The 288,358-nt window shown below is 40.1% G+C and overlaps 1 non-coding gene across 1 annotated transcript; it reads left to right on the top strand.

Moving 5' to 3' along the window:
* The first annotated feature begins 101,859 nt into the window (after positions 1-101,859).
* Positions 101,860-101,964, top strand: LOC123624916. The gene has a single exon (XR_006730277.1). It is a non-coding gene; the product is annotated as a small nucleolar RNA U13 (small nucleolar RNA).
* The last annotated feature ends 186,394 nt before the right edge of the window (positions 101,965-288,358 follow it).

Here is a 288,358-nt window from a genome sequence, read left to right as displayed (position 1 = left end):
TTATCTTCCTATCCTTCGTAAATCATGTCGTTGGTAAGCCCTAGGAAAAGTTTAAAATGTACTAAATAATTAAACCTTCACTAAATGAGTAAATTTCTCTTATAATGAGAAAAGGTTGAGAGAACAGTGATCACCCTAGAGAAGAGAAAGAGTAAACCAACATAAGATATATGTCTAGACAGGCACTAACAATCTCCCCATACAAGTGGAGGCGTTTCAGTGCTTGACAGTCAGACACCTCCATTCTCCTTGGCCTTTGCCTGAACTCTTCATGTCAGAAAAAGCCTCCCCAGGAAACTGGCATAAAGACAAAGCAAACAAGCTTTTGTGTGTTGTCTGTCCTTGGTTGGGAAGGTGAATACTACACGAAAAAAAAATTTTCTTGCTCAAGCAAGAAAAGTTTGCCGAGCAAAAAGGATATATAATAAAGTCTTGCTGCTGTTTCTGCTCTTTGAGGATCAGTAGGGATGGATTCTGTGACATCGTACTATTAAAACACCCCAAAGATAGGTCACTTGCTTACTGATGAGTTCTAAATTTTATTGCCTTGCCAACAAACCAGAAACCCCCTTCTCTCTACCTATCTCAGAATAAATGTATCCTATAAGAAATGGGGAAAAGGATGATTTTAAACCACAAGGAAAAATAAAATGTCAGGATATCCTTTGTATTTCTAAATGATTCCATCTCTTTTTTGTTTGACTGAATAACTAGATGTGTTTCATATATGCAAAGGAGGCAGATTTGGGGCAGAGAGATGGCAAAGAGAGTTTAACTGGAGTGTGCAATTGAGGGAGAACTCTGACTTTCCAGAGGCAATCCAGGAGAGAAGGGTAAGAAAAGTATCACAAAATAACAGAAGCAGAACCCTCAGCTGGCAGTATGGCCAGTTAGAACCTTCCATAGGGAATGAAGATCAGGGATCACTAATACGGAATTCTAACTTCCCATAATACACATTCAATAACTGGGTCTGCTATATACAACTATGTAGAATTCTGTGGTTGCCCTGATAGAATCAAAAAAGGGGCTGCTTGCCCACCAGAGTCAATGGCAACAGTGGAAACTCAGATATAAAGGCGCTGTAATACAGAACCAATGACAAGAAGTCAGTGGAGGAAGGACACTGGAGTCAGGTGATCATGAAAGCATTGCCTTTGGGGAATTTACGGGAACCAGAAAAGGCAGTGGACACCCATGGGACAAAGAATGAGAGTATGACTTGGTCTTGCCTAAATCCTAAGGAAAGAGATGGCTCAAACGCACATTTGGTTACAAATATACTACTCATTCTATGTAACTGAACTGGTATAACCAAAGATGTATGAGCCTTATCAAGATTTGAGAGCTACAGGGTTTTTTTTTTATTTCAAAATATTAAGGGGGTACAAATGTTTTAGGTTACATGGATCACTTTTGTAATGCTTGAGTCCCAGCTATAGGTGTGCCCATCACCCCATATAGTGTTCATAGTACCCATTAGGTAGGTTTTTCCTCTGCCTTCCTCCCTCTCCCCCCTGGTTGATTTCCACTGAGTTTTCCTTCCCTCTGTGCACATGTATGCTCATCGGTTAGTTCCAGTTTAATATTGAGTATATGTGGTGCTTGTTTTTCCATTGTTGAGATACTCACTGAGGAGAATGGTCTCCAGTTTCATCTAGATTGTTGCAAAAGGTTATTAATTCATCTTTTTTTATGGCTGAGTAGTACTCTGTGGTATACTATATTTTCTTAATCCACTCATGAACTGATGGGCACTTACGTTGACTCTACATCTTTGCAATTGTGAACTGTGCTGCAATAAACATTCGAGTGCAGGTGTCTTTTTTAATAAAATGACTTCTTTTCCTTTAGGTAAATAGCCAGTAGTGGGGATCTTGGGTCAAATGGTAAGTCTCCATTTATTTCTTTGAGGAATCTCCTCATCTTCAACAAAGCAGACAACACACACTGGGGGAAAGGAAGCCCTACGCAATAAATGGTGCTGGGAAAACTGGATAGCCACATGCAGAAGAATGAAACAGGATCCCCTATCTCTCACCATATACAAAAAATAATTCAAGATAGATAAAAGACTTAAATGTAAGGCAAGAAGCTTCCTACTTTTAAGCCTGAGTAGTTTAAAATCAAGCACACTAGTAAATCTCTAATACTCTATCACATTATATTATCATCCAGCCTATCTAATCACTCCAATACCAACCCAGCACTGAGCCTCGACAGGCACATATTGATGCAATTAAGGAGTTAATTTTTCTGGAATGTGCACATCTGTAGCTGTTAACATTAGAATAGTCTTTATACTGTAGTCTTCAGGAAAAAAGTCAAACAGCAATATCTAAAAAAATGTCAAGGAACTAAAAACTGAAAGCACAGAGAAAAATGCCACCATCTATAGACAGTAAAATCTATTCTACGTGACTAGCTACATGTCAAAGAATCAATGCCTGTCCCGAGAGATGAACATGAACTAGTGCGTGAAAAGCTGCATGTTCAAGATTATTAAGATTGTTAAGTGATAATTCATGAAACACTGAACCCAGAGTTAGTCATGCTTCCCTCCCAGCATTTGGTTCATGGAAATGTACTTTGTCCTTGCGTAATAAGTTCGTATCTCTGCTTCTGTATTCCATACTTCTATCAAGCAGCAATGCATTCTTCCAATAAATGCATTTGTTCAGTAAATATTTACTGAATTCCTGTCATGAGACAGGCACTCTATTAAGCCTTAATAGTAATCCAACTCAGAACATTATCCCTGTCTGCAAGGAGCTTACAGATTAGTGGTAAACAGGCAATTACCATACAGGGTGCTCTGATAGGGATAGAAGAAGCAAGCTCTTTTCACATGAAAGAACTATACATATTTCAGTATGGTTCATGCATATCATACAAAGGTAGTGGCAACAGGTGAAGCTAAGGAGGCAGCAATGAACTTGGTCATGAAGAGCTCTGAATACGGGGCTTTAGTGTGAAGCCGAGTAAGAGAAATCTCTGGAGTAAGAACCCATTGGAAGGTGCAGGGCTGGAATCAGAAAGATCATTTATAAGGTTACCAAATAATGCAAATGTAGTACAGACTAAGGTGGTAGAATGGAAATAAATGGGTGGATAAATAACAGGATTTGACCAGTTTGATGGGAGGGCATAGACTGTAGGAGAAATTAAAGGTAATGACCAGCTCCATGGTTTGGATAAGTAAAGATACCATTTACTGAGCAGTGGAAGGAGAATTGGGCCTAGAGCTGAGAGTGCTGGTGGGGGATGAGGAGAGAATTAGAGGTAAATGATATATTTGTTAATAACAGAAGTAAAAATGTCCAGTACACAGCAGGATGTTTTATCAACAAGGACTTTTTGTTGAAAAGTGGCAGATTTAAATCAAGCTAGGTTTAACAAAGACCATAGTTTACTATAAATATACCAGGGTAAGGATGTGTCTGTCCCTCAGTAACTATAGCATTCTAGGACCTAAATGCCTTCAGGATTCTCTTGGCACTTCTCATCTCTGTTCTTCTATATCTGATTTATTTTTTTTAACTTTTTAAAAAATTATTATTCTTGAGATATGCTTCACATAGATTAAACTTCACCATCTCCTATTTCTAGACTGGCCTTCTCTGTTTACATGGAACACATGAAAGTAAACGTGGTTGCCTGCAACTCCCAAGCTTTGTACCCTACCATTAGAGGTGACACTTAAAATATTTAACTGCCAATCAGAATGGATGGGGTTCTTACACGACACTGCTGTCTTTGACCTGCACAACCATCCTGATTCCAACCCAGTATCTCAAAGAAAGGTTAACCTGATTCCCAGTCTCAAACCCCAAAATCTCAGGACACAAATTTATTGGCCAAGTGTGGATCAAGTGCTCATGCCTGGACAAATTAACTGTGGTGCAGGGAGGGGTCACACAATAATATGACTTCAACACGCAGATGTAAAGGGAGGGCCATTCTTAGAAAATGAATCCTCATCAGAAAACCCTTTAGATTTTTACTGCAGACATCTAAGTCTGAGCCCAGGACAGAGGTCAGTTTTGGGGAGTCATAAGCATATCGATGGTAATGATGCCATGGGAACAGATGGAGACCATTTAGGGAAGATGCATATGGACAGAAGATAAGGCCAAACAGAAAGAGTTTTAAGGGTCTAACAATAATGACATTTGTCAGAGGAAACAACACCTTGAGGGAGACTGAGAAAGAATGACCAAAGGAAGGAGGTAGACCTAGGAATATTAGAGAATATGGTCTGATGAAGCCAGAGGAAAAGAGGTTTAAGATGACACTGTACGTAAAATGTGTAAAATGGGACAGACATGTCAAATGCTCTCTGGAGTGAGCCAAAAGAGGTCTTTGAGAGCTAAAATAAGAGCAATTTTGATGGAATTGCAGGGACATGAACAAGGTTGTTGTGGGTAAAAGTGTGAGTGGAAAAGGCAAGAGAGGTGACAGCATGTTACTGTCATGCCTCAGAGGAAGCTAGATGTCCCCATTATGCACCTAAGACATTTTCATGTATGTAAATATATAACTAGCGAAATTTGCCACGGCTCTCTGATTGTTTTCATTTCCATTTTTTGACACCCTGAATCATGAATTCTGGTTCTGGATCATGTTTTATACAAATGTGAGTTTCCTAGGCTTATGTTCATTATGAATATAAATTTTTTTCTACCAAAGCAATATAAACTATGGAAAAACTATATAAGTATTGTGTGTAGTAAAATCATAAAATGTCCATTAAAAATCATAATTCATATTACTCTAGGGTATTGCAATTCTCAATGCATTTTTACTTTTACATCTCATTCCGTAAACTGTTTCTAAGTGGACAAGAACTTCTTCCTTGGAAACAACCTAAAATGCCTAATATACAGTGATATATTTCTCTAGCATTCAGCTCACTGGCAAGACACCTCAATACACAACAGCTATTGAAATCTAAATAGAGTTTAATACAAACTACTTATTCAGAGAAGGCTAACATTTTCTCAAGTAGCAAACTTCTGTTTCAATGCAAGCAGTCAAATAGACAAAAATAGTGCTCTGGGGTTTTTGAAAAATCAGCATTTGACTCCTCAAAATTGTCAATGGACTGCTGATTTTAAATTTCATAACTCTTTTTACTTTGTCTTAACTGCAGGATTAAATTTCTTTGATAATTTTTAGCTAAAATGATACACATATGAAATAAAGCGAAACCAAGTTGAAAAAATTACAGTGTTCCCCAGTGTACCACACAAAGCCCAGTTTACCCAAGCCCTAAATACGCAAATCTCGTAACGTGAGCCTGAAAATATTCCGGAACTGGCAGGGTGGAAGTTATGAATAATTGGCAAAAAATATGTTCTCAAAAGTCACAGAAAAATTCCATCAACTCAGTACAACTCATTTAGCCTTTTAGTGCAAGCCTAATAAGCAAATGCTCAGAGACTCGATTTTCTACTGCTTCAAAGGTGATAGTACCCAAAGTAATAGAAATTTCTGCCTGGATCAAGTTATGTTAGCAGTAGTTAATCCTAATCTACTAGGTTAAAGATGTTTTACTTGAGATTAAAAATATCATTGTCTTATATACAGTCTCATATTAAGTACTAATTTATTTAAATCCAAATTATTATCCCGAGACCAAATTTGTTGGACACATTAGGTTTTACAAAGAATTTTGTCCTCCACCTAGTCCAGTTACTTGAAGAATTTGACAGGATTGGGACTGCTTCACTGAGGTAACAGGGAAATATTCCCAATCCTCAGGTACAGAGGTTTAGGTATATACTTAATAGACTTAGGTAAGAGTGGGTCCTAGACATAAGCAAAACTTTGTGCAGAGCCAAATACTTTTCCCTTTGAGAAAAGAATCAGTTGAAGACAAAAGCCACTGGGCATTTGCTGATTTGGGGTTAACCTAACACCAAGTCAAGGCCACATGATGCCCTCAAGTAAACAGAGTCATTTTTTTTCTGAATGATACACATGCTTCTGATCTCGACAGATGTCCAATATTCATCTATTCTCCACACTGTGTCCCAGAGGCATAAACAGTTTAAAGAAATTAGTTCATTCACATCCAAGATAACAACCACTGTAGATTTACTATCTTATCAGTGATAATGATTGCATCTCAATTGATCTTAATGCTAACTTACCTGAGAACTTGCATAGTTTGCAGCAGAGGATTTCCATCTCTGCAGTCCTTTGGCGTTGGTAATAATGTGAGTACTTGACACTTGACACACGTACCCACAGGGTTCTGAGCAATGCAGAAAACAGTGCGGTCCTGTAGTGAAGAAATAGTAACAAGTGTAAGGTTAGTTGAGTTTTTTCTAGTAAACACACAGAGGTTTGAACACACGCCGCAGCTCTGAGTCCTTGCATGAAAAACTGGGCTATGGTGTGGACTATGGTTACAGGTAGAATAGAAAGAAGGAGATAAGGAAAAAAAGACAAAGAAAAAAAGTCCTCCCCAATTGTAGCCTTGAAGATCTCTGCAAATATCTACAACTGGAGTGTGCACTCAGTTAACTATCAGGATGATTAACAGAAGACCTGCATTTGCATCAGCTTGTTACTGGACTCTGAGTGGAGGTTTTTCTGAGTTCTTGGTGATTATCAGGAAAAGAATTTCAGGATGTGCCACATAAGCCAAGCAAGGGACAGGTTATTTTGCTTTTGTTTTTTAATGTTTTTTCTTTGTTTGTTTGTTTTTATTGAAAGCAAAAGTACACTCTCAGGAGAGAGAGCAGGCAGGATGGTAAAAGAGCAGCTGCCCTGGTAGGAAGTGGTTTTAGATCTTTTGTAGTTTCACTAATTGAGAGGAGGAGTACAAAAGACCAAGGGATTGGCTTTTACTAAGAATTTGGGTAGTAATTCCTAGAATTGGGTTTCCTCCCATTTTTATACTTTACATGGCTGTCTTAGAACTGTCATGGTGATTTTATGAGGGGAAAAAACTTAAAACCACAATGTAAATGATATTGTAATTAGCCAAAATTCATGTAAGGTGACAGAGATAGCTGACAAGCTGGTTGAAGCCAGTTCTTGCCTGCAGGTGTAAGCCCCTCTAGTTAGCTTTTGCTTCAGGGTTGTTTACTTGAACACATGCACCCACTCTGCAAGCCTCTGCATCTGGTCTCAGCCCTGTCCCCTAGTCTCCTGCTCTAACAAGCTGAACCAGGTAAGCAAAGGCATGGAGGGAGGGCTGTTCCAGGGAAGAGCAGCTAGCGTAAGGGGTTGCTGTGGAAAGAACATAAAGTACCTTCTTAGTGGATGATAGAAAATCACCACCAGATTTCAAAGATGTAGAATGACTTTGATTCTTAGCAATGGGGAGTCCAAGAGTGTTTTTGAGTAGAGGAGTAATGTGACCAGAAGTCAGTAACACCATGGGGGTCATAGATGACAGAAGATTGTAGAAGAAACTAAATGGTGAAAAGTAGAAGCTCACTTTGGGATATACCAAATTAAGGACAGTTTTTAAGGGAGTTTTTACACCCTTAAAAATATGCCTTTATGAAAAAGTTTTGATCAAGACTTTCTAAGGGAGAAGCGGTGAAAATGGCGCATTAGCGGCGCCCTCCTGGCTCTCTGCTCCCAGAGTGGAGGCGAAGAACGCGGACAGCCACACACGAGGGGGCCGCTCTCCCACGGGAACAGCACAGTGAATCTGCAGAGAGGCAGCGCGGGACAAGCAGCGCTGGGGAAAAACAGTGAACTGGAGAATCCACCGCAAAGCCTGGAGAGTGCGAGACACACAACAGGGAACAGAGCGTGGGACGGCCGCGCCCTCGGCCGGCGGGGCAGTGTAGTCTGACCCACAGGAGGACTCTCCCTCCACAGACCCCGGCAGCCACCCGGGCAGGGAAGCGCCTGAAGTGAGTGCGGCGCTGTGGCGCGGGCTGACGGGCTGTGCGGAGAAGAGAAGAAAGCGGGAGACACTGTGAGCTCTCCAGTGCTCTGTGCCGGTCCGCACCCGGCGGGGAGGGCTGGTCACTTCCCGGGTCCGCGGGAGGAGTCTGGAGACGGGGACCCCGCCTCTGGCGGCCGCGGGGACCAGAACGAGGGGGGCGGACACCCAAGGGGAGGCTCTGCCCCCGGAAACCGCCGAAGATTCAGCGGGCGCAGGGTGGGACGGAGCGTCAGGGAAGCTGTGGGGACAGCCTGCCAAACCCAGCACCCACCGCCCCCCACCCCCGCCAGCAGTGGCCCCCGGTGCTGGCTCTCTGTGGGCGGGCAGCCGCCATTTTGGGGGTCCACAGCCTAGGAATGCTGCGGCGCGTGGCCAGTCTGGGCAGCACCCCTACCGCTGCCCAGCAGGACAGGCCCGGACAACAGACTCCGGCAAGGCCCCCGCCTCGCGGGCAGGAGGGGAGTAATGAGAGAAGCCGCTTTCTGAACATTCCTCCCCAACCCGGCTGCTTGCCTTGTCTCGCCTGCAGGACAAACGCCGCCTTTGCAGGGGTGGAGGGAGGAGAGAAGCCGCTTTCTGGGTGGAGCCCCCCAGTGGCCTGAGGCGGCGCTCCTCCCTCAGCCCGGCTGCTGGTATTTCCCGCCAACAGGACAAGCCCCGCCCTGAAAGGGGCGGAGCAATGAGAGGCTGCTTCCCGGACTGGTTGGCGGGGCGGCCTCAGGCAGCGCCCCTCCCCCAGCCCGGGAGGCTTGACTTCCCCTCCTGCAGGGCAGACCCTGCGCTTGGAAGAAGGGAGAAAAGAGAGAATACCTTTTCTGGGCTGGGACATGCTGCGGCCTCAGGCAATGCCCCTCCCCAGCCAAGCAGGGCAGGCTACGCCTTGGAGGCAGGGAGAAAGGAGAAAAATCGCTTTCTTTGTGTGACTGGCCTGAATCTGTGGGACCTTGGAACTAAGCAAAAGGGGGCAGACCGCTGATTCGGTCCAGTGGGTTGACTTTGATTGTCTGATAAGAACGTGGTAACACTAGGGTTGCCCTTGGCACCCAGGCCGCTGCCAGCTTTGGGGCTTGCGGTCTGGGAAGGAAAATCCTGGCCACAGAGCTTAGCAATTGCTCCAATTGACAACCCGCACCTGGAGCTGCCTCGCAACTGTGGCAAAAGAGCCCTGAATAACATGGCAGCAGCTCTCCCCTAGCAACAGATCCAGCAACCACAGAAGTCTATGCTCTCAGGTTTACAGGCACCTGTTGCTCTTCTTACCCCACCTAAAGCGGCAACAGGGCTCAACTGACCCTTGGGAGTGACAAGACATTTCCCAAAGATTGGGGCACTGGTATACCCCATTCAGGGGTTTACAGCCCAACACAAAGACATTGGAATACTTGATAATCGACTCCTCCACACAAACTACAAGCAACAAAAGAGAGGGTAACCCCAGAGCCCAACACAGTGCCTTTCTTCTCAAACTAGTGGTGGGCAGCAGAGTCACGCACACAAGAGTGATTCACCACCTGAGAGACTAAGCAAGGGGTCGAAACTCACTAATCTCCTTTGGCAAGAGGTGAAGACAACAGGTCAGAGACAACCCAACAGGCTAAAACACCTCTAAGGCAACACAGAACCAGAGCTCATCTCTCCAGCACTGTCAGGGAATGTCCCTTCTGGGACATGGAGATAAGGCCATAAACCAGCCCCAGCATCCCCTGTTCTTGACAAAGTAGCCTGATGAGAAAGAATCAGTGAAAGAACACAAGAAACATGAAAGATCAGAGAGAAAAATCACCCCCAAAAGAAAATATTTGATCCCCATCAATAGATACCAACTTACATGATATGATTAAAATGTCACGGTTGAAACTGGATCCCCACCTCTCACAAAACTCAATTCAAGATGGATAACACACTTAAACCTAAGGCATGAAACCTTAAGAATCCTAGAAGAAAATGTAGGGAAGACTCTTTCAGACGTCGGCCTAGGCAAAGAATTTATGAAGAAAACCCCCAAAGTAATCACAGCAGCAACAAAAATAAATAAATGGGACCTGATCAAATTAAAAAGCTTTTGCACAGCCAAGGAAACTATCGTTAGAGTGAACAGACAACCTACAGAATGGGAGAAAATATTTGCTCTCCACACATCTGATAAAGGGCTGATAACAAGAATCTATCTAGAACTCAAAAAAAAATCATCAAGAAAAAAATCAAACAACCCCATCAATAAATGGGCAAAGGACATCAACAGAAACTTTTCATGAGAAGACCGAATAATGGCCGGCAAACATATAAAAAAAATGCTCAACATCTCTAATCACTAGGGAAATGCAAATGAAAACCATCATGAGATATCACCTAACCCCAGTGAGACTGGCCTTTATCAATAAATCCCAAAACAATAAATGCTGGCAAGGATGTGGAGAGACAGGAACACTCTTGCACTGCTGGTGGGACTGCAAATTAGTACAAGCTCTGTGGAAAAGAATTTGGAGGTACCTCAAAGAGCTTAAAAACAGAAATACCATTTGATCCAGCAATAGCACTATTAGGCATCTACCCAAAGGAACAAGAGACATTCTATAGCAAAGACATCTGCACTCAAATGTTTATGGCAGCACAATTCACTATTGTAAGGGTGTGGAAACAAGTGCCTGTCAATCCATGAGTGGATTAATACAATATGGTATATGTGTACAATGGAATACTACTCAATTACAAAAAACAATGGTGATCTAGCACCTCTTATATTTTCTTGGACAGAGCTTGAGCCTATCCTCCAAAGTGAGGTATCACAAGAATGGAAGAATAAGCACCACATGTACTCACCATCGAATTGGCACTAACTGATCAACATTAAGGCGCTCACACGGTAATAATATTCTTTGGGGGTAGAGGGGTTGGGGGTGGATAAACTCACAACTAATGGATGCAGTGAGCATTGTACGGGGGAAAGGGCACGCCTCAATCATGGTTTGGGTGTGGCAAAGTCATAACATGTAACCAAAATATTTGTACCCCCATAATATCCTGAAATTAAAAAAAAGACTTTCTAAGGCTTTCAGCAATTTGCTTTTGCCTGGGCAAAATGTAAATTTTAGTCTTGGTCTACTTGAAGCCTAGTTCTTCAGTATGCTCAGGTAAAAATCAACTCAAGTCCAAAGAAACAAACACGGAAAAAAAAAGAAATTGACTACTTGGCTGAATTTACTAATCAATTAATTCAAAACAGTCAACCTAGCAGTACCATTCAATCTTGAGACATATCTCTTCAAGACTGTAAAAAAAGAAGGGTTAAGACCTCTTCCCCCAAGGTTACTATTCTGAAGGATGAAATAATGCTTTTATCAAACAATTAGATCTCTCAGCAAAATCAATTACTGATTGTATCCCAGATTCCTGGGAGAACCACATCATAAAAAGTGGTCCTTTGTAAGTTGTCAAGGACAAGGACACAGCAGTTTAAAATCTTTTTTTTTTAATAACTATAGTGGACATTAATGCATGCTTTACAAAATGAAATGTTTTGATCTTTATATTTCCTAAGGAAATGAAAATTTATGACAAAGAGACCATTGTCTGATTTTTTCAGGATAAATGCATTCATTTAATGACTCAGGAAGAGATTTTGTTATTATTTCTCAAAATGGTTGACAGCATGAGTGATTCTTCCATCTTATATTGCCTGTTCTTATAAGCAGAAAGATTTAAAATATTGCATTTCTAAATACCAAAAATTCTTAATACCAGGTTGAGGAGGCATGGTTCTTTCTGATTTTAGAAAGACTATGAGCACTTTTCTTTAATAGTAAGAAAATACTTCCTCCCCATAAACATAAAAACCAAGCGCTGATATAACTTGGCAATTCTTCCTTTGTATCAATTTTAATTTTTCAGATGTAACAAATAATCATCTATTTTCATTTGTCCAGGTAAGGAAAATGTGAGGTATGCTTTAATTAAGTGATTTCAAGTAGAAAGAAAACCTTTTTTTGGTGAAGCTTGTTATGCATTTGGTGTCAAATGCTGCAATTCTAGAGTAAAGTTCTCCTTTAATGGTTTCCATCTCAAAACCAGAGATATTGATAATTTTTTTTAAGTCACAACTGGTTTTTCAAGAGCAATGCTTTAGAAAGGCAATAGAAAGAATTGAGTTTAACAAAGTAACAAGGGTCTCAGATCAAAGTGCTTTCCTTTAACCAGCAGAAAACATATTTAAAAAAAAAAAAAAAGAATGTTGATGCATTTAAGCAATTTTTACACTCATCAGGTCAACAAGCCCCCCACAGGTCCCAACACTTCCAATTGTGTTATAACCAGCCACTTCATATATATTTTTATTTAGTGCCTGTTACTAAAAGCATTTTAGCTTTCTGCTTCTGAGGTTGTTCTCTGTGTTAAAGGTTAGGACCAATTTAATCCACATGATCTGCTCTCCAAAAATTTATTTCACAAGTCTGATTATCTGAATGCTAAAGGAGAAGTACAAAAAAACATTGAGCTGTCTTTTTAAATTACTTTTATTAGGAGCATTTTATTTTGTGTATGTGAGTGTGTGTGTGTTTGTGTGTGTGTGAATTGAAACTATAGCCTTTCCATTGCTAACAGATGCTTTGTCAACCTATAGATAAAGTGGTAGACATAAGTATTATTGTGGTTTTATTTTTTGTAAAGTTAACATATACATATTTGCATTATTTCTTTAAGTAGATATCTATTACTAGGATACCTGGCTTATGAATTCTTAGACCATGAAAATTTAATATTTCTCAACAATGCATCAAAAAATAAAATATAATATTAATTTAATTATCTTATAAATGTAAGAGTATATCAGACATATGTTTTCTTCTTTAACAAAATAATAAAATCATCCCTCAGTATCTATGTGGGATTGGTTCCAGAATCCCCCTCAGATATCAAAATTCAATGACAGTCCCTTATACAAAATGGCATGGTATTTGCATATAGACTATGCACATCCTACCATGTACTTTAAATCATCTCTAGACTACTTATCATACCTAATACAATGTAAATGCTATGTAAATGGTTGTTATACTGCATTTTTTTATTGTGGTTTTGCTATTTTTTTTTCCAAATATATTTGAACAGCCATTGATTGAATCCACAGGTTTGGAACTTAGGAATAAGGAGGGCTGACTTGTTATATGATGGTGGTTTAACTGTTACTTGTGAAATTGCACATTTCTTTATTAATACTTTTCATGTATAAACCTAAACCACAGATCACAGAATCTCAACTCCCATAGTTTAAATAGTGTATATGCAGCATACTTTGATAGTATGTCCTATGGAGAACTTACAAACACTTGGTCATTTTGGAAGCACACAATAAAATTCTTTAGTAAATGAGCTGTTATGAAATTATAATTAAATGTGTGTTTCCTACCAACAAAACATATAAGCTATATTCCTTCAGCAGAATAAAAGATTGTCAAATAATTACCAATATTTTTCATATTTGACATCAAAGAATTAAGAAAACTTCTTCACACTGTACATTAAAGGAATTAAAAAAAACCTCCTGTCATCTTTAACCATGTGCATATTCATGTAATGAATATATGTAATATAATACCGTATATTTTAATATATGTAATATCATATGTCTTTCTTACCTTATTTCTTAACTATTTAGATTTAAGCAGAAGTAAAAACTTTTCCATTCAAAAATACATATTTTATTTATGCATATTAATAGAAATTTCCAGAGACAAACATGTACAATGCTGAAATTTTAAAATCTATTCTTATATTTTAATAAAACCCTTTGATTTTCTTACCAATCCCATTGACTGATTTCATGCATTTGACCCTTGATACATACATGAAAAAAATCAATATTGAATATCTTAAAATTGATCACATATACATGGATTGGAAAATATTCAAAATTACAAAAAAAATAAACATAGAAGAGACTCACCCATTCTATTGGTAAGAGTCTCCCTAGTTGATAAAGTATTGTTTATTTAAAAAATGCATTATTAACACTGAAACAATTAAATTTCAAGTACTTCAGCCAAATTGCAGCTAGAGTACTTAGTGCAAAAAGCCACTAATTACCTGTTTTCTTTGTTACAACGTCTAGAACAATACCAAAATGCACAAAGCCATTGTGCTGGAGATGTACCCATTGTCTCCATAATTGAAGTTCCAGGCAGAGCAGTGTCAGGAGTGTATTTATGACACAGTTGGATTGGTCCACAGACTTAGAGTACAATGAACCAAATTGCACACCCTGTTGTTCTCTTTTGGCATTAACTTTGCTCTCACTTCTCAGTTTGATAAAGGGGTTGAGAGTGGTAGATGCCTGAAGGCCGTTAGACACAACTGGAACCAATTTGTCACCGGGTGGAAGTATCTTCCACTAATGGAAATGGCAGGTGTCCAGGCCTATCCTTCCAGTAACATGAGTACCTATCTGTCAGCTACAAGGTGTTGAGCATGATAGTATTGTTTAGACTTGTTTGTTTCAATAGTGGCTCCTTCTCTATTGTGCTAATATACTGAAACAACTCTTCTGGAAAAAGATTATTGTGAAAAGTTTCTGGTAAAAAATAAGGATGAGTATGTAGTTTAGAGTAATGCTTTCAGGAGAAATTTGTAAGGGGAATCCAACTATAGAGAAGAATCTTGTGAATTTTTCAAAATAAATAAGAAGGACATACAAATATCTTCAATATATTGGAGTGAAAAAAATTAATGATCTTTGCAGCCTGATTAACCAAGGTTTGTAACCTCTACGATTTTCTAATTGTATAAATGTAGACAAATTATTAAAACTCTGAATCTCAGGAGGTTTTTTTTTCTTTTTTTTCTTTTTTTTTGGTTTTTTGTTTCTTTGTTTTGGTTTAATAATGTAAACTGTAAAAATAAAGCAGACTTTTGTGAGAATTAGAGGACAAATAGCACAATGCTTACCACATTGTTAGTACTCTGTGTGCCATAGAACCCATCCCCACCACCTCTTCAAATAGAAATACCTACTGTCTGCCTCAACCTAGTATGTTATTTTATGTAATATATCAAATATTATATCTTCCCAGGTTTCACGGGGATCAGGAAGAAGCACTGATCCTGCTATCCATCTGAGAATGGTGTGCCAGTACACAGCAGTAGGAAACCTTCTGGCCCACACTAACCACCTGGCTAGAGCCGAGGTAGTGTTCACTGCTGGGAGTCAGACAGGTCTGGCATGTCTAGTGAACCAGAAGAGTGGACCGACAGAGGTGTGTTTCTATGGGCGCTGGTAGCCTCATTGCTGAGTCTGGAGATGAACATGCATTGTGACCTGGTGAAGAAGGTTTGTCAAGTCACCTTATATGGGGACTAAAGAAGCTTATGGATGGTCATTTATTCCAAGGAGACAAAGAGGTAAGCACAATTAACCCGCCTGATAACAAAGCCAGGGATGCAAGTGTTGACTACAGATACATTACTGGAGCAATCACTCAAATGTGTCTGTGGACTGGACCCATGGACATGTCTGGGCTCTAGTTTAGAGAGAGAAAAATCTGTAACTAAAAACTGCAAGGGTTTTATCACATTCTAAAATATTGATGCATGAGAGCACCACATTGGAACCTCTGAAATAGTCTAATAAAGAGGAGAGAGACATTGTCTCCTGATATACCAAGGAACCAGCACAATTTGGGCACTTTGAGAACTGCAGTGCATCAATCATGGTTCCTGATCCAGCAGTGGTAGCAACACTGACAGCCTGGGGTCTGGAAGAAAAGTAATAAAGCTGGGAAGGAGGGTAGTGGCACCAGGTTCCAAATTTTCCCTTTGCCTGGAGCTTCAATATTAAAGTTTGGAGATAGAAATAATAATATTCTGGCTATTACTGTTATTATTATGGTCCCATCTACAGCCTCAGGTTGGGGAAACTTGGATTACATTTTCCAATGTGCTTCAAGCTTGATATCTATCCCCTGCTGACTCTCCCTTTCTTTGCTCATTCTAATTCTTCCCAAAAAGTGAGAAGAAAAGTAGATGAGTAGAGTTTCCATTTTTAATTATTTGTGTTTTTGTTTATATGATTAATTACATTTCTAGCCCACATACTATTGCAGTTGTTTTTTTTTATCATTATAGAAATTTTGATTTGAAAGAAGCCAGGTATTCAGTCTATTTTATACAGCAAAGAATCTGAATTATACACCAAGAAATAAAGTGGCTTGCAAAGTATTTTACTAGCGAGAAGAGCATAACACAGCTTCTCTGAGTGTCATCCAGCAAGCTGTCAACTGAACAATACACTTTGCAAAATCAATTGTTTTAAGCAGAAGCTTATAACTCAGCAGTTAGATCTTTCTGATGGGACTTTATTTGTTAACTTTGAGGGTACAAACGTTTGATAACCCATCACCTTTTACATTACATCTGTTTTTACAATATCACTTATTTGCCCTAACAAATCTTGCATGGATGAAAGAAAACAGGCATTTCAGGCAGCCTTCAGATTTCTCCTGACTTATGTTTTATTCAGCCAATCAACGTGGCTGCCATTCTGCATCCTAAATCCGAAGATGTACAGCAATTCTGCAAGCAGCTAAGAAGGGCACACACATCTTCTAAGCCCCAGCATGCGTCAGGGAGGAATTGACTCAAATCAAGAAGCCTCATCGCCTTTAAATCGTTTAAAGTCACAGAGTGACATTTCTCATAGTGTCAGGAGCCCTTCGAACATGCTGAATTAGCAGTACAACTAAATGAGGATTAGGCTAATTTGACAGAAGATGTAGGACACCTTCTTCATACCTCCTCACTTTAATTTCAATCTGATATCCAGTAGCTAAAAGTGAAGGAGTAAGTGACCTTTACCGGTAACTTCGAGTCTCCAAGTTGACAGAGCAGAATTGCTCTTATGGGGTAACCAGGATGCATGATGTTGATAGGGGTCATCATCAGATTGCCCAAGATATATATTTTCATTCACCTCCTTAGAGATTGGATCTGACAAAACTATAATAGCTTATTGAGTTCCAAATGACAATGACATACTGGATATTTTCAAGCACTTATTTCTCTTACTTCCTGTGACTAGTTAAAAAAGAAAGCCATTCCACAAAATAATAATTCTGCAACATTTCAAAATAATTTTTTCTCAGCATGTAATTTTATAATGCAGTTTTGTGCCTCCACCCATGTTATATACACCTAGAATATTAAAGCCACCAAATGTATAAAGTTCATGATTCCCTTTCCACGAGTTTAGCTAGAATCTATTTGGAGCTCCTTCTGTATAAACAAGCATCATGAATCTAGATCAGGGGCTAGCGAACGTTTTCTGTAAAGAGCCAGATAGTAAATTGTTTCAGCTTTTCTGGTCATAAGGTCTATCACACCTACCCAGCTCTGCTGTTGTACAGTGAAAGACATAAACAAATGGGTGTGGCTGTGTTCCAATAAAACTTTATTTACAGACACTAAAATTTGATTTCATATAATGTTCATATGTCACAAAATATTCTTTTGATTTTTTTTAACCACTTAAAAATGTAAAAACCATTCTTAGCTAATGGACCATACAAAAATGGGGAGTGAGCCAGATTTCACTCAAAAGTATAGGCCAGACATCAAGTTCTAAAAAGATATTCTGAATCTTCATATCATGCCATTTCAAATTCTTCAAGCTTTAGATAACATTTAATGATACCGACATTTGAATATTTATAGAATTTGGTGTCAGTAGGTTGTACTGACTCCAAGGGCCCGGAAGAACACTAGGTGTGTCTTGACATGAATGTGCATGTAAATCACCCAGGAGATCTTGTTAAAATACAGGTTCCAATTCAGTGAGTCTGAGGTGGACCCCAATTCTGCATTTCTAACAACCTCCCCAGTGATGCCCATGTTTTTGGTCTGCAATCCACACTTTGACTGGCAAGGCTTATAGCAAATACAATTAAAATTCAACAAAACATTTTAAGGGGTGGCAATTCAATTAAAACAATAAGTATTTATTGAGGGCCTACTACATATCCACTTCTGTGCTAGGTGCCAAGGGAGATTCAGAAAAATGTATAAAATATAATCCTTTTCAACAAGGAGCTTATAATCAAGATAAATCCAAGCAATAAAAATAAATAAAAAGGGCTAAATTAAGAAGACTTTAAGTGACAAAGGACTTTAGAGAAAAAGAATTATGAATGAAATCCAGAAAAGTAGAATAGAATAGATAAACCTTAGCCTGAACCACAAAGAATGAACAGTAAGAGAGAGGGAAGGCAGAAAAGAGCATTAGCAAAGGTATGAAGGCAGAAATGCAGTGGTGGCTCTAGATGCCTGTCAAGGAAATAGTTGCTGCAAGCCATATGGTTGGAAGGGGTGGCATCTGAAATTATTAGTCAGGTTTCAGGTTTATTTTAGGTGGCCCGGAGAATGGTTAGTGGAAATGGAGGCAAATTCACCAAGCCTCCCCAGAAGGCTTTGCATGGTGCCATTCTACAGTACCTCATAGCAAATCTCCTAAAGGGCTGGCTTTGGGGACATAGTTATCTCATATTACTAGGGTTGAGTTGGAGCAGAAGCCAGTAGCCTTGGCAGTTTACTGTAAGAAATGACATGCTTCAAGTATTCAGTGCTAAGTGTATTTATCAGGGCTGCCATTCTTAATAAGAAGTGATTTAAATATTACTGTCTCTTAAACAAAATTTTGCCTAAAATCCCGCATTTTAGAAATTGCTTATTTAAGACCAACCTTCTCAAACTTAAGGTACATGGCAGAGCATAGAGAGTATGGATACTCATGGGGAAAAAAATTGGTTCCTCTTCCTGGAGTGTCTATTTTATTGATTTAGTGAAAATAAAAGTTAAACAATTTAATCAAGTAAAGGTGGGAAATCTTGCATTTAATGAATTAAATAATAGTAGTGACTTAGATAATGAATTAAATCAAATGTCTGCACTTGAAGTTCAAGAAGGACTAGAGGGCTAAGTCATCACCAATCGTAAAGCTTTTCTTTTTAAATGAGTATGTCTTTGGATATTCACTATGAAGTCTTCATTAGCACCTAGGTCAGAATGAATTACCGGAGCAAGTTTTGAGAATCTGAGATAGCAACAGGAAGAAAGAGAGGTGGAGGAGAAAGACAGAAAGATGAAAAGAGAGAAGAGGCTACAGAATAACTAAAAGCACATCTGTTGATATATCTACACTAGAAAAAAATGCAAACGTTTAAAATTATTTAACTGATGATAGCATTTTAATCACAGTGTGTTTATGATTTACTTAAGGAAAAACAGACTTGCTAGAGAGAAGACATGAATTGAAGGCCAGAATATACTTGAAACAAAACAAGTCCTATTTTTCAATAGCATTCACAGCCAAAAAGTAATACTTTATGGATTGAAATTCATAGAATATTAACATTCAACATTTTTGTTAAAGGAAAAAAAAAAGGCAAGTAGATTTTGAATTGATGTTTCCAAAGCATGCATTATTTCTGTCAAATGTGAAGTGAACAGGGCTAATCATATTTAAAGTTTCACATTTTACTAATCTGAGAACATCATTCTGAAAAAACAAATCAGTAGTTCATCTGTCTATCTTCTATTTGCCCAACATCTTGTACTTCTCAACATCACAAGTGCTCTAAGTTGAGCAGAGTGGTGACAAGCTACTGGCACTGACATTTATGCCTTAAACGTCTACACACATGAAATAATTCTCCCATTATTTTCTTAGTGATTCAACCTTCATGTCAATTTGCTTTCCTTAATTACTTTTTTTGTTTAGTTTCCAAGACTTTTTAAAGCTATTTATAGTATGAAGCAATGTTTCAAGGTGTTTGTCATGTTAAATAGCTTTTTTTCACTTAAAACTTAGAAGCAGAAAAGAAAACATTCAGCTTATTACTTAAACACTATTGCTTTAATAGATTTAATTTAAAAGAGATATTTCATGAGGCCTTAACCATTCACTTATTCATTCATCCATCCATCTGTTCAATAATTTTTGAGCACTTAGTAGATACTATACTAAAAACATGATTCCAACCCTTAAGGATTTCCAAATCTAGTATCAATGGCTGGGGTACTGCAGACAACTAGGGGCTGGGCCAGCCAGACCAGTGTGAAGCAAGGAGGGTGACTAGGATGCAAATTTAAGGAGGCACTCACTCTCACTGTCATGCAAATGTCCACTCTGTACTTCGGAGACTCTGAAAGTGAGGGCCTCCTTAAACTTTGCACATTGAGGGCTTTGATTTCCTGCACTTAGGCCTGGTCCTGGGGCTGGTATGAAAGGCTGGTTTTAGCTGGGGAAGCTACTACACCTGGCCCTTCCATGTGACTTGGGTTTTTCTCAGCATGGTGACTGTGTTCTGAGAGGGAGCGTTCCAAGAGAACGTGTGCCACAAACACCAAGCAGAAAGGCACTGCCTCTTATGACCTAGCCTCCTATGAGGTCACTTCCACTGTACTCTCTTAGTCAAAACAGTCACAAGCCCACAAAGATCCTGAAGTATTGAATACACACGCTGCCTCTCCATGGGAGGAGCAGCAAAGGATTTGTGTTGTGTTTTAAAACCACCACAGCCTCCTTTCCTCTCCCGTCTCCCCATGCACCCATCCCAGAGGGGGCTGAAACATTTATTTCCCCAGCTGGGGTTGAAGGAGTGGAGGGGAGGCGAGAGAGGGAGAAGGGCTGCCTTCCTCCCTCACTGTAAATGGCCTGCACGTGTGAGCCCGATTGAAGGCGTATAAAAGATTAACTTGAAATTTAATTTCAGGGTTTTATTATCAAGGGCAGGACATTCTTTTTAAACTCGAGTACAACTTCAGGAGATGGTGAAGCTATTGCCCAAGATAGACAAGAAAAGCCAGGAAACTTGACCAAGCTTTCATCCAGTAACAAAATGTGAAGGAGTAATGAGAAAGAAAAATAAAGTCTTACTTTGATCATATTGCATAAGTTATGCCTTTTCACCAAACTGGTTGCATACCACATTACTAAGGGAATATTAATCATGAGCTTACCTGAAAGTACAGAACTGAAGAGATGGTGATGTATCATGATGATAGTTACCGTTTAGTACATGCAGTTTCTGAACAAACAAGACCGTGCTGAAATTCACCATACCTTACGGCAAGATGAAATCAGGACACTGCAGTTCACCAAGGCCCCTTGACCCCGTGGTGAGTCGCTGCTATCAGTATCGGTAGGGGAGCGGTGAAGCAAAGGACAGAAAAGTTAAAGGAGACCTCTGAGAGGCAGCACACCAAAGACCAGCCATCAGAGCATTAGAAAAGAGCGTGATGACTGGCAACATTGTTTCCTGCGTGTAAGTCTGTATGAGCTCCTGGAGGATTCTGGAGGTTTCCAATGGTGGAGTGACATGATCTGATTTTTGTTTTAAATTTATCATTCTGGCTGCTGTACGGAGAATGTGTGTGTGTCTGTGTGTGTGTGTGTGTGTGTGAGAGAGAGAGAGAGACAGAGAGAGACAGAGACAGAGAGAGAGAGAGGAGAAAGAGAACAAGTTGCCGAGGTGGGCAAGGGTGAAAAAAAGAAGACGCTATTAAGATGGTTCAGGTGAAAGATATTGCTATTCGGGACTACGGTGTTAGCACAGTGAGAAGTGGTAAAAGTGGGCATGTTGCAAAATAGTCCAAATGCAGAAAAAGCACTCGACAAAATTCAGCACCCTTTTATGATAAGAACGCTTATCAAAATAGGCATAGCCAGAACTTACCTCAAAATGCGTCTATGTTGAAGAGAAAGCTGAAAGGACGTACTGAAGGATCAGATGAATGGTGTGGTGTTTGTCCTGCTGTTTAAGAAAGAGTGCTTCATGGGAAGAGCAACAGCTGTTACTCCTCAGTGGGTGAGATGACTCTAACCAAGCATTAGCACGTGCAAAAATCCTCAGGTAGAGTTATTTAGCTAATACTAATATGCACAGCAATTCATACTTTCATAGTCAATTTATAGGTTAGAGCACCATTACATAAATCATTGCACTTGGTCTCTGAAATAACTGTCTGTGCTCACTAAATTGTTGCCAAATACACAAGTTTTAGTCTTCAATAGAGAACATAGAGGCAGAGAAGGAATTAGAAAATTTTGCTTTTTCTCTGTCATCTCTTAACATTATATTATTTTCTCTGAGTTGGACCCTACTTCTTTCTTGTTTTTCAGCTTGCTCCAAACATAGTTTTCAGGATTTTTGTGGCCATTAGCATTTCTCACAAAGTCTTTCTTGACTTTAGCCTTCTTGACCCTGCTCTTTAGAATTGAGCTACTCTTTTGTGTTTGTCCTTGGGCATGTGTCTCTTTTGCACATGATCTTTTCATGTCTGAGCTCAAAGAGCTTTCTATATAGACACATTGATCTTCTGCGATCTTTCTTCAACTTCCTTCCCGAGATCATTTATGATTGTACTGTCAGAAAAATCTTGTTTTAGAGCCCTTCATTCTGATTTATTGTATCTGGCCATAGACACCTCCCAATATTTGCTTTAACATTTTGGAGACTGCTTTCCTAAAGTTATGGGGTATCATTTTCAGTCTTATTACCTGATCATTGAATTATATAGCATATTGTTAACACTTTGCAGGATTGTATTTCTGTGAGGAGACAATAGGAGTACCTTTATTAATTGTACAAGTATTTCCTTTATTTGCTATTTCACTTTCTTATGGGTTCTAACAGGGCTTATGTTTGGCTTAAAAGCCTATAAATGGATTTGGTGATAACTCGTCAACCACTGTCAGATTCCAAGTTTGCTACTAGTACTGAGACAAAACACACACACACACACACACACACACACACACACACACACACACATATGCATAAAGTTATAAAGCAAAGTCCTTGTAGAAATAGGACTGATTTTCTAAAACCAGCAACATTATTAATCAGGATAACATTCAAACATTTATAATATTTATTCTTCTAGGCTTTCTTTCTACATAACAAAGTTTTCATTTTTATTTTTAACAGAAACCATATTGAAATTAGCATTCTACCCCCTCATGGTATTAACAACAAGGACATCTGCCTTCAGATTTCAATCTCATTTCAAGTAAAGTCAACTTTTGCCACACTGATTCAACACTCAATGTCTAAAGTAATTTTGTTATCAGCTTTCATACACAAAAACTTCAAAAAATTTTATAACCAGTTTTGATGAGGATGTGCTCTAAAATCACATTATATATCTCCATCTCCTTTGTCTCTTTCACAAACCACTTAAAATATTTTCATCACGAGGCACTATGTTGCCAGGTTTAACCACTCACATTTGTTTCTGTTTTCCTCTTGATTTTTTAGACTGGACTTCTTTCTTATGTTCTGTCCCACTCACAGGTGTTAGTGTTGATTCTTTCTCCACAAATAAAAAAATTTTCTAATTGATTTCTTCAGTTCAAGAGCTTGAGATGTCCAACCAATAAAGCAACTAAGAAATGTTAATTCTTCAAATTATTTCTCTTTAATTTTAAAAATACAGAACAGGTTAGTTTTAAGTTTCTGTACTTTCCTTAAGCAGAGTTCCAAAAGAAAACAACATCATCTAAAAGATGTCTAACCTTCAAAATCAATCTATCACAGTGTGATATCCTATATATAGACATATATGTGCACTATGCATGTATCAAGCATATTATAGCTTTGTGCTTCCAAGCTCTAGTATTAACACACTTTTCCAGATTTTCTTTCCATTTAAGATACAAAAATATAATTTGACAGAGAAACTAAATGATTTTTTAAAAATACCTACTACTTTCCCAGTTGCCCTGCCAATGGGAATGTTATAGACAGGCAAACCTTAATAACCAATAACTCAGAATTTCTCTTCTCTTTCTGAAGCACAACTGTCTTAAAAATATACTTCCCACCTGGGTTACCATGAGTAATCGATTACAAACGACAAAGAGGTAAATGGATATACTCCCTAGCCGAACATTTTCATCATTAACAATAATAGAAATGTTGCTTCCAACAAGCTCTTGAGTATTGCTAATACTCAGAACCTGAAAGTAATTGCTTATAGATGGGGCTGGTCTGGCAGGAAATCTTCTAGGACTTTTTTTCCCCTCTTAAATAATGGTTTGAACCATAAAATGGTTTAAATATCCCTAAAAGAAACATTTGTGAAAATACTAGGTATGGGTCTGGTTCAGAAAAACTACTTCAGAAGACAAGGTACTGTTTCAGGGTGTCAGGAAAAGTAAAGGTTCATGGTGTGAATTCTTTTGTGCTAGTAACTGTCCTAAAAAGGTAATATCTTAGACTTACTTCATGGTAGTGTGCTATATGCTGTGGATCAGCTACTTGATCATTTGACTTCCATACAGGGCTTTTAAACTGAGCCCACTTACTAGTAATATCTCTGAGAGAAGGGAGAGTTGGAGTACGAAGGGGAATTACGTGCTCAAAAGTTACAAGGTGAGTTTGCAGCTAGTTCTCTACCTGGAGCTCTCCTCTGCCAACTTGACCATAGCACTCTTGGTAACTCACACTATCTTTTTAAGACCCAAATAGTGAGACCAAGAGCAATGAGGGCCATGGTATTTTTTTCACTAAATAACAGCACAAATAAGATGAAGTTCCTCTAAGTCATCTTCTTGATTTCAAGACTTCTTCACACTTTTAAAAACTATTGAGAGGCCAGGCACCATGGCTCACACCTGTAATCCCAGACTCTGGGAGGCTGAGATAGTAGGATCGCTTGAGGTCAGGAGTTCAAGACCAGCCTGAGCAAGAGTGAGACTCTGTCTCTACAAAAAATAGAAAAATTAGCTGCGCATGGTGGTGCATGCCTGTAGTGCCAGCTATCCTGGAAGCTGAGACAAGGAGGATCACTTGAGGCCAGGAGCTTAAGGTTGCTGTGAGCTATGAGGTCACCACTGCGCTCTACCCAGGATGAGAGAGTAAGACTCTCTCTCAAAAAAAAAAAATGAACTATTGAGAACTCTAAAGAGCTTCTGTTCATGTGTATTATATCTGTTGATATTTACTGCGTTCAAACTTAAAACTGAGAAATATTTTAAAATATTTATTAATTCATCAAAAGAAAACAATAAACCCATTACATACCAATATAAATCATATGTTTTTATGAGAAAGAACACATTTTTAAAAAAAATAGAAGAGTAGCTTTTGGTTTACATTTTTGTAGGTCTTTTCCAGGTGTGGCTTAATAAAAAACTGTTGGGTCCTCCTTATATCTGCTTATGCACTCCATCTGTTGTGATACCAAACACTACCGTAACTTGAGAAAGAATGAGAGAAAAAAAGGTAGATACAGTGTTAGTATCATGATGAAGATAGTTTTGCCCTCACAGACCCCCTCCTCCAAGGGATCTCTGGAACTTGGAAGGGTCATTGGACCACACTTTGAGAACCACTGCTCTACACAAAAGCCAGTACCATGGAAATAAGGTTGAGAATGCAAAATGCCTTTGATAGAACAGGAAGTCAGAAATAAACTACCTCTTCCGTTGAAGGGTGCACAGAACAATTTTAAAAAGTACCTACAGAAATCCAAGTTTGCAAATAACTTAGAACTTTTTAAAGTGTGGCAGATAATGATCTGCGGCCCAGGAAGGGCCTGAAGTTAGATTTTACGGTGTAGACTTGCTTCAGATTAACACACACAAGCTTCAACAAGCTAATTGGGAAACCAGTGACTTGGGTTGTAAAACATAAAAACATCCAAGTTACAAGACCTCGTAGAAGTTTTCCATCCTCATCTTCACTCTCTTCATTTTATATATGATAAAATCCAGGCCAAACCAGACTAGAGACTTTAACAAGGTAACAGTACGCCTATTTCCTCAATCCCAATTCAGTATTTCTTACTCTGCACCAAGCTACAGAACTGAAAGTAACATTTCAAATTTGTACAGCACTGGCTAATCTAATTGGTCATAACATTTGGAGAAGAGGTGGTTAGTGACCTCTTTGAATATTTAATAAAAATCTAAGAATCTTTAGATTCTCTAGAAAAATATATACACGCACATACACATAGGTTCCTAAAGCTCAAGCCTGAGCTGTCTAGCATTCAATGTAGCCCCAGTTAAGAACCTTCAGTCTAGTTTAAAAGCACACACATTTCTGGGAGCCATATGTTTGGGAAATAAATAATTGGAGAGCAGTATGTAATGAAAAGTTATAGGAGCTAATGTTATTTAACAGAACAAATTCTATTAATTTAATATGGTATCAAAATAACTAATAATAATAAACCTCATCCAAGGTAGGATTGATTCATTCATTCACAAATATTTTGAGTGCCTACTGAATGCCAGGCATTTTGCTAGGTCCTGAGGATACAACGTGAGCATAATTGTCACGTTTTATACCATAATAGAGTTTGCAGTCTTGTGGAAGAGACAACATGGAGTAAGCACACAGCATATATCAGCAATGAAGATGTTAAACTTTTCCCACCTTGGCTCTCAGCTGCTGCAGCTTTTCCCAAGTTGCATCCTAAGGACCTCAGACCACACCAGCACCACCTCAAACACCAAAAGAGAGATTAAGAGACTCTTTAGGCCACCATATGATTAGTGGTACAAACAAAAGAGGTAAAAATATTTTCTTTCAAATGGAATGATTTATTTTTCCATAGAGCTGCTTCTTTGAAATTTTTCCCATCACAACAGATCTATAGCTTCCTTCCTCATTACAAAATCCCTGCCCAGAAGAAGTCTTGAGATGGACAACTTTGCAAGCTTTGCTCTAAACCTCACTTAGAGGAAGCTCATTTCCCTGACTCTTGTCACCTCAGTTGGTCTCTCCAAGCCTCATCTGGTTACTAGAGTGGTGAGATCTTAAAGCCCAAATCAGGATGTGAATCTAGAGCAGCACTGCCCAACAGAACACTCCATGGTGATGGACATGTCCAGCATATTTGCCACTAGACATATGTGACTAGTAAGTGCTTATGGCTAGTGTGGCTGAGGAAATGAATTTTAATTTAAAAAATTAAATTTTATTTAATTTTTAAAATGTAAATAGGCACATGTGGCTAATGGCTGACATATTGAGCAGCACAGTGGAAGGGGAACCCAGAGACCTGCTTTAGGTCTGTTTTAGGCTGTAGACAAAAAAAAAAAAAAAGAGTCCTTTGGCTCACGATATTCCTTCTAAGTTCACAAGCTCCATATTCAAGTTTACAGTGTCTCATTCACTAAGACAGATCATTTTCTGGGCAATAAAACAATCCACAACCAATTTAAGAATTGGAATAATACAGGGTATATTCTCTGACTATAACAGAATTAAACTAGTAATCAATAATAGAAAAATAGAGAATGCCCAACTATTTGTAAATTAAATAATACACCACTAAATAACTCAGTGGTCACAGAGTTTCCACAAGGGAAATAATATTTTATATGGAATAAAAAGAAAAACACAATATATCCAAATGTATGGGATTTAGCTAAAGGTAGCATAGAGGAAAATTAATAGCATTAAATGCATATATTAGAAAAAAAGAAAGGATTTTTAAATCAATAAGTTAAGCTTCTACTTTCAGAGGCTAGAAAAAAATAGAAGTAAATTAAACCCAAAACATGCAGAAGGAAGGAAATAGTAAAGAACAAAAGTCACTAGAATTGAAAATAAAAAATAGAGAAAATAAATTAAAGCAAAAAAAATCTACTCAACTTCTACACCCACCCCTAAACACAATTCCCAGTGAAAATTGTGTATTGTCATCAAGTACATCTTAGATATGATTTTTTTTTCTACTGGTATCTGAAGGAGATCATGGATTTTCTCTAAAAGTAATTTAAGAGACGATGATATGTCCTCTTACCAAGATGATATAGATGAGAGATGGGCCTCATTTCCCACAGGTGAGAGGATGGATTGTGCCCCTCTGAAAATTCAGTTCCTGACATTGAATCAGTGGTTCATAGTTTATTCCCTCCTATGAAAATGTACTCATACATATTCTCCTATGAGGGTATCCTCGTACATCATTAATACATACCAGTGATATACAGTTTAGCCAGATTTCTTAGAGATTTTTCAGAGTTTACAAAGTGAAACAGTGATCGATCATGATCAAATCATATCCCCAGCATAAGGCACACCTTGGAAATGAAAGAAAAATAGTAAATCTCAAACAACTAAATTTGGAATTCAGCAACAATAAATCATGATGTCCCTGTATTTGGTAATTTCAAAAAGGGAAATATTATAGGAAAATTCCACTAATGTTCAAAAACCATGTAAGATAATGAAAGAATAACAATCTAGATGATGATTTTAGCTGCAGCAATAACTTCCACTGGATGCATTCTCTCTAGTCCAAAGTAATTCAATTCAGTAGATGTTTATGAGTCTCCATTGTGTGCAAGACACACACTCCAGTGAAATAATTCATTTTGAATCAAGATATTTAAGATGAGATGTCATCTAATCAAACCCACCTCTTATACAGATAAGGAAATAGAAACAAGTGAGTCTAATGATGTTTTGCACGAGGTCAGCCTAATTTACTGAAACTTGGTGACAACACCAAAAATAAAACTAGGTTAAATATCCTCACCATGACACATGCCTATCAATATTTTTCACCCTTTCTGGGAAGCTTTCCCTGACCAAGTAAATCTGATCATTTATCTTTTGTGTCACAAGTGAGCCAACTACCTAGATCCATCATTTTAATTAGTCTTAGTATTATAATTATTTACATCCCTCTCCATTTACCTGGAATAGATTTAAGAGTATGGGCACTGGAGCTCCAGTCTCAATCTCTTACAAGCTGTATGACTTGGGGAAAATTTCTTTAGCTTTGCACACTTCAGTTTCCTTATCTGCAGAACGAGGATAATATGACCCAACTCATAGACATATTAATGAGATTTAAATAGAAAATCTATATATGTTCAGCACTGTTCCTGGCACATGCTAAGAGCTGAAAAACATATTAGCTTTTTAAAATTATTTTTAAAGGTATTTTTTTATGTACCAACAATATTTCTGATGCCAGCAATACCTTGGTCATTCAGTCACAAATCTATTGATTATCTAATATATGCCAAGTGATATGCCAAGCACCGGACATTTGAAAATTAGTAAAATACAGTATTTAGCGTGATAATAATTATAATTGAAATGGATTGAAGTTATAATGGTAAACACAAATGAAAATGTAATTAACACAGCTTAGGAAGGTAGAGACAAGCTTCACAGGAAAGGAGAAACTTTTCCTGTAACACTGCCTCTTTCTTCTGCATTTCTTTTTATTGTGGCAGAGTAAACTTGAATTTTCCCTATACTTTCATAAGAGATGCAGAGAAACTTGAGGTAAAGGAAAGTTACTCGGGCAGAGTATCATGCACCATCAGCTAATGTGTGTGAGCTTGTAATGCAATACAGAGCAAGGAGGGCCAAATGTGCTGTTCATACTAGGCCAGGAATATTGTTTAATAAGAAAAAGACATTCTATAAAAAAGACATTTGCACTCAAACGTTTATAGCAGCAAAATTCACAATTGCAAAAATGTGGAAACAACCCAAGTGCCCATCAATACATGAATGGATTAATAAAATGTGGTATTTGTATACCATGGAGTACTACTCAGCTATAAGAAACATGGTGATACAGCACCTCTTGTATTTTCCTGCATAGAGCTGGAACCCATTCTACTAAGTGAAGTATCCCAAGAATGGAAAAATAAGCACCACATGTACTCACCATCAGATTGGTTTCACTGATCATCACCTAAGAGCACATTTAGGAATAACATTAATCAGGTGTCCGGCAGATATGAGAGAGGAAGAGGATGGGTGTATACATACATAATGAGTGCAATGCGCACCGTCTAGGGGATGGGCACGCTTGAAGCTCTGACTGGGGGTTGGGGGGAGGCAATGGCAATGTACGTAACCTAAACGTTTGTACCCCCATAATATGCTGAAATTAAAAAAAAAAAAAAAAAAGGTCTCTACCAGGTCACCAGAAGAACACAAATTACTCATGTAGATAAGAAAGAATGATCTTTGGAAAAAAAATATTTCCACCAATCACATGTGTGCTATTTCAGGGGGGAACTAAATAAAACCCACTGTGGAGGCCCCACCATTTTCTTCCCTCCATACCCACCCATTTCCAGCTACAGATCAGAAAGCCCATTTCTCGAGCCCCAGATACTCCATCCTCCAGAGCCATTAGACAGTGCTACCATATCTTCCCTTGGCCACCTAGGTTATGTGACTTTTAAAACATAACTTCTATTTTTTACTAACATTTTGTTAGACTTTATATTCTTATACCCAAAATATAATCATGGCACAAAAAACACCAATGGAAGCTATTCCAAATAACTGCATGACAATACAAGTATCACACTAAGCTTCAAGGATCACATCCAAATATAAGTCATAAAGAATTTTTAACCAAGGTGCTTCCTTGAACACTGGGAAAAGAACAGTAGTGGATTTTATAATATGTGTATCTGCTCAGTTGAAGGTGAGAAAATGCAATTAACTCCTTTTTCATAGGCCAGCATCTAATTCCCATGATCATTACTTAGCTAAGCTACTTAAGGATAACTGTCCTTTAGAGAAAGGACTCTGATTCTCATTAACTAGATTTCTGACCCATAGAGGAGTTTTAGCATTTATTTTCAGGTGCTTTATTTTTTTTTCAATTAAGCACTTCATCAAAATTTAAAGTAGTAGTGTGTTTTAATATTATTTTGTGAAAGGTCATTGTTAACAAATCAAATCAGACCATTGCCTTAAGTCAAAAAAAAAAAACAACAACAACAACAACAACAACAAAATCAAGCTCCTTGACACAGCTGTTCTTTAAAAATATATAAAAAATATACATATTGCGATACTCTCTAAAGTAAGTTTGCTTTGAGAAAGGTTTACTTTGAAATTTAGAAAAAAATAACCAATAATCATCCTAGTTTCTGAGAGATAAGCAAAAAACTCAGTTGAAGTCGTAGGACCATGTCATAGAGATTGTTAATAATCCAAAGTGAAGGGGAACCATGACACAGTAGACATCAATTATCCCAGATAATGGGACCAAGGGTACTGTATTGGAGATCATCAAAGAGTGGATTAATAAGGAATGACTGGCATTTACATACTCTGCTCCTTCAGAGAGAATACAGTAATCACGGTTTTACTCAAACCCTCAATTGTGTGGCCTTCGGATTTATTAGCATGATATTTTTTTAAAATAAAAAGTGTAGATTTGAAGCAAGTCTCATATCTTTCCTACAACTTGAAAAAATTAATAAACTAAAATTGTATATTTTTGTAGATCTTTCATATTTACTTTAAAATGTATTAACAGTTGTCAATTTCAAATGTTATTACTTCAAGTGATTGGATCCCCACATCCACACCAAATAGACAAGAGTAAATAGTGAGGAAGGTGTAAGAAGGAAATGGTCTCTGGTGCATGCTCTTTAGAAATAAAAATGCTATGAGTGAATTATTGCATTTTTGCCCAGTCCCTTTTATTTTTTCAGGTTTCCAGGTCTAGAATAAAAAGTAGCTATTAATTCTCTGTCAAGGCAGGAAGAAAAAGATCAGAGGCACATTGCAAAGGTCCAGAGGTGAGAGAGGCAGAGCAGAGCCGCATTCAGGGGATTCCAGGCTGTTAGGAAAGTAGGAAGTGTCTGTGGAAAGGAGGGCAGGAACAGCAGGGGGTCAGACAGGGAGGCTACCTGTGTAAAGAGCATCCTCTGCTGCCTAAGGAGCTTGGACTTCATACTAAAGCAATTGGGAGCTGTTTAAATTTTCATTTGGGGAATAATACTACCAGTTCTGTGCTCTGGAAAGATCCCTCAAGCTGCAGTGTGGACAAGAAAGTAGAAGGAACAATAAGGGAAGAAAGAGCAACTGGGGCGGGGTGGGGGGGACTGCAATAATTTAGGGGAAGATGAAGTTGATATGAGCAAAGTTTAACACAGTGAGGAAGGAGCTGGCTGTGAGGGATATTAAGGAGATAGAAGCTGCCAGATTTGGTGATTGATTGGGCAACAATGAGGTGGAGGCACTAGAATGACACTTGAGCTTTTCGCTCCAGCAACAGGATAAAAAATGGTGCCTGGATTTCCTTTGGAGCATCCAGGGGTGACAGACACAAAACAGACTGACACACAGATCACGTGCTCAGCAGAATGGCCTGGGCTGGAGACACAGACCCCTATGGAAGAGCAGGGCAGGGAAAGAGAAGATTCCCCTTGGAAGGGATAGAATCCTCCTGCAGCAATTCCTGCTGCTTTTGTATTCAGACCATGCACAAATTGGTGATTTGTTATTTTGCTTGGCCTCAAATCTCCTTGAATCTTTTTTTCTAGATGCATTCATGTTTTCATTCCTCATGTGCCAAGCCTTTGACTTTCCTCGATGTTTTCATTTTAACCTCAAAACAGTTGTATTCTCTTATACTGAATTATTGATTCATCCAATGTCAATGTCTCTCTCCCTCTCCCTCTCCCTTTCTGTGTGTATGTATCTCTCTGTCTTTCTCCTCTTTCTCTTTGTCTATCACTCATTTCCCCCCATATTACTAACATTAGCTGGGGTCTTTCTCTTGAGTCTGCAACTCCCCCTATCCATTGGCTAATGTCACTTGATGACTGCATCTTAAACCACACCAGAACTCAGTGGCTGAGGGTCAGCAGAGGGCTGGTTGCTCCAGACTGGGCTTGACAGGTATGGTCTGTCTCTCCCCTACCTGTCTTTCCTCCTCCTGGCACTACAGGACTAACTGTAGTCTGTTCTTCTTGTGGTGAAGGCAGAGTAGACCAACCCCAACTGAGCAAACACTCTTCAGTCTTTGGTCATGTCATACCTGCTAACATGCCATTAGTCAAAGCAAATCATATGGACAAACTCTCGTAAGGGCAGGAAGAAAGTGCAAAGTCACATGACAAAAAGGTGTGGTCACAAAGAAGGGAGAGGAACTGGGGCCACTGTAAGCTACTACATCCCCCATTCAAACTGTCAATATTTCCAATCTTTTTATCAACCCCCACATCTCATAGATGTGCTTTATTTCTCCCCTAAACTAAGAGCAGCCCTACTTGTGCCAGCAAGTGTGGTAATAAAAGAATGGCCCAGTGCTCAGGCACTAAGCCATACTTATTAATATTCAATGCAGGTGCTAAATGCCTACCTACCTATCAACTTTCAGTTTGTAAATAAAACAGATTTGTCCCTTGATGCTCTGTGTAACTTCGCTCAATTTTCAGAACAGATAATACTTTATTCCTACACAAGAGGAGTAATTATCACCATTTTTAAGCTTTGATTGTACATTTTGCTTTCACAAATTAGTCATTTTCTGCAAATGACTGAGATGATTGGGAATGGTCAGAATATATTATAATAAATCGAACACATAAGACACTGAGTGTTTCATCTACAATGTTTCTTTATTAAATACAAGAGGTTTGCAAAACATATGACAATGAAAAGGAGCAGAAAGTCACAAGAAATCCCTTTTGCAGGATTGGTAAGACATAGCTAAGCCACCTAATTATGTGTGTGACACAAAGTACCTAAATATTCATTGTATTTAGGACCAATAAGGCCAAATGGCTTCTTTCTTTCCAGATTTGGCTCTTTTTCTGCTATTGGGATTCCGGATTATCCAAGTTAAAACTCTCACCTGTTGTCTTGCATTCTGAAGTTGGAAAACCCAGCTGGTTAGTCCCATCCCCAGTCTTGCAGTCCTTGTGAGCAATCAGGCACTCAGCTGGGAGCATAGCGGCCCATCTTCCCAAGCAAGAACAATGGAAGGATTGAAATCACTAACCTATGAGGCTTTGGCCCTCTTCTTGGATGGATGCCTGCTCCTTCTCATGCTTCACCAGTTTATCAAACTGTCCAAACAACCTGGAATATTACAGAGTTAATCCAGACCCTTAAATATTGCTTACTTAACATCTCCATTTCCATATATCTCATGCACCCAAATGTGATGATGTCCAAACCAAACTCAGATCTTCTTTCTATGTTGTCTATTTTAACAAATCATTCTACAATCACCCAGTTGCTCAAGTGTAGCGTCTTTTAATGATTCCTTTTCCTTTAACCCCTACCTATATCCGACCTATCCCCAAATACATTTGATTCCATCTCCCAAGTATTACTTGATCACCTTTTTTCCATCCCACCAACATCACGTTTGTCCAATTCACTATAAACTTTCACTGGGAAGCTAGAGTACCTTCTATTTTATCTGTTTGTGTTAAATCTCATCCTTCTCTAATCCATTCTCCATTTTTAGGCTGTGGGATCTTGTTAAAAAGTAAATTTGAGCATTTTTCTTCCTGGCTTAAAATTCCACCAGCCTTTCTGTTGCTCACAGGAGGTAGTTCAAAATCCTCCGAGACTTTTGGCTCATTTCACAAGGTAACTTTGGTGATAATGAAACAGGACAGTTTATTAAAGAAATTTATGGTCACATAAATGGCTTTGTCAGTCTTCCCATATTCATCAAGAGCTCACTGTCACAAGTTGTCCACCTCTACCAAAAGGAAAGCTCCATGCTTCAGACAGCCTTCCTAACAGGCACTGATTGACAGTAAGGCATTTGGAGTTCCCCAGGAGACTGAAAGAGACAGATATTCAAATCTACCTCTCACTACAGTGTCTGACACATAATAGGTATCCAATAAATGTTTGTTTAATTAATTAAAAGTGCTGTAACAAAGATGATATTATTCTTGCATTGGAAAAAAATTAAGGTCAGTTAAGTGCCTTGCCAAAGATAGAGAGCTGGCAAGTGACTAAGCCAGATTTGCATCCTGCTCTGTCTGTCTGCGGGTCCCAGAGGCAGCACCTGCAAGTTTCAGTCAATCAATACAACTATACATCCTCCAGCCCCCTTCTCCCTTACGTTGATTCAGAGGATGCTGGAAGGTAGAACCAGCAAGAGGGTTATATACAGACATCATGGAGCTAGTAGAATTTGAAATTAGGGAATATTGGGGAATTTAAAAAGAAACTTCAAGAAACAAATTCCAGTTCAATTCAACAGTATCTGCTATAAGCTGAAGTTGAGGAAGACAATGGTATGTGGCCTAGAGCTCACACCCCAATAGAAAAGACAGGCTTGGAAACAAATGACTGTGATAAAACATCACAAGGCAACAAATGATACAATGAACAAAAGTGTGACCCATGCCTCCTCTGCAGAGTGGGGAAACTTTAAAAATCTGACTTGAAAATATTAGAGATTCTGTAGCTCTCTTAGGTAATATGCATTTGCCCAAATAAGACCAGTCTCAGGTAACTTGTGAAGTACTGAAGAGCAGTGAACAATTAACACTTCACTCCCATTAGTCTGGAAAGATCCCTCACTGATTCAGAGCAGGGGCTCTACCATTTACTAGATGCACAACTTTGAATAAGGGACACTTCTTAAAACTCAGCTTTCAAATCTATTAATAATAGGAAGACGTAATGATAAATAATTCCTAGAATTCTTTTTGAGAATTAAATTATAATATTAGTTAACTTTTATAGAGTTCTTGCAAAATGCCAGGCAGAGTTTTTGGTACAGAGGGAAAGTGAGTAGGAATGGAGGAAGTGAGAGAGAGGTGGGAGGAGAAACCCCAGGGTGGGAGAGGCAAGGAAAGTATTAGCAAGTCTGAGATGAAGGTGGAAAACACAGGGGCTTGCTCTGCTGTCTGAAACTCCAGGGTAAGACTGTCACTGGGCAGAATAGAAATGGCTAAGGGTTCTGGGCAGGCTGCAGGAGGGCCTGAGTTCACGTTCTGAGTGTGATAGGAATCCTAAATTCTACATGCCCCACGGGGAGGGTGGAGACGGTAGACAGGACCAACTGACGTGAATGAGTCAAGGAACCATAGCAGGAAGCTGCTGGGCAAACACCCAATTCAAAGACACTCTTTGTGAGTCATGAGTGCCAAAGGGTTCGAAGCTGGGACATTCCACTAGGTTGAACTATGAGACCTGTCACTGTGCAGCAGCAGCCAAAGGCCCCAGGGGACACCCCAGAAATCCAAGGCTTCGACCTTCCACCACCAGGTCCCATGCACCTTACTCACCCATAAAATACTTGGGACCTACTTAGACTAAAAAAATACTTTTTGCTTATCTGAAATTCAAATTTAACTAGGATTCCTGTATTTTATCTGGCAAGCTTAGTTTCTATGCAAATTTTTGAGGGGAAACTACTCCTTGTGCAAAGCAAGTTACAGGTCTATGATGGATTCTGTTAAGAAAAAATGATCCCCCATGGAGTCTTTTGTTCCTCCACAGATGGAGACAAAATATAGGATAAGAAACAGAGAGCAACTTCAGATTAGTGGGTGGGGGGAATGATTTAGATCAGCCATGCTGTGCTATTTTCAAAGAACTGCAAACAAGTATCATAAATATGTAACAGACCCCGAGAAAAGTTTCAAATCAAAATCACATCCTCCTTAGCAAAGTAAATAATCAAAAGATGAAATATAACATCAAACGAAAGACTGCATAAACTTTTTTTAAGCAAAAAGTCAAAAATCCTTAGATAAACTATATGAGTATTGCTACCATTACTGCCATTTTCCATAAAAGTCAGATATCCAGTTTTAAGCATCTTAATAAGATTTCCTTGAATTTATTATCTTAAAGAGCAATTAAGTTACTATTAATATAAACACTATTAAAGGCAATAAATAGAATGGTTAAGAGCACAGATTTTGGAGTCAAACTTGATTTTTACCTTGATTCTACCATGTTGCCATGTACATTTTTGGAAAGTTATTGAACTTTTTCAAACTTGGCTTTAAACTTGGATTACATAATTCCTAACACAGAGGGTTATTTTGATGGATAAATGAGCCACGATAGGTATACTATGGATATGCTAGCATATATAATGAGCACTCAATAAATGATGGTGCTCTCTCTCTCTGATATTATTAAATTATGTATAATACTGTATTATATTATAATACAGTATCATATATTTCTGTATATATACACAATATGTACATATACTTGATCATTTTACAAAGGTCAGTTGTTGGTGATATTGCCCACTTCACAGACCAATTGAAGAAGGGGAACAGTCCAGAGATCTACCAGGAAGGAGTGTGAAATAAGATGTAGGGGAAAGGTGATGAGCAGCTCTCAAACCTTGTCTCCTTTGAACATGTCTGAAGCTCTGAGTTATAGGGGGGTAATTGGTCCACATGAGCCTCCCCATGCAGGGAAGAGCTACTCTGATTTAATGCAGAGGATTCACTGTGTTCCTGTCTATTTCAGTCTCCACCATTCATGTTAAAGCCTTGGTCATTGTGACTCTGTCACACACAATAGTAGAGGTGACAAGGTTGAGAGAAGAGCCTGCTATAGCCCCTCACCTCCAGAGATAGGACAACTGAGACCCAGAACAGACTGGGTTTTTTTCCCCCTAGGACCCACTGGGAAGCCATTGGTTGGGCAAGAACAAGACCTCAGTGTTTTGAAGCCAAGCCAGCACACTTTCTACCTTACCCTGCTACTTCCCCAGGGGCACAGTGTCAGTGCACGCGGGGGTGACCAGCATGACATGTCTCCTCTCAAGGGATCAGGGCCATTCACTGTTATCACTCCCAGCAATATTATTATTGATATTATTGAGCTTGACTTCAGCCCTCTTCGCTTCCCACTCCACACATCCTCAGTGACAGGGTCATTAACCATCCCCCGTGTACACTGGTATCTCTCAAACCGTATCTCCAGCTCGTATCTTCCTATTGAGCTTCAGACCAATAGATCCCTCTGGATATCCCACAGGCAAGTTCAACATGGAAATTATAATCTTCCCTCCCAATACTGCTTCTCTTCCAGTGTTTACTATGCTGGTATCAGGCAGCAATATCAACCCTGGGAGGCATTATGGACAGGACCCATACTAAAACTGGATTAACTCTTTCTAAAATTCAAACTGATGACACTACTCATGAGGCAAAAAAAAAAAAAAAAACTTCTTCCATGATTCCCTTTGACTTCAGTATACATTCCAGATGCCTTAGCATCCGTGGGCTCTACTTGCTCTGCCACTGGTCACAACAGCCTAGTTAGTTCCCTCCTATCTCTCCCATTGCCTCCTTCACATGCCTCTCTCCAAGAAGTGCTACACAGTTTTGTGGCCGTCTAGTTATTTGCAACTTCCTCAGTGCCAGGAATAGTGCTTGGCACAGGTTTAGTGACAATAATTATTTATTATGAAAGTCAGTGTTTTAGGATTCCTGTTTACTGACTGTAAAACCTTGGACAGGTAATCACTTAACCATTCTTTGCCTCAAGTCCCTTATCTCCAAAATGGCAATGATACCCACCCTACTAAGTCATTGTGAGGATTAAGGAAGGTTACATACATGAATGGACTTTGCGACAAGTAAAGTACCATGTAGTGTCAGGTATTTTAATTTTGACACTTTATAAGCTTATCCTACCGTTGTGAGACTAGTAAAAATAAAATTTCCCAGAATCTATTTAATTTCAGAATAAGCCCTTGAAAGTATCTTGGTGAACAAAGTATCAAGATATAAAGTTGTCCCCACCAGTCTCATCAGTATCCTTAATTACAGAGACGTGAGACATGGGTGAGTTCTCAAGGTTATAAGAGCACAATTGCTCCGCACTCTATTTACATAGAGAGTTCTCACGTACTTGCAGTGTGGTAGGGGAAGAGAAGTGGAAAACGACACAAGGTATTATAACAAAGTCCACTTTTAAATAATTATAACTTATGTTAATTACATTGACATTTCTCAGCAAGGATTAAGTCAGTCAGAAGGGAGGCAAAGCCTACGAGGAAGTAAAAAGCAAGGGATGGACTACAAGAGCATCTCTTTTGTCTTTCGTTCAGGAGTGTAATTAAATTAAGGAGGATTGATTGAGTGTCAAACATCTGTGGGAGTCATTTTCTAACTTCATTAATGCTATTGTGCCTGAAGAAGCCTCGCTGGTAATTTCTCTCACAAGTATCTAATGAGAGTCTAGCGATGTGATATGAAAGCATGACACTCCGCCGCTGTGCCCTGCACCGCTGCCAGTCTGCATGTGCTGGATGTGTTAGAAATGCTGGCCTGGCAACCACGGGGCTGCACCACCCACCTCGGCGGTGGGAGTGGGACAGCAGGCAGCAGAGAGCAGGGGTAATGGAGTCATAAAGTTGAGAATTTAGACAGCGAGCATAACAGAATAAAAACAGGACTGCCAAGGAGAACTAAATGGTCATAAAATAGATCATATATAATGAGGTACAGCAGATAATGAGGTGCATTTATATGGAAAACACTAAATAAAAATTATGACCATTTCCTCTTTAACCCCATAACCATCAGAGCTTCTCCCAGCAGCTGGGTTTGCAAGGTAAACCAGGGAGAGTGAATTAATTGGAAGGAAAAATATATATATTGGCTGGCCTAGTTCATTATTATGAGCATTGCAGATTGTACAGTGGGCCCCAGTAGAATACTTGGCACTGGGAAAAACATTATGAAAGATCTATAATTCCTATCCTTTTTATAGAATTATGATAAAAATGTTATAATACTGCTATAGTTATAAAGCAATTAAATGAGGATGAATGTAAGGTTAGTTCTGTTTTATTAATTTTATCATTGTGATTAGGAGTTGCCTGCTCCCAAGCTTTGTTCATTCATTCATTTACCTGTTAATGAGCATTTACTATGTACTGGGAGTTCTGTCTGGCTCTAAGGATGCCAAGTTGCATAAGAACAGTCTCTGCCTTTGAGGAGCTTTCAGTCCCATGCAGAATACTTACAATCAAATCATTAAAATAAAAATTTAGGTGGAAAAATAGAGGTAAGCAGTGGATCCCATGGAAACACAGAGGACACAGCACTTGGCAGGACTCACAATACTGAAAAACAAATAGAAATTAGCTTGGTTTGGGATATCAGGGTAGATGAAGAGGAACAGAAGGGGAGGATAGGGTTTCAACTTGAGCAAATAACATTTACAAAGACATCCAGGTGTGAGATAGCCAGGCAGACAAAATTAAGGAAGAACTGGGGAGAAAAGGTTGACACGAAGAAGCCCTGAGTTCTGAGGTTGGAGAGGCCAGCTTTGGGCCATACTGCAGAGCCAAGATTTTATCTTGCATGTGGACAATAGGAGCTGTTATGGCCTGAGTTGTGTCCCCCCACCCAAATTCATATGTTGAAGCCCTAACCCCCAATGCTCCAATGTGATTGTATCTGGTGATAGCAGAGGTAATTAAGGTTAAGGTTAAATGAGGTCATAAACGTGGGCACCTAATCTGATAGGACTGTGGCCTTATAATGAGAAAGATCTGTGTATGGGGGGGGTCTGCCCTGTGGGGACAGGCAAGAAAGCCACCATCTGCAAGCCATGAAAAATGCCCATACCAGAAACCGAAGTTTCTACTAGAACATTGATCTTGCGCTTTCCAGCCTCTAGAACTAAGAGAAAATAAATGTCTATTGTTTAAGCCACTAGGTCTATGGTAATTTGTTATGGCAAGCCAAGATGACTAAAACAGGAGTCACTGAGGGAAGTTGTACAGAGATGTGATCATTTGTGGTTGCCACAAGCACGCAACTTTCTACTACTGAATTCTCTTTCCACTAAGATTCAGTAGAGGCCTATCAAGAAAACCAAATGTGGAAGAGACAACATACAATTCAGTGCAATGACAACTTAAATTTACACAGCTAATTTCTCACTGTACCTGATGCATATCTTTCAATGTCTCATATGCCTCTACGGCAAAGCAAGCCACACTTGACAGAAATAAGACTGGAAACTTAACAATTTCACTGAATTTGCAATAATCTCTAGGCACTAAATTCCATCTGAAAGCTTCTTTGTAATGTAATGATACATGATACTTAAATGAATAGAGCTGCTCTGAAGTTTTATGAAGTTATCCCCATGTAAGATTTTACCCTACTTAGAAATGAGAGACGTTACCCATTCAAAGAGAATATTGTAATCCAAGAATAATTTATTCCCCAATCATGACCTGAAAAATGTAATAATAATATTAATATTTTTACAAGCACCTTGAAAATTTAGTGACATTATACTACTTATGTTGAGGGACAGTGTTTTTATTTCTGGTAATTGCTGTATGTCAAGCTTTACTATAAGTATGTTAAGAACTGAGGACTTAATGAAAAGGAACTATTATATAACCAATGTTATGCATTAATAATGTTTTCCAACAGGGCTCTATGGTGAGGATTCATCCTGACATAGTTGCTCAGTAAAATTTACCATCTTAGAAAACTAACATATGGTCAATTTAACCAGACTGTCAGCATCTTGAGGCTAGAAATCACCACATTTATCTTTGTTTGGCTTGATAGAAGTTCAGCAAATGTGTCAGTGTTGTCAATTCAATGTCATTGTCATTCCCATTTATATAATCTCCTGCATTGCAGGGGAGGAGACTGGAGCTATACTTTCCAGGATTCCTGTCCCCATGTTGTTCCGGGCTAGCGTCTGCCAGTGAGAGGCACCTGCATGTCTTGGCAAACTGTCTTAGACCATTTGTGTTGCTCTAAAAGAATACCAAAGACTGGGTAATTTATAAAGAGAAGAGCCCTATTTGGCACATGGTTCTGCAGGCTGTACAAGAAGCATCATGGCACCAGCACCTGCTCAGCTTCTGTTGAGGGCCTCACTCTGCTTTGACTCAGGGCTGAAGGTGAAAGGGAGGTGGCCTGCAAAGGTCACATGGCAAGAGCAGAAGCAAGAGAGAGGAAGGAGGTGTCAGGCTTTTTTTTTTTTTAACAACTAGCTCTCAGGGGAACTAATAGAGTGAGAACTCACTCACTCACACGTGGGGAGGGCACCAAGCCATTCATGAGGGATCCGCCCCCATGACTCAAACGCCTCCCATCAGGCCCCACCTCAAATTGGGGGTCAAATTGCCAAACTGTAGCACAAATTAAGAAGGAGAAGCCATTATTCTTGGGGGGGGCGGGGCGGGGGTGGTACTGTGGGGATTCCAGGCAAATGCTGGAGAATCTTCTACGTTGGTGTGGACACCAGGGGCAGTCCTTCCCAGACTGCCCTTTCCTCAGCCCATCCAGCAGTTGCGAAACCTCTATCTTCCTGCGTTAAAACTCTTCCTACTTGGGAGATTGAAAGCGGCTTCTGTTTTCCCCTTTTAAGCCTGGCTGCAATGAGCACTTCAGTGGGAAAGAAAGAGAAGAAAGAAAGTACAGAAAGAAGGAAGGGAGCAAAAAGGAGAGAACGAAGAGAGGTAAGAAAAACCTCTTGATTTTACACTAACTGGAGCCAGGGCTACGACTCCTTCTTAATTCTACGTGCACTCTGCCTCCTCAGGAGAGTCGTGTGAGCTCTTCAGTACTTTGAAAATATGAAAATACCAGGGACTGTGACTTCAAGCCAGTCTTCCTCAGCATTCACGGACGCCCATAAAGCAAATCACTGAAGTCGGGCATCGCAAGCGATTGTGACTAATTCTCTGAATTAGAAAATGTGAACATGTTGGCAGATTAGTAATCAAAGCTGACAGAATAATTGGGCTACTCAGAGAAAAGACTGGTAGAGCAGTGAGAACATCTATTTAATCACACAAGGAACTTAAGGGGAAGGGCATGGATCAGTCAAAAACTGTTCTTTTGAAGAATTTTTTTTTTGGAATAAGAAGAGATGCTACAAGTCAGCATACTAAAACAATGAGGCGTCTATGAATCAGACACATAACTTCATTATTTTAGTATTCACAAACCAAATGTTAGGGGAATAAAAAGCAGAATATGTTTGAGACATATGTTAAACAAAGGTGTTAAACATACGGATTTTGACATATTTAAATCTGAACTCAAAGAATTGCCACTTGTAATACATCCAATTTCTGGAATTACTAAATTCAGTGTGACAATTTCTGTGGTTGTGTGTGTGTATGAGTGTGAGTGTCTATGTGTGTGTGTGTATATATGTATTTTTCCATAACATCTTAAAACTGTTTAACTATTCAAACATTTTTACCCAGCCACAAAATGTAACCAGCCTCTCTTATACCCACTATGGTCAGTGAAGTGGTAAAGCACAAGAGTCCTTAATTGAAGCCATGCAGAAACAGTTCTTAGAATCAACTCCAGACAGCATTTACTAAGAGAGCCATGAATTTTCAGCTCAGTCTCTTGGAACTCGAGTCTGCTGGCCTGCATTAATTTGCTTGGCTGTATGCATGTTTCTGAACTCAAGCTTCTTTCCAAAACCCACTACTCCTGACTCCCTGTTACCATCCTTTCAGTCCCCTGGGCTAGGAAACATTGAAATAGCTTTGATTCTTTCCTTTGCCTTATTCATTCAATCTGAAGCAAAAGAGTGTGGAATTTTTCTAGCACCTTTCCCTTCTCTTCTTATCCTGCAAGACTTTACACACTGGCCTTCCCTTCGTTCCACTAAACGGAGAAATGATTTAACGTTACCTCTGTGGAGTGTCTGACATATAAGAGAAGTTTGATCACGTTAGCTGCCTTACCCCGCTTTTTTTTTTTTTCCTATTTCTGGTCTAAACATTAAACCACAAAGAGTGCAACTCTGATCAGATTATTCTCCTGCTCAGTAACCTGCAGGACACCTCTTTCCTGAAGTATGGCCCACTCAGCCGGGAATTCAAGTCTCCGGGTGCCATTCACTCTTTTGCTTTTCTCTCTCACTGCTGTCTTATGCACCACCCTTACGCGCAGCCAAACCGAACCGTCTCCCAGTGTCACACACAATACATCTGAGCTTCAGCCCTAACCGGGAAAGCTTCCACTGGAAATAATTAAATAATCAATCAGTTAACTGCAAAAAAAAAAAAAATTGAAGTCTAGACCTAGTTATCTTAAAATCAAATGTATTGCTTTATATATTTAACTTCCTTCTAAGATTAGAAACATCAACAATGAATATTTTACATGTTTATACCCCTATAAACCAAAACACTTATTATTTGTCCTATATATCAAAAAACTATACCCCACTGACCAAATCTGACCCTTTGCTGTTTTTGTACGGTCTGCAAGCTAAGAACGGGTTTTACATTTTTAAATTGTTGGAAAAAAACAAATGAAGATTAATATGCTATGACACATGAACAATATCTGAATTTCAAATTCCAATGTCTACAAATAAAGTTTTATTGGAACATCAGCACATTCGTTCATTTACATAGCTGCTTTTGTGCTACAAGACTTGGGTAGTTGCAACAGAGACCGTATGGCCCACAAGCCTAAAATATTTTCTAAGTGGCCCTTTAAAAAAAACACTTGTTGACCTTTGATCTATACTATTAAGTAGGTACTTAACTTATACTACTTCAAATTAATATTTATGTTTTTCTATATTTCCTATTTCCTCAACTTTCTTTTAAGCCTTTCAAGAACAGAAATCTTTCTGCTACTTTGTAATATTCTGGCTTAACACATATGTTTTACATAGTGGATACGCTATAGAGGCTTGTTAGTGATTTTGAGCCTACTTCAACAAGTAAGTATTAGATGAGCACATGGATTCTCCCAGGCCAACTTGGGAAAAGGAAGCAAGCAGCTGTTTATATTATCTATAGTCTTACTTGCAGAAGATGGTGTTTATTCTCTTATTTTAAAAAATAGGTGGCCATTTTCTAATACCCATTGGAGTATTTCCCAGAAATGCTTTCTCATCTTCCTTGTACTCTTGCACAATACCACAAGGCCATTTTAACATTGTGGCTTTTATTGCCATCACTTTTATTAAATTTCAATTTTGGCCCAATTACGCCTGACCAAAAAATAAAATAAAATTGTAAGTCCGGGACACAGCTCTTTGGATGGTGAAATTATCAAGCTCAAATTATGTCATGAAAGAGAGCATGATGTTCTTAGATGACACCAAAATAACCAGCCAATTAAGTTGCTTCCATTTGATCGCATAGTGATTCTGAGGGGAGAAAAAATAAAATTGATCATTTGGCTGAATTAGTTTAATTCTATCCAAATACCCCACCTGACAGCACTGTATAGACAGTATATATCCTGATATTCAAATATTAATGCCTCTTCATGAAATACAACATATGTGTGCATATGTGTATATGGTTATCCTGCTTAAGATGATCAGATAAAGAGCAACACTTAATCCAAAACATCACTGTGAAATATATTTCACACTTTTGGACCCACCCAGAATTTGCCAGTGATTTTCTGTTCTTTCTTCCCCCTGAATCTCCAAAACCTGTCTGAGCTGTCAACAACGCTATGCCAATTGTTTACAAAATAGATCTCATTCACAGGGGAGATAAAAGCTTGATCCAGTACTCAGAGAAGCTGAGAAAGAAAAAAAAAAATGAAACACTGACAGATTTTTATTTGAAGTAGTAAAATCTAAAGAATAAGTAGGATGTCAGCAGAATCTATGATTTCCTTTTTTGGCTATAGGCTTGTAATAAGAAATAATATAATATTCTTTAGATATAAGAAACACTTTTAATAGCAGAATTGTTGAGATAACACAAAACAGATACATAATGGATCATTTAACCTCAGCCAGCATCTATTATAATTGCCCTTTCTTTCCTTTATTACCTTTTGTTGTCCCTTGTGCATTTCTCAAAATTTTGCTAGCAATTTTAATGTAAGACTATGTCTAGTCACTCAAAGCATTTTAAAAGTTGCAAATGACCTCAGTTGGTCCTTTCATGTTAGTTGTAAAGAGAGTTATAAACACACATTTCCCGCAGTTGTTCCAAGTATATCATATACATGATGTCTAATAATTGCATTATCATCAGTAAATCGAGCATACAGTTGTGCTGTGCAGTGTAGTATACTAAATTTTTAAAAATATTCCAAATGAAGAGGAAGTCTATAGAAGCTGATCTTTATTATAATTACTCAGGTACCTTGATCTTGTGATATTATCAGGTCTCTCCCTAAACGTACTTTCAGGAGAGAGTACTGTAGGACAGAGGAGGCCACTATTGCTTCTGATCCCCCAGAATCCTTTCATGCTACTTTGCCGGCAGCACTCCCCTCTTTATATGGGGACTCACCTTTTCTTCATTCATCACAGACCACACGGTTGCTGTGAAGCTGAGTTCACTTCCAGATTCTTGAGTGCAGGTGGTCCCAGTGTGGTCCATCAGACAGATCACCTCCTTCCCCTGGAGACAGGGATTGGTTCAGTCAGAAACACGATTCAAATCGAGTCAGACATGTCCAAGCAGTGCTAGATTCAGAACCTCAGCTTGAGTGATGGTGTACTTAATCTGACAAAGTACGAGGCTGATGCTGCACCAAAAAGGAGGAGACTGTCAAGGAACAGAGCCAATGCCAAAAAGGTTATGTGAAGAAATGAAGAGAGAACATCTTGTCCCAGGGATAATCGTTTGAGCCCTATGTTGCCCAAAGAAACCATATTCCAGACTTTTCAGTTTTATGAGCTAATAAATTTCCGTTAACATCCTTTTGCATTGAGCATTCTGTCACTTGCTATTTAAAAAGCTCTGATACAAAAATCAGGTAGTCTTACTACTCTGGTGACAGATACACTAAAAGCTCTGACATCACCACTATATAATTCATTCATGTAACAAACACTTGTACCCCCTAAATCTATTGAAATAATAATAAATTAGGTATTCTTGCTTTTTCCAGTTTCCATAATAGGTAAAAACTCTAGTGCTTTTTTTACACCCCCACCCAGGGATATTAAGTTCCTATTCCAATGGTCTAGAAAGTTTCTAAGAACACAGGTTAAAGCAGAGATTTGCATTCCTAAATTATCTCTGACTAATTTTTCCCCACCCTTTTCCCTTATGTTCATCAACCTTCAGGAAGATACACAGAACATTGCTGCTTCCCTCAAAAGGCTTACACTCAAATTTTTCAAGATCAGTTATTGTGTCAAAGGAGCGGAAATTGTGAGAAGACATGAAAATGAAGCAGAATCTCCAGGAAGAGTGGCTGGGAATTAATGTTCAGTCATTCCTCACATGTGGATTTATGGCCTTTAATGTTAGTCTGGGAGGAGCAACAGCTTTGGTGCCTGATTTTAAAGGACCCAGTGAATTTCCACGCCTAAGGTGGAGGGTGGTGGAATCAATCCACTTACTCCACCGGTTAAACGGAACTGCTATAAGAAAGAAGCACTGGACTGGTCTGGCCATGGTGAGCAGACTTTGAAAATTGTCAAAAATGAAAGAAACTAGTCTCTTTAAACAATAACTCAGACGTTAGGTTTCTTTTCAATGAACAAGTCTAAAATGTTTCCATTCTTGCTCACAAACTAAGAAATATCTAAGAATAGAGTTAGAGACCATAATTCAGAAGCAAAATCATGAGTCAATAATGTCAAATCCCAGCTCCATCATTCTCCTAATCTTCTTGTGTCTCTTCCTTGTCCAGCTTCACCACCAGCCACCCTCACCCCCACCCTTGGAAAAATTCAACTCTACTAAAACAGGTCATCTTATTTCCAGTGTTCCACTAACTTCAGCTCCTAAAGGTGAGGGTTTCAAGTCCAGAATCTTAATTTAGGATATTCCCCAACATTTAGGGAAGGAGATAAATTCTTTTTTAAAAGCTCACCAGAAAAATTTTAGAGTTGGGATTGGGAATGTGTGTGCTGAAGCAAACTGTCTGAGCCAGGCAATGAAGGGTTGAAGCTGAGCTCTCTCCAATGGGGAGTCTCAGGGAACCTCCCAGAGGAGTGAAAGCTGCTGGTGCTGAGGAAGGGATGTGACAACCACCTATAGTCAAGACTAGAGACTGGGTGGCCATGAGGAGGCTCCACCAAAGCTCAGAGACCATGTAAATGAGGAACTGTCCTTACCGACCTTTCAGCACAAACATGAAAACCCTTATAAGGTGATTTGAAGGAGAGAAGCCTATTTCCATTCATGGCCAAAGAAGTTCTCACCCTGCTTTGCAGAAACCTGTCTGTCAAAATCACACTTAATTTCAAAGAGCTACTACATTCAAAGATGCTTCAGAAAACTGTGGAATGTAATTTGAAAAACACTTTTCCGCCCACGTGGCCATTGAATGAACAAAAGATGTAATGCACTTTCTGGTGATTCAATGTGGTTGAAAGTGAAAGCTTTTGCCCACACGTTGGCCGTACACCCCACTCTCTGCCTAATTCTATAGACAGCTGGTCAAGTACATGAAACATTTCATTTTTAAAATACTTTGGCTTGTTCAGTTTTAAACCAGTTTTTCTTCAACTGCATGTATTAATATTTTTATGCTGTTGAGTTTAGCTTTTTAAAGAAGCATTCTTTACAAATTCAAATTCAAAATAGATCACCTCCTTCATTTCACACATTATGCCTAATACATATACTATTTTATTAAGCTACAAATTATGAAGTATAGAATTATTTCTAAAGAAAATAAAATATTTTCATTAGTGATAGAAATCTCAAGCATATAAATTAAACACCAACATAATACCCACATTTAATTTAAATCTTCAGGCCATAAGAAAGTAACTTTAAAAATAGAATGAAATTGGCCAGGCACGGTGGCTCATGCCTGTAATCCTAGCACTCTGGGAGGCCGAGGCGGGTGGATTGCTTGAGGTCAGGAGTTCAAGACCAACCTCAGCAAGAGCAAGACCCCGTCTCTACTAAAAATAGAAAGAAATTATCTGGTCAACTAAAAAATATATATAGAAAAAATTAGCCGGGCATGGTGGCGCATGCCTGTAGTCCCAGCTACTCGGGAGGCTGAGGCAGGAGGATCGCTTAAGCCCAGGAGTTTGAGGTTGCTGTGAGCTAGGCTGACGCCACGGCACTCACTCTAGCCCGGGCAACAGAGCAAGACTTTGTCTCAAAAAAAAAAAAAAAAAAAAAAGAATGAAATAACCACAATTTGCCATTTTTTTGACTAAAAATAAGTTAGCATGTAAAAATATTAAAGTCCACTAAACTGGAAAGATTAAACTTAGAAAAGATGCAGACATTGTAGAGATATGTATGTATCTCTATAATATGCAAAAGATACATAGATGCATACTATTTAGTAAATCATATATTAAAACGGGGTATGTATATTCCATAAGAAATCAATCAGACAACATTCTTTAAGACAGAAACTTGCATTTTATAGTCACCATGTATTCCTCATTTTTTAAAAGTTTTGTCAGCACTATTAAAAACACAAAACACTTACAAGCCAAAACTGAAATCCAGCTGGATATCAACTGTTGAAATCTCCCCATCTTAGTCAGGAAACCAAACATGTTTTCCTGCTAATTTACACTTTACTTCACAGTTAAAGGTACCTTAAAGGTGTTAAAGATAACAGTAATTCTGTGATCTGATCAAACTTGAAAGTGCACTCTCTTTCCTCTCCTTATTCACTGAGAAAGTCATTTCAAACTAAGATATTCACAGGAGCTTTTTATAAGAAAAAGATTTCACCTCCAACACTAAGGGCACTATTTGCATGGATTGCAAAGGCAGCCATGTTTCAGGGCTGTGCAATACAACCTATGCAATACAACCCCGTGCAAAGGACGGGGCAAAGTGCCAGCAGCTAGGCACTCATCACATGTCAGTCATTAGAGACTCTGGTCCCATGGCACCTCATGATCCAGGGCACCTAAGATAATTCCTCAATACATTCCAGCTCTTGGGAAAATCCTACTTCACCTTGTATTCCCAAGCTGCAGAGAGGCTGGCTGTTGGAACCTCTGAGGTGTCTCACGAAGTATCAATTTTCATGGCAAACTCTATTCCCAATCCACCGATTGCTTGAGCTTAGGAGTTCGAGACCAGCCTGAGCAAAAGCAAGACACTCATCTCTACTAAAAATAGAAAAATTAGTTGGGCATGGTGGTGGGTGCTTGTAGTCTCAGCTACCCAGGAGGCTGAGGCAGGAGGATCACTTCAGCTCGGGAGTTGGAGGTTGCTGTGAGCCACAATGATGCCACTGCACTCTACCCAGAGCGACAGAGTGAGATTCTGTCTCAAAAAAAAAAAAAAAATTGCATATTCCCAATCCTGAAATGCTGGCATACAGGGTGACACTGCAGAGCAAAGACTGAGAGTTAAACACATGGACACAGGGGCCAAGGAATCACATTCACTCTCTCTTTCTTTGGCACACTGTTTTACACCCATAGACAACATCACACAAAAACATTATGTGGCCTGAGATTGATCAAGATTACTATTTCTGAAGAGTGCCCCAAATATTCCTTCTTTCTATTATTTTCTTTCTTTGAGGCAGTAATGTATTACCCAGTTCTAGTTTTTCATTAGTGTAATTAAAATATAAATTTAACATACAAATACAATGGTCTTATTAGACTTCGCCCTATTAAAACGATTTCTACTCTTATTACTCCCTACCCCACCTCCCTTCAAAACACCACATCACTGTGATGTCCAAGTTCCCTCAGTTAAGTTTGAGTTGTTTCCTATTGCTCTCTTAGCTCTTTGAATGATTTCCCACAAACACTGAACTATATTATGTTAATCTAGCCATTTCCCTCTTCTCCCCTAGCCACCCATTCCGGGGTCCCCAGCAGCTCAGATCTCTATCTCCAGTCTGTTCTCATCAGATCCCACCTACTCACTGATGCTCTAATGATTTTCCTCTAACTTCATTTTCTTCAGGTGTCTTGTCAGCTCAGCCATCTCCGGGGTTTCCATGTCACTTATTATGCATATCCCAAGCCTTGTCTGGCCTTCAGGGCTTTCCACTAATATGACACAACCCAGGATCCCATCCCACCTTCATTTCTCATTACCTCTCACCGCAGCCTCTTCACTCCCACCAGCAATATCTGCCTGCCACCTCCCATATGCAATTTGCTCATTTTCATCTCCATGTCTTTCCTCATGCAAACCCCCCACCACCCACTGACCTACAAATTCGTGTCTTGCTCTTTTCATCAATATCTTGCTTCTCTTCAAAATTCTGCTCATCACTCATCTCTTCAGAAATTCCTTCTTAATTAATTGCAATCAAATATGGGATTTGTTTTGCCTTTTATCCCCTTAAATCAGGGCAATCCTCTGGAGCTACTGAGGGTGAGATGTGGAGACATAAAGAGATTCAGAAGAATGCATGTAGTTTGGGTGCCAAACCTCACAGATAGTTTGATCTAAATCAAGAACAAAAAAAAATACCCTCAGATAAAGAATATGATCAAAGGTCCAAACAAACAAACAAAGCTCTCTTACTGATGGAGGCTTATATAAGGGAAATATCCATGTATAATTGCAACAGCTATTGCAACCATTTAAGGATTTTATTTTATTTCTGCTAAGGACATACACTGACATTTAATTTTTGTTATATGCCAACATACATGTTACAGTGAAGAACATTGATGGCCAGAGTAGTAAAATTACTTGCCAAGATCACACAGCTAGGAAGAGGGAAAGGCAGAATCTGAACCCAGAATTTGAGGTCTATCCTCTCTCCAGAATTTGCTGTACACACTACCTAAGATCTTGGAACATATTCCTAACGACATTCATAAAGTCCGTTCTAGCAGTTGTTGGGAAAAAAATTTACACCTGAGCTAACTGGTTTCACTTTGCCAATTGGCATTTGATACTGCCCACTTTTTTTTTTTTTTTTTTTGCCCTTCTCATACAATTCTTCCTCTGTCTTCCGCACTAACTCTCTCCTAGTGAACTGGCCTCTCACTAGAACTAGAAAATTGGAGCTATCAAACACACATTCCTCCTCCTAACAATAGATTGCACTTGACCCTTCCTCTCTCTCATGTTGTCTCTCTCCCTGTAAAAGGTCAACCCATTCCATTGTACTTTTGTGTCAATTTCCTCTTTTCTGCTCAAAGCCTTTATTTATCACTTAACCCCCAATCTCCTGAATCACCAATCTTTTCATTCTATTGTAATATTGTCATTATTTCCAAATATGCTATGATAGCTACCATGATTTTTAAAATAAACAAATAATGTATAATAAATAATTTAATTTAAAAAGTTTCCATGACTCCATAGATTGGTTTAAATATGGCCTCATTTCATTGTTCCCCTCCATGGTCAAATTCCCTGGAAGGATCGTCTTCACGGCATTTCTCACTTCTGCACCTCCTCACCTCCTGTTGATTGTGAAGTCCTTTATTGACTGGTTTCTTCCTCTCGTTCTACAAGAACTGTTCTAGGCAAGCCTCCAAGGACCTCCATGGATGCCAAATCCATGTTGCTAAATTCAATGAGAATGTTCTTTCCTTATCTCAGGTCATGAAGGTAGAACTCTCATGAATGGAATTAGTGCCCTTATAAGATGAAACACAAGAGAAATGATCTGTCTCTAAGCCATGTGAGGATACACTGTGAAGATTGCCCTGTACAAGAAAGTCCTCAGCAAGAACTGAATCAGCTGGTACCCCGATCTTGGATTTCCCAGCTTCCAGAACTGTGAGAAATAAAATTCTTTTGCTTAAGCCGCCCACTCTATGGTATTTGTCATGGCAGCCAAGCTGACTAAAGAAAGCTTTCTTCCTCAATCTCATTCGTGCTTCCTAAAGACCTAAAGGTTGATGTTTTCCATTAGTGTGCTGATAGAATGGCTTTGTTTAATTTCATGTATCTTGAATTTCAGCGCTGGGTCCAGAACCTGCCCTTGGCTTCTATTTTTGCGCATACTTTCTCTGTCTCACCTTACTTATATCAACAGATGTTGCAAAATTCAGCACCTTCTCAAGCTTCCACCAAAAAAAAAAAAAAAAATGCACTGACAGGAAGCATTTGTGGGAGATCACAAGGATCAGCCACACAGTGCAACACAAGAATTCTGACAGCTTACTCCTTATTAGCATCCTCCCACACTCACTCTCTTCAGGAAGCAATGCAAATTATTCCTCTTTACTACTTGTGCATCCCCTGGGGGGTTCACCATTTACCAAAATATTTTTATCAAAGTACTTCTCTCAGACAATGCTCCTCCGCCCAAGAAAATTTCTAATAAATAAAATTTCCAAAAATCCATACATGCTACTAAAAATATATTTGAGTTTTTATTTTGTCCTTACTATTTGGCCTTCTCCATCACTACTAGCGATGCAAAAACCATATTCAGTTTATGTTTATTAATAAAGCAGTTAGTTTCAAAAATGCCCACATTTTGACCAGCATGCACATGAACAGGTATTGACAGTTCTGTGAAATGTAGTTGATAAAAGATTAAAAATAAATTCTTAAGGGTGCTTTAAAATGACAATCTAATGACAGTCTGAGAAATCACTTTTTTTAATGATAGCAGTAAATTTAGTATTTCTGAAATAGCTAGTCTAATGTTTGTGGGAGAAAAAGAAGGCAACAGATTCAAAGTTAAGGAAATATTTCCAAAAATTCACAAGAATTTGGTTTTCCTAATAAAACAGCTCCAATATTCTTGGAATAATATAGTCCAACTATTCCAGAAGGATGTGTCTTTCAAATGTCTGGTGGAATATTTTAGCCCACTATTAAGAAAGGTTACACTGATTATTTACACTCTGATGATTATATCTTTAAATATAAAGCACTAATCAATTAGTATTAAAGATTTATGAAGGGACAAGTTAATAATTTTCCACTCAATTCCTTCCTACTAATTAAAGATTTTTCACCATTAATCTTTGTCCTTTAGCATTTAATCTGAAGTAATGTTTGTCCTTTAGCTTTAGAATTAATTTTAAATAACATCTTTAATTTTGGTACAGAGAACCATTTTCACAATTGCCTTTCAGATTAAATTAAGAAATCTCTAAAAGTCTCCTATTTGATTTTATGTACAAAATGTCATTTGCATTAATCTGATGATTTTAAACTACACATTTGGCCCACAATATCTAATTAATTTGGCAAGAGAATTATGGAAATAATAAAATTACTTCCAAATTTCAAGGAACACTTCATTTTTAAATGCCTTATTAAATATATCTTTGTAATAAAAGAAATCATTCAGAAGAAACGTAATAGTATTTTAATTTCCAAGTAATAGGTATGTTGAATATTAATTTGTCCTCCATTTGGCATCCACAGGAGACAAAAGCATTGTCTTCTCAATGCCAAAAACAAGCAGTATATTCATACAACTTGAAAAATACAGTAAAATCAAAGTCATTTGGCAGAAAATGCAAAGGCATGAGTTGAAAAACTGAATTTATTTAAAAAAAATTAACCAGCAGAGCATGATTATTTTTAGTTTTTCTTGCATTTCAATCAAGAGACTAGTGAAGAGTAATGATATTTATGAATATCAGCATCTTATTTGTCTCCTCATGTATTTTATAATGCTGCTTCTTTCTGGCAGATGCTGCTTCTAACTGACCTCAAGAATAGTCCAAAAATGTTCTAATTCTCCTATGTTAGCAGTAAGTTTGGATAAAGAGGAACAATCATTACACTTTTTCTCAAGACTATTTGCACCTCTCTGTTCTGCTTTTTTTTTTACCTTTTTTATTTCAAACATGAAAATCAACTTATACCCTCATTTCTCCAGTGAATGGTCCATAACCATCCCATTTTCTTCTTTCTCTAATTATGTGATTTTGTACTACCCATTTCTCTATTAAGGTAAGTTCAAAATCATCTCATTTCCCTTTTCTCCAACTTTCAAGCTCAATGGCGCTTAAAAACTATACCAAGGCTGGGTGCGGTGGCTCACGTCTGTAATCCTAGCACTCTGGGAGGCCGAGGCGGGCGGATTGTTTGAGCTCAGGAGTTTAAGACCAGCCTGAGCAACATCAAGACCCCATCTCTACTAAAAATAGAAAGAAATTATATGGACAGCTAAAAATATATATAGAAAAAATTAGCCAGGCATGGTGGTGCATACCTGTAGTCCCAACTACTTGGGAGGCTGAGGCAGTAGGATTGCTCAAGCCCAGGAGTTTGAAGTTGCTGTGAGCTAGGCTGAAGCCACGGCACTCTAGCCAGGGTGACAGAGTGGGACTCTGCCTCAAAAAAAAAGAAAAAGAAAAACTATACCAAAAATATACCCCATTTCACTAGGATAAGATTAATTTTGAGAAATTTGTGATTTATCTAAATAGCTATCTAATATAGCTTTAAATAAATGGGAATATAATTTCAATACCAATGGGGTCAAGGTTAAATACTACTAGATTAAGACTTCATGACCTTCAAATATGACATAGCTGCATATTAGTAATGTTGGAGCTCAGAAAACATTACCCCAAAATGAAGGTCTCAGAAGCAAAGGTTTTTCTCTGTCCCTCTATTGCCCTTCTGCCTCTCAGTCCCATTCTTCGCTGAGGCTAGCCATAAAACCAGAATCCCTATAGAAACCTGAACCATAAGACCTAAATATATTCTGTGTAAAAACTGACCATAAAGAAATGATCTGACCTACCTTGTTTATAGGTCATAAAAACACCCCTGCCAATTCCAGAGAGGCTCCTGCCACACACCTAGAAGGAAAGAATGCATGCTCAGAAAGGCCAAGAAGAATCTAGACAGGCCTGCCTGGGTTTCCTCACTCAGTCTGTTAGCATTAGATCATACCCTTGTCCAATCATAGTTTCAAATGGCTGTCCACACCTGTTGAACCTTAGTATAAAAATGGAAAATTTCCCCCATATCTTTGGGTCTTCATTCTGAAGGCTCCCATGCATTTTATATATATATGTTAAATAAATTTGTATGCCTTTTTTTCTATTAATCAGTCTGCCTCATGTCAGTGATTTTTCAGCAAACCTTTAGGGGATCAAGGGCCTTGGCCTCCACAGTTACGGTGCTGTGAGCAGAGTCACCAAAAACACTTTGTTCTTCTGGAAGCCACAGTGAAGGGAACCCAGGAGCTTGATCTGCTGGCAAAACGGTAAGAATTTCTTATCCATCAGGCTCCTAGCCTCTCTCTCTGTGCAATTCTGTTGAGGAGATGGTAAAAATCACGGTTTGTCTTCTCTGCAAAGTTTTGATTAATGAGAGAAAAGGATTAGTCTTGGGGTACAGCAACTCCGGTGTACTCTTTGGTACTTTGTGGTCATATTTTATGATTCTTTTCTTCTTTTCCTTTGCTTTGTCTTTCTGTGTTGTTCTGTCATAAAGAGGGGTACTCGAGGAGGTTCCCTCTTGTTTTATGTTCTTGAGAGCTTAACTTGTGACCAAGTGGGAGCTCTCTCTTGGTCTCTGCCACCCTGGGGTGTGATTTTCAGGTCACATCAGCTGGCCAGTCTGAAAATGGTTGGGGACCAAAGGGTTTTTGTTCTGAATGTGCCAAGCTCTTGGAAGGGTTTGTCATGAGAAATCTCATCCATAAAAAGCTTTTGTCTTCTCAACCTGTTGCATAGTTACTGCTGAGAAAGTTCAATAGCAGGAGGACCTACCTGGTGCCACAGATTAATAGGTCTGTGATTGGTGCCCCCCACCCAAATTTGTGGATTATCAGAGACAAACACCATCCTTAACTGTCTGTGGCAACAAGAGTTTTTTGCTATCTTAGCTTATTTCTAGGAAAATCGGGGATGTGGGGGGAATATTTGGGACTGCTTCTTGTCTGAAGAGGCTATTGGATCGGGTCACTGTTGGAATTAAGTATACCATTAAAAATTCTAATTGTCAATGCCCAGAAGATGGAACCTGTAAATGAGATTCCTAAATTAAAAAAAAAAAATTGGAGATTTCTTATTCCAAACAACTGATGGAAGGGTTAAATTAAAATTTAAAAAAGGACACCTTGGATCCTCTGCGACATCATAGCTAATACGTGTGCCTTCTCTGTGTGCCAGGCACTGAGCAAAACCCTTTCCTAGAACTTTATCAAAGAATTTAGCCAATGATCCCATGAAAGGAAACTATTATTATCCTCATTTACGGATGAAAAGACTGCGGCTCAGAGAGGTTGAGTCACTAATTGCAGATCACACAGCCGGACTGGTAGAGTCAGTTTGATTGAAAGCCTGCACTCTTCACCACTCTTCCTCACCTTCTTGTAGACACTTGAACAGAATCACTCCCACCCAGGGCCACTTTAGGGCCTCCAATAGACCCTCTTATGAAGGCATAACTCCATCTTATATAATAAAAACATATCAAAATGCAAAAAAAAAATGTCATGGTTAGCCTTAAAAATTCTCTTGAAAATCATTAAAGAGCAAAATCTTACCTTTGTAAGACCAAACTGCTTGCTTCAGATGTCTGAGAGAATAACAATAAAAGTAATTATGCATTATCAGAATTTTAAGGATATGGGAATTAGTGGAAAAATTCGATATACAAGTATACTAAATAAATGCACCCACTAACCTACTAGGTCTGTGGAAGCAGCTTATCTGAAAATGATTATTTCTTGCCATACTTTACATTCAAATATAAAGAGCCTTCAACTCATATTTCAAATTTTATTCTTCTTTAGGGAGATAAGAAACATTCAAAAACCTGAAGCAGAATCAAACTATGTCATGTAGAAACATCTCCATCTCTTTATATTATCAAGGGACTACATGCCCCATGCCAGAGATGTTGTAAGTATCACTGGTTAATATTAGGCTTCAGGCTCCTGCAGTTTAAATAAACGAAAGGTCAATAATGCACGCTACCTGCCGGCTCCAGGCTGGCAGCTTCACCTACCAATTCAGCACGGCCCACAGTACCACTGCTGTAGTCACAATGGCTACCCCTAAAGGTGCTCACAGCTCGTTTCCTATTCATTCTGGCATAATCCTCTCACTTACTGACCATTAGCAGTGTAATTAATGGACATTTTCTGATCGATGTACCCTTGCAGATAAGTATTATAATAAAGGGTGATTATAGTGAAGAATAATATAGTTGAGAATCAGTACCTAGTCGTCACCACTCATTGACAGTGCCATAACAGAATCAGACAGTGAGACCAGACTGCACAGAAATTATATCAAATAAAGTAATTCTTTCAATTTATTGCACTTTTAATTATGCCATCTTTAATTTAAAGAACTACCTTGCCCCCATACAATAGAGTCTTGAAGCTAAAGAGAATTAATCTAAGGCTAACTAATATTCACTTTCCCCAGCACATTTGAAATCAATTTCACCTTAAGCAAAATGTTTTATGAGCCTTTAGTTTACCCTGGGCGTTATGCATCTTCATAATTTTCTAATGAGTTTAAGATATCCATGAGCAGAAGCCATGAATCATATTTTTGGTGGCCCTTAAAAACAATTTTTTTCCAACTCTGCTGTAAATTAAAAGAGATGTGAGAAAATGAGAATAAAATCTCATTACCGCTGACAACCTCACAGCTCAATAAGCCTGTTTTAAATCTTATTAAAGGGTCAGTTATTTGTTATTTTTAGTAACCTTCATCATCACAGCCAATACCATGCCATCCAATCTCTCTTTAAAATATCAGGGCATAGAGGTCACACAAAGAGCTGGGGCCATGAAAATCATCCCAGAGCGTGAGTGTAAGAAATTGGAGCTCTTTCCAGAGGCTTCAATTTAAATATCTACAGGCACTGAGCTGTGGTATTACACAGAAGAGGTCAGGGACAAAGGTCCTAAAAACAAAACCTGAGAAGACCCTGCCATTCACTGGGATATCCTGACGAGCAGAACCAGGAAGGACGTGATGGTCATTTCACAGACAAGTCCCAGGGAACACGTAACCAAGGTGAGGCATAATCAGTGCTTATTGGATAAGGATAAAAGGAAAAAATTAGATCTCAAGTAGGTATAAGCTTTATATATAACTAATTTTCCACATGCAAATTAAACTCATTGAGGATTATCCTAGGCTGACCTTTAATCACAACAGATCAGCTTCAATTACTGGCCAGCAGACTCTGAAGCTGGGACTGTTTATGGGAAGACAGAGAATTTTAATGTAATCTAAATGAACTGGATTAAAGAGACATATGCTACCTATAACAAAGACAGCAAACAGCTATTCCAATAATTCAAGCAAAATATAAGTAATTTTTTTAAAATTCTGTGGTTGGCTTGGCCACAACCATTCTTTTCCATTTGGTAAGTAATGAAGGCAACCATAAATATAAATGTGCCTCTTCCTTTAAAATCTCATAGATTTTTCTTGATGTTGCTTATGATAAGATAGTCTGTGTGCTGCTGGCAGAGGTTAAATGGAGACGTTTTAATGGAGAGATGTCTGTGCCCTAGAAGGAATGTCAAAGGAGTGTTCCTTGGTTAGTAACTGGGCAGGCAGGGCCCCCCAAAAATTGCTTTGTGAGCAGCCCTTACTCCCTCTGTCCTTTAGTTTTGGCCCTTGTCAGCACATCTGATCTAGCCTGCCTTACCCCTCAACTAAAATTCACAGGTTCTAAATAAGAGGAAGGAGGTTAATAACAAAATCAAAGGCAGTGAACACTGACAATTTTGCTTACAGTCCATTAGATATAATTATCAACTCTCTCAGCAGCTAGCTACTCTGATTTCATTCACTTTTGGAATGTTGATCATAGTTTGAGTTTTATCCTTAACTATTTCAAATAATTGGTAGGAAAATTTCTCACCCCGCTGTACGTTCCTCTGCCTTCCCAGGACAATCTTGAACTAAGGCCCTGCCAGAATGGAATCAGGACCTACAAACAAAATCAGACAGTTAAAAAACAATGGAAACAGCAAAAATGAGGTGAATATTGATTGATCTGAGACTGCTTCTATACAGACTGATGGGCACCATGGCAACATACGTTCCATAGAACATTCTTTGAGAAACAGCCTAACTGCAGTAGTACCTACAAACAGAGTCAATATTAAGATTAGAAGTTTGGGTGAGCTTCTGTGTTTAAAAGTTTGCATTAAGCTTTGTATATGCAGATCAATGAGGTTCAAGTGCATCAGTAGAAAACGTTAGGCCATATTCTTGCTGTCTATTGCACCCTAAAGAGAACTACTTTAAGCCAAACAGCCCAAATAGTTCACTTTCAAAATAAATGAGAATATACACCAAAGGTTCAGAACATAGCAAGATGAGATAAAGTTGTTTCCAAGTCAACCTTTGCAAAAAAGAAAAGGGGAGAGAAAATGATGATGGTAAATAGCTCTGTCAATGAGCTTTTAAGAAAAGGATTTAATGAATTTTCTATTGTAAATAATGTATAATAAAACAGGCTATTTGACCTTCTTGAACGATTTTAGTTGAAGAAGTGTAATCCTAGGGGATAATGTTCAGGGCAAATTATCCATCAAGTTGTTGGTATTCATTACACTCACCAATGTGTGCTTGGGGCTTGAATAGATCATGACCTGCACAAAGCAGATCCCGTGGTATCCTTTCCTGGAACAAAAGCTGGCTGGTTTTAAAACTAAATTGGCAGAAGGTACAATGACAACTACAATTTTGAGATATGGGGATAGTTTACAATTCCCCTCAAGCAAGTTATTATATATATTATAGTATATGTATTATTTATGTCTAATATATAATTTGTGTGTGTTTATATACATGTGCATATATACATATACGTACACACACACATATGTTCTTCTACTTTCCTTTTCTCCCTTGCCCCTCTTACCCCACAGTTCCTATAAGACCTCAAGCTGGCTGGTATTCATGGAAGCTGCTCTTTTTAATTGTTCATAAAATTCTCATCTTGGATGAAGTTATTCTGAATGATTCTGCATAGGCTGTGCACAGTGGTAGTCAAAAGCACATTAGAGCTTTACAGACCTGGATTTGAGTCCAAGTCCCAAAACAGAATAGTTTTGAGGCCTTACCAAGTTATTTAACTTCTCAAGATTCAGTTTCCTCTTACACAAAATAGACTTGTGAATATCAGATTATATGTTATCATAAAGTATGCAGCAGAGGTTTGAACATATAATAAGTGTTCCAAAATGGTAGCTAGTATTAAGTTCTGCTGTTGTAAACATTAACCCCATCTAGCACTGACAAAGGAAATGTACTGTTCTATCATCCTCTCAAAGGTTTCCATGGAGGTATCTTTAATGACAGAGAACAGCAACTTAGGTCCCACCATTTATACTCTCCAAGGAATGTAAGTCCATAGGCCTAAAGATCTAAAGAATTGAAGTGAGTACTATGCAAATTTTGCCACAGTCAAGAATATATGTGTTTTTTTAATATAAAAATGTTTCCAAATTACTTGACACAAGGGAAAATTATTGGTTGAGAAAGACAGCAAGCAGAGAATAGCCAAAGTTGAGAAGCACAAGATTGACAAACCCGTGTTAGGTCACACACTCAGTTTGTAGTTAACTCCCCTTCCCTATGAGCTGAGAATATTACTCTTTGGCATGCGTAGAGTAATACCTTAATCACAAATATTTACTAAATGCTGCTCTGACTCTGCCCATAGGGCTCAGGTAAAGCTATTAGGAGGAGCTCTTCTCATTAAGGGTTTTAGTGAGAGGGGTGGTGAGGTGAAATAGCACACAAGAAGTAGAATAAAAATCATACTCAAAAAGAGAAAAAGGACAGTCAGAGAGCCTTGAGGCAAACACAAAATAATAAGGTCAAAAGAGAAGTTAAGTGCACCAAGAAATGGATCAAGGCAAGCAAGAGAGAAATGAGGCTAGGAACAACAGGTCCCCATGAGCAATGTGGCACAGAGACAGGGAAGCCAGGGAAATGCTCACATGAACATGAGATCATGCCAGGTGTCATAATCAATGCAAACCAAAAAGGTAAAGTCATTACATCTCTAAAGAAAATAGTTTTAAATAGAAAATAAAGGCAAACACAAACATTTTGATTTTTTTTCAGAGCACAATATTAAAATAGCTGACACCTCCTATACAAGCACCAGGTGGCAGGCCTATTCTAAGCACTTTAAATGTATTAACTCATTTAATCCTCACAAAATCCCCCCAAAAGTGAGGACAATTAACGCTTTCATTTTGCTGACATACAAATAAGCTTAAAGAGGTTAACTAACTTGCCCAAGATTAAACAGCTAATAAGCAGAGGAGCCAAGATTCAAACTCAGGTAGTTTGGCTTCAGTGCTTTTGTATTTAACCACCAAATCATTAGGCAGCTAAGAAGTGAAACAGAGCCCCAAGAAAAAAGAATGAAGTAATGGGGATTGGTGGCCAAAGCACCCTCAGTAAGAGTGGTGTGTTTGTGAGTATATGCTCAGGTTAAAAGGACAGGAAACAACTAAAAATAGTCTAAGTAAGTGGAGAAATGAATTAGTTCATGTACTTGATGACTTCAGAGGTTGCTGGATTCAGACACAATTGGATCAGGTGATACATATTATGCTCTCTCTCTCACCTGCCCTATCTCTCAGGCTTGACTTTTTGTGTGTATTATTCTAATTTTATGTTATCACAAAATGACCCACAGATTTCCTCAATGCAGCCAAAAAAGTTGGCCAGGGGCAACTCAAAAAGCCCATTTAATGTCTGTGGCACTGTATATCAAAAACCCATTGAAAAGACAATATCTCTCCACAATCTATATATACACCCCAGGGAAGATTTTGATTGGCTCTGCTTGCAGAACATCCAGACAAGTCCCACAGAAAAGTTTGTTTTGATCGTCATTCTCAGCAAAGAGTTAGAAATGCAAATCTGTAGAACATGGGAGACGAAGATATTTCACAAACTTCTAGAGGAAAAAAGAGGAAATCTCATATGCAAAGAATCAGGAATCACAATGGCTTTAGAGCTCTTAAAAACAATACTCAAAGTCCAAAGACAATGCAACTTAAGGCTACGGTACCACTAATACCTGATATGTCAGACCTATATAATTGAGTCTAGAGGGACAGGCAGGTCTTCAAAATAATTGTGGATGTAATTTTTGTAATGCAGAGTAAAATGGAATCTCATACCAAAAAATCCAATCGAGCGTTTATGAGAGCTGAATTGGCAAGAGTGCCATACCCTACACTAAAAATGAGCGAACCTGTTCGTGATGTATAAAGACCTCAAGGCCCTCAACTTTCCAGAAGCAAGCAGCAAGCTGAGAATGCTATGCAGGCACCAAAAATTATACATTTGATGCTTTCTTCAGAAATAGCCAAGAACAGAGATAGAAAAAGAAGAATGACTCAGAAGACAGAAAAAATCTCACAGAAATAAAGCGAAAAAAAGTAGAAAATAGAACATAAAATATTAAGAAACTAGAGAATATGTATACTGTAATACGAGTTCCAGAAAAGGAAACTGGATAAAAATGGAGAGGAGGAAATCATTGAATAAATAATTCAAGAACATTTCTCAGAACTAAAGACATGAGTCTCCAAACTAAAAGGGCCCATGATATACACAAACACTCACACTGGGGCATATACGAAATTTCAGAACATGGGAGGAAAAGAAAAGATAGATCCTACAAGATTTCTGAGAGGAGAAAGAGCTTGTATGTAAAAGGTAGAAATCAGAATGGCTTCAGACCTCTCACAGCAATATGGGAAACTAAAAAATAGTAGGGAAATGTCTTCAAAATTATGAAGGAAAATTATTTCCACTCTACAGTTCTATATACAGGCAAACTCTCAATCGAATGTGAGAGTAGAATTAAATTATTTCTGAATATCCAAGATCTGAAAACTATTTACTTCCCATGCACCATTTCTCAGAAAGCTACTAAAGGATGCCCTACCAAACCGAGGATAACCCAAGAAAAAGGAAGTATGTGACATGGGAAACAGAAAGCTCAACATAAGAGGGAAGCACAGGCAATCTCAGGATAATGGTGAAGGCAGGCCAGGGGAAAACAGCTGCATTGGAGAGCACCAGGACCAGGTGTGAGGAGTGTATGCAAAAGTTTAACTTGCCGAGTGCTGTGTGGTCATTAGCAAGATGACTTGATGGGCCATGTGCTGGTGAAGCTCCTGCCCTCTTCTCCATTCCCTTCTGCCTGCCTGGGCCAGCTGAGGACACTCATGGCACCCTCAAAGAGGTCCTGCTTTGGCATCTTTCTGAGACCTGGAAGCTGGCGAAGGTAAACTTCGCATCAGAAAATGCAGAGCAGCCCACACCCCTGACCATATTCCTGCTAATTGACCAGTACCTGGATCAATACAACCCTGCTGACAGCCCACGTGACACGCCGACATTCCCCCAAGATTAACTCACAGTCTTGCCCACTTACTTCCCAGAAGGAGTGCCCTGACCCGGAAACGCATCTTCTTCCAGAAGCCGCGATATCGTCCTCTCCTTCACAGCTAGGTTTGTACTTCTTACTGTTTTTTTATAGTATCGCCTTTCACTTTCTTTTTATATGTACATAATCATTGATAAAAAGTATTAAATTGAGAATAAGATAGAAAGAAAAATATCTACAGCCCAATCTGATCATGGTGGTCTGTCAGAGTTGAGTCAGGAAAATAGGAAAATAATTTATTAGATTGCAAACAGAGGAAATTTAACACAAGAATTAGAAGGATAAGAGAATACAGAAGCAGCACTGAGGGAAACCAGAGATAGTAACTGCAGGAAGGAGCTACCATCCTAGGCCTGGGAAAGCAAAGAGAGAGAGGCGGGGTCACCACAGTCGAGATGCACAAAGGAGGGGTGTGCGCGGCCCTTGCGAGGAGCCCCATCTGTTTCAGCTGTACTTCTGAGAACTCCCTAAGGAGGGTTCTGTGGTTGCCAAAAGAGCATGGAGACTGGGGCACATTGCCACTGGTGAGACTAATGCTGACAGGAATGGAAAAAACTGGGAAGTCCCTTCTCCTCTCCCCCTCCCCCTACTGTAAAACCTTCCAGGAAGCCACGTGGTACAGCAGTCTGGGAAGTGTCCTTGGCTGAGTCGCAGTCCCAGCTGCAGCATCACAGACAGAATGAAGGAAGGTACAATGGTTGCTGAGGACTCTGGGTGGCACTAAAACTAGGGGAGGGCTTTGCTTTTTCTATGTCATTCAAATCTTTTACAAGAATATATCCACATTTTACTTGAAATTTTAAAATTAAAAAAAAAATTTAAAGAGGAACTTTTAGGTTGATTATCCAGTGAAGTAACTTGATATTTGTCTAAGCATCATGAAAGGAATAAAATTATTTCATAGGAAAGTCACCATTATCTTCCACACTATGTAGTACATAGGGCAGTATTCTATATATCATAAAGAGATTTCTGAATTATTCTCTTATTAAAATGGAAACTTTTGTATTCAAACATGTTTTACGGAGAATAACTAAAAATAAAAAATACAATGTCTGCATATAGGAAAGTTTGTCAAATGACTGAAAATTTGCTATATACTGGCCATGAGGATGCAATGTCAAGACACAGAGCCAGAAAGACCTGGCTTCAAATCTCTGTTCAGTTGCTTTCCCGTTGTGAAGTCCTGGGTAAGTTGGTTCATCTTTCAAAGGTTCAGTTTCCTCCTCTATCAAGTGAAGAAAAGATTTCTCGATGACAGTATGGCAGCATCTTAAGTGAAAATATATTAAATGGTTGTCATTAAAGAGATAAAATATCAGAATTTTAGAAATCATTGAAAAAGATTGAAAACAGATAAAAAAAATGTTTCCCCTACAATGTATATTTCTCTAGATCTGGGTTGGCATTACAGCTTTTCCTAAATTAAGCATACAAGTAGTGGCAATAGATGATTTGTTCATTTGAGATTTGATACTGTTATTTGAATATATCCATTTTATAGAAACTATATGCTGGATGCTGTGTTAATCTCTGCCTGAGAAAAGCCTGGATTTTTGGCTCACATAATCATAAACCTAAGACACCACCAGCACATACATAAGCCAAGTGTGTTCTTGGCTTTGTGGCTGCCATTGCTATTTGCAGAGACTAGTAATGTTTGTCTGATTCTGAGACAACAGGAATTACTTCAGTCTTTGTTCAAATTTCATTTCAGATTGCTGTACATCAAGCTTTTTAGTTTGCTGACAGTGTTTTCCAGTACTGCACAACTCTGTCATATTGTTTGAGGCTGGGCTTCCATTTGTCCTTACATTTTCTCTTTCACTTTGTAGCTACTCATTGCATTCTCTGATGCCTAGCTTAGTTGGGGTGTATGTCCTTAAATATAACTATAAATATTGATAAACTTCTGCAGGTGTTAGTCATTCACCTATTCAATCTTCAGTTCAAACATTTACTGAATGTCTTCTATGTATCAAGCTCCATAAATAAATAAGACAAGATATCTGCCCTCAAAGATGTCTATAAAATGAAACAGACACAGAAATAGAAAATTAAAATTCAGTAAAAAAGACTTTTAAAACAGAGGCTTCAGAGAGTTAGGGAAGAGATATGGATTCCTGGAGATGCTCAGTTTTATATTCGTAACAAATCCAGAAATTTTAGCAGTACAAATGTTAGATGCCATCTACTTCAGGCATCTCTGAAAGCTTCAACCCAACTTCATTGGCTTTTGTGTGTGTGACTATGTGTTTATGTATATGTGTAGGTCTCTGTGTGTGAGTTGTTGTTATTGCATTATTGATATTGTTGTATTGTTTTTGTTAACATTTTATTTTTTGCCATATAGATATGTAAATTTGGTAGTTGCTCATCACCCTGTACGGCCAAAGAAATCCTGCGTTAGGGAAAGATTCTCCCTGAATCAGAGTGATGTCCCTGGTCACCAACTTACAACCAGTATCCTATTATTATTATTATTTTTTTTTTATTTTTATTTTTTTTTGAGACAGAGTCTCACTCTGTTGCCCGGGCTAGAGTGAGTGCCGTGACATCATCCTAGCTCACAGCAACCTCAAACTCCTGGACTCAAGCGATCCTTCTGCCTCAACCTCCCGAGTAGCTGGGACTACAGGCATGTGCCACCATGCCCGGCTAATTTTTTCTATATATATTTTTAGCTGTCCATATAGTTTCTTTCTATTTTTAGTAGAGACGGGATCTCGCTCTTGCTCAGGCTGGTCTTGAACTCCTGAGCTCAAACAATCTGCCCACCTTGGCCTCCCAGAGTGCTAGGATTACAGGCGTGAGCCACTGCGCCCGGCCGAATATCCTATTATTAATTCAGTGAACAGTACAATTCACAATACTGTTTCTGAGACAAATAGTTTAAGAATAAATTGAAGTTGAACCATGAAGAGGTTTAATAACCAAGTTCATGGTTTCTCAACCTCAGCACCATTGAAATTTTAGGGAATTCTTCGTTGTGAGAGGCTGCCCCTTGCATTATAGGATGTTTAGCAGCACCTCTAACTTCTACCCACTAGATGCCAGTAGCTTCCTGCCCCACAAGTTGTGACTATCAAAATGTCACCAGACATCATCAAATGTCCGTTTGGAGGCAAAATCATCCCCAATTGAGAATCACTACCCTACTCAAAGCATATATGTCAGTGATCCTCAAAATGACTATAACACAGATTGTAGAGATATTTGAATAGTTCTGGCACTATTTGCTGGGACTTTTCTATTCTTGATATGGTTCCCAATCATGAATGGATCTGAGATGAGGATCCATACTAATAACCATAATTATAGATTATAGTGATAAATTATTGAGTATCTGAAATTTGGCAGGAAGTATAGCAGCTGATTTACATGATAGTAGTATGCACTGAGCAATTACTATGTGTTCAGTAAATAAATGTTTTACATTCATTATCTTATTTAATCCACACAACAACCCTAAAATGTAGATACCATCTTTATCCTGGTGTTACAGATAAGAAAACTGAAGTTTAGTACAATTAAATGGGAACTTCTAGTCAACATGGTAGGCTGAGCTGACATAGAAAACCAATACGTATACTCCTAAAAAACATTAAAATGCTAGATTTGGGGGGAAATGTATTTTTGTATTTATTTATTCAGTTGACAAAATCATATATATTTGTGGTGTATAGCATAATGTTTTGATATGTATAAATTATGAAATGGCTAAATAAAGCCATTTGCATATGTATTACCCCAAACACTTAACTTCTTGTGGTGAGAACGCTTAAAAAAGTAGTCTTTAAAAAATACAGTTTGGGCCGGGCGCGGTGGCTCACGCCTGTAATCCTAGCTCTGGGAGGCCGAGGCGGGTGGATCGCTCGAGGTCAGGAGTTCGAGACCAGCCTGAGCAAGAGTGAGACCCCGTCTCTACTAAAAATAGAAAGAAATTATCTGGCCAACTAAAAATATATATACAAAAAAATTAGCCGGGCATGGTGGCTCATGCCTGTAGTCCCAGCTACTCGGGAGGCTGAGGCAGTAGGATCGCTTAAGCCCAGGAGTTTGAGGTTGCTGTGAGCTAGGCTGATGCCACGGCACTCACTCTAGCCCGGGTAACAAAGTGAGACTCTGTCTCAAAAAAAAAAATAAAAATAAAAAAAAAAAAATAAAAAAAATAAAAATAAAAAATACAGTTTGAAGGCCATAGGCTTTGGTGGGAGACCAATATAGATTTGAATTCCGGCCCTACAATTTACTAGCTGCATGGCCTTGGAAAACTTATTCAAACTCTTTTACTGCAGGTTCTTCATAAGGAATACTATCTACTACTAGCTTGTATTTTTTAATTTTTTTTTATTTTTATTTTTTTTGAGACAGAGTCTTGCTCTCTTGCCCGGGCTAGAGTGAGTGCCATGGCGTCAGCCTAGCTCACAGCAACCTCAAACTCCTGGGCTTAAGCAATCCTACTGCCTCAGCCTCCCGAGTAGCTGGGACTACAGGCAGGTGCCACCATGCCTGGCTAATTTTTTGTATATATATTTTTAGTTGCCCAGATAATTTTTATTTCTGTTTTTAGTAGAGACGGGGTCTCGCTCAGGCTGGTCTCGAACTCCTGACCTCGAGTGATCCACCCGCCTCGGCCTCCCAGAGTGCTAGGATTACAGGCGTGAGCCACCGCGCCCGGCCTAGTTTGTATTTTTTAAAGAGAAATTTTTTAAGTGTTCTCACCACAAGTAGATGGCATCTTGGCAATTTTCAAGTAGGACCAATATTTTTAAGTTATTTCAAGTATTTTAAAGTTATTAATAAGAGTTACCATAATGTATAATAGATCTCTTGAACTTATTCCTCCTGTCTTACTAAAATTTTGTATCCTTCGGCCAAAGGTCAAAACTAAAGGTTTTTATTGAAAATCAATAGTAAAGATTGAAAGCAAGAAATATAATTCTGTGGGTCCCAGAAATGAAAAGCGAATGCATAGTTGTAACAACGCATTGAAATCAGATGGGTATAATGAAACTATTGGTGTCTACTATGATTTGAATGAGTCTCCCAAAGTTCATGTGTTGGAAACTTAATCCCCAATGCAACAATGTTGAGAGGTAGGGGCAAATAAATGGAGATCAGGTCATGAAGGCTCTGCCCTCATAAATGGGTTAATGTCATTATCACAGCAATAAGTTTTCATGAGAAGGTTTATTATAAAAGCAGATTTGGTCCTCTGTTGTTCTCTTGCTCTTACTCTCTCTTGCTCTTCCACATTTTGCCATGACATGACAGGGCACGAAGGCCCTTGCCAGATGCTGGCACTATGCTCCTGAACCATGAGCCAGATAAATTTTGTTTATTATAAATTTCCCAGTCTTTGGTATTCTATTGTAAAAACACAAAATAGAGTAAGACAGTGTCTAAGTTATTAATACTCAAACAAGAAACCAAAATTAGGGTCTCCAAATAGAAGTCAGATAAGAAAATCCCTTTGACAAAGTTGCACCTACTAATGATGTAACACGAAAATAAGATACCTACTCTGACCCTTGTATAAAAAAAGTCTACTTCAAAAAATTATATTCCCTACCCGATATCTTGGGTGTGATATCCAAAATCTTTCATTACTTGTATAGAGATCTAAAAAGTGACATTAAAGATCTAACATAAAATCATGCCCAGAATGAGTGAACACATAGGTCTACCTCAGAGATAACCATGAAATTGTTAATAGGGTCAGCTCTATAAATGAAAGAAAATGTGAAATCTCGACAATAAATACTTCCATCAAAAGTGAGCTGATGAAAATTATAAAGGACATAAGAAAATACAACATCATGGATAGTCATCAGAGGCTGAGGGGTTATCAACATCAGAGAAATCTGAAAGAGACTTTAAAACAATATAATTGTTATTTTATAATATCCAATGAGGGGGAAAAAGAAACAAAACCATAAAGAAAAGAAAGTAGTATAGAAGTTAGATGCAGAAAACAGATGAAAAGTTTTAAATAAAATTTATAGTCCTTAAAATTTTTTAAAAACCTCAGTAGTGAAGATTAACATAAAATTTCCCTTAAAAGAGAATTCCTAAATGAAAAAGAGCCCTGCAGGAATCATCCAGAACATATCATACGGAGATACAGAGAAAAAGAGATGAGAGGCTAAGGGCCATGGAATAGAGAAAAGGAAGTTCCAATATGCATTTAATTGGCATACTGGAAGGAGAACATTGGGAGTTTAGCAGACAGTAAATATTTGAAAAGATGTTGGCTGAGAAATTTTTAGAACTAATAAAAGGCATGGAAGGCATGGGTCATCAGAGAAATTAAATGGCTAAGCCTGGATTTAATCACTATGCAATATATATACATCCTCACAAAAATTTATAATGTCTAACTGCCATTTATTTATCATCTGCTTTTCGCATCTCACTTCACATCAGTGCTTCTCAATTCCCAGAAGACGTTAGCATGTCTGGAGACAGTTATTGGTTGTCACCACTGGTGGCCGGGTTGGGGGGAGTTGTTACAGGCATCCAATGGGTAGAAGCCAGGGAAACTGCTAAACATCCTACAATGCACAGGGCAACCTTCACAACGAAGAATTATCTGGTCTAAATATCAATAGTGCCAAGGTTGAGAAAACCTGCTTTATGTATATTGACACTAATACAAACTAGCAGTAGATAGTATTCCTTATGAAGAACCTGCAGTAAAAGAGTTTGAATAAGTTTTCCGACGTCATGCAGCTAGTAAATAGTAGGGCTGGGATTCAAATCCATATTGGTCTCACTCCAAAGCCTCTGGCCTTCATACTGTATTTTTTTAAAGAGTTCAAATCAACAGACACTGCTATTGTGAATGTTTAAAGTCATTATGGCAGCATAGAATGTACAGAAACTTACTGCTCTGGTCAAACAACTGCTCCCTGACATGACAGCCCTGCAGATTAGCCCACCAGATTTGTTTCTCTCATCCCTCAACCTGCTCCAGCTTTATGTGTATTCCACCATGGGAGAGAGATGGAGGCAATTTTGTGCTCCTTTAAAATACCAATGCATAGAATAAATGCTCACCAGCACACTAATGCCCCAACTAATACACTTACTGCTGAAACATACTATGCTTTTATGGATGCTCTGGGCACCCCAGACTTAAATCCACTCCTTAATGAGACTACATTGGATAGTGACTATTTTGTACTCATATTCGTACATCAAAAGGGCCCTCCAGATGGTCTGTTTCTTGTTGGCTCAGCCCAAACATACATGCATAAATCAGCAGCAAATTTGGTAATAGGACACAACATTTGGAATCAAAATGATCCACTGACACCACCATGCTGTGTTTTCTGGCCATGCTTTGATCTGTTAAATCATAGCAAAACTCACTTCAAAATAAAAACATGTCTAAATATGCCATTCCAATTGTATTCTAAAAAAATAGATTCTTGAACACTTTTCAAACAAATATTTTATTATTCTGTGTAGAAATTGCATGTTATTGTTTATTATGGATAGCTCATGATTCTCAAAAGAAATCTAAGTTCATTCCAGTGTGATTCTTTTAAAATTAGAAATATTCTTAATTGGTGGGGCTGCTTTTACCTTTTCAAAATCTTTTTCAAATGCAGTTTATCTTATTCCATAATTTTTCTTGTTACTGTTTTTAAATACGGGTTTCCTTGGAAACTGGACTTCTAATGGACCTTAGCTACAAATAGGATAAAAATTGCCTTTATTCATTTATCATTTCATTGTAATTAAATCTTCCATATGATGTGGTCTGTTCTCATGTATAGTATCTTGTTTCCATGGTAACAAAGATTTTCTACTATCCATAGTTTGAAATGCCTTCACAGTATTTCTTGATTAACTCATGAACCCAAAATTGCATTTTGTAAACTTACATGTAGTGGAACTTATAAAGAAAAGGCTGCAAAAAAATTATCTTGTTTTCTATTTCTTTGAAATTTGCTTTTGTTTTTATGATTCTTTCTCCTGATATGCTGCTGTCCTAGAGCAACATAATTTTGTGCCAGTAGGAAAAGCAAAATCCACTACTAAATTTAGCAAGCCCTATCATTTTTGTGGTTGGATTGCCATCTACAGTTTTTAAGACCCAGTGGCTCAGAGAAAAGATCAACTATGACATTTCTATAAAATGGAGAAAGCAAAAAGGATTTGAATAACAATTTCCATTCATTCTTTGCTAATATTTTTAATAATTTATTGATATTGCTGATCTACTAACAAAGGGAATATCACACTTTCATTTTTTGCTGTCAACACAGGCCTTTGTTTATTTCAAGAATTTCAGAACAATTCAGAAGGGCTGCAATTACTGATCATATCCATAATATTCGAATAAAATTGTGAATCTATAAATTCCACTGCTGTGTTAATGGCATTATAAAATTAACAAATCTCTTTCTTATTCTTGCTATAGAATAATAATAAATAACAATGAGCCATACTTAGAACCATTCAATCGTTTGATAAATATATATCAGTCACCCACTATAGCCAATGCTATTTTAATCTAGGCTTCTGACAGTCTTAAATCCTAATAGCATCCAATTTGAAAAGCTCATGGTTTTAAAGATTCTCTTAGCCGGAGTGCAATAAGAGCTAACCTGAAGTAATATCTACATGGAAATGTGATTTCTGAAACTGCAGACTGAAGTAATTCAAGACTAATCATATGAAGAATGGGTGGTGAGAACCTGTCCTGGATTGAGCTGTCCTACTAAGTCCCATTTTATGAGTACTTTATTAGAACTTCAAGCCATAGAAGGATCATGTGCATCACCTTGCATGCCTTCCCTTATTCCCTGAATATGTGGATATAACTAATACACACTTCACAGTCATTAATAAAATTAGAAATCCCTTAGGATTCTAACTGTGGAGCCAGATTGTAAGGAACCAAACTACTTAAGGAAGACATATTTTTTGGGAAAGACTCTTCATCTCTTTAAATCTCAGTTTCATAACAATAAAAAAGGGATAACAGGCTTATAGTACTTACTTTACAAGGCTGTCATAATAAATAATGAGATAAAAAAAAGAGATGGATTTTATAAACTATAAAACTATGATATAAACGTTCAGTATTAATACTGCCAAGGTTATTGGTGATATGTAGGGGCAACCAGGGTTTGAATCTGCCTGAGATTTATTAAATAATATGGGGAGCCAGGAGTCTGCATTGAGGATGGAGGGAAATCTGACTTTGGCAGTAAATAAGCATCAGTTCTGGCCTCTGTAAACCTGCTGCTTCTTCTATCAGCGTATCTCATTCTTGGTAGACCCTTATGGAGATGCTTGAATCACTTCTACAAAGGTCCACTGACACAGCACAGTTGTCCCTCAGTATCCATGGGAGATTGGCTTCAGGACGCCCACAGATACCAAAATCCACAATGCTCGGGTCCCTTATAAAAGAGTGGCATAGTGTTTGTATATAACCTACACACATCCTCTCATATGCTCTAAATCATCTGAATTATTTATAATACTTGATACAATGCCTACACATCACTTCAGTCACACAGATTCAACGTAGTATGCGGCAATGTGGCAAATTCAAGTTTTGCTTTTTCCAAATATCTTCAACCTGCAGTTGGTTGAATCCACAGATGCAGAACTCATGCATAGGGAAGGCCGACTAGACTGCTCTTTCACTTCATCCTCTTTTCTGCTTCTGAGCAAAACTTACAAGTGCAATGTTGCTGACTGCAACAAAATGAAGATTCAAAGGAATTTTGTAAAGTTTGGCCCCTCTCCAGAAACTGAACAATAAAAATAAACTGTGCATGAATGAGAAAAATCTCCACTGACAGACAAATGTAAAATTACTCTATCCTTTCATACATAGAAGCAATCTTTCAGGAATCCTGAAAAAAATAAAAAGATAAATCTTCTACCTCTCTGTTAATCAAATAAGGGACAACAAGAAATATTCAGCCATACAAATGCATCTGGCAGGAAATAATAGACAACAAAACTCACAGTGTTCAGTGGCCGTTTTCTACCCCATCCTTCAGAGGGAAAATTTGAAAGAGGATTTTAAAAGAGAAAGCAAATCTACAATGACAAAAACTGGAGGAAAAAATTGAAAATAAAAATTTTAAAATAGTCAATCATCTTCATTTAAAAAAAAATCATTATTTCTGTTATCCCTCTGCAAAAACAGGCTGGGTCTGCAGACTATGAGAGGGGATGAGAGATCCTTCCAGCAGGTGAGAAATAATCTATATTTTGATCAAGATGGGAGTGAGTTCATAAAAATCTATCAGTCAGTACAGGTAAAATTATACTTTACCTGAATCATATTTCAATTTTTTTATAATGGAAAAAAATGTTTTCCCATTCAGAAACATGGAACATAAAACTGATCATGTTGAATCCATAGTTTATCTCAATGATTTGTTTCAAGGAGCACTGATATGTTGTCTATTTCTAAGGAAAAAATGTGCTAGAAATTTGCAACAGGATAACCTTTCATTTCCCACAACACAATTGAGAATACTATTCAAACTGTTTGCTTAAACCCATACAGAGATGTTTCATTATATACTGGTGTGGTGTGTCTATCTTCTGCTATAATAATCAATTGGAATATTTGGTTCTTTTCCTTCTCCAGAGATTTGTTTTTTAAAGTAATCTATGTCTATGACTATCTATGACTATGACTGAAACCAGAAAGCAATCATAGAGCCCAAAAGAACTAGACTCAGTGGCAATGACAATGGGAGTTAGGATAGGCAAAGTGGACCTGAATATCGAGGTTCACTAACTGATAAAAGTAGGTGGATAACAAAGCCAGAAAAATGGGGTGTAGTGAGAGGAGGTGGGGAGTTTACTAAAAAGGAAACATGATTCAAGGAAAGTCCACTGAATTTGAACCCTGTTTAAGGTAACTCCAACATGGGTTAAAGGAAGTTGATGGTCTTTCCTGAGCATGACTTGAGCCCAAAAAATGTTGTATTGGCATAAACTGGGTTAACATGTCAGATTAATTTTAATATCAGTAACCCACGCCTTAGACCTTAAAATTAAAAATTAAAAAACCAACAATGTGTGCACATGGAAGCTACTAGAGAGAATATGTGTAAAGGCAAACGGATTCCCAGAAAATGTCAGCACTTTGTAGGATGAGCTCTGGCAGCCATCTCAGCATTGACAATATGCTAGAGAGGCTCTGAACATAAATCAACCTACATTTGTTCTCATGGGGACTGGGAGCTGGAATTACTGTTTCTGAAACTTGAGCCAATATTGTCACGGTAATATAAATGATGGAAACTTCGCCACTGTAGTTTGCTTCACCCATCGCATGAACCTCCTGGCAAACAGCACCCTGGAATTTCATTAATTAGTGCTAACTATGATTGGCACTGCCAGAGAGGACAATAAAACAACCACAGTGTTTTTATGAACATATGGGTGGCAGAGGCACTAGCTGGGTAATACAAGATTAGTTTCCAACTTATGAAAGCTTATTTATACTGCGTATAATTTACCTAATTTTGCCTTTTTAAGCTAATTTATTATAATTTTTTAATTTTTGTGGATTGAATATTGAAGTATAAACTGCTTAAGTAGTAGAAGTTATTATAATCTGTCTCAGTAAAAAACACGAGATTTTAGATTGGGAAGGCTCCTTCAAAATGAGCTAATTGAGCACTTTTATTTTACAGATGAAAAAAACTCAGTCCCAGGAAAGTTAAGTGACTTTCCCAACCTCACAGAGTCAGTAGTAGAATTAAGACTAAAACCCAGATATTCTTAATACAAGGTTTATTCCTCTTTATCACATTGGCTCTTAATTGATAACTGTTTTCACTCAATTGACATTGAATTGACATGTAACAGTTTTAGTTGACATTTAGCTGCTTCCTATATGCCTCTTAACTAAACAAATGGCATGAAGTTTTTCATTTCCATACAACATTTTTCCAAAGAAGTTATTAATATAGGCTCCCTCACAGGTTCAAGGAAAGCATTCATCAGACTCACTCCAATCTACCACGTTTGTCACATTCGATATGACAATTTGAAATTTTTCTTATTCCATTCATCTTTTAACTGGGGAAATCATTACAGAGAAAAGCTGTACTCCTTGTATCAGTAAGCAAAATGGAGCTTAGTGAACCTTTCTGGACAGTGTTTAGAGAAGTTTCCTCCCATATGTTTATCTATTCTATTTGAAAAAAGTAAAGATATACTTTTACCTGGGGCCATTTATTCATATGCCATCCTCACAATGTAATGTTGGAACTGCCATTTAATCCTCTGCATTCCATACTTATGACTGCCCCTCCGCTCCTGCACCCTTTGCAGTTAATGTGCATTAGTTAAGAAAAAAAATAGCTGTAACACAGGAAAGATCTTAGTCTTGAGTGTAACATATCAGCCATCTGAGAAGAGAGATCAGCCTTCTAGCTCTGTGAATGTAGGTGATTTTTTTTTTCCAGCTAAGACTTTCTGGATATGAAATGATCATATGACCCCAGGAACATGTTAGCAGTTTGCTGGTTTCCAAGTAAAAGCTTTGATTCCCTCCAGGTTGGGTTCTCCTTCATGAAAGCTCAAGAAATCAGAGGTCACGTAGGGATAGCTACAGTTAGCTAAAAAGTCTACCAGGGTTTGTGTTGATCAAATAATTACACTCTTTTCTCCCACAGGAATTTTCACCACCAACAGCTACATGTCAGAACTTTTTCATCATTTTTCAAGTAACAGTTCTAAGGTGCCTCTTTTTATTTCAGAAGAGCTTTGAGTTGGGAGTGATATCTGAATTATGCCGATTCCCAGGCCCTTCTACAAAGAGCAGACTCCCACTCCTAACTTCCACCAGTGAGCAAGAGCTGTGAAACGCTGTGCAACTTCTCTCTTTACTACTGCCAAATAAATTGCCAGCTTTGTCATGCAATGGCATTCCCCAGATTTATGCAAATGAGGGGGCTCTAATTTTCACAATGTTAATTCAATCTTTTCAGAAATCATATCTCTGAGTTCATAATTTTATGTTATGACTATGTTGCATACAGATGAGGACTATGTTTTGCTTCTTGCCATTCCTGCAAATATTCGGCATTTCTTCAACAAATAGAAACATTACCAAATTACGCTGCAGCTACCCAGTTTAGCTATACAAGCTGTTTTGTTCACTCAAAAAAGAATGCATAGAAATTATGTTTTAAGTCTTGTTCCTTGGTCCTTAGGTGGTTGATTTTGGAAAGAATAACTCAACATGCTAAAATCTGTGACTGCACTTGTTCTTTGTTGGATAGAAAACACCACTTTGGGCCTATATTTCATTAAACTTTTGCATAACCAGAAGGTAGCTTTTATATTAGCAAAGATTCTGTTATATGGAAAATTACAGTTGTCACTCAACCATCAACCTCATGCTGATCCTTCTTCCTCTTCCCAACGTTCTTAAACCATAATAAGCCAGAAACTAAAGGATATATTTAAGAACCTAGATGCAATGTAACATTATTACCATGAACAGAATTGCTACTGCTGCAATTTCAACAATCGTATTGGCTTTAGCTTTGAGAAAACAATTTGGCATTTTTTTTCAAGGGCCTACAAAGGCCCTGCTGATGAACCAGCTGGATATTCTTCCCTGAATTAACAAGCTTGATGAAAACCATTTGAATCTCTGCATCCACTGATAATCATACCTAACATGTGACAACAATATGTCCAGTGCTTCATACATGCTGCCTCTTTTGATCCTGACAACCTCCCTGCCACGGGGATATTTTCATAATCCCCATATTATAAGTGAGAAAACTGAAGCTAAGAAAAGGGAAGTAATTGGCCTGAGATTATGCACCTAGAAAACGGTGGAGCTAGAATATGAAGCTCCAATTATTGCACTAGCATGCCAGAGAATCCCCTTGAGAATGGGTTTTCATGGGATGTTTCTGTGCCTTCCTACTTTTAGATTACATTAATGAGCGACTAATCTTTCTCAGACCAATTTAATATACCAACCTTCCATAGGGCCGGGAGCATAATAATCACCGAGGCAAACCTGCAATGAACGAAAAGCACTTCCTGAAAGGGAAGGGACTGTTGGGTCAGCTAAAGATCTGTACTTTGTCTTTAACAAAGACGGAGAAGACACTTGGTGAGGTGTCTGTCAAGAATTTCAATTTAAGCCACTAGCACTTAAATTTTTGACTGAAAGCTGGAAGAGTGTGCCAGCTGAAAATTCCATAAAAGAGGCCAACATATCCCATTAAGTCTCTTTTCAAAGCTGACGACAACCATTAAAAATTCTTTTAGGAGAGAAGGACCTCATGCAGGGTTTCTGCACAAAATATTTCTTCTTCCTTTCTTTTTCCAGTCGAGCTCATTCATACTACAGAGTATCTCATTTTTGAAGGTCTTAGCTAACTCATCATGTTACAGTGGCACTTGGTCAAATAGCCCATTTGTTCAATTTTGCAGGAAGACAACTTTTCACTTAGCAAGTCTAATTTCTTACTTCCTGATTGTGGGTAAAACTTGAGGATAATAAGTTGCATAAGTTCAATTTCACCACCTTAAATGCTCATGAAGAACTACTCTGCCAAGTCTAATTTCTTATTTCTTGATTGTGGGTGGAAATTGGAATAGGTTCTCAAGTCCCTCAATTTCTGTATTGTAAGGGGCTTTGATGTACTTGCTCTAAAAGCAATTCTGTGTGTCATTTATGGCCTTGGACTGTGGCTGCATAAATGACATCAGGAAAGCCCTCCCTGTGTGTATTTTCACAAATACACACACAATAGTAAGTTCACCTATGTTAACATTCACAGACTTTGAAGCTAAAGGTTTAAACTTGCTCTGAAGCAGCTAACAAAAAAGGAAAAAAAGAAAAGTAAGTAAGGAAATTGTTCTTCTGCTAGAGGCAGATCTTTTCAGAAAATTCCATGAATGGTGAAACAAACATTGTGAATACTACTTTCTGTTATTAACACTAAGACTTCAGTGATATTACAAGGTACACCCATTTGCAAGTAAAACTATAATTCAGTTAACTTCAACAGAAAATTATTGTTATTAAACCTTCTTATAAACTATGGTTAAGGCAAGTTATACTTTAGCTTGATGGGAAACATAAGTAATACATGCCAGAAAACCAGTTGGAAGGGCCTCAAAGTGTAAATTTGATACTACCGGGCTGTGTTTGTGAATATAAAATATACTTTCCACCCCTGGCATTACACATGTGGGTTCATCAAACTCTCAGTTTGGTGTCCATGTTGGAGGTCAAGACAAACAGATCCGAGAATACATTAAAAAAGATAATATTGATAACCATAGGAATTTTGAGGTTGAAAGAGGCATCAAAGATTATGTGGTTACAAGTTTATCAAAGTAGTTTTCATAAACCACTAGTTATCTAGGGGAGCTAAAATGTGGTATGCCTTTTATTCTTCTCCAAAAGGGCATCCCTTGGTCAAAAGTTAAGAAAAGCTGGATCAAACAAAGCTTAAAGCTAGGTGTCTTCACTGCAGGACTTTTGGGAATACTTTCCAAGAGGAGAACATATTTTCCAGCATTTCTTAAGCTTATTTAAGTATAATCTCTTTTTAATAGGACACATCTAAGGACATACTTTGTGAAATGCCAATACAACCCAATCCCCCACATTGATTTATGTAAACCAAGGCAAAAGTCTTGTTAATGGAGAGTTGGTATTAGAACTTAAGTAATCTAATTCCTAGGACTGCACTTTTTTTCTCAACACTTCAAAACTGTTCTGCGTTCCGTGGCAATAAAAGACAGCAGAGTATAGTGTTTATAAGTGTGACACGCAAGTAAGGAGTCTGCATAAAGCACTTATGACTTAGCACTCCGGGCATGTTAGCTATTTATTACTATCACTACTGCTGTTGTTATTAGACATCATCACACCTGCTTAGGTATAAGTATTCAGGGGTAACAAGTTTCTAGAAACCTGTATGATACATTCACCAGCCTCCTACTGCTCTAGTAATCATACTGGGAAGTATTAATATGAGGAATGTCCCTCAATTATAATTGCCAAAAAAACCGAATCTCAGGAAAGCCTAGTAAAAGTATTCTTATAGAGTTGTTTAAAGAAATACAAGTCTACTATATACAATAACACAAAGCTAACCAGTGATGCCTTAAAAGAAGATACCGTTTTAGTTGGTAGTTAGTAATGTCGAATCACCAGTGTAGTGATGCTAGGCCATGATTATACTGTCTAGCTGTCACTTCACAGTTCTTTGATTCTATTAATTATTTACCTGGTAATTTAGAAAGTTCACTGGCATTTCTCGGAAAAAATTGAACTAAATTTTAAAAAGTGATTAATAAAAAAAGTGATTATATCATTTACCAATACATTTTAGCTGGGAAAAAAGTCTCGTCGTTTCCACCTGAAGTTCCCTCCCCTTGTGCGTCCACAGTCCCCGCCAGTAATTGCCTTTTATCTTATCTGTCTCTCTTGAGAGACCATAAACCCAATGAGTGTAAGGACTGTGTCTCTATTGTTCAGTTACATTCCCAATGTCTTACTCAAAATCTGTTACACAGAAAGCACTCCATAGTTATTGATGGAAGAAAGGAAAAGAGGGAGGACGAAAGGAGGAGGAATGGAGAGAGGGAGGGAGGGAGAAAGGAAGAAAGGAACGGAGGGAGGGAGGGAGGGGGAAGGAGAGGAAGGAGGGAAGAAATGAGAGAAAAAAAGAAACACTTGCACACACCCCGACAAGGGCAAAGCCAAGAAGAATAAGCCCACAGTTAATAAACTAAATGAGGCCACAATAAGCCTCTCAGTCCTGATTTGCCTTGAGGGCATGAAGTCAATGAGCACACACCATACTCAATAGATTTTCCATTCTGACCCTTTGATAAATTTACTAATGTATGTTCTGTTCTTATTATAAAGTTCTCCCCATCATAAATTGCTCCTGCCATGAGGCTCTTATACCTTTATCCCCTACTTCATTACTTCCCATTAGATTAATTATCCACCTACCGATGGCGGCATATTTCCAGGCAGACAAGTTCTGAACTCCCAATAGCTGTATCACAGGAAGGCTCTAATCTTGATACTCAACAATCCGACAGTGGCGGGATGTCATTCTGCAGCAGAGGGCGTAAGAGCGTTAAACTAATGCCCTGCATTAATTTGCAGATTGAGTGAGACCAGTAACCTCAATCTAATTGAAAGAATTTCTACATTCTTAATTCATATCTATAAAATTCCAAGAAAAAAAAATCAAGAACAAAATGGAAAGGATGGAGATATTTAAATGAGAAAAAAGATATTACTGTTTCAGTCCCAAGTAACACAACAATTTTCAAAATAATACAAATATCAAGAGAACACAAAGCAAGAAAAATGAAGCAACTCATATGGAAATGGTCAGAAAAAATATGACAGCAATATGAACAGATAACATAACAAAATGATAGACTGAATTAACAATGGCCCACAAAGTACCAGGAGCCAGGTATAAGACATGCCAAAGGTATGAAGGTCATTTTGATGATCATAAACTCTCCTCTGTAAGTTCATAAGGACATTGAACTTGGGTTGCAATGGTGCGACTCTGTTTGTACAGACTTACTATATTGTACAGGGCTATCCCACGGAGACCTGAATCGCCATGTAGATAAATGAATAGGCAGATCATTTCTCTATCAGACACCCTGGTAAGAGGTAGGTATCACCAAGGAAACTGGATCTCAGAGGGCAAACTATAGATATATTTGCTTCTTAAAGACAGAGGCCGGGTGTGGTGGCTCACTCCTATAATCCTATCTATCACTCTGGGAGGCCGAGGTGGGCGGATCGTTTGAGCTCAGGAGTTCGAGACCAGCCTGAGCAAGAGCGAGACCCCATCTCTACTAAAAATAGAAATTATATGGACAGCTAAAAATATATGTAGAAAAAATTAGCCAGGCATTGGTGGTGCATGCCTGTAGTCCCAGCTACTCAGAAGACTGAGGCAGGAGGATCGCTTGAGCCCAGGAGTTTGAGGTTGCTGTGAGCTAGGCTGACGCCACAGCACTCTAGCCCGGGCGACAGAGCTAGACTCTGTCTCAAAAAAAAAAAAAAAAAAAAAGACAGAGAGAACCCTAAGAGGGCCCCAGCTGTAAGAGCTGCAGGGATGCAGGGATTATTGAGGTCCTCAGCAGCAAAGGCTGCCAGGACCCTCTGTACAACAGGCCACAGGGGCCCTCAGTGGTACGCACCACCTGACTGATACTAATAGCTTCCACTTTCCTTTGTCCTTAGGCATCTACAGACATCTCGGCTGTGCCAGTCTTACCAGAGACCTTTCTGTGCAGTTCTTTGTTTTTTGCCCCACTGTGTTGCTGTACATTCTTAACTGGATTCTTGAGACCTCCTAGGGCTATTTTCCTTTGTGTATATCAGTCTAACTATTGTTTTTTTGTGCAAGGATGAATGCTGGTATCTCTTAGTGTGTCATCTTGCTGATGTTACTCCTTAGAGATAAACCATAAGGAATGGAGCAGGCAATTCAGCAGCTCAGGCCCGAGGCTGTGCAGAGCCCATAGAGGACCATGAGGGCATAGAACAGTGACCCCTGGATGCCACAGGGTACATTTATCACATACCTTGACCAAAAAAGAAAAACAATGTATAATTGTTTCCTGAAGGAAACATTTGGCATTGAGTGTAAATAAATAATAAATTCTCCACTGAAAACAAAAGCTAAAGACATGAGATATATAATTTGTGATAAGAAGAAAATAAAGGCAATAACAAGACTGTGTGAACCACAGCTATGAAGGTTCTGTCAAAGAAAATAAAAGAGTGAATCTAAAACACACAAAAAAGTTCAAGCTAAGATACTAAAGCAAAATAGGAGTAGTATTCAATAAATAATAAAGTTGATATGGAAAAGTATGGAAGAGTCATAGAAATACAAACAGTATCTGGATATTGAACTCATTATTTAAATTATACAATCTCGACTTTATGGCATCAAAAGCAAAATAAACAAATGGACTTGGAAAACTAGGAAACTATTAAAATTTAGGCGAACTCACAAAATTAGATCAAGGAAAATCATAACAGTTACAAGTTGATTGTTCATTGAATTCTGATTATGTGTTGTCTTGAGAGAAGAGTTCACATTATTTATCATTATATCCATAGTATGTAGCACAATGGCACATTTTAGGTGCTGAATTCACTTGAATGAATAAGAAATGAATAAATAATATGATTCCATAAATTAATTAATGCATATAAGATTTGTATTAGTGTCTTATTAAAACTTTTATATTTAAAGTCCTTTCTTTTATATTCAACATCCCACATTTAACATATGAGATGTATAGACAAAAAATTATTAATGCCAATGACTTTACACAAAGAACAGAAATAAGTATGTACCAAGCAGAGCCAGAACTAAAAACCCAAGTTTCCTGACTCCTGTTCTATCACCATGAATTAATAAGATAATATAAAGAATCCCTTTTATTCATGGATGCTATCATATCTGTATTCTACCATTCCTGAAGATAGAAAAGAAAACAAATCATAGAGAAAATTGTGCTTGAAGTATATAGAAATATATATATCATATATAAAGAGAGAAATATATAAATATAGATTTCCTTGTTTAAAAAATTTCTCACAAGGGCAAATAAAAAAGCCAACTAAAATAGGGGAGGAAAGTAGTCTGACAGACAATATCACTGGACAAAAAAAACTAAAGTATTTAGAACCAATATAGGGGTTTCTCAATGGTAGCAATAAAATGTTGCCAGTAAAACTGGCAAATTGTTTTCTGAGTAGCATATAAGAAGAAAATAATATGGAATCTTTCCCTTGCTACATAAATCTATTGAAAATAGATATGCAATAATGATTTTACCATTGTCAGTTTTTCCTGCAAAATAAAATAAAGGATCAGCAGTTGTGTCTCAAATAAATTATGTATCCAAAACCTACTGCTTCCCTAATTTTGCACACTCCCTCTCTCCCAGCTTCTCTGTGTAAGTTGCAGGAAAAGTTTTGTATCAATGGATAGCATAGTTCAAGGCAGAAAGGAAGATTGGCATGTGGGGTGGGGGAAGAAGTAAGAGGGAAGAGAAGGAAAAGGGAAAAAAGTTGACTTGTCTACTAGACCTCAATAGTTATTTTCGTAGCAACACTACAACATACTTAATATCTTTTTGATGAGAAAAGACTCAGCCCATCTCCTTCTTGTGAACTTGCTGTTGCTATCATGGAAGACAGACACAAGAGGCAAGTTAATTATTTCAACATTCTTTCCACCGTCTCTCTAGAGAAAAAATTAAAAGTGCTGAATTGCTGAACCAGTGATTATCTCCACGAGAAGAGCACTGATTTTTAACCAGTTGACTGTCAGTAGCATAGAATTAGGTTAGAAATAGTTCAAAAGATAACAGAATTGATTATGATATTGATTTATGGAATAAAGAAACAAAACTAACCCTTCAGGTATAGATTCCCATAGAAGTTTTCCTTACTACAACACAAATAGGTTTCAAACAGCAGAATATAAACCTTAATAAGCACTCTTTCCCATAACCACTCAATGTTCATAATGTGTCTAGAAAGATCCCCCAAGGGAACATAAGGGAGTACAGTGTTAGAAGGATGGTGATTTATTTCTTTCAAAGTTTAGCAAGGTTCATAACGATCAAAGGCCTGGCATTAAGAAGGCTATTTGGTAACAGCTATGAGAGTAGAATGGCTATAATGATAAGGCCCAGGAAAACATGAAGCTTTTGATGGAGACATCACAAAAAAAGCCAGTAATATGGCAAAATTTTTTACCAGTAATTTTTCCCATATACAAAGCTAAATTAATCTAATTCAGATGACTGTGGTGTTCTCTCTTTTTTTTTCATATTTTCACTTCTTTTTGGGGAAAATGGAAGTTCATGATGACCAACAAGAATAAGCATGAGCAGCATTCCCAGGTATGTTCTGTGAAACATAAGCTCTGTATAAGCTTGGGAAACATTGCACGCGATATGCCCTACAGTCCATGAGTGTATACTAAAGGCTCTGAGAAGTCCTGCAATAAAAACCCTATTTAAAAATATTTGATCTAACACTTGCCAAACTTTTTGACATAGTACCTCCTTTGTATATGAAACTAACTTACATCCTATGGATTCAGTATTCCACATCACACAGTTTGAGAAATACTGAGCTAAAGGTTTTGAGATACAGAGCTGGCCAATGTTGTCAAGGGGAGTTAGGGGAGGGGGATTTTTCTAGCTTTTTATTCTTTTCAGTATCCAGCTTTCACATAATATTTATTGTGTAATAGGCTTAAAAAAACTGAATTTCAATTTAATCAATTACAAAGCATGTTAGAAACAAATAAATTATAATTTTTAATGTCCCTGGATAATGCTAACTTGATTATAAAGCAATATAGCATGATAATATGAGAAAATGCAAATACATTTTATTATGTTTGAAACAAAGTATAAAGAACTGAGATTTTTACATGACCTATGTATATTAATACAGAAATTTCATCAGATGAAAGTGAGGTAATAGCATTTGTATCATCATTTATCAGTCCTGAAGGAATAGCATTTGAGTAATCATTCATTAATGAGAAACTAATGATAATAAATTCACCACTACACTTTTAGACTCTCAATTGCTCACTATTCTCCTTATATTGTATTGCAGATCTTAGAGAAATCTAGAAGGACCATGAAATCTAATAGGAGGTACAGATATTTATTTAAGTGTGTATGGGCATTTATATGGCAAGGTGTATGGGAATTGATATGGCAAGGTGGCAATTCAGTTTTAGGGGGAGTGTGTAATGGCTGGCATTGGCATAATTATCTGCCAGTCTGGAAGAAAACAAAGCTGAAAGCCTACCCCACATCATGTTCATAAACAAAACCTTAATACAGTAAGTATCTAATTCTAAAAATGAAACAATAAAAAAATTAGAAGAAACTTTAGGATGATATCTGAATAATCTTGGGGTAGGGAAGAACTTAAGTGAGACAGGAAACCTAGAAGTCACAGACAGAAAATTAAATGTATTCAGCTATATAAAAAATTTAGCCAGTGTGGTGGCTCACACCTGTATTCCAGCAACTCAGGAAGCCTAGGTGAGAAGATCGCTTGAGGCTATGAGTTCAAGACCAGCCTGGGCAATACAGTGAGACCCTGTCTCTAAAAAAATAAATAAATAAATTTTAAAAATTAGCTGGGCATGGTGGCACACGCCTATAGTCCCAGCTACTTGGGAAGCTGAAATGAGAGGATCGCTAGAGCCCAGGATTTCGAGGTTACAGTGAGCTGTGATGGCACCACTGCACTCCAGCCTGGGCAGAGATTTCCAGAAATTTCATTTGGAAAAATGTGCCAAAAAATGAAAATATAAATGAACTGAGGAAAATATCTGCAACACATAGAAGACATACAGAGTTAATATCTCTAATGTGTAAAGAAAAAAAGAAAGAAACTGAGAGAAAAATAAAAATCTATCCAGAGTCTAGAGGATATGCAAATGGCTAACAAACATGAAAAAGTGCTCCATCTCACTAGTAATTAGGAAAGCGTAAATTATACTCAAAATAGCACTCCTTTTTTCACAAATAGCAATTTGTGAGGAGAAAAAGAAGGCCAATACCCAGGATGAGAGGAAACAAGCACTCATCAATATTTTTAGTGGATATGTGGATAGTGGAAATATTGCACATGAGGATATGGCAAACTTTTGGAAACCTATTTACACTGTTTATTAAAATGAAAAGAATATTTTTATTTTCCCCAGAAAATCCTATTTTAATTCCAGAATTAAAGAAGAAAGCACTGTACATAAGAGAATCTATATGAGAATGCTTAATATAGCATTGTTGGCAATACTAATAAAAATAGAAAACACATAAATGTCTGTCAGTAGGAAAGGAAATTTACAAGATTATGAAACCATTTTTTAAATGATCTGGTTCTGTGTACACTGGCCTGAGGGATATCCGTGATTGACAAACATGTAAGCTTTGTGAGGGCAGAAGTTTCCAACCTGTTAACCATCGTATGCCCTGTGCCTAAAACACTGCCTGGCACATAGAGCTATTCCATGACTACTTTGGAATAGATATATTGTTAAATTTTTAAAAACCACATATTATTATATATATTATAAGAATGTGTAGAGGAACACATATAATTTCAGTTTTATAAAAATGTTAAAATGTGGATATACACATATTTTTAATATTTTTATATATATGTAGGTATCCATGGAAATTAGGATACAAACATACATCCTTGACAGTTAGCATTGGCTTTTTACTTAAGGAGATTGGAGGTAGAGAGAATTGTTAGCTTTCTCTTTACAAAAGCTTTTATTCTTTTTCACCTTTTATAACAGGAATGCATTTACATTAGCAAGGTTTTTTCCAATCTAATAACAAAAATTCTAAAGTAAAAAAGTCTATAGGTTTATTAAAGACCACTGATAAGAGATGACACAGAAAGGACAATTCAAATTATGTTCATCCTGGATCTTTTCTGCTCACCCCCATTGGATCTAATGGTCTCACACAGACTAGTTTAAACAAAGAATGATCTGTACTTCAGAGCTGATGAGCAAATGTCTGGTTGCTACTATACATTTATCAAGACACCCTATTAAGGTAAACAAATGAGCGGGAAAATAAAACTATAGATCATCCATCCTAGATAAAACACAAAGAGAGCCAGCAAGCCTGCGCACATGAATCCCGGTTCTATCTATTCATCTTTGCTGTTAATTACATGGCTGAAGACGGGAAATGAGTTTCTTGGTGTCTTGAATGCCGGCAGTACTCTAGCCACTGCAGAGAAAGGAAACACGACATACTGAGACATACTGAGTTTACCTTAGCACAGAGAAAGGGGGTGAGTTGGGGGGACAGGCTTGGCTGGTTATTCGTTGCTCACTGCAGAGATGAAAGACACATGTTTGGATGAAAGACAAAGGAAGGGAAAATAAACCGGCAACTCAGACAGTTGGAATCTCTTAAAAAAGGAGTTTGGATGACACTGCTCTTGGATAGAACACCAATTAAATAGAGAAACGTTACTTGTCCCATCGAATATTAAATCCATTTAAGAAAAAATAAAAAGGAATGTAATGTCTTCATCTATGAAAGAATGTGGGTAGACTTTTAAGCATTTTTGAGACAATATCTTTGGGAGGCCAATTTTCTTCTCTTCTTAATGCCGAAAGGATGGAATTAATCTGTTCTAATTAAAGATCTCCTCAGAAAGATCTCTGTCACTTTACTCCAATAAAAAAAAAAAACTTGTCATAAAAATATAAATCAGAAGTAAATGTTGAAGTGCATCATTTCCTTATAATGTTTTTTATTTTATCAATAAATTAATATTCCTAATGTCATTCATTTTCCAAAAGATGACACGAGGATTTATGGTACTCTTTGAAACATTCTGCTTTCATCTTAGGAGGAGCCCAGTTTAAGCTTTGAAATATGGATGCTGGCTCATGGGCTGCTAGCCAAGGTGCACCTAATTAATCAGAAGATCAAATGTGTGCTCAGTGGGAGGCACGACTACAAAACCACAGGTGGTAGCCAACGGCTCCATTTAATAAAGGTTGCACAAACAGAGTGCTGTGATGGGGCTCCTGTCACCTGCATGCGGCTCACTGCCATTTTGTCATTGACATGAGAATAGTTACTGTGTCATAAAGCTTCTCGTTTTACTGAAGTTTAAATCTCTAATCCTTAGAGTAACTCCATAACGTTGGACTAGAGAAAGTAAAATCTGTTTGTTCAGTGTGTTGTTGTTGTTATTGTTGAATTTATTACTGGTTTATCCTGAGAACATAAAAACTTATGATTCTGTTAAATAGACAGGCAGGCGGTTAAATAGTGTTGGCAGTTAAGGACACAGGTTTTAGAGTGAGATGGAACTGGAGTCAGATAATAATAAACTAGCTCTGCTGATGATTAGCTGTGTGATATTAGAGAAGTTAGTCTCTCTAAGCTACTTGTTGCTATCTATAAAATAGAAAAAGTCTACCTTGTAGGTCACTGTAAGGATTAAATAGAATAGCGTATATAAATTCATTGTATATAGGATGCATTTGACATATGGTAATAAAAAACTTGGAAGTTAGGCAGGGGCTGGGGAGAAGAGGGAAAAGAATCATGAATTTTCTCCAGATGAAGGTTTAAGAAAATCCAAGCACTATAAACACATTTTTACTGTGCATTAATTTCCCAAAATCATTATCCTTTAATAGTCCTAAAGGATCTATTTCTCAATCCTAAATCCTAAATCCATGGAAAGATTTAACAGATTTGGGAAAATAAGGCAGGTCCTTTTAAATGGTTACTCTTTCTAGTGTTTGCTTTGGTCTACATTTATTAGATATCTATTTTCATTCAATTAAGAAAAGGTATAGTGATAGAAGAAATAGAACTGAAAGAATGTAGATTGTCATCCTCTATTGAAAATTGGTAAAAATCTAATTTATATCAAAAAGACAACGATAAAGTCATATACCTGGGTCAGTGCACTAAGAAAAAGATACTAACAGTAAACCTGTCCTTAGTTGCCTAAAAGAGGACACAGTGCTCTGCTTTTTTGCGGTAGTATTATGGAGTACAGACAAGACACACCTGGGTTTGAATTCTCCCAGTGACTGTGGCCAAGTCAATTAACCTCCCTGTGTTTCACTGTTCACGGTGTAGAAGTGAAGCTAGAATAGTGCCCACCTCATTAAAGTGGGCCACGGAATCTGCATGTTTAGAGATCCTGATGCTTTTTATTCACATTGAAGTTAAAAATCCACTGTTCTAAAGTCATGCTTTTAAAAATAGCAATAAAATAGCAAATAAAATATTTCTAATCCCCAAAGTAAGTGAGTTAATGTGCCTTTACTGGATTATTATCCTGGCTACACTTAGTAACTAGATCTTTTATCATAAATAGGAGAGCTTAGCATATATAATATGTTTATGGTGTGTGTGTGTGTGTGTGTGTGTATGTGTGTGTGTTCTCAGCAAGATAAAAGAAAGAAATAAGGAGGAGAAAAAGAAAACACCCACATGATTCAAAGTGGATTTTTCCATTAAGTGTCTGTTGGCTGTGGCTGCATGATAACACTTGTGAATATGATACTAATGATGCAGTTGCCTAATGGGCTCGACACAAATAATGCAGAAAATTACAAATAATGGAGACTCAATTACCACCGAATGCAGGCAAAAGGCAATCGAAGACATAACGCACTTCGTTCTATGTTATCCCCATTCCTTCTACACAGTTAAGATAGGCCTAGGGCTAGAGAAATTCCCTTTTCCAATTATTTTGCATGTCCTCTCAAAGGCGTTTTCCTCCCCCACATTCTTTGACTCATCCCAATATTGGGGCCAATAGTTATTTACATAATGTTTATGTAGCCCAATTCCTATCATGAAACAGACAAAGACATCCATACTGGCTTTGGGAGAAGAAATTAACCCATCTTGCATGCTTAGTAGAGGTTAGATTCAGTGATAGGTACCTTTTATACATATTATTTCAGCTAATTTTATGATTATTCTAGAAAGTATTATTATTTCCTTTTAAGGATAAGGAAGCTAGAATCTCAAACAGCTCAAGAAATTTGAGCAAGTTACTTGGACTAGTAAATGACACAGTGAAATTCAAACCAGATTTGCCTGATTTTTAAAAGTCATGTGTTTTTGACTACAAGGAATAAAGCCAGGCCTATTGAACAGCAAAGGTTCCCGGTTCCAAGCAACAAAACTGAGGCTTGGCAGACATAAGCACACAAGAAATTTACTAAAAGACTTACTGGGGAGTTCACAGAATCGTTGCGAGGGCTGAAGAACTGCTGGAGTTGCACACACAAGAGTAGTGCCTCATCAGGCCACAGAACTTGTCCAATGGGAAACAGCCACCAATGGAGCTGGTGTGGTCATTTGAGGCTGATGTCACTGCCAGGACGCCCTGGGAATCAGGCTTGCTACTGCCATCCTCGCTCCCAAAGAGTTGTTCCCATCATCTCTGCTGCTCTGCATGACCAAGCTCCCAATTATTTAATCCTTGCCTTACACGTTATCTCATTCAATGTATTTTGTGTGCATTATCTCATTTATTCCTTGCAAGGTCTCTGTGGAAGTGGACACTCATTATCCTCAATTTGCAGACAAGGAGATGAAGTTCTGACAAGGTAAGTGACTTGCCCAGGATCACAAAGCCCCCAGGTGGCGTAGCTGGTAGAGCTGCTTCACTCACATTTGTCAGTGACATGCTCTAGTTAAAAGGCCACCATGATTTTGGAACCATAAAAATCTGAATTCAAATCCTGGCTCTTCAAATCTCCACCCAGAAAAAGAACAAAGTCTGGAGCTGAGCATCTAATTGGTGGAGACTAGGTCATGCGGTCACGCCCAGGTTTGAAGGAGGCCAAAAGCACTAGTATCTGGCATTTACAGATTTTTGTGGTGAGAAACTGGCTCTGACTCTCAGTTATACTTATGAAAATCACAAACACAGAAAGTGGGGTCAAATATGGACAACAGAAAAAAAAGGTCAATGTCTACTACAACCACCTTTTCCGATGCCCAACACCAATATATATTCTTTTTCCATATTTATACACTGCACCTCCTCAACTTTTCTCCTCTAACACAACTAACTAGCATATAACCAAAAAATATCCAGTGTCAAGTCTAGGGTCCCTGGGTGATGCCCACTCCTCATCTATGTTTATTTGGTCTAGTGTTTTTATTCTACAACCCATGGGTTAAATTTCAGAGTTCCTAGATGGTGCCTTGAATGCTGTGCCCTTGGGAGGGGAGGAATACTATGTCCTCACATGGCTGAAGGCAGAAGGACAAAAAGGGGCAAACTCCCTCTGCCAACCCCTTTTATAATATTAATCCATTCATGACCTAAATACCTCCCAAAAGACCCCACCTTCCAACACTGTTGCATTGGGGATTAAGTTCCCAACATCTGAATTTTCAGGGACATGTTCAGAACATGCCACTTCCATTCTTCCCTTACCCCTGTTGTGTAGAATCTACCGTATCTCAACCTTGTTAATCAGGATCAATCATTGTGGCCAGTGCTCTGCCCCTTTTCAATCTATTCACCAGTGTCAAAGGAAGCTCAAAATGTCTTAGCTTCCAAATTATTAGAACCACGGTAGTAACGTTTAATGGAAAAATCCCCTGCTTGTGTAAAAAATATCTGAACTAATAAAATCCTGAGTCACAGGGATAGTCAGAAAAAAATTTACCAGTTGATCAATAGGCATAATAGAGAAATGCACTCCTCTTTCTTTTACTCATTATATCCAGATCTGGGTATTCTGTCTTCTAATGAAACAACTATATATATTGGTCACTGATTTAGTAAACAAAACACAATCTGTATAGCAGTACCTTAAACATATAAGATGTTCTCTCCCAGATGGTGCTATAACTGAGTCTCCAATATCTATCTAATGGTTCTTGATAAACGGGCAACATAGTAAGACTAGTGAATACCATCAGCATTAGCCTATCATCTTACTTAATTCACTGTGAATAATTACTTGCTGAAAAGAGCATGGCTTTTTTCTTTCACCCAGATAGAGTTCCTAATGAGAAGTGATTTTGACTGTGATAATTCTGTATAAAGTATTAAGTAAGCCTATTGATGTTAGAAGAGCATGTCAGAATAGGAAGAAAAATATAAATCCACGATATGTGTCTATTCCAAAGAGACATATCATGTCCTGTTAATGATAGAAGGGCCACCTGGGTCATGATATCTTATCAGGGACTCAGAGGTGAACTCTGACACTCGCAGTGATATAGTAGTCAAGGCAGCTATGGTGAAGGGCAATCAATTTTGTTGATTTCAAGCATAGCCACTATCCTCATCATTCATAACTTTTTTCAAGATCCCATTAAGAAAGTACATCAAACTGGCTAGGAAAGAAAGCTGCAAATAGGCACAGGGTAAATCATGTTGCCCATATTATTAAGAACCTTCTCTTCAAGGAGGTTCTTTTTATGAACATTCACATGGGAAACATATAGACAGATACAGAGATAGATATAAATACAGGTACAGATAGATATAGGTAAAGACATTATGAACCAATTTCCAGAGTTTCATCTACATATGTCTTCATCAAACCTCCCTGTCACCAATCCTCTGGTCTTACTCCTTCCAAATCTCTGACAATCTATCCAAATCATGCACCACTACCTATGACTGGATATACATATTAATTTTTATCTCAAGGCATCTTCTCTTTCAGATAAATTACATAAAGGTGCACATTATTCAAACTGTTTCCTAAAGAATCTCCCTCCTTAATTGTATTTCAAACCCACCACTGCCTGAGAATATCACAGCAATGCACGTAAGTAGTGCCAGCATATTTCGTAGAGCTGTCTGTAAAATAGGCTCAAATATTTTCTTTCTCAACCAATGATCATATGGAACCCACAATGATGTCATAAATATATAGATTGAGAAAAAGGGGGCTGATAGGCTTAATAAACATACTGAACAAGTACTCCACATGATCGTGGATCTTAGTTTGTTTTCCCTACCTACTCAAGCCCAGTCTCAGATATCCCACTTCAATTGATGAAAGAGTATTGCTGGATCTCTGAAATTTATGATTCAGATAATATATAGTTCATGCTGAGCAGCTTGGGTGGTCTGGCTACCTCATGTCATTGGTCAGACCTCAATCTCTAGTAGGGTCTATTAACAAGGCAAGATCTGTTTTTCACAGAAAGAATAACTACTTACTGAAAAGAGCATGGCTTTCCTCCAAAACCCTAGGTATTTCCACTTTGATTCTCCTATCTGCCACAGACTCCAATGAACATCTCCATTTGTTTCAGACACTTTGACCACTACTGATTGGATCCACCACCTAGTAAGAATTGAAAGAATTACTTATATAGTGACTTTGAGATAAAAGAATTACTTATATAGTAGCTTCGACCAGCTAGGGAAGCTTCTTTTGCTGTAAATATCAACAAAGCTGGCAGCTTTTGTAAATGAGTCATATGTGGTACATATTGATTCCAAAATGCAAAGAAGCCCTTCAATTGCCTCTTTCTTATTGATGGAGAGCAAAAAGTCTAGCAACTTGTCTTTCAAATTTGAAAACATTTCCAGAAAATTCTCAGACCAATAGAACTTCAGAAATTTCATCAAAGTTGTAGATTTCTGTATTTTGGAAGGTGTATCTCCTGCCCCCTAGCATTTTTGTATCTTCCAAGGCATCAAGGCCTCTGCTCTACAGGCCTACATGCCATCAATATAGTACACCAATATGATTTTCTGCAGAATGGCAAGACAACAAAAGCCCCTGCAAACTAAACTGTGGCACAGAGCTAGATAGTTGATATAACTCCGAAGCGAAAGTGATAAGGGCATTACCTCTCGCCCTACCAGGTGAAAGCAAACCTCTTCTGGGCATTGATTGTGTATTGAGATAGAGAAAACAGTCCAGTTAAAAATTCCAGCTGTCACCATCCTCTCATACAGAACAGATGTCTGATGTAAGGCACCTAAAGTGAGCAAAGAAATGCTGTCTGCTCTTTCTCTTCTATAACTCTAGCATATCTCATATCTCGGAGGATAGACGGAAACATGACAACTTCTAAAATTCTTCTTTCCTTTTCTGTTAGGTCTAATCTCTCACATGGGTAGGAGACAGCAAGAAAGGATGAATATAAAAAGCAAATCCCCTTTTACTTAATTCCCTGCAGTTCTAGTTCTTTAGTTCTTTCCCTGGTGTCACTGTTCCCGAGTCAAGACCTTCATGTGGTGTGCATCCAAATGCTGGGATGCATGTATACATCCGTCACTGAGTTGTGCAGGGCTGCCTCACTGCACGGTTCCTCAGTGTGAGAGACTGGCCCAGCTCAACCTCTTCCAGTCGACCTCAGCGTCCTCCATTTGTGGTCCAGTCCACCCTCACTTGCTGCTAAGCTCCTTTCAATGTGCTTCAAGTGGCTGGAATCCAGATATCTCCCATGTTAGTGACTTAATGCATGAGAAACTAGATTATACTGTACCACCAGATTTGGGAGTGCAGTCTTCCTCAAAAGGCCTGCAAGAACTCTGCTGAGCCCCTTTAAGTAGGTATCCTCAGACTCCACAAGTGCTTCTCTTGAATATCCCCCTCACTTGCCCTTAGGCAGATGTAGGCAGCCCGTCCTGAAGGCTGACCCTGAAGACCCCTTCTCTAGTCTCCAATCTTTTGATATGGGCTGGGAAAGGCATGATCAGATGGTGGCTGGTGGTCCTCCCACACCCCTCATTAAGCTCTGTAGGCTTAAGTCTGGCCCCAAATTTGATATTTTTTTTTAAATATGGAATACTTAATATCTGTTATTTTCATTTATAGGCCTTAAGGCAAATGTCTGGGCAGTAGGAAATAAACTTTTACAGAGAAAGACATAAGAAGAAAGACCATAAAGGTTTTTCTTTTTTTGCAAAAATAGTGGATAACTCCAACAAAATACCTAGGGGGAAAGTTAAAAATTTAATCATTTGGAATTTTATTATAATACTTTAACATTAATGACCAACGTTTAATTTGGCCCAGGCAATATGCTAAGCTCTCTTTAGATACATCATTTCACTCTATCCAATTAAAAGCCATTACTTTTACTACCTCCACTTGACAGATGAGGAAACTGAGACTGACAGGAATTATTAATAATTTGCCAAGGTCAGACAACTCTTCCTGACACCAAATCACTAAGATGACATTTAGAACATTCCATTATATCACCTTCCAATTGTCTCTCATTCTGATATTTGTTTTTCTTAATGTCTACTAACTTAGATATTTTTAACTCTAAAACACAACAGGACTAGGGGGCAGAGTTCTCAGCAATGCTTAAATGTTTTGCATATTACATTATTCCATAGTTTGAATAATTTTTTTCCCCTATTCCTACACAAAAAATACACATACTCACAAAATTTAGGTAATGAGAAAGAATTACAAAGTTTTGACACACAATGCACGGGCATCTGATAGACTATTTTTCCCTCTTTATTTTCATGTATTAGTCCATCTCACCACACTGATTCAATTGCCTCCTCTATTAAGTGTAAAGAAGGGAGAGATGAGAAATGAAGAGCCTCTATATCCAGAATGCCCACTGTCTCCTTAACCAATAGCCTGAGACTGAACGCTGAATAAACTTGACTTGATTTCCCCTGGGGTCAGCATCCTCCCCTACAGCCTTCCTGGGTGAGGGAAGATGGCAGCAGCAAGCTCCATGACATGACACTTGGCAAACATTCTGAGACTCTTTGATTGCCCAAGGGCATACAGCACGGTCTTGAATAAATGCAGATTGAACTAAGGACTCTACTTTCTTAGCTCCTTGCCAAAATTTGCTGTTTTTTGAAAAAGACTGGAACTGTAGGAAGCTGCAGTCCCAATTATCATTAAGTCTTCCACAAAGAGCACCTTTAACTGGAAGGTTGCTGAGAATTTTATTTCTTACTAGTCTGGTAGCCAATTTGGAATAAGGGGAGAGGAAAAGCAGAATCGAGAACTGATGGAGGGATTCTGATTTGGGGTAAGAAGGCAAAGAATAGGAGAAACGTACTGATAATGGCATAATGAATACATTTCAGCCCTTGTTTTCTCCAGTGAAGATTCTGTGTTCTCCATTGTTTGTCTTTAGGTATACTTTTAATTAAATGAAGCATAGTCTTTAACTATTGTAAGGGCTGCAAAGAGCATAATTCTGCCCCCAAAGTTCACACGGTGCAGGGAGCTGGGTACTACTTTTAAAGTCATCAAAAAATGTGTAGAATAAAATACTTAAAACCATGTATTTGTTGATTCAAGCTTATTCAACCTTTTGCTAGTGGGAGCTTTTACTGTACACTTGAGTTGCTCGCTTGATAGTATTTGCCTCCAGTGAAATCCTGTTTGGGAACTCATATTCTTTTATATACTGAGATCCAAACTGTTTTGAACAGGCCTGGCTTCATTAAAATGATTTCCCACTGTCACACAGTGACCTAAATGACAATTGACTTTTGCCTTCCATTAGCAGAATGCATTCAGATTTCATTTTCATGTATGAATGCAATTCATGCTTCACATCATGTTATTTTAAACAATACCACAATGTAGATTCATGAATAGAGCTTTAAAATCTATTTTCAATGCTGGTATCTGTTAAAGAATAAACTGTAAGGAGTTCTATGCCCTTCTACGTTCTAATTCTCTGAAAATACATTGCAGCGTTTAAAGGTGATTAGCCTTATAACACTCTTAGTGCACCATGAGCTTCTATTGGAATGTGTTATATAACCAGAAACAAAAGGTTTCTCCCTCTCTCCTACTGCCAGGCATTATACAATACAGAGGAGCAAAAGAGTTGAACTGGCATAAAAATATCTTTCAACACTGATCAAATAGCAATAAATCCTTAAAATTATTTCCCAGTGCTGTTACTATCTCCTACATTAATTAATACCAACAAACCACTCATAATAGCCATATGGATGACTCTAAGATTAGTCTGAAGTTTTACCTCAATTACAGAAATAGAGGATGAATTTGGGAAATAAATACAAAAAAAAAACCCTTGTTTCTCTTAGGCTCTTTATTTTTCCTCCTATATTTTAGTTCGGATTTCATTCTTTTGCAGTTTTAGAACAGAATGCATTGCTGTTGCTGAACTCCTGATGAATACAAAAAGCCCACAATGGGAGTTTATTTGATCTAACACATGATTAATGTGGTGAATTGCATGTAGTCCCAACCTTTTAAATCTCTCTGAAGAATTACATTTCTGTCCACAGGCATGTCACTGTTAAAAAATGAGCCACCTAATAAAAGAACACACAGTATATTAATATGTAATTTCTTTCCCAGTATGAATGCTAATTACTGACAGTGCAGACCTTATGCTTGGTCCTCAATATGGATAGACTTTCTAGCTGTCTTGGTTGGTGTCATGATTCTTATTATTCCATGCACCCATATTTTCACTTTAAAGACTCCTAAAGATAGGCAGAGGGGCTATTTAGAGTTTTTCTAGATCTAACACAATTTAGCTTGAAAATCTGTAAGGGGAGGAGGAGGAAGAATAGACTAACTTATTTCCAAAAATTAATTTGGTTTGCATGAAAAGAAATGTCATTTATGTTAAATAATTCCCCTCTTGAAGTACTTTCTCGATTGCTTTCTGGCAGTCTCATTAACCTGTAAAGATAATTCAGTTGCCTAACATTTTTTTTCTTGTTTGCTTCCAATTGAGCATTATGTAAATGTGGGTTTTCTACAAATTACAGGAGCTTCAAATGTTCATTTCAATTGTTGTTTGTTGGGTTGGGTTTTTGGGTCTTTTTGGTTGTTGTTGTTTTTTAATACCAGAGTCTGGTAGAAGGGAGTAATTCTCACTTACAACTTTCATTTTTTGACCCACCCATCTAGCTATCTTTCTTCTTCAAGCCCTTATATTTATTCCACAGTCAGTATCCCATAAATTCTCATACCTCACCAGGAAGAGCCTTTAATAATGTATTAAGACTCAAAAGTCAAACTCTCAGCCACTTATTAGTACTTCAAACTATTTGATATCAAAAATACATCCCAAGTTCTTTGAGGAAACTTACCTCTTTTAGAATTGTGTTAAATTCATCTGTATGCCCCCAGTGCCTAGCATGGAGTCTGAGATATATAGAAAGCTCTTATCTTGGCCTCCATCTTACCCAGCACTGAACTTTGCACTATTTAGAAATGCTTTTGATCAAGTGCGTGCTCATCTGTTTAATAAATGCTCAAGTTAAACCAGTTGTCCATTGGAAGTGGCTTAAAAATCAAACTTGTACTGCTTTGATTAACATACACCTTCAAGGGCAGGAGTACAACTGACCTCATCTATTTCTAAGGTTGAGAAAAGTGACAACTATAATACCTTGTCCTTTCATAACTAAAATTTTAAGTTAATGGGATCAGAGTTCAGCAAATTATGTCAGAATTTTCTTTATGGGTCAGAAAAAGAAGAAAACCCATTATAAGGATGCCCACAATTTAAGGCAATACCAGTGAAGAATAAAAAGACACAACATGATGCCTGGATGCTGAAAAGCCATCAATGGTAACTAGAACAAGGACATTCAATGACAATACTTGAAAAATGATAATACATTGGGAGTGGAAGAAAAGCAAAGTCTATAAACTAAAAAGAAAAACCTGCCCATATGTAGCTTCACCTTTAAAATAGACAAGTAAAAATTTAAGCCCCTGAAAATTGCCATAGCAAGAAATACCAAAGGCCATTTATTAACTGAAGTTACTTTCCATGATTTGTTTAGCTCCACCCAAGGTCTTCCCAAGTCCCCAGGCTACAATCCCAGAATGCAGGACGGTGTTTGACACGTAGTAGACATTCAAGTAAATATCTGTTGTTGAATGAATGTGCCTGTTCTTAGATAACTAAACTTGCATTTGTTGTCGGTTAGCTTAGATGATTGTACAAATTACAGCCCTTAAAAATACTAAAGGCTATTAACCTTACCTTGATTATAAAATGGGTTAGGGAAGAACTCAAATGTAGATATAAACCAATCAGAAGTTGACAGGACGGGTAGTTTCAGAGCTGGTTATTTATTTGTGTTTTGTTTTGTTTTGTTTTGTCATGCTTTTTAATATTCTCAGGTAGGAGTTCAACTTTCAAGGGGACTCTTAGCCTCTGAGCTGTCCTGCTGTCTGTGTTCGTGTTTGTCCTGCAAGGTCTCACTATGAGAATTTCCCTGGGCCCCTGCGAACCCCTGCAGCATGATGGAGATTCCTGCCAGATTTATTTCCACTGTATCCCATAATGACCACTTCTCCCCTCCCATTCTTGGAAGTTACCTGAGTGACCCTTTTCCTTGAAATCCAAAGTTTATAACCAACATACAGACAGGAGACTTTATTTTTTGAATTTAGATAACCTAAAAAAATAAGATAGTATTTTATATCAATCATTAGTGTTCTGCTTTCCTTTATACAATTTGAAGATCTTTTGGTAAACATTGTCAGCTGAAAATATCTGATTCCTAAACTTCAATAGTTCACCAAGTAATGAACAGCTACTACTGATCCATTTTTTTTAGAATATGGTCACATGTGCCTAATATATTATCCTCCCCCCCCAAATTATCTGCTTGCTATAATGTTCCAGTAATTAACTTTGCAAATGTTCCTTAAACAATATGTTTTAAAGAGCAAAATCACCCTGCCCTATCCAACATTGCCCTACTTAACCCTCACTTGGTCCAATCCCTTCTTCCCCTTGCTTTTCACTCACACAAAGGAATGTTCTATAAAGCAGTAACTATTGATTTCTAACTCTGATGCACGAAATCAAGGGGAAAGTAGGAGAAAAGGGGGCAATTTTGAAAAGGAAATGGAGAGAAAAGTGCCAGAAATGGACATTTTGTAATGGCTGGTTCCATTTCATCATTTTGCAATTTTATCTCTTCCCTTCAATACCAAGCTTTACACATTTCCTCACAGTTTTTACAAGGCACGCATGGTCACCTTCACATCCATAAAGAAAATATTCTATCTGTAAGGGTGGCCGAGTTGTCTCCAAAGACCCACATGGGTTTGTTTGTGTTTATTCTTCCAGCAGTAAAAGAGATAATGTAAAACGCCACTGGTTCATTGATCTCCTAACACTTCTCTTTTTTTTTTTTCTCAGTTTGTCCCTGAAATATTTGCCTTTACCACTGCTTAGGTATAAAGTATGTGCCTTCTATAACCATTATAGAAGGCACATTATATATTAACGTTTATATATTATATATAAACATGATACATATAATATATAACATTATATAGTAACATTATATATTAACTTTTTCATTTAAGTATTTTATTTGCTGATTGATTGCTTAATGTCTAGTAGTTGTGGGCTAGAAGTGCTTATAGTACTTTTTTATTTATTTTATTTTTTCCTTGCTAAATCTAAATGCCTGTATAGCTTGGCCTGCTTTGAGGTGAAATTTTGGTAATTTTTAAAGATCTATGTGTGTGTATATGTGGAAGAAAATAAACATATACGCATCTGTATATATGTATAAATGTATATATCAGATATATTTATGAATAGATATGATTGTACCCATTTGACTTGTCCTGTCTCTTAAACTCCGCTCATTTTATAGGTCTTTCCATGTCATATTATTTGAAATAATTAAAGTCAAAGGTTTGTTTTTTTTTTTTTCTCCCAAAGGCTTTAGTACACTCAAGTCTTGTTATTTAGCAAGAGGTTTAACTTATTTGTTAGGCTGTGGTGATGCTAAGCGTGGAAGGAGATCCACTCAGCTAGAAGTTTCACATTTGAAAATGCTGGTAGATCACTCCAGCAAAGAGAATAGGTATAGATTGCTCTAGAATGGCTGGACTCTAAGTGCAGAGGGACCTACTGCAGCAAGTTATCAACCAACCTCCTGCCCGTAGACCACGGCTGTCCACCCTGGAGCAAGCAGGTGCCTCCTGGCCCCAGGCTCTGACTGGTGACTGAATGAGCACAGCACCTCCAGTGCTGGTGGTCATCTGAACCTCTTTTATTTTTTTTTTATTTTTTTTTTATTTCAGCTTATTATGGGGGTACAAAAGCTCAGGTTATATATATTGCCCATGTCCCACCCATCCCCTTGAGTCAGAGCCCCAAGCGTGTCCATTCCCCAGACAGTGCGCCTGGCACTCACCATGTAGTCATACCTCCATCCCGAACCTCTTTTAGAGAGTGGGGACATTCAGACTGCTTGACTCTCTTTGGCTCTGGTAGCGTGTTCCCTCTTTTAACATTTTTCAGTGACTCAGTTCAGCGCCCTGAATCATCCAGATTCTCAGAAAATAAAAACATCCTGACAGTTTTTATGCCATCTAACATTTTTAAAAAATGTTGGTGAGAAGATCCTTTTGTAGTTCATAGACATGAGGATTAGATTTTCTTGCTCCTGTGTGAGATATCATCTCCCTCAAAACTTGTTACAACATTGGTACGTTACCCGTCTGATGTGAAAAAAACATACATATATATATGTAATATACATTCATAGATGAAAAGCTCTCCTCTTAGTGATGTTCACTTCACTGTTCAGAGCCTCACGTACCAATCCAGTTAATAATAATTCAACATTTCAAGGAAAATGATGAATCTGGGCTTGTTTGCTTTTTATTATTTGTTGTGGTAGGGTTTTTTTTTCTTTTTTTCTTTCTTTTCTTTTTTTTTTTTTTTTGTAGCGCTAGCTACAGCCACTGCTCAGCACTTTATATGCCAGTAACATTTTTTAACATAGAATACCTATGAAGTGGAGCTTACTGAAATGGGAAGACATTATTTCAGATTTCATAACAGGACAGAGCTTTTTGCTTCTTTTCAGCAATTGCTGTGTTTCCATTATGTAGAATTGAGAAGTTTCTCTCTTTTCTTTGGCTGCCAGAAAGCTCAGAGCCAAATTTGCAACCCACCTCAAGTGAGTCATTTTATATTTCAGACCATTTAGTTTATATACTAACCTTTTCTCGGGCTTTAAGTTATTTTTCTACCTTTATTTTCCCTTCATTCTGATTTCAGATTTATTCATTCTTTATCCTTGGTCCTATATATGCATACATGTTAAGGGTTTTTGTTGCTGTTAATGAGGTCAGTTACGCACATAGAATCACAGCATATATGCATATGCATACACAGTAGGAAAAGTTTCTCAGAGTATAATGAAACTCTTCTTTTAATGTCCCTTTATGATATGAGAATACTCAAGCAGACAGATTCACACACCAAGACCAGAATGCGTGCTTACGTCTGCTGGTGGTGTTACTACGGGAGAGAACATAGGGGATATAATAAACCTCTCGACAGCACCCGGATCTGATCTGCAGGGATGCAAGTCACTGCCCGCCGTCGGCTTATCTCTGTTCATTTGGTCGCCACAGTCCTGAGCCACTTCACGTCCTCAAACGATCATTAGTCCTAATAAAAGGAAAATTGAAAAGGAGAGCGAAATAGGGGACACTAAGGCTAATAAACACAAGCACCTATTGCCAAAAAATTGACTTCTTATCGACAAACATCATGATGAGTAAATTTTTCACTTCTCTGATGTTCCTGCATCAGGGTCCCCTAAGGTGTAATGTCTCTTTTAAAAGAGCTGAAAGAGTGTTTTGTTTTAATGGCTTTAAGCTTTTTTTTTTTTCCTCCCTACTGGCATAATATAGGGATGCTTTGGAACACACTTTCTTCCTCCTCCCTCGAATGACACTGACTGATTTATCTGGCCCTCAAACCATTATTGCAACAAATCACCCAGCACCACCAGTTTGCGAAGCATATTCCAGCTGCCTTCCTAGGGGGTTAATGCAGCCGGAGACGGGTCCACTAAATTGAGGTGATTGTCCCTGGAAAACACTGAAGGACTAAAAAGAGTCACTACCATTAGTATCACTTCTCTGACAGTAGTAATTTCTACTTTGATTCTGCATGTCAGCTAGTGTGCCCAGCAACCACAAGACAATGAAATAATGAGATGGCAACTGCTCCTCTGCTCAACCCGTGGCCCAAGCCCTGTCTCTGGGAATCCTGCCAGCTACCTTTACTCGGCAGCTGCCTGCTTCACGCCAAGGAGGAACGAGAAGTATTTGTCATTTCACTACAAGATGCATTGCTTTGTCTTTGCAGCATAAGTTGGGAAGACTTTATGGGGAATGATGCAATATTCCATGGGGTGAGATTTCAGGTGAGGGGGCTTCCTCACATACATTCTTCTTGGCAGGAGGATAAATGTTTTCAAGAGTATCCACCCTAATGTTTTGAATACGTGTACTCCAGGAGGGAGGAGAAATAATAGGGAATTGTGTCAATAAGTTGGTAACTTAAAGCAATTTACAGATAAGTGAATATTCTGTCTCCCAGATTTTAACCGACTCCAAAATTTTGACACCAAAACTTTTTTAATACAGCAAACAATATTTCCTTTTCTATACTCAAAATTGTGTCCCATCTCCCTTTAGTTAAAATGTATTTAGAATCACATTGCAGCTTTCTGGGGAAACTTCAGTCACCCTCTGAGAAGGAAGCAGAGGATGAACACACATTGTTCCTAAGAGGCAAGCAGGTATTAGGGACAAGTTAGAACTGGCCCTGAAATACTCAAAAGAATATCAGTTCCTGACTTTGAATGCAAGATAGTGCTTACCTGTCCTGAGTAGTATAATTCCTTGGTCATTGAGACTGACCTTGTAGCTTGGCTCACTTGGTACATTTTCCTTTATCTGCCTCTTCATTAGTTGCCTATAAAAGCTAAATACTCACTTCTTCAGCTTCATTGGCAAACAGGAGTGGTCATTTGACACAGCTCTGGTCAACAAAATATAAGCAAATAACCAAAACCAAAAGACACCTTGAGAGGAAAGTGGCTGGTGGGGAGTCAGTTGCTGGGGGGTGGGGGCGGTGAGGGAATTGTTCCTTTCCTGATAGAAGAGAGCAAATACTCCTCGCCTGGCCTATTTCTCCCAATTCCCTTTCTTCCTGCATCAAAAGAAGTCTCCATGTGTGATACTGTGGCAGCCTTCTTGCAGCCCTTAAGCAATAAGCACGGAGACTGAGCGAGCGCATCAGTGATGTTACAGTAGAAAGGCAGAAAAAGAAAACCTGGGTTTCTTGTGGCATCATTTAGCAGTTGACCCAATACCAGAACTATACAATTCTAAACTTTTTGTTATGTCATGAAAATAAATTCTATTTGCTTAAGACACCCTTAGTCGGATATGCTGTTAGCTGCAGCCAAATACATTCCTAACGGACCTCACGGCCAAAGGTTTTCACATTTGCAAAGACCAGTCTCGCTGTGGATGAATTAGTGTAAGTCAATGCTTATGAAATTCCAGAATCTGGAAGGTGAGGAATAAACATGTCCTGTTCTGCCCAGTTCTCATCAGATCAAAGACCTTGAGCTGAAGAGAAGGGCAGCCAGCTCCTTCCGTCATTCACCTTCTCCCTCAGATGAAGCCTCACTCGTTCCAAAGAACTGGGGAAGAAAACCAAAAATTCTTAAAAAATGGTCCTCTTAAACTGGTAGGTTGTCTCCACCCAGATATCTGTGATGCCAGAATGTCTTTCTTGAACTTGAGATCCTGATGAAGATTACCTAGGGTTCTACCTAACACCCCCAATACTTACCATTCTTGAAGGGACTGTACATTGTGAGCTACCATGTTATACCATTAGAAATAAGCTCCTTGCTGGAGCTATGCAAAGCACTAAAATTTTGTATTCGGACAAAGGGAAATGATGCATATGAGAAAGATAAAATCTGGCACTTAGCAGAAAGATTCATTGCTGACATTTTCATTTGGTTGTTATGGCGAGAAAATTCACAGCCAGTGGCTGTCAAATCCCAACATACAAGAGTTAACATGCTCCAGTAGTTGACAGATGAACTCATTTTTGCCTTCATAAAAGAGAACAAAACAAGGTAGGGGGCACACAGAGTGCAGGAATGACCAAATCTAATCCTTCTTGACATGCATGGTTATAAAGTTTGGGGCAAATGCACACATTAACCCCCAAAGAAACACAGACTTCAAAGAATGGAGAAAAGCCAAAAAGGACAGAAAGGAGTTCTAGAACTACACATTCAACCTTCTTTTCACTCCACTTCAACTTCTGCCTTCCACCTTTGCCAAGTCTTATTAGATGAGTGCTATAAGCAATGTAATTTATGTAAATAGAATCCATTATGCAAATGCTCCCAACTTGCTTGCTACTCAGAAATTTTGTTCTTTTATGTTTAAGAAACATAGCCTTTATCCCCTGGAATAGACAGATTGGTTATGTTTATGTTCTTAAAGCCTTCTGCTACTGTTCTGAGCTTTGAGGAAAAGTCATTTTTTATTTTAAAAAATGTTTTGCCTTGCCTCTCATTCCTTCTGTAAAAATAGCCTTTTTGTTTAATTTGGTGGTTTGCACACTGCCTTAATGATTGCAGTGGTTTAATAGAACCTCAGTGAGCAGGGCAATACACAGAGATGAATGCATAGATTATACCTTCTATCCCACGGGGATCTGGATTAGTATGAAACTGAATAATTCAATTAATTCAGAGATCTCTGTGAGCTTTATTCTCCACTCTGTTTTAGTCATATTTCCAAATGTGAATTTGATAAAATTCTGGCTTGGAACCATAAATAGAGAGGCAAAAATGTCTATGTTCTTTGTGTTCATACTCTCTCCATGCTTTAAAATTGCATGCCAAATTATAATGAAATATAGCAGAGCACACTCCACTCTACACACGAACATACTAAAAATGCTCTTTCTACTAACATAAACTGCATTTCATAATTTCTTATTTATATGTATGCACATACATACATAAAATATGATAAAAGAAGAGGGAAAAGGCATTATGCCATGGAAAGGAAGGAGTGTTAAAGAGTATGTCTTTGTTTTAATAAATGAACATTGCAACAAATGAATTATGAATTTAAAACTCTCCTCCCACCCTGAAGAAACACATTTTTCAAGTTGATGACTCATTGAGACAGAACTGCAAACTTCAAGTCATTTAAAAACAGTACTGTTTTAATAAAAGAGAACAAAACATACTAAAACTTCCAATTTGAGTGATGCTTATTTTGGCACTGGAGGACCAACCTAACGCAACCAGCCATGATTTTAGGGCATTCACTTTTGGACTGTCCAGAATAAATCCCCCTTACTTCATTTGGACTAATCCTTTCATTAAAAAATCTTGCTTTCAGACTCTACTATGTGTTTTGCTAGTTGCTTATAAATGGTATCTGATGACTCGTCCTAATACTTATGGGTGTGCAAATTAAGCTGGTATGTTTTCTGGTACTTTTCTTCAAATTGTCAACAAATATTTACTGAGTACCCACATTGGCAGGCACTGTTCTGGGCTCCAGGATTACAGCAATAACCAAGAAAGACAAGGTCCTTGCTCTCATGAAATATATAGTCTGGGGGGAAGAGACATACAATAAACAAACAGACAAGTGAATGAGACTATTTCAGACAGGAATAAGCTCTGAAAAATAAAATGAACAATGAGGTAGAGTGAACAGGGGATGAAGAAAAGGTTGGGTCAGAGAAAACCTCTCTTGAGAAGGGAACATTGCACTGAAACATAAGTTCTAAGAAGGAGGCAGTTAGTTACACGATGATCTAAGGAAAGTGTAATCCTGGCAGAGTGGACAACTGGAACAAAAGCCCAGAGAGAGAAATAGAGTGATCCTGTTTCAGAAACAAAGGGGGGGAAAATCGTAGCTGGAATCCAGGGGAAAGGGGAAGGGAATAATAGAAGATGAGATCAGTGAGGAAATCTATGGACAGATCACTCAGGGTCTCATGGGTGTTGGAACGAAGTTTGAATTGTATCTTAATTGGATTAAGAAGCCATTTTGGAAGGTTTAAGCAAGGAGGGCTGTGACATGAATTGCCCTTTCAGTCTGTTACTCTACTAAGAGTGGAGAGGCAGAGAGTGGGGTGCAAATGTGGAAACAGGGAGAATAATCTGGAGTACTCCAGATGAGAAATTATGTTGTCTTGAGCTAATGTTCGAACTGTGGACTTGGTGAGGAGTGGTAAGATGCAGGATATATTTTTGAAGTAGAACTTAGAGGATTTGGTGATCAATTGGATGTAAATTACAAGGAAAATTAGCAGGAAAGTATCTTTCACTGAGACATTTATTTTTTCCTTAGAAACATTTCTTTTTTTGCAACCATACTGGTTCTTACAGATAAAAAAGGTCAAATTTCAATGAACCAGAGTAGTCTCTGCCACTTACTTCTCTTGCCATGAATCCATCTCCTGCAAAACATTTACTAACCTATTAATAGTTACTAAATTTGTTGAATAAGACACCTCCCCCCACAATCTCTAAAGAACCATAAGTTAGTACAGAAAAATTAAGAGCCCATATTAATAATAAAATTCTAACAGAAATCACACAGTTTTATCCAGTATAAAACTACATATTCTAAAAAGTTTTTTGCTTTTGATTAGAATCATATCAACCCTTAAGATCATTAGTGGGGAAGCAACTTGATAAAATCATTTTGATAAATATAGTCTTTAAAAGCAGATGGTTTATATAGTGGGGAAATCTCCATCACAATAGTGATTTGGGCAAGTAGTTTTGTAATCACTGCATCAACAGCTGCTGAAGTGCCACAGTGAGACACCCCTGCCTGCCTCACTTTGAAGCCACTTGCAAACACACCAGAAAGTTGGGTCACAATTCAAATCTTATCAGCAGTTTACCTCAGCATTAGTGAGTGTATCAGATCCTTTCCTGTGGATGTATTTCTTCAAAAGAGAGAGAGGGAGAGAAAGGATGAAACCCGGGGTTCTGAGGGTAAGATAGGAGATGCCTGCCACAGGGAACTAAAACAATGGCAGAGCCTGAAATTCCAACTGTGAGACTCACCTGTGATGTCGCCCCACTCTAGCCTCGGGTACAACCAGGAGAAAGGGAGGAGGTGAGCTCTAAGTCAAGGTCAGCCTCTAGGAATACATGGGATTTTTACTCACCCAGGAGCCAGGGATGGGATCTGGAAGCAGCAGCACTGCCCAGGATCTGGTCCAGACCCCAGGGAGAGGTGCCAGGGGCCGGGCCTTGGCTGTGAATATTCAAAGTTAGCTGCAGCAGCACCCCAGCATCAGAACATAGACCAGATCTCCAGCACATGGGTCCCGAGAGCAAACCATCCACTTCCACTGCCACCAACCTTGGCAGTGAAGAAAAATGGTTTTGAATACTCTAAATATGCCCAGACACCCTTGGGGCCTCCTACATACCTGAGACTAAAAGCGATGTGAAGAGATTAGGCCTCTGAAACATTATTCCTTTTTAATATCTTGCTGGTAGCATCTTTTTTTCTTGACTTAACTCTTCTGCTCTTACACTTAAAAGCAATCACCTCCACATTCCTCTTCAGTGAACACTCTAGTTTCCAATGTATATGGCATTCCTATTTGTGTATCAGGTCATCATGCAGCTCTTTGTTCAGCTGATTTGCTTTCTTCTCACCCTTCCTATTTTTCTTGTATTTAAAAATGTTATATTCTCCTTTCTCAGGCTAATTTTCAACTATAATATTGTTCTTCCTTTATGTTGAATTATTAAATGCTTGCTAGAATTTCCACACAGTGTAAGAAATACTAACATGGAAAAACAAACGCAGCACACCAATCTGAGGCGGCGTCTGCAACACAAAACAACCAACTGCATGAGGAAAGGCTCTGGGGGTTGATCCAGTCGGCAACTATTATTTTTAAAGCAAATAACTGTTGATTGTTTTATTTCTGGATCTTTCTTTCTGAATTTTAAATATAAAAGGAGTCTAACCATATGGTATTAGTAGTGGGGAAAAAGAGAGGAGAGAATCGCCCTCAATTTCATGACCTAAAATAACCATAACTGTTTTTTTGAGTATATTGCTCTTTTACTTATTTTGCTCTTTTGCTTGTTATTTTGAAAATAATATGGTTAGAAGGGAATTCAACCATTTGGGTTTTGCTGAGGAGGGTATTTAAACCAATTTATGCATGAAGTCTCAGAAAATATTTCCCGCAGTGATGGTAAATTATTTAACCATTATTAGATGCCAGAATGTGGAGGAGACGACACAAAGAACATTAAGGCAGATGGAATCATCCTTACTCAGTCAGCGTCTAGTTGAAATTAAACTAACAAATCAGAAAGTGAAAATTATGGGGAAAGGAAGCCCTACAAATCCTGGAGAGGAGGAAAGCATAAGTCACAGTCATCCCTTTCCAGAGGGTCCAAAGCAATACAAAAAGATTTTCCGGGATAGAAATGGTTTGGAAATAAACACCAAAGCAGACGGGAGAAAGATAACTTGACAAGTTCACCCAGGAGATGTGCACAAAGATATATTATTCATGCATAATGTAAATACTTCATTTTTTCAATACTTGTACAGTTGTCTGCTTGTCTTTTTTTCTCATAACTGTCTGTGTCACATGTCATCTTAGATGGTTAGTTCTTAAAGCAGTGATCCCCAACCTTGTGAGAATTGAAAATCCCTATTGTTTGTTACATGACGACTGCCCTTCCCCAACCTCCCTCCTCACACCAGAAGAAGTAGGGACGAGATCGGACAGCTTGAAATTATGTGAACTTTCATTTTATGTAAATCGAAACTATTCTGGTTGAGCGGAATTTTACAATTCCAGCTGGGGTAACCAAGGACTGCTCCCCACCCTCTTCCGAGTACACGCTAAAAAACTGAGGTTGCAAGCCATTTTCCTAGGGGAAAGTTGGATCTAATAAAAGCTTTCTTTCTGAATTTTAAATATGAAAGGAATCTAACCATATTATAGTATTTGTGAGGGAAAAAAGAAAACAGAGGGGGGAAAAAAATCACCCTTAATCTCATGACCTAAAATAACCATTATTGTTTTTTATTATTTTGCTCTTGTACTTCTTTGTGTTTTAGCTTTTGTTCTTACATTATTTTAACATAACACAAGAAATACATTATTTTAAGCTCTTTTGTTTTTAAAAAAATAACAATACAGAAATGCCTATAGAGCAATAAACGAAAATCCCCACTGATTTCCCATCCCCCATTCCCAAAACCTCTCCCTTCCCAGAGGTCAGAGCTGGTAGCATCTTGGTGTGTATTGTGCTCAGACTTATTCAATGAATTTATATGTAGCTGTATGTTTGAACAACACATGTATAGCTTGTTTTGCTTTAATAAAATTAGGTCATAATGTACACATTATTTGGCAACTTGATTTTTTTAATTTCATGATATATTTTGGAAAATTTTCCACAATGGTACATCATTCTTTTGATTGGCTACATAACATTCCATTACAGTGAAAATCAAAAATGAATTCAACCACACCTGTGTTAGATATTTAAGTTTGTTTCCACTTTTTGCTCTAAAATCAATATTCCTACAAGCAGTGTGTATATTGCACACACATCTTTGTGCGCATGCTTTATAAAACAGACCTGGAAGTAAAAGTAGTGGGTCAGGGGATATTTTAAATTACAATAAGTACTGCCACATTATCTTTCAAAGATGATATCATGTATGTCAACGTATGAAATGTTGCTTAAAATTATGTATCCTACCTTTTTCATAGTTGTGTAATATTGGACACCTAGATAGAAAAAATACTTTCATCATTTCTCTGTTGTTAGATTTTAAGTGGATGTTAAGTTTTCACCAATATGAAAAAAATGCTGTGTTGCATTCTCTGGACATATGGGTTTTCAATATTTTAGATGATTTCTTAGCATGCTTCATCATTCATGCATACTGTTGAATTCCTTTCCAACCTTATTATAATCTTATTAGTTACATTATCGTCTTCACTAAACTTAATAGGTGAACCTAAGGAGGCTGAATGCTTTTTCTATATGTATGTTTTCTAGAATTTTTTCTTTTGTACCTTATGTATGTAGGGACTTTTGCACACTTATTAGGAATATGAACTCTTTGATAAAACTATTAATTTCACATAACCATTATGGAAAACAGAATGCAGATTCCTCAAAAATTGTAAAGTAGACATACCATATACACCAGCAATCCTACTTCTGGGTATATACCCAAAGGAAATAAAATTAGTATCTCAAAGAGATGTCTGTGCCTCCATATTCCTGGCAACATTATTTACAATAGCCAAGGTATGGGAACAACCTACGTTCCATGGACAGATGAACAGATAAAGACAATGTGAGACATAGATCTATATACATACACACACACACACACACACACACACACACAAGCAAATATTATTTAGCCATAAAAAAGAAGGAAATCCTGCCATTCATAACAACATAGAAGAACCCATAGGACATTATGCTAAATGAAATAAGTCAGACACAGAAAGACAAATACTGTATGCTCTCACTTATATTTGGAATCTAAAAAAGTCAAACTCCTAGAAAAAGAGAGTAGAACAGTGGTTGCAAGGGGCTGAGGAGTGAGGGGGAGATGTTGGTCAAAGGACATAAACTTTCAGTTATAAGATGGACAAATTCAGGGAATCTAATGTACAGCATGGATGGTGATGAATGTGCTAATTAATTTGATTTGTGACAATCATTACACAATGTATCCAAATATCAAATCACATTGAACACCTTGAATATATACAATCTTTATTTGTCAGTTAAATATTTTTAAATTAAGAAAAAGCTATTAACTATACTTTTCATGTTTTCTGTTTTCCCTACGTTGCTCTTTTTATTTTTTATTTTATGTCCTTACAACACAATAATAATAATAAATATTTTGGGACATTTACTCTATGCCAACCATCATTTTACTAATAAAGGAACTGAAGCTTTTATCAAATAAAACCTATCAGTCTGTTCCTTATAATTTCTTCTCTCATTTTAAAGCAGAGAAAGTCAATCTCTTTTTCATAGTTTTAACAAATATTCGATTCATTTCCCTCTCCTTTTTTAAGTTTTATTTTATGTGTACTGACACATAAGAATTGTACATATTTATGGGGTACAGTGTGATGTTTTGATACATGTATACATTGTGTGATCAAATTAGGATAATTAGCATATCCATTAAACATTTGTCATTTCTTTGTGGTAAGAACATTTAAAACCCTCTTTTCTAGTGCATTTGAGATACATAATACATTACTGTTGATTATAGTCACCCTACTGTGCAATAGAACATCGGAACTTCTTCCTCCTCTCTAAATAAACTAAACTTCATACTCATTAACCAACCTCTCCCCATCCTCTGGTAACCACTGTTCTACTCTCTACTTTTATAAGATCAACTTTTTTATGTTTCACATATGAATGAAACCTCTTCCTTTAAATACTTGTCTTTCTAAACTCTCTGGATTTATCTTGGTATATCTTAGCAAGCATCCACACGGATATTTTTTCCCAATTGTTAGCAACTTTTCAGATTATCAGTCACAACAGTGTACCATGCAACCAGAATAAATGCAAGGAAACGATGTTGATGCCAACAAGAGAGGAAGAAGATTAAAAAGTCGTGTTCATAATACGTCCAAAGAAGGAAACAGACTATCACAAAATAAATGTAAAACCATACGCTGTAGAAGTTTGTCTACATACCTGATGTAAATTTTGTTCTTGATTTTTGCACTTCTATGACATAACATTAATATTATTCTATTAATACTTATGATTTTTGAAACAGTGTGCTTAAAAAAATGTAATTTTAAAAACCACAAGATCACTCTTCCGAAGAACTACCTTTTCCAAACCAATTCTAACCCGTTTGGAAATATGATCTAGTGTTTCTGCTTCCTTGACATCTCCTACATTGCTCAGTACAGGGCTTGCTGTGAAGCATCCCGTGAATACTGGTCAATAAGTGTAATGCAGTATTTGACTGACTCCTTTCATAAGTATTTCTGGACACTACATGGCAGAGGCTGCTGTAGATGCTGGGTTGTCTGCTTAAACAGTGGCCACAAAACAGGAGCCGTCTGTGCCCTCGTGGAAGGTGCATTATTGAGGGAGAGACTATGTTTGTCAAATAAATTATAATTACTAATTATAAGTACTTGGAAAGAAAAAGACAAGGTCAGGTAGAAGAGATGTCAAAGAAGGCTTCCCTGGAGTAATGGTGTTTGAAAGAGACCCAAAGCGTGAATAAGAGTTAACTAGGTGAAGGGGGACAGGGAGTGAGCAGATAGAGGGAATAGTTTACACAAAAACCTTGATAAATTCTAGAAGCACATCTTTCAAATCATCATTCCAGTGCCTCCCAAAGAAAGTCGAGAGGAAGCAGGAGAGAAAGTCGGGGCAGGGAAAGTAATGGGAATGATGATACAACTCCATAATATCAAGGAAATTAGCTGAAAAGTAAACAGTTTAATTTATTGCTAGTTGGTCTATGCAAGACACCAAGTAGCTGCCTTATCTGTGTTCTTACACTCAAGACACTACCCCTGCCCCAGTCCTTGGTAGCTTTATTCTGGAATCAGAGGCTACCTGTACAGTTTGCCAATGATTGGCATTCCCTACTGTCCCTAAGATGCCTGCCAGCACCATGGGCATAAGTAATGCCATGTCTTAAGTGTAGCAAAAAAGAGTGCTTTCAGACAAAGTTGTGGAGAAATAAAACTCTGCCATATTTTCTCAAACTCTGCCCATTCTGTGCTCCCATCTTTGTCACCATGACAACACATATCCAAAACAGATAGTGAAAAGTGTTTTTGCTTTTTGCACAGGATAGAGGGGGATAATGTGTCTAAAAGATGTTACCTTCACCCCACATGGAAGATCTTGCCCCCAGGGGATGCTCATGTTCCTGACCTTGTTTCTAGGCTCTGGGCATGGTATGACATCTACCTGGGAGCACTGTAAATGTGTCAGGTACATTCAGGAGCTGTTGGGAAGTTGGAGTCCTTCAAGTTCAAGTGTCCTTCTCAATGTCTGGTATCAATCAACAAAAGAATGCAAATTACCTATTATATATTTATCACCAGCTGACTCACTCTATTATAGAATATTAGAGAGAACTTACAGTATGGATCAGGGAGAAAAAAGAAGAAAATATAAGCCATGAAAGCCTGGAGCTATATCTCTGCTCCATTCAAATATCCTCCTTTTTAGACCTAACCTCAACAGTGGCTGGGGCGAAGGGTTGCTATTTCCACTGTATTAAAATACCAGTTGCTTTTGTTTGTCAATGTCCAAAATGATATAATCTTTCAAAAAGAGTTTTTGATGTGCCAAACACTCAGATTGTATCTCATCGTGTGAAGATCAAGGCAATTTTCCCGTGCCCTTTTTTCAACTATAATAAAAGCCCGTTTTTCAGTGGGAAGATGGATGGAAATCCCTCCTCACAGACGCAGTGCCCCATCAGGCAGGCGCACGCTCATCGGGAGTGGCATCTTTCGTTCCCAGCGGGTTGTTCAGTGTCAGAGGCTCCAGGCTTGATCAACATCCTACACATTTTCTTGACAGATGGGTATCTTTGGCACCTCAGCCAGTAAACAAGAGCACCAGCGCCCAAGATTACTTCCTCGTCTCTTCTGCCAAGCTATAAGACAGAGATTTCCTTTGCCTTTAAAAAAATGTAAACATTGTTCCCTATTCTTATTTTTGTGTTGTTGTTCTAAAATAGATCCTAAAGAGCCCATATTCAAGTTTTGATTTTTTAATGCATTTGCTTTGGTAAACATTGTACAGAAAACATCCATAAAAGACTTGAAATCCGTTAAAAAGGAAATAACATTGTAGGTTGTTCTGATAATCGCTGAGCAGAGTTGGTGGCTTTGCCTGCCCAGGCTGGGAAGGAGCACCAGCAGAGACTCTCAGGGATCTCAGGGCAAGATTCCCACCCAGAGAAGGAAATTCCTGGAGGAAATTTTTCAAACCACCCACATGCTCCCCCAGATGATCCACATGGACTCCTCTCACCCGCCGAGAACCACAGGGGCAGACAGCGTGATTTGGTACTAACAGTCGTCGTGGTCTGAATACCAGTTGATGCCGCTCATCACCTGTGTGATATCAGACACATTAATAGCCTTTCTGTACCTCACGTCCTCCTCTGCAAAACGAGGACACTGATACCTCACAGAATTGTCATGAGATTTAAATTAGATGTGCACGTTGCCTGGTACATGGTAAGCATTCCATAAGTGTGATTTCTCTCTCTACCGGTTTCAGAAAATGAGAAAGCTGGGGAGTCAGACAAAACTGACTTCCCTTCTTGTTTATATGCGGAGTTAACATTATCATTCTTTTGAAACCAGATGTCATTTGACACAATAAATATATCCACATGTGAAAGTCAGAGTGATGTTTTGTTTTTGAAAGAAACGGGCAGTGAAAAGAGAGAGAGGGGAGGGATCAGAAGATGAAGAGCAGCAGATATTTGTATTCACTCAATTGTTCATAATCCCATGACAGATGGGTATTATTATCCTTTGTTTAGAGGTGAAGAAACTGAGACTCAGAGAGCTTAAGTGACTGACCCAGTTCAGAGCTAGAGCATATCAGAACCCAATCCTCTTCACTCCATATCTTTCCAGCATTTTCTGCATCACGGCACATGGCCTTGTCCCTATTCCCCATTTAACTCTTCCCTTCACTGTTGTTTCTAGGTGTTGCTGTTGTTTGTTTTCTACCTGACATTCAACTGGTACCAAATAGCCCGAGAAACATTTGTGTTACTTTAAGAAAAAATCCAGGTAAGCCTAAAGCAAGGCTTCGCTAGTGCTCAATAGATAATGGATATTATAATTCTATTGTTACTAATATTGTCACTAAGGACTCAGGGGACTGAGGATACACAGAGTTAAAGGAAATAAATCAGTGATGAATCTAACAAGTGTTCTGCCTGCCAACTATTAATAAGCTATACAGAAATCCATCCTTGTAAAGTTGTTTTCCTTGAGCAGATTGTTGATGTGATTCAAATATTGAAAATCAATGTTAACATGTGTCCATACTTCCAAAATATTTGATTCACTAGTTCATTAGCACATTTAGTACAGGACATTTGGCAGAATGATTGATCACTTGCAATACACATGAATAAATAAAATTATTGAGAAAATATAAGGTTTTAGACTGGCTGATAAATTTACCCTTTTGGGTTCTTAAAATATTCTTGTCATAGTCTCTAAGAAGAAGCCCACAGCAAACAATGATCTGGCCTCTGACATGTAACTGTCTTTTTGCTTTATAAAGAACTTTGAGAAGGTTCTAGAATAAGGCTTGGTATCAGAAAAGAGGCAAAGAAAATTTTAAGGACAGAGAATTTTATGGCCAAGATTCACATGTCACCAAGGCATCCAGAAAATACCAGGAAGCTCAATCCTAGCTCTCTCAACCCAATTCCTTGTTGGGCATGCTATGTAGAAGAGGTATCAACCCTGTTAAGGGAAGAATTTCCCCACTGGGGCATCTGGAGCACATCCAATTAACCAGAAAATGGAGAAATGCTTGAAAGAATAAAGCCCAATCCCCAAAAGGTTTTGGTTTCCCACGATATTAGATAGCTCTAAAAATTATCCCCTATCAGCACTCTGGAGATGGATATAAGTAATTAAAAAATGTTTCCAGCTAATAAAACACTTCCTCTTGCTCAATATTCATCTCCCAATCAACCAAGTGGATGAAGAAAGATTTATCATTACAATGGAGAACATTCCCACGTCTTTAGCCTTATCTCCTAGAAGGATTACAGGCTTCTAACCAAACATGATAGTGAACTGGGATGGGAATAATCTGAAAATTATGGACACATAGGGACACATTGAGCTGCAATATTTGAAGCACGTCAAAATCATATTCAAATAAAATCATGCTATAAAAATGGAATTCTACACTGCAAATCAGTCTATTTAGTCTCATCATAACCTCATGACTAATATTTCCCACCCAAAATGCTCTTCACAAGGCTCTCCATGTATGGAAATCCTATTCACTCACATCGCTATTCAACTGGAAACATTACTTTCTACACAGTCTTTTTTTACCATCCTGCACCATTTCTTTCCCATTTAGTGAAACATTTGTAATGACTATAACTCCTATAAGCTCTGATTTGCTATTGACTCATTCTACAAACATTTAATTTACACTATCATGTTTAGCCACTATTGTAAGCATGGGAGGTACAAATATAAATTGTGACAGTCATGACCTCAAGGTTTTGAATTTTAAGAGGTTCAAGCAGATTCTTAATTCATAATTGTACTATAATGAGCTGAATGAATTTATAAAGAGATATGTAGGTTTGCAGAGCATGTAATGTAACTTATAGGTAGATCACTAACTTGGCCTCAAAGGGTGGTGGGGCCTAGGGACTCTTATTTAATTTATAGACACTTTGTGTTTACACTTAAGATGCTTGTTATTTTTTTTTATATGTGGTTTCATATTACCCAAAAATACTGAAAGTTTATCGTGGGCCAAAACACATCTTTAATTTCTACAGGTTCCCTTAAGTATCCTGAATAATATTTGATATACACAAAGTACCTCCAAACTCTTAATGGTATGTTGATTAGCTTGTATATCTAGTAACTAGAAGAAAGTGTCTAGAATGTTTGAAAGAAGAAATTACAAACTAACAGGACTTCAGGCCAGTCTGTAAAAGTGTTTGTGTATTTGCCTGCAAAGAGTCTTAAATTTTTAAAACCATGGCCATTATTTCAGATCTGATATATTTTACATAAAAACCCAGATTTCTGCACTGCCTTGGAATATCAGAAAACCTGGTAGAATTTGTACAACTTCTCTCATAGCAACAAATAACTGTATTTGAGAAGAAGCTGTCATCATATTAGAACATTCACTGTCCATGCCACTAGTGCCCACTGAGCCACCTTTACTCATTTGCATTACTTACCTGGCCTCTGCATGTACTGAGTTTGCAATGTATTTTCAGCGTTGAGACCTTTGTAAAGCATTTGTCATCTCCAAATTCCTATATGCCCCTGGTTGGGCAGATAATTTGCATTCCGCACAGCCTGCATTCTTTACCCCACATTTGAAGACACTGTCACGGGCTTAATCAAAATTTATGGGAGAATAGAAAATAAGAGGGGTGACACGGGGTGTGCACTGAGGGCATCCATGCTTAGGAAGAAAACATTTGTTCTTATTTTATTCTTCAACTGAGAACTAGTCTGCCTATGCTATGTTCTCAGAAAAAAAAATTAAAGAAGAAGAAGAAAGAGAGAGAGAAAGAAAGAAAGCAAGAAAGAAAGAAAAAGAAAAGAAAAAAAAGGCAAGGCCTAATCCAGTTAGCAGCTGCTATTACATGCAATGCATGACCTCATCTTGGGGCTCAAACAGTTTGTAGAATTTGCTGGGCTTTCTCATGGGAGGAAAACGAAGTACATTAACTTGGCCTTTTGTTCTTGATGAAGAAGGGTACAAATAAACAAGATTCATCCTTTAATCCTCAAAGAATCATGTTTTTCTAATAAAGTCATAAATATCTAAATCATCATCATCAACCACAAAATTAATCATCTTTCTGGATAACTGAAAAGATAAAAAACTGGCAGCCGAGAAATCTAGGACAACACTCATTTTTCTGGACTTCAAATTCTTCATCCATCAAATGAAAAGGATTAGATGATCTCTGAGGTTCTTCCAGTTCTAAAGTGCTTTGATTTCTTCAAGACACATCCTAGATGCCAAAAATTTAAGGAAATATAGACATTTTCCTATTCCTCAGGCATCTTGTAGAAGAAATGAGGTTCATAGAGAAACACAACAAAGAACATTACAAGCTGGTTGTACTCTATGCCCCATAAGGGAACAGACAAGAAGTATAGAATTTCAAAGGAAGAGGCAATTTCTGAGAGCAGGAATAATGTTGGGTCCACAAAGGAAGTGAAATTCAGGCTGGATGTGGAAATATGGTTGGATATCAACCAGCACAAATGGGAGGAGGCTCACAGGCAGGCCTTCCATCGGGAAGAATCGTGTAGATCACGTCCTGGCTGTGACCGCTTGCTTCGCATGAAAGTCTTGCTCTCTTTTCCATTCCCTAAGCTCCATTCTCCACATCGCTGATCCTTATAAAAGATAATAAGACCATCTGGCTCACCTGTTTAAACCCTCGGTGACTTTTACCTACCGGATATAGTCCAAACTAGAAAACACGGCACACCAGTGCCTCTGGGACCAGACCCCTTCTGGTCTCTCCAGCCTTGTCTCCTGCACCTGCTGACTTGTTCTCACACTCCAACGACACGCAAACACCAAAGCCCCCAAAGGAATCATACATATGTCTGCTAAATACATTCAGCATGAATTTACTTGCACAAGCTGCCCCTACCCCTTCAAATGGCTCCTCTACCCTCTTTGCCGAATTTCTACCCATCCATTAGGGCTCAGCTCACCCTCTCTTGCTTTGCAAATCCTTCCTTTATTACACTCGTAATTATCAGTGTCTGTTTTCTGCCCTGGATGGTAAAAACATGGAATAAATCTATCTTATTTGCACCTGTATCTCTGGCATCTATTAAAATGTATAGCACATAGCTGTCTCTTAAGAAATATTTGTTCAATGAATGAATGAATGAGTTAGGAGAACACAAAAGGAACAAGGAGACGGCAGTGCAGGGAGCACACATGGTAGCCAGTCTCAGAGTTCAGATGTGAGCGTTTTAAGTTGGCATTACCTAACTTTAAAGTTGGCATTACCTATATGGGCATGAGGCAGCTACAGATATCTCTGTCAATTGTCTGAGACACAGAAGTCTGGCAGGATCAAACGCTGCACAACATCACATGGCATACTTGCTCTTCCACCGCATCAGAATTGCAGCACTTGGGCATTTGAACATGAATAACTGTAGGGTCAAACTGCACCAGGAAGCTCAACGATGTTGCTATAGAAAAACAAGATCCACTTTTGCTCCCACCATGTAAAATTTGACTCTGCTGTTATAATATTTTTAGCTGTAATGGAAAGCAGGTTTAGACAAATAACTCATAATTATGGCAGGGGCACTGAAGATGAGCTAAGAATTCAGCATTTTGAATGCCACTGCCTCTTTTATCCTATTGTAAATCATTGTCAATTCTGCTTTTAAAAGAAAATGAGAGCATGTTCCAGGTGATAGCCACTTACTGAGAAAATGCAGATGGCCTTAAATATTTCAGACCGACTGGCTTAAAATGTTTTTGACTTTTGTTTGCTCCTTTCCTTGGTGGAATTGGAATACAGGCTTAAAGTTCCCTCTAATGCCAAACAGCTGCTACTTTGCTTTATTCCAATTAAAATTGAATGTAGCCGCCCCAGATGCCCTATCCGTGTGGATCTGCATAAGATGTCACTGAGCATTGCCACTAAGCCCTGAAAAATGGTGGGGGGGGGTGTATATTAATGAGCCATGGAGTTTCAGTGGAGGAGGAGGGAGAAGAGGGGGAGATTCTGACATTTATCATAATACATCACAGCACCAATGTATGCCTCTCAGTATGTTACATTCTCACTCATATCACTTGGGATCAAATATTTAGAGTTAAGGAATCTTAGAAATTATCTGGTCACATCCCCTTTCATGATTAGAAAACTGGTCCCAGAGAATCTTAGTGATTTGCCAAAGTCACACATCTGATCTGTGCCAAGGGCTCTCCCTTCTCCCCTGACAAACTGCCCAGCACTTGGTATCATGAAAGCACTTTTTTAGCATTTTGACTTTCATTCAGCTGTCACTAGCTTAGCATGCGGTCCATACCTAGTAGACTCCCACTTGCGCTCTCTCTCCCTTTCTCTGCATCACTTTTTTGCCTCAGCCAGAAATTCTACTTTGATCTAGGTAACTGTTCTTTGTATCACCCTGAAAAACAGACAGAAGCAACCACAATGCTAATTGTCACTCATAGGAGTAATATGGACAGTTCCATACCAGGCACAAAGAGAAACAATCTCAAAGAACTTAAAAAGATGTTTTAATACTATGAATAGTATCAGCTGAGAGAATGTGGTTATGAAATATGCTAAATATGCCCTTTTTCTGCCTTTTCTCAATCTCAGTTTCATTATGAAACCCAGTAGACACCTTGTTACTGGCAAAGGCAAACTATTTGGATAGATAAAACTTAAAGGCATTCCCCAAAGCATGTAATAGAATACATGTAATAGTTAGAGTAAGCTGTTGTAACAAATAAGCCCCCAAATGTAAAATGCGTCTACTGTAAGAGATGTTTATTCTTACTCACTTAATAGTACTGGACAATGAGTAAATTAGTAAGCTATCCTTCCTCTAAATAGTTATTTAGAGACTATATTGATGTAGGTGACAGAGTCTTTGCCATCTTCAACATGTAGCTTCCAAGATGTCCCTGAAAGCATTGGAATTCCAGCCAGCTAGAAGGAAAAAATGGAGCATGGAGAAGCACATGAGAGGTTTTAATGAGCCGGGCAGGAAAGTGGAGCATAACATTTTCATTCACAACGTACTGGCTACAATTCAGTCACATGGACTCAAATAATTGCAGGAGTGGCTGGGAAACAAAGTCTGGCTGAATTTTCAGGAAAAAGAGAACATGCCACCTGAGTGATATAGAATCTATTTTAATACCTATGATGTCGCTAAATTATGTAAACACCCTAAGATTAAATAAATAAATAACTGCTTTGATTTAATCTTATTTATACTCTCAAATGCTTCCATGGTTATAAGGTTGGAAAATCAGAGACACATTCCTTCTCTCAAGCCAACTAACAACTTCTAAGATTAAAGATATAGCTAACACTGTAAGTTAATAAATGAGGAATCTAGGCAATAAACCAAGTATCTGTAGTGAATATTACAACCCACCATGGCAAATAATTGGTTCAATTGATTTTTTTTCATTAAAACTGCATACCCACATAAATCCAATGAGGTTTTTAATCAAACATTCCAAGTAGTTCAGCTTTAAACTTAAACATATTCAATAGTCATTGAAACAATCATATTTGCCTGGATTGACCATTTCATTAGATGCTTCCATTTACTGAGCATCTACTTTTCATCAGACACTGACATATGGCACATGATGCCTCTATGGTGTTATCCATTTTGCAGATGGGAAAACAGAGACTGAAAGATGAATAACTTCTTCAAGGTGAAGTTACAGGGTTGAGATTCAAACCCATGCCCACTTAACTTCAAAACCTTGTGGTTTCCACTGTGGTGCACGGCTTCCCAGTCAGTCCTTTCAAATGTTTAGATGAGTTGCATGCAGATCCCACCAGAGTATTGGGATATTCTGAATCTGAGCCCAAAGGGGTTTGCAGAGACTTAGACTAAATAGCAATATCATGACTTGACAGGACACATCGTCTCCCTCATGTCAATCCATTACTTACTAACAAGGAGAAGGAATGAGGCACAGGGAGAATCTTGATGTGTTGCTCCTAAGAGTCCACTTTTTAATCCAGTTGTATGCCTTTCCAGCCTCTGCTTTGGGAAATGCAGACTGGGAAGGCAGGATCAAGCCTACTCAGAAAAAGAAGCCGAAGTATTATCCTAGCAACTCCCAAAAGCAATTGTACAACATTGTTTGCCTAAGCCTTAAGTGCTGATGTCTGGCAGTGAACAATGCAAAGTTCAAAGGTTTGCTTATTACCATAATGGGATGTAAGCCTTTGCTGTTGGCTGTGGAATAATAAAGATAATTCTTGTGGATTGTTCCATCAATCGGTGTTTATTTAAGTTAAAGAAGTTTGTTGTATAGATATTTGCTTTTTCTTTCTTTCTTTTAAAAAAAAATTTCTGAATTTTTCCTTCTTATGATCAGTTTTAAGATCATATTCAATAAGATCTTTCATAAGGGGCAGAAGATTATAAATTGAGTTTCTCTTCCCTGAACAAAACATCTCATCCTTCAACTTTCCCTAGTCAACAAATAGCACATTGCATTAGTATTTCTGTATTTGCCAATAACGGGAGATGTGTTAGCCTGACAAAAGTAGATTTAATTAAAACACACAGACACACACACACACACACACAACACAAATATGTTCATAATATTGCAAAACATTGGCAGGAAACAAATGAGAACATATTGAAAAAAATAGAACATCTCTTCCCCCTAAACGATAACTTTAGCTACAGCAGTGATAATAAACTCACAAAGCAAAATAAAATAAGGTTTTCATCTGCACATTTTTAGAGTTAACTTTTGAAGATATATCAACTTGCCTCTGCTTGATGTGCCCTTATACACTCAGGTACACTCAGACTCAAAGCCAAAAACCTGCAAAGCATTTAATTTTTTTAATTATTCATGCTGCATACTCATTCTAGAGATATATATTCCAAAAGTGCTAAAGTCTCCACTTTGGGACCACTGACCTAAAAAAAGAAATTTGGGGAATTTAGTCACACCGTTCCTTGTGCCTTGGAATGTTTGGGGCCACTCTCAGCCCATAAGTACTTCCTATACTAACAGCAAGGAGTTGGTGCAGAAACTGTTATCCACAAGTTTACAATGAAATAAGGAACTTGAGCATTTATCTAAAAGATTTCTCCTAGGAATCCTCAGAGTTGGGGAGCTGGGGAATAGAAGGAGAAAGGGGAGAGAGAAGGTAGATGCAGTCTGTTCTGCAGCCCTGCTCCTGACGACCTTCTGCAAGGTGGTTGGGAAGCATTACAGTGGCCGAGCCTTCCTTAACACCTTTCACCCGACCTGTTAGGAGTCCTCTGACTCAATGGTGATACACAGAGTCCTTACTTAACGGTCAAGTCACTCTCAAAAGAACAAGATGGTCTGGAAGAAACAGTGGTTATAACTTTCATTTAGCTTCACCTTTTTGATGTTCCCTGAGGAAGAGGGCTTTCAGTCTCTGACTTTTGAACAAAGGCTGTATGTAATACAAAGATATTCTCAACCTCTTCCTATTGTCAGGTAATCTCTCCCTTCATCATGCCAGGTTGGTGACCTTACTCCCTCCCACAGTGCTATGGTTTGAATGTTTTTTGTCCCCCTCCCCTCAAAAAAACCTCATGTTGAAACTTAATCCCCAATGCAACAGTGTTGGGAGGTGGGTTCTAACGGGAAGTGTTTAGGTCATATGGACGCCACCCTCATGAGTGGATTACTGTTTCCATAAGAAGGGCCTGTAGGAGTAGGTTTGCTGCCTTCCACTTGCCTTCCATGCAGTGTAGGGAACAGCATTCCTCCCCTTCAGAGGATGTAGCATTCAAGGAGCCATCTTGGAAGTGGAGACCAGGCCTTTACCAGACACCAAACCTCCTGACACCTGATCTTGGACTTCCCAGCCTCCAGAACCCTGAGAAATAAATTTCTATTGTTTACAAATTATCCAGTCTGTGGTATTCTATTATAGCAGCACAAAACAGACTAAAACACTTGGGAAACTGCATCATCCCTCTGGAAAAAGGAGGATTTTTGATAGCTTCTTGTGTGACTTAAACACTAGGTTTCTCAAGCCTTATTGAGGTATTGAGGTGCTAAGTTGCAGACATAGGAAAGGACGGAGAAGGAGAAAGGTGAGGTCTAGTGCCAGGAGAAAATGCAAAGATTATTGCTCCAATTCTGTTTCCTTCACCCTGTCAGGGAGAACTGCAACTGGTTTTCTCACTAGTGTATCCAAGAAACAAACACATGCCAAAGCAAGCAGGAACTTTTCCCTAAGGCAATCAGATCTAATCATTTATGAAGAAAAGACAGTCCCCCTATCAACATGATTTGTGATGCTGTCCTTAGGAAACAAGAATCCTGGTATTTCAGGACTAAATATTTTTTGGCTCTTTTCCGAGCCAAGCTCACCTTACATAAGCCACTACAGTAATTGGGACTACCTCTTTCTTTGCTATCCAGGAGGGATTGTATTAATTAATTGCAATAAGATTTTATTTAATTCCAAGTCCATGTCAACAGTACCATAGATGTGAGGGAGGGTATTTCTTTCTGCTACTGATGCAAAAATGTTCTGCTTGATGATACAGATAAAGACAAAGAAGAAGAAGACTTGGACTACAAGCAATTTATAGTCTGGTAGGACTGCATTGGCTATCTCTTCATGCATAATAAATTGCTCCAAAATGTAGCAGCATAAAACAGCAAATAATTATTGTATTACCATTTCTGTGAGTCAGGATCTGAGTACAGCCCAGCTGGGTGCCTCTATCTCAAAGTCTCTCATGAGGTTACAGTCAAGCTATCAGTCAGAGCTGACGGAGTCTCATCTGAATCTACTTCCACACTTACTCACATGGACCTTGAACCCTTGCCTTACAGACTTTTCTACATGGCAATTTGCTTTCTCCAGAGTAAAAGTTCCAAAATAGAGTGAAAGTGAGTGCTCAACACAGAGGCCACCATCTTTTTATTATTCTCTTCTGCTTTGACTCAGTTTATTCTTATCCTTGCCATCAGCAGGAGGGACAAAAAGCCATTATCTTCGTGGATCAATGAAAGACAGTGAGGATGCTGTCTAACCTAGACTGGACATTCACCACATGGCCAGTCCGAGCCTCTACACTATGACAGGCTCAGTTCTAGACACTGGGGATAGAGCAGTGAACAAAACATAAAACTATAGGATAAATATTTTTATTCCACAATTAGGGCTCCCTTTAAATAAAAATATTGCTGAGACGTGATGCACAGATTTACATAAATACTGAATTATTCATGCATGTCATTAAATTTCTCTGTGAAAGTTACGCATCAGTAGGCAGAGAAGGAGAACTATTTAGGGAGCAGTGCTCTCCCATGATCAAGTCACAAAAGGCATTATGACTATGTCATTTTGTAGCAAGAACATACTCTGCAGTTACACAGGCATGAGTTTAAATGTTGGCTCCATCACTTGCAAGCTCTGTGACCTTGAGCCAGATAGTTAACCTCTCTGAATCTCTGTCCTTTCATCTGTAGAAATAGAGAAATCAATATCAATTTATCGGGATTGTGGAGCGAGATCACATGCGTAGGTCCCTAGAGCATGATCTGGCAGAGTCGGGCCTCGGCAAACATCAGCTTACTTGCCGTTCTCAAAGTAGCGTGGTTTATGGCCAGAGACCAGTGAGCTAGGGCGACTGCAATGACACCAGCACATAATGGCTGAAATTGCTTTAATAAGGGATGGAGACTGATTTCACAATTAGGGTTGTTTCCATAATCAGCAAAATTGCTACCCCTGGTTTGTGATCTGACCATACCTCTCCTTTTGGGTGCACAGCCTGCCCCGGCAACTCAGGACGCCAAACACAAGAGGTGAAATTCCCCCGGAGCCCTGCAGCCCGTTCAGGACATTGGTCTTTTCCTAAATGAGCTTGAACAAAGGCCTGGCCAGGAAGTGTACGAGGGCGAGCGTTGTCAGACCTTGATTCTGAAAGCCGGCACAGAGGGCACAGAGATAAACGCTCACCTCGTGCCATTCCCCCCCCTTTGATGTCACTCCATGTCATTTTATTTACCGCCTCCAGGGAATCAATTAAAACAGTGCTAATTTATGGGTCTTAATGAACAAGGTATTATGCAAACTGTAAGCATGACAGGCTTCTTGAATTGGAGAATGCTCAAAAGCACAATCACCTGATGCAACACTTGCTTTTAGCCCTCCCTTCCGGATTCCAAAGCGGCACAGGAATGAGGACAGTGAATCCGTGCGTGTGTGCACGTGTGTGTGTGTGCATGTGTGCGTGTGTAGGACACACGCTGAATATGCAGTAGTTTACTCTTCCTCTCACCCCGACTTCTCTCCTCTCTAAGAAGCCAGGCTAGAATGTTTACTGAAGAGATTATCTTCACAATCCACAGTGGTGCTTTGCTTTACACATCACCTCTCGGACTAAGTGACGAATGTATCCCTTAATTGCCCACTCGTGCAATAGGCACTTCTGAGTCTCTACGGTTAGGCAGACACCATCCCAGACTCCAGACACGTTAAGGAGAATAACGCCCAGTCCGGTGGAGGAGGCAGACTCCCACCCGGCTGCAGCACCTTATTGTACCACAGAGGAAAGATGATTTGCTTTGGCGAGTGGGGAGTACAATAAAGGCAGGGCGAGCTTCACTGAGTCCCCAGGAGAAAAAGCGTCCCCTCCCGCTCCCGTGATCAGCCTGTGCTTTCCCTAGACCACCCCCGCCACACACCTGAGTCTGGCTCTGTGTAGCCCTAGGAGCTCTGAGCTCTCCTCTTTTAAGTCCCATTTTCTGCCTGGACAGAGATTCCCGGCAGGATTCATGCATGAGGCCTTTTCATCAGTGGAGTTCTCTGGCCTGAAATGAGAGAGTTGTCCCCAACTGACATGTTTGTGGCCAGTAGACCTGGTCACAGCCAAGTCCCATTCACCATGCTCCAAGCACCCTGCCTGCCGCCCAGATACTTGGCCCTCCGAGGCCCTCAGCCAGATTGGAAGCTGAACCTGGCAAGAGCAGACAATCATTAGCCACCACCCAGACAGAAGAGCAAAGCCAGCCCTCCCATGCAGAACCAGCTCATGGTTTCAGTTGACTTTCAGCCAGGCCACCTCGTGCTCACCTGCCCGTGTCTCTCCTCTCTGTCACTGTCGCCATGCACAGCTCTCAAAGCCAGTCTACTTGCAGAGGCAGCCCAGGCTCTGCAACCAGGCTGCTGGCTTTGAATTCGAGCCCTGCCACTTGCTTATTACATGCCCTCGGAAAAGTCACTTGGCTACTCTGTGCCTCTGTTTGCTCATCTACCATGTGGGGGCAATAATAATTCATTCCCATAGGCTTGCTGTGAGCAATAGAGCAAGGGGCAGTCAGGCAGCCACAGGGGCGGAGCCGGTGCCCTGCGAGTACCTCCCACCCCTGCCCCAGCGGCTGCCTGCTCTGTCCTCCTTTTTGGCTATTTCACCTCTCCTGGTTCGCCTTCTCTTCCCTCATCCTCACGCCCCCTCCGTGTTCACATCCAGTGATGTCATCTTCTTTCTTCCCTCCCTTCTTGGTGGAATATTGTGAGCTATGATAGGACAATGAGGTGCACATTCCTCAAAATGTCAAGATTGCAAACCAGGGGACAGATTTCTATTTACAAGATTAACCTGATGAAACTTGAGCATAGCAGCAATGTTCCATGGAAATACTTGCTGGTCATGGTGATAAAGGAGCAGTGGAAAATGCTTTTGAAATGAAAACTTCATCCAGCCGGTCCATATATGGGTCATAACTTTCTCTCCTTGCTCTGTTAGAAGTTTATAGTGAGGTAGAGTGAGTATATCCCAGGACGGCTTCCTTGGCATAGATGGTAATTTCTCTAGTGCAGCACTTGCAGTCCTGTTTACTAAAGTTCTGGGTCACATCTCATTTGCAAGAACTCCGAGAGGGGCTTTGAGTGTGGCCCTGGGACGCAGACTTCCGGACGTCTTACTGTTCACTTACCTGTGTCCCCCTCCAGACCCGGTGCCAGATGGCAAGACTGTGTCTTATGAATCTCCATGTCCCCGGAACCGAGCCTAGTGCTGGCATGTAGTAGACACACCACCAGTACTTGTTTAATAAATTAAAGGTAAGGACTTTGTTTTTGGAAACATTTCAGCATCCCCAGGCACAGATGAGGATGGGCATTTTTCTTTCTGATGATGAACCAATGCCACAATGTGCACTGTGATCATTGGCACACAAGTTGATGGCACCCAAGCTGGCTAGTCAGGGTGGTCCTGCTGGAAGAGGCAGCCAATCACGCTGACACTTACTGTCATCTGTAGCAGTAATCCATGTCACCCACCACGACAGACCATCTTGGAGAAACTGAGGCAGCACAGCATTCTCATACTTTCTTAATGGTAAACTTTCCCCTCTGCTCATAGAAAGTGAGCTCACTGCTAACTCTGGGAATAAGAGAACACAGTGCTGAGATGCATGGAGTGGAGCCAGACTGCCTGGGTGCCAAGCTCAGCCCAGCCCTGCCAATCACTAAGTGAATGACCTGGCGCAAGGTGTTTGACCTCTCTGTGTCCCGGTTTCCTGATCTGAACAAACAAGGCTTATAGCATTAGTGGTGAGAGGTGAGGATTGACCAAGACTATACGAGTGCAGCACATAGAACATGCTTGGCTTGGGGTGTGCTGTGTCAGTGTTTGCTAGGAACAGTATTATCCAGGTGTCATGTTGGATGCAAGTCCTGTGTGATGACAACAGGGAAAATGCCAAGAGCAAAAACCAGCTAATGAAGAATGTTCCTGTGTCTCTGGCCACCGTGGGCCGGGCCTGGCTGGGAGCAGTAATTACTGTAATTAAAAGCAAGTTTCAGTGTCTCAGAGACCCAGGTAGGATGGAGCCGCTTGTCATAGGCTTAGCCGCGTGAGAAAGCAATGCTGTAATAGGCCATAAAATTGCTCTAACCTTCCTCCCCTAAGCTGTCACGTGCCGCCGGATCGATGCCTGCCTGGCACCTGCCGTTGCTAATAATTTGAGCGCACTTTCAGCACACCTCTCTGCTGCTGCATCCAAGCCAAGAACAGCTCAAGGGACTGATAAAGAGACCTAAGTGCTAGGGCCACACAACCCTGGCTGACGGGGGAGGGGAGGCGGGGGCCAGGGGCAAAGGGAAGTGAGAGAGAGGGAAGAAGAGAGAAGCCAGTCTGGCTGGAGAGTGCCAATCTCGTTTTAACATCCCTCTGACCCCGGGAAGAGAAATGACAGTGGAAAGCTTGTTAATAGCAACAGGACACACAGCCAATCCTTTCTTTTCTCTACTTTCCACGAGACCCTGGTGACACTGTAACCTGATTTGTGTTCTCTGTGCTCCTTGGTATTTGGCCTACAGGTCTCTGCGTTTTCTCTGCAACCTTTTAAACCATAAAAACTGCCCGTGCCTTTCTGAAGCATGTGTTGGAGACAAAGAACACAGGAATATGTCATTTCCTATAAAGGCCAGAAAGGGTGTTATGACCAGCGAAGTGCTAAAATGACATTTGCACTTAGGTGACAAACAAGCCCATTCCATTCCAGATAAAGGCCAGGGCTTTTTCCAAGAACTGTAAAACACGGGAAAGTAAAGGCTGCCCTCCTCAGGGCGCTGTGGGGAGGACAACTGCTGCTTCGGAAGGCAGCAGGCCGGATGCACCCCGGAGACAGATGGACGGCGGGCGGATGGGGAGTGGAGGATGGGAACCGCATTTGCCGTCCGGTGGGCGCTGCCCTGGGTCCCGTCTTTGACCAGGGTTCTCCCAGGCCCCAGCACATCAGGAAAGAAGCAACAAACCAGGAAGGTTGATGCTGGTCAACCCAGATGCCTTCTCACATAAACAAAGCCTTTTTAAAAATACAGTTGCAAACACACTGAACTTGAGAAGCAAGGTTTCTAACACTGTAAGGATTTGTGAATAGGTGCATCAGACTGACAAAACTGCAGCTGAGTGCAATGCGCTTTAGGACTAGGGAGACAAGCAGCCTTCCTCCATACAGCCCAAGAAGAAAAAAATATAAAAGTGGCAGTTAAGAGACATAAGGACACTCCTAGCTCCCTCACAAGATTAGCTGCCTGAAATTGGGCAAGGTACTCTCCCGCTATTGGACTCAGTTTTTTCATCCGTAAAATGAGGTGCCCGGGTTAAAGGATGCCTGAGATTCCTTCCAGCCGAGACATGTTATGATCCATGACCTTTATTCTGTGCTCTCGGCCAGCAGTGTAAGTGCTCCAAAAGAAATAAATGGAGCAAAGGAAAGAATAAACTAAAATAAGACTGTCACACCAGCCCATCCATTTTCTACAACCCGTGGGCTCACCCCAATTGAGGGTCCTTGGAGTTAGGGCACGAGGGTCTACAGTCCTGCTTCCCACTCCTAATCTCTGATATGTTCTCTTTTAACCCAACATGCTGACACCATGTTATCTTCTGTTATTTTCTTAATTAACAAATGCCAGAAATGTGATTGCTAAAAAGATAAAAGTTTTGATTTTTTAAAAAAAGATTCTAAACTAAAAGAGTTTCGAATCTAAACAAAAAGAGTTTAGAATCTTACAGTTCAAAGATTCATCCCAAAACTCCTTAATAAAGCTCTCAGATGAAAGCATCTCTCTCTCTTTCTCTCTCTCTCTCTCACACACACACACCCTAACTCGAGAAATTCAGCACTAAAGGCAATCAGCGATGAAATGGAGAACAAAGGACCTCAACAACGGGCCGCAGTGACGCACCAGCTGAATCTTTGGGACATTTCTAATCGGGGAGGAGGAAAATCCACAACCACAATGAGCCGCTCTGGGTGGAAAAGCTCAGAAGATACTGACGGGTGATTCAGAGCTGTCATTGTGAAGTCTATTTCCTTGCTTGAACACCACACAATGCCTTTCTCTCCCTTGCACACACCTCTAATGTGTGTGAATTGTATATTTTTTTTAAAGTAAAGTTCTCTTACTTTAATCTGCCAGGCCATAATATGGCTCAGTCAACCCCAGAGCTATTTTCTTGGCTTCTGCTCTAAGGAATTGTCGGGGGAAAGAATCACAGCTGCAGACTAGTTCTGCTTCAAGAAAAGATTGAGGCAGCAACCCTGGTTTTGGACAATTAAAACACGGGCCAAGCGATTCTCAGGCATCAGTCCTGCTAGTGTGTACAACCGCCACTCCCCTGCCCCTAGAAAGGTGGACAGCAGGCAGGAAAGTTTTGTGGAGCAACTTGCTCCTGGCACCTGGCTCTGCGTCCGCCTCCCTTTGCTTCCCTGTGCACACCTGCTGCGGAGGGGACAGCAGGGCAGGGGTGGTCCTGCCCGCTCCAGAGTCACATTCACACGGGGTGCTCTGTGAGCCATGCTGGGCCTTGTGCCGCTCGGGCAGAGTTGCAACGTGAAGCCCCTCACGGCCGTTGGTCCTTGCTAATTCTCCTCTTTACCCTCTCTTAGATACACCAGGGAAAATAAAGCCTAAAAGTATATGAATCTGAAACATTGGATGCTAGATTCGCTCTTCTAGGCCCTCATGAGTTCTGGATCTAATTAAATAATGGGGTGCATCAGAAGAGTCTTCTCACAGAGTACATGACACACAGCCCCCCAAACTGAAACTCGACCCCAAGATTCCCTGGCTGTACTAACAATTTCACGGTATAAGGAAGATCTCCGTATGTGATATGACAGTGCCAACACTGATGCTCTTTCTCTTAGGGAAAGAAAAAAATAACGGTAAAACAGAAGGAAGAGGGACAGAGAGGTGGTCCAGGAAAGCTGGTGTTGGAGGTGCAGAGGCTGTGCTGTGGACAGAGGAGGGCAGGCCAGCATGCAGAGGTGGCCCAGGAAACTCACACAGAGATCCCAGAGAACCCAGAAGAGCAGAGAGTAGGTCAGAGCAGACGCATCTGGCTTGAGATCATCTGCATAATTTGCAAATATTTTTTCCCAGTCTTTTCATTTTTTTAATAGTATCTTTCAAAGAGCTAGAGTGCCTAAGTTTCTGGAAGTCTAATTTACCAATTTTTCTTTGTTTATGGTCCATGATTTTTATGTCCTAAGAATACTTTGTTTAACACGCCATCACAAAGATATTCTCCTGTGTTTTCTTCTTAAATTTGTACAGTTTTAGGTTTTCCATCTTGGTCTATAAACCATTTTGAGTTAATTTTTGGTATATGGTTTTAGGTATGGGTCTGAATTCATTTTTCTTTGCTGTCGACATCCAGTTGGCTCAGCACCACTTGTTATGAAAACTGTCCTTTCTCCATTGAATGACTGTGGTACATCTGCAGGAAATCAGTTGCCCGTGTGGCTGTGGGCTGTCTCTGGACTCTCTCCCATTCCATTGACTGATGTGCCCACTCTTTCACCAATGCCACAGGAGCCTCACCAAAGAAAACATACAATGTCAAATAAGCACATGAAAATATGCCCAATGTCATTTCTCATTAGGGAAACACAAATTAAATCCGCAATGAGATGCCACTGCACACCTGTTAAAATAGATAAAATTTTTAAATGGTGCAAATCCAAAGTGCCAGTGAGCATATGGAACAACTGGAATTCTCATACATTGCTGGTAGAAGCACAAAATGGTGCAGCCACTTTCAAAAGGAGTTTGGAAATTTCTTTGTTTTTTTTTTCAATTGAGACAAGAGTCTTTCTCTTTCACCCAGGCTAAAGTGCAGTGGTGTCATCATAGCTCACTGCAACCTCAAACTCCCAGGCTCAAGTGATCCTCCTGCCTCAGCCTCCTCAGTAGCTGGGACTACAGGCACACGTGACCACTGCACCTGGCTAATTTTTCTATATTTTGTAGAAATGAGGTCTCACTGTATTGCTTGGGCCAGTCTCAAACTCCTGCCCTCAAGCAATCCTACCACCTCAGCCTCCGAAAGTGCTAAGATTATAGGTGTGTGCCACCAGGCTCAGCCTGGAAATTTCTTATACAGTTAATCATACACTTCTCCATATAACCCATTTCTAGATATTTGAGAGAATTGGACACATTTGTGCACACAAAAATCTGTAGGTGAAATTTTAGAGCAACTTTAATCCTCATCATCAGATACTGGAAACCACCCAATGTTCATCAAACGGCAAGTAGATAAACAAACTCGAGCACATTATGCTGTATGGTGGAAAACTACTCAGCAATGAAAAGGAACAAAATGATCCATTCCGAAACATGGATGACTCTGGAAAGCAGCTTACACTGCGTGGAAGAAACCATACGCGATAGGCTGTATACTGTATGATTTTGTTTATATGACATTAAAGAAAAAGCGAAACTGTGGTGACAGGAATCCGTGGTTGCCAGCAGGACCCGGAGTGAGCAGATTGACTATAAAGGGACATGACAGAACTGTTACGTCACAGAAATGGTCTCTATCCATTCTGTGGTGATTACATAACTGCATACATTTGTCCAAACTGATGAAACTGTATTCCTAAAAGGGAGGATTTTACTCTATGTAAATTATACCGCGATAACCGCGGCCTAACAAAATACAAACGCTAGCTGGCAGACACTCGCAGGATCAGCAGTTTGGTGGTGTGAAAGGAGGGAAAGCTCTCCAGCCTCAGGTGCCAGCTGCCGAACTAATGTTGTTTTATGTTAATTAAATTTATTAATATAACTCTGCGAGAAGAGTACCTGTCTTCTAGTTCCAATATTCCCAAGAGTGATGGGAGTGGGAGAAATATGCCAAGCCGGCAATATTCTGCGAAACTGATTACCTCGGGAATTTGTGTAAGAATGAACCAACACAGGTGCTACCCTCAAATCACAAATTAAACACGCCGGTCTGCAGAGAGATTCTGTAATATACCCACAAGACTTCGTTGCTTTGCTGAGAGCTCTTAGATAAAGTGGGGATTGTGGTTATTTTGAGATATTGCCACCTTTATTCTCCACCCGGCGTGGGTATTTGGAGAGCTTGCTGACAACCACGCTTCCTTTCTGCTGAGTCTTCCTGCGTTTGTTTTGATCCCCTGGCCGACGGCTGCTGTCCTTGCTCTCCGAGTGGTGGGTCACATGTCTCCTCAGCAGAACTGATAATGTACAAGGGATGCACTCAGTCCATCGCACAGTCACACAAGCAGCCCAAGCCCAAGGACCCCAGTTCCACATGGCGGGTCCCAGAGAAAGAGTCGCAAGCTCTGAATCTTTACACTTGGCCCCCGTCACGGAGGTTCCAGCCTCTTCCAAGTCTAGACGGTCAGACCAGGTGGGCTGTGCTGGCTTTCTTTCTAAATCTCCCAGGATGAAGGTGTTTTTAAACCACAGAGTATTTGAGTCCCTTCACTCCTCAGCTCCAACCTCCCTTTCTAAAATAACCTCCTGACAGCCCTCCTCACCCCGTCTCATCCCCATGCCACCCTATACCCCTCCCACCCCCCAGATGCATCAGACTACTGGGCTGAGGACAAACCCACTGGGCACTTACTCATTTTGTCATTCCTTTGTCTACATTTCTTCAACTCAAATGCCCTTCTCATGAGAAAAATCTCCACTTGTGGAAATCATAGTCTTTCTTCAAGGCCCAGCTCAAAGGCCACCTCCTATAGGAAGCCCTCCTGACTCCCCCAATCAGAATTATCCTCTATCTCTTCTGCCTCCTTATGGTGTTCCTCCACCCCTCATGCCCTTCGGACCTCTCAATGCCCATCAAGTGCCCCCCACAGAATACAGGCACTGTCAACATTTGATGACTTGGACTGCACTTACCTCTATCACAAACCCTCCCCTGCTTAAACATGCCCTTGAATATTACCAAATAAAATAATGTCTTGAATCTGGCTCTTTATTAGACTATATATTGTTTTAGCGAGAAAATTTTCATTCTCATATTGAAGCTATGAAGACAGACTCCAAAATAAAAGGCAAAGGAAATTCAATCAATCCAAATATTAAGTCTTATTGAGCAATATAATTATTGCCTTGCTGAATTCCACCGCTTTTTAAGGAAAACTATATTCAGTCATGTCGTTCTGTGTGTGTAGACACAGACTAACATTCCCATTAGGTATTCCAGAGCATGTTTTCCCATCTTTAATCCATCACATCAATTTTGAGATTATTTCTTACAGAGCATTTCTGCATTTCCTGGAAAACCAACAGGATATGAAAATGTTAAGAGACTTTTTTATCAGTGAAAATGTAGCGCCTTTATTTTGTCTATAATCTTGTCTTTCTCCGAACTTCCACCTGCTGGTTAGAGAAAAATAAATTAACTAAATGTCTAACCTGGTTTAAATTTAGCTTGATCCAATAATTTAAACAGCCGCTTTAGGGAATACCCAGTCTCTCTTGAGTGGAATTGCTCTTTCAAACAGCCTTCTTCTCACTCTGCTTCTCTCACCGTGACAGCGATGAGTACAGTGGGGGGAGAGCTAAGGGGGCTCAAGGGTCCTGCAGCTTCTACAGCAGACCTAGGGGCTGTCAACTCAGCATCCTCGTAACGGGAAGCCAGAAACCCTCGGAGTGCCAGCTAGATCTTCTCTACCCAGCTGGTCTGTCCTCTTAACTACACATGGCTATCCCAGGATGGTATGAATCAGCCCCTCCCAGAGATTCAAAACAAAACCCATTATCCTCACTGGGTATCTTATATGCCTTCCTACTCCCAGGCAACAGAACAAAAGAGAGCAAATACACGGCTGACCGCCTCACTTCTTTCTCTCTTCTATGCTACCTCTTCTCCACTCTCTTGGAACAGAAAACTCAACTGAACTGCTACACCGCCCCCACCTTTAGCCCCCCTCCACAGCCTCTCATGCCTTTGCTAACTTTGATTCTGCATCCTATCAATAAACAAGCCACGCTGTGATCCTGGGAAAATTTGGGGCTTCAAGACCCCAAGGAGCCTGTGGCCCATGATTCAATTTTCTGGGTGAAAGCAGCTCTTCCTTTAAAAAAAAAAAAAAATTACACCTGCCTTGTTTTATTTGCCATTGTTCAAGGCTGTTGGTGGGCAAACACTTCAGTCGTGCCTACTGAATATGAACGCATCATGCCACAGCAGAATTGCAATGCCTAGTGACAAGCTGTCAATTTTCCTAACAGAAGCATCAGGGCTAGACAGACACTCTGTGAAAAGACATTTGAGTCAAATGCACTTCTGACCTTTCGTCTCCTGTCTATGCCAAATTCTACCATGACTGTCCCCGGTTGGTGCTTTCCCACCATCGTCCGGCCCCACCTACCCATGATTCTGCTCTGCCTTCCCCTTTACCCTCAGCACTACAGCACTTACAGAGCTAGATTTAAGAAAAAATCTTCTCCTGTAATTCTTTTTTTTCCAAAAATGGAAATTCTCTGACACTACATTGAGACCATTTCCAACATCAATGCAAATTCCAGACTCAGAAGTTCATCTCATCCTTCCCCTCTCTAGTCCCCTGTGTCTGTTCTTCTCAGATGAGGCAGGGAGACCTTCTTCAGGACAGTCCACTCTCCTGGAACCTGGCAGGCCCATTTAGAGAGCACTTTGTAAGTTCTTGTGATATTAAATTTTGCAACTCACAGAGGGGACTCTGACTTGGCCTCAACTTTCTTAGGTGTCAGTTTGAGAACCTCTGTCTATTGTGATCACTACGCAAACACAGTTCTTGAAATGAATTTGTACCTTTTTCTTTCAACTTTTGGAATTTTTACCTGGTTTGTTCATCTCTGACACATGCATTAGACTGTTCCCTAGCCTGAAAGTCAGGAAATCTGAAAACTTCTACCTCTAGCACAAACCACGTGACCTTGAGTGTGTTATCTCACCCCTTTGAACCAGGAGACTCATCTGTAAATTAAGGATTGGAGTTAGTGATCACCAAGGATCGTTTCTACTCTGTGATACCATTTGTTTCAATAAATTTCTATCCTTTTTAACCTGAGTCTTGCATTTAATGGAGGCAAATAATAATGAGAACTTTTCTTTCCTTTCTGCATACCTCCTGCACCTTCAAATTAGGATGAATAAAAAGCAAAGCTTCCAACAAGGCATCTTTCTTACTTTCCTTTCCAAATGGTAGTTGATTCTTTAACCTGCTTTAACCTGCTCTCCACTCCAACACTTTAAAGAATAATATTTTTCATCACATTAGCCAGAGCCTGCCAGCATTATTAAAATAAAGTAATCAAAGTCAACATAGATAAATGAACACAGGAAACTATTTTTATTCAATATTCAATTACATTAGGACAGTGTGTACATCTGTATATCAGCCAAGACCACAGGTATTTTTTTTTCTTTTTCTTTTTTGAGACAGAGTCTCACTTTGTTGCCCGGGCTAGAGTGCCATGGCATCAGCCTCGCTCACAGCAACCTCAAACTCCTGGGCTCAAGCGATCCTCCTGCCTCAGCCTCCCGAGTAGCTGGGATTACAGGTATGCGCCACCATGCCCAGCTAATTTTTTCTATATATATTTTTAGTTGTCCAGCTAATTTCTTTCTATTTTTAGTAGAGACGGGGTCTCGCTCTTGCTCAGGCTGGTCTCGAACACCTGAGCTCAAATGATCCACCCACCTCAGCCTCCCAGAGTGCTAGGATTACAGGTGTGAGCCACTGCACCCGGCCGGTATTTTTTTTCTTGAATCTCCTTTTTGTTACTTCCCACTCCTGTTTTCCAGATTTAACATTGACCATTCTAGCTCTCAGAATACTTTCAAATTCCTAATTTGCTCATTAATGCATTGTCTTCTGAAACCTCCTTTAGTCTTTGTGGGAGGCTATTTTGTTGTTTTTTTATTATCACTACTATTACTGGTTTTCCTCCCTTTTTCTCTATGACATGCCTACTCTGTGGTCATTTTATTCTCGTTGATTTCAGATCCCTTTGTGTCTGAATTTCTTCAAAATAAAATAAGAAGAGAGCATTTGCATTACTTGTCATTATTTTCAAAGAACTGCCCACATCTCAATAAAATCAAATATTTTATCCAAGATAGCCGAAGCATGGAATAATTCTAACATTCTTACACGGGTATGTTGGCTCCTTGCTTATATGTATTTTTAGGAATGGGAGAAAAGTTAATAGAGAAATGTTTTGTGACATTCACATAAGCAGTTGGTCCACACTGTAGCTGTATCAAACAATTGGTTAATTCAATGAAGTTGCCAAAAAATAGTAATCAATTCAGTGAAAAGAAAATCAATCACAGAGGGTTGTTTGGTTGTTTTGTAGACAAAACAGTTGGTGCAGTGATTGAATTTTTCACTTTTCAATGAGTTGTTTTGGCCTTGTGTGGATGCAGCCATTAACTCATTAATCACCCAGAACTCCTCAGTGGCTGAGAGAGGGAAATCATTACTTTCCAAGTATAGATCGCATATTAACAATATGCAAAAGGCCTGCCAGGGTGAATGTGCTCAGTGACCCCATTGGAGAAAAATGAGTTTCGTGAATATTTTATAGCATATGGAGGTAAACTGTACCTGATTTATCATTTCACTTTCCAATTGTAAAACTCGATGTCCATTAGGATAAGTTTGTAGAGAATTTAATGCATATGAAATGTATTCATTTACTCTTTAGAGTGAATTTTAATTCATAGAGTGCTAAAAAATAATTCTTGCAACATACTGGGCTTTCCCACATTGATTTTATGCAATATCAAAATGGAGGCATTCTGCACACATCACAATTAGCTCCTCTACCCGTGCAGTATACATATATGCCATTCTGATAAATATGTATATTTTCCCATATGGTGTTGAATGTTAGCTTCTAATTTACCTCTTAATTTTTAATTAATTTTAAATTACATTCTAAATGAAGCCGACAGGAGTCTAATTTGCATGCTTATTTGCATATCTGTAAACACACTGCTTGCATTGTTTATCTAGTCCCTGTCCCCATGACATACAGAAGTTTTTCTCACCCCGTGTGGCGAATTGGGACCGCCAAACCATCAAGGTGCCCTCTAAGGCTTGCAGAGACAATTCTAATCCAGAACCGATGATGCCAGCTCTCTTTGCTCCACAGGGGCCCCAGAGGATTCTGAGAGGCTAAGGTCAATGATAGTAGTTAAGCCCTCTGCTTCCTCAGAAGAATAACAATATCTGTGCTACAACTTTAGAAAATAAAACTATATGCTTTTTGCACACTGTGGATTTTTTAAATGTACAATGCCCCAAACTCCTGAAATATTAACACCAAATCAGAAATAAGTCACATCCTATCTATTCTCTGAATTGATCAGCTCCTAACCCAGTCAGAAGAAGGCAGCACAGAGAAAAGGCAGTTTCCTCAGTGACAAGACATGGATAATTATCTTCTTTGTCCAAATAGGCTGTCCTCTGGCAGCACTGGTGGCAGCTGTGGTCTGTTGGTTCCTTGCCTTTTGATCACAACACACCACACATGAGACTCCAGTCAATCAATATACAAGCCACCTCAAAGACCCTTTGGAGGCTGACAAACGGTCCAGGATTCAAAGAGATTTGTTGTCTTTCTGTACACGAGCTGCACCACCAGACAGGACTACAGAGATACTTCTCCTGCCTGGAAGTACTGTGATTTCTCTCTCTGTTTGTGGCCTCGATACGTTACAGTATTGTGATTAATGACCTTGTCCTGCTATTAGAAAGGCAAGTACCATTCTGCATGCTAATGGGAGCTTGGGGATCATGTTTGGGGTCATTCCTACCTTATCCCTAATCTCAACTTTTCTACGACCTTGGGCAAGTTCCATAACCTCTCTGAAGCTTCAGTATCTCCATATTACAGGTAAACATATTAGAAATGATTATCTTTCAAGGTTGTAGTAACGACTAAAGATGGAAATCTCCTGGAACATTTTCCTTTCCTCTCCAGTGGAAATAGACACCAAGTCCCACACCTGGCAGATGTTGAATGTGGTACCTCGTGGCACATAAAGGGAACAGACTAGACCTGGGGGAATTGTATGCAGTTGTCTTGATCTTTACTCCGATAGTAACCACCTGCTTTCCTGTTTTAATAAACTTCCACGGCTGCCCTATCAAGAGGTAGACTGTGCCTTTCAGCTACGTGTTTATCAAAATCAAGCCAGCCCTCAGTGGACCAAATGTAATATTAAATGTGTCAAGATGATGGTCTTTACAGCTGGACGGTTATCATGCAATCAATCAATCAGCCACAAAAACAGCAACACTTCCCCTACAACGAGCAGAAAAATATTCTTCCCTCTAAAATACCCAGGAAACATTTACATCAAACGTTGACTGGTGCACAATTTGCTGCACCTGCTCATTCTGTACAGTGAACAGGGATGGCACACAAGAGACTGCATAATGCCCGTCTAAGGGGACGTAACTCCAAATTCACTTGCTCTACCTTACTACCAACGATGTGTTTCAACCAGCAAGAATACATGCAATTATATATAAAAATGTAAATAGATTAAAGTAATCACAATAAAGATAGAAGAAAGGTATGTAAGACCAAATGGAAAATCAGCTCACTGAAACATATGCTAAGAGACGACACAAATTTGCAGAAGTAGGGACCCTAATGTGGTTCTGAGCTCCTAAGTACCCAAAACAAAAAGATCCCTTAATCTATTACAGGAGACACATTCTCCATAAAAATAAAACAATGCCTGCTGCCCAAGAAAGCAATGTTTCTAGGCACTAAACTCTTAGAGACATATCTCCCACTGGTTCCCATAAAGGGAAACCTATGAGTTTGAAACTACAAATTTATCCCATAACTCTCAGCCTTTTAAATAGATAAAAAGACTCAAAATCAATCTCCTGGTCCTCTCTACTTCCACATTTTTTACTCTCCATTATGGCACTTTCACAGACTGCCCTGTTTCAGTGAAAGGATCATATCTTGAGAACTCTAGGGTTGCCATGAACAGCTGTCCAGGCTGTGCACTGCAATTACCTACACTATGGTGAGTGGTGCCCCCTAGGGTTTAGCAATGCAGATTGCAACACCCCACGCAGTGGCTTTCCTGTAGAAAGCACTCAGTCAATATTTGCTATACTACCTGAACATACTAGACACAGAGAAGCAGGAAAAATACAAGGTTATTCACGTGGCCCTCCCTGGATGTGAATTCCAGCTCTGCCATTTGCTAACTGTGTGACCCTGGAAAAGCTACCTATCCTTATGGCACCTCTATTCCTCATTTATAAAATGGAAATAGCAAAAGCATGCACATAATATTATCCAAGTACCTTATGCATATTAAAAAACTCATAACAGTCCCTGCTACAAACATTCTGCATTAGCATTATCATGGATTATTCCAGTGTGGAAAATATCCAGGTGGGTTTCTATTTTAATATTCTTAATGGAATATTTAAACTGTTACACTCTTCCTAAAAAGTATCTTTTCCATAGGAATATTGCAATGGTGCAATGCATTATGGCAGTCTGTATTTCTAAGAGAATACAATAAGGAAGGGAGAGAGAGATTAACCCTTTTCATCACCTATTTATGACAGGCACTGAGCAGGGATTCATGCATGCAGTCTCATTCAGCCCTCACAACTATACGGTAAGGTAGAAATATTATTCATGCCCCAGGACAGGCTAAAGCAGCCTGTGAGTGAAAATTATATCACATCCTCAGTAATCGTTTCACTGCCATCAGTTATTACAGAACCGAGCCCCTGCAAAATCTCTCCATAGATCCCCCTGAGTCTCCAACGTTGTTTCATATGGCTCATGCACAAAGCCTGTTGGTCAGATTCCTCTTGCATCGGCCAGATATCACTGCTCCTTGTGCTAGGCATGGACCCCAAAGGGATGGCCGCCAGTTCTGCAGGCTGCTTCTGAGTCTGTCCAGCACTGCAGCTTTGCTGGGCACTAGCCTTTCTGTTGTGTGCTGCCACGTACACGGGGCACCATCGCTGCTGGTGCGCTATCCTGGCATCTCCTTCTGGCCACTGGCTGCCCATCAGCTAGCATTGCAGCTTCCCTGCATTTATGCACTGTTGAAGTGCTAATAGGAATCATAGGAGGAAAGTTTTTCTCTCCATTTGGGGTTATCGTATTCCTTCAGAAAGATATCAGAACAGGAATGCTTAGGCCTTGTTATCTCCCATTTCTTAAGAAAATGCCATTTTAGATTCTTTTTTTACATTTAGTCTTCTCTATTTCCAGCACCCAGATGAAATGAAGACTAGATCAGGGGAGGTATCTGAAGCTATCAGCTCTACAAAGAATTGCCCTCACCTCTAAATCCTAGGGCTTGCCACTGAACCAGCCTACAAGGCATTGTACAGTTTGAAAGATCTTTGAGGGTGACACAGTTGCCTTATTAATTAAAAAAAAAAAGATTTTCCCCCTAATATGTCTATGTCTAGAGTTGGGAGATAAAATATGTAAGGAAATGTTACATTTATCTAATGTCACTGTACCCCTTGTTGTAAAAGCATTAATAACATCTTCAGGGTCAAGGGAAAATGTAAGAATAGTATGATAAAGATAGAGCCTCGAATAATAAATAGAACAAGCATCAACTCTGAGAATAAATAGATGTGGGTTTATCCCAGCTCTATGTACCTTTCAGTCAATTACTTCACCTCACCTTTATTATCTATAAAACCAAGAGATAATAATATCACACTTGAAAATCCAAGAAATAGAGTTACTGTGTAGGAGATGCCCAGCATATAGTAGGCACTCAATAAATGGCCATTGCTTTTATCCACTATCATCACTTTGTAATTTTCTTTGGATAGGCACTTTAGGTGCTCTAGGCCATGAAAAGTGGCAGACAGCTAAGAGAACAATATCTTTCCTCAATTATTCACTGTGTCACCTTGCGTTAGCTCCTGGGAATACAATGGAGAACAAGACCAACATGGCTCCTGCTGTTAAGAGCCTAGATCCCAGGTAAGAAGATAAAAATAAACAAGTAAACTAACAAGCAAGCAGCAGGATTACAAATTGTTATTATTACTCTGAAATAAGTGTACAAAAGATGGTAGAAATAAAGAATGCGAAGTCTATGAAGAGTTGTAAGCAAAAGGGTAAAACAACCTGATTTATATTCCTAACAGACCACAGCAACAGTTTGGGGAGAACGGGTTGGAGGGTGGCAAGTGTGAAAGTCGTTCTCTGCTGCAGGAGGGCAACATACGCTGGCCTTGATTAGCTTCAAAATAGTCTTCAAAATTCACCATTTCTGTGTGAAAGGGGTGTGTTGTTCAGATTCTTTGGGGGTGAGAATACGTTCTTTATGACGAGAACTGTTAAGTCAATAAAACAGTTCCCGACTGCAAGTTGGATCGTGGGGTAACACAGCAAAGGACTCCAAAGTCACAGATGAAAGAAGGTTGTGCCAAATTTGGAATAAAGAGATTTCGGAAGCTGCCAGCAGTCTCGGGGCACAGATTTCAGATGGCACAGGAGGACAAGGCAGCACGCAGTGCTGGCCAGGTCTTTCCGTGAGGAAGGAGCCAGGACCAGCTCTTACCGGAAAGCTGAGCTCTGCCGTTTGATTTCCCTTAGTGCCATGTTGGTCTCTCCACCCCAGAGTTAGTTTGACACAGTCTGAGAAGCCTCATGCTCTCTGCCAGCTGGGCTTTTGCAAGAGGTATGGCAGAGAGAAAAACTATGTTAGACCTGGGAACATGTTTGTGTGTGTGTACATGTGTGTGTAGACACACACATACATATATATGATCATTTTCACTTCGTTAGTTTTATGAATCATTTTCCTATAATACAAATTTCTTGCAAAAAAAACCCCAATATTATAGCCCATGAGTTTCTGCAAAATCACAAGCAAAGACCACTGACATGTACTTGACAGATCATAAAGTCTTGTGCTCTGTGCTCTCTGCAGGGAGAGATGAGGTGATTCTTTGGATGCTGATCAAAATCCCCTGCCTCCCTCAGGGCAGCTGAGCATTGCATCAGCAGGAGCGCTGCGCCATCTTGTGGACAGACACGTGGCATCTGCCTTCATCACACACACTCATGCACACGTGTGCGCGCGCACACACACACACACACACACACACACACACACACACACACACACACAGACTTGCTCTTTTCAAGGAAGATTTGAGAACAAGCCCCAAAGCTGAGCTGACAGCTACCAAGTACCATCTCTGGTAAGTTTCACAACAGATTAATTTTTAAATGAAAAGGATTTTCATGATATGTGATATATGATACCACTCTAAATCCTTGATTTTTCAAAAAGATATATAATAATATCTGATAGTTATGGATGTGTGCCCCATACCAGGTTGGTACTGGTCTATGTACTTTACATGTATTAATATATTTCATCCTCACAACAACCCTATGAGACAGGCACTGTTATCCCATTTTACAGATGAGGAAACTGAAGCACAGAGAGGTCAGTAACTTGCCCAAAGTCACACAGCTAATAGGTGGCAGAGCAGGAATATAACCATGATCTTGAGCCACTAGGTACTAGGCTAGGCTGCTTCTCTGATATACACAATGTAGCACAGTGAGATTAGATGTCATTAAGAAAGAAGTCAGAGGACAGAAGATTTTGAAAAGCATGTTCCTAAAGCATCAGACTCTGATTTCGAGTTCCTTCTCCATGCAAAAAATACAACTATCTGAACTTCCTATGAGACAGAACCTTTACAAAAAGAAAATCTCTTTTATAACAAGCACTCTCTTTGTAATCATGGAATTTGGAACTAAGGGGCGAGATCTCTTGATGATCATGATTGCAATGGTTAATCTTATGTGTCAAGTTCACTGAGCCACAAAGTACCCAGATATTTGTTCAAGCATTATCCTGGATATGTCTGTGGGGGGGTTCCTGGATGTGATTGACATCTGAATCGGTAGGCTGAGTGAAGCAGATTGCCCTCTCTAAAGTGTGTGGGCCTCATCCCATTGGTTGAAGGTATGAGTAGAACAAAAAGGCTGGTCCTCCCTCCAGTAAAAGGGCACTCCTTCCACCTGACTTCCTTGAGCTGGAACATCAGTCTTTTCCTGCCTTAGACTTGAACTAAATATCACCTCTTCTTGTGCCTCCAGCTTGCCAAGTGCAGATCTTAGGACCTCCCAGCCTTCGTAACTGTATGAGCCAATTCCTTATATCCTAATAATAAATCTTTATCTCTGTGTGTGTATGTACATATGTGCACAAATAATATATAGGTGTGATATATTGTGCTCCCATTGGCTCTGTTTCTCTAAAAAATCCTGATTAATACAATGGTGATTACATCATCACCATCACCATCACCATCATTATTGTCATCCTCAAGATCATCATCTAGATATCTTATTAACTCTAATTTTCTCCAAAACTGCTTTGTCATTCCTTTGAAAATCATTATCTTCTTTCTTTTCCAGGGTGACATGTTGTCATTTTATCTCAGTTACTTTTGATGCAATTTAATCTGATTTTGCTAGGATCCAGTTATTCTTCTTACATCTGTTTGATCCTTCGGGAACTAATAGGCATTTCTCACAACTGCTGATACAAAAGAAACAGGAAAAAGTACAGCTCACCTTGTATACCCTGATCCATCTGAGCTGGGCATGATTCACAATATATTGAATTTGGAAAATTTATATGTCTCTAAGCTTTTTCCCTTCTTTTTATGGGAGAAGGCAAGAGTCAGGCATCAGGATAAGCTTGTGTGCAAGGCTGCTGCAGCCTGCAAAAGTGTGCGCAAGTAGAACTGGTTGCAAAGGACAGGGGGACAGAGAATCAGCCCACCACATACCCCTATGACAACTTCCAAAGGAAAAATAACTCTCAGAAACCTGATCGTCATATTGAAATACATGAACGAACTACATAAATTGTGCAATTGAAGTCATGGTTTTCTTTGAATGGAAGTAAAAATCTTTTTAGCCAGAAAGAAAATTAAAGCCTAGCAAGATGTATCTAAGTAACCTGTGTCCTTCCCACCCCTGAGCCCCAACATGTTAATCAGACTTGCAGTCCCAGAGTCAAGACCTCTTGGTCCGTGGTGAGTTCACCTTGTACACACTCTTCGGAAGAGATAAGCTATCTGGGGTGAGAAGAGAACTTGCTGGAAATAGCCAGATAAATAAAAGTAGATTGTAGCCTATCTGCCAGGAACCACACTTTTTCCCCAGCCATTTGCAGGAAGAGCTAGAGAAGTGGGTTGCTATGCCATTACAAGTCATTTTCTCTCCTGAGCTATGCCAGCTCATGCTCCTTTTTCATTCCAATTGCTGCATTTCTAGAGGATCATACTGCCATTTTTCTACTCCCTGTCTCACACCAATCGCACTTCTGGGCTGTTGTCCCCACTGCTGATGGTGTTAATCTCCATGGGAACCAATGTGACTCAGAGGGTCAATGTGTGCTTGGCAAGTCCTGTACACTCATTGCCAGCGTGTTACCAGCAATGGCAGCGTAATCCTCGGTGATCACATTTTTGTTTTGTGAATTTTGCTGGTGAGTCATGCAGCTTAAAGGCAACAGCCTCAAAGGAAATCTTAGCTTAGCACTTTGGAGTAAATCCTATCACAGCCCCCTTCTATGCAAGCTGCAGTCCTGTATTCCTCATTTCAGAAGTAAGGGAGTTCACTATTTGCTAAAAAATTTGCTAAAAAATGGACTTTTTTCTCTGTACTCATTTTCCTGCTTTGGGGTCATGTGTTCTATCTATAGACAAAAGGAACTATTTAATAGGGATAGCAATGCTCACAGAAATAATGGCCCCCCTTTTCATTAAAATAGTCTCATTTTTCTGTGGTTGCATTGGTGGTGGTGGTTTTCATTTGATAACATGAATTCTGCCCTGTGGCTTCCTGTAGGATGAATCCAATGAAAGAAAATTGTTCGGTTGACTGAAAGGTATCTCACAAAGTGTGAGTGCCAAAGGCAAGCAAGAGATCACCTAATCCAACCTCCCACCCGGTGCAGGTTCCAGTAGATGTGTCCAGCATCTTTTTGATTAGTGCAAAGCAAAATGAGTCTTCATCTCCTTTCTAAGAGGTGCACCATATAATGGTGGATCCACTCAAATTATTAGAAAGTCCTTTCTCATACTAAGCAAAAATCTATCCCCTGTAACTTGTATCCATGTACTCGTGTTCTGCTCTCTGGGGAAGTACAAAAACATACTTTCCCATCTGTAGTCCCATTTTATCTCTATCAGGGTTATCTAAGACCCAATCCTTCCTGCCTTGACACTAGGACTCATCACTATTTTCTGTGTGTCTGCCTGTCTGTCTTCACTGAGTTGAACTTCTTGAAGACAAAATGCATGTCTCACTCTTCTTTGAGTCATGAGTGCATGTGTTTGATGACACACCAGCAAATACTCCAGGCTGCCTGTTATTTCCCGCTTGGTCATGTGAGTCCAGGCTAAACATTTCGAGTTCCTTCAACTATTCCTCAAATCAGCAAGCAGATACTGGCCTCTTCTTACCTCGTTCCTCTAACAGAAGCACTGAATGGGGTGAGAGAAGGCAGATTAGATCACATAATGTCTCTATGACAAAAACTATACTTTCAAATATCATGCTGTGTGGCGAGGGTAATGAAGTAGTTCAGAAAGTCCATAAAGGATGCTCTGGGTCCTTCAAACAGCCTTGAAATTCTACAATAAATGAGAATTTTACAATGAAAAGAGAATGCAGACATCACCTCATCCAATCAGTACCAAGGAAGATATGGGGACCCAAGAATCAAAGTGAATTGCCCAAGGTCACAGGGCCTGTGTCCGGCAAAGCTTAGACTGGAAACAGTGTCATCTTTTTCTGTATTTCATCTTCTCTACAACACACCACACTGACTCAAAGGGAATATTATTCCTAAGCACTTTATATGCTACTAAATAGTTAACTAGTGATTTCAAACATGGAAAGTATGTTCTTAAATCTTGGGACCTAAATTTTAGCACTCTCTCTTCTCCTGATAGCCTTTATATGGTAGTAAATATTCCAACAGGGTTTTAAGGCTTCCAACTACTGTCCCTGGCAATCTTGGTTCTGATCTCAGAAGAAAGCAATGCTAGTATAAAACCTCTGAATTTTAAGAGACTGATGGAGTCTTTCTTATTCATGCCTATCTTACACCAGCACTTAGCACAGTACCTGACATATAATGGTCATTTAAACAATATTTACTAACTGATTCATAATTTTGTAATTATTCATTGACGATTTATCCATAAAAAATGGCAAACCCAGGTTTGAAATGTTCTCAGTCACTTGACCTATTTTCTATTTCTAGGCCACCTCCCCAATAATCAGTTGATTTATGTTCAGGAACTTAAACAAAACTAATGTTTATCAAACAACATATAATTTAAACTCAATTATGGTAAACATATACATACAAGACTATTCCAACTTACAAATGAATGGCATTCTGAAAGATCATATGTAAACTAAAGATTAGAACTTGAAACATATATTCCCAAGAAGAAGAGAAGGAGGAAGAAGAGGAGAAAAAGAAAGAAAAATAAAATACTGCTTCTACCACAAAGTGGCTGGCATAAAATTCCCTTTGTGTTGGTGAAACACATTGTAAAGACCATGACATACAGTAAAAAGAAAAAAAGAGCCTGTTTCCATTTCTGGCTCTGCCAGTAATAGCCTCTATGACCTTGGGATGAATAGATTCCCAGGCCTGAGAAATAACACACCATTTATGACACTGTTTATACAGGGAACAAGAGTCCCACTTCAGAATGCAGGGCACCAGGAATCCAAATTCCAGTTCCTAAAGCCGAACAGCCACTTGTCAGGTAAGAAGGAAATTTACTCCTCACTTAGTGTGATTGAGAGAAAGCTCTCATTAGCCTTGAAGAGAGAATTTGTTAACATTTCTACCCAAGTCACTTTACTAATCTATGATAAAAACTTTCTTATTCAATACAATCAAAAAAATTAAGTCTAAAATTTGGTTCAAGTAGAAATTTTTTTAAAAGTCCCTATTTTAGATATCTTATTTAAATGTCAAACATGCAAATGTACTTTTGTGTGTCCATCTAGGATATATAACCAAGCAGCAACTGCCTAACTTTCCTCAAAGTTCTTTTTGTATAAACCATTCCTAGAATTCTTCCTTTACAATTGGTGATTTCAGTTTCTTTAACGTGCAAAACATTAAGACACTTAAAAAGCAATTGGACTATACAGCTTTCCTAATTTTTTCAATTTTTAAATCAAACTCTAGTCTTCCCAAAATATTTTATTATTTTTCAAAGAAATAACTCTCCTTCCATACTCATAATTTACTCACTAAATACGTATTATAATAAAATTGCAAAATTACAAGCACTATTGAAAAAAACAGATTTGAAAACAAACACACCCGATTCTTGGTAAGTATATAGATCAAATCCTGAAAGTAGAAGGATTTGAGTGAACTACAGAGTAACCTATTAACAAGAAGTGTTCAGTCAAGCATGAGTATCCATCAGTGTCCTGTACAGGGGACATGGAGAGTATTCATCTGGTAAACCTGTTAGAGGATTTCTTACTTTATTTTTGTACAGAGCCATCAGGAGTTTCATGGGACAGTGTTGACTGATTGCTAACCCTCCCCAACCCTCCATTGACTACACTTTGATAAGACCCCTGTATTCATTTCCAAGGGCTTTCATAACAAATTACCACAACTGGGTGTCTTAAAATAGCAGAATTTTTTTCTCTCATGGTTCTAGAAGCCCAAAGTCCAAAATCAAGGTGTCATCGGGTTATATTCCCTCCAAAGGCTCAGAAAAGAATTTTCCTTTGCCTCCTTTAATTCTGGGTTCCCAGCAATTACATCTGCAAAGACTCAGTTTCCAAACAAGGTCACGTTCTTAGTTCCCAGTGGACACACATTTTGGGCAGACACTATGCAACTGGTCTGCCACACTTTGACAAGCCCTCACCTCCAGGCCTCAAACACGCTATTTCTTCTAGAAATTCCCCTACCCCAGTCTTTAACATGGTAAATTCTCACATTCTTCAGTACTCAGCTCCGATGTCACCTCTTAACTGCCTTCCACAGCTTGGGTTAGGTGCCCTTCCTGGCTGTCCTCCCCAAGCCAGGTCCTTGCCTCCTTAATATAATTCATTTCCCTGTACTGACATCACCTGTTTTCCTCATGTCTGTCCACCATTATACCCACCTTTTCAAAACTATTTATTGAGCACCTGCTAAATGCCCACACTGTGCTAGGCACTGAGGATACAATCATGGCTAAGACTAAGGTTCTTGCCTTTTGAAAGATAGAATACTTTGTCTTTAAAGGGAAGGAGCCCACATTTGTTTTTGAATTTCCAGAGCCTAGCATGCCACCAGGCATACAGTAAGCACTCTATAAACAACTGTTGAATGAATTAAAGAGTAAAAAATTTCAGAGGACAAAGCAAATAATGGGTAGGGTAGACAGTTGGAGGTCGGAGGATATGGATTTTTGCCTGGAATAAAAACATTAAAGTAACTCCAGATATGGCAAGGAAATGTACTGCCTCACTTCGACTAAAAGTGTTCAAGCAGAAATCTGTTGATGGGAGATTGGCCTACATGGTTTCTGAGCTACCTTTCAACTCTAAGATTTCTTTTATTCTCTGACAGTTTAAATGATGGAGTGATGACATTGCTTAATTTTTCCTTTTTTCAGATTCAAAAAAACCTCATTATGTATTTACAGAGCACTGACTTGATACTAAACACTTAATCCCTTTAAGTATTAGTTAAATCCTCACAACAAGTCACAAAAAGCAAGTAAAATAGTAAAAAGAAACCACTGGCTATTCACCAAAGACTATGTCTTCTCTTTTTCCTAGACACACAGCTAGATTATTAAAACATTTCCCAGTGTCCCTTGCAGTTAGGAGTGACCATGTGACTGAATTCTAGCCAATGGGATATAAACAGAAGTGATGTGTGCCACTTCTAGGCCTGGCCCATAAAAATCTCCCAGGTTTGCTCCTTCAATCTCCTTTCCTCTTCCAGCATGCTAGAACAGAGGTAACTTCTAACACATCCGATGTCAGTAGGGACAACATGGCTCCAAACAAGTGAAAGTTGTTGTTTGGGGGAGCAAAAAAATTCTTTGTTATTACAATGGTTTGTAGTCTTCCAAATCTCAGATCTACCTGATAAAATATTATTTTTGAGCATTTAATTTCTCTGATTAGGGAGAAGTTAAATTTAATTAAATTAATTAATGTGAATTAATTGGGTTTAATTAATCTAAATTAATTGGGTATAATTAATTTAATTTTTCTCCTTAGGGGAGAAATAATGAGAAAATATGTAAGAATACTGCTCTAAAGCAACACTGAAAACTACACACTCAAGACAGTAGAACCTCTGTCAGCCTGGCTCTCTGAATGACTACAGGAAAGATACCTTGGTCACTATCAAGTACCATTAGTGAAAAATCTAATTTCTATTGTGCTTGAATCCTTACATGTTTGGGAATCTAACTGATATAGCAGTTATCCCACCCTATTATAATTTTTACTTACCCATTTACACATGGAGAAAACTGACCTCAAAGAGCGTAAGCCCAAGGTGAAGACTACTGGTAGATTAGGTAGAGCAGAGATTTGAACCTTGTCTGATTCAAAACCCTGAAGCTATTGATCCTTATGTTCTGTTGCTTCCCCAGCTGTCAGAAGCTACATGTTTCTACCGTGTGAAATCATGTCCAGTTTGACTTAGTAGAGACTGCTCAATGCAATCTCTAGTTTGAGGATTTTAGTTGTACTATTTTTTTATACATCCAAAGTTGACAAATGCTTTCAGAAATCATAGCTTTAATTTAGGCTTGCAATGTCATGTTGCAGAAAATCCCTTGTAACCAAATGTGCACAGTAATGAGAAGTGAAAGGTAGCATGTGGAAATAAATGAATATTTCTTTTGATAGACACAGAAACAAGATGCATCAGGTCCGGATGAAACCTATAAAAAATTCAAGTACAGATGAGCAATTGTTGAAGGGCCATGGAATGTGGTTTCACATACACTAGAAAACATCAAAGTTTTCCCACCTGAAAAGGCAAAATCAGGCTGAAGATTTCACGAGAGATCTTATCAGAAATTATTTCAGAGCTTTTGCTCTTCTAAGAGTCTTACTTGTAAGATCATATTCCAGACAATGATGAGCTTTGTCCTAAAGTTGTGAGTGTATAGTTTTCCCATAAAAATTGAATAGGATGTGCCTATGTAGAGACTTTTTAACTTGCATTGTCCCCAAAAAACATATTATCCATTCACATAGAAGTCTGAAGAAGCTTTTCATCTTTCTCTGTGTAGGTGCATGCATCTTTAACATAGCGTAAGTCTTAGAATTGCTGAATTAAAAAAAAAAGATAGCATTATAATAAAAAAGTGTTGTCTAACAAAGCCTACTGTGGTGATGGATGGGAACAGCATTGCTCAAATTTTTTTAATTCTCTACACAAGTTTTATTGTGTGCCCTTTTCTGATGGTCTTGGATACACAATTGAATAGCGCTCTCCAGAGAATTTCTTGCTTTTTTACTTCATTTTATTTCATTGCTACATAAATCAGTTAATTTACTGTTCTAAGACTTAAATGCATCACATTCCAACCTGAAATACAGTAGATGTGGGGGAAAAAACGGAACCATTGAAAGCTACATGGAGATTATAGGCTGTTTTAGGCAAAGGTTAGGGGAGGAATGACTTGTCTTTTATTCTTATATATTTAGACGGGTGCTACAGCTTTGGAACATATTTCCAGATGCAAAATTAACATCATAGAGAATCACCAGGTTCACAGTTTTTATATTTAATGCCAACTCTTCTGTACGCTGTGAGTAGCCCTACCTTTTAGCATTTAAGAGATAAAACTCTGCGTTAAATTTTCCAATTATTACCTGTCTGGTACAGTTGCAACAGGACCATATCAAGTATTTGAGTTTTACTTGGGAAATGTAATTACAGTTTGAAAAATAGTAGAAAATGCATTCCTATCACATCCTTAGTGGCAGTTTATATGCTAAAAAGAAAAACGCTTAGGGTCTAATTCATAAGAGCTTTATGCTTCATTTACATTTTTCTGTGCAGTTTACTTGGAAAAGAGCATAATGCATGTTTTTCAAATAAAATATGCCATTTAGGGATTCATTCAACCTGCTTTCCATTGTCTTCATCGAGGGCCAGCCGTTCTTTTCTACAATCCGAAAGGGCACCAGTAAATGAGGTGGGTGGAAAGCCCTCAATATTAACTAGAAGAAATGCCTAAAACCATTGTAGAGATTATTTAGAAAATTTACAGCAGTCTCTAGCAGTCAAATCTTGGAAAGTCTATTGTGAATTCACTATGCAGACTGTTTCCCAAGCCCTTTGTATAGGATATTGAACAAATTACATGACAATATGGGTATTTTTGAGGGCTGCTCAGAATTCACAACAAGATTCTGACCACTTCCCAACCAATCCCTGTTCTTTCACTCAGCTCAGTGTTTCTCAGAACATAGTCTGTGGACTAGCAAGCATCCGAATCAATGAGATTCTTGATCAAAATATGATTTCTTAGGCTGCACAACACTGATCCAACATTTTTGAGAGTGGAGACCTGGAATTTGAATTTTACAAGCTACTCAGGTGAGTCTTACGCTGATCCCACAAGGATGAGCAGCAGATTTAGAAGCCCATCGCTGCGTTTTGAAGTAAGGCAATCAAGAGGGAGTTGACTTTTAGGTTGAGCAAACACACTCTCCTTTAGACACCAGCATTTTTTAAGCCAAGTTTATGAGCCCACGTAAGATCCACCAAGGAGGCCAAAATCACGTTTGCAAGAGGGAGCAATTTGTTCCCAGGCACAAAGTCATAACCCTTGAGGAGAAAATCTACGACATTCAGTCCTTCTGTCTTCTTCCCAGTCCCCATAACTGCCTTCTAGGTTCTCCACAATGGCGGGAAGAGGAGGCCTTGACCAAAAAGCATTTCTCACGGTGTTCACTGATGTGCTGGAAAATGAATATTGCAGACAATGACCTCGTTGTTTATTCCATACACTCTCAAAACTGCCAGGCCAACTTCCTTCTCCCGCTGAATTCATTGAACATACTGGCTGGCTTTGGCATTGAGATCGCCATAGCCTGATATCAGAGAAAATTGGGGGCCCAACATAATTGTCCCAAAAAAGGTGTCATCTCTGCATTATAGAGTAACATTTGTAATATCTTTAGTGGAAGAAGGCACAGGCCTGGACTGGTTTGGCTAAGACTACTCTGAATTAAAGCCCAAAACTTAATACTTCTTTATTGATTAATTTTAAAAAAATGTATGTAGGAGGAATTCCTACGCCACCAATATCTGGTTTTTGTCTCCTTCCTGGCACGTAGGAAGATTACTCTTTCATGTCCAGGTGAGGAGAAGTGATATATGCCACTCCCAGGGAAAAGCATTTAATTGCTGGAACGAACTTCATAGCACGGCCCAGCCCTGCCGCAGTGACTGAGGAGGTGCAGGTTTCCAATGGTGCAGTTCCAGAGCATCCATTATCTTGGACCACTGAGTCACCCAAAGAGTCACCTGGATTTATAGTCATCTTCATAAGCAACAAACGAACCTCGTTCTGTTAAGCCACTGAGATATGGGGGTTGTTTTTGACCACAGCATAACTTATCCTATCCTGATTAACATAACATAGTGCAGTATCACACATCAATATATCGATATGTATTCAATATATCTTAGCAAGCAGAACACTCTAGACAGATACCTGGCAGAAAAGTCACGATGACCTAACAGCTTCTTCCCAAAGAACATTTCATCTCAATGTTCTGAAATAGTATCAGCTTCCAGGTGGCAATGATATGTCTTGGGTCTGAGAAGGCCTTGGGGATCCAATTCAGAAGAGATTATTTTGAGGATCAAATGAGATATGACAAAGTGTTCTTTTTATCACATAGAGCTACACAAATAAGAATTAGGCTTGACAGAGAGCGCATTTAGATTGTACTTATGTTCACATAGACTTTAAAGTAGACACTCAGATCTTGCTTTCCATTGGAGGGTTTTTGTTTTGATATTTAATAAGAGGGAAGAATCAAGAATAAAATCTGTAAGATAAAGGAGGATCTACATCTTATAAAATCAGAGTTACATTTCCCATTTTGCCACTATTGTCTACATTTATGGTCATGCCTTTTTTTCAAGATATATCTATTAAGCTCTTGCTGGAAGTATTATAGGAAGTGCTGTGAGAGGTAGAAAAGTAAAGGAAGTGGCCAGGCACCATGGCTCATGCCTGTAATCCTAGCACTCTGGGAGGCTAAGGTGGGAGGATTGCTTGAGGTCAGGAGTTTGAGACCAGCCTTAGCAAGAGCGAGACCCCATCTCTACTAAAAATAGAAAAACTTAGCTGGGCAAGGTGGCATGCACCTCTAGTCCCAGCTACTCGGGAGGCTGAGGCAGGAGGATTGCTCGAGCCCAGAAGTTTGAGGCTGCAGTGGGCTATGATGACACTATGCCACTGCACTCTAGCCAAAGTTACAGAGTGAAACTGTCTTAAAAAAAAAAAAAAAAAACATAAAAAGAAAAGCAGAGAAAGTATTCTTCATGGGCCTCCACTTTCATCATCTGTATAATACAAGTAACAGCTGCTAATCTCCCTCATGTCTCTACCCAGAAATATTATGAATAAAAGTCCTATTATTTCTATTAGATGCTATCTTTGGATAAAGGTCTCAGTAACAATGAGGTTTGGTTTGTATCTTTAAAATTTAGTTTTTATCCTTGTAAAGTTCTTTAAATATGTTTGTTTTTCTCTTGAGAAGTAGTAGGGATTAATTAAGCAACGATATCTGAATATGAAAAGGTTAACAGAAATATTAAAACCCTTAACTCACTACTACACATTTAAAAAAGAGAGTGGAGCGAGAGAGTGAGTGGTTTTTTTAGGCTTTTCTATGAAAGAGAAACCACAACACTGTTTTCTTCTATGTCAGTTTGCCCTAAAGCAATGCTGTTTCCTGAGCCTAATGAGGGCCCTATTTCTTCCCAGCCCTTACAGTCTATTAATTACGGTGGTAGGTGCTTAGAGACGTCGAAGCAATCATTTGTAAGACGATAGGAGCCCTCGTCATTTTGAGATGCAGGTTTTAGCCACCTAAAATTACCCAAATGAAACAGATGTTGCAAACGTGAGTCCTTATTAGAATGTTTTCTTTTCACCACCCAGCAGAAAGCTGCGTTCCTCATGCTCCAGTCGCATATAGGGGGACTGGGCGGGCCCTGCCTCCTGTGTGTATTTCTACAGGACCTGTGGGTACCCAAGGGGTTCTGGTTTGAGTCACTGACACAACACAAAAAGCCAGACCAGAAACAGCGCACCAGGATCTGAGAATGGCACTGCCAGGTACGCTCATGCCCAGCCCCTCCTACCCATTATTCAAAGCCAGTTCCCTTCCCTCCCTTTCCACCCTGGAAGCTAGTGCTGCACAAAGCTGCTTAATGAAAAACTGGGGGAAACTGACCCTTTGAGCATGCTCTTAACACTGCACAGTTAGTTTTCGTATAGTGGAGCTTTCTTCTGTTTATGGTGAGTAGATCTCTTTAGAATACAAAAGAGAGAAAAAGAAGAAAGCTATTAATACATGGTGACATATCCTGTTAAGTGGTAAATGCCATTTTCCTTCCCCTTTTCTCTGTTCCTCTGGCACCTAAACTTCATATTCTAGAATTAATTCACTCAATAAATACTGAATGCTTACATATGCAGGGCATTATTCTGGTTACTGAGGAAACAGCAATGCAATAGACAAAATCCCAGTTCCCATGGAGCTAACACTCTAGTGAGAGACAAACACTGAAAGAACAGATATATGGTATAATATTGGCTATATGAACATAGCTCTGATTTTCAACAGGAGAGCTAAGGAAAGCCTCACTACAGAGGTGATCTGAGAGAGACAGAGAAGTAAATGAAGTGAGGGAATGAGCCAGGCATGGGAAAATCTGGGATGAGAGTTCCCAGCAGCAAGAACGGCATGTGCACCAACCTTAGGGTGGAAGCAAGCTTGGTGTGTTGGAGGCGTGGCCCAGGTGGGAAGGTGATTGGAGCTGCAGGACGAGGAGGAATGTATAGAAGATGAAGCCAGAGAAGACTCCTAGGGGTAGGCCACTAGCAGGACTCTGGATTTTATTCTACACAAAGCTATTGATGGGAAACTATTGGAAGATTAGAGCAGGTGAATATATAATCCGATTTTTTTAAGATCACTCTGGCTACTCTCTGGAGAATAGTCTTATAGGGCAAATTGGGAGTAAAGAGGTTAATTGGGGTTGGAAAAATAAATCCAAGTTCTATTTTTGGACAGTGCATAGGTACGCGGACAATGTAAACACACATCTTGTATACCATCTCAGATTCCCATCACCGCCTATGTCTTTTGCTCTGGGTTGGTACCCACCTGTGCCACACCAAGGGTCATGGAACCTGCTTTCCCAAATGGCATAAGTGAGGCTGCATGACAATCCAGAAGTTCTAGGAAAGTTAGCTTTCCATGGGGTGAACCTTGATCAATGAGAAACACAAGATGGGAGGGAAACAGGCAAATAAAGTTCCCTTCCTTCCTCTCTAACACTACTCCAAAGGGCAGCTCTTCCCTGCAGCCCTGTAGGAAATTTATGTGCCAAGTAAATAAGCCTGTGGACTACCTGCTGTGCTCCTCCGTAGCTCAGTGCACACCTGGGCCAGGCATACATACATGCATCTCATGGTGCGGCATTGCATCCTCCTTGCTTCATTTCCCTTTCATCTTTGCCTCCACAACCTGGAACTACACGTTTAAAATAAAGTGGTAGCTCCTTAGTGCTGGGTTCAAGCTCTGCTTTCTAGAGGATCCACCTTAAGATATGCATGTTAAGATGCAGGTATACATTAGACAAATGAAGGAAGGTTGGATACACAAACCATAATTTCACAGAAAATGTTAAGGCTAGAGATACATATTTTGGAGTTACATATAGATGATATTTAAAACCATGAGACTAGAGAGAATCACCAAGAGAAAGTAAATAGAGGAGAGATCTGAGCCTTTGTTGAAGGGCACTCCAGCACATAGGAGTAGAAATGGGAAGAAGCCAACAAAGGAGTCTTGGAACAAGATAGAAGGAAAAGGAGCAAAGGGTGGTATTCCAAAAACCAATTGGAAAAGATCCTTCAAGAAGAATGTCAGCAATTGTTGGCACATGAGAAAAATGAGGAGTGAGAACTGCTGGATTAAGCAACATGGACATCATTGGTGACTCAACAAGAGCAGTTTGGCTGCAGTGGTGAGGGCAAAAGCTTGACTACAGAGGATCCAAGAGGGATCTAGCAGGAGAGAATGGGCAGGCAACTCCTCAGAGGAACTTTGCTATGAAAGAAAGCAAAAAAACTGGGGAAGCGTTTGTCTGGGTCCTTCACAAAGCAGATTCCAAGCCTGGATTAAGCATGGCAAGATTTCATTAAGAGGAAATGGCTATACGAAAAGAAATAGGGAGGGAGCTAGAGGACGTGGGGAGAACTGTCAGGCAACAATGCAAGTCTGATGCTGAGTGGAGGAGAGAAGAAGAGAAAATTGGGTGGAAGCTGGCTAGACGGCCATTCAGGTCACAGAAAGTTTGACAAAGCCATCAGCTCTTGAGCCAGAGGTGACCAACAAAGGAGTCCTATGTCTCCCAAGGAGGGCTCTGTCTTATTATCACTGCTTAACTCAGGCATTGGCAGGGAGCAGTCCGTGGGAAGCAATGCTCAGTGCAAAGGGAGGACAGATACCAAAGCACAGCAGCTGAAGACCTGGGTTGAGAACGCTGCCTTTAGCAGGATGTCTGCAGACACATTCCCGAGGCTACCACGAGAGGTTAATGGAGAAAATGAAGGGTCAAGGGAGATTTCTTTTTTCTTGGGATGACAGATGACATAGCCTGTCTGTAGGACCATGGGATGACCCAGCAGAGAGGATTGTGACGAAGCAGGAGAGAGGGACAATGGCAGAAGCACAGTCTTGTAAGCATGAAGGGGGAGCAGGATTGCCACATGAGCAGAGCATGTGGCCTTGCCTGGGACCGAGGTTCAGATGGAAAACAGAGTCCACAGCACAGATGCAGAGGATTGGCAGACTGTTTGGTGAGACAATGAGGGCGTCCTTTCCTGATGCCTTATCCTTTCCCGGGGAAGAAGGAAACAAGACCATCAGACATGTGTGAGGAGTAGGGAGGGCGGGGTGGGAGGGGAAAGGAAATGCTGTGGAATGGTCTTCAGGAACAGTGGGGGAGCAACGCAACTAGGAAAAGGTGGTAGAATTTTGGGATCACTGCTTGTACATAAATAAGAAAACACAAAATAAATAATTTTTGTCATTCACAGTGGTGAATGACAAAACCACTGTAGCAAGAGCTTTCAGACTAACCTCGACAGGCTCTGCGGAGGACTGTGCGGGCTTGAGTTCCCACACCTGCCATGTACAACTCCCTGTAACTTCCCGTGTTTCCTGCTGATCCTACTGACCGGAGGCCCGAAGATTCCATGAGTCTCACAGTTTGTGACATAAGCATGGTCCACCTGGCTGGTACCTCAGCTGCAGGAAGGAGCAGCTGCATGGAAGCTGCAACCACCGGATGCAAAGGAGTGACCCGCCCCCGTCCATTCACATCCACACTCACTTTGATCTATCAGCAAGTGCCCCCATGCTCTCCTTGAAAGGAGATATCAGCCACATGCATCTGGAAAGGGTTGGGAAGGTTATTGCCGGTCATTGTTCAGATGAAAGTGAAAATTCTGTGCACAGAACAGAGATGTGGAAGTAAGACCCAAGCATTGGTATTTTTTTAAACTCCCCAGTGATACTAATGCGTAACCAAGATAGAGAACCACTATGCTGAAAGAGTGAAGAAGAAATAATTCATTTCAAGGAGGGAAATGGATCATATTTTTTTATGACACACTTGAGGTAGGTCTTAAAGTAGGATTTCAGCAGAGAAAATCGAGCAAAAGGGGATTCTAGGGCTAAGGAAAAAGCATGAAGATGAAAAAAAAAAATAAAACCACTCCAAGAGAGAAACAGGAAAGGTAAGCTTACCAAATGCTGCACGTGTCTTGAGGCTAAGATGCCAAGTGCAAGCAGTATGATAAAAAGTGCGCAGGAGTCAGATTACCAAGGAGAGATTCAACCTATTCCAGGCAATGTGGAACCATTGCGAGTATTTGAACATAAGAATGACAAGGTCGTGAGACCAAGGGACCTTTCACAAAGTCACAAAATTAAACACCAACTGGAATTCCAATCCTATGAAATCTTGAGAAGTCTTGGTATCAATTTTTCACCTAATAAAAACACATTTTGTCTCACTATCTCACTAATTCAGCATGTGAAGAGATTTTTTTTAGATAGCCACAGAGCTGTGATGTAGAGATTTCCTAATAGCTCTTCACTTTGAATCATTTTCCTAAGATAATTAATTGAATTGAAGTAACACATTGGGAGCAAATGGGTCAATAATTCTGTATGCAAAGTGCCGTTAGGTGCGACAGACTTTATTAACTGCTGTTAAAATGTGCACTTGGGGCTTAGATACCAACTCATTTCAGGTCATTGAGGAAAGACATATGAAACATCCCAATTTTAAAATATATATATTTTGTGTGTGTTTGTATATGCTTTTCAGCACCATGAAAGAGCCATTGTGGTTCAGTTAATACTGATCCCAGAAAATTTACTATTTGCATATCTCTCTGTAGGAATGATTTTTAGTATTTGCCTAGAATTTACCTTCCTGCTTATAATTTTTCTTTCATTAATATTAAGGTCAGTTTAGATTTTCCTCGAACATAAATGATAATGGTAGGGAGAATGCAGACCGGCAGCCCCTCTGTGGCAAATGGAGGGCAACCTTGCTTTTCCTATTTGCCCCGGTAAATATTTCCACAAAGTAAATATTTTGCAGGTGATTAGAATGAGAGCCGGTCACATGTGATAGACAATGACAATTGTGTTCTATCTCCATAATCCAGAATAAGAAAGAAAGAAATGAGCTCAGATTTCTTTTTTAAAGATTTAGATTCAAGAGAACCAGTAGAATTTTTTTTAATGCGGTTTAATGTAGAGTAGATACTTCCCAGAGGGCACTTTCTATCTCCTTATCAGAGCTCTGGGTATAATGAAGAAAGAGTTTCACTCTAAGCTCAGTTATTCATGGATATTATGAAAATGAGAGCTCAACTAATGAAGCCTACCTCTTGTTAATGTTCTGCCTGTGTGATGTATCCAAAAGCATTATTATTGTTTTTCTTATTGGTGTTTTTAACATTGTGCATTAGCCAAGAAAACATGCAAAGCAATGCAAAGGCCTGTCTTTAAATGGACTTGCTACCTAAATGAGCCTGCACCCCATGCAGGAGGGAATGGAAACCCACTCAGCAGAGACACTGACAGCTCGGGACCGGGTGGACAGCAGTAATGCCCGAAGGAAGAAAATCAGCTCCAGCTTTCATGCTTAATTTTTGTCAAATGGAAGTTCAGGTTGATGCTGCCTGACGTTGACAAACCTCTCCTCCCTGCAGCCTCCCATCTTCATCCCCGAGTGGGTTCTGCATCCTCCACCTGGGTCTGAACCTGGCCTGACTAACTGAGACCAGGGCCACTGGACAAGGAGTGAGACCAACTCTGCCTCTACGCACACCCAAGATCCAGGATGGCCCTGGCACCTCCACACATGGCAAAGCACTCGAATGCCCAGAGGAGGAATGCCAAGGAAAGCAGACCTGGGAAAGCTACTCCGAGCAAACCATTTCTTTCTCTTTCCTTAGCCTATCCATGGTAGGAACCAGGAATCCTGCAGCACGTGAAGCTATAGCTAGTATTTTCTGTTGCTTATGTTTCTCAAAAGGTAAATATAGCCCTCTGCTTCCAATTCTCTTTGATTCTCTTCTCCCCAGGTAAGATGGAGATCAAAAGGTTTTCTTTCTTTCTCTTTCTTTTGTTTTTTAAACCTAGTAAAATGAACCCAACAGAGCTTAGAGATCCACTAAGATCTCCAGCAGCTCATGGAGACAATAACATAGAAGACAACTTTGATTTATACATGGCCAGAGATGTTGCATTGGGAAAATGATGTATGTTTTCAGAATAAACACATTCACAAAAATACATACAGACTGATACATCTTAACCATCTTTACTAATGTTTTTAAACAACACACATGCCAAAAGAGAGAGACAGGTTGAAAAGAACCACCAAATGGGAAGAGGTGCTTTGAGATCCTCGGAGGGATATGGGACTTAGCAAGCAAATACTATAATTCAGGCTTGCTTTTTCTTACTGTTCTCTTGATTAGAATGTTTCATATTCAGATAAATAAATGGTTTGTCTCATCTGAATCTTTTATTTTTTTTACTTAGATACCATGTTTCAAAAGCTTTGAATCCTGTGAAGTAAATTTATCTTAGAAATTACCAGCGCTTTCACTAACCCTGGTATGTTTTATGTATAGTAGATCACCTAGGATTGCTTATTAGTTGTTCTGGGTCCCTGGAAGAAAGCAGGGTAGAAAATGATGGGGACACTGGTGGGGTGTGCATTACGTGCACTGCAACATCAACTCAGAGTACTTGGGAGACCTCAACGAATACATGAGCCTACCAGAGATCCTACCTAATGGCTCCCAAGGAGGAGTTTACTTGCCCTGGGATTTATTTTAGAGGAATCCCACAGCTCACTGCCTCTCCTCATGAACTCCTGGGAGTGCATGCATATGTTTTTGTCATCTTTAGGTTTTATGATTATTTAGCATATGTTTTCATTTCAGTGATCTCTCAAAAATGATATAAGCACATTTTGATCATCTGGGTACCACTTCCAACCAAGTACTGCCAAGTGGGGATGACCTAAAGCGGGGACAGTTAACTTTTAGTGTCATGCTTCTCCAGCGGGAGGCCCACCCGTGCGAGGAACAATACAAGCTCTCAGGTAGAGGGGCCACTGCTTCCGTCAAAGGCTAAGGATTGAAGGACAGCATCTATCTTCTTACTCTGCGATCCTGGTATGTTACACACTAGTGCATTTCCTCTTCAAAACATTCTTTCAAGACCAATAATAATCTCTCTTATATTCCATAACCAAAAATCAAGGGAAATACTCGTGAATTAATTTGCCTCCATACTGCGTATTAAGCCCTGAGCAAGAGCCTTGACACTTCTTTCCTGGTTCTCCGGGTTATCCCGTTCCAGGTGTGCTTTGTCACCTGTGTTGACTAGGCCATAGCTTCCAGCCTGGCATAGCCACATACATAGTGTGTCTCAGGAGGTACTGAGAAATTCTTGCTAGTGCCTGCAATGAACTCAGAAGAGCCTCGGGCTATCGGATAATGTCCCAGTAATGCTTACCAGTCATCAGTATTCAGAGACTGTGGAATGAAATCCCAGTCAGAGCAAATACCTCCTGACTTATGAATTTTCTGGGGCTCATTATGATGAACCAAACTGGGAAGAAGAGAGTGAGAAAAAGCTTCCAATATCCCCCTACCAGAAAAAAAAATGTCAGCCAGCTGAAAACAGGGAGTTGATTTCCCAGACGACCCCTTGGATTGATTTAGATGCAGCCATCCCAAAGCTCATAGAGTCCTGATTAATACCCACTTTATCTCCCTCTGTTGCTCCCTTTCACACAGATGAATTAAATAATGCCTACCTGTGCCACCCCAAGTCCTGCAGGAGCGCAACCTGATTGCTCAGAAGTAGTCTATTATGGTGAGCATAGAAAGCAATCGTAATAAATTACCAGGTTTAACTCTATCCCACACCCCCCAACGCTTCCTCTTCTCTCCCACTGCTGCCTCACAGCAGCCCTTGTGCCTCAATAGGCCAATTAAGTAGCATGATATAAACATGCAGCTTGAAAATGAGCCATTTCTCTTCTAGCTCCCTGCAAATCAAATAAAGCTTTATTTTATTTGTTGTCGGGGGCAATTAATACTTGACACCTTTCTGACCTTCAACACTGCAGGTAAAATCGCTGTTTCCTGACCTTTCTCATTCCTTCTGCCCTCTGCCAACTCTTCCTGCGTCAGCTGCTGCACATTCCCGCTAGTTTTTCCTCTTTAACTAAATCTACTCTTTGATGCACATTTCTCTCTCATGGCTCTGTCTCTGACTTTCATGCGGCATTCAGAGGAAGCAGAGCTGAGGCAAGGCGCTTCCAAGAAAGGAAGAAAGAGACAAAGAGAGGCTGCATTGTCTTCTAATCACCAACTCAATCAGGAATTTGGCAGCCTGGAAATGTCATGCATAATATATGGAGCAAGCACTTTTCAAAGTGGATTATAGGGATTCTTTTCTGATATAAAGCCAGGCAATTTTTCACTGATGTGGCTAAATGAAATAATTCTTTCTTTGGCCCTTCTCTGAGGGCTATTTATATATTATGTTTTGTGTTTTTTTTTTTTTTCTTTCTCCGTAGGCTTCTTTCCCCCATATTTACTTAACAGATACACATCCTTGAAATTTTTCTTGTAATATTTTTATACATCATCCTGCCATTGTTGTGAATACACTGAAAAATCATTCATGTTTTTCACTGGCTTCTGTTTGGGGAGACTAATAATGTTGCTATTAAAAATCTCCCTGGATCAAAAGAAGTTATGCTGAGCTTCAGATATAGAAAGAATAAAGTTTAACTGCAGCTGATAAAACAGTTGAGTGTTGTTATATCTCAGGGAGCTTGTACAAATGTGATTAAAATCACTGTGTTAGAGAAACAGACCTTAGATACCATTTAGTTTAACCCGCTCTCTTGCACATAAATCTTCTGAGTTATAAGATCGCCTTTACAGAGGTCTAATATTGAAACAGAACTGGCTCACACTACAGAGTAAATCCATCAACAAAGCCCCTCACTGCTATCTTCAAAATAAAACCCAACTCCGAATAATTCTCACCACCTGCCTTGCTACCCGACCCACCCTCACCACCAACCTGTCTCACCTGGATGGTTGCAGTAGCTGCTCTGCTTCCACGCTTGTTCTCAAGAGATTATTCGCCACAGAACAGCCAACGAGATCCTTTAAAAAGTGAGGCAAATCTTGTCAGTCTCCTCCTCAAAACCTTCCAGTGTCTTCCCATCACAAAATCCAAAGGCTTTTCCAGGAACAAAAAAGACCCTACATCACCTGGCCCCAGCTGTGTCTCTGACGTCATCACCTTCCTCTCCCCACCTCACTCATTTCACTCTAATCATGCTGTTCCTTAAGCACAAGCAGAGTCCAGACTCAGGGCCTTGACTCATCAGTTCCCATCTAGAAGGTTCTTTCCTCAGATCATCTCATGGTTCACTCTCTTATTTCATCCAAATCTCTGCTCAGATGGCACCTGCTCCCGGGAAGCCTTCCCTGACTCCCCTGTGTAAAGAACCACCTCACTCACGTCTCCCATCTCTATTTCTCTCTTCTCTCAACTCCACTTTTGTCATAAAGCTAACAAATATCTCATTATATCTTTTCATGTTTGCTTACTAACGTATTGATTGTATCCCTCACTATATAGTAGGAGAGCAGGGTCTTTGCTCCTCTCATTCATTGTATCCCTAGAAGAGTTAAATCAAGCAGGAAGTTCCAGCCTTCAGATCTGCAGCCCAGTAACAGCTCTCTGTGGATAGCATTCTAAGAAGGAAAAGTAAGAAATGTCTGTTTTCCCTCTCTGGTTTATAAAATATCAGATTTGCAATGTTTGAGGTTTAGTCTGAGGCAAGCAAGGATCTAGTTTTGGCCACCTTGAAATATTAAAGGACAAAATAGAATCCCCTGGGAAGAAGGTTGAATATTCTAGTAACAAACTATCTGTCTCTACAAAGTTCCCTTAAAGTGATGATGTTGCTTATGGGAAGTTGTTAAGTATTTGTACTTTTCATAATTATAAAATATTTATCAAAGCCCAAGCAGGACCATCACTTAACTTTCGTGTTGAGTAGGTTACACTTACAATTGCTAAGGCCTTAGAGAGGTTATAAGTTTTACTGTCAGCCCTCTGTATCCACAGGTTTAGCATCCCCAGACTTAAACAACTGTGGATCAAAACCGAGAAAGCCCACTGTATTTATTTCCCATCTGTGGTTGGTTGAATTCTAAGATGCAGAATCCACAGATACAGAGAGATACAGAGTACTGCACAATTTTATGTAAGGGACTTGAGCATCTATGGATTTGGGTATCTGTGGGGGTCTAGAGCAAATCTTCCACAGATACAGGAGGCCAAGTACACTCTGGCCGAAACCATGTACTCTGGAGCCATGCTCCCAGGACCTAAATCCTGGTTGAGTCATTTTCATGCTGTAATGGTCAATTTTATTTGTCAACTTGATTGGACCACAGGATGCCCAGATATTTGGTCAAATTATATTCTGGCTGTGTTTTTGTGAAGGTGATTTTTTAGAAGAGATTAACATTTGAATCAATAGAATGAGTAAAGTAGACTGCTCTCCCTGGTGGGGAGGGCCTCATCCAATCAGGTGAAGGCCTGAATACAACAAAAAGGTTGACCCTCCCCCAATAAGAGGAAATTCTTCCTGCCTAACTTCCAGCTAGGACATCCATTTTTTTCCAGCCTTCAAAGTAGAACTACACCATTGGCCCTCCTGGTTTTCAGGCCTTCAGATTCAGACTAGAACTATATTGGTGGCTTAAAACTTCCTTGGGACTTCTCAGCCTCTATAATTGTGTGAACAAATTACTTATCATATATATATATGATATATATATACATATATATGAGAGAGAGAGACAGACAGACAGACATAATACAAATGCTGTTGAAACCCTGGGCCAGATTACCTAACTTTTCTGTCCTTGTCTATAAAATGGGGAAAATAGCAGCATCTATTATGGAGCATTATTATAAGGCAGAAATAAATTAATATAGATTAATTGTTTACGAAGTCCCTAACACATAGTGCTATGTCAATATTAGCTATTATAATAATTCTGCCAGCCTAGAGATTTTTAAGAACAGTGTTTTTGCATGAACTAGGTACAGTAAAAGAAAGGGTAAAGCAATTTCTGTCTTCATGTACTTTCATTTTATCTTACTCCAGGACCCTAGGAAACATGATGGAATATGGGATACCTGTTAACAAACTAATTCTGACATGTTTACCTAAATATCTACAACTGAAATATTCCCAGTATAGTCATTTAACCTTTGTAAACTATAGGCAAAAATATTGGAAGGGGCCAAGGTATAAAAAGTTATTTTTTTAAGCAACAACAGAGTTTAAGGTTGCTCTTCAAAGTCCATTTTATAGATAAGGAAGCAGGAAGAAAGGACATTGCCGTATCTGAGGTCACACAAAAGTAAGGGCTACTAACTCTCTAGCCTGTGTTTGATTCACTGAATTCATACAACCAGCGACAAGCCAAATCTCTCTTTTAATGTACTTGGTCTCTGACACCTTGAAACCGCTAGAATCCTGGTATGGTTTGACTATGTCCCCAAAGTTCATGTGTTGGAAACTTCATCCCCAGTGCAACAGTATTGAGAGGCGAGACCTTTAAGAGCTGATTGGGTTGTGAAGTCTCAGCCCTCACAAACGGATTAATGTCCTTATTGTAGAAGTGGTTTCATTATCAAAAGAGTGGGTTTGTTTTAAAAGCGAGTTTGGCCCCTGCTGTTCTCTCCCAAGTACACGCTCTTTAGAACGTCTGTCCTCCACCATGGGATGACCTAGCAAGAAGACCCTCACAAGATGTGGCCCCTTGATCTTGGACTTCCCAGCCTTAGACTGTGAGCTGAATAAATTTCTGTTCATTACAAATTACCTAGTCTCAGGTATTCTGTTATAGCAGCACAAAATGGACTAAGACAAATCCCATGTTCGTTCTGAACGAAGATTCAGTGCACACTAACTGCTTCAGCCTCCCCAGGCCAGTCTGGGACTTATGGTTTAATTAAATCCTGTGGAGTTGCATTTTTGAAGGAGCTATTATCTTTAAGTGATTCTGGTTTATGAGTGTCTAGGAAAAGAAAAGAGAGAGGGAGAAAAAAGGAGAGAGAGCGCCAGAGGTGACAGAGATGAGAAAGAAAGAGTACAAATCAAGCATCTTTGATCTAAGTTGATTAGTTATGCATTTTGCCAGTGGTAATTGAAAGACACAAGGAGAATGTGAATTACCTTCGCAGAGCTCTAGTGTGTGGAAGATACCCTCCCGCCATTACCTCTGTCGGTGGTGGAGCTGCAGTGCTGACGCTGCATCATGGTTTTCAAAAGGCAATTTTGGACATCGTTCGAAACAGTTCTTCACCCTTACAATTTACATTTAGATGCTGCAGAAGTAAGTTATGGAGTTTACAGTTTCGATCAAAATTTCTCTGTTCTTGTGATGTTTATTATTCATCGCATACAATGCCATTGCACAGTGAGGAGATTTAAAAGAATATTTTTGCATTGTCCAGTTTGCCTTAGGTCTGGTTAAGGCAGGGGTACAGCTCCTTTTGCAAAATAAAAATTAACCATTTTTTAGCTTTCAAAGAGTCATTTTGGATGAACAAATATTTGGGGAGGTTCAGAAAAATAGTCAAAGCTAGTAAATGGTGCTCCTTCTCAGACATTTTTATTCCTGCAGTATACAAACAAGGAAACAGCAACTTTTCATGCAAATAGAATGGCCCCAGGCTTTTCTCTGCAATATTTATGATCAAATTATATTTTTAATGTCTTTGGAACTCTAGAAACAATTGGAACTACATGATTAGCTGACAGTGCTACGTTTTTAATATGCACAATAAATCTACGTGTAAATTTCATTTCAATATTATATCCTCTAAGGTTGTTAGCTACTTGATCTTTAAATTTCCACATCTGGTGCAATCTAATTCAACAAATGGTAATTGCCTGCTGTCACCTGGGCACTGTGTTAGGCACTGTGGGGGCTGAAAACCAGGAGGACCCAGTTCCTACAGACTGGATGAACTCACAGTTTAGGGAACAGTGGGGGCTTGTCAAAGACACAGAATGAGGATACAAACTAAAACAAAATGCAGAATAAGATATTAATAGTATTACGGCAATGCATACAAGGTGCTATGCAAGGTTGAAATGTTCCTCCCTTCACCGTGCAATATTATACTATCAATCTGGTAACACCTGTTACTCCTCCCTGCAGAACCACTGGTTACTTCTCGTCACCCCTTGCAGATGCAGCCCCTGATTCATTGTCGTTTTTCTCCATGGCTCCCCTTGGTAATTTCAGTGCCTACTTGGAACTCCTTCCAATATCTTGACCTTTCAGTTTCATCACCTTCTCAGCCACCATGATCTGATCTTCCACCATAACCTTCCCAGCCTCCCCTTTTCTATACATGCCATCATTACAAATGACTATTCTGCTTCCACTGGCTCAAGTTTAACCATCCCATTCTCTGAGCTGCATCTGCCATCCTTCTGTCTTTTTCCCTGGCACCCAGCTCTAATAATCCATTGAACCCTGTCCATCCCCACCCTCATCTAGACACCACAACCCATCATTACGAATCACTGCATGCACATGCACTAACCAACCCTTTCCCCAACCCTGATGAGTTGGCAAAGCCCGCTCTGGACCTAACCTGAATCACAGGCACCCAAGCCACTGGATAGATGGACGCGTAATTATGCTGACTGTCTCACTTCGAATGCATGACTCCCAGCTCCTGGTGGAACCCTACTGCTTCCTGGAATGCACATTATATTGCCCTAATCCATTCTTACTTAGTCTTATACTCTCCAGAAGCATATTCCATATCTTGTTTTCTCTCCTAAACTTCCAACTCCCTTTCTGTTATCCCTTCCTTACCTATGACCTAGATTCATATTCACGGAGCTAATGGAGACAGTCCCAAGGGATTCTGCATCTCCCCACAGCCGTAAGCCAGCCTGCGCCTGCCTCCATGCGCTCTTCCTTCCCTCCTGTCAAAATGGGTGGAGGGTTCACACTCCTGTCCCACCCCACCACTGCACAGCGGATCCCTCTGTTGCTGTCCCTCCTCTCTCTTTACATCATTGAATTCCCCCTTTCTCCTGGGTCAATCTCACACATCTAATCATTCTTCAAGCCACACAGGTTCTACCTCCTTAAATGTCACTATAATTGGGCCCCTTTCTCCAGTACTGCGTCACCACCTTACTTCAGCCTCTCTTCATCTCTCAGCAGTCCCCTAACTGGTCTCCCTACTCTGAGTCTCTAATGTGTCAAGGAGACATTTTCTAATCATTGGCTCCAAATACTCCACTTACCCCAGCCACCTTCTAGAGATGTGTCTTTTTTTTTTTTTTTTTTTTTTTTTTTTTTTTTTTTCAGATTCCTTGTTACTGTCTGAAATTACTAATATGTCTACCGGTTCCCACCACCTCTGCTGCCACCAGACGCACACTGGAATGTGAGCTCTTTGAGATTAGGGACTTTGACTTACTCAGAGCTTCATCTGGAACAGTGCCCAGCGCAAGGCAGATCCTTAATGTGTATTCGTAGAGTGAATAAATTTTCCACCATGAAGCTTAAGTGATCTTTCTATTAAATAAAACAAATCTGACTATGTAACTTCCTAACTAAAAATGCTCTAGTGATGCCTTACTGGGTTTCCAGATAAAATTTATGCTCCTTAGAAAATTTCTAAGACCCTTTATGAACTGTCTGCTTGTTTCTCTGGTTTCACCTTGGACTACACTCCCTTCATTCTCAAAGGACTTTAGCTACAATCAGGCCCCTGAGGCCCCCTCTTAAAACTGGGTTATTGTACAGTGTACTCTCCTTTAAAGCACATTTCGAACAGCCTCAGCTACTTGACTCCCCAGCCCACAGAAAATACAATCAACCTATCAACAATTATTTTATCAAGTATTTAGTACACACAAAGCATTGTGCAAAATTGTGGGAGACACAAAAAAAGTATTAAAAGTCCCTGCCCCCATCACCACTGCCTGCTTTAAAGTGGTACCCCAAGTAAGACCGGATGCCACTAGAGGAAAAACATCAAAGGAAAACTAACTTTCAAACTAGGGAGGTTTAAAAATATAAAAATTAGAAATAACAATGAACATAGCAGTTTAGAGCTACTTATTGAAAAGAGGAAAACTCCTGCATTCCTAGAGAACCCCTGATTTAGTACAATAGGGAAGAGCACTCAGAGGAGAGCTGAGGGCTGAACTTTTCTCTGCATCACTGTTTGCCCAGCTGGGCATCTTCAGAAAGTCCCACCAGCTCCCTGAGCCTCCTTCTCTCCCTGTCTATTGTGAGGGAGCTGAATCAGGCAGTCTTCATCACGGCCCCCCAGGTCTGATTCTATATTCAAGGTTCTGACTCTGAGCCATCAAGATAAAGCTAAAATATCGTCACTGTACTCTGATATAAAAGCAGGCATGGATGGGTATCATATATTTTAGAAGGCTTTATGTAACAAAATGCAACCTGTTTTTTGGATTTTTTTTTTTTTTTTTTTTTTTTTGCATTTGCAACTTAGCAGGATGTTTCAGTTATCTGGAAAATCCACTTAGGTGGAACACTCTGTCCCCATAGTGCTAGATAAGTGAGAATTTCACAGTATTATTTAAACAGCCCAGCATGCGCTGACCAAAATAGCACAAGGCCAAACAAACAGAGAGAAACCTGCTGGGGATTCTCCTTGCCCTGTAATTTCCAGGAGAAGTGCTGGCCAATAGGGGTAGGTCTGTAATTCCCAAAGAGCAGGCAGGTGACGCATTCGCTTCTCCCACCGGGAAGGTAAGTGTTGCAGGGAGGTCGTAGTCAGCTCCTAAAGAAGATGGACAGGCACCACTTCCCTCTACCTAACACTTCCCACCACACCTCATCTTACTCTGAGCAAGGTCCAGACACGCCCTGGGGAAAGCTGGAACTGTGCCATCTCACAGAGCCTGCCACCAACAAGGTGTCGGTAGCAGCACAGGGTGTCCGCGTAGACCTGTCCAAATGGCTGTTATTTTAATATTTTAAAACTTAAATATTTGTTTCCCTTTATATGGAAGCATCACATATGAAAATCACTTCATTCCCCAAAAGTGACCAATGAATGAGGTGCCGATCGTCTGGAGAGGCTGCTCACATCAGTGCCCAGCCATGGCAGAGGATGGCTGACTCTTCAGCAAGCTCATGCATTCCTTCCTTCCTTCCTTCCTTCCTTCCTTCCTTCCTTCCTTCCTTCATTCATTCATTTCATAAATAAGTTTAGGCCCCTACTATGTACCAGGCACTGTGTTACACCCAGGAATTTAACAGTGGGAAAAGAAGTAGGCATGATCTTTGCCCTCATGTACTTTACTCTTTATAAAGTTATGAGAGTCTTGTGAGCTACTGAAGATTAGTAATAGTTAAGAAAAATTGAGGGAGGGGTTGACCTAGTTGTGGGGACAAGGGGAAGCAGAGAAGCCTTCTCGAAGAGATGGCATTTGAACTGAGAATGCAAGGCTGAGTTGGCATTAACTTCCAGCCCTTTATTTATGGCAGACTATCAATTATTTGCCATTGTGTATCAATGTTTTTCAACCTCGTGTGCACCAACCCACACACCAGCGTTTACTGGGAAAACACAAAGTCTCTAGAATGCTTGGCACCGTTTCCATGCTGTCAATTTTACTCAAAATCTATTAGGGACAAGTTTTTATTTTTTTTTTAAACCAATACAGATTTATTATAGCAGAAAAAACAGTACTTGAGATGTTCTCTTTTTTTAAGCAAAAAAAATGCCAAACTTCTAGAAAATTATAGTCTTCTTCAGGGTTGTTTTGGCCATGCTCAAACCCTCTATTCACTTTTACCTGCCAATAGACCTACTTCAATAGAAAACTATGAGAAGTTATTAAGTGTATCATTAACAAAATAATCGTGAATCAGATTTGATTCAGGATTATTTTTGTCACTGAGCTTTAAGTGACTTGGTGGATATGTGTTCATTTCTAGTAGTAGTGGTCGTAGTAATAGTTGTAGTCATAGTGGTTGTAGTAGTAGTTGTCACAGTCGTAATAGTAGTAGTAGCGATTGCAGTAGCTATTGTAGTTATAGTAAGATAGGTAAGTAGTACTCATCAGCATCATAGTCATAGCACTTGCAGTAGTAGTAGGTGAAAGCTGGGTTGGATCTGAACTCTACGTTTGCCAGTTGAATGAGATTTGACAAGTGATTTAAATTCCCTACATCCTTAGAATAGGGTTAATAAAAACATCTACTTCTTAAGATTGTTGTGAGAAATAAAGGAAATATGTATAAAAGAAAGTGCTGGCACAAAACAAGCACTCCATAAGTTTGGCAATGTTTTAAACCATTGTCTTTATTGTTATTGTTATAAATATTATCACATGTTTCCACATCCTGCAAGAAGGAGTTGGAGCAATGAAAAGCACATCAAAATAAGTTTGGGGCTGAGGAGCAGTATGATCTACCTTTAATCTGAATCAAACCCACAATCATCAACACTTTCATTAAAGAAGTGTCTTCTATGTGGGTTCTCACCATAATTTTCTTTTAAAGTACTTTATAATCTCCCGTTATGCACTAAGGAAAGTCAAAGTAACCCATGTTGCACTTTTTAAGAGTAATAATTGTGTCCATCCCTAAACAGAGAAAGGGGAACTTGATGTCTTCAAGGAGCTAGACGTAAGCGTGATTTTTCTGTTTATAACTACCGATTTCTGACTTCTTTCACCTTTCTGGAGTAGACGACCAGAGAAGTCATTCATTCCTGGTTTTCTACAGTTTATTCTTTTAGAGAAAAGCAAATCATCCATAGTCATTTAATTCTCACTGTAGAACCCAAAGTGCCAACGTAAGCCTTACAGCTGCTGTCCCTTATGGTTGTCTATATCCTAACTCTAAGAGCCTTTTCCTCTTCAAAGACTGATTAGAACCTGTGTTCTGAAGACCCAGGTGGCTGGGCTCTTAATCTTCTCAGCCAGGAGCACAGTAGCTTGTTGCAGACCTGGTAGGAAGTAATATAAACATTTTGCCCTAAAGGCAAACTTAGCATTTTAGTTCTTCTGCATGCAAATAATTTAATCCTTTCTTTTCTTTTTCTTAGCTGCTCAAAGGCAGGCACATTCTCTTTAGAGATTAGCCAGAATGTGATGACTTAATTCACATTTACTTACACGCTTGGCTTAACATTCTTGTGGATGTGCTTTTGAACATTCTTTCTAAAAGCAACCGCTGTCATTTTTGCTGAGAAAAGTGCCTGTGAGTCCATTCATTATAGCAGCGAATCCAAAGCACTGAAAAATGTGCAGGTGAATGGCTGGGTTTACTGGTTCAAACCCCACTCGAGGAGGCAGCAACAGAGGTCATTACTGGTACCAGCTCTGATGGGCAACGTGAATCACAGCTCAGTGGCTTGTCGGCATTTTCTCGATGGATGGTGATAAACTTTAGCAGAGTTTGTGATCAGAAGAGGTTATATAGTGTTATATATGCAGTATTCATCTCTACTAGGGTCACAGTGTCTGTAAGTTTGTGTGAGGGAGTTAGTTCTGCCACTCTTTCTTGTCATGCCCCTCTGAAAACTGTGAATTCAGTATAGTTTGTCTCCCTCTCTTCCTTGTTCCTTAATACTTTTAAACTCACATTTGTTAAGCACTTACTAGGTGCCAAGAATTTTGCATGCAATACTAACAATGCCCAACGTTTACAGAGTGCTATAGATGTCAGACACAGTAAATTTCATGCTCACAACTGCCTAGTGCAGGAGGAATTATTATTCCCAAATTACAGATGGAAAGGGCCAAGAGGGGCTAAGGAACTTGCAAAAGGTCCCCAGCAAGGAAGTACAGTCTGCACAATTTTGGACATGCCATCTCAGAGCATCCAGGTAACTTATTTGAACATTGACAGTGGAGTCGGGACACAAGCAAGCCTTTCTAGGCCATTACTGTCTCCTTAAATTCTCCAAAGTCTTACAGACAGAAGTATGTGTTTTATAAGTATCATCCAAAAGTTAACTGTAGAATAGGAGCAGCCAGAGCTACCAATGTCAGTGAGGGGTGGGGGAGAGTGCTACTTTAGGACAAGTGGACTTATTGGTGACCCTGACCCTGAAATCTTATCTCACAGGTGCTTATAAATGTGTGGCTACAGTCCTTTAGTGTTCAGAGGATCTGAATTTGGATTCAGAAAACCTGAATTCCATAACCTTGGAGAAGTAACTTAGACTTTCTTGGTCCCCATTTTCTCATGCGGTGATAGGGCTATCATGCTAACAGCCATGGAATTGCTGTCAAGCTCAGGGAGAGACAATACAGGAAAATGTTTTATAAACTGAGGAGTGTTATGCAAATGTACTATCATTTGTATTGCATTGAAATGTGCTTTTTCTGTGCAAATATTATCTACACAAATACAGGATTTATTGCTGGCCCTTCCTAAGAGAAAGGAGCTCTAGTTACTCTTGTGGTTTGCTCCTGTCACACTCTGTGACATCATAGCTTGATTTTAGTGTGAGCTATCTACTCAGTCCTTGACCAGAAGCCTCTAGCAATTTTCATTTCTTATATTTCAAAGAAATCTTACTCAGACAATCTAAATCAGGCCCTGGACACTTCTGCACTGTCGAGGTGGTTTGAAAGGGTCCACCTATCACAGAAAAGTAAGTAAGCCTCCAGTGATTGAGGTGACTACGCTGAAAACACCTGGGAAGAATGGAGAAAAACTTTTCTTCTAAACTTCACAGGTTCAAAAATATATAACCATGACAAGTCATAGATATTCAAAACATCAAATTTGATTTAAAATTTGAGATAAGGGCCGGGCGCGGTGGCTCACGCCTGTAATCCTAGCTCTGGGAGGCCGAGGCGGGTGGATCGCTCGAGGTCAGGAGTTCGAGACCAGCCTGAGCAAGAGTGAGACCCCGTCTCTACTAAAAATAGAAAGAAATTATCTGGCCAACTAAAAATATATATACAAAAAAATTAGCCGGGCATGGTGGCTCATGCCTGTAGTCCCAGCTACTAGGGAGGCTGAGGCAGTAGGATCGCTTAAGCCCAGGAGTCTGAGGTTGCTGTGAGCTAGGCTGATGCCACGGCACTCACTCTAACCCGGGCAACAAAGTGACACTCTGTCTCAAAAAAATAAATAAATAAATAAATAAAAAATAAAATAAAATTTGAGATAAGACATATGGTTTTATAAAGTAATAGAGCACCTAAAGAGCACTTTATGGAAGGCTAAGCAAATCTGACTTTACCCTTGGGATCACTGGAAAGCAGAACTCTAGAGGCCGACCCATGGTTTTATCTCAGATCAAAATTATTACACATCTGTAGACTTAGAGCACTAAGATAGAAAGTAAAGAAGCTCTGAAATTCCATGGGAAATAATAGAAAGTAGATTAAAATCTTCTTGGTTCCATTTCTCCATTATCCCACCTGTTTCCTCCCTTAACCCAGTGATCCAAGGAAGCTGTGTAATGTCTTGGAAAGAATGTGATTTACAGTCCAACATACTTGGGTGCAAATCCCAGTTCAAGGCTATTGGCAAGACTTTCTCAGCCTGAGTTTCCTCTTCTATAAATTAGGGACAATAAACCTTCCTCAAATTTTGATTAAGAGGATGGCATGAGATAACGTAAATAGAAGTACCTGGCCTGGCAACTTCAATAAATGCTGTCTCCTTTAACTCTCTTCCTGTAACCAATCCCATCCTAACCTCTTTCTATACTTCAGAACATTCATTTGACTTTGTGGCATGGTATTCCACTGGGAATTAGCATCCTTCATTAAAATTAGGGTGTGGACTACTCAAAACCCCTCCAAAATCATACAGCAAAGCTCTTTACCACTAACTTTTGAATGATGCTCATAAAGCCTGTTTTTTTCTGTCATGGTAAGACTTTTGGAGAATCTAAGGAAATAGGAATGATCTAAAAGCTCCTGCTGGTCCTCCCATAGGTCATCTTTTAAGGCGAGCTATGTTCTAGTTTGTCTCAAAAGCCACTTACAGATCTACTTTCATAAATTGGCCAGCACATTTTGTTTATAGTTCCCAACAGGGTCATCTCTGTGAAATGAGTGCCATAAACATAGAAGTTTCTAGAACAATAATAGTAATGACAAATATAAACAACCGATTCCACTATAATACCTTCTCTCAATTTTCACAATTGTTTTGAATGTAATTAGTTAACCCTTGTTTCCCATTTTAACTCTTTTATTTGTGTTGTTTTGTTGCAATTGTTATTTTCTGTATATTGTCAAGAGCCACAATGAACAAAAATGATTCTAATGTTCACATGTTGGAACAAATGGACAAGAATAGTCAAGAAAAAAATTGGCAAGAAAGAATGAGAGGGGCTAACACTACCAGATATTATAAAAAGCCAAAAAGCACAGAAAACGGAAAATCTCCCTGTGACCTCGCTTAAACTTCTTCCTTTGGATATATACCCACCAACAGCCATCTTGGGCAGAACAATCAGACAAGCATGTCATTCTGCTCAAGTACTTTGCTTTAGATTAAATGTCACTACTGCTCCTTACAATCACAGAGCGAAAGCAACAAAGCAGACATAAAAATTTCTTCTCATAACTGGTTTTCAAAGAGAGAATCTTTATTATTTGATATGAAATGTCATAATCCACACCATCAACACACATATTTGGATATATGTTGCAATAATGAATCTAAAGCCACATTATCATCCCTGCTAAATATTCTTCTCACTGAATCTCATCCCACAGAATCAAGGACATCTGGATATTGTAACACAAGAGGATTAATTCTTAGAATAGTTATGAATGCTGCCTGCCACCCACCTATTTCCAGTTCCAGGTAGCACTGCATGTGGTAGATTTGCACTTCCTGGTTGAGTAAGGCCCTATGACTCACTCTGGACCTTGAGTTACAGTGGAAGTGATTTGCATTTCTAGAATGAACATTTAATTGCCTGTGTGATGAAAAATGCTTGAATACCCTTTTCCCTTGGCATTCAGTAAGAAGCAACATCCAAGATGGTGGACGTTCCATCCCACCAAGTCGCTGTGTGACTCTGGTAAGTAGAGATTCTCTACCAATCCACAGTGATGCTTTCCATATTCTCCTTTGAACCTTAGTTTTTTTTTATTTCCCCTATTAGATTGTAAGCTCTCTGAGGACAAAGGCCAGATGTAATTCATTTTTATATTCTGCATAAAGCACAGCACCTATAGACAGCAGAAACTCAACACTGTTTGCTGAATAACTAAATATATTTGCAACATATTCCAACTCTACAAAGTAATTAGATATATTTTCAAACTCTACAAAAATACACACTCTGCTCTTATCAAACTATTATTTCTAAGTAAGATAATCATTGAATTTGTCATTCTGTGCAAATCAAGTATTTTCACCTTGGGCGGAAAATATGTGGGTTTTCCAATATAACAAGGACAAAGCAAAAAGGACAAATTTTTATCATGTTAGTGAGGCGATTTCACAAGTTAGGGCAGACACAATGACTCTTTATCATGCAAATTATTTTCTAATATTAGTGAAGGGCCTAAACTCAATCCAGCTACTTGTGATTATAGTAACATATGCCCATTCTGACACAGAGTAAGCTGGCTGACCAAAATTATAATAATAACAAATAATCACCTGGATGAAAACAATTATTTTTCACATCTATTGGTTTATTTTTCTCTAGTGGCTATTTTTATTTTGACTGATGGTGCCTCCTCATGTTTTGAAATAAAACTTCTAAACTTGGACATTGCTTTCAAATAAATACAACATTTTTATTCCCTCGTCTGCTTGTGTTTATTGTTTTATAATGTTAAAAGATCTAGCATCTCCTCGGGGTTCAATCTCTTCTAAGCAGTTGGATCTGTTAAATGTATTCCTTGTATTTTTAGCTGAGGATTAGACTAAATGTCTTCAGTTAAGATACTTTTCCCAAGTAATTTGTTAGTCTGTTTGATTGGCTGTCTTCCCCCTACACACACATCCCACAGAATTCCTATTATAATAAGCACAGATGCGGGAGCTTCTTATTTACCCAAATATTTTGTAATAATTCCAGTATAGTTGGTCAAGATTTAGAAATAAAATCTTTCAAAAGACTCATGCTTTTATTTCTTATATCATCTTAATTACTCAGAATAATTTCTATGACTACTATTTTATTATAATTCATAAAAAATTTATATGATAAAAACCAGGCAAAACTCTCTTTTAAATCTATATGATTCCTTAAAGTTCTCTTACCCAGTTTTTGTAATGACAGTTAAAACAACTGACTGAAAAAAATCTTATGCCCAAGTTCTCCTTTGTGTACATCTATCCATGAGCAAAAAAAAAAAAAAAAATGCTACTTCATAATTTACCTTTTCTTCTCTTCCTCTGAGGAAGTAAAAAAATGATTTCCCTTTTTAATAACAGAGTTTTTATTTTAACTTGAATACATAAGAGTGTTAAGAAACTTTTCTTCTCCCCACACTTTGAAATTTTAATTAAAATGTCTCAGCTGATCTATCTGCTAATGATTATTTGGACAATGATGCAGAGAATCCTTTTTCTCAAAGGAATGAACACCTTTTAAGCCAAGAACAGCTTTGGGTCCAGATGTTACTGTTGTTCGTTCTCACCATTAATCACCAAACATTGCAATAGGACCCACCATGGATATTATTCAAACAGAGACTCAATTAAATTCAGAGGCAGTCCATTTAATCTTCATCAGCTCAAACAATGGCAACTTCATTTTTCTCAACCAAGTGTTGAGTCGGAGAGGAGAAACTTTAGAGATTTTCATTTCATTCAATATTGTTATAAAGTAACTGGATTTACAGTTTGACTTTGGACAAAGGAGAGCCGCTGTGTTCTGCCAGGAAGCAACGCAACAGGGAAGATGAACCAACCTGCATCCGCGAGCACAAGTTGTAGTCATTTTGTGTTAAAAAAAGAAAACGATTCATTTGCCTCCTTCAATGCTGTGATAACTTAAGAAAGAAATAAGATATTCTGTTCTGACTCTGTGGTATGAAGATGGATGTGGGGCAGGGAAAGTAGGCAGAAAACTAGAATGGGAGGAGGAAAGGGGAACACCCCTAACTCTCTTGCACCGTTCACTTCATCTAAACCAAGGGGGAAGTAGCTCCTCAGAGGGGTCCTTCTGGAAGCAGCCTGTGGGCATGATGAATGAGGCATCTGTAATTAAGCACAGCACTGAGCTGCTGGAGACCTTTCTTACTGTGGCCGTGACATTGGCGTTTTCTTAAAGGTAGGTAAATGCCAAAGGACCACTAACTAGATGTCTTCACGCATTGGTTTGGATCATGACTGACTACTGTAAAAATCTCAACTGGAATAATAAAATCCTGTTTGGGAACCCTTTTCTTATCACTTCTGTACTAGTCAGGGTTCTCTAGAGACATTAAACATATACGGAATATATGTGTATACACACACATGCACACAAGGGCTGTCCGGCCATTGTTAATGTAACATGAATGGTTACATGGCTGGACAGCACACGCATATACAAGACAGAGAGAAACAGAGGCAGAGAGGAGAAAGAGAGAGACATGCCAAGCAAGACAGAGAGTTTTTTAAATAAGAAATTGGCTCACACAATGACAGAGGCTGGAAAGTTTCAAGATCAGCAGTCAGCAAGTTGGAGACCCCGGGAGCCAATCTGTAGTTCCAGACTGAAAGCCGGCAGGCTCAAGACCCAAAAAGAACCAATTTTTCGGTTTCAGTGGGAAGGCAGGAAAAGATCAATGTTCCAGTCCAAGCAGCCAGCCAGTAGGAGCTCCCGCTTACTCAACAGAGACTTTCTGTACTATTCAGACCTTTCACTGATTGCATGAGGGCCAGCCACATGAGGGAGGGCAATCTGCTTTCCTCACAATTCAAATGTTAGTCTCATCCATAAACACCCAGAATATGTTTGGCCAAATATCCAGGCACTCTGTGGCCCAATCAAGTTGACACGTAAAATTAACCATCACAATCTCCTAGCACTCTGAGCAAGTTCGAGGTAGTAGGAAGTCTCCCTACACCAACACCCTGTAGATCATGGGGGAAGAGAGTGGATCTCATGAAAACTTAAGGGTATTAGTGCTTCCCTTCAAACCCATTCCTAAGGCAACCAGATCTTGGCAAAAGGAGATGAGTGACCTTATTAAATATAATAGTAATAACAATTATAATGGCAAACACATACATGGCACCTACTATGTGCCAGGCACTGGTTTAAGTGTATTTTATGAACTCCATTCATCCTCACAATAACCTTTTGAGGTGGATGGGGACACTGAGGCACAAAGAGCCTGGGTAATTTGCCCAAGCTCAAGAGCTAGAAAGGGGCAGAGTCAGAAGTCCCATCCCAGCAGTCTGGCTCCAGAAGTCCATATACCGTTACTCATTTTGATGAGCACTCATTAAATGCTCATGAGGTGATGATGAGCAGGACAAGTGTCTGCTCTATAGAAATTAAATGGAGATCCAGTGGAATGGTAGAATTAACAAAGGCTGTAATGCCTATAGAATGAGTCATCACCCTGACCCAAAGACCAGGAAGACCTCTTTGTCTGGGGGATTTGTAGTGTAGGAATGAAACTTATGGACTGTCCAGTCCTGCTCCCATCCTCACTCCTCTCTCCCTTTGGCTGAGCTACGACTCAAAGAGAAGAAGACACCGGAGCAGGGCCTGGACTACTAAGCACTAACTACCACTTGATCCATCCACATCTACTGCGCCCTCTTGAGTATATTATCCAACCAGTATCCAGAGGTATCTTCTCAAAACAAGAGCCTGAGCCTACCACATGCCCCTTCTGAAAGCCCTTGGATAGGTTTCCATTGCTCATAGGACAAAGGTGCTTGAATCTGAGGATCTGCTCTCCAGGCTCATCTCACTCACCACACTGTCCCTGGCTTTGTTCGGTCAGGCCACAGAGCCCTCTTTGAGTCCTTGTCCTTGCCAGGCCCCTCCCCACTCCATTCCCCATGCTGTGCCCTCCCCTTTGTCTAGAGAAGTTGTCCTGGGTGGGTTTCTTACTACAATCACACCCTTTCTTTTCTTTTCTTTTTTTTCTTAGGGTAGGGAGTCTATTTGATTTCTGGATCTATTAGAGCCCCTAAGGGTCTCAAGTCTTCCTTGGGAGAGACCCCTGATCTCTCTAACTAGGTCAGACCCCCTTACTGTGAGCCCTCATGACATCATAGGCCTCTTCTTCACAGAACCAGCCATGGTTTCAATCTTATATTCCTGGTAGGTCTACAAGATTTAAGAAGCCAAGAACAGCATCTGCTTTTACTTACTGTGGTATAATAAAAATATATATTCTGTCTTTGTCCCCAGTCCTTGTCACAAAGCTTCTAAAACCCTTGGAATCTCCTGAACGATGCATGCCTTTTGTAAGCTAATGAAATGACTCACTGTAGGGGTCCCAAAAGAGCTTCAAGATGGGGCTGGTCCCCAGAAAGACCAGCCCATGACTAGAGGGTGGGAATTTTCAGCCCCACCCCCTGATTTCCTGGGAAGGGAGGGAACCCGAAGGTTGAGTCCAATCATCAATGACCAGTGATTTAGTCAATTGTGCCTACATAATGAAATATCCATAAAACCCCCTAAATGACAGGGTGTGGAGAGGCTCTAGCCTGGTGTCCTGCAAAGGTGGTGTGTCAGGAGAGGGCATGAGGGATGTGACATGGACCATGCTATACCTTGCCCTGTGCATCTCTCCCACCTGACTGTTCCTGAGTCGTGTTCTTTATAATAAACCAGTAAACTTACATAAAGCATTTTCCTGAGTTCTGTGAGTCATTCTAGGAGACTGTCAAAACTGAGGAGAGGGTTTTAGGAATCCTCAAATGTATAGCAAATTGGGCAGTTCCTGGGACTTTGCCACTAGCCTCTGAAATAGGGAAGGTTTCGTGGGACTGAACCCTTAACTCGTGGTGCCTATGCTGACTCTGGGAGTTAGTGTCAGAAATGAATTGAATTGAATCATTGGATGCCCAGCTGGGGTCAGAGAATCCACAGCCTCACCACTGTACGCCCACTGCCTGCTGGGGTGTCTGGCACACAGCAAATAGCAAAAATACTGTCTGAATCAATGAATGGCAGAATAACAAACCTAGAAGAAGAAAAAACATAAACAAAATCACTGAGGTTAAAAAAAGGGCATGACATGTATAAGGAATGGTGAGTAATCCAAGACAGTAGTTCAGAACTAGAGCTAGAATGTTGCAGAGATTGTACTAAAAATGTTGGTTAGGGCCATATTATAAACGGCTGGAAATTCCAAGTTAAGGAGTACAGTCTTTCAATTCTACAGGCAGTGGGGAGCCATCAAGGGGTTTTTGAGCAAGAGAAACAGAATCACATACGTGACTTAGGACAAGGATTTCAAATATGGCTGCATATTGGATTTATCTGGGGAGTTATAAGAAATGTCAGGGCCAGGGTTCAACCCCCAGACTTTCTGATTTAATTGGCATAGGATATGGTCTGGACACCAGGAGTTTTAAAATCTCCCCAGGTGAGTCAGATATGCAGCAAAATTTGAAAACCATCACTTTAGAAAAATCATTCTGGAATCAGTATTTTTGTTAAATTGAAGAGGGCCACATCAATAGCGGAGAAATTGGTCAGGAAGCTATCCTAATGCAAGCAGAATGAGCTCTAGGGCAGATCTCAACCGTGGAAGCGATGGTCTCTTCTAAAAAAAAAATGTTGTCATGGTCAAATGTCAGACAGAGATGGCTAGCTGGACGTGAGAAAGAAGGAAAATGAACTGTAAAATGAATCCAGGGTTCCCACCTGGGGCAACAGCGCAGGCAGCCCTGGACAAATTAGCAAATTAACAGAGAAAGGGAACAGGAGAAGAGGAGTAGGGGTGGGGCCAAGAGAAGGGAGGAAGCTGAGCCAATCCCCTGTCAATCTGACCTTCACCCTCTTCCCCAGCCCTGGATCTGCCAGCGCTAAATTAAGACAATGTCAGCGCAGACAACTCTGCCAGGGGCCAGCGAAATTCAACCGATTCAGGCTGGCACAGGATAAGAGGACATCTATTCTACCAGGCATGGCCCTCTCCCGGGACCTCCCTGCCCGAAGAGTCCTGATGTAGAATTCCTCCCAAGAGGACTTCAGCTAGTTTCAGCTGTCACCTGCCCCTGCCAAGAAAGAGAGAGGCACAGTAGCCCCATAGATCACAATCTCCACCTTGACTGCCTGAATCGCGTCCCCAAGCAGATGGGAAGCCAGCGCGGAACCCAGAGCACAGATGCAACCTGCTCACCAGGAGCGTGAATGAGCTGCGAGGTTCTCCTGTTTAATTCCTCATCTGATAACAAGCTTCCAGTCCCCCGATCAATATTGCCAGCACACTGCTGTGCACCCCACCGGGCATACTTTGTTGTCTATTACTCTTTTTAGGGAAATAATTATCCGTGCACATACCGTGTAAAAATTATTTATAGTTTATTCTTTCTCTCCCAAAATGAAACAATTAAAGACGTATTTAAAAAACATAAAAAGGTTTGTCTCTACCCTTCACGGTAAAAGCTTGTTGAGAACAGTTGCATTTTGTAAAAGCAAGGTTTGATCCCCTAGGATCTGTAAACAGAGGCTGTGACAGTGGGAAGGATGTGGCAGAGGGCGTATAATTCAGCATAATGACTTGAGGACAAAACACACCGTCACACGTCTGAACAACCTTCAGAATGGCCAGCTTCAGCAAAAATGCAGCAACCTGCCTCTTCCCTGCCTGGAGGGGCAGAAACAAGAACACAAGGCCACTTGACAATCCTTTGAGAGGCCTAAGGCAGAGAGAAGCTCCTTGACCTGTTTTCCCTTGAGGATGGGGATTTGCTGTTACAATCCTGGCCACGGGTAACTCTGGAGCTTCCTCCCCATCCACGAATTATTTGCAGGTGTCTCTTAGGGGTGTATGTGAGCGATTCTTTGCAGTACCCTTGACTGGTTCTCTCCTTTTCTTTCCACAAGGTACAGCAATGTCCAGCCTGGAGCCACAGAGTGGAGTCTGCCCTTCTGGGGCCAGTCTTGTCCCCTAAACCAGTGGTCCCCAATTTTTTTGGCACCAGGGACCAGTTTCATAGAAGACAATATTTCAATGGACCGGGGGAGGAGGAGGATAGTTTCAGGATGATTCAAGTGCATTACATTTATCATGCAGTCAAACCTCTCTGCTAATGATAATCTGTCACCCCAGCTAGAGTGCAGTGGCATCATCATAGCTCACTGGAACCTCAAATTCCTGGGCTTAAGTGATCCTCCTGCCTCAGCCTCCCAAGTAGCTGGGACTACAGACATGCACCATCACACCTGGCTAATTTTTCTATTTTTTTTTACAAACAGAGTCTCACTATTGCTTGGGCTGGTCTGAAATTCCTGACCTCAAGTGATCCTCCCACCTCAGCCTCCCATAGTGCTGGGATTACAGGCATGAGCCACCGTGCCTGGCCCTAAATGACATTTTTAATTGGATTTCATTCAACTACCCTTCTTGACAAGATAAACTCAAAAAAGGAATCAAATTGAAAACATTTTCCTTGACTGTAATCATATTAAACTAAAAATACCGATTATTGTGGCATGAGTCTTCACTTTCTAATGTTAATAAGAATCATAACAAACAACAGCACTTTATTGAAAACCTAGTATATACCAAGCACTTCATCTCACTGAAATACACACCAACCCAATTCGCAAGAAAAAGAACTGAGAGTTAGAGAGATGAAGTATTGACTAAGCAAACTAAGGCCCATAGGCCAAATCCAGCTCACCACCTGTTTTTGTGTGGACTGAGAGCTAAGAATGGTTTTTACATTTTTAAATGATTGAAAAAGGTCAAGGGAAAAATAATATTTTGTGACATGTAAAAATGATATGAAATTCAAATTCTAAAACTATAAATAAAGTGCTATGGTCTGAATGCTTGTGTTCCCCCAAAATTCTTATGTTGAAACCTAATCACCAATGTGATGGTATTAGGAGGTAGGGCCTTTAGGAGGCGATTAGGTCATGGGGACATAAAAAGAGGCCCCAGAGAGCTAGCTATTCCCTTCCACTGCATGGGACACAGCAAGAAGGTACCATCTATGAGCCTGACAAAGGGCCCCTACCAGACACAGAATCTGCTGGCACCTTGATCTGGGACTTCCCAGCCTCCAAAACTATGGGAAGTAAATTTCTGTTGTTTATGAACTACCCGGGTTATGGTTATTTTGTTATAGTGGCACAAAACGACTAAGACAAAGCTTTACTGGAACACAATTATGCCCATTTGTTTCTATATAGTCTATAGCTGCTTTTTTACTACAATGACCAAGTTAAATAGCTCCAACAGAGACTACGAGGCCCACTAAGCCATAATATTTACCATGTGATCCTTTCCAGAAAGCCTGCTGACCCCTGGAAGAAGGTCATATAGCTACTGAGTGGCAGAAGTGGGATTTAAAGCTGTCTCTCTGGCTCCGAAGTGCATCATAGCAGCAATTCTCTCTACTTTGTGTCTACTGTGCACCGAACATGGTCAGAGCCATGTTCGAACGTCTCATTTTAGCCTCAAAAATTGTCAACATTTTCCAGGTAAGGAAACTGAGCTCAGAGACCTCAAGTCACTTACCCGATGCTCCCAAGCCAGCTCCGTGCATCTCCGAGCCCTCACTCCCGTTATGCCCCTGCCTAAATCACACTCCACTCCGGGACAGAACACAGAGCTGCCTAAATTTACTGTTTTCATTCCACCCACCAAAGAGCTGCCCCTAGGTGCTACAGTGTTGTTCTTTCTAGAGTAAAAAGAACAGGAAAACCAGATCCAGAGAAATGGCACAAGGCCAAGTCCAGCCAGGGGGACACCACTGCTGCCACTGGCCACAAGCCCCAAGGCCTCTAGCCCGGACACTTTTACCTCCCCATTCCACTCTGCCTCTAGAGACCTCCAGCTGTCACACACTGGGTGAGAACGCGGAAAAGCAAAACCGATGTGATTGAAGGACTGAAGATAAATTCCCCAGGTTCACAACAGAGGAGGCAGGGAAAACATCTATGAATATTTGAAAGATCATGCATCAAAGGAGGAAGGAAATGAGAAATTGCTTGGTGTTATCCCAGGAAAATGTAAGATGATAAAACGGAGCATCGGGAAGCGGAACGTATTCAGAAGCGTAGAGAATGTGTGGCACACCGGGCCCAAAACAAGCTTTCTCCGCCCCTGCGGGAAGGGGTGGGGACCTGCCCAACCGGCCGTCCAGCTCCAGGAGGAAACAGAATGCTCATTTTAATTTCCAGCTGGAGTCTGCTCTCTTCTGTCACAGCGCAGGTTCTTTTCTTAAAAACTTTGTAATGACAATGAAAGGGACAGCTGGAGAATAGCTGCTTCTTACACCATGAAGTGAATGAGACCCTTCCTAAGAGTTAACGTAAGCAGGTTAGACGTAGATATGTCAGTGTTTAGGCTGCAGGACATGCTTCCTCTCATATGATGTATCTCTGGTCTCCTGCACGGCCACTTTGGGATGAGAAGGGGGGGAGAGGAATGATTGTACTTGGGAGAGAGAGGACACTTGATGGAGTGAGGAGCTGTAAAGGAAGACACAGGGCCAGGCACAGTGGCTCATGCCTGTAATCCCAGCACTTTGGGAGGCCAATGCAGGAAGATCACTTGAGCCCAGGAGTTCAAGGTTATAGCGAGCTATGATCAGGCCACTGCACTCTAGCCTGGGTGACAGAGGAAGATCCTGTCGTCTGTCACAGAAGACACAGAAGATACATTGACCAGAGCCTATTGGGTTCCCTCGGACAGGTTTCGTGTCCCACAAAGAGAAAGAAGATGGACACTAGAACCTGGAAGAGTATGGCTGAGATGAGGAGGAGTCTCTTTGCACAGCCTCTCCAGGATCCAGCTCAGATCTGGTGCCCCAAGACCGGAAGCTTTGGGAGTGCAGAGACATCACCCTTTGTGTGGACACTGGTAGTCTCATGATATCAGTGCCAGCAAAAGTGCTTCTCCAAAGGGTCTGCAGCAACAGGTGTGGACAGGTGGAAGGCAGCACTGGAGAGGAAGAAGCTGATGCTAGTCAGTCAACTGACTGCCATTCTATAAAGACTCCTAGAAATAAGGGAGAGGATGCATTTCGGATGAGGAGAACCTAAAATCCTGTTATTTTTTCAGATGGCGTAATATAAAGCTAGCACATTTTGCAGCATTATTCTAACCTTAATTTCAATTGCTCAACAGAAACCTCTTCCTAGCAGAGGTTGCCGGTCGCTTTTCTGACTTGCTCCAAGCTCTTCCACAACCTTATGTGTAGGCTGCTTACTGGTATCAGAACCTTTCTCCCAGCCTCTCTGCCTTCAATGGTTCAATGTTTACATCTGAAGGACAGTCGCTTCATCAATGGCAGTCCGCTCACTCTAGACAGACTCATTCCTGACTTGCTTCTGCAGACGTCCTTGCAACTGACTTGGTTCCCTCCTGTGCATGCTCAGCATTGGGCAGCAGGCATGCCACCCAGGGAATAGGTTTTCTCGTTTCACATGACTCCTCTTTCTGTCTCCTGCTTAGTCTGTCTCACTCTGTTCTGCATAAATTTTATGTTCCCTGCTGCAAAACCCAGTAGGGATTTTTGGTGGAAAGAAAAGAAGTTCCAAGCTGCCTATTACCTGAAAAAAAAGTTCCCCATTATAGAGAAGTCAGTGACATCCAGAGTCACATTGCCAAATATCCTATAGCACAAAGCAGCCTGGGATTTAATGGGGAGCCAGCTCCTGCCCAATGTTTGTATCTGACACATATACTCTGAATGGTCAGGCCTTTTATTACAGAATACAAACTTCAAAATTTTGCATTTGACATTATATAAAATAGTCTAAAGCAATATAATAGCTGCATTTATTAAGCAGCTACTTTTTTCTAGAAGCATTTTTAATTTCATTGTATCTTCACAATAACTCTGCAAAATAGTCATTATCCCCATTTTATAAAAGAGAAATCAGAAGCTCATAAGGCTTAAGAAAGTAGAAGCCTCTTCAAGGTCAAACTGGAAATAGGAGACCTGGGAATCTGACCTGGAATGCCTGTGTCCAAAATCTCATTTCCTTCCCCATGGCCACGTTGCCCAGCAAGAAGATGATAGCATGCTTTATTTGTCCACATTCTAACATGTATGCTGTTCAAGGAAATGTTTCAGCTTTTATTATCTCAGGGCCATCCTGAATGTGCAAGGACAGTCCTTTGCATTAAGTAAACACTTGCATATTAAAGATTATATTGCTTAATCTTTACCAATTTGATAAAAAGGAATGGTGTTTGATTTTAGTTTATATTTCCTTGATTACTAACAAAATTTGACTTTTTCCAGGATTGCCCATTCATTTTATTCTTTAATAAATTGCCTATTCATGTCCTTCATTCTTTTTTCTATTGTGATTTGAGAGTTTTTCTAATAGATTTTGAAGACATCTTCATACAATGAGGCCATTAACAATCCAGCCTTCATATTCATTACAAACACTTTATCCCAATATATCATTTGTCTTTTAATTTTGGTTAAGGTGATCATTTATGTGCAAAAGTTTAGAACACTTGCACAATTGAATCAAAGTCTTTAGATTTGCCTTTGCACACAATGTTCCTGTAGCTTTGCTCCCAATTTTCTCAAGAGTGGTAAGGTCCAAGCGAGATTGTGTTGCATTAATCGAACTTTCATAGATGGCTTTACAAACTCAAATACCAATGCATTAATTTACACTGAGGATTCCAACCCAGCAGTAACCCAAATATCACATAGGCAATTGGGGAAGTAAAAATCACTTAGTCCAGTTGTGCCACACCTTGGAGTCCACATTATAATATATCTGGGCCTGCAGAACTTAGTAGTATCATCCCTTTCTAACAGAAAATAAACTCAAAAACAACTCAGAGTTAGAGGTTTTTCCTGGTATAAACAGAAATGAGCATCTAAGTCTCCTCTTCACTGTGTTCGGTTTAACAAAAAAAACTGTTGTATGTATGTTTTGATAAGAACACAGCCCTTAATTGTACCAAGCATGAGAAGGCAACACAAACATTTTACTTTGCCAAACATATATATCATTTCAAACGTTAAAAAATGAGGAAAGCAGATGTAAAATTGTCTAGGAAAATGGACAACTTTATGATTTGTTTGTCATCTTCTCCCCGCTCGCCTTAACATAATATGTAGCACACCCCGTGACAGCTCATAAAGTGCAGCTCTGCTACCAAATCACTGGCTTTTATGGAGACAGTAATGAACATAAGACACCTTAGTAGGAGTTATAAAAATGTAGACACTTCGAACACTAAAAAAAAAAACAAGTAGAAGTATTTTGTAAACCAAAAATATTCAAATGCCTTGAGAAATGGTAATATTTGGAACCAAAACTACTGCATAAATATCTTCAGTTTTACCCATACGCTAGTTCTCCGGAATTTACAGCTAGTCGCCATTTTTAATACTCTAATCCTGAGTTGCTCAAAAATAGTTTGAAGTGCTTTTGAGGAAGTCCCGGTTGATTTTAAAGGGAATATGCGTTGGGGGCATGAAGAAATTTATAAGGCAAAATAGACAGGATTGCCCCCAAATAGCAATGATCTCCCAGCTCTTTTGGCTTTGTGTTTCTAAGACTCTGTGTGTCCTTGGATGGACAAGTTTTTCTCACGTAAAAGTGAAAATGTTCTTTCCATCTTCCTCTTTCATATTTCAAGGATTAAGATATTTCAGTATGCTCCGAATTTCAGGGCTGTGAAAGGCCCTTGGCATCTCCAATGTTAATACTCCTCAGACTGATGCAACTTAAATAGCCTTTTTAAAATCTAATCTATAATACTATGCTTATTTACTGTTCCTTGACAGGTACCAGACCTAATTGAAAAAGAGTTTCTCCAAACATTGAGTATTCCGAACAGTCAAGTAAAGATAAGAAGAAAGTATTAAAGGATTAAGGGCAAACAGAAAATGAAGATGAGGGCAGGACAGAGAAAATTAAAATAGCAAGGAAGTGAGATTTTGAAAAATGGCATTTGTGAGGGACAAATGAAATTATCAAAGTTTATCTATCATAGAGCACAATTTCTGCAGTGTGTAAAACATTTCCTTCTCCTGCTTTGTGGTGACAAGTTTTGTTCAATTGTTTCTCATCCTGAATGGGGCAAGTTAGCACCAAGTTAGCTATTCACCAGTGTTATTTGTAGCTGTCTAAGACAGTCAGGTAAAATGTGAGTACATCATTCTCCTACAAAAAGAACAGTGCAGGTGGCTTTGGACCATACTGTACAGCAAAAAGGGAAAAAAAAAAAAAGAGAGAATTTAAACTACTACAAATGGTACTTCCACTTCAATTCCTTCTTTACTCCCAGTTCACCATTAATGTAAACATCTTCAGGAAGTACTTATTTCCAAAAGCCTCTTTCCTTCTTTTTCAAAAGAAAACATATTTTCAAATTCTTAGAAAGGCTAACCCTGTGACTTCCTCAATTAAAGTGTCCATTCAGCCCAAATGCAGCCTTTGCCAGTTGCCGGGCTAGAGACAGCAAAGCTTTGCCACTCTTTGAGACTAGCAGGGAAATAGCAGGCATATTGTCAGGTGGAATATTACACCATTTTGGCCCCAAAAGAGATGTTAAGAGCAGTACCATGCTGCTCAAGAAAGAGAACAGTTAGCTTTGTAAGGAATTCACACACACTGCCTGTTTTGAACTGAACTGTGTTCCCCCCAAATTCACATGTTGAAGCTCTGCTATGGTGTTGGCGTGTCCCCCAAGTTCATGTGTTGGAAACTTCATCCCCACTCCAATAGTGTGGGAGGTGAAACCTTTAAGAGTTGATTAGGATATGAGTGTGCTGCCCTCATGAATAAATTATGTCATTAGCACAGGAATAGGTTTGTTATAAAAGTGACCCCTCTTCCCCTCATTGGAAAATGAGCACTGGATTTTACATCACGGAAACGGTTGATAGCTCTGACAAGATGGTTTCAGTGGAGTATTAGGGTTTAAATCCTGATTGGAGCAGATTCAAAGGAGACTGAGAGGAGAGAGAATGTGTAGAAGTTTTTTGAGGAGTTTTGCTGTTAAGATAAATAAAGAATGGAGCAGTAGTTAGGGAGAATTTATGAGGTCAAGAGAGAATTTTTAAAGATGGCAGATGTTACAGTATGTTGTATGGTGATGGGAATGATATGATCGGGAGTGAAAAATTGATGATGCATGGGGCGGGCAAGAGAGAGAGAGAGGCAATTTTAGGGTGTTCCTGACCAGGTTAGAGAGGATGGTCGGAGATAGGCAAACAGACATTCAGGAGGCTAACCTGTGTAGCCCTTGGTTTCCTTACCTTGGAATGGATATATCTACTTTATAGAGTTCTTTTGAAAATTATGATTATACATATATATACAAACATATCACGTATATTATGATACATATATCACCGAGTACATAAATTATGGCTATTATTTTGTAGCAGAACCATTATAACACTATATGAACTCAAGTCCTCTTATACTCAATCCAATATATCATATAAATCATTCTTTCCTCAGAAGAAATTATTAATCTCCACAGGAAGGTACCAACTACTGAGTCAGTGTTCAATCCTGAAATCCAAATTTTCAATCTTCTTCAACACTATGGCTTAAAGCAGTGTGACTCCAAACAATAATACTAGGGATATCTTTGTTGCTTTCTAATTTCGATACCGCACTGACTTTAATTGCTGCTTTCTGAGAAGGAAATGACAGGATGAAAGAAGGAAAAATGGGGCCTTCTAAGGTGATGGAATGCACACTCTCCGACACACAAACATGGGTGCACTAAACTATTTGAAAAATACACTTGAAAACACAAGTATATATTTCCAGGGCTTATCAAACTCCTCCAGAAACAATGGAAACTGTGTTCAGAAGGAAAGGAGAAAATTACTTTGGTTGTGTCTATTAATATGCTTCAGGGTTGAGCACAAAACACCCTCCCTCATAGTAAACACAGCCAGTTCCTCATGAAATTTATAGGACGAGAAGTTAAAAAAGACAATGGCACCTGCAAACTAAGGAACTAAGCAAATTCATCCACACCCTGCTTAAAGCTTTCCCATGATTCCCCATCAGTTTAAGGATAAAGCTCACACTCCCTGGTGGCATTAACACCCTTCCAGATGGGGCCTGTATAACTGCCGCTCAATCTTCATCTTTGTTATTCATTTTCACTGCCTAGTGCCAGCCTCCAGGCCTTCGCAGATGCTGTTCCTTCTGCCTGGGTAAGTCTTCATTTTGATAAAAAAAAAAAATGAAGAAAACAAAAAGGAAGGTGCAACTCCTTTAAACTCTGGCAGAAACAAGGATGACCTTTTAAGGTGAGGGAATTATTTTAAGAAGTAGAAAGTATACTTATGGTTTGGAGTAAGAAAACCCACCTTCAACAATGAAAGCATTTAGGGAATTATGGCATGTAAAGTTTATTAAAAATACACAAAAGTAAAAATGCATTGACATTATGCAAAATGCAAGGTAATTCAAAAAGAATTAAATACTTTTAAAATTATATTGCTCAATCAATCAGATTATAGAAATACGTGGTTTGCAAGCAGATTATATTAGGAACCTTGTTTTGTAGTCCTCTTACTCACAGCCATGAGAAGATAAAGGACTGCAGTGAGGCTGCCATTTCCCCTTCCAACCATGATGTGCTAAAAAGTGCTTGCAATGAATGAGACTATAGGATTAGCATGTGCCTTGTGACAGGAGGGACACATCTTGAATATTTGTAAATTATAGAAATGATCGTCATGGTTTCTTTGTAAACTGGTTTTGACCAAACGTTGTTATACAACGTTGTCACTGAGTAATAAATTTTTCAAAGAGTTCCATTCTTTTTGAATCACTACACATAAACACTAAAAGGAATTGCTGGGCACCTCTGATTAGTGATTTAATTTACCCCCCATCCTCAGAATCCAGTACCAAATCCAAAAGAAAACCATAGAGTTTACTTAATGGAAATAATTTTCAGTGCTATCTCCAATAGCACAAATCTATTGTCTTATCAAAATAGGGTGAACTGCAAACTCTACTCTTCAAAGTTGTTGCTTTGTGCAACCATCTGATCCTGATATCCTTTACTCCAGGTCTGTTTCTGTTTGCTCATTCCTCTCTAGCGGATTTTAAAATACAAATCACTGCAGTAATTCATTTTTTATTGTTCTCTTGCTCAGCTTCAACACGTGTACAGTAGTAGTGTTCACTCTTCAGGGGGATAATGGCATTTTTGGAGATTTTACTGTAGTCATTACTCTTGCTTCTTTATTAAGAGACTTGACTTTAATCTTCTGCTTTAGCTATGTGGTTTATCTTATGAATATTAATATACAACCCAAAGGGATCTATCCAGTGAATATGAATTAGAGAGAGCTTTTTCATACTGAAGAAAAAGAAAGCCATTTTCTGGTATGCACATCTTTCTGGGGTGTACGAGCTCTAATTTAATCAGCATGTAGTCATCATGTACGCCACCAGCACTCCAGGCCATGAAGTAATTGAAATGATTCAAGCTTGTTTAATAAAGTAATTTCAATTATAGCAGGAGTTGAGTCAGAAAATGTCAGCTGTACAAAGTTTATGCTGCTTGGAATCAGCAATAGGGCACCAAATGCTCATATAGAAAGGGCCATTATGGGAATGAGTTGTACTTTTTTAGGCTTTGAAATACCTTTATTCACATAAGACAAACTTCTCTTGAGTGATCTGTTAGCCAAGAAGGCCAAATTTAATTTTTCCCTGAAAAACAGTATAAAGAAATTTACTTATAGCCAAGAACTTTGAACTAAAAGTTCACAAAGGCCATCCTCTTTTGTCTAAACGTAATTATCAACTAAATACTTTGCCACAATCTCCACCACTCCCTAATGTCTCAACCCAAGTCATCATTTATGTTTGGAGCCTTTGATAACAGAAAACATCTCAACATCCTTTCCTTCAAAACACTGGAACGGAAATTACACAAGTTTTTGTTATAAAATATAAGTCATAATATCCTGAAATAAAAGAAAAAAAATAACGGAGGAGCCCTAATCTAATAGAACCGATGTCCTTATAAGAAGAGGAAGAGACACCAGAGATCTCCCTCTCTCCACTCACACACAGAGGAAAGGCTATGTGAGGATGCAGTGAGAAGGTGGCCATCTGCAAGCCAGGAAGAGAGTCCTCACCAGAAACCAACCCTGTTGTCATATTGATTTTGCACCTCCAGCCTCCAGAACTGTGAGAAAACAAATGCCTGTTTTTAAGCAAAAAATAAATAAATAAACAAATAAATAAGTGCATTATATATATATTTAAAGTCATTTTTCATCGCTGAATAATGCAAAAACATCCCAGAAGTTCTCAATATAGTTCTGTCAGTCTTTCATAAATGGCAAACTATAACATGTTTTCTTTAAACTTTCTTTCCTTTTCTCTTTTCCATAATTTGTTTTATCCTTCTAGCAAGAACTTCTTCTGGCATATTTTACTCATTCAAAGGCCTGAGTAGTTCTTGTACCTCAAAATATTTGTTTCCCAAATTACTATCCTATTATTGTTCTTTTTCTTTTATTTATCCTTTTCTTTGATTAGGAGACCTCTTTGTATTAACATATACACATAGTTTGCTTAATTACCACCATGCCAGTACCTAGTGCTATTCCTTATCCATAACTGGTGAGTGGACAGAAAGTTGGGACATCTATTAATATTTGCAGTTCACGATCATATAAACCAGAAGGCCTTTTTAAATCTTTTTTATTAGGTTCATTTGTTCTCCTCCAAACAATTCTCTCTCACCTTGATCACATTTAGTTTAGGTCAATTTTATTAATGTAAATAATAATCAATTTTAGAAATGAAGTAACGCTTGCCTCCAAAGATTATGCGACTCTTGCTGGTTTCATCAATGCTACCACTGCTGGAATATTCTTTTGGTCTCGTTCTGAGAATCAACATCCATGGACATCAGAGAGGGATGTTATTTTGCCAAATAAAGACAATTAGCATCTGTTCTAAAAATACAGCCTCCTCAGGGACTTCTAATCAGCTATAGCTGTGTCATCGCCCAGTGAAACTTCAGTTGAGACAGTGAGGACATGCAGTGAGATAACTGCGTCCAATGTATTCGTTAAATGTATGTGCGGTCATACAGTATGGTCATTTAACATCTTACCAGAGAGAGTAGGAGAATCGAATATAATCTGACTATACTTTTGACAAAGGCAAATTCTCCTTGAAGTTGAGTATCAGGATTCTCAAGTGAAATTTCCTCTTATGAAATTGGGCCATTTTTTCTTTCCTATAAAAACATTTCCAAACATATATTGGGAACCAATGGGATTACATAAGTTAATATAAAAATATTTGCTTTCTGCACAACTTTTAGTTTAACCTTTCTTTAAAAATCCTACTTCTCATCCCTCATTGATCCATTCTGAACTCTAGCTAATAATACTCTCAGCTGAAAACTATAAAGAATAAAAGCTCCCAGTTTATATAGTACCTTCCCTTTATAATCCTCAAAGGAGTGTGTAAATGCAAGATCATTATGAGTCCAACTTTATAGATGGGGAGCTTGAGGCTCAGAGAGGTAAACAGCATAACCAAGGTCAGGCAGTAGCTGGGTTTGAAAGAATGAAGTCCTCCTAAATTTTAATTTACTTTATTACCCAGAAGGCCATGCTACTGGTTTAGTAAGGAAAATGTGCTTTTGTAAGTGTAGACACTAAAATGTCCCTGCTTAGCACTTTAGAAAAAAAAGAATTGAGCCTCTCTTGGATCTTTGCTTCCAAGATGACAAAGAGAAGGAGAAACAATAATTGTGCCAAAAGGGGCTACAGCCACATGTAGCCTATTTGCTGCGCAAACTGCACCTGATATGTGCCCAGGGACAAAGCCATTAAGAAGTTTGTCATTCAAGACAAAAAACAATAGATGTTGGTGCAGATGCCAAGAAAAGGTAATGCTTACACACTGTTGGTGGGAATGTAAATTAGTACCAACTCTATGGAAAACAGTATGGAGATTCCTCAAAGAACTAAAAGTAGATCTACCATTTGATCCTATAATCCCACTACTGTGCATCTACCCAAAGGAAAAGAACTCATTATGCTAAAAAAAAAAAAAAAAAAAAACTGCACCCGAATGATTATTGCAGCACAATTCACACTTGCAAAGATATATAATAGAATCAACCTAAGTGCCCATCAACTGATGAGTGGATAAAGAAAATGTGGTGTTTGTATGTATATATATATATATATATATATATATATATATATATATATATATATATATAATGGAATACTACTCAGCCATAAAAAATAATAAAATAATGTATTTTGCAGCAACTTGGTTGGAACTGTAGACCATTACCCTAAGTGAAATATCTTAGGAACAGAAAAAAAAATCCCGCATGTTCTCACTTATAAGTGGGAGCTAAGCGATGGGTACCCTTGGTCATACAGAGTGGCATAATAGACATTGGAGACTCAGAAGCAAGGAGAGTGGAAGGGGTCAGAGATGAGAAATTACCTATCAGGTACAAGATACACTATTTGGGTGACAAATACACTAAAAGCCCAGACTTTGTCAATATACAATTCATCCATGTAACAAAAAAACATTTATACCCCTAAATCTATTGAAATACATACTAAAAAAAAAAAGAAGTTCATCATTGGGAACATAGTGGAGGGCACAGCTGTCAGGGTTATTCCCAAAGCGAGTATCTTCAACTCCTATATGCTTCTCAAGTGAAGCTACATTACTGCCTGAGTTGTGCTGTTCTCATCCAGGTAGTTAGACAGCAATTTTGTGAGACCTGAAAGGACTGACTACTCCCGCCCCAATTTAGACCTGTGAGGACTGCCCCAAGACCTCCACCAAAGCCCACGTAAAAAGCCGAGCCCCTCAGCACTGAATAAAAACTATCCTCTGGAAAAAACATACAATAAACATATACTTTTTAAAAAAAGAGAGAAAGAAGTAAGAAATTAAAGGTTCAAATTCTTTCGTGAAATGCAATACTAATGACAATGGTATTCTTTGCTTAAATACTCTAATTTTTACATCATTTCAGAAGAAATCCTTTTATATTCAGAAGCTTTTTGATGTGCTGAGCTAACGATACCTACTCCTTACTGAATAGCAATATCTACTTCTGCTTTTTTTTTTATGGCTGTGAAAAAGAGAAGAGAATTTTTTTTAACATGACAGGAAAAGCTTCTAAAGGGTAATAGTCAATTCACAACAGAAATGCAGACAAACTGCTAAAATTGTGAAGAGATAAGCTATGTAAAAAGAGGGCTTTCAATGTAAATCTTTCCAAGAGAGAAAATGCAACAAAATTAAAAAGTAAGAGGAGAAAAAAAAAAAAAAGGATTTTTTCATTTCTGATTTGATAATCTCCGAAGTTCTATGAGGTGTGTAGAATGGGTACCCTGCCCAATTCTTATGGGACCATTGGGGAAACAGAGAAAGCAGAGTGGTATGTGGCATTCACAGAGGTGTATGGAGAAGGTGCCAGCTTTTCCTGTCTTCCATCTGGTTTCTCAGAGTTCATGAGAATTCACTGAGCCCTGGGGAGTTCCTCATCTAGCTTTCCCAACTGCAGGTAATATTAGGTCCCAATGCAACATTAAATACTGCTCTCAAAATGACATCTCAATGTCAGTTCTCTGCTATTCCGTAGGCATAGACGCTGTCAGATGAAGTCACAGACCCAGTGGCTTAATTATCTCTAATACTGTTGGAGAATTTGTCATCATAATAGTGATAAAGAAAACTAAGTTCTGTAATTTGCTGAAATTTACATTTGTTGTGATTTGAAGACACATCTGATAATCTACAGACTAGTTTGAGTAATAACCACACTCTTCAAGCCTCCTCCTTCACCTACTCTCAGTAGAAAACTTCAACTTCTACTTTGGAAGAAATAATGTCAATAAGATCCAGCTAAAATTATTTTCTACTCACTATCTCCCATACACACTTTATATACAACCATGCAAACCTTATCTTCATCCACACGCAGCCATACCTCCTACTGACTTTTGGTGGAAAAATCCCCCTTCCTCTGACCAGAGAAGCCAATGATCATCAAAATCTGCCTTTCTGGGAGAAGTGCTAAACTTGGATGGCTATTGAGCTATCATTTTGATATAGTTCGAGGCTGAACTGATTTGACTTCCATTTTGTTCTTGCCTCTGCTACATAGTAACTATAAAACTCCCCTGAATTTTCCCAGTGTCAGCACCTCTAAGTAAGCTTTCAATAATTGTTACTATTATTGTAACTATTATGATAACACAGAAGGGGTCTACAAGTGTTTGGAGATAATGATGGTGGTGACTTCTCTCCTAAAGCAAAAATTGGGCCAGTTTCTCTATTTTGAAGTGTTTATTCTTTAAAATTGGTAGAGGGTAGATCCTTTGGGGGCACTGGGCAATAAACCGTATATATTTTTATGAAAGTAAGATGAAAGATTTAAATGAATATTAGGAGAACCTTGTAGAGAAAACTGAGTAACCAAGAGGCATTGCAAGGAATGGGAATGAGAAGAGCAGACATCCAGCACTGCCTTTTTCTTGGGGAGGAGAAAAGGGCATATTTTAGACTTGATGCTTGAAATACTATTTAGAGAATTTTTAACACCATCAGGTAGACTTGCTTTCTGTCCCTCTAGCAAGCCATAGCACAGAGTCACTGTCCAAGTTCTCCTAAATGAAGATGACTGTCCCACCTCAGCTAGCAATTGCTCTGACCACCAAATCCTTTCTCAGCATTAAAGACATGTTTCATTTTGTTTTTGTTTTACCAATGCCTGCCATAAATTGTAAAGGCTGTCAAATGTCACACAACAAAAAAACGAAGCCTCCCGTTCTGCAGAGAATGGATGCAACCATAAATGACCCACCTAACATTAGGAATCCTAGAGTGGAGTGACCTTCTGTGGTTCTTCTATCCCATCCAAGGGCAGACTTCAAGGAAGAGGTGCTGCTCAATTTCTCCATCTGGCAGCATGTGGGATTTGCCCATTTATTAGACTTGTAATTACCAAACTCATGTAAGTACAGCTAAAGGCATTTTTCTAACATTTGTCACTTTAAGAAAAGGGACCTTTATAGAAATTGTTCATTCTTACACAACCCACTCCAAAATCCACTAATTTCCTCTTTCCATTCATCTTCCAGAAATCCTATATCCAAGACAAATGGGATTTAGCATAGCATGCTTTCAGTGATACCACAATGAGCAAGACTATTTTAAGAATTCTATTCATCAATTCTCAATAAATATTATGATACTAGCACTTAGGCATTTTAAAGTGAATTTCCTAAGCAGATCTCAAGCTCTTAAGCAACACAAATGCATTAAACCTCCTAATTCCCTTGCAAAACAAGCTAAGGAGCCAGAGCTAAAACACGATTTCTGAAATGCAACTCCAAGTCACCTAGAAATGGGCCATCTCTTAAAAGGAAAAGGGACGGGAGCTTAGATTATGGTAACAGCAAATTGATTTGAGTACTAGCACTCTCTCATCCATTTCCAAGTCCCATATATCAGGAAACATTGGGTAAAAATGAAGGATTCATTTGTTTGTCAATCAGTTATTTAAGAAACATTTATTAGGTGGCCATGGGACGCTGGGCACCGGGTTAGACCCTGAGGATATAATGACAAAAAAAAAAAAAAAAAAACCCTTTTCTTGTGAAGCATTCAATGAGAAAAAATATGTATTTTTTAAAAATAAGTGTAATAAGTTTAAAAACAGTTTAAAAACTGTGTAATAAGTAAAAGAGTAGAATTGTGTCTGGAATATAGAAATAGCATGTAGAACATAATGAATAACTTATTTGTATAACGGGATGGAAAGATATTCAAGAAAAAGGTGCCCTAAGATGCAATATCCAACATGGAAGGTTGAGTAGGAGTTTGACAGTGTTACGACTTTTCTTTTTCCAAAGAAAAGGTCTTCTTAGTAGTAGTAGTAATGAATGTGTTGCAACAAATTTTCGTGGCTTTCCTGAAGACAGACTGAAAGATCTATGTGTGAGTTAGAACATAATGGCCCTTTCTTCCTCCATCTGCTACTTCAAATATAGTGCTGTGAGGGCCTAACCAGTAAATCACAGAAAAGTACTTCCTTTTATAAAGACATGACTGTCCTTATGGTCTCTGTTTCTTCTATTCTCACAGCTGCTTACAAAATAGAGCTGGAAAGATAGAGCAGGAAAAATGGCCAATCCTTGCATTTTACAAACATTATTAAAATGTCTATACTACCCAAAGTAATCGACAGATTCAATGCAATCCCTATAAAAATACCAACATCATTTTTTGCAGATCTAGAAAAAAGTACTTCTACATTTCATATGGAACCAGAGAGGATCTCATATAGCAAAAGGAATCTTAAGCAAAAAGAACAAATTGGGAGGCATCAATTTACCAGACTTCAAGCTCTACTATAAGACTATAGTAAATAAAACAGCATGGTACTGGCACAGAAACAGAGATATAGACCAATAGAACAGAACTGAGAACCCAGATATAAAACCATCCTCATATATCCATGTAATCGTTGACAAAGCAGACAAAAACATACACTAGGGAAAGAACACTTATTCAATAAATTTTGCTGGGAAAATTGGATAGCTACATGTAGAAACAGGATCTGCACTTCTCACCTCTCACAAAAATCAACTCATGGTGGATAACAGACTTAAACCTAAGGCATGAAACTATAAGAATTCTAGAATAAAATGTTACAAAAACTCTTACAGACATTGGCCTAGGGAAAGAATTTATGAAAAGACCCCAAAGACAATCACAGCAACAGCAAAAATAAATAAATGGGACCTGATCAATCTATATAGAACTCAGGAAAATCAGCAAGAAAAAATCAAAAAAACCCATTAAAAAGTGGGCAAAGGACATGAATAGAAACTTTTCAAAAGAAGACAGATTAATGGCCAACAAACATATGAGAAAATGCTCAACATCTCTAATCATCAGGGAAATACAAATAAAACCACAATAATATATCACTTAACTCCAGAGAGAATGGCTTTTATCAAAAAATCCCAAAACGATAAATGTTGGTGTGTATGCAGAGAGATAGGAACACTTATACTACTGGTGGGACTGCAAACTAGTACAACCTCTGTGGAAAGTAATCTGGAGATAGCTCAAAGAGCTAAAAGTAGAACTACATTTGATACAGCAATCTCATTATTGGGCATCTACCCAAAGGAAAAAAAGACATTGTATAAAAAAGACATCTGTACTCAAATGTTTACAGCAGCACAATTCACAATTGCAAAGATGTGGAAACAACCCAAGTGCCCATCAATACATGAGTGGATTAATAAAATGTGGTATATGTATACCATGTAGTTCTACTCAGCCACAAAAAACCAATAGTGATATAGCACCTCTTGTATTATCCTGGATAGAGCTGGAGCCTATTCTATTAAGTGAAGTATCACAAGAATGGAAAAACAAGTATCACATGCACGCACTATCGAATTGATATTAACTGATCAACACTTAAGTGCACATATAGTAGTAATATTCATCTGGTATCGGGCAGGTGGGAAGTGGGGAGGAGGGTATGGGTATATTCACACCTAATGAATGTGTTGCACACTGTCTGGGGGATGGACACACTTGAAGCTCTGACTCGAGTGGGGCAAAGGCAATAAATGTAACCTAAACATTTGTACCTCCAAAATATGCTGAAATAAAAAAAAATGTTTTAACATTCAAAGAAGTTTGTTGCAGCATTTTTATAATATGAAATATTGGAAAACCTGAATAAGAGATTATCTAAATAAAGGTAAATTAGAAATTCTAAAGAGAAAGTTCAAAATTTACTAACGTTAAAGGGAAATAAGTTGTTAAACACTAAGTTTACTGAAAACCCCATTCTGAAAAAAAAGGTTAATTATATGTCTATTTCTAGACCAATAACTTAGATTTGGTTAAGGAAGCAGATTTCTCTTTTTAATTTTATATATCTCTGTATTTTAATGTTTAATCATGAGCATGTATTGTTTTAATTTAAATTTAAATTTTGTATTCAAAAACAATAGACAAAGAGAAAAGTTTACAGATAACTTTTAATTATATAAAGAAAAATATTTAGAAGAGAATCTTAAATTGAAAACTTGGGTAATGTAATGTCATATACACAGTATTATGCAAGCTGTTTAAAAACTCTCATAGTAAAAAAGACTGGAGAGAGATAAATACGTCAGAATATTAACAGTATTTTCCTTTTGGTAGTAGAACTACTTCTGGGAGGGTTGATGAAGGCACAGTTCTACATCCTTACATTTCTATATACTTTTTGCGTTTTCTACAAAACAAATGTTACTTGTGTAATCAGGGGATGGGAGGAAACTAAAAATTAGAAACAAGTATTTTAACAAGAAAACATCAAGGTAGCATAAATCAGAAGGGGTCAGGACTATACCACTATTTTTCCTATAGGTGCTCCTTATTAAAAGACCACTGGATTCCCTATCTATTAATCCTATGTTTTTATGTGAATAAACAAGACCACCTTGCTCCTTGCAACCAGCAGATACAACTAGAATGATGTACAACTATGTTTTTCTCTATTCCCTTGTGGTGATTTAAAACATAGCCGTATATTCTTTAATGCTTCTCTCATTAAATATGTCCCCACCCCTTGAATCAGGGCAGGCTCATGACTACTTTAATCAATAGAGTTTGGCAGAAGTGATAACTGTGTGACTTCAGAGGCTAGGTCATAAAGGCCATGCAACTTCCTTCTTGTTCTCTGGAGCACGTATTGTTGGCACCTTGAACTGCCAGGTAAGAAGTCTGGCTTCTCTGAAGCTGCCATGCTGTGAGGCAGTCCAAGCCACATGGAGAGGACACAGGTAGACATGCCAGTCAGCATCCCTTCTGTGCTCTGTCCAAATTCCTGACCCACAGAACCCACAAGAAAATAAAATGAGTGTTGTTTTATGCCTTTAACTTTGGAGTAATTGTTATGCAGCAGTAGATAAAAGAAATATCCCTTCTCCAAGTATGTACACATATTCACTATCCTTTGATGAAAGTCGATAAAGATTTTTCTTAATACAGAAAAAATTTTTTAAAGATTTTTGCTTTTGCTTCTAGTACTATGTTTCTTAATCCCTTTGAAATTATACAGTTCTTTATTCACCACTTGAGTGATTCATTGAATGACTAGACCATTTTAATGTTTGTTTGTAAGTTAGGCATTTTGCTAATGATAAAAATATAATCTTTCTATGCCAGCTATTTGGATGTAATTTCCATTTAGTATAGCAGCTAGCATGTACAGATGATTTTCCAGAGTTTTTCATCTATTATTGACTTTAAACCTCCCAGTATTTCAATCCGTTAGGTACTGTTAGTATCTTCTCATTTTAAAGTAAGGAAGTTGAGCACAGAGAAGTCAGGTAGCTTACCGAAGGTCACATACTGGTAAATAGCAAAGCCGGGATCCGCCGGGATCCAACCCAGGCTGTTTGTAACCAGAATCCTTCCACAGCCAGCTGAGCATACCTCCTTGTGCCATGCGACTTGCTTTGGTCAAAGGAATTAGCCAACATCATGCACAGAGGCTTTAAATGTGCTTGTGTGGTTTGGCTTAATGTTAATACTCTAGTCCATTTTTCATGAGAAGAGCATGCCCCAGGAAGCCTCTTTCCTTTCCCTGAGTCCCAGGAAGAACACACAAGGAGCACATCTTAACCCAACTCGAAGCCTGGAGCTGAGCCCGGCCAACCTGCAACCCAAAGCGGGGGCACTGGCTATATTAGTTTCTTACGGCTGCTCTAACACATTACCACAAAGCTGTTAGCTTAAAACAATACAGATTTATTCTCTTACAATTTTGGAGGCCCAAAAGCAGTTTCACTGAGCTGAAACCAGGGTGTCAGCGGGGCTGTGCTCCCTCTAGAGGATCTAGGGAAAAGTCTGTTTCTTTGTCATTTCTGGCCTGTAGAGCTGGGTCCCCAGGCTTACTTACGGCTCCTCCTTTATCTTCAAGGCCAGAAGTGTAGTATCTTCAGATTTCTCCCTGCTGCCACCACACATCGCCTTCGCCTTCTACGCCAAATCTCCTGCCTCCGTTTAGTAAGGACACCTGTGATGCGTTTAAGACCCATTTAGATAATCCAGGATAATCTCCCCATCTGAAGGTCCTTAATTTAATTCCCTCTTTGCCATTTAAGGTAATATTCCCGTGTCACAGGAATTAGAACCTGGATATCTTGGGAGGCCAATACTCAGCCGACCACCACAGCCACGCCCACCCAGGATCCACCAAACCAGTCAACCTGCAGACCCACGAGAGTGAGAAAAAAAAAAAAATGCTCATTGTTTCAAGCCCCTGAGTTTTGAGGTGGTTTATTATGCAGCGTGATTGGGGCCATAGCTGATGAACACACTGCTCATTTTCTGAAAGCTTCCCCTTGATTTTCTGTGTCCCCTTTTATCCGCCAATAAATTGCAGTTGTGCTTAAATAAACTAGAATCAGTTTCTATTATTTACAACCCAGGGAAACTACTGACATATACAAACCATCACATGTCTGAGAAACTCAAACAGTAAAATATCAAGTGATAATGCTAAGAACATAAAAATCAAGCTGGATGTTTTTCTTAGTACTTGTACCATAATGATCTGTTTGGAGAAAATTGGCAAAATAGAGAAGTCAGTAGAGGTAGGAAATTTAGATGACTTTAAGTGCTTTAAGTGGATAACACTTCTTTTCTAACCCAAGGAAACTCAATCAAAACTCTAACCTTCAGGTAGAGAAGAGGAGTAACTAAGATATGTGTTTTAACTCAGAGAGCAGTTGTTAAAATGATTGCAATAGTGGATGCTGTCCCAAGGAGGCAGTGACAAGAACTCTGACAAGACTATTGAATCAAATTAGTGGGTTTTTTTTTTAACTTTATTTTAACTCCTAGTCATTTCTATCCAGAAGAGATTCCACAGGTCAGAAAAGTGGCAATGAATTAATGTCATAAAAAAGGTATAGAGACAGCAGGAAATTGCAGACCGTTAGTTAAGCCCTGTGATTCTTTGCCCTCATTTTACATCTTAAACAAAGTAAAAGAGGACAGTAGATGGAAAGTAACCTACAAATGCTCTGCTCTGTAAAGGCCGGCCAACAGAGCTTCAGGACATTTATTTGAAGTCAGGACATTAGTGCCAGGGTGAATAAAGGGAATGTAATAAGTTTACATTTTTACAAAGGGGCCTGACAGATCTATAGCAAAGGAAGAATGTCCAAGAGACAGAGTGATGGGATAATAGGAAGTGGAATTAAAACTTGGCTTCCAGGGAGACAAGGGTGATGATAACTTGGAGTACTTCCAAGGCAACGTGGGAGTCAAGTGTGGGGTTGGGGAGCAAGTCAGGGCAAAGACACCTCTAATATCGGGTGGGCATAAACAAAGGAGACACCCCCAGTAGAACGCCTGTGTCTGCCTTCTGGGAAACAAAGAAAGTCCCCACCCAACATTTCACCCGAAAAATCATAGCTCTTTCTTCCAGAATCAATTACTGGGACTAGAAAGGTCTTTCAGAGGACTGCTGACAAATGACCAAGCTGACGGGATGGGAAAGCCCTCCTCCAAAAAAGACAGGCATTCCGGATAAAATATGACCCAAAAAAGTAATGACTGAGGTCAAAATATAGAAATGGAAATAGCCAAGTGCTTAAAAACAAAAAGAGAGTTCCCAGAGCAGGAAGTGTGAGCTAATCCCACAGCCTTCCTGCAGGCTGTGCTCCTCGGTACCGGCCCTAGGACCAAGGCTAGGGCTGTGGCAAGGGCCTGGGAGGCAGGGAAGCTGGAACTGGACCTCCCACATGAGGCCACAAGCCCCAGAGCACAGCAGTAGAAAAACGCCCATTTAAAAAATGATCTCATAAATGGCCACCACTTCACCATCTGGCCAGATAAACTAAAACTCTTCATTATCCTCGCAAACCTACTGCCCAGTGCTCCTTCTCAGAGAGTAGGCAATTCCCTGCTATACTCACATATGTCTGCTTCCATCCGCTGCTATGCTTACCAACAGTCAGTAATATTGGTTCTCAAAACTGTCACTGCCTGGGTACTTGTAATTTTAACTCTGCAATTTAATTAAATATTAAGGTAATTGATACGATATGAGTACGTAAAGAGAGGGACTTGCTGTTTCTATAGAAACAACTTGGATTCTTTGGAAAGCCATGATAAAGGTGAGTTGCTAAAAATATTGCTATCAAATTAGCTATGAATTACAAAACTGTAAAAAGGGTTGGGGAGCCTTAAAAACTTAGAAGAATTATGCAGTCAGATTGCTTAACAAATATCTGTATGTTTCACTCCACTCAACTTCCTTTAAAGAAAGTGGAAATCCAAGATGATACATCATGGGTTTGGGAAAACTCCAGTTGGTACAGTCCACAAAATAGCTGCAAATGAGGGGATATTTGACACATTTTAAGATAAAATAAATATTTAAGAAGTGTATCTTTTTTTAATGCCTCATATTAACTCATGATGAAAATCCTTATTCAAAAAGTGAGTTTTTAAAATACTCCTGGCTGAATCCATTTTTAAATGGGAGTCAGAAGACTTGATAGATTTCTGACTTGGAAAAGTCATTTGAATATTTTGGCCTATTTTAAATCCATAAAGTGAAGGGAGTAGACAAGATAATTTCTAAGGCTGCTTCCAATGGGTATAATCCGCAATGTCACTATTCACCTAGGAGAGATGGCCTATTTGGAAAACTATTGAGATTGAGATTAAATTCAGGTGAAGGCTTCCCTCTGGTTGCTGCCGGTAGACAAGGTGCTACAAATAACAGAGAAGTCCCCTGGGAATAAAATGTAGTCAAGTAAATTAGAGGACTAACTTCAACCCACTAATCTGGGACACAGGGTGTTAAGATCGAAACCCTCGCCTGGTCTCCAGCATTAACTAAAGCTGTTTGTCTCTTTTCCCCACTACAATAGTGCCAATTAAGAACAGAGTGTCAGCTGAGAGAGGGGTATAATGGAAAATGCTGACAGATTCGTAATGCTAACAGCCAGAAGAGAGTTGCTTTAATAAGGTGTCTGGAAGCAAAGGAATTTTTTAAGAAATGGGGAGAAAGAGAAAATCCCTCAGCAGGGATGAGATGAGCCGTTGGCAGGGATGGGCGATCTGATAGGGGAGTCCTGAGACTGACAGCAGAATGAAATCGTGCTCCAAGCAAGGTTCCTTCTTTTAAACCCGGGCCCGTGTGAAGCCCATTCCTGGTTGAACTCTGCCCTACTCCAGACGCCAGTGACCAGGACACGAGTCCATCCCTCACGGCTTTCCTAGGGCTATGTCCTTTCTGCACACAGAGGAAATGTCCGTGTGATGAAGCCGTTTTAAAAATCAAGTAGTATTTAATGTAGCGCTTTCTAAGATCTCTTCAGTGTGAGCAAGGTCACATTAAGTAAAGAAGACATCTCAAGCGGAACAGGAAAGCAAAAGATCCTTGGAATGACATTATGTAATATGATCACCCCGAGGTATATAGCAGGACTCCTCTCCAATCCTATTTTGGGGTCTTGTCTTTTACTTGTTATTACGGAAAATTTTAAACAAAAGTACAGAGAATAGAAAGATATTGCTATCATCCTGCTTCAGTTACTCCCAATATGTAACAAATCTTGTTTCATCTACACACCTCTCCATTTCTCCTTTCCTCCACTGGATTATTTTAAAGCCAATCCACACAGTGAATTATTTCATCCATACGCATTTTGGTGTGTATCTCTTAGAGACTGCTATAGCTCTTAACATAACCACAATATCATTACCATACTCCAAAAAATAACAATAATTCTTTAATCATAAAATATTCAGGTAGGCCGGGCATCGTGGCTCACGCCTGTAATCCTAGCACTCTGGGAGGCCGAGGTGGGCAGATCGTTTGAGCTCAGGAGTTCGAGACCAGCCTGAGCAAGAGCGAGACCCCGTCTCTACTAAAAATGGAAAGAAATTATCTGGCCAACTAAAATATATATAGAAAACATTAGCCGGCCATGGTGGCGCATGCCTGTAGTCCCAGCTACTCGGGAGGCTGAGGCAGTAGGATCGCTGAAGCCCAGGAGTCTGAGGTTGCTGTGAGCTAGGCTGACGCCACGGCACTCACTCTAGCCCGGGCAACAAAGCAAGACTCTGTCTCAAAAAAATAAATAAATAAATATTCAGGCAGCGCTCAGATTTCTTTAAAGTGTTTCTTAAAACAATGAGGATCAGGCAATCGACAGAGGACATGCCGAGAGCACTGCTGATTGATGGTAAAGAATAAAAATAATAGCAAAATAAAACCAGAAAACAACTTTGAGGCTCACACTCGGTCGCATCAGAAATGCTCCCGAAACCCAGAGCCAGCAGCACAGTCTAGAGCCAGGCCACCACTGCCGCCTCCCTCTCTGCAAGCTCCCGGGTCCCCCGACTCAAGTCACTCTGCCATGGCTTGTCTTGGCCTTTGAGGCCACTGCACGTGACACTTGTTTTATAATCAAGTTCAGCCTGAATAAAAAATTCAGGAAAAGGCCCTATATCAATTTCCAGAGCACAATAGCAAGACTAGATTTTTGTCACCCAGAAAGGCCAGTAGCAACAGATCCAATCAGAGAGCACCCAACAGGACTGTTCCAGAAGGCCCTTCTGCCCTGATAATGGTGAATCTGCCATGTACTGAAGACATAAGAAAGATTCTTGAAAGCATTTGGGGAATCTTGAGGCATTCCAAAATTTCTTCTAATTGTCAAGTTTTATGATTTCAAGAACTTCCAAGATTTTCTCATTGCACATCAAAAATATGTATATTCCCAAGAAGACCAAATGTCTAAATCTTAAAACTTTCCAAAACTTTACCTGAGTGTTTTGGGGGACATATTGTAGGGTTCGTGATTTTGTTTTGTTGTTTTTAATTGGGAAAAGTAAAAAAATCACACCATCTGCTTCTGAGCCTCTGGTAGATTTATCCAAGGCAATTCAATCATTCTAGAGAAAATGAGTAACTGAGTGCCTGATTCCTCTGACAAGTGACATAACTCTGTCCTGTTCTCAAGCCTGTAGCAAGATACCGGTTGTGACATTGGAGACAGGGAAGAATGTTTCAGCAGCTGTCCTGCGGTCACGGAAGTAGAGAGGTGTCAGTGATTTATACCAGGTCACACAGCAAGCCAGGGGGCAGTGCCAGAAATAGGATCTCGTCTCCCACTTGATGGTCCACAGTGCATGTTAATACCCCGAGGATATGGCAGCAAGGCCCCTCATCTGAGCAAAGAAGCAGAGAGAGGGACTTCCATTTAGAGGTCCATAAATGCTGCTCTGAAAGAAGAAGGAAATTCCCCTTTTATGCTCAATCAAGCCTAAAGCAAGGTGAGGGAGTAAGGAAACATCATGTATTTTTAGAAGATGAAAGACCACTGTATTTACTCACTTCCTGTCAGTACCGTAGAGGGGCTTGTTTTGCCCAATCATTCTTCATGCAGTGTTTCAAATGATGCATCTTGGAAGGCAGATTGGGGGGAAAAGATAAGGGGTGATTCCTATAGCTGGCCCAGAAATTTGATATTTTTCATTTTCTTTATATAATAAAATCATATAGTCTTTAAGTTGATCAGATTTCTGAGTGCATGACTCCATGCAGTCACTTCAAAGGTCTAATAAATAAAGTGCTAAATGTCACGAGAGGGCCTGAAAAGAAAGATAATTTCTTTTCCCTAAAATCTTAACCTATTCCTAGAATTATTTCTGTTTAGGCTGAAACCATGTGTAGTTATGTATTTCTTTTTAAAATATTTTCATCTTTCACGTGTCTAAATTTCTGACACGTGGTGAATTCATTCCTCAAGGCTAAGACTCAAGCTGACTTTTACACACACACACACACACACACACACACACACACACCCTCATAGAACCCACCACAGGGCTCCATCAGGGTACTCAATATTTTGGAATTGTTCAATTATGGAAATTAAAAAAAAATACATATTAAACAATTTGGTGTAGGGAGGGGAATGGAAAAGCCAGAAAAGACAAAGCGTGGATCTGGGTATGATGGGGTAGGAGAAAGAAGAGGAAAGGGCATGATACAGGGAGATCCCAGACTGCCTTCTAAGGCATAGCCTGTTTCCAAAGAAATCAATCCTGCCCGTCACTGACCATGAACACACGAAGTCCTGAGGATGGTACAAAAATCTGTTTGGTCTTTCCTCTGAGTCACCTTTCCCTCCATGTGAGGGTTTCATCAGAGGAATTCCAGGAGATTCTGCTTTCCCTGGATCCTTCCCATTTCCTTCAACTTCCCTAAATCTACCTTTGTCTCATTTCCATCTTGGAGATATTTTGCAATGTCCTTGAGACCACGAGTGCCATTCAAAGATGGTTTTGTCAGGTAGAGGAAGAATCCTACAGTTTACTGTATGAGCAAGCTTAGCTCCTTTTTATCTTTCTGAATTGAACAAGGCAAATCTTTACCTTGCTAATATCGAATGGCCCTTATAGCTTGACTTGGATGCATGTTATGCAAATTCACTGTTTCTTTCCTGTAACTAACAAAGACCTTCTTTTTACCAAGAAGGTGGGGGGGAATCCTGTCCTGCTATGCATAGATGGAAAAAAAAATGGAAGATAAGAAGTAAGTTGCCTGCTTTGTACTCAGTGCTTTATGGAACAGAGTTGATTAACATACCACTATGTTCTCAGGAAGCTCACAGTCTGGTGGAAAAGATAGACATAAATATCTAGCTACAATATGATGAGTGCTCTCTTTAAAAAACACGCGTATATTGTCATGAGTTCACAGATTGGATGCAATTGTTTCTCTCTGAAGGTACCTGAAAGACTTCATAGAGGAGTGACATTTCAACCAAGCCTTCAAGTATGGCTTGGGGATGGGCAGGTGGAAACAGTGGGGTGGAGAATGCACATGCCACGCAGAAGGAGTCAACCAGAACAGTGTGCTGAGCACACAAGGTGGATCAGGGAGAAGGATACAGTGTGGAGAGATAGGTTGTGACCAGATGTCCCAAAGTCACAGAGCAAAGAAGTCGTTATGACTATATGCATCAATTGCTGATCTGTCTCCCGCCCTATTGAAGAACACTCTCTCTTATCTGCTTCATTCTGTATTTTTCCCACAAAAGCTTATGAGGCTTGTGGCCCTTTCACTGAACTAAAGAAAATATTTCCACCTTATTCTCCATCTCTTGTCAAGCCAGCTATCCTCCCCCAAGGGATGAATTGAAATTCACAATCCACATCCTTATTAGAGAAGGTAGAAACAGAGTCTTTCATTTTTATTTTTTCCCCTCAATTTGCTACTGGCGAGATTGGAAGAAACTGCTCCTGCAATAGGTATTGATGCCTCCTCCTCCTTTATATTCAGTTTCTAACAATCGCAGCCAAAACCAAATAGCTGGAGAGCGAGGACTGGAATAGACAAGTATCCAGTTGTATGAATGTTTATGTCGGTTCAATATCTGATAGTCTTCTTTTTTTCTGGAAATAATGGCATTTTTGCCAAAATCAATAAGTTTTTGTGAAGGGAAAAAGCTAAACACATTACAGAGTTAGGTCCTAAGGGCAAACTGATGTTGATGGCAGTGTTCTCTCAAAACACAGAGTGTTGCTCCTGTAAGATCCAACCGTCACTTGGTTTTTCATGTGCATTGGTGTCCGTGTGCTGTTAGCACAGATATTTTAAATTTAAGGTTAGAGAATCAATCGGTTTTTCATTTTTTATGTATTTATTACTTTTTCACTGTGTCCTCCTCTCTTGGAAGAGACAGGGAGTAAATATTGGGAGAATATCGAGGAAGCTACAACAAGTTGCTTCGGTAACTCAATCTTCCTGATATTTCCGCAATTAGTCTTGGACCAATGGCATCTCGACTGACTCTTGCTGTAAACAGAATTAACTTACCCAGGTTTGGGAGCATTCTTGTTTTCCTTACAGAATAAACTATTCACATAGTCATTGAAATGATTTTCATCAAGGAAACTAAGTAGTTTTGAGAAAAGGTAAAAAGAGTATAATGTATCATTAAAAACAAAGAAGAGATTTTTTTTAGGGGCTGTTGATCTAGGATAGTACATAGTTGCTAAACAATTCTTAAAATATGCAAAGAATTGGGAAAAAAATTGGAAATGACAACAGCAAAAGGCTTTTAAAAAAAAAAGGCTTTACCCACCATAAAAATTGTTGAACACAAAAGCACCCTCCCTGATGTAGCCAGCTGCACTGAGCACTTTTCCATTTTATCTATGAATGTGCCTCCAATGGGTAAACAAAATCCTGGACATAAACGGTTCTGAATTTCTCCTTTTTCTTGGTAATTTGCTTTTGTATGAGATGTCTTTTTGACTGTCCAAATACAAAATAACCAATAGTAACAACAGAAGAAACTGGTCCTCTCAACATGCCATTTCTCTGATATAGAACCAGCACGGCAAACGGCCCTGCCAGCTCTAGAGAGACACCAACAACTGCCAACAATCCTAAAACAGGCCAGAAACTGCTACCATTACAGAACAAAGCAATAATTCAGAAAGCACTGAAGCAATGTAAAATCAAATCTTTGAAATGCAGAAAGCAATGGATTTAGTCATGAGTGATCTCTTTACAATTGGGCAATTCTGAAGTCTCATAAAATAGTCCCTCATCAAAGGCTTGCTTGATCCTAAAGTAGGGATGTCTAGAGCTAAGAAGTGGTGTGGAATTATAAGATCAACAGATTGGCAACTAGCTTCTACTCCCTTGCTGCTTGACAGCCTGAACCTTGCTTGTATAATCATAATCACATAATCACATAATATTTCAGCTTCTGGAGATCACCATAGAGATGACAGTCCAAGCCCTCAACTCATGGGTGAGGAAACTGAGTCCCAGAAAGACTAGAAGGAGGCTTATCCAAAACCACCCAGAGCCAAAATCGCTCATTCCTTCAATTTTCTTTAATTATATATAAAGAATACAATGGTAAAGAATACTGACACAATCCTTGTCACCATTTATTCATTCAATTAGTAATTATTGTCTACTATATGCCAAATTCAATTCTAAAAGTAACAGATGTTACAACAAATAATATTAGTATCTAATTCCTCTCTTTTAAAATAAAATATTGATAGTTTTCACTATAAAAGTAATATATGCCATTGATAGAAATTTTGAAAAATACAGAAAACTTACAAAAAGGAAAAATAGTTACCTACCACCCTCCAAAAAAACTGCTTGCAACATTTCGTGTATTTCTTGCCAATCTTTTTTACTTAGGTATAAGTTTTCGTTCTTTCTTCCCTTATTCCCTTCCCAACAGTTATGATCATCCTGTATGTATAATTATGTATCCTACCTTGTAGCATACACATTTCCTCATATTATCAAAGGCTCTTTGAAATAATCATTCTTAATAGCTGCAAAATATTTCATGGAGTGGATATAATCATCTATCCAGTGTTATTTCCATTTAGGAGGATGTATCCACTTATAAATTATGAGCATCTTTTCAAAAAACATTTCCATATTTTGGAATGCTTCCTTGGGAAATCAATTGATGATTAATTGACATCTCACTTTCTTCTAGGGGATATAAGATGGCTGTTTCCTAGAATTCTCAGAATTGTGATGTAGGTTAGAGGGTGCGACTCTTCTGGAAACATACCACCTCGTGGTTTTTCGACAGAACACTTTTGTTGCCACTAAGGATATGAGAATTGCTCAGTTTCATTGTCACCTTGACACCATTGGCCTGCCCACTGCTCTCTCATATTCAATATTCTCACCCACCAATTAGACTAGGATGGGTAATCCTGCCTGGGAAATGATCTGCCGTTAGCATAGTAGAGAATGCCCACCTTTTGGAGTTGCTCGATAAAATACTGGATGTCCAGTATTTAAATTTGAATATCAGATAAACAAAGAATAATTGGGACATACTTATACTAAAAAAGTACTTGTCATTGCTATGCTTTGAATATGTGCCCCCTCCAAATTTCATGTTGAAACTTGATCCCCATTGTGGTGGTATTGAGAGGTGGGGACTTTTAGGAGGTGATTAGGTCATGAGAGCTCCTCCTTTGTAAATGGGACCTTTATGAAGGAGACTTCACACAGAATTCAGCCTCTTGCTCTTCTACTCTCCCACCATGTGAGGACGCAGTGTTCTTCCCTCCTGGAGCATGCAGTGACAAGGCACCATCTTGGAAACACAGGGAGCACCAGCCAGCGCCATGATCTTAGACTTCCCAGCCTTCAGAACTGTGAGCAATTAATTTCTGTTATTTATAAATTACCTCAATAGGTGGTATTTTGTTATAGCTGCACAAATGGACGAAGACAGTCATGTATCTGAAATTCACGTTTAACCTGGTGTCCTGTATTTTTATTGCCTAAGTCTGACAACAAGATCAACTCTGCCTCTTGCTAATTTTTAGACTTCGGTTATTTTCTCACCTCTCCCAACCTTTTCTGGAAAATGAAGGTCATGCTTACCTCACAGAAGGCATGCATCTCACAGAGAGACACATAAAAGTACCTACCACACAGTTTTCCTTCCTTCCTTCTTCTTCATCAGTGAGTTTCATAGTCTCCTCTTTTCTCTTCCTTTTCCCTCTCCCCAGCTCTCATCCACCTCATTTTGTCCCCACCTCCCTGTAGTAGGTCTGGGACTTCCAACTCACCATCCACCCGCCTATCCCCACACTTGGAGAGGTTTGAGGCTTAGTCCCAGGAGTAGCTCACAACAGAGGCTGGAATATCACGCCAATTCATGTGCTAGTGCACACTAACTTGACATGTTATAAGGGTGCACATAGGAGAGAGAGTTAGCCCAGACTACAGAACCAGGCAAGACCTTCTGAAAAAAGCAATATCTGACTTGAGAAATGAAGGATGAGGAGGAGCTGGCAGAGGAAGTGGAGAGGGACTAGGGTGCACAGTCTTCCAGCCAAGGAGAATAGCACACACAAAGCCTCAAAGGTACCAGAAGCGGCATCGAACTGACAGAGATAGGGTGGGCTGGAATGAAGAGTGAGAGAGGCATGCTGAGAGAAGGAGGCTAGATCACCCTAGGGTCTGTGGGCCTTGTTAGATAATTGGATTTTATCCCAAGAACAGTATGTGCCATCGGGGGTGAGTGCACAGATTAGGCACAGGACTGATACAATCCATTTTGTAAATCAGAACAATCTTTCTAGCTGATGGTGGAGGAAAGATTGGAGAGAAGACAAGACTGAAGATAGAGAGACCAGCTTGGGGGACTCTTGACATAATTCAGTCAAAAGATGACAATTTTTAAAGTTTACTTTAATTTTTAAATTAACTTTTAAAATTTCAGGAGGAGAACTGACCTTAGCAATAGCTGGAGACAGGAGTTCAACTGACATCATAAGGACCAGGCTTCTCTCGCGCCCCGTCTCCTGGTCACACTGCTCCTGTGCTGACCCCATCCTCAGACCCCACATGTTCCCAAAGCAGCCCCAGACCCTCTTTCCTCGCAGCTCCAAGACAGTGGGAATGAAAAGCTACTTTGAGGCCAGTGGTCCCAGGAAATAATCCAGGGCATCTAATAATGAATATGATGATCCATATCACCCTGAATCAATGTGACCGTCTCTGACACACGTATCAGAGCTGGAGTCAGCTCCACCGGGACCTCATGGACAGAGATGAGGAAAAATGAGCCCCTATCAACATCGGGGGGCTATCGCCAGAAGTAGGGTCCACAGATACTGGGTGGGCAAAAATAACAAAGGTCCATTGCACCCCATTTATCTTCAACTTTGGGAACCCAAAAAAAAACCAATAAAAAAGGTTCAGCAAGAACACTTGGATAGAAGAGAATCCAAATATGCAGTCAGTTCATACCACATGCCACGTACAGCAAGGGATGGGTGATAGTCAAAATCCTTAACCAGCAGTATGGTACCGAGACTGGCAACTTGGATGGACGCCGGCTGTTACGTCTATCAGTGGGAACTGGTGCATATCAGCCCGGCCGGGGAAGGCTGGGTCATTTGTCAGGCTGGGGTAGATGGATTCGATACTTAGGAGACTCCAAACCAAACAAAATGAAACACTTCAAAGAGAAGGTAAAAAGAAAGCAAAGGAGAGAAGGACTTAGATTATCTTACATAACTAAGCCTTTTAAAGTGACCATAAAATAATTCAAACTCAAGGTTAATATTTGTCACAATCATTTATACCTACCATCCATTGGTAAGTAATTCAATTCCCTTATCCTTTTTTTTTTTTTCACTTTCCTTACAAATCTGGAAATCATGTAGGCCAGAAATTTAAGATTAGAATTGACAGGGGGTGATGGTGCCCAGCACAGTTCCAGTTTCCCAAGCAAATATTCATTCACAGGGAACATAAAGCATGTTTTCTGGAAATTTTCTTACATAGGCTAATGATCCGCTAAGGTGATTACACCATATACCACCCCTGCTGAATGAGGTCAAAATGGAATTTTGTTAAATCTAGCCGTATTTCAAAAGTAGCCCAAACACAGATCTCTCTCAGTAAAAGCAAAATTTCATTTTGTGAAGCAAATTGGAATCCTGTGTTTTGATTACCTAATTGATAGAGGGTTATAATAAGAGATTGGGACCCTGTAACTATTTATCGAGGGTTGGTGCACATGCCTGGCATTGTGCTGGCAAAAAGGATACCAAAAGAAATAGAGACATGTATTTCCTGCTATTCAGGCGCTCACGACTTTATCAGGGACTTAAATCCTTCACACAAATGGAACATTTAAAGAAGAAAACAGAAACATATAAGAGCAATATAGGTGCTAAGTGGTGTGATACATCCTGTAAGGGCCATAGAGAACAGGAGGAAAAGGATTTCTATTCATGAAATGCTTCAGCAACCTCGGATGAGAGCGAGCGATGAACACGCAGCCAGCATCGCTCACAAAGGTGGTGGAATCTCAGTCCCTCCCCGCTCTCCGCGACTGTGGGCTCTCATTTCAGGCTTGCCACCATCTCCATCTTCTGCCTTTGGCAAATTGCCTCGCCTCTCACCGCCCTCCCTGCAAAATGGGAGTGACAATCAAGCCCTATTCTTCAGGGCTGGTAAAGAATAAATAACAAAGAATTGAAGACTCAGTAAAAGATGAGGGTCTAATAAATCCTGACTACTTAGTGTCCAGCCCCACAAGGGACGCTACACTGAGCATATGGCATCTGAGTTTGTAGCTGGTTATGTATCACCAATTGGGTTGAGTTTGTCAGGGAGGTGAAAGGGTTCGCTTACACAGCCTGTTATTAATTACTGTGAAGGATATTCAAGACATTGGAATGCAGATAATATCTCGGATTAAGTACAGACATTTGCCCCCATTGTAATGCAAGAGCATAATTGTCATCAGCAAAACCATGTTTTCCTTCCATTGAAATGAAAGAATAAAGTACTACAATTAAATATTTTGACCAACAGAGTGATTAAAGGGATATTTATACTACTGGGGTGGTTTCTAAATCAACTTTGGCGCTTTCATCTTATCACACAAGTCATACAGAGGAGAGAACGGTTTTTCTTTAAATAAATTTACTTTTGTTTTAAAAAATAAAAAGTTCTTTTTAAAGATGTGTTTTTTGGAAGCTATGTTCATAACCGCTTTGATGTTAAGCCTTTCCTTTATCTTTGTTGTTGTCGTTGTTGATATTAAATATGTACAAAGGAATATTTATAATGCACAATGTATGAAGAATAACAATGAAATGAACATCATGTAACCACCATCCAGCTTAAAGAACTAGAGCATCACTTTCATGCCTCCTGCAGGGCCCACCTTAATCCCAATTTCTCAACCATTACTCTAAATTATGCATTAATCAACCTTTTGCTTGCCTTTATTGCGTTACTTATCCTATGACAGTTATGTATATTGAAAATATATTTTCTTCCTACTCTTCTGTCATTTGCTTAAAACCAAAAAGGCCACTGAGCTCCAATTCTTTCCTTTTGCCAGCAGTCTTGCCTGTGCACCCAGATGCCATGAGATGGAAAGACAGGATCTGACTGAGACAGGCAGGCTGCCTTCCTGGGGAAGGAACAGGGTTCTCTTAGTGTCATACTTCTGTGCTCCTCCACGACGAAGGAAACTGAGAAAGCCTTAAAATTGAGGGGCCCACCAGCAAGCAGATTGAGCATTCTGAAGACACAAATACCATAAAGTTAGGGTCAGCAGAACTATAAACCCCAGACAGTGTCTTCAGAAAACCACTGAGCTAAGTATGGACAGGGCTAGCACCTGGGCCAACTGCCTGGTTGTGTGAGCTGTGGGTCACGTGCTCAGAAGAACCCCCAGCTTGGTTTAACGGTCTGTTGTCACCATCTTAAAATCCTTACTAATTTTTGAATAAAGGGCCCCGCATTTTCGTATTGCCCCGGGCCCCACAAATTGTGTAGTCAGCCCTGGTTGCGGTGGCCCTGGGGTGGGGGCTGTGTACCCCAGGATAATAGAAAATGAAAAGAGGGAAGTCCCAGGAGAGTTTTAAGAGAATGAGCACATTTTCAGATGCCACCAGATTAGACGTATATAATTTTTAAAAGACCTTATGATATCTGTGAGGAGGTGAGCTACCTCCGCAGGAGCATGCATACTGAACCATAGGTGAGCAAGAAATAAACCTTTGTTATGCTAAACTACTGAGATTGTTGTTAGCAGTACCAGCTGACTAATATCCCAGGCATTCATTTAAATTTGGTTGAAATAAATGAATTTATGAATGACTGAACTCAAGAAATAGCCAATAAATATTTAAATAAGTAAGAGGGAACCCATGAGCAGGAAAGATAAAGCCGGGAATAGGGAAAGATGGCTTTAAGAGTCAACCCTAGAGACAAGAAAGCATGTAGGAAAACACAAACCATGTGAAGTTTCTCTCCTGCTTCTGCCCCTGTCCCAATCAGAAATAGAATTCAGTTTGCCTGCTGTTCTCTGGCCTCCTTTTGTCAAACAGCCATTTAAAAAAAAATCATAAACAGAGAAAAGTTTTAGATAAAGTTTTTGCTGCCACTGGACAACTTTCTGATGCTCAGATGATTCAATATAGCATTGGGGATTTCAGGGTGAAATGATTGAGGTCCTTTAACAAGTATATATAGACAGCTTCTCGCGGGGAAAAAATGTAGCCCTGGAGTTTAATCTCTTCTATTTTCAGCTGCTATTGGAGATCCAATAACTGGCTCTGGACCATGACCACCTACTGTTCTCAAGTGATCGTAATAACTTACCAATTTTCCATTGTCGGGGGAGGAGGAAGAATTCTCCAAAATGGAGATGGGAAAGGAAACTCCACAGGGTCTAAGAGGGTTGTTGAGTGTAACAGTGTATTAAGAAATGAAATTTTGTGTTTGTCAAGGACATTAGGGGGAGGCAGAGGTGAGGCAGGAAGGAGGATGACAAGGCAGGGGCCCTTGAGTCCAATCCTAGCAGCAAAGAGTCAACCCAGACCTGCCATTCTGACGCTTCCGTAACCTCTCTTTGGTCCCCACTTCTGCTGTGTTTGTTTGGATTGTGTACGAACTGTGGGTGTTGTCCTGAAGGAGTTCAACACAGGGGGACGCTCTACCTGCTCAAGTTATAAGAGCGATGTTAAAACTAGACCCATAAGAAGAATAAGGTCCAAGAAGAAGAGAGAAGACAACAAAAACAGTTTTTACTTCTTCACCATTTTGTTTTGAGCAATTTTGATGAGAAATAGCCATAGAATCTGTTTTAGTGACAATTCATCTCAACAAACCCAGGGCATTGGTTGTGTGGCAAACACTGTGTTAACGATGGGAATAAAGAGGTAAATATGGCAAGATTCTGGCCCTCAAAGAGTTCATAACGCAGCAGAAAAATAGAAATGTACAATCAATTAAAGTGAAATCTAATGTGTCTGTAACACTAAAATGTCCAGCAGTTTTCTGGGCAGCAGAAGGAGCAGGGATGCCAGAGGCACTTAGGAGAGGGCATTCAAACTTGGACTTGAAAAATATCCAGGTGGATGTCAGACATGCCAAGTGAGGAAAGGGTATTCTCTGGGAGACCTGAGAGGATGATAACAACAAAGTTAGAAGAGCAATGACAGTCTCCGTTCAGGGAATGTCCGTAGTCTGGTATGTCTAGAATTTGTGTGTGTGTTGGGGGTCAGGGGGAAGTAAACAGAGACAAGCTTAGAAAGGGAGGCTGAGCCAGTTTGTTGCACAAAGAGCCTTAGATTCATGTCAAAAATATGACTTTATTGTAACTCTGAACTGCCATCACAGCTTTCAAGTGGCAAGACCACTCAGGCATCACTTAGACCTGAGGACAGATTGAAAAGGCGTCAGACAAGAGGCAGGAGCTGAGTTAGTGGATTCTTGCCTGGATTAGGGACTTGGTAATGAGAATGAGGGAGGGGGGGAGAAATACAAAAACTGATTTGTCAGTAGAATTTGAGGTTCTTGGTATCCAAGTGAAGGTAGGGAGTAATTTCCAAAGCTTGAGTAACTGGGTGGAATTCAAATACTATGCTGTTTTCTTGCTAACAGCTTGCTACTGTATCATCAAGTAACCTTTAGACCAACAGTTATGGGGCCCACACATCAGTCTTTCCTTCTCTCATGGGAAGATAATTATAACTATGTTCTGCCCTTTTCTATAGAAAGGTGAGTAGATACCACATTTGTACAAAGAAGTCTGGCTGTAACGGTTTTCCCATGAGTTTTGCAAACTAAGGGGTTAAAAAAAAAAGCAAAGAAATTCAACAACAAAATCTTGGTTTTTAAACTCTGGGATTCATTTCAACCAAATGTTGCCATGGTTTCAAAGTCTGAAATCAACATTTCAAGGTACTCCCAAGATCTAGATATTGCTGCCGCATTCAGGTATCAAGGAACAATCAAAGTGCCATATCCCATTAGTGACAGAGCTCTGTTAAGGCTGTGCAAGTGCCTCAAATTGGTGTTCAGCTTAATCACGGATGCCGTGTTACTAATTATAGCGTGACACTATGCAAAAGTGGTACTTTTTAAAAGGCTGGCAAATGGCATTATTTTAATAAGTCATTAGGAAATTGCTTTTTGAGGACGCAATGAAAGTACAAGTTTCTCAATTAGGGGAATTATGTGGAATTGATGAAATATTAGAGCATGCATGATCTGCAGCAAGCGGTCCATTTGAAGCAGACCAAGCCATTGGGAGGGCTGGTTAACGAGATCCAGAATGATCCAATTCATCGCATGAGAAAAATGGTACTGGAGGCTATAAACAGAGGGTATTCCAAGACCACTCGTCCTCCAGCTATGCCCCCCAAAGTCTCCCACCCTTCACCTGTGCTTAACGCTAAAATAAAGATGTCAAGATGGACCTAATCTTTGAGAGCATTAGCTAACCTTGTCTAATGACATGGAGGAGCAAGAAAAATAAATGATTATTAGTTGGTTGGACAACCCAAAAACATGGATGCTGTGTCTAGGGCTTATTCATAAGTTGGGGAAGAGTTGTTTCACACAGGAAGCAAGGTGAGAGATGGCAACAAGTTTAAGAATAAAATATCTTGTAGTTCTTTCCATGGCCAGATAGAATATTTTTGTTCAGATGCTCTTGTCCACAGAAACTCATCCCTAAATTTGAAAAAAGCGTTATGTGGACTCTACATGTATGTGTGTAACTCTGCATGTGCAAATGTGTGTGAGATGGGGGGTATAAGGGAGAGAAATGTTTCACCTGGGAATGGGTAGCCTTGTTTGAGTTCCTTGAGATTCAACATGCCCAGTGTTTGCAGTGGCTCTGCAGATTTGGAAATGCTTGCTCAACTCTAATGTCCAAACACTTCTTCAAAATCTTTTCCATAAGATCTTTACTTTTGACTTTTGAAAGAGCCTAGATTTGACAGATAGGTTCCAAAGAATCTAGGATCTAGAGACACAATGTAGTGTAGCATGATTAGGATGTGTCAAGTTATAGGTCACTATAATTGTCCTCTGTGGGCAAGAGTAACTGATGTCAAGCAGGAACAATACTCATTAACAAACTAGGGTCTGATGAACAACTCTGCAAGTGGAGGGAGTTTTATACGTACTTATAAATGCACACATGTACATATAGTATGTATACACATGCATACACAGCATCATGCTAAAGACCACTTACAAGAAAAATGTCTGGGGACATTAATGGGAAAGCATAAATGACTCAGAGCCTATAGACTAAAATTTTACTCCCTGAAATTTCAGGACAAATTTTCCATTATCTACTTGAGTTACCAAAGACATAGAGCTCAACTCTGTTCTATCAGGATTTAAACTATGAAATAAGATTCTTCAAAAGGCATGAATGGGGCCTCGCCATTTCATTAGATGGTTTACATAATTTGTAGTCTGAAGACATTGTGACTTTGGTCTTACCCAGAGCAAAATTCATGGAGTGACTCAGTAGCTCTCAGCATGAAGGAGAACAGACACATTTTTTTCAAACGAAGCAATTGACTTGTTAAAGGTTTGACGGATCACAAACATTTTGATTTTGTGATCAGACTGGATGGTGATTGACTTCTGCCCTGACTTGACTGTCAGGTAATTTATAAGTTTACTTCTCAGCAGAGAACTGTGGAAAATCGTAGGAGGAATTGGGAGGGCAACGAGGAAAGAAACACAAAGATACAATAAAGCTATCGTGGTTGCTAAACTGACAAGAAAAACAAATGGAAATCATTTGATGTGTACTGCACCTGTGAGAGAAGAAATTACGGCCCCTTTTTACATCTGAATCTCACAGGTCTATTTTGAGAGTTGAGCGATCTGTGTGAGGCACCTCATTCACTCTTCTCAAAACAACCTTTACTTTAAGAGAACTCAACTGTGAAATTTATAGAAATTATTCCTGCAGCTGAGAAAAGAAGTTCAAATAGTTTTTGCTTTTGACTATTTTATTAAACTCTTCTAGAATCTAGAGACACAATGTGGGGCAGCATGATTAAGATATGCCAGGTCATAGGTCATTGTCATTATTGAAAACCTTAGTTTATGTGGCACTTGTGTCCAAGGAACAGGATCCCTCGACCTGTCTCATGTCATTAATCTTTCCAAGGAGCAGGGCCATGTGGTTACTGCTTGTGGTCCTTGGAAGACTCCAAGACTTGAGAAACTAAGAGGCAAAGTGTTTGGCTGAAGGATGCACATGGGACAATAGCAGAGGAAGCTGGACTGATGGCTGCAGCCTGTAGCAGTGTCACCAGAAGCCATCTGCGTCCTCTAAGGTGCAGCATTACTAGTTTACACCACAGCATCAAACAGGTTGCTCCAACTTTAGCTACACAACAACAGCGATCATTCATCTGACATTCGATGTTATGTTCTTGAGTAATGGTAATGCATTAAATTCATTCACTTAACAAGTATTTCTCAAATACTTACTATGTGCCCGTCACCATATTAGGCACTGGGAGCCCAAAAATGAATGAAACATGTTGCCTGACTGAGGAGCTGAGTCTCCTGGAGGAGACAGACATGAAAATTAAGTGACACAATACTTGAAAAGCCAGAGAGAAACACAGGAGTGTGGGAGCTTAGTGAAAGATACAGTTAATGTTGATTAACCATGGTTTCATTTTTAGAACTTTCTGCACCCCATTCACCAGCATGGTGCTGGGCACATACAGACGCTTGATCAGTGTGTGTGTGGAGGGCGAGCTGAGTGGGTGAGGACAATGAGTGAGTGAGTAAATAAATTAAACACAAATTGACAACTCAAGAAAGAAATCTTTTGACAGGTCATGTGTTCTCCTCATTTTTAAGTTTGGGAAATCTGGCCAGGGTAGCTAGAAAGCGCAATGGAACTAACTCATTGCCATATCTGAATATTCAGAAAGGGTGAGTAGAATACCACAGATGGTAAAATAAAAAGTTAGAGGGCCGGTTAACTGTTTCTCTGTGGGTACACAGACCCTGTTAACTTCAACTCATCTGTTTATTTATTTGAAATTAACCTCAGCTCAAGCACCATTTTTCAGAGAGAACTTTCCAGGCTCCTAATCTACCCACAGTCTATCATATAATCTCACAGAATCATGTACTATTGCTTCATCACACTGGTCTCTGCTTGTCCTTCTATATACATAGTTTGTGTGATTTATTTTTAGATTGATGCCTGTCTCCCCTCGTAGAATATAAGACCAATAAGAAGAGTAGTGCTGTTGGTTTGTGCTTCCCAGAGATAGATTCCACGCTGACACAGTGCTGGGCATATAAAAGGTGCCAAATAAATATTTGTTGAATAAGTAAATAGAAACACACCTGTCTCACTGACTGAGATACTGCGAATATGCCAGAAGTAATGCTTTGTAAGAGTTCTGTAAATGTTTGCTTTTCAAAGAACAAAAAAAGCTTTTTATTTCCCATATATTAACATAAACACTAAAGAAATATGTATATTTCTTTCAAAAAAAACCTATATGCCATTGAATCAGATTGGTCCCGATATTCTGATAATATTCTGACAACCCCAACTAAGTGAAGGTCGGAAAATGTCGCTGTTTGGATTTAGGGGTTCAGTACGTAACACCCTTTTCTTTTCTTCTTTCTCCTGGTTTAGGGCCAGTGGGTAAATAAAGGTGGTGCCCTGATAATTATGGCATCAGTACTGACAGGCCCATTGAAAGATGGGCCTTTCAATCTGTAACCAAATAATTTAGAACCCTTTCCTGCCCTCACCCCCACACTAGAACTTTGGAAAGCCCCTCTGCAGGAAGGTTTGGCTCTGTAGGACACACACCCTTACAGCAAGGGCGTGCTCATTTCATCTAGAGTGGTGCAGAAAGTAGAGAACATATCCTAGGCTTTGGGGATGTTTTCCTTCCCTTGAGAATCAGGGACCAGTGGATGTTACTCAGGTAACTAACAAAAAATAATGGGTGAGACAGGAAACCATAAGGTTCCTCTAAGTCCCTGCCCAAAGAAACGGTGAGGCCAAAGGAGTTTGGAGTTCAGTGGCCCAATCATTGCTCACTGTAACCTCAAATTCCTGGATTTCCCAGAGTTCTGGGATTATAGGTGTGAGCCACTGTGCCCAGCTAAATGAGAATTTAATTGAGAAATGTTCCCTTTTTTTCTATCTTCCTTGCTGAAAAGGTAAAGCTAAAAAATGCCAAAGCAAAACATAGTTGCTATGTTGACTGACTCTTCTACAAAGAGCTTATAGATGAATATTATGTTTCAGATGGAAGTTATTTAGAATTAGCCTCAAACACTGAGGGAACAAAAGCCTCTAAAGACTAGTTAGTTAATGATGACACTGGGAGGCCAGCAGGTAATCAGGGGTTTAGAGGGAAAAAAATGATTATCTTGTGGCCCCTGTCACAGCTTTAATACCCAATTTGGGCTAATGTCTGTAAATGGAAAATAGCTATTAGTAAATCAATTAATTAGGGTCTTGTTGGCTTTTTTAGTGTCAACTCTAATTATTTGTTTATTTGATCTGAGGTATCCTTAGATCATTTATAATCATTCCTGCCAAGCAACAAAAGATAATAAGGTTGAATCTCTCAAGTATGGGAGAATTAGAGGATAGCTTTTATCCTAGACGCTTCGTCTCAGGCAATAATTTCAGAGCCTACATCTTTTCTTCAAGACAAAGTCTCTTACTGAAGTTAATAAATGACTAACTTTCATAATAAATTTTCTAAGAGGGCAATAATTAATTAAATTTACTTGAGGAAAAAAAAATCTAGATATAGGGACATTTGTTCAGAGTGATGGAACAAGAGTATTTCTTTATGTCTTATTATTTTTTCCCCATTAGTTATTTTGTTGCATAGGATCTAAGAAAAAAATCCACACTTCTAGTAAGAAACTGAGGCAGAGGACGAGTAATCACTTTGTTGCAAAGCGTAGACATACCCACCGGCAGCACTCACGATCTGAGAAACTCTAATTCTGTCTTCATTCCTCAATACCACACTTGTCTTTTATTAATACATAAGTCAAGGTTATTTTTTTTTTATTCTACAGCTCAATCTCAGCCTAATTCTTTATCTGATCATTTTTATTCCACTTTGTTGTAAAAGAAAAGAATACACGTTCCATTTTTAGCTCGAGACAAATGGAAAATTCCCTCTCTCTAGCAAGCTGGCAAGTGGCTCTTATAACAAAATAATTACCTAATTAAAGTGCTCGATTGAATCAGTTACCACAAGCCCAATTAAATCAAGCTGCCAACAGGAATATATTATACCTGATAAGAAGGAGAGTTAGTAAGTAGATCGACACAGAGCATGAAGATCATGCTCTCTATTTAACTTAGGGAAGAGTTTATTTATTCTCCCCTTTAAAAGGCGCTATATTTTCCTGATGAAATGTTTTTTAATATGCCAATGAAACTACATACCTGGTAGTGAGAATACTAAATACATACTTGCTAATTCAGGAGCTCAAGGGCAGGTGTTTACTTTGTCAATGAACTTCTAGCCATGAGTTCATGAAAATGAAAGGCATTAATGACTAGTTTATCACAAAACCATCTTGCTTCTTTTCCCTCACGGTGAGGGGTGGTGGTGGTGGTCATTCGCCTTATTGAACGCACGAACAATGAAAACAATGCCAAGCTTGGAGCAGGATAGAAATGTTGGTGCTCTTTGACCAAAGGAAAATATGTGTTCACTTCCTAACCAGAGATCTCCATTTCTTTGAGTTCTGTGATATTTTTTATTGCGCTAACCGAGTCAGCTTTTTCTTTTCACAGGATTCTTTCCATAAGCTGGAATCCTGGACTTTCCTTCTCTTTTGTGCTTCCAATCTCATCTGCCATGATTTGTCCTCACATTGAGAGGAGCATCAGGACACCCACCATTTCTCCCCTGCTCTGCCAGACTTGCTATGCCAGTGGGAAAAAATAGAAAATTCTGGAAAACAAGAAAAAACAACATTGAACTGGACATTTCAGGCATGTCTGCCAACCAGCCAACAAAAGGTAAAAGATAAGATTGAATCTCAAAAGCATGTAAGAATTAGAAGGTAACTTTTATCCTAGATGCTTCATCTCTGGCAATATTTCCAAAGCCTAAGCCTTTTCTTCAAGATAGTGTCTGTTATCAAAGCTAATAGATTCCTAACTTTCATAATAAATTTTCTAAGAGGGCGATAATCAATTAAATTTTCTTGGGGGGAAAAAAATCCCTAGATCCAGGGACATTTGTTCAAGAATGAAAGGACAAGAAGTTTTCTTTACGTCCCAACTGGTCAGTTGAGAGGTAAAGTACTTTGGAGGAAGCATGCAAAAGAAACATCACTAGAGAAGTGTTTGAGGTCAATTTTTGAAAAGACTACAAAGAGTCCTGAGAGGCTCTATTCCAGTTCCTGTCCCCATGTACTTTTGTCTCTTTACAATGAATTCCCTTTTTTCTGAAGGTGTCTGAGTAAGTCTTTGGTGTGGCCATTAAGGGTCTAATACAGAGGTGTGATATTCTCTAACCTGTGAAACAATATTACAGACACAACTAGTAACTGTCTAGATCCTCCTTGAAATGTAAAGCACTGCTCCTGAGAAATTTAGAAAGTTTACAGAAATTCAGAAAATACCTACTTTGAATTATATATAACATATATCTTCCTCAAAATAGTTTATAGCTTTCATATTCATGTTATGAAGATAATGTGATAGATATTTGACATTTGTAAAGTAGGGACTGGATTTAAAGGATTCCATCTTTATGTTTTTGAAATCGCAACAGAACCTAAAAATTTCTACCCAGAAGGATGAATGCATTTACCAAGTGTTATTAATTTATAAGAGCCTTTTTCCACTATCTGAGGAGAATTTTTTGACTTTGGCTGATAGTCATAATATTCACTCATTTTCCAGGACTAATATTCATCTTTTTTTAAAAAATATTACCAGTACTTCTTAATAAGTCCAAAATATCTTTGGGAAATTTCTGAGAGTCTATTTCTCACTTTCCCTCAGAGCGCTTTGAAGTCAGTGGGAGAGCTCTGCACTCAAATCAGCGCCGTGGAGAGAGAAGCCAGGGGAGAAATGGGGCAATGCAAAAATATCCCAGCACGCAAAGTGAGGCTTTCCTATCTCTGATGTGTCCCAAAGGTCTGAGCTCAGAAACTGTCCTAATGAGAGAATTCCTCAAGGAAAAAGAAAAGTAGTTGCAAAATGTGGCCCAGAGCTAGTCAAAATAGGAAGGAGAAAAATCGGCAATGTCATATGAATTTCAATGAATACTGATTCCAGGTTCCAGGAACTAGCTATAAAGTTTGTTGGAAAGAGACAGACTTAGCCTCGATTGTAGTTAAAACACAAGGTTGCCTAGAAAGCACAGATTTTAGGACTTAACAGGTCCTCTCATGTCTCTTCCCAGCTTCCCATTCCCAACTTTTGAAGGGTGTTCCCTAGGCACAGGGTGCTGGGCTCTTGGGGGTTTGGTGGTATTGAGAACAGGGAAAGATAAAGCAAGCAGAAGTGTCCCGCAGAGCAGACCGAAGGGAGCACTGCCTTAGTTACACACGCGGCAGGTGCAGGAGATGTGTTTAAAGATAGGGTCATCTTTCCACAGAGTAAGTCCCTTCCTTCCGTTCAGCTGTCTTCCTGACGTCATGTAGGAGACCCCAATGGGAAAGTCTCTTCGGGCCATAGCACTCCCTACTCTTTGGCCCTTGCCCACCATGGCCACTGATGGAACCAGGAATGGACACCTGACCCAAGCTGGGCCAATCAGATTTTCTTTCAGAACTTGAAAAACAGGTCCCAAAGTGACTGTCTGAAAGCACTAGGCACTCTTTGTTGGTCTTGGGAACTGAGGAGATGAAGACTCAGGGTTGTGAAGACTCTGCTCCAACCTGTGCAAGTGGCAGCAGAAACAATTAGTCTGTGGGCAGGAATAAGTGAAGCAAATTCATGGAGGGAAGTTGAGACAAGATCCTGAGGCAGAAAGACAGAGAAAGAGAGAAAGAGAGAAAGAGAGAAAGAGAGAGAGAGAGAGAGAGAAAAGCTCGGCTGGTTGCCAGCTTTCCTGTTTTTGAGTTCTCTCCCTCCTGAGACCTGCCTGCAGTTTCTAGCCTTGAGTTTCCTCAGTTCCCTTGTATCCTTTCATCTTTCCTCTTTTTTATTTAAACTTCTAAAGATTGGTTTCTGTCTTTTCAAACAAAGCCCTGAGATGGTGACTAGAATGATAATAATAATGACTATGATGATGTTAGAACTAATATTTCTTGAGTGTTTAATATGCTCCATGCACTTCAAATCACTGGATCTATATTTTCTCATTTAATTTTCACATCAAATCTATAAAGTTGATATTAACTATTACCCATATTTTCATGTTTATAGAACATGTAGTAATTATTTGCTAGAGGACACACATAATTCATTCCAAATAGGTCTGAATTGGTGGATCCTGTATAACTATCTTGGTCAAGAATCTGGTGCCCAAATTATTATTTGTTTTTATTTCAGCATATTATGGGAGTACAGATGTTTAGGTTACAGATATTGCCTTTGCCCCACCCAAGTCAGAGCTTCAAACATGTCCATCCACGAGACGGTGCTCACTGCACCCATTAGGTGTGAATATACCCATCCCCTCCTCCCCACCCCATCTGCCTGACACCCGATGAATGTTACTACTAAATGTGCACTTAAGTGTTGGTCAGTTAAGTCTGTTAATACCAATTTGATGGTGAGTACATGTGGTGCTTGTTTTTCCATTCTTGTGATACTTCACTTAGTAGAATACTGGTGCTCAAATTAAACAAAAACAACCGGCCGGGCGCGGTGGCTCACGCCTGTAATCCTAGCTCTGGGAGGCCGAGGCGGGTGGATCGCTCGAGGTCAGGAGTTCGAGACCAGCCTGAGCAAGAGTGAGACCTCGTCTCTACTAAAAATAGAAAGAAATTATCTGGCCAACTAAAAAAAATATATATACAAAAAAATTAGCCGGGCATGGTGGCTCATGCCTGTAGTCCCAGCTACTAGGGAGGCTGAGGCAGTAGGATCACTTAAGCCCAGGAGTCTGAGGTTGCTGTGAGCTAGGCTGATGCCACGGCACTCACTCTAGCCCGGGCAACAAAGTGACACTCTGTCTCAAAAAAAAAATAAATAAATAAATAAATAAATAAACAAAAACAACCCAACAACACATCTTACAAAATTCTGTTTTAACAAGGTTTACCAAATATCATCAAATCTGAGATGTCCTCAGTTATGAGAATCTATCATTATTTTTTCACGTATTTCCCAACTTTTTATTATGAAACTTTTCATACACATAGAAAAGTTGAAAGTATAGTACAATAAACACTCACCCTCTTTACCCAAATTCATTTTAGGTAAATTCGATCATTAACATTTTACTACATCTGCTCTATGTAGGCATGTATGCATGTGTATTAGTATGTACACATAAACACACATTTTTTTGCTAAACTGAAAGTAAGTTGCATTATATCTCACTCCTAAACACTCCAGCAGGCATCTCCTAAGAACAAGGACAAGCCTTTGCATAAGCACAATGCCACAATATTATTATCATACCCAAGAAATTTAACATTATATTGTAATTGTATCTAATATGTAGTTTACTATAGACTGAATTATCTCCTCCCAAAATTCATGTGTTGAAGCCCTAACCCCCAATGTGACTGTAGAGTTGGCCCTCTGTATCCATGGGTTCCATATCCATGGATTCAACCAACCACAGATTGAAAACATTCAGAAAAAATTCCACAAAGTTCCAAAAAGAAAAACTTGAATTTGCCACACTCCAGGTACTACGTCAAATTCTCGTGAGTGAAGAGATGGGTTGGCCTTGTATTAGGTACTATAAGTAATCTCGAAATGATTCAAAGTATACAGGAGGATGTTCAGACGTTATCTGCAGAAACTGCACCACCTTATATAAGGGACTTGAGCATCCTTGGAATTTGGTATCTACGGGGATTCCTGGAACCAATCTCCCATAGATACCGAGGGATGATTGAATTTGGAAATAGGGCCTTTAGGAGGTAATTAGGGTTAAATGCAGTCATAGAACATTACTCTTATTCCTGATCTGATAGAATTAGTGTTGTTTTAAGAGGAGACACCAGAGAATTTGCTCTAGCTCCCTTTCTCTGTAGCACTCTCTGTCCTCTCCCCCGCCATGCTCAGAGAAAGGGCCATGTAAGGACACCACAAGAAACCAGCCATGTGTGAGCCAGGAAGAGAGCTCTCACCAGAAACTAAACCCTTCCAGAACCTTGCTCTTGGACTTTCCAGCCTCCAGAACTGAGAGAATAAATTTCTGTTGTTTATGCCACACAATCTGTGGCTTAGTACTTTTGTTACAGCAGCCAGAGCAGACTAATATTACCATATTCATATTCCTTCAAGTCATCAAAAAAATTTCTCTCGTTGCTATTTGCTTTTTTAAAAAATTCAGGATCTCATCAAAAAGTACATATTGTATTTGATTGTTGTGTTTCTTTAGTCTCCTTTAATCTAGTTCCTCTACCTTTTTTTTTTGATCATTCAAGACATACCTTAATTTTAATTATCATTAAGAAAAAAAAAGTGTTGCCATTTATTAATGGTAAGATGCCATCAATTGTAAGATGAATCCTATTAACTGTTGAAATTTAATGTTAAAATGTGAGAAAATGGTACAACTTAGAATTGATTAAATATGATATTTCTGCCTGGATTTTTTTTATAAAGAGACAGGTACAGATAATAATTAAAAGTTTGGAAAATATATACAGTAGGAAAAAGATTTAAACAAAAACTGAGAGTACTTAGCTTGGAGAACAGGTTAAAAGGCAATTTTATAATAAGCTTTAAATTCATAAAGAACTCTTAAATGGAAGAGGGTGACAGCCTTTTTCTCATAATTCTAAGAAAACAGAATAAGAAGAAAGAAAGCAAATGGGTTTAAACCATAAAGTCTGAGCTTTAATTTAGACATAAATTAAAGAATTTTTTTTCTGACCAGAAATACTTTACAAAATTATTTAAAATAGTTGGTGAGTTTCTTTCTCCACAGATACATACGGTCAGAATATCTCAGGCTGAGAAGTGAGCTTTCACACAAATTTTGCTGAGCAGAGAAAGATATGTGGCCTGTTGGGACAGGGGACAGAAGGCATCTTGGAGGTGAAATGTCAAGGGCTGAGGCACAGAAGTCATTATAATCAAGTCTGAGACATGACAATAATTTGTTTGGCTGAAGAATAAAGCCCAGGGAATCATGAGAAATGTGTTTGTCAGGCATAAAAATGGCAGTACCAGAAGGTTGTTGACAGAGTGAAAGAGAATTCAAGCGTCAGGAAAGGACGATGGAAATTAGACAAATGTGCTATGATGGTGACAGTATATAATGGGCAGTCACCCTTGCTTAGAGAATTGTTGTGACAAAAATCATATTTAATGAAGTTTTTTTTTCCTTTGCCCTTATGTGTAGGTTGACTTGGAATAAGGGGAGAGCACAGGTGGGAAGACCAGCCAGAGGGTCACTGCGGTGGGCCAGCCCTGTGCACGGACTCACTGTGCAGCTGCCCTCCCCACAAATCCCCCACAGAGATGGTGGAAGCTTAAAAACCCACCGTTAGAACGTTTTTGTCTCACTTCCTATAACCTTACTGCATTAGTTTGCCAGGGCTGCCAAGACATAAACACCACAGACTGGGTGGTTTAAACAACAGAAATTTATTTTCTCGTAATTCTAGAGCCTGGGAAGTCCAAGATCAAAGAGCTGGCAGGTTTGGTTTGTGCTGAGGCCTCACTCCTTAGCCTGCAGATGGCCGTCGTCTTCCTGTGTCCTCTCGTGGCCCTCCTCTGTGTGTGCTGTCTGTGTCCTAATCTCCTCTTCTCACAGGGACACCAGTTACAGTGAATTAAGGACCACCCTAGTGACCTTATTTAACCCTGATTACCTCCAAATACAGTCACATGCTGAGGTACGGGAGTTAGGGCTTCAACATATGGATTTTGGGGGACACAATTCAGTGCATGACATCCATTAAGCTATTGTCCATCCTTCAAAACTGAGGAGGCTTATGTTTCTTTCCTAAGGCAAGATTAATACAGAAAAGGTGAATAAAACCTGAGGACACAGAGAGCCCAAGGAGAGTGGAGACTATGGATTCCAAAGCCAAGCTTTGCCTGCCTCACAGTGCCGCCTGCTCCTAGACACCACAGGGAAATAAAAACAGAGGCTCTTTTCCTTGATTTTCTCCTACCCGTGGAAACAAGGTATTACAACTGAGATTCCATGCCCACTGGAAACCTGTATGAGTCATAAGGTCAGGTCACTCTTAACAACATGAAGCATGTTCCAAAATCTATTATCTAAAATATAATTCAAATCTCAGCTCCACGCTTCTTTAATTTTTGATAATGAGCATTTGGTGTTCAAGAGTATATAGCGTTGTAAATTGAGGCAGCTAATAACCCTAAGAATTAGCTCCTTTGAAACCAGTGACAAGAGTGCCCTCTCAGGCTTTTTTTTTTTTTTAATTCTCCTGACCTTGATGTTCCACAACTGCAAATACTGCTGATGCTTTTAGTTTCCTAGAGGAGAGCGATTCTAAAGAAGTGATTCTAAAGAACAGGAGTCTGTCTCTGAAAACAACCTCTGATTAAACCACCAACTTCATCAATTTACTGGAATCATTAAACCATTCTGCCCTTGACCCCAGAACCTGGATTTGCCCACAGGGAGATGATGGAAGGGAAGGGAGGAGAGGCCACAACACGGCAGTAAGATGTGCCCTAAAACAGAGCCCAGTCAGAAGTCCCTTAGCTTATCAAGTCTTTACAGAGTGGGGCTGGGCTTCCCTGGGGGGTGGGGTTTACACCTCTCCCACTAGATGCAGTAAATGCATTTTAGCCTAAAGAAAATCCTCAAACTAGCAGAAGTCATTGAGGAGTCTTAAAATACAATCCAAAATGTGGTCAGTGCCAGCAGTCTTTTTACGGATGAGAACTCCTAAGAAGTTGCCCACTCCAGTGTGGACAGAACCTGCTGTCTCCACTGTGCAAGTGTTGCCTTGATCACTAACTGCGAGGTCCCTTGGAATCCTTCTCCAGGGTAGAGCATGCCGTCAGCTGACAAAAAGAATACTTTCTCCATTCCAAAACTGCAAATGAAATGCATCCTCCCAATTCACTCTTTGGGACCTTCCTTATGCCTCCAAAGTAATTCTGAGACTTTCTATTTAATTTCCATGATAGCAGATTTATGAATATTTACCAATATTGAGCAATGGATATACGGGAGCCCCGGGAGAGAGTTCACCTTCGCTGCATTAGTTTTAACAATAATGAACATTTAAAATGAGCCCATGTGCCTTCCTTAGCTCATTACAAATAGCATGCCATAGCTTAAAGATCTCAAAGCAAATGACTGAAACGATAAAATATGATAAGGTAAAGAAAGGGGGAAAAGTCATTTCCCCCTAGAAAAAAATAATGAGTCCCAGAGATTAGAAAAATTGCCTACAAGTTACAAAGTGACTTGGGAAAGAAGCTAAGATTACAAACCAGTTGCTTTCTCTTCCTGGGGACCCTTTGATCCGGGTCTTTAATGTGCTTTTCATTTATATGTAGATTTCTTTTAGTATGCAGATGTCTACTTTCAGTTTCTTTTACAGCAATTCCCAAATTTTAACTTATTTGGAATCCCAAATAGACTTTTGCTGTTCCCCAGACATTTTGAATACTTGCTGTTCGATAGCTTAGATGCCAAAGTGTCTAAGACTAAGTTCCCATGCAACAGTAAGATATTATTTTTGTTGTTCTCGATAAACACAAAGAGGGAAATTTAACAAAGTTAAAACCAAAGAATCCGTCCACGATCATACTTGAATTCAACATGTATGCACCAAATGCTGATGATGCACCAGGCACTTTTTCTAGACCCTGGCGATTCCGCAGTGAAAAAGACAAAGAAAAATTCGGAGACATAATAAATGAATAAAAAAGAAAATAGGTAATATGTGAGATGGGCATAAATCCTACGATAAAAAATAAAGCAGGAAACGGAGTTAAGGAAAACGAGGGAGGGGCAGAGAGAGGGGGAGAGTGGGAAAGTCACCACTGGCAACCCACGAGCAAGCAGAAACTTGAAAGAAACGCCCCAGCGCCAGGAGCATCCTCAGCATGGTTGAGACGAGCAGAATGACGAGAAAGCAGGTGTGGCCGGACCCAGCTGGGCCCGAGAGGCCGGCAGGACATAGGAATCAGGAGAACAAGGGCCAGATAGGACTGGGCATTGCCACCACGGTCAGGCTCTGTCTGGCTGGGACTCGGGGTAAGATGGAAGCCACCGGAGGCTGTTGAGAAGGACAGTGAGACAATGCTCTGACTGCCGTCCTGAGAATTGAATTGTGTGCCGATGTCACTAAGCAGGCCACAGCATGAACCCAGGCAAGAGATGGTGGCTCGACAGCATTCCACCCACCTCCATCCAGCCTGACCCCTGGGAAAGGCAGGCTCTTAGAATATTCTCTGAGGTCCCAAAAAATGGAACACTGCTATAGATGGCAAGATTGGTGGCGCGGGGGGAGGTGAGATGGCACCACTGGGGGAAGCTGGGTGATGTAAACAGAGAACCTCTCTGCGTTACCTTTGCAACTTCTCGTGAGTCTATATCATGTCAAAATAAAAGGTTTGTAATGGAATTCTTTTATCAGGACTAATCTTCATGCATTCATTCTGATCTCACTTTATTTCCTACTAGTAACTTAAATCATGCTAGAACAGTTACTATTAGTAACTATTAGGCTTTGTGACTAAAAAAAAAAAAAGCTTTATTCTAAGAACAGGATTGTTTCAAGACATTCTTCATTCTTTTATGAATTTGTCGGAAAGAGGAAAATAGCTTTCATTCTTTTTCAGAGAACACACCATGGAAGTCCAAATTCTACACGCTGGTGTTAAAACAGATTTAGCTGCTTTGGAAAAATAGGGTATCTCAGGCCTACTGCATATATAGGCTTCTCTGTCAGGAAGGTGGATGGATGAGATGGTTCATAAACACTGATAGAAAACCCATTAGCTGAAGCACATTAGATTAGCCAAGTAGTGTTATTGAGGGCATCCGAAAAACCTCAAGTGCTAACATCAGTGCACTGCGCATTAAATAGAGGTGAGATACTAACGCCTAGAAGGACAAATGGAAATTCTTTCATTATTTAAAATAAATTTATCCATATTTCCTAAGCAACTACCTATTCCTTTGATCATACACAAGACAGCTTCTTATCTGTCAGGAGAAAGCAGTTACCAAAGATAAAGCAGCAGACAGATAGGCGATGGTTTGCTGCACAATTCCCTTGCTGGAATGACTCCCACTGAGTCTGCCAAGGGTCCAGAATTAGGTATTGCTTTGGGCTAAGTCATTATCTCTCTAAAATGCCTTTGCAAAGGCTAATATCTTGGTTTAGTACATTAACTTCCCAGGCTCTGGTGATGCATACCAGCTAGCTGAAACCTTGGCAAACATGGTCCCAAGGGAAAGTAATATAAGCAGACACTAGCCCAACAATGCCACTTTTTTGTCCTTTTATTAATCATGCCATTTACTGAGCAGCTACTTTGTGCCAGCTCCTAATCTTAGAACAACCCAGAGGTAGCCATTATTACTCTCACTAAAGAGATTGAGCAAGTTTCTCAAGGTCTATTGCTGTTAAGTAGTGAATCTGGAATTCAAACCTAGCATTTAGTGCAGTGCTTGGCACATAGTAGGTTATCAATAAGCAATCCATGAATGAATGAATGGAAGAAACTCAGGTCTGTCTGATTCCAAAGCTCAGACTCTTAACCATATGCATTTACACCATGCTTTATAGTTTTAAAGCATATGCTGTGGTGACCACAGAGTCAAAACAGCCCCTAGTATTATTTGCCCCAATAAAGTGCACTCTGTAGGATGTCTCCTCTTCCCCTAGCTTATTCTATATTACCCCAAGACAACCAGGAGAAGATCTGAAACATGAAGCACACACAGGGCAGGGTGTTGCCTTGTGGGGAAGCAGAAGGGAGAAGGAAGAGGGGCCGTGAGGCCCTCACATAAGTTGCAGGAAGGCTTTGCAGACAAAGGGCCAGAGGACACATAAAGACGAGGAAGTGCTATGACAGTTAAACGGGCAATCTTGAGAGCCAGTCAGGCTTGGGTTGGCATCCAGCCCCATCCCTTACTAGCTGTCCAACTTAACCTTTCTGAACCTCAGTTTCTGCATCCATAAAATGGAGATAATTATACCTAGCTCGCAAGGTAGTTGAGAAATTATGTGAGAAATGTGTGTGAAGCACATAGTAAGTGCTCAATAAAAGTCAGCTGTCTTTATTATTAGAGCAAGATGGTAGCTCCCGTGGACAAATGTCACAATCTGACCTATGATTCTCATTGAAACCATAAACCACCATAGCTCCCACCCTTGAAGATCTTCATAAAATATTTGAAAATATTCACCCCCATCCCTTGAAAGCAGGAACCAAAACGGGTCTCTAAAGAATTGATTCCACCTTCCCACGCTAAGATGCCCCAGTTTCCAAACTCCTGTCTAGGGAAGGGTGAAGTGAGCCTTCCTTCGGCAGAATTTACCGTGTTAGAAATTCTGTTTCGTGCCAGTGCTAATTTCACAGTCCTTAGTGCTCTTTCTATTATTCATGAGTTCTCTGCAATTCAATTTTACAAAGCAAAGGAGGGCAAACACAGATACGTTTTCCCCTTTGAAAACAAAACAGTGTGAGCCCCTGTGGAATGAAGGCCCGTGGATCAGATGAGTCTGATGCAGCCGTAGCAATCGGAGTTAAGCGCGGTTCTTGAAGACAGCCCAAAGACACACTCCATGCTTTGCATTTACATTTGGGGGACATTTTACTTTGCATGTCTCTTTGTGGGAGTGTATCAATTTCCTGAAATTTACTCTGCTTCTCTTTGTAACGGAGCATCCCCCCCTTACCAGACAGCTGTGAGACCTGCATACAGAAAAGAAAGAGGAAAAGTGAGAGTCCCCCATCCTGCCTCCATTCGTCCTGCTTCCTCCGAGCCCTCCCATAACACGAGTACATTCCTACATAATCAACTGTGTCAAACACTTTGGTGCTAATGGAATAACGTGACCCCTGGGAGGGGCAGGCTTTTAAAATATTCTTTGGGGGGAGTCACAAAAAAAATAGAACACTGCTAGGGGTATGCAAGATGGCACCATTGGGGGAAGCTGGGTGGATTGCCAGTTAATAGACTGCCTTAAACTTTTCCTTTAGCTCCTGTGCTGGCTCTGCAATGCGCACTGGGACCCCTAGATGCCAGATGCAGAAGGGTTGCAGCATAGAGTGGTCCCTTTTATCTGCAGTTTTGCTTTCTGCAGTTTCAGTTATTTTCAATCAACCATAGTACGAAAATAGCGATATATTCAAAGAGAGAATGAGAGAGATCACAATCACATAACTTTTATTACAGTATGTTGTTATAACTCTATTTTCTCATTAGTTATGGTTCTTCCTTTCGTATTTTGCCTAATTTATAAATTAAACTTTATCATAGGCATATATGTATAGGAAAAAAATAGTATATATGTGGTTCAGTACTATCCGAGGTTTCAGGTATCCACTGGGGGTCTTGGAACATAGCCCCTTGCAGATGAAAGGGGACTACAGTATACGGGATCAGTGTGCGGAAAAGAAGAAGTCACCCTGTGCAGAGTTTGGCAAACAGACAGTGTCTGTTTGCAAATTGGAAAAGAAAAAAGAAGGCACCCCTTCCTCAAAGCCGACATCGTCTTGAGACACGGGCTGGATCTCAGCCCCGCTCTTCCCCCTGGAACTGTACAATAGCTCTGTCCTCCAGCAAGGAGGGTGACGGCGGCACTCTGCCACCTTCTCCAGCATCGCCTCACCTAGACCGGGTCTGAGAGCCTTGTTGAGGGAATCTGGGGAGCAGCTGCCAGGCTTAGGGGATGGTCTGTGAATTCCTCATTTCATTCTGCGAATGAAAACAACTACTCAGCCTACTTCCCTGAAAGAGAGGTAGATTAGCTCAAACTAACGGATAACACACATGGTGTGATTTAAGCCTAGACATCCCTCCCCTCCGGAACGTGTTTACTGCTGAAGACTAACGTGTAAACATCCAGTCCCTCAGCTCCTGTTTCTGGCGGCTCAGCCCAGGCAGAGACGTTGGGAATTTAACCGCCATAATCCAGTGCTTTTATGGGCCAGAGTGCTTGACTGAGTGACTTCAGAGCTCCCACGTCCAGTTTGTCACATCTCCCTTTGGAATGCAGACAAGCCACTGTGGCCGCATCTCACGGGGCACGTTGACAGCGAGATGGCTTGTAGACCTGGCACCGAGAAGGGAGCCTTGGCTATTTGTTCCTTTGACACGACGGAAAGTGTCAAAAATAAAGGAAGATAATCAGAAGTGAAAAGGGAGGGTGTGGCGCACAGATGTGCCCGCCTCCCATGGGCAGGAAAAGTCACAGGCTCGGAAAAGAATCATCAGGAAAATGAGACCTGCAGAAGTCACCTGGGGTACTGTCCCGGTATGAACCAGAAATCTCTCACATGCCAGGAGCCAGACTCTCCCACACCACTTTCAGGACCGAGATGACCTGGGCCAGCTTTCCTGGGACACAGTTCCCTGTCAGGTGGGACCAAAGGGCTAGGTTGGGCATTTGAGCCACTCATTGGTGAGCAAGCAGTGATTGCTTCTGCAGTGAGTAGTGAAGGGGACTCTCTCTCTTCAAAGGCCTCCACCAACACAAAGGGACACATCCCCCACGTGGCAAGCTCTCCTCCACCAGGAACAGCCTCGACACTGTTGATAAAACTCAACAGAATAATATAATAAACTATGCATCTACCCCACGCTGATGGCCAACAGCGGTCTCCATCCTTCTCATAATAAACATCCCTAGGTCAAGAGGCCATTGTTACATTGTCCAGGGCCTTCTGTCCCCAAGATGAAATAAGCCCACTCTCTTCCCCTTTCCGGCCTGGCCTCACCTCCTCCTCTCCCTTAGATTTGTGTCCGGCCAGTGAATTCCATTTAAGTCACTGGGTTAATAAATGACTCAATAGAGCTCTCAGCAAGGACCAAAAGCCGAGCTGAGCATAATCTTGATTGGATTAAATGTTTAGCGTTGAGCGAAGTCCTCTAAGACAGGAGTTAAAATTAAGTTGGATATTTTTATAAAAGAATTGAAATTTAGCCTTCAGAGTCAAATACTGAGCTCTAGTGATAAAGACAAAGAACAAATAATGCCTGCGGTTCCCCAATTTTTTTCACCATTCTCCCACTTTGTGCCCATTTCTCTTTCCTCACTTCTACTGCATGGATTGGGCACCAGGAAAAAGAAATAGGAACAAAAGCCAGAGCACTGGGAGAGCATTTGTTTCTACCTATTTCCCGCATTCCCCCGGCGTAGCCCTCTCCCGTCCCGCCACCAAATCTGTGGGTGCACACATGCTCATAGACACACACACACACACACACACACACATGCTCAGCCACTGAGCGCACACAAAGTGCTATTCAAGTCCCTTATCCCCGAGTCAGGGGGAAATGGGGTTGCTAACCCAAAATGCATTTTCGAATCTAGTCCTGTTCTACAGAAACAAATACTCTTGCCAGAAAACACCCTGCAATTCACTGGGCATTATTACCAGGGGATAAATGAGAGGTTGTGATTTCAGCTCTCCCTCTGATTGCCCTACAAAGTGGCATCCCTACTGTTGCTCTGCCTACCCTGTTATTCTCAGAATGTTCAAACCACTCTCCTTGCCTATATTTTTGGTTTTTTGTTTGTTGGTTTTTTTTCTGTTTTTTTTTTCTTCACAAATTTTTTGTTTGAGTTTTAAAACAAGCCTGTCTTTAAATCCATTCTCTCTTTTTCGACATATAAGGTTGTAGGTATTATTTTTATCATGTCCAACATGATGTTTTGAAGCATATATATGTTATGGAATGGTTAAATCTAGCTAGTTAACAAATGTATCACCTTACATAGTTATCATTTTTGTGCTGAGAACAATACACTCCATTCTCTTAGCATTTTTCAAGAACAAGGTATGATGACAATATATGGTCATTAACCGTAGTCACCATGCTGTATCATAGATCTCTTGAACCTCTTTTGAAAACAGCCATTGAGATGACTAAATGACTAAAACTTAACATTCCAAAGTATGGTCGTTGTGCTTTGTGAAAATTAACTGCCTCTTCATATAGGAATAAGACAAAAAACAAACAAACCAACCAAAAAAAGCATCTGTAATTAACACACTCATTTCCAATTGGATCTGAAAAGCTTCCACGAGAGACTCTCAGCCTTGTTGTCTTTGCTCGCTCACACCCAGGGGGTGTTCCAGCAACCCCGCCACACTGGGCTGGGCTGAGACAGCTCTGTTCAGATGCCTCTCAAAGAAGAAGGAAACAAGTCTCTGAAACCCGACTTCCTCCCGCTTTTGCAAGAATCTTCTGCTTGGCAATAAAGCACAGACTAGCGCTCAAGTGAAAATCATTACATTGGCGTTATTAATTGGTCTAGAGGCATGAAATAGTTATGAAAGGGGGGAAAAAGCTGTTTTCCCCCCAAATCACACTCTTGACTACCTTAAGAATTAAAACACAACTTTAATATGTAATAATTTAAAAAGAAAGAAAAGATGGCCTTGGTGGGCCACAATTCTAGAAACTGGGTCATTTCTGTCCATGCCAGCTTGGCATGGCTTAGACTCCCTCTGGCACAAAGCGGTTAAGAAAAGATAAGGGATCTAAAAATGTGTCCTGGGGCAGACAACCCAGGGGTCCTGGAATCAGGTATAAGGACGCGGAGGTTGAAAAGCAGTGGCTCTGAAATTTCAGCGGTTTTGCTTCAGTCTGTGCTGAAGTTTAGGCAGTTCTCCCCGCTGAGGAGCAGGTGTCCCGGGTTCCCAGCAAGCTGAGCTCTGCACCTAAGGAGACCTACTATTAGTTACATGCAAACTGTTATAAATATGGTGTGCTACACGAATTGCCATTTAAAAGTTTGAAAAGGTAAAGAAAGAAAAACCTTTAATTTTCAAACCAATTCCTGGTCATTAGCAGAATGTTAAGAGCTTAAGACCCAAAAGCTTTGGCCCTGGGAAAGAGCCACCCTCCAGCCCATGCAGCTCCCTTGCATTTGCAGGAGAATGCTTAAAGCTAGACATGTGCCTTGGGTCAGGATTGTCCTCACCCGCCACTCCTCCTGGACCACGGCCACAGCAGTCAGCCCAAATGGCAGCAAAGGGGAAGAGCCATCATTGGTTTGTGGTGGCAATGCCTATTCTCTTCATTCCCCTTTGCCAAATCCCTGGGTTCAGGCTGGGATCTCCTGCAGAGGACAGAAAACTCTCCCCTCCTCCCTCTCCTCCACTAGCTGCTCATTGCATGGTGGCAAAGTAAGTCACTGAATGTCATCTCACCATCCTCAGAAGACATACATACGACAAATAAATGACAAGTTAAATTCTGCTCATGTTTTGACGGGAGGCTTTGTCTGTGCCCCATACCCCTGAGCCCCGCAAGCTCTTCTGGGTTCATAGAGCCTTGGACTAAGACATGCTTCAGGGACCCATAATAATTTTCAGATATCTTATGAATCTCAAGAAAAAATAAAAGTCCACAAGGTAGGGATTAATCCCAGACTCCCCAGTGTTCCTTCCTACACAATTGAGATGTAGAACTAAATGTGACCAAGGAAAAAAAGAACAGAGGAGAAGGAAAAGAATGTAGAAATTAGAGCCGTTCTCTGCCAAGATAAGACATGTTTCTAAGTTGCCCCCTGGCTTAGGTTTAAACTGTATGGCTTGCTCAGAAATGTGCTCAAACCCCATCACCTTCATTCAAGCCTTCGCTAAAACTTTAAATGAGTTATTATACACATTAAATTGTCATTTAATCGTACCCAAGCACTGTCATAAAAGCAAATGAAGCAAGCCAAGGCGCACTGGAATAAAAAATACTACACTGGTTACATTCTGAAAGCACAAGCTGAAAAATGCTTACTGTCAACTCGTACAAGGGGAGGGGGCAGCCTCCTGTCACCCGGGGTAACAAATGGCTTAGAAGGTGCTGGCACTTCACGCTCTCACTTGTAGCTTGGGAGCTGATGTCCCGCCAGGCAGCAGCAAGACCGGCTTCCACCCGGCTGGCCGCTGTTGCACGTACCTGATATGAGGTTGGTTGGTCCAGAGGCCCAGCTCCGCGAGAGGCTGTCAGGCACTAACCCCGGAGCAAGCTCGCACGTGCTCTTTTTCAACTAGGAAGTACTGGCAATTCCCTGTCTCAGAAATCCTTAGTAGAACAGCCACCCAGGGCTGGCTTGATGGTGGATTTAAAGGCTCCATGACAGCTTCTCTAAGTGGGGAGGGGGGATACCCACAAACTCCCTAACTCACATCCACTCAGAGGCATCCTGGCTTACTAAGTTCCATCAACTCCTGTGCTTTTGTGACGCTAATGGGGGCAAAGATGAGGGGAAAACTGGAAAAAGCCAAAAAGTGCAGTTAAATTTATATTGGCAAAAGCAGAGAGGATGTAGGGAGCCCAGAGAGCCGCTTAGGCTGAGCTGGGAGAGTATGGGCTGCCCCAGTAGGGGCAGAGAAGGCCCTTGAGACATTTTTTAAGACGAAGCTGGGGAAAGATGATTTTAAAAGGTTGTATATGTATTGCAAACGAATGTAAATCTTTTTTGTTTGGTTTTGTTTGCATTTCATTTGCTTGCTTGTTTTTGTTATATTTTGGAGAGCCTGCTTTTTGAAAATTAAAATTGCTTTCCCAAGTTTTTTGGGAATTCCAAACAGGTGTCTTTTTTTTTTTTTTTTAAATGCTAAAATGTGTTGAGACCAACCTATACAGTGACTCCACTTGTTATGGCTGTGTTTAGCTATTTGTATCTGTTCTGCATCTTCTGAGGGTAATTTATTCAATGTGTTCGATATTTGTTGAGTGCAAAACACTCAACCTGACCTGTAAAAAAATTCAAAGATATTAGACAAGGACACTGTTTCCAAGGAGCTTAAACCTGGGGTAATTACCATTTAATGGCTATTATAATTATATTCGATTTAAAAGCAGGTACTCGCTGAAAGAGAAGCATAGATCAAGTTCTCTAGACACTCAAAATAGGGAGAGGATACTTCCAGCTTGGAAGGAAGTCAGGGGAGAGGGAGAACCATCATGAATTAAAGAAGGGTGCATGGAGGAGGTAGCTTTGCAGATGGGCCGTAGTTGACTGGTAGCTTTGGGCATGCTCAGATGGGAGGGAAGAGTCGGGCAGGTACAGGGAAGAGAATTCCAAAATGAGAGAAAAACTAGGAGGAACAAAATGGAGAAGATGTTTAATAGCGAAAGGTTCTGTTAAACTAAAGCAAAACATCTACGGGGGCAGCTAGCGGGAGACGACTTTGGAAAGGTAGGTTCAGAGCAAACCACTGAGAGGCAAGGATGCCGGGCTAAAGAGCTCGGGTTTGAGTCGATAAGCAATTCTTGGGGATGCAGGTGGCAGTTGAAGATTTTGAACAGAGTATTCCTGAAATAGGACATGTTTTTTGTTTACTTTGTGTTCAGGTTCAGCCCGTCCTTCAGCAGTATTGCTCCCCATTCATGCTCATATTTTCTTTAATTTCTATTTCAAACATGAGTTTTCAAGCAGGTACACACTAAGGCTTTGGAGAAAGGATTGAATTGCTTCTTGGGCAAGAAAACTCTCCAGGAGGCAGGCCACGGGGCAGTTTTTCCAAGGATGACAGATCACTGCTGCTCCTGCCCAGTCAGGAAACAGAATGTCACCTCCTGCAGCTGTCTCCAGAACCAAGCGTGAAGCCAGTTGCTCTGAAGGGAAGTGTGGCTGTCAGCGCAGGTAAGTCCCCACATGCTGGTAGTTTAAGAGATGTTAAACAGTGGCTGAAACTGAGCTCAAGGTGAAGGCTGGGTGACAGAGAGATAATATCCTCTCACAAGTGCAGACAGGTTCAGAAATACTGAAGGTCCTAGAGCAATCTGCCGGGGCACGTGGAGAAAGTTTCAGAGAAAACTAATGCTGGTGTCATCCAAGAGGGAGTTTCATTTCCCAGAGGAAGATGGTTAGAGCTGGGATTTGGCCACTGGTGGAATGAAGAACTGTCACACACAGTGTACCCTAGTCACTGGTAATATTTGGGAAGAAATAACAGGCTTTCTAGCATAGGGACCGCATCTCCTTGGTTAACTACTACATCCTAGACTCATTCCTGGTCCATGAGAGACACTCAATGAATATTCATGGCATGAATGGCCAGGTAAACTAGTGCAGCTGGGAGCATCCTCCTAAGGTTCTGTAGAGACTTTAGCTTTGGCAGAGGCTGGATTAAATTTGCAATCCCTCCCAACACTAAGGTTCCATGGTCCTCCTCTGAATGTTGAAATTCATTCAGTATTTATTGAGCACCTGCTATGTACCAGGCAAACACCCAGAAAACCAAGATAAATGAAAAAGAGCCTTTTTCCTCAAGGAGCTCATGATCTAGTTGACATGCCAGTCAGTGGGTTAGCAACACCCTACTCAAAGAGGCCAGAGCTTCTGAAGATCTCTGAATTATCCATTTAGTCCCTTCCAGAAATTATATAAGTGTTAATGTGCATATTTACTAATAACCATTTCCTTAGACTACATAGTTCTTAATTTCCTATCCTACTGTAAAGGTGAGTGAGGACATTAAAACTCAGTCTCAAAAGTGCTCCCCAAAGACAAGGGACAGCCTGGCACAGTGGCATTTTAATTAGATGGCTTCTCTTCCTCTGCCTCCTGTGTACTCTTTGGAGTTCATGAAAGAATCATGGGATTCTGAGTCTGGGAGGGAACTCAGAGCTCAGCTAGCACAATACCCTTAGGAAACTACAGCCCATGGAGTCAGATAACCTCTAGTTAGCGACACAGCTGAGCCTGGAATGCTGTCTTTTGACTTGCTCCTAACATTCTCTACACCACACCAAACTAACATGCTTTTTAAGCAATGGGAAACTGCTGATGTACTCTGTGTATCTATAATGTAGCTGTAGGGCCTTATTTCCATAATCCAAAAAGATGTAATGAAATACTTGTCTTGCTTTAATTCTCTGAAGGAAATTTATAGAGGCTGCTCTATGTAATGGAAAATATACTAAACTAAATCCATGAAACTAAGGTGCTAGACTGATCTCTATAAGTGATTTCATGAGTACCTTCCAACTTCAGCCCTCTGGATCTCAGTTTTCTAGCTGAAAGTGAAGGCATTAAACAGGAATCAGGTGTAGAAAACTCAAGTGTCCAGTAGAATCAGGAAAGTAACAAATATGTGTAAAGCAGGCCAAATACAAAACAACAAGCAGAGGGGGTAGCTGGCTAGCTCATGGCCCTTTTAAAGGCATAATAACAAATTAGAAATTAAAAATAAAATTGTGTGGACTCCAGAAAACAGGTCTGTGAGGCAAATGTAGCTCACAGTCAGACAGTATGATACCTCTGAACTAGATGCGCAGGTCCCTTCCTTCTGCAATTTCTTTCTTTCTTTTTTTTTTTTTTTTTTTTTGAGACAGAGTCTCATTCTGTTGCCCAGGCTAGAGTGAGTGCCGTGGCGTCAGCCTAGCTCACAGCAACCTCAAACTCCTGGGGTCAAGCGATCCTCCTGCCTCAGCCCCCCAAGTAGCTGGAACTACAGGCACACAGCACCATGCCCAGCTAATTTTTTCTATTATTTTAGTAGAGACGGGGTCTCACTCTTGCTCAGGCTGGTCTCCAACTCCTGAGCTCAAGTGATCCTCCTGCCTCAGCCTCCCAGAGTGTACAATGTCTTGAACATGAAAAAATATATGTTTATCAGCAGTCAGTGTTAGTTCTGATTGTCTTCACATACATCATTTATTTTAATGTTTCTATGATCCACACACACATATCATTTTCCTCAGTCTTGCTGTGCCGCTTTTAATAGTTTGCCTGGTTTCTCTGTGCCACAGTTTGTCATTAACTAAACAAAAAATAAAATTGCTGGCCATTCTTATGGGGTATGATATGAATTAATTAGTTCATGTTTTGGCATAAATGTTAAGGATGTCCATTAATAAAATACATCTTGTGGGCATATATTCTTCATGATCACTTGCCTCAATAGTTCTTTTGTTGGTATCAACTTTTATTGACTGGTTCTACATAATTAAAACCCCAGGAAATTGACTTAAAAAGATCAGGAAGAGTGTGTAATACAGGACTGCCAACAATAATGAAATAATTTAAGTCGGAATTAAACAAAGGGACAAATTAAACTCAGCAAATTACTCAAGTACTGAGAAAGGCTGATTGTTCAAGTGTAATTAAAATATACAGCTGGAATAGTAACCACTAACAGAGTGATCTGATCAATGAACACAGTAGTTATAAAAATTTAATGCAGTGTGAGTGGCCTATTTTTTAAAATGCAAATAATCAACCCCAAAATGCAGCTGCCTGTTGTAAGACAAACATGCAAAAACTAACAAGCTCAGGGAAATTGTACTGATGACTCAGAAGAATCAGGCTGGTGTGAGATATTAAGAACATTGCTCTCGATGGCAACACCCCCATTTAATCATAAAGATTAATTTCTCTAAAAGGGGGGGTGGAGCTCATAGTCAGAGCCATGAGAGTACTTCCTCCAGCCGATTCTTTACTTAACGCCTGGGCTGTGCAGGGATCTATGCTGTGTCTCATTGTCTGCGCTGGCCACGTTACACCCCTTTCATTAGCACCAGACCGCTTTACCCACACTGTGTCTAGACTTTCAGCTCGAACTCCTTGAATTAGCATAAAAATAAGATAAAACCAAACTCTATGAAAGTTACTGGCAGATCTGAGAAAAGACCAGAAGGGAGCAGAGGAATAGAGAGGGTGGTGAAATTTTAGCTCATTTTTTTTCATTATTTCTATTATTTTTATGATAAACTATACAGTCAACATATAAAAATTTGAATGTCCCCAGACCTTGCCAAGGCGTGAGTATGAACAAGGTCACATTAATATTAATTGCACACATTTCATCAGCTCCAAAGCCCATCTTGCTAATGTAGGAACACCAGGTCTTGGCAGAGTTCCCACCCACCCTTCCCCCAGCATCTCTGAGAATCCCCCTCCATGGCTGTATGAGCTATGGTGGACATGGAGATGTGTCACCCAGATCCCCACTCAAAGGGGGATTGTCCCAGTGGTCACTCTTTCTGAGTCTGCCTCAGCTACACACAGCTGCACGGCCCAGAGGCGTCCCTTCTCAGCACAGCCCCCACCCAGTGACTGACAGAGGTAGATAAGTAAAGCTCCCACCATTTCAGCCCAGTCAGAACACTCTAGTGGACACATGCAATCTAGAGTGCCCAGAGAGGTTGGCTGACGCTTTGTCAGGCCTACATCAAAGTTTAACTTCTCTGTCTGCCCAATCCCACTTCTCCCCCTTCCTTCCACAGTTGCTGATTCCTCATCAACATCCTACAGACCAAACTCCACCTTGGCATCTGCTTCCAGGCAACCCGACCTGTGTCATGAATTCACCCTGGCTACCGCTAGTAACTCACCCTGCCCAGAGGGCCTCAACTGCTTGGTGGGATCCTCTTTAGCTACCCTGGGCTAGATCCACACCTCTGCTGGTCACCGTGGAAACCAGTCCCTCATCCCTCAATGCCCTGTGAGGACTCCGCAGGCTCCTGTAATACTGAAAGGACCTCCCTCCTCTATGGTAAGCTCTATCTGAGGGTACCACAGTAGGACTTCCTGCACCCTGATGCATCTCTCAGTTTACAAACAGTTTGTTTTCTCCGCTAGGCAAGAAGGCACTGCAGCAACAGCCGGGCAGGATAGCGTTGATTATCAGCCACCATCCCGTAGCTGGCATCTGCTCCTCTCTAACCTTCAAAAATCTTGTCTTCCTCGTCAAGCCAGACTCTGGATTCCCCTGTGATAAATTCTCTCTTGACTTTCTAAAGCACAACATCCTTCCTGAGATTTGGCTTTACTTTACACACACATGTAACCCACCACACAGGTCTGAACTTGTCTTAGTCCATTTTGTGTTGCTATAACAGAATATCACAGATGGGTTAATTTATTTAAAAAAGAAATTTATTCCTTCCAATTCTGGAGGCTGGGAAGTCTAAGAGCATCTGGCAAGAGTCATTCCATAGCAGAAAGGCAGTGAGTGTGTGAGACAAAAAGAGAGAAAATCAGACCAAACTCATTGTTTTTATCTCAACAACTAACCTACTCCCATGATAATGGACTTAATCCCCCCATGAGGGCACAGGCCCCATGACCTAATCACCTCTTAGAGAACCTCCTCTCAATACCATTACATTGGCAATTAAATTTCAACACAAGTTTTGGAGAGGACATTCAAACCATAGCATTCTCTCCTAGTCCCCCACCCCAAATTCATGTCCTTTCTCACATGCAAAATACATTCATTTCATTCCTATAGCCCCAAAGTCTTGGCTTGTTCCAGTATCAACTCAAGAGTCCAAAGTCCAGAGTCTCATCTAAATCAGATAGATATAGGTGAGACTCAAAGATGATTTGTCCTGAGGCAAATTCCTCCAGCTGTGACCCTATGAAATCAAAATGAGCTATCTACTTCCACAACAATGGTGGGACAGGCATAGGATCAACATTCCCAGTCCATAAGGGAGAAATAGACAAGAAAAGGGGGTTACTGATATCTACCCAGATGAAAAGTCACCATTATATCAAAAAGACACCTACACCTGAATGTTTATTGCAACACAATTCACAATTACAAAGATATGGAATCAACATAAGTGTCCATCAACTAATAAGTGGACAAAGAAAATATAACATATAATACACACACACACACACACACCCCCCACAGAATACTACTCAGTTGTAAAAAAGAATGGAATAGTATCTTTTGAGGCAACTTTGATGGAACTGGAGACCATTGTCCTAAGTGAGGTATCTCAGGAATGGGAAAACAAACACCATATGTTCTTATTTAAGAGTGGGAGCTAAATTATGGGTACACATGGTCATAAAGTGATATAGTGAACATAGGAAACTATGTATGTCAAAGAGGTATCTGCACTCCAATGTTCATTGCAGCACTATTCACAATAGCCAAGATCAATTAAGTATCCATCAATGGCTGGATGGATGGATAAAGGAAATGTACTCTATATATACACAATGGAATACTATATAGCCTTTAAAAAGAAGGAAATGCTGTCATTTGCAACAACATGGATGAACCTGGAGGACATTATGCTCAGGGAAATAAGCCAGACACAAAAACACAAATACAACATGATCTCACTTACGTGAAATCTAAAAAAGTGAAACTCATAGAAATAGAGAGCAGAACTGATGCTTATCAGAGGCTGGGGGAGTGGGGTAGGAATGGGGAAATATCAGTCAAAGGATATAAACTTCCAGTTAGACAGAATGAATAAGTTCTGGAGATCTAATGTACAGCATGGTGACTATATATTATGGTTAATAATAATGTATTGTACTCTTGAAGTTTACCAAAAGAGTAAATCTTCAGTATTCTCATCACAAAAAAAAGAAGTAACTATGTAAAGTGGTGGATATATGTTAATTAGCTTGATTGTGGTAATGATTTTACAACATATTTATATATTAAAATGTCACATTGTACATCCTGAATATATACAATTTTTGTCATTTATACCGCAAAGCTGAAAAAAATGTCGTGAGGGTGCTATTCAAATCAGGGGGTTCCAGGGGTCTGTTCTCAACCGCTGTTCCACACAGCTCCTCAGCCCAGGCCGCCCCTCTCCAGAGAACTGAAAATGCAAGAACCATACTCCAACAAAAATCTACACCCCTTGCTCTTATCTCCACCTCACCCAGGCGAACGGCCAAAGCTAAAATATTACTTCCCAACGTGCCTGAACAGGAATAGGCATCAGAGTAATCGATACAGAGTGGAATCATCTGTGACACATTTTAGGCCATTCTCTTGGGACCTAATTTCCCCTAACCACTCTCTTCTCACTCCGATGCCCCAGCAGCTCGTGGGGGAGCTTAAGTGGGTCACCTGGGGCAGCCCTGGTGTGAGCCGCGCCTGCTGCCTCTGGCCTTATCTGCAGCGAAGCAGCCATTGCTTGGTGTAAAGCAATTCTCAGAGGTCGTCTGAGGCAGCTGCAAGCTTGGCTGGAGTTAACACAATTCGTTAAGCAGCCGATGAGTCCTCCAGAGCCGAGTGAATGAATGCCTGCCTGGCCAACATATTGACGCTATTCCAAGTGGCTTGGTTCTGTCCTGGCCTCTGCCACCCATGCTGGATGTACCAGGAGGTCACACCCTTGACTTGACTTAGAGCTCAATTCATCTACACTTTTTAAACAGCAGTGAAGGGTAAATCACTGCCAAAAAGACAAAAGGCAGCAACATTAACATCTATTAAGCATTTATTATTACAAGATCCCATTGGGAAATTTCAAGTGTTATCTCAGTTAACCCATCCTACTACGCTCCACAGTATTCACAGTGTTCTTAAGAAGAGGAAAATGAGAAGAGAAAGTGACTTGATCAATGCCTCACAGCTAAAAGGTAGCACAGCTGACTTAAATCCAGGCCCCTGTGACTCCACACCTCTGCCTTCTCCCACCACGCTACGGTGGTTTGCTGAAGGAGCTTGCAGTTGAGTGAGTAAGGCCAATGTAGAAAAAACTATTAAATAACCAGAGCACAAGGGAGAATTCAATAGGGGCCATAATAGGGTTCAGAATGGAAGGTAGAGGAAGAAATAAGTCATTGCAACTAGGAGCCTGGGACAAGAAGGCTGCTTCTGAGCTGGATCTTGAAAACTGAGTGGGCTAAAGAAGCTGTGTGAGCAAAAGGACGGAGTCACAGAAGGGTGTGTAGCAGAGACGACCAACTGTTCATGAATACCCATTGCTTCTTCCCCCTAAACTCGGTCAGATTATCTTTCCTAAAACTCTCGTGCAGCTCAGTGTGGCCACGTGACTAAAGAAATCTAGCTAATGGAATATGGACAGATGACTGAGAGGCCTGGCCCAGAAACTTCCCACATGGGCTTTCTGTCTACCCTTTAACTGGCTGGAGCAAAGATGACCGGGGCACCCCTGGAAGCTGTGTACTGAAGATGCAGAGTGCCATCAGCTTCATTCTCTGACTGGCCTCATGGAGGGGAGCTCCCCTGCCCACCAAGAGCACCCACCACCAAGAGCACCCACTTGGACTGTTGAGTGAGTAAGAAATGTATGAACTTCTGTTGCGTTTGGATCGTGATGCCTTTGGGGACTGCTTGTTACAGGAGCCCGCATGACCCTGACTAATACAGATAGTACACTCCGGCAGAGGTGAAGGCAATCTAGTGGGAGTGGCCTGGATTGAGGTGGGCCACATTAGAGAGTTGAGATTGCTCTGTTAGCAGCAAGTCAAGGTAAATCTACACTCTGACAAAATTAAGCTGTATACAGAGAAAATGACTTTTGAAGGCCACCTTTGTGAGAATCTGACATTCAAAACTGTACATTGGGCATTAACATGAGTACCTTCTTACACAGTTGATCTTTTGTTTTGCGAAGAAATAAGCCTCTAGAAAAGGACACCTATGCTTCAAGTTTTGCACTTGCAATTCTGTTAATGAGCACTCATTGATTGGTTACATATTTTAGTTTCAGTTCCACTGACACATGCTGTAATTGGCATCTGACAATGAAAGAGGACACCCAAGCTACAAATACACAAATGCTTCTAGTCTAAGGACAATTAAAGAACAAACAGAAACAAAGATTGTAGCTGGCATTATGCTGTCAGGGAAAGCAGAATGTTATAAAAGATATTTCTATGCTCTTTCAGGCATACTTTTCCCAAGGCCAGAAATGTGGCATGCAGCCCAAGACAGGCGGGAAATAAGAAGTCTATAAAAACAATACCACAGAAAGGAACGATGAAAAATTAATTTGAAGCAGGAAGCATACGCATTCGTGTGACCTTACTTTTCTGAATCAACAGTTTCTCTCTAAATGCAACCTTCAGGATGAATGTTGGACACGGTTGGAAGGTTGTGGTAGGGTGGCAGAAGGCAGGGAAACATGGTTTCTCAATTTGGAGGAAGCATGAGGTTGATTTTAAGAATACCAATTTTGGTAGAATTCAAGGGAAGTTTGTTTGAGTAGGGAAGTAAAAAATAGAAACAGAAGTTAGAGTGGAAAACCATTTGAAAGCAGGTAAGGAAATTTGAAGATATATCGCTCTAATAAAATGAATCAGTCAGATGGCCACACCTAACTGCAGGGAAGGCTGAGAAATAGGATTAAGCTGTGTGTTCCAGAGGGCGAGAATATGGATTTTCAAGAATAGGCAGTCTCAGTCACTGTGTTGTTCTATGATTCATACAGTTGTCTTAGAATGAAATTGAATATATCGCTTTTTCTACTTTGGAGTGTGGACAAACTGACATTGGTCAACATATAGGTACTGAGTAAGTAGAGGCGGCTATCAGTGCCAGGCATTCAGAACTAGAAAGAATGCCTGAGACTTGGTCCCAGCCCTGAAGGACTTCTTTTTGTGTTATGTCATGGGCAATAAGCAAAGGAAATGAGATCCAGGAAATGCAGGGTTATAATTTAGACTTTATCAGCCTGTTGCACTAATTGAGCTACTGTAACAAAGGACAAAAAGACAGGGACTTAAATAAGAGAGATGTTTATTTCTTAGCCACGTAATAGTCTGTATCAGAGTTGGTATGAATCCAGTAGGAAGGAGAGCAAGGAGAGGGAGGGCAGCTTCTTTCCTTTTAAAGGCACAACACAAATTTACATATACTACTTCCTCTCAGATCCCGTTGGCCAGACCAAGTCACATGGCCAAAGCTAGCTGCAAAGGAGGCTGGGAAGTATGGTCTTTTTCTGAGTAGCCACATAATGCAGTATAAAATTCTATTATAATGAAAGAGAGGAGATTAAATTTCGGAAGTCAGTATTTGTTGATGTCAAAAAAAATAAAAAAAATTTCCTTTGATAAATACTAATAATTTTCCATCCTGGTGTGTGACATTTTCACATAGAGTAAAAGCATCAAATTCAGCTCACTGGGCAGTGGACTCTAGAAGTACTGTCAAGGAAGGAAAATATACTGTCCAGAGCAATGGTCCCCAACATAACTGAATATCAGCATCACCTGTGAAGCTTTTCTTAAAACATCAATGTCCCAGTGCTGGACATTCTGATTCAGGAAATCTGGGTAATGGCCTGGCATCTGAATTGTATTTAAATCCCCAAGAGTGAATGGAATGCACTATCAGGACTTAAAACCAATGATAAAGAGGAATTCAAAGATAAATGTTGCCTTTATACTCAAACTTTCCTGAAAGTTTAAAAGAGAAAATTGACTTTATTTTTTTTTTGAGATATAATCTTGTTCTGTCACCCAGATAGAGTGCTGTGGCATCAGCCTAGCTCACAGCAACCTCAAACTCCTGGGTTCAAGCGATCCTCCTGCCTCAGCCTCCCAAGTAGCTGGGACTACAAGCATGCACCATCACACTCGGCTAATTTTTTTTCTATTTTTAGTTGTCCAGCTAATTTTTTTGTATTTTTAGTAGATATGGGGTCTCACTCTTGCTCAAGCTGGTCTCGAACTCCTGAGCTCAAGTGATCCTCCCGCCTCAGCCTCCCAGAGTGCTAGGATTACAGGTGTGAACCACTGGAAAATTGACTTTAAATAAACATTGTTAGACTTTTCTGATAAACCTCAATCAGAAGGATTTCAGATTATAAATGACTGACTATGAAAGAACTGGGATTCAAAAAGAGGTGGGGTTGTCCCCCGGCTCTGCACTTCAGACCTTGGACAAGTCCCTAGACAGCCGCACTCTTGATGTCCCTCCTCGATGAAATGAAGGGTTAGCCACGATGATTGGTTACAGCGTTCTATGACCCTACCTGTTGCTGGCCAATTCTTTTTATGCACTAGCTTATTTTAAGTAACATACAATTAAAGTAAAATTAAGTAACATTCAACAAATGTTTATAGAGCTCTTACTTTGTGCTCGGCTCTGCTGGGAATACAAAGGAGGCAAAGATAAGTGCAGTTAGGCCTTCAAGGAGCTTCCAACATAACAACAGCAAAAACATTGTACCATACAACATTGATCAGAGGCCTGTTGGTAGCACCTTTTGGTGATGGAAACAGACATAGGTTCTTCTCCCCTCAGTCTCTTTCTCTCTCAGTCTCATTCATTCACTCCCTTTCCCCTTGGTCCTTTCCACTTTCTTTTGCTTAAATTCAAATTTTTCTAAGGTGAGTATGTAATACTCTCATCATGGAGGAAAATTAATCCTATAGAAAGTCTTATTTTAAAAAAACACTTCGAATTCCTGCTCTCTTGTAACTGAGCTGACAGGAGTGAGCAATGGGTAGACAGAAAGATATCTGATAAGCTAGAGCTCATCTGGAGCAGCGAGAACTTGCATAAAGACTAGATGCGTTTCTATCTCCCTAGGTTTTGAGAAAGGAAATTCAGAGTCAGCAAAAGTTCCACTCTGTGCGTGTGGCTGTCTGTGTGTGTCGTGTGCACACATGCGTGTGCATGTTTAACAGAAGAAAGGAGCAACAAGAAATGGGTACCAGTAAAAGACAAGGAAGAAGGAATAATGAAAGAAAGGAAAATACCACTCTTCAGAAAACAATTAATTCCTTTTTCTGTAATCCAAACAGCCCTGATAATTGAGGTTTCCCAGGCAAGTCCTACAATATTTTTCTCAGCTTTCTCTGGTAATCTTCACCTTGCTGCTGTGACTATTAAATGCTGAGAGGCTAACTACTGTTTGTTCCTTGGATACAAAAGGCATTTCATTCTCTCTGAGTGGTTCTGTGCTTCTAAGGCAGCAAATACTTTCCCCCCAGCCAGCTCACAATTGCCTTGCTAGAGGAAGGCACCATGGCTTGATCATTCAAAACCCCGGAGAATCCAAAACCTTGGGAATGCGTCGTTTGATTACTATTATTTTCCCGGTTGCTTCCTTCCTCCATTATGTTTTGTTTAGGTTAAAGTACTTTGCATCTCCCAGCACACATTGTTTAGAAGGAGGGGAGAGAAACGTAGCCAAGAACAGGCCAAGGAATAGGGCAAGCTGACGCTCAGTTGAGAGTGTGTGTTGACTGGTGTCCATATAATCTTTTCTGTATTTTGTTTCTGAAAAGGGCTCACCTTGGACTTTGTTATTAACATTGGCCTTGGAAACACCTAAGACTTCTTAATATATTTCAGTTAATTCTTATTTATTATAAGTTGTAGAGTTAATCATGGGATTTACTATTGAAGCATGGCTCTTTCATCAGTATCCAGTAGAACCTCCATTTTTCCATAACCTAGTAAAGTCTTTCTAACAGTATTCTCTCTGGAGGCCTTACCAAGCAAAGAAAGGGGGGAGAAATAGTTACATCTCTTTAATTACTATGCTCAGTAGTGGTTTATAGCATTATTAATGGCCATTGTAAAAAATATGTCAAACATCTTTATATGGAAATGTAATGTCTACCTACATCAAAAATAAGTAGGAATGTTATTAAATGTTTCAACATTACTATATGTTAAAAGCAGAAGTGTTTTGACCCTTTTCCAAAAAGTCAAATGATATGGATACAGGAAAGCATTAATGATCTAAAACAATGATTCACAACGAGGGACGATTTTGCCCTCAGGGGACATTTGGCAATGTCTGGAGCATTTTTGATTGTCACAACTGAAGGGGAGGAGTGCTACTGGCATCCAGTGTACAGAGGCTGGATGGTGCTAAACACCCTGTAATGCACAGGACAGCCCGACCACGAAGAATTATCTGGCCCAACATGTCACTAGTGCCGAGGATGAGACACTCATTCTCAAGGTGTGAGCCCTCTTGCCACAGGGCTCAAAGTGCCAGAAGGATATCAGAGTCTTCAGAGCTAGAGATGGGAACCCAGAAGATTACCGGAGGAGCCCTGGGCCTCAGTGCCTGTGGGGGAGGGAAGGAAGTATAGCCAGGCAGCTGATCCCAAGACCCCAAGTAGGGCTGTGGAGCTGAGATAGTCTTGCAGAGCTGTCCTGCCTTAAGGCAAGGGGACGGGGCCTTCATACTCCCCTCCTCCCCTAGACAAGTCTTCGGATTCCGGCTGCCCCAGGGAGAGGGTGTGAACTCAGGTGAAGTGGCTTCTTCTGCTGAGAGCAATGGCCAGAGGACTCAGCTGAGGGTTACCAGCTGCCAACACTCCCAGGAGCTGGGGGAATGAGTGTCTCAGTCCCTCAAGGAGATCTGAACGCAGCCCTACAGCATCGGCCACATCTACAACACACGACCCCTTAGAAATCCACTCCATGCTTGCCATCCCAGCTCTACTGACAAAGTCAAAGTCTCTGCCCTTGGAACAAACTGTTTCAGCTCTACCGCTAACTGTGTGATCTTGGATTAGTGACTTCATCTCTCTGTGCTTCAGTTTCCTCATCTGAAAAAATGAAAACAATAACCATATCATGGCTGGTTCCTGACACATAAGCACCTGGTAAATGTTTCTTGTTGTTAAAGTTGTTGTTGTTGTACATTTGTTTTGCTCCTACTTGACCAGCCTCTTCCTTATACAAAAAGTGCTTTGAAGTTAGATACCAATGGACACAGGCTACAGAAATGCCCACGTCTCCCAGGAGCCTCCGTTCAGGATTTTGGCTCAATGTTTATTTCAATCCTACAACTGCTACTGCCACTTCACTTCACTCACTACCACTGAGAGTATGATTCTTTAAGGCAAGTTTTGAGAGACTTCCTTATGAATACTTGAAGCACTACTGGGCTCACTCCAGGACAGTAGGAGTTTAAATAATTCATGAGAGTCCTGCTTGCAATTGACAAGGACAAGGCAAATTGCATAAGAGCTGCTCATTCTGTATATGCCATTATGTGGTCTTTGATAACACAGGCAGCTGGCATGGAATTCAGTAATGCTAAAAAAAAAAAAAAAAAAAAATGCTCCAAAAAAGGCAAGACAAATATTTAAAGGATGGTTAAGCCCAAAAGGGATGTGAAGATGATAGCCATCAGAGTGATAAAAATAAAAGAGATGCTACATTTTTTAGCCTGGTTTGGAAATGGTCCCTTTGAGAACCAGACCATTTTCATGTTCAAGAGGATATGCTAAACAGAGAGTGGTTTTCTCCACATAGAGGCCTTGAAGGTTTTTTAATGCTCCTGACAAAATGAATGTTGGATGGTGCTTGATGTTGTTGGGTAATGAAGATGTTAGACGTTTCTCTAATGCTGTGAGAAAGCATTGCATTATACAAATAAAGGTTGTGTGACTACACAGGGTCAGTGCAAAAGATAAGATATTGCTGGAATGGCTGTTGTACCCTTAAAATGCATCCTAGCGGCATAAAGATGAAAATGAGTTTGTCTCAGAGGGCTAGCATACTGCACAAGCCAGAATGCCCAATCACAGAACCTATCTGGGCTGCCATAACTTTGTTGTGGATAAAGTCATGAGCCCAATGCCTACTTTTTCAACACAATTGCCCACTATCCAGCCAAATGGAACTATTCGATTTTATCCCCAAAGCCCACATTTTCCCATCTTCAAACCATGGCTTATCCATCTCCCTCTACTTAGAGCTCCCTTCCCTCCATTTTCATCAGGCAAATTCCTCTCCATCCTTTACGGTTCATTTCAAATGTCAGTTTTTAATGAAAGCTTTTCTGGGCTCATCCTCTTCAAACTAGACGTGACCATTTCATGTAAATTTTAATAATACCTGATCTGAATATTCCTTGTGGCCATAATCATATCCTGCTTTGCCTCAGGTTATTTTATTTATTTATCAACTCATTTTTCCTCTATCTTGTAAGCCTTTTTAAGGCAGAGACTATGTCTTAATCCTCCTTACGTTTTCTGCAATATCAGGCACTGTGCCCCATGCTTGAAAATGCTCAATAAAGGTGGCTGAATTTATCAATAACACTTTTCCTCTGACAGTCTGGGACTCACTATTCATCCTTTTATCATCCCTATATTTCCTTTGTCACCCCTGCTCACAGGAGTCAGCACAACGTGACCTCAGCTGTCCCTTGAAAATACCAGAAGAGCAGAGGTTAGAAATGTTACAATCTGTTTATAAAAGGTTGCCACCTCCCTGTCTCCGTGGGAGTTATGGGATTCTAGATCCCAAAAAGCCTTTATATAATATTCAAGTCTGGGGTTAAGTGAGCTCCCCAAGGTCCTATATCGAGTTAAGGGCAAACATAGGACTAAAATCTAATGTGAGGATAACATCTTTTGTTATTCAATTGTGTTGTCACAGATAGTGTTAGAATTTTTCTCTTTTTGGGTCTCGAGCTGACTTGTTCCCAAAACATGATTTTTTTTTAAGTATAAGCCTAATACTATGAATCTGCCAAAGCAAAAATATTTATAAGAAACCTTGGATTTACTTATACGTTGCCTTATACAGCTGGCATGTGCTACCCTAATCCAAAGTTTCAGTGATGTGTATTTCAGATTTCAATACCAACAGGCATATACTTGCTTGGGACAAAAATGTTCCGGGTTCTGTTGGTGCTATCGAGAATATCCAAAGAAAAATGAAGTTCAAGTAGAAACGTTTTGCTCATTTTATTCTCAGCAGAACTCAACTGCAAACCGAAGTCGTAGATGAATAATGCTTCAAATGAAGTGAAAATAATGAATCAATAACATGTCTGACAAACCCTGGGGAATGGATCAGAGTTTTGAAAAATCTTCACAGAAGATTTTCTTCCAGGGAACTAACACAACATCCAAATGCATTTAGTATGGGCTCACTGCAATTTCTAAGGAGTAGAAACTGAGCAAGACCCTTCCTGCTCACTTCCATTTTTTAGGTGGTTGGCTGCAACCTCTTATTCCCTTATTCAAGCATAACCTAAAAACTGTCTTGATCAGGCTAAGTTAATAGATGTTTATGCCTATGATTTGTTGATTTTCTAGTATCCTTATACCCCAAAGTTAAGAGGACCTTATGCCCTGGGACTGTATTTTGGAGATGTGTTAATCAAGTCTCAGCTTCTTTGTGACAATTGTGTGTGTCATTCTCTTCAAGGTGATTATCACATATGTGAACACACATGACACAGCTCCACATCCATGATGTAAAGTTCAATACAAAATGCCCGGCTGGTCCAAAAGTAGTGAGTTATCTCACTTGATTGTTCACTACTTTTCCCCTTCTCACTACTGCACTTGACTAGTCTAAGAATAAATACACAAAGCCTGGTGATGGTATCTGATTATAATAAAGGATATTGGAGCTGTTTAGCACAGACTCCCACAGGTCTACGCAGCCAAAGAGAAGCAGATGCTTCTGTTATTGTGCAGTAAATTAAGAACCGTGAACCCACAAAATCAAGGAAATTTAGATAAAGGCAGGTTTTTCTTTTCAGATCCCTTTAGATAATGAGAGGTCATATCCAAGGTTTGTTACATCATAAAAACAACTTTCAGTCAACCTATTTGTTAGCCTGAACAGGCCTTTAAGGGAAAGTTCATACCAAACAGAATGCCAAGGTGTTACATGAAGTATATGAACAAATGTGGATTATAAGAAAAATCTTTCTAGTTTCACAATAGATGAAAACTGACCATGAAATAATACAACTGGCATAAAACAGCAAGATAAGATATAAATTCTGGTTGAGATGGGTATTGTCCATTCAAGGTGGTCATCTTGGGAGCTTATACATATTTCAGCCATGCTGCTTTTGTTCCAAAAATCTCATCCTTTAAAATTCACTTCGGGGGCACATTCGGTCAAACCTTAATCCTTTTAGGCTGGGCTTGATTTGGGGAACAACCTGTAGCAGGGAAAGACAGGGTAGCCCCCCTGACCTCTACTTCCTGGTGTTCATAACCTCATGTGATACTCTCCCCTCGTGTGTGGGTGGGGTCCAGGGCTTGCTCATAGCCCATGTATTAATAATATGGCAAAAATGATGGGATGTATATGATTACACTGCAGAAGGCTGCTAGTAGACTTCCTCTCCATTGTTGGCTTTGAGGAACCAAGCAGCCACTTTCGGAAAGTCCATATGGCAAGGAGCTGAGGGTGGCCTGCAGCTGACAGCAAGAAATCAAAGCCCTCAGTCAACAGCCTGCAAAGATCCCAGTGCTGCCAACAACCACACAAGCTTGGAAGCAAACCCTTCCCCAGCCAAGCATTCAGATGAAACCCCAGCCCCAGCTGATATTTTGTAGCCTTACGAGGACCTGACTAAGCCATGCCTATACTGATCCACAGAAATTGTGAAATAACAATTGTGTGTTGTTTTAAGCTGTTAAGTCTGTAGTAATATTATTATACAGCAATAGATAACTAATATTCATATGTTAGCCATCCAAGCCAGGTCTAGTCAATATAATTTGTAATATTACATGTGATTTTTTTACCCATGATATCATTCTTAAATATGTCCTCTTAATTATTTCTCTTACCTTGCTTTCCCACCTATTCTACCCCTAACAAAATCAAGAATTCTCTTGAGCAGAAGCCACTACTGAGCCTGTGTAATACTTTACAGGTTCAATTAGTAGCATCTAGCATTTATAGGACATTTATCATGTGTCAGACACTGTAATAAGCACTTTATATTATTTTATTAATCCACACAGTCCTAGAAGGTATAAACTCTTATATTCCCATTCTAAAAGTGAGGTATCTGAGTTAAATAATTTTCCCAAGGTCAAAAAGTAGCAAACAGCAGAGCTGAGACTTTAACTCAAGCGGCCAACTTCCAAAAACTACACAATTAACCTCTTTCCTATAAAGATGCCCACATGCATTATCTCATCCATTCCAAACAATGACTCCATGAGGTAACTATTCCAATGACCAATTTACAGATGAAGATACTGAGGCTCTAAGTGTTTAGGAAATAAAGTCATTTAACTTGTTGATGATAGAGCAGAGACTAAAAGAACCAAAGTCTTGTTGCTATCTTAATATAGTGCTCGTTCTACTGCAAGAGCACCAGTCAATTGCTGCTCTGCAGTTCTGAGGCTGATTGTCTCACATGGCAATTCTGGCGACCTGAATGAAGCAATATCCAAAAGTGAAGCTCTGAAACTGCTTTGAATAGAAGCATCATGATCCAGACACTCGGTGTAAATACACCAGTGCGTTCCATTTGGAAAGATAACACTCATCTCCAAGCAATATTTCCATGTTCATAGAACTATAATTGTATTACTTTATAATTATACCTTATAGGCAAACACAAAAATAAGATATTAAATATAAGGTAGGTAAACTCTGTGAAGCTTGATTTTTTAAACTATAAAATGAGGAGGGTCAGAAAAGATCACTATTTCCCAAAGCACATCCCAGAGAATGCTATGCCCACAAGACATTAAAAAGTCTTCAGGGGGTGGAGGGGAAAGAATGGAGGAGTTTTACACAATCAAATAATTTTATGCTGTTTGCACCCTCTGGGAGGCCCATATTCCACATGATCACATTAGAGGCTCTGAGAAGTCCTGCACTGGAGTAGTCTATGAAGCATTGCTGAGCCCAGTGACTTCAAAACTTTTTAACCACATGACCTTTTTTTCTGAGCACACTTATTAATGTCTACTAGGGCTCTAATTTCTACTTGGGAAAATTCTATGAATTTACCTCAAGGTTAATTTTCATTTCACAGGAGGTTAAAAATTAAGTTTGACCTATAAAGTGAGTTAGAGGTAGTTTGCTTAAATTATACAGAACAGAGGAGGCAATCCCGAAGGTCCCAGGAACACACATTTTCTCCAGGCTCCCAATCCATCAATTTTAGCTGCCCATTATCCACTTGTTCTTTTCAAGGCACCTTGAGTTGATGATTTTGATGAATCTAAGAATATAAAATAACATTTACAGGTACCCATTTCCAGAGCACGATTTGTTGGTTGTTCCATTTACGCTACCAACTTGCTTCATATAATCACACATTCACCACAAAGGAAAAGAAAAAGGGTAAATACATTACATTTCTATCACACAAGTAGTCTGTGAAGGTTCCCGCATGCCGTTTCCTTATTTCAGCTAAAATAACCGTGTTTGAAGGGTATATTAATCCCATTGACCTTTCCAGAGCCATGTAGAGGGATCTTGCCTTTTTTTATTTTTCTTCTTTTCCATATTAAAGTTTTTGGTGGAATTTCCTCACCCAGGTCAGTTTTGTAGTCTGTAAACTGGAGATAATCAAGTGAGGCTTAATGATTCAGTTCATGTTCCTTTATCAACTCGCCGCCCCTACAGCCAACTCATTAGTATTAGATATAACAAAAATGCCTTCAGGAAAATCGTGGGTGCTACTTTCAAGCAGTTCTTTTGATCTATGAGTCATGTTGGCTCCAGCTCCAACTTTAAGCAAATTATTTAACTTTTCCTATAAAGCCTCTGTTTCCTCATTTACTAAATGGACTTATAACGGCAGCCACCTCACAGAACTGTTGAGAGGAGTATATGAGATAATGCATGGAAAGCACCACTCGATCCGTTTATTCAAAGAAGCATTCGTGTGCCTGGGACTCTGATTTTAGGGACATTATCACAATGAATTGCAGTACTAAAACATACAGTGGCTTCTGTCGTTCAAATTCTTTATAAATGAAGGAGCAGAAAAGTCAAGGAATTTGCTCAAGGTCACTCAGCTAGTAAGTGGAGAATTATGGATTTGAACTCGTTTCTTTTTGACTCTTGGTTCTTTCCATTGCACCACAGTGACGTGCAAAAAACATGTGGAGCATCTCCTATAGCATGCACTTGGCAAGATGCTGAAGCAAATGAAAATTTTTTTAATTAAAAAGCTTAAGTGAAGCCTGGTCCTTAGGCAAAACTATGAAGTAAGCAAAATTGATCCTTCCTGCCTGACTCCAGGGAACAGTGTCTTCATGTGGCACCTGTAAGCCCAGGGATTTTCTCACAATGCCTCACTAGGACCCACCTACCCAGACAGTGCCCCGTCTTCTCTATCAGTTCTATGCAAAGTGTCTGGCCCACGAGCTGCTTGTTAGCAGACAGCTATGAAACAAGGAGTTCGCACTAGAATACAAACCAGCATGCTGCTTCCTTCAATGAGAAAGCCTTGATATAAGTTTTAAAAAATTAGGTTAACTGAAAAGAGTGCTTAGTGACCCTGCAAGCTAGTTATCTCCTGGCGGACCAGCAGCAGTGTTCTAGAACATTCTCACCTCTCTTCTCCCTCCTTCCTCAATAGAATGTAGCTGGTTTATGCTCATTTCTCATATGGTCTCTTCTTTTCTATCACTGATCCGAAAACTAATTCACGTGAAGGCACTAGTGTTGCTAACAGTTAATGTTTAGAGTCTCTAGGTGAAATATTTCTCGTTTAAAATGGTTCTATTATAGATGTTCCTTAACCTGGAGAATCATTATGATAGCGGGGATTTTAGGTACCTGTTCCATGCAAAGCTGTGAGAAATATGTATTAAGGAGACAGATGAAAATTTTGATGCTACTTAAATTACTTCAAACGGACCATGTGTTTGTGTGTGTGTGTGTGTGTGTGTGTGTGTGTGTGTGTGTGTGTGTATGAGCACGCACACGTGCACACGTGTGTGACCAGCGGTGGTGTGGTCAGGCACGGCACGGCATGTGCTCTGATGGGAGGGTCAGGGAGAGGAGCTGCTTGCTCTTTAGCCAAAAGATTTCCTCTGAGTCTGCCAGGGACAGACAGGGTGAACTTAAACCTTTGCTTCTCAATCAGAGACAGATACCTTTCCTCTCTCCTCTCAGCAAGCACCCACTCAGCTCTTACCATGTGCCAGAAACTCTTCGTACATCAGGAGATGAAGCAGATAAAGACCCTAGACCTCCTGGTGCCCACATTCCAGTGGGAGAGACATTAAACAGAGGGAAAGGAGCAAAGGAAGGAGGAGCCTTTAAGAAGTTCAAGTTGGGGGCAAAAGGAGGAAAAAACAGACTAAACAGATACAGCCTACAGCGTGTTTTCTTCCTCTTGGCCATATCCAGAATGAAACGAGGGTGTTCATTTGCTTTGCAAAAGATGGTAAGGATTTTCGTTAATAGCAATTTCACTAGTGTACTTACAGAACCACGGCAGTTCTGCGGCAAGCCTGAGCTTCAGTATTTAAATTGCTCCAAGAGGGAACAGGGCTGTTTAAGGAAAAACTTCCTCATTAGGATAGACTATCATGGGAAGGCACAAATTCCACTCCCTGAGTTTTTAAGGAAAAAAATGAGCAATCCAAAAACGAATGACTAAAATCCGAGCCTTAGTAGGAACCACGAGTTGAAGAAAGAATGATGGACAGGAAATCTGAGTCCCTGCTGTGCCACTTATGAGCTGGGTGACCTTGGCCAAGCCAGCCCACCTCTGTAAGCCTCGGAGTCCTCATCTGCAGAAAAAGAAGGGAATACTGATGACCTCTGAGTTCCCTTCCAATCCTGGGATTTCAATGTCGCTAAGGCCTTCAAGTCCTCTACTTCTATATTTCCATTTATTGCAGGTTTTCACTGGAAAATGGAGTATATTGCTTCTCAGAATAGAGGGTTATCCTCAAGATTTCCAAAGCATTAGAGCCCACTGCTGGGATTACGATGGTACGGTCTGAGAGAGGGAGATACAGACAGAGAGGTGGGGTTGGGGACACATGACACCACTGCGTCTGCACATAGAAAGTTTCCAGTACGTTTCTCACCGGCATGTGGGGCATGTCCCTCACTGTCATCATGCGGGTAAACCAAGTTTTATATCTTCTAGACTGCTGAAAAGCAGCATGTAAACCTAATTTTGGTCGCTTAAAGTGTGTAAGTAAGCTAGAGAAATTGCTATTAAAGAGACTCTGTAATATCTTTTGCAATGCAAGTGAACACCCTTGTTTCATTTTTGTGACAATCTGGGTTTGTCCGAATTTATATTTAAAAATTGCTGCCGATATTTATCAGAGGCCCGCTGTCCGTCAGGCTCTATGGCAAACGGTTTACATACAGTATTGCACCTAATACCAGCCTCACAAAATGAGTACTACGGTTATCACCACTTTACAGGTGGAGAAAATGCAGCTCAGAGATGCTGAGTGATTTTCCCAAAGTCACACAACTACTAGAAAGGAGAGCTAGAAGGCAAACCTAAATGTATCTGATCCCAGAGCCTGAGTTCTTAACCACTACTCTATACTGCCCGTGGAAACTGAGGCAAAGGCCCACTCTGGGCACCTTTGGTGTGTAGGGCCTCACGTTGTCCTTGGCTTCTATTTTCTTAGTCCCAGAGTCCTAACACCCTTTTCTCAGCCACGGAACCTTGTTTTCAGGCCTGAAAAATGGCAAGGAGTTTCCAGGTATAGATTTTGCTCTCAGAAGTCCAGGACTATGACCCAAAATAGACCATGGGAGGCTCCAAAGAGAGCAGCCAGGCCAAGAAACAGCTCAAAGTCGTGTTATCTGGGGACGGTGCAAGAAGTGGACAGGTTTGAATTAGATAGAAGACTCCAGGGAACAGAGGTCTTATTGGAAGAAGTTGCTTCAGCCAGAAGCAGCACACTTCTGGTATAGTCAGCAACACATAAGTTTTTAAAACATAGGAAGAAACAGAATGTGATCTGCAGCTCGTCATTTATTTAAGTTTTAAAAATCTATGACCAGGCTGGGTGAGGTGGCTCATGCCTGTAATCCTAGCACTCTGGGAGGCTGAGGCCAGAGGATCACTCAAGATCAGGAGTTCAAGACCAGCCTGAGCAAGAGCGAGACCTCTTCTCTACTAAAAAATAGAAACAAATTATCTAGACAGCTAAAAATATATATAGAAAAAATTAGCCAGGCATGGTGGCGCATGCCTGTAGTCCCAGCTACTCAGGAGGCTGAGGCAGAAGGATTGCCTGAGCCCAGGAGTTTGAGGTTGCTGTGAGCTAGGCTGATGCCATGGCACTCTAGCCCAGGCAACAGAGTGAGACTCTGTCTCAAAAAAATAAATAATAATAATAAATAAATAAATATCTATGACCAAAAAAAAAAAATACATGTTTTACAAGAACTTATAGAAAAGGAAAAATACACATCATTCATACTGGAATCATTGCCTACATGGAAAGCAAGAGGGCTGCAGGGAGTCAAAGGGAAGAAATAAGAGGCATTTGTCTTATTTTTACTTTAGTCCAATTATATGCAAGAGGACGGTAGGTGTTAAGCCCCCAGGGGATAATGCTAGGATCAGCAAGTGAAAGTTAAAGAGACTATTCAAAATGTAGCTAGAAGCCACCCACTTTGCACAGCAAGACACCACGATCTCTGGCCTGAACAACTGCGGCAGCTTCTAACTGCTCTCCCTAAGTCCACCCATTTTCCTGTACAGTCTTCTTGCAGAGGAAATTTGTGAAAACGTAAGTCAAATCATACTAGTCCCCAGCTCAACACCCCCCAAAGACTCCCCATCTTAGAGTAAAATCCAGTGTGATTACCAGGGCTCCCAAGGCCCCATGTGGCCTGGCTCCCATTCTCTTCCTAACCTCACATCCCACCACTCTCCCCTTTGCCTTCCCCGCTCCAACCACACTGGCCTTCTCGCTGCTCCAGGAACCTACCTGCCTCAGGGCCTTTACACTTACTGTTTCTGCTTCTAGAATGTTCTTCCCCCAGATGCTCACTTGGCTCATTCAGGACTCCACTTGAGTGTCACTTGTCCATGAGGCATTTCCTGACCACACTAGTTAGGCTTGCCAGTGCCCACCCCAGCCCTCTCTGTCTTTCTTTTTAACATATCCCTGAGATCCTCTTCATTTCACTTTCCTTTTACTCCCAGTCTCCCTCCTGTAGAAAGCAAGCTTTAAGAGCACAGGAATTTCTGTCTATTCTGTTCATGGCTATGGCCTCAGAACATACCTAGAACAGAGTATGCACTCAATAAAAGTATTTGAATTGATTTTTGTTCAACATAAAAAAAAAACCTTCCTATAGAGTTGTCCACAGGTGAAATGAGATACCTCAGGAGGTAGTGAGCTCCCCTTCCCTGGAGGTGTTCAAGCAGAGGCTGAGTGACCTTTTGGTAAAGATACCAAAGAGAGAATTCAAGCACTAGGTACTTGATTGGACTAGATATTAATCCAAGTTCCTGCCAACCCTGAAATACCATAGCTCTGTGAAACACCACGAAGATGCTAAGGCTCTGAACTGGACCTACAGAGGTCAGCAAATGCTTTAAAAGCCAGGACCATGTTTCTAATCTCCTGTGCCTAGTGAACTGAGCACTCGTAGTTTTCAAGGGTTTTTGTTGGGGAAGGGTGTTGTTTTTCATTTCTAATGTAAGTCTTTTAAGCCCCAGTAGTCTATTTGGAAACATTTTCTCCTGAATACAAAAAGCAGCACACATCTAATTGCAAATGAGAAATTTCAGGACATGCTACTGTTATCAAATAACTGTATTATCTGAAAAAAAAATTCATCATCTCACGTAATTTAAATTCTTGCCCTTTGCTCCCTTGTGTATATTTTTGCATTAAAAAGTCTGCTTAAAATTAGTTCAGTTCTTCCCTTTGGGTAGATTTTGAAACAAAAACATGGGAGGATTATAAAGAGGATGAGAATGACTGATAGTTGAAATTTCTTCTACAGAGTCACTTGATTGCTGTATGATAAGAAAGTTGAAAGAATATAGGAAAAGACCAAAAAGAAGAAAACGCATGGTCTAGGGTCTCCATAGATTAGTGATGTCACTGTCCCCTAGGGAAGAAAATACTTTGATCATATAGCTATATCTTTTATGGTGATAAGAAAATTGCAGGACTCAAGAGACAGAGGCCCACGCTTTACATTTTCTTAAACGTGGGCTAAAGTAAGATCCAGCTAGTTCCTGCACTGCCCCGTCTCCACTGGAAAGTGGGATTCTTGAATCGTGTGAGCAGACCAGGGGTCTCACAGGTAACCGGAGGAAGGGCAAGGGGAGTGGTCCTCTGCTCTCTGAAGCTGCGATTCTGAAGCCAGCCTGGGTGCTTCTGCAAGCACAGGAGGTGTTTGTTCCCTCCCTGTTTACAACTTCCCTCAGCACAGAGATTGGGGACACATAGGAACATCCAATTATAATACAACACTTTCATTTCATTCAAGGCCATGAGGGGCAGGTTTCTTCCGCTGCTTTTATTATAGTCCTTTCTAGACAAAGGAGCTTTGAGTTTGGTACATTTCAGATATCACACGTTCTCCTCCTACTGCCAGTCTGTCGTCTGTTTCTGGAAAGGAGCCCACAGGTGGACCATGACTGAGAAGAACAGGTGCCCATAATTACCGTGTGTTTGTCCCATTCCCTGCCGGTGTGGGGACACCTCAGGGGTTTTGTTTAAAGGAATCCCCGTCACTGGGCTGCACAGCTGTCTGCAGAGCCACTGCTCCTCTTGCTGACGGTCCCTCTTCTGTGCTCCCACGCCGCCCCCTCCCCGACAGGGGGGCAGTTCTTCCTTCCGCGGAGCGCGTGCTTCATTATAGAAACTGAGCGCACTGGAAGAAAAGCTTCCCACAGCCATCAGTAGCAGACTCTGAGCACATCTACACGCCTGGCATCGTAATCAGCGCCAAGGTGAAGACGGGGTGGCAGGCACTGGAAAGGGAGTTCAGTCTATCGGACAGACGAGACTATTGCTATAAAAGAAAATAATTCGAGAGTAACATAAATGGTGCTTCATGCCATGAAAACAATAAGTATATCTGGCACCAGAGAAGGCAAGATTTGTGTGGCTTAACCTGGACGGGGCCTTGAATGACAGAAGAAAGAACCAGAAGCTGGTAGGGCCGGTCTCTGTATGAGTCTGGCCAAAGCCAGCTGGATAACCCATTCTGTCCTTCCTGTCGGCCCCCCTTCCAGAACGTAGCCCCAGGGTGCAGTGGAGTCCACAAAGAACCTCCGGGGAATTAAACAGGCCAAATGTTTTGGTCCCACGTTGATGTTATGCCACTAGATTTCTCAACGCTTAGAACCCAATTCTCAGAAAACACAAAATTAAAAAGCTGCAACTAAGTCAACGAATTCCCCCTTAGCCACAGAGAACCAGATGATTCTGTGCATCTGTTTGTGAACAGCTTTTCTCCAAAGGGAGAGTTTTAAGCAGGAGACAACTAGTGAGAAATTTTGGAAGCAGGTCCACGAGCAGGGCACAAAGGCCCAGTCCCAGGAAGTACAGAAGGAGCTGGTGCTCAGATCCCAGGGAGAAGGAATCTCGAGTCTCCGGGCGTGGTACAGCCCCATCCTATGGGTGGCCCTGACAGTGGCTGTTTGCTAAAGGCTCACATCCACCCCGAGTGCAACCTTCTGGCCCCAGGGGACAGACCTGGACTATATGAGCGAGGGCATGGTCCTTAATTCCTCCTACGGAGAGTAGGTCAGGCCTTCCTACCTCAAAGAATTTGGATATTGGAGATAATAAAACAACCATTTAGTACAGGGCCTGGGACATAAATTACTCACATGGCATTTATTATTACCATTGTTAATCATAATAATTTTAATATCACCCTTCCTCTCTATCAAAGCATCTTCTTTCTTTCTTTCTTACTCTTCCTTGCTATACTCCAATAACTAGAAAGTTACATACTCAGATCCCCATAGGATTTTCTTCTCCTGTTAGAGCTTTGGGTCATCCTGGTTTAATCAGTCCTTTTAAAGAATCACCAGCCATTCTTCTGGCTGACATTTTAATCAGGTTTTCCCAAGAATCCCAAAGGAGGGGGGAAATGGAATTGCAAAGGAAAAAAAAAATCCACTTTTCTCTACATGCCAGTAAATTATAACTCTGCAGCCGCCTCGGAAAAAGAACAAAAGACACATGGCAGAACATTTTTCTGGCTGAAAAAATTGAAAAAGCAATAGAACCAAATTCTTTGCAGTATTGATGGGGAGTGGAGGGCCAGACAGGGCCAGGGAACAAGTGCAGTTCTACAGAGCATGTCCTCACAGCTAATCTAGCTCAATACTGAAAGTGTTCACAGGGCACCTTTGGGATGGGAGCAAAACGTCTGCTTCTCTGCACGTATCCTTTAAAAGATAGAAAAGGAGGATGCCTTTAAGCACCCAATATAGAAGATAGTATTCAAGTAATATTTAGGGCTTTGTGCTCCAATGACACATAAGATTCAGTTATTCCCAGTGCTTTTCCTGGAGAAACTCTTTCCAGCCGTGTGGTCAGGTCTCCCCGGCAGCATCTTCGACTGGTCCTGGAGGTCGCTCTAAAATAGGTGTCTGTCCTAGGGACGTGGGTCAGTCTAGCTGCTGCAATGGAGGATGCAGCGGAGCAGGAGTCAGACAGCCTGGGTTTGCGTCTTAGCTCACCACTTCTCTACTGTGTGCCCTTGGGCAAGTCACTCAACCTCTCTGATTCCACAGCCACCTCGTCTGCAAAACAGACACAAATGCTCCCTTCTAGTTCAGGCTGTGTGGGGATGGAGTGGAGCAATGCATGCAAAGAGCTCAGCGCACTGCCTGGCTCACGGAGCATCCTTCATCATCAATGTTTGGCAGAGAGAAGCCCAAGGAGAAGGGGGAGGAGACAGCAAGAAGGAAGCAAGACCAAGCGTGAAGTCCTGACCGTATCTGCCAGCTCCTGTCCTCCTCGTACTCCTCCCTACACCACGATCATTGCACTCCCCATCGGAGCTGGAAATCTCAACCAACTAGTAACAAGTGCCACTCGTATTTGTTTGCTGAAGCTGCCATAACAAAGTACCCCACACTGGGTGGCTTCAATAACAGCAAGATTCTGTCTCACAGTTCTGCAGGCTGGAAGTCCGAGACCAAGGTGTCTGGAGCACTGGTTCCTTCTGGGGGCTTGAGGGAGACTCCTCTCCATGCCGCTCTCCTAGGTCCCTAGCTTCGGGCGGTTTCCTGGCGATCTTCGGTGCGCCATGCTTGCAGATGCATCACTCTGATCTCTGCTTCCATCTGCACATGCCATTCTCCCAATGTGCATGTGTCTATGCCCACATTCTTCCTTCCCATACGGTCAACAGTCATATCGGATTCAGACCCACCCCAGTGACCTCATCTTAGAACTAATTACCCCTGCAACAAACTTACTTCCAAATAAGGTCACATTCCGAAGTACTGGGAGTTAGTTCTTCAACACATGAATTTGCGGGGGGGAGAGGGAGACACAATTCAGTTTACCACAACACTGATTAATCAGCCTTGTGACCCTGGGCAAGTCACTTAGCCTCAGTGCCGCAGGTCCTCAGAGCCAGTGCGAGGACTGTAGCAGAGCTGTCGGCTTGTTCCCCACGTCCCATGGCCCAAACTTCAGTGGCCTGAGGGCTTTGTCCGGCAGCCAAAGTCATTCTGCCTGTGTCACACCCAGCTGGAAGTTCCAGCGGAATCATGCCCACAGTGTTTTCCCTTAGAGCATCTCAGTGCCCTCAAATTGACTTTGAGGCTCCAACTGCATGACGATCACTGGAGAAGCGGCAAAGTACGGTGTTTACGATCACCGGCTCCGAACTAAACGTGCCTGGATTCCCGCCATGTTCTGCCACTTTCTGGAAGTGTGATCTTGGGACGTTGTTTGATCTGTCTAAGCCTCAGCTTCCACCTCTGGAAAATGGGCATAATTGTAGTTGTTCTCTGAGGACTAAGATAAAGCATGAATAGCCAATACTAAGAGCTCAACAAAAGTTAATTAGAATTCTTACTCATTTATTTATTCTTTTTTTATACTGTAGAGATGGATCTGGCTGTTCCTATGACCCCTTTCTTCCCCAAAACCTTCTTGTTGCTGCCTTTACTTCCCTCCCACACGCCTACCATGCAGAAGGCACTCAATAAACCCTTCAAATAGTGAATGAATAAATGAATTATGCAGGGAAGATTTAAGCTTTCTATATTCTGCGGTTTCCAGAAAGGATTTGAGGAGGTTGAGGAATTGTATGAGTCGGAGTTTATATGTTCTGACATATGAACCGTGCAAGGTAAAACATACAAGCAAAGATTCCAAATACCCCGAGGTTGGGAGCCTTAATTAATTAATGCTAACTCTTCCAGTCTGAGCAAAGGCCTCAGGCCAGTAACATTCTGAAATTGCTTAAAAGCAGTTATAGTCACAAAACCCAGGTACACCAGGGGTCCGCTGGGAGCTTTAATAACATTACACCTGAGCCCTTAATGTCAGGAAGGAGCTCAAGAGACCGTTCACAGACTGAAGCAAGACGGGGAAAAAGCCTCGCTCAGCAAATAGCATGCCATTAACTTGGTGTGTGTGGACAGTACCCAGGGAGGAGGTAATTGAGTCAATAAAAAAAACCAGAGTGGATAAACAGGCCGAAGTGGGGGCTAGAACACATGGAAAACTGCTGGTTCCTGAGAAAATTCAGAACGAGACAAGTTGGAATATGTGGGTCACTCTATAAGAATTTTAAAGTTAGTACACATTGACTAAATGATAACAGTAATATTTAGATGATGTGATACAGTGGTAGCCCTTTAATAAAAATAATGGTTAAAGTATATCATGCCTTACTGCACTCTCCTTGGCACTTTGCCCGAGTTCAATCCCCATTTAATCCTCACAACAGCCCTGCAGGTAGGGTCTGGGATTGTCTCCATTTCACATTTGAAGGAACTGAGGCACAGAGAGGATAAGTGATTTATTTGTCATGTATTATCTCATTTAATCCTCATGTCAATGCTTTGAAGGAGTTACCGTTATTTGTTCTCTTTTTATAGACAAGAAAACCGAAGCACAGAGAGGTCAATAATTTGGCCAAGGTCGCACAGCTAGTAAGTACTAAACCAGAGCTCAGAGCCAGCTGACTGCCCCAGGGCTGGTACTAACATGCTGGTTGTTATGTGAAATATATTTAGATTCACCTCAAAGAATATCTAGCATGGAATTTTGGTTGTAAATTCATAGTAATAATAGCAAGCACTTATATAGAACTTATTATGGGCCAGGCACCATTTTCAGCACTTTTAACACATAACTTATCCTTATAATAGCCCTCTGAGGCATGTAATACATTAAACCCATTTTACAGATGAGGAAACTGAGGAAGAGAGTTGAAGGGCCTGCCCTGGAGCCAGAGCTTTCGGATCCAGCTAGCTGGGCCCAGAGTCTGTGTTTCTGACCACTCTGCTCTCCTGCCTAAAAAACGATATTTTGATTTGATGTCAGACAGAGGAGTGTTTACATCATCATTTTGTTTCAATGCCAATCATTTCTTTTAAAACTGTCGGTCTCATCTGGAAGAAAATTTTCTTGCTCCCAAGGAAAAGGAAACGTAAGCACAATGCTGTATGTCAGACTGTAACGCGATGCAGAGACGAGGCCACGTGGCATCCTGCACACCTGTCATCTCTGTCCCGAACAGCGAAGCTGCCTGCCGCCTGCGGGTGGGTGTGCTGCCCACGAGGAACTGGAACTGCAGTTCCACTCCTGTGTCCCCCCTGCCTTTGGAGAGCAAGCCGGGACTTTATGTTTTCTATACCCTGCTGCTTCTTTTCTGTAAACGCTATTGTGAGAAGAGGTTCAGAAGGAGACGAAGCTGGGCGACCCTGGGCTGCTGAGAATACCTTTTGTACCTATCCATGGCATGCGGACGTGCCTGCCACCGCTGATGACTGTGCCGGGGCCCCCCTGAGCCGGGAGCGCCGCTTGCTCTGCCCGCTGCTAAAACATCTCCGTCTGCAGCTCACTCTGCAGCCCAGGGTGTGGAGAGGCAGTCACAAAAGATCAAACAAAATGGCTGGAAAGCATTAGTCTCCTTTTTTTATTAATGCTCTAAACTCCAGGAAGGCCAGCTGGGTCTAGGGGCTTGTGTGCGCCAGTGGTGATATCTGTCCCCTGAGGCAAGGCTTCTGACCCACGGGGTGGCCCTGTACTTTTGAGACTACCCGATTCTCATCAGTGATTCCTGTCTGCTAAACCTGGTAAAGATGAAAGTCTTGTGCAGAGTGTGCCTGGGGTCTGCAAATCAAAGGAGGAGCGCTGGGGTTCAGATTTGGGGAGCCCTGATTAGACACCGCATTCTGGCTCCATGCCCATCTCAACACACACCAATGACAGGGTATTGAAATCACCCAGGAACGCAATGGCGGGTCTCACCCGATAGGCAGTCACCTTTGTGATCCGAAAATAGGTTTTGTTTACTTTCATTGCGGCAGAACTTGGCACCCAGCTAACACAAGCCCTCAGTAAATATCTGATGATTCGGGGCCACGACTCAGGGAGGCGGCCTGAACCCACAGCACCAGTCCCAGCTAATGTGAAAAACAAAACAAACTGGGGCTTGTTTCCATCATCATTCACTGAAAACTCGTTTCACTGCACTGGACGTTTGGATACAGATTATCTCATTTTATACTCACAGGCAACCCTATTATATAAGGGACGTAATTCTCCTTATTTCACAGATGAGGCAGTGGAGGCTGGGAAGGATTAAGTAACTTGCCCGAGATCACACAGTCAGTTGGTTAGTGGTCTGAGCTGGGATTTGAAACCAGGCAATTTGATTCCAGCTTCTGTGAAATTAAACACATCCGTCCACATAGCCCCTTAAGATGCACGTTTCGTTTTGCCATCTGGGGACTTTTGTTTCCCTCCCACCCCCGCCTCTTTTCCCCTTAGTGTTCTTTTCAGTTAACTTTGCCCAGATAAAACTGGTTAGAAGGTAGAATACACAGTATCCCTAGTCCGTGCCCTATACCTGAACCCAGATCTTCTATTCCAGACCAGACCTGATGGGCCTACACTGGAAAATCTCAGTCCTGATCGGAATTCGGCTCTGCAGCTGCAGGACAGCCCCTGGTTGAAGCACAGGCTCCAGCTTCGAATGCCACCAGCCCACAGCCCGGCTGACCTGGGGCAAGCTTCTGTCCTCTCTGAGACCCGACCTATTTAAACCATGAGAAGAATAACCCCTGCCCTGCATTTGTCCAGGGTTAATTTCCTTGAAGACTGACGAAGGCCGATGTCTGTGAGCGTGCTCTGAACATCATGAAATACTCTTCTCCAGCGTGAGAAGGTGGTGGTGTCGGGATGCCAACGATTCTTATTTAGGCCACTGAATTATATTGCTTTTGTGTGCTTCATTTTTTAATCTAACAGAGAGGAATGAGAAAGAAACCCTCCTTCCTCTGAGAAAGAGGAAGAGAGACAGAGACAGAGACAGAGAAGGAAAAACAGAAAGATACCGAGAGACAGATGAAAGAGAAAGACAGAAGAGAGGCGGAACATGGACAAAGAGACAGGAGGGGAAACACTAGAGAGAGGCAGGTCAGAGAGAGCCAGCGGGAGAACCCAAGGCTGAGGCTCAGTTTCTCATCTGTCCCATTAGATGCAACAAGTAAATTGCCTCCAAGATTGGGCACAAGCCTAACCTCACAGAGCTCAGGAGGACAGTTTCCATTACTGGTACTGGTTTGTTATAAAGGATACAACTCAGGCGCGGCACGTGGACGGAATGCACAGAGCAGGGTGTGGGCGAGGTGGTGCCCTCGCCAGGTGCACACGTCCTGGCCCCGCCACTTCCTCCCCAGCCTGGAGCTCTCCAAGCCCTGTTGTTCAGGGCTTTTATGGACGCTTCATTACACAGGCAGGATTAATGACATCATTGGCTATTAGTAATTAAGTCAACCTCCACCCTTTCTCCCCTGTCCCCTCTCCAGCTGGGAGTGGGGCTGTAAGTTCTAAAACTCTAATAGGATGGTCAGCGCCTCAGGCCCCCACAGCCTCCGTCCCCCAGAAGTCACTTCATTAGCATAGACCCAGATGTGGTTGAAAAGAGCTTATTATGAATAGATGCTCCCTCCCCCGATCATTCAGGAAATTCCAAGGATTTTAGAAGCTCTGTGCGAGGAACTGGGGATGAAGAGCAAACACGTATTTCTTATGTCACAGTGTCACAACTGCCACCGTGCCAGAGGTCCAAGAATGATGAGCCCACTTGTGAGAAATGACAGTGGTGTTCCCTTCTGCTTTAAGGAGGAAGGGTAAGGCCGACGTCTGTGGTGGGAACCTGAGTCCTTAACCCCTAGTCGCCCGGGGACTCTTCCGGCTACTAAGCTCCGGGCTGATGTGTGGATCACCTCCAAGACTGCTCGTGCAGGGAAGCCTCTGCATGTCCCCTGCTGACACCCCTCTTTATCCCTAGACGGACGTGAACAGCCACACGCCTTATGCTTGTCTCTTGCATTGCAGTTTCCCTGTCTGATCCTCGCAGAGCTCCTGTCCTGCTGATAGGAAAGGTGAGTCTCAGAGGGACACACAGGTTGCTGATTAACACCCTGGCTGGAGGCCAGGTCCCATCTGAGGCCACTCTGCAAGCCACTTCATGTGAGCCTCTGACCCGAGCTGCAAAGTAGTTGCTACTTACTTCAACCTGGAGATGTGGAAACTGAGACTCAATGACTTTAGGGGCTCACTCGTGGTCATACAGTAGCTAGAAAGCCAATGCCCAGACTGAGACTTTGGCTCCACATTCAGGCACAGCAGGAAAATCCTCCCACGGTCACCCCTAAAGGAGTTCAGATGGAGATTTGGCTGAGAAGGGAAAAACTGATAGTGGTAAATCAGGTTTGTGCTGCCAGCAAGAGCTTTAAAAACAAAATTCTGGAGCCCACTCTTTGTCTGCCATGAACAAATGAACGGTTTCTTTGATTTGCTGCATCCCCCGTCTGCACCTTCCAGCAAGTGGGAGCACTGGCTACTTAGAGAAGAGGAGTCTAAGAAATTCAAAAGCTACTTGTAGTAGTATCCTTACTACAAGTGTCCCGCACAATGAAAATTGCTTTCCTAAGTGAAACTAGACTCGAGTGGTTTGTTTTGCCCTGTTATGGTTGTTCAGTCAGTAGAAGTGTTTGTGTGATTTTCTCAAAGTTCCAAAAACAACCCGAAGAGATAATAAAATACCATCCTCTTTATTGAAGTCTGAGGTTCGCTAAAGCTGAAGACATGGCGTTTGATTGCCCTAAATGAAAATGTTGGAAGATAAAGAATCCCCTTGGCTCTGACCTTTAAGGAGCAAACCATGGCCAGAGGCGAGGAAACGCAGCCAGTCGAATATATTCTCCCTCTGCTGAATTCCACATTCTACAAAAATTCTGTCTTCTCCCTAACTACATTAGTGAGGAAAACAATCGATAGGAAAACGCCAGGTTCATCCTAAGGGACCGCAACTGCAAAACAAAAACTCAAAACAGCTCAGTTCCCAAACTTAAAGGGTTGACCCCTTATTCTCTGTGTAGCACCGTCTTTGAGATACTCCTGCACCTTGATGTTCAAAGTAAAAGCTTGCTGTAATGAATCCTGAATAGTGTTGTTAGTCTAATGGAAGGCAAGACCTTTGTAACCGCTTCCAACTGGAGGGCCTTTGTTTCAGGAACCTTCAGGAAAGCCTTGTTAGGATTGTAGCACCCTCTGATGAGACCATCACCTCCCTACAACACCTAAATACAACACTGATCCTTCCTGTCCTTCTCCCTTCTCTTAACTGAATTGAATGACAACCCAATTTAACATCTATCGCTTCCCATCTGACTTCAACAGCATAATTATAAAGCAGGTTATCTCTGCAAAAAAAATTCAAAGGTTTCTTCAATTTTCTCATGGGTCTCTATTAATCCTTTGATATTTCTAGCATTCTCATTTGAGGCATGTTTCCAATTATTAACATTATGGCTATGGAACAAATTTCCCCAAAATTTAATGGCTTAAAATAACAACACCTGTTTTGCTTATAAATGGGCAATTTGAGCAGGGCACAGTGGGAACAGCTCTTCTCTGCTCCACCCGTCCCCAGCTAGAGGGGTTGGTCTGGGGGCTGGGGTCTTTCTGCCAGCTTGTTCACTCACGTCTGGCACTTGGCCTGGGAAGACTCCAACGGCTGGGCCAAAACAGCAAAGCTTCCCTGGGCTTCTTTCTCTGTCTTCCTCTGGTCTCACTGCATGGTCTTTGCAGCATGGCAGCTTTGGGGGACTGGATTTTTTTTTTTTACATCGCAAATCAGGGCCCCCAAGAGAGAAGGCAGAAGCCGTATCACTTTTATGACCTGGCCAGTAAAATTACACATCATCACTTCTGCCATACCCTATTCCTTAGGAGAAAAATCTCTAAAGGCAGCCCATCGTCAAAGGGAGAAGAATAAGGTTGTCCCTTTTGTGAGAGGAGTATCAAAGAATTTGCCTGCGTGTTTTATAAATAAAACCACTGAAAGCGCCTATCATGTCATTTTCTTGTTAATTATTTCTTCTGATTGTTAACTGGTTCAGCTCCACCAGATCCATTTGTCAGTGGTTCTGTGCAAGTTTGGCATGTCAGGCCCAGGAGGGCTGGGATTTTTGTCTGTTGTATTCAAGGCTAGTCTTTAATACTTAGTACCTGGTATGTGGTAGGTGCCCGATAAATGTTTGTAGAATTACTGGCTGATTCAACAGTTCTCCAACATCACTTTAGTCACCTTCATGAAGTCCTGCATCCTTTAAAAGATTTGCAATTTTCCTTTGCAACTAGTTTTCCTTGTTTTTTTATTGTATCGGCTGAAGTTAACAACTTGGGACAATCAATGACAGACTAGTCAAAAAAGATGTTGATAGAACGAGCTTAGATGGAACCTATTGTTACCCATTGAGGATATTGAAATGGGGACTTATATTTTAAGTGGTTATTTCATTTTGCAGTGAGCATAAGAAACTGTGTTCCCCACATGAAAGCTCAGATCATGAAGACTTAGACGACAGGGACTTCCAGAATACCTTTCAGCAAATTAAAATCTCTCCTAGTTTCAAGTTTTCTAGCTATGGAAAGGCATTTCCTCTCAGGCTGCAACTTCTTGGTGATTTTAGAACTTAGAATTTTAGATCAGGGTCATAGATCTAGATGGGCAGATACTTAGCATCCATGACAACAAACTTGTTAATTAATAGTAATAACAAATACTGATGATGTTTCAAACACTAACGATCATTTACTATGTATCAGGCCTGTACTGTTTTGCATGTATTTTCACGCGTAATCTTTGCAACAAACCCTTGAGAGAGGTGTCATTATTTCCGTTTTTCAAGTGCTCCACTAAGCTACAGAATTTCCTCTGGGAACATGATAGAAATAAGACTGAACTCAAGTCGAACAGCACAGCCCAAGCTGTTAACAACATGCCTTCTCACCTGCCTTCATTGCTCTGCGGTGCAGAATGCCTGCATTAGGCCTGGCTGCGAAACTAGTCCTACTGGAGCAGGAACCCCTAGGAAGGGCCTCTCTCGGGCCTCAGCAAAGGCCATTTAATTACCCAAAGGACCAGAAAGATCAGGTTATAACCCAGCTTCACAGACAGCTCTCTGCTGATGTTGCTGCACAGCCTTTTGTCCCCTCCTGGTCTCCTGAATAACACAAATTTTAAAATCTTTCTTCCCAACCAATCAGAGCCCATTTCTTTTCTTTTTTTTTTTTTAATGTTTTCATAAATACAGCTACTGAAGAGCACATTTCTTTCTTAACGGTTAAGTCATTGCTTCCATCTTATCCTAAAATTATGCAAAATGAGGGCTTGGCCCATTATTAAGAAGCATGTGTAGGATATCATATTTTAAAAGCAAACTAGGAATTAAAGATAGCAAGGGCCTTTGTCCCTAAAGCTGATCTCTAAAGGCCCAAAATAGTTTATAGACATTATCTAATTCACTATCACAACAAAGCTGGCATTATCGTCCCCATTTCGCTCATGGAGAAACTGAAATGAGAAAACTGTGGCCTAACTTTGACACTGGGCAGGGCTGCTCTGCTAACCCTGCCGCAGGAGCTGGCTGCGGGGAGGGGGCGGGGAGGCAGATTGGCCGTGGTCCAGACCAGTTTCCAAACTAACTTCCTCAAACAGGTCTTAATACCCTGGAGATAAAAGGCTGGCTACATGTGCCTGACCCTCTCTGACTAGAGGAGTTTAGCTTTATATAGATTATATCTGCTTTCTAGATTTAGATTTTTGTGAAAGATTTCCTTTCAACAAAGGATCAGCTTCTAATAGCTAAAAATCTGACATAACCACTGGCCGATATTTAGGCTATGCCACCTTTAGAAAGTAAACATTTAGTAATAATCAATGGCTATCCCAAAGCGATCATTAATGTCAAACCCTGAGCTCCTCCTGTGTGCCCAGCCCTGTGCTAAGCACATCACAGACATCAGCTTATTTCATCGTGATAAGTTACCATTTTACTGAAGAGGAAATTGAGGCTTACAGAGGTTAAATAACTTGCCCAAGACCACCGAGCTAATGAGTGGTGGAACCCGGAAGAACCTAAGCAGCCTAATCTCCAAACCCATGCTGTTAATCATTCTGCAACCCTGACTCTAAACCAATTAATGACTTCAATTCAGTCTCGAAGTCTCTGTCAGAGAAAGACAGATAGAATTAGCAACTTGTAAATTGTACTCCTTACAAAGACTACAGAACAGACAAAAGCCAAAAGCAACATGTTATATAATAAAGAAGTTGGTTGGCCTTTTTCCCTGGTTCCTGGAAGGGAGCCTCTAAATCCTTGGAATTTCCAGAGTGGTAGGAGTGTCTTTGTGATTTACGGTGGGCTCTGAGAGTTTATGCTAACAAGATGACTCATGGTGGGCTCCTAAACAATTTAAGCTAATGAGATGACTCGGGATAGCGGCTGGTCATGCCAGAAAAGACCTACCTTGTATGTAATTAGACGACTGGGGCTTTGAGCCATGTGATATCTGCCCAACTCTGGGGAGCAAGGGTAGAGACTGAGTTCAACATTTTAACCAATAATTCAATTAATCGTGCCTATGTAATGAAGCCCCAGTAAAAACTCTAGACACAGAAGCTTAGGTGAGGCCAGGCATCTTGGCTCACACCTGTAATCCTAGTACTCTGGGAGGCTGAGGCAGGAGGACTGCTTGAGCTTAGGAGTTTGAGACCAGCCTGAGTAAGTGTGAGACCCCATCTCTACTAAAAATAGAAAAATTAGCCAGGTGTTGTGACACACACCTGTCACCCCAACTACTCGGGAGGCTGAGGCAGGAGGATCACTAGAGCCCAGGAGTTTGAGGGTTGCAGTGAGCCACGATGATCCCACTGCTCTCTACCCAGGAAGACAGAGCGAGACTCTGTCTCAAAGGAAAAAAAAAAGAAGCTTAAGATGAGCTTCTGTGGTTGGCAATATTTTATGCATATTCTTGCACATCCACGGGCTGGGAGAATGATGCACCCGGACTCCATGGGGACAGGACACCAGAAGCTTTGTGTTTGGGACACTGTGACCTCACACTAGATGTCTCCTCTTTTGGCTTGTTCAGACTTATATCCTTTTCATCTAATAAAGCTGTAATCCAAGTTCTGTGAGTCCTTCTAGCCAATTACTGAACCCTAAGGGGTAGTAGAAACCTCCAAATTTGTAACCTAGCATGACCTAGGAACCCCCAAGCCTCTGGCTGGTGTAGAGGCCAAGGGAAAACTTCCCCTTTGTTCTTTGAAAGTTCACTGAAAATCACTGACAAGAGGCAGATGAATAAGAGAAAAGGCATACAAATTTATTTGATCTTAGTTTTATGTAATGTAAGAGCCTTCAGAATGAAGACCTAAAGACACAGGGGAAATTGTTCATTTTTATGCTTAGGTTCAACAAAGTATGGACAGCTGTGTAGAAATGTGTGTCTAATGCTAATGGACTCAGTGGGAAAGTCCTGTAAGTCCTGTCTGTCTAGATTCTTCTTGGCCTCTCTGAGCATGCATTCCTTCCTTCCAGGTATGGGGTAGGACCCCCTCTGGAGTGAGGGTCTTTTGACTTACAGCCAAACAACGTAGGTCAGATAATTTCTTTATGGCCAGTTTTTACGCAGAAAGGCGGTGGGAAAGTGAGAGCAATATTTTTAGGTTTTATGACTGGCTTTGAAGAAAAGGGGTTCTGGTTTCTATGGCTAGCCTAGGGGGAGAATGGGACTAAGAGACAGGAGGGCAGGAGACGTCAGAGGAAAACTTTTGCCTCCAAGGCCTTCATTTTGGAGTGTTGCTTTCTGAGTCCCAACACGGGTGTCTTAAAACAAGAGCAGTCTCGTGGAGGACTGTGCCTGCAACCTGCAAGTCTGGCCTGAGTCCAGGCAGTTAACATCAGAAGTCGCTGCACGAAGCTACGTGAAATATCCTATATGCATCTCTACTTGGCTAAAAGTCATTTTCAGAATTCAGAGCTAACTATCACATAACTGTCATGAACAATAATTCTCTGAGGGCCAGTCCTAGTTTGGGCTGCTATAACAGAATACCATAGACTGGGTGGATGGCTAATTAACAAAGAAATTTATCGCCTTCGGTTCTGGTGGCTGGAAGGCCCAAGATCAAGGCACCAGCAGATTTCGTATCTGGTGAGGAGGTCCTGCCTCCTGGTTAATAGACTAATAGATGGTCATCTTCTCACTGTGTTTCCACATGGCAGAAGAAACAAGGGAGCTCTCTGGGGCTCTTTTATAAAGGCACAAATCTCATTCATGGGGCTCCATCCTCATGACCTAATCACTCCCAAAGGCCCCATCTACAAATACCATCACACTGGAGATTAGATTTGTAACATATAAATTTGGAGGGACATAAACGTTCAGTCTACAGCATCTAGGTACACCTAACATTCTTTTGCACTATTCTTTAGACCTCTAACTGGCTACAAGTCTAAACATGGGCTTTAAAAATGCTACGTGTATTTATAAAATGAGAAGATAAAACATAGACTACATTAGTCTGTAATTTAATGTAGGATTTGAATTAAGCAAAGGAAAGGGGATAGATTCTCAGAATCATAGGATTTACGTTACTCTTATTTAAAAAAAAAAAAAAAACCTAAGGAGGTATAAAAAGCCTCAGAGATTATCTAATTCAAAACCTTCATTTTACAGGTAGGGAAACTGAGGCCCAGAAAGGTTAAAGCTAAATGCCTCCCCCTAAATTACAAACTGGGGAATTTGAAGACAGATTTTTCCTGGAATATATTTTATTTTTAGAAGTCCAATGCACCTAAATTCTTTTTTTCTAAAGCAGAAAATTCAAACCATCAATGTAATATCTTATTCACAACATAGTTTGAAAAATGTCACCATTAATAGTAGGATGACCTTAGGATTATGACGTGAGTTAATGTGAGAATCTTCCAGGTTCTAGGAAGTTTCTCAGCTTTATTACCATGGCAGTTACTCTCTTTCTAAGAGAGTAAGGGAGTAATCCTTAGCCTTGAATTTTCTTCCTAGATCCATGCAAAGTTTCTGTGACTTTTTTCTGAATTATTCTCAGTTTTTCAGTGAAAAATTGGATGACATACAACATGGCTTGTTTTAAAGAGTAGATGTGTTTCTGAAAGAGAGTTTCAGTCACATTTTAATCTAGCAAGGGACTTTGCTATTTAATGAAAGCCTAATGTGAATCCTTTCATGAAACAAAACTGTATATACATACATACCCTTTTCTAATGTAAATAACCTTTCCACCATTTTTCTGTTTTGTAAATTCAGACTTCTGTATGTAGAAGTTTCTTTTAAATGAGGCTTCCCTAGACTATCTATCTTCAGTTATTCTGGGATGGCATGAGAAAAAGACAGATGAATGTGGCAAAGTGTTTAAATAGCCTCAGAAAAAGAGTCTCCTGATTTAGGTAGGGCCACCAAAAACACAAAAGCTTTGTTTCCTTTCTCCTGAAATAGCAAGGCTGTTTTTCAAGATCCAGTCAGAATGTACAGCAGCAAATAGCTCACGAAATGTTTAATGCATGACGGAGCGCACCACACAATCTCACCCAAACACGTAATGTATTATTCCGGTAGGCAAGGAGAGGCAAGCATCAATCAACATTCAAGCCACCTCATCCTCTCTCAAGGTGAAAGAACTAAAACAACTGTATTATCTGTATGACAATCACTCCTGTTTTATTTGGAGCTGCGTTCCACTCTGACCATCAGAGAAGCAATGACATAGTTTTACTGCTGCTCTTATTAAATATTATTACTGTGGTGCAAGCTTGACGGTCGAGAGAGGAGAAAAAGGAGGCAGCTTCATTGCCCAGAGGAGACCCGGTAATCAGATGGTCCGCAGCCCGAAGAGAACATCAATCTTCTGAATTCAATTCTGACTACATACACTTTAGCAGTGACTCCACGGTCTCAGTATAAAATGTTAACAATATTAAGGCAATTGCTACCCTAAAAAGTGTGTATTTTGAGAAGAACAAAAGGGAGGGCTACAAAAAATTGAGAACAGTGTTAGGAATACAAACTGATATTTTAAAAATATATACTGAGGAAATACATCGGACTGGCCACTGGATTTCTTTTAATGGCCGCCTGGCATCCAACCCGCCCCTCCCTGGTTTTGAGGATTGCACACTCCTGAGCACACTTGGAGGCTTCCCACGGGCTCCCACAGAGGAGGCCATGGTCTCAATCCTTCCTCTCCTCATGCCCCAAGGCTGACACCTGATCGAGGTCGGCCCACCAGATGCTCTTACTGACCTGAATTTTGATAAGGTGAAGGAAGACAAAGGGCTGATCGCTTGTATCATGGCAGCAGCATGAGCACAGCAGTGATGTGGCCAGATCCACGTGCTTCTTGACTCTCTGGTTCATGTTCATCTCCAGACATGATCTCCCAGCCTCCACTCTACTTTCCATATATACAACTTTTCCATACTTTCTGCTTTTTGCTTTAGAGTCAGAGTTAATCTCTGTTGCTTACAACCCAAACTACTGTAACTGATATCCATCCTTATGAACTGTCTGTGAATGTGAGACCGAGGCCCAGAATGAGAAGCATCCCAAGGGAATAAAGTGTGTTTCCCCAAAAGCTCATTATCCTTCAAGGTTCTTATATGGCCTTATAAAAATAGGAGAAAGACATACAGAAAACGCATAGTCTTGCCTTTGTATGTTTACTGTTGCCACCACATGTGCGAGGAATTTTTCTACTGATTGGGTGAGTCCCCATAGAGTAACTAAAATAGTAACATGACAGAGTTCTTTCAATACTCTGATCCTACAAATGAGAACAAGAGACATCCCTTAAGACTGAAGGGGGAACACAGTAAGAAATCCAGCAGGCGATGGATGTAAAGGTTTGAAACTAGAAGGAAAGCAGGCTGGACTGGGGTGAAGAGTCTCCCAGGATGGATCCTTCAGCTGCTGAGGCTCCAGAACCTTAAGGGAAAGCAAACTCGGCCACTCCCTGGCCCAGTGAGTGGAGAAGTAACTGCCACTCAGACTGCAGATGGACCAGATAGCCTGTATTCCAGAGAAGGATCATGGAACCACAGAGAGAAATGCCTTCTGCATGCCATGAAGACTTGCCAGGAAGCAGAGTGACCGTGCAGATGAAGGAGAGCCTAACCAGGGCCAAAGGCGATGACCATGGGGCTCAAATGCAGAAGTAAGTCTCTGAAGTAAGTCCCAGCAATGCTGACAAAAAGTATTGAGAATAGTCTACTTCACTTTAGATAATCTGTGCTCTGAAAATGCATCTCCATCTGTGTTGCACACTTTCTTCATGTGCATGTATATGGGTGTTTGGGGACTGGTGCTGATTGTTTTACCCTTTGTTTTCTTCTAAAATGTTCCACTTGTCTTTGCTGA

This window comes from Lemur catta, chromosome 19, assembly GCF_020740605.2.
Source record: "Lemur catta isolate mLemCat1 chromosome 19, mLemCat1.pri, whole genome shotgun sequence".
Classification (NCBI taxonomy): Eukaryota; Metazoa; Chordata; class Mammalia; order Primates; family Lemuridae; genus Lemur; species Lemur catta.
This window is presented reverse-complemented; position numbering and strand designations above follow the sequence as displayed.